Raw genomic sequence first — 288,358 nt, forward strand, 5'->3', positions numbered from 1 at the left:
CAGCTCTTCAAGCCTGTCACTTTGTTGGTTCCACTTTGGCCCGTGCAGGTCAACCCACTCAATGTTAGATGGACACAGCTGATGGAGAAATACACTGGAGGTATTTCAAAGAGGAATGACAACGCCATTCTGTGAATGAGCTTTGGAAATGCTTCAAATTCATGCAGAGAAAACCATGGGCTTACCACTTGGCATTCACCATAACAACTCCACCAGCACAAAGCAAATTAATTTCAGACTAATTAGGCTAACAACCAGATTCAGTGTTTGAAGATTTATGGAATGCTGCTATTGTTGCCGTCCTTTTAAACTTTGCTATGAGCTCCTTCATTTATCCCAAGTAAAAATGATTTCCAGAGGAGCACAGCAGCACCTGGATTTCTTTCCAAGAGCTGTATCGATGTAGACGCAGCTACCAATTACTTACTTTTGGATGTGCACGTATTTGAATTTGTGTGCGAGTATGTGTGTGTGTGTCTGTGCTCTGTACTTTCTAAATCAAGCCTTACTAGAAAACCAATGCATTTGAAGACCAAATGAGACCAGATGACGGCACATAATTCTCCACTTTGATTCAAGATGCCTTAATATAGCACAGTGCTGCAATGCTGACAAACACAAACTCCAACAGTCTTTTGAATTTCAGGTGGGAGTTTTTTTTTTTTTTTTTTCCTCCCCGAAGCAGAGCTTCCTCAGGGAGTTCAAGATACAAATTCATCTTTTCATTTCATGCACAGAGATAGGTAAACAGTGTTTTCTCTCCCACTGTGATTGCCAGGCACACTCTAAGTCCCTGTTTTCCACGCTCTGTTGGGGTATTTGGTGGCATCTGGGATAGTCTGACAGCAGCCCTTGCAGACCTGACTCTCAGTGATGTGGTGGTGAATAAAAACGTGGAGAAACTACGACCTCCGAGCAGTGATCACTCTCAGGCCAGCAGCCGGTAGCAACAACAGATATATATGCATTATTTTCAACAGCAGCATTAAATTAGGGCTGGGCAAAATCAGCTGTCACAACATTTTTGACTGAATACTTCGATATTAATATTTTTATGATATTGTAGAGACGACTAGTGGTGCTTTCACAAAATATTTGCACAATGACATTTTTGATAAACACTCATTAGCAATGTGGATATCATGTCCAAGAAGGAAAAGAAAATAACAGAACAGCTAGAGCAGTCTAATAAGTTCAAAAAAAAAAAAAAAAAAAATGCATTTCTTTACTGTAATGCAGCCTTTAAAATCAGGTTATGACATCACTTATGTCATATCACAATATTATGATATCCAGAATCCCAGATGATACCTAGTCTCACATGATTATAATGATATCATATTATATATTGCCCAGCCTTACATCAGATCATGCTTTATTTGCTGCTTTTACTCAGCTTGCGGTACTCTGATAGTACTTGTTTGTTCTGAGAATTTGCATGAGAGAAGCTTACTCAAATGTGAACAGATTCAAATTGAAAGGCGGGGTAAAGAAAACAGAAGTGGGTTACACCCAATAATATAGTGGTTAATAAAGAATGACCTCCACTATCAGGCAAACAACCACCATAATAAACAAAAATAAATTATGTTTACTGAGAGGCATGAATTTATGCCTTTTTTCCTTTTAAAGACTATCTTTAACTTACAATAATCTGGCACTACTATTATGCATTGCCTACTATAAATTTGGGTCTTAAGGATATAAATCAGTATGAAAGTGGGCAAAGTGTTCTGCAATTAAAATAGTGGGGTTAAATGAGTTTCGGTGGAAGTGATCTTGCATTACATTCCTATCCCCTATCCCTTGACTGTCAAAATGGCAACAAAAACGCAAGATGCTTCAAGACTGTTGATCTTGGAAAGACTCTGAAACAACAGGCAGCACGGGAGACACCAGACATGCTGTCACTCCGTCCCAGAATTCAATTTCAAACATGCAACAGACAGTATGCTGCTTTATAATGAGTCCCCCTGCTGTGCCCGCATCACTATTAGGCTGCAGCCCCCAACTAGAGCTGGCCATGCAGAAGAGTCCTGCCAATTGCGTCTCCAACCGATATTGCAGCAGGGATGGAGGCAGCGGGTTTGGGGGGGAAAGGCAAAATTCACTTTGTGTGTTTTCACCTGCTGCATTGGAAGACAGTGGTGCTAATGCGCCTGCAGACAGACCAACTGGGGCTATTTCGGCTCCGACAGCCTCAAGAATGTTCCTGAAAATGCGAAATGAAAACACTATCCCCAAGTGTTGGGGCAAGTTCAATGTGTTGTTACACTGATGGGAGTATAATTTCTGGCGTATCAGATGGGACACACTCATGCGTGACTTTTCACGGCCATCTGACATTTAATAACACAACAGCCTGGATGATAAAAGCGCAAAAATTGCGATAGGCTTTGCTTCTCAACGTGGCATCACACACTCATCCGAAAGCACGACGGGCAATTTCAGATAATGAACTCTTCATCACATAAAGCCTTGGATGATTAAGGCAGTCTTTTAAAGGGCAGTGGGGATTATATCCAGCAACGGCAAATATTTGGCGCAGGTAATGAAGTAACAACCCCAGACCGCACTGAGACGGGCCGGGGTGCCAAGTTTCTGCGGACTGCGCATCCCCGACGCCCCCGGTTCATCCTTACCTTTCTCCCCGTCCGAGACGGTCGAGGGCTCGACGCACGGAAATAATCCCGAGAATACGGCGAAGAAGGCGATTAGTAAAAACTCGGACATGGTTGCGAGCGAGCCAGCCACTGTAGCCTACTTCTCCTGGTCCTGCTCCTGGTCCTGGTCCGGGTCCGGATCCGGGTCCAGTCTCCCCCTCCACCGCCGCCCGGTTGTCGAGCGCCGTTATTCGGTGATGTCCAGCGGAACCAGTGCGCAGAACAGAGCAGCGCTCCCCCTGCTCCCCGACACACTCACACCGCCGCTCTACAGTGAGCAGACGCACCGGAGACGGTAGGAGAGAGGCAGAGGGACGGAGAGGAGGCGGGGTGGGAGTGTGGGAGGATAAAGAGCGAGTGCGTCTTTCTTGTCTTATTTCACTGATTAAATGCCATCGAGGTGGCGCAGCTACTCCGGAATGAATCCCATTCATTAGCTACCAACCAGTGGGTTCCCAAACTGGGGTGCGGGGACCCCCAGGGGTCTTTGGGTCCTCACCAAACCACTAAGCTGGCTGAGTCCCTGCATGATGTCATTTGCCACCAATATTTCCAAACCGAGACTGACAAATGTGGCGGAGCAGTGACTGATGACTGACAAGTTTTCATGATTCGGTGCGAGTGGCACATTATTCGATGTAGGAACATTATCATTTGGTCGTTGTGATAAATTATTAGATGTAGGTCACCAAACTGTTATCTAGGCTAGACAGAACACTGATATGAATGCATCTCTGCTGTCATTTTTAGATTTGTTTTCCATAGATGTATGAGGATTTTTGAATGGCCTTTGCTTATCATTGTATTTAAGAAAAAACTACAAGGTCAAATATGAGGTGCAGCCCTTTGCCATGCTCAGTTAAAACCCACATTGGGGATTATGGTCCCAAAAGGTCCCCAGAAAAATAAGGAATAATTCATTTTCACTCAAAACTCCTCCGTTATTAATGATCCCATTGGTAGAAGAAATAAGAAAGGCTGCTCCTATCGCAGGTTTCACTCCACAGCTCTTATCTCCCCATGAACAGAGCCGTGCTCACCTCCACAATTCAGCACCGCATCAACAATCAAACCTTGTAACCTCGTCTGTATGCGTCTGTCAGCCCAAGACATGAAACATTTGAGGACCCCTGAGTTGCAGGGCTTGTCTTCATCTCCACTCGCTGTCAGTCTGTTTGTTGGCCAGGAGGTTACCAAGTCATGTCAAGGAAATAAGATTTTATCCAAACGGAATCCCATTTTTGAGAAAAAAGGTTGCAGTTAGTCATGATTGAACATAACTCTATGTAATTGTCTATATATGCTGCTGATGGGGAGGAAACAGTTGGGAGAAGGAAGAGTGAAACCTCCGAGCAGAGTAGTCATTCTCTCACAATCTGTCATTCTAGCTTGTGGTGAATGAAATAGCAGCGAAATTTAAGTATTTCTCATTTTGCTGGAGAGCGCTTTGGGAGCTGCTGCTGTAGACTAACTACCCATTTTAAAATGATTAAGAGAAATGGCTTTGAATGCTGTATTCTGTTGCATCAAAACAAACAGAATGCTTTCTTTCCATGAAAAAAATCTGCTGGAACAAGGTTGTGGATGTTATCACAGCAAAACATTTTTCTTCTTTATTTGCAATTACATTGTACAGTAAATCAATAGTAATTAAGAACAACTATTTACAAGGAGGATACATATTATTATTATTGATTAGGCCACAGATCTATCGATCGATCGATAGATAGATAAATAGATAGATGAAAAGTATGCAACATTCAGTATTTCAACACATTACCACCACTCTTGAGTTCAGAGTCGTCCCCGGTTTAAAATGTATGACTGCAACTTCTTGATCTGATGTGCAACATTTCACTCAGTCCAAAAATTCAAGAAATGGAAGGTACTTTGCTTGTGCTCCACCTGGGATGTATTCATTGATAATATGTCCTGTGAAGTTATCGATCAGAGATGTTTTCATCATTGCAACGGCCCTACAAAATAGACCACATTAGCGATGCTTTCTCCTAATGTGGGTAAACACCTCAGAGGGAGTGAACCTGTGAAAGCAGGCAAGAAAACAAGAAGCACTCAGACTTGAGAGGAATGCCCACACAGCAGACAGCCCACGGCTAGGCCACAGGATACTACGATCCGTCTGCAAGCCCTGTCTGAGAACTCACTGGACCTTTTGAAAGTCTTGAGCTCCCTCATGCAGTTCACTGGGAGTTGCATAGCTCCGCCAGCATGAAGGTTAAATCAGGCTTCGGCAATATGGTCAAAGTCATCACTAAGTACCTCGACATCGGTATTTTTCACAATGTGGAATGACTATTCATACGATTTTTTTGAAAATGTATGTGGCTACAGTGATCAAAGACGGCAAACAACAGCTCGAACTGTCTATAAAGTTCAGACCAGTGCATCCGTTTACTGTAATGAAGCCTTTAAAGCTGCACTAAGTGATTTATGACCACTAGAGGGTGTTGAGAGCTCGAACTCCTGGAGTCTGTCCTGCCTCCAGGGTCATGGCAGCTCGCTAGGACAAAATTGAAAGATAAGGCAAAAGAGTGTGTTTTTTTGGGATGGAAATGAGAGATACACTTACATTACATTACAGATTATTTGGATTATTTACTCTCTGACCTCCGATTCAAAAATGTGGTGAAGCAGAGACAAGGGTAACAATAGCTATGAATGCATCTTAAATTTTGACATGAATTTATCTGTACAGTTTCAGTTTTTAGTGAAGTTGAAGCGACAAGGGGGTGAAGTGGAGGGCAGGGGAGAAATTTACAAAGCTAAAGCCAGGAAATAACAACGGACTGGCTGTAAATTGTTCGGTGGAAAGACCCACAAGACCCACAGTGACAACTCTCACACTGCAATGAGTCATTTCACCGTAAAGAATGCATGTAATATTGCTTAATGTAGCTTTAAAACGGAAGAGACAGCAGATAAACCATATCACAATTTCAGGACATCCAAAATTCAAAATGATACCCCTATATGACAGTATCACCATAATATTGATATATCACCCAGCCCTGTGTTGGGCTGAGTATCAGAGGTAGTACATTTGGGGGGGCAGTGCTGTTAAAGCCATTGAGCATAATCTTTGTTAATGACCGTCTCTTGGTCTAATGGCAGGAGTTTGGACAATCAGAGCTTCACTGTACCAGATGTATGCCCAGTTATCCATGCAGCCTTTCGTAATGAGCATCTACTAAAAGCATTTGATATTGCGCCACATATTCATTTTCCCCCCGCTGATGAACTGAGCAGTTAGTGCTATTCAAACACAAGTCACGCTGTTTTAAATTCATTAAGCCAAACATTGTTTAAGGTGGCAACGAGATGTATCTTAGATGAGATGGCAATGTGCCTGAACTTCATTCAGAACAATTTGTCATGTTTTATTATTGAGTTGTCACACAGAATTGGCAAGTCCAAGTCTTCAAGGACGGTATTTTACATTGATGTCTCTGCTGTTGCTCACTGCCAGGATTGCACTTTCTTCTGCTTCACAATAAAAAATTAAAAAAATAAAAAAAAAAACAGCCGAGGAGAAATTGAGGACAGCATGTTTTGTGAGGCCACGCTGGTTGTTTTTTCTTCTAAAATTGAAGGTAGACAGTATTTTCTGCTATTAGACTGGCGACCTGTCCACGGTGTTTCCCTGCCTTCCTCCCAAAGCAGGCTGGGATAGGCTCCAGCTCCTCGCGACCCTGAATTGGAATAAGCCGATACGGAAGATGAATGGACGAATGAATAAAAGCAATCTGCACAGTGGCCATGGTGGCCGCCATTTGATTGCCTTGACCTACTATTCTACACTGGAAAGTATTCTTCCTTTAACTCGGGATGATTCATATGCACTTGCACTGGAGCCGGGCTATCGGTGAATCTTCTGTCCTTATCCGCCTCCTCTCCTCACCTTTAGCCCTAATTAGCAGCAGCCGTCCACCTATACACAGTCACATCAGCTTAAATCTAAAGCCCTTACACTAATAATGAGCGTTGCCGTGTACAGTCGGGGCTTGCACCTGTCAATAAGAGTAATGCTCAGCGCCGAGTGACAGCCCTGGCCGCGGTGCAGATGTGTCAGAGGGAATCAAGAGCTAGTGGCCGTCGTGCAGCTGATCGGCCGAGGCCAGGGCAGCGTAATAGGCCGCTCATCCATCGCCTGTGTCACTCACTTGCGTTACAGGTCCTGACATGCAGGACTGGATGGCGCCTGTCCGCCTGTCATGCACACACACTGACATGCAGCCACGCGGACACACACCCCACGTGGCCTCAGGGTTGTAGATCTCGGTGTTCACGAGGAGCGGAGCGATGCTCTGCCGCTCGTTTTCCAGCGCCGTGCCCTTGGAGCCGCTCTCCCTGAGTGACATGAGTGATGGTGTTGCCATTCTCCACGCCGGTCCCCTCGCTGCGTCGGCTGCGCTCAGCCACACTGGTGTCGGAGACTCGTCCTCACCGTGTAACATCCCCAGAATTAGCAGCAGCCGTTGACCCTGCTTGACCCTGTCACAGTCGCAGGCTCATTATCAGCCTAATAACGCTGCCGCTGTGGTTTCGCCGCAGCTTATTGCCTCAGCATTCTGCCCGACCGACTTACCGCAAGAGTCCTCACAGAAATCGAATGCAATTTTATGAAATGAGAAATAAGCAAAATACGGTTTACAAATCTGGTCCGATGTTTGTTTTGTCTCCGTTGACAGTTATTTGACGGAGAAGCAGGAAATCCAACGGATGGCGGGCCAGTTCGCTGTTCCTGCGGTGGGCGAGTGTGTGATGCTGTGCCAGGGCCGTAAAGTGATGAGGATCCGGTGGTGCTCCCCGGGGCTGAAGGGCTTGTTAATCAAGCAGTGGGATGACAGGCTATTTGCTGCATGAATCACTGCACTCCCGTCATGCTGAAAATGACTTGCACTTTTTGAAAAGGGGAATGTAAACTGTACCTTTGTTGCCCCCTCTTGGGGTTGGATGAAGGGAGAGCTGCTGTCTGTGTGTGTGTGTGCGTGTGTGTGTGTGTGTGTGTGTGCACGTGCGTGTGCGTGTGACAGATGACAAGCTGCAGGGATATACCACTATCAAATTGATTTAGCAGTCTTCAGCTACAGTCAGCGGCCCATAAATAAAACAATGGCATGTTTTCATGTTTCCTGAGCCAAACAGACGCTGTTTTGGCGAGCTCTGATTCATTTGTTTTATACTGAGAGCGATCCACAGCCAGTCTCCCCGTGGACTGACAAAACATGGTTTATTTTATTGTATAGCAAAGCATGGAGATGTGAGACTCGGTTGGTTTGTTATTCGGCAGCTCGCATGTACATCTTGGAGAAGCTGCGCATCATACGTTTAATTATTACCATTACAGAACTGTGATCCCTTTTCCAGTGCCTGTGCAAAGCTGTTTGAGCACCAATTTCAACAAAGCAATTTCAAGTTAATTGCCTCTGTTTGAAAACTGGAAAAAAAAGCTCCACCAACCTCTGTTTATTCATGAGTGAAGGAGCAATCATGGTCTTGGTAAGTGAGGAACAATATGACACCAAAAACAAGCGCATTTTCCAGTCATATTTTTTTTTTTATCCTTTTTTTTTCCTCTTCATGTTATTAACTTTTGTTTAAATTTATTTTTTAAATAATACCAACACACTTTATCATCCTCAAGGGAAAACAAACACAAGCAGACACATGCTCACGCGCTCTCCAACACACACACACACACACACACACACTTCCATGGTGGGCAAAACACTGATGTCTAACTTACTACTGCCATCTAGGGATACATAAGAATCCTGGATAAGTGCTGCACCATGCACATCAATTTCACACAGAGGCCACTGCGTACTGTACATTAGTATGTAGCCATGGAGGTGCAGCCGGAAAAAGACAAATCCGAATAGAAAATATCACTGAGCATGCTTGAGCGATTATGTGCAGCGTTGTCTTCAAAAATAAAACTGTTCCCGCCGTAAATGGAGAGTCTCGCTGCTTGACCGTGAGAGGCTGTAATGGGGGGAGGAGGAAAAAAAAAAAAAGCCCCAAATATCGTCCTTCCGCGGACGTGCGACAGTTAAAGTCTTTCTCCCTTGCAATATTTTTCTCGGGCTCCCGGCGGACGGCGGGGTTAGAGGAGCCGTGCAGCAGACAGTGCCGCTCGCCATCACTCTCCACTCACAGCTGGAACCCACTCCTCCTGAATAATGAACTCAATCTCAGCTCTGCCTCAGGGGGGGACCTTGGAGACGCCCTCAGCTTAGTGCAGGGGCTTTGTTGCCCAAATGCGCATGCACCCGCATGAGCACGCGCGCGCACACATGCATGCACGCGCTCACACACGGCCCTCGCTGTCAGTCTCGGCTGCCACATGTAGCCCTGGAAGAAATGTTCCCCAGATTGGCAGTGGAGGAGGAGAAAAAGGAGAGGGAGGAGTGGGCAGACGCAGGAGGATGGTGATGGGTTTTTAGGTTGGGAGGGGGGGGCGCCGGTTTCTCAGGAGCCGCCTCCCAGCAGGGTGGCTCATGGCACCCCCCCCCACTCACCCCAGGGGTCTGCCAAGAACGTTTCCTACGGGAGTGGAAACACCGGAAGGGAGGAGGAGGAGGAGGCGGTGGCGGGGGCGTCGTTGGCGGGGAAGTGAGGGATGAGATGAGCTGAGAGACACAGCCGCTGGATACCTGGCTAATGAGTAATGGCCGCGCTTCCCATCGCTGATTGAGATTTAAGAGGTGTGGGTAGGTGGAGCCGGAGGGGGGTCAAAAGCAGCGGTGAGTCAGCCGACCTTTCGGAAAGCCCTTCACCCGGCCAGCCTCCACGCAGAGCCCATTAAACCGTCGGAATATGACAGCTTTTAATTAGACCTAACATAATTAACCAAGATGCTAATGAAATCTGTGGGCCGCTTGCACGCCGAACCTCAGCACAACAACAACAGCAGCAACAGCAACAGCACAATCATACAATAAACCGAAAAAACAAAAACAATGCGAAATTGTGTTTGCCAACACGCGGAGAGCACAAAATCTGCATGTTGTGTTTGTGCAGCCTCGTTACTTCACTCTGGTTGTCCTGTGCTTGCTCTTGGTGGGCAGCCATCCTCTGTCTCTAACTCATACTGACAGATCCACTTCATGGTGCTTCTTTTCACAAGCTGTGGCAGCGGGCCAACACACGCGCAGGGCAAGCACACACACACACACCTACACACACACACACACACACACATACACACACACAGAGCTCCTCAGCAACATCTAAATAGGTAATTATCTGACTTGTGTGAGGGGGGGGGAGGTGGCAGCCAGCAGGGTCCACGTGACCAGCCTAAAACTAAAGCCTCTACTCAGCAAAGGAATATTAATTGCGTTTTCCAAGTCGACAGCCGTTCACCGCGAGAGAGAGAGAGAGAGAGAGAGAGAGGGAGAGGGAAAGGGGAGACTTTGCCTTGCTCGCCCATCAATAAGCAGCAGCTCCCAACTAGCAGCAAGGTTAGCCATGAACAGCCTCATTGTTGTCGTCTCCTTGTTGGACGGAGCAGCATGCCAATAATGTCGGTGGTCAGAATGTGTCCGCCTGCTTCATCAGCGCTCAGGTGTCTGCATTGTTTATATGGATCCGCACTACTTCTTCAGCTCTGAGGGGGAAAGGGAAGGGGAGAGGAAACAGCAGGAGAGAGAAAGAGAGAGAGAGAGAGAGAGCAAAGAGGTTTGGAGGTTGAGGAGAGGAGGAGTCACTGGAAGAGGAAATAATCCATTATACTGCAGGTTTTTATCATGCGCCGTGTGAAGGGTCAGAAATTGGTTTCCTCTGATCAGTAAGGGAAATCAAATACAATAGTGATCTGGAAATTTCCACCCTGCAGCTCCTAGGTAGGCTACTGATATCAAAACAGCCACACACTGAAGAATATTAGAAATGTGCTGCAGGAACAGATTTTCACATTGCTTTTTTTTTTTTTTTTTTTTTTTTTTCCTGTACTCAGGCTCATTGATATGCACCGTGGTTCTACATTTATAATTGCCTGCTGAGCTCCTGATCAATTCTGTAATTTGCTATCAAAACTCCACAGTAGCATGTGTGTGCAGACTTAACATGCCTGTCTGCTTGTGTGTGCGTGCACGTGTGCATGCATGTGTGTATCTGTGTGTGTGTGTGTGTGTGTGTGTGTCTGCGTTTTGGAGTGGGGGAGTAAAAGAAGTCAAGGGTAGACTAGGAGACGGGAGGCAGGATGGAAACTGGAGTAAACAGGTGAAGAGCGTGAAGTAGACGGAGGCAGAGAGAAGTTGTTTTATTCACCATTTCACTACAAGGTAATTAAATCTGTGCACACGGGAGATTTAGCTCTACCAACATAATCCCGTTGTTTGAGTGAAACCTCAGTGGGCAGAGCCAAAGAGCCACAGTTTTCCTGGCTAAATAACATTAGACTAAACCCAGGGAAAATACAAAAGGGTAAGAGAGGCGGCTAATATCAGAGAGCCTCGTGCTCTGCTGCAAAATGAATATATGCACTATGCAGTCTGGCTACACGAAGATATGTTTGCCAATTAGTGCTATATCTGTTTAGGTAAGCTAGCCTGCTGACCTTGCAAGATCTTGAATGTCATAGTCATTAAAGATTTTGCGGGGAACTTAATTTATTCGCAGTTTTGGCAAATCATCGTCATCACAGAGGGCACGAGCCCAACTAAGTACATAAAAAAAAAAAAAAAAAGACAATCCTCTGGCCTGCAGCTGTAATCTCATCTGTTAAAACCAAACAACCAGTCGCCTCATGGAGGAGTCGCCACCTCGTGTTGTGCACACGCACGTGCACGGCTGCTGTGCACGCTCCCCTCCCCTCCCCAAACAAAGTTAACCAAGCTCACCGTGGCTACAGAATCATACAGACTCGGAGAAGGTGAATCTCAGCTGTGCGGGGTGGGAAAGTCACATCCACAAAACTGCTGCTGCCATTTGTATCAGGCAGTAGTTTGTTTGGACCAGAGCATCTTTCATGAGTATGTAATTTAATTGCACTGCATTTGTTTTAGAATGATAAAGTATCTGCAGCAAGACAGCTTAAGAAAAAAGAAAAATGGCAAAAATGAAGAAATACTAAAATCACTTTCATCATTAAAACTACAATAAAATGAAAATTTGAGAGCATCTTCCATAGACCAGTTTCTGTAACGTGACATGTTGGGCGGGGCACAATAGTGGGCGGGACGATTCAAATTGATGTAAACCAACCAGTAGACACAGAAAGGCAGTTTTATTTTTTCAGGGAGGTTGATTTATATTTTGAGTCACTTCTTTGCCAGCCAATTTGACAATTTCAAAGTTGCACTGACGAAAACGTTGAGATGTGGGCAGCGCGGTGGCTCACTGGTTGGCACTGTCACCTCACAGCTGGGAACGAATCCCAGCTGGCTCAGGTCCTGTCTGTGTGAAATTTGCATGTTCTTCCCGCATGTGCGTGGGTTTTCTTAGTGCTCCAGCCCCCCCAAAGACATGTACAGTACAGGCCAAAAGTTTGGACACACCTTCTCATTCAATGAGTTTTCTTTATTTTCATGACTATTTACATTGTAGATTCTAACTGAAGGAATCAAAACAATGAATGAACACATGTGGAGTTCTGTACTTAACAAAAAAAGGTGAAATAACTGAAAACATGTTTTATATTCTAGTTTCTTCAAAATAGCCACCCTTTGCTCTGATTACTGCTTTGCACACTCTTGGCATTCTCTCCATGAGCTTCAAGAGGTAGTCACCTGAAATGGTTTTCCAACAGTCTTGAAGGAGTTCCCAGAGGTGTTTAGCACTTGTTGGCCCCTTTGCCTTCACTCTGCGGTCCAGCTCACCCCAAACCATCTGGATTGGGTTCAGGTCCGGTGACTGTGGAGGCCAGGTCATCTGCCGCAGCACTCCATCACTCTCCTTCTTGGTCAAATAGCCCTTACACAGCCTGGAGGTGTGTTTGGGGTCATTGTCCTGTTGAAAAATAAATGATCGTCCAACTAAACGCAAACCGGATGGGATGGCATGTCGCTGCAGGATGCTGTGGTAGCCATGCTGGTTCAGTGTGCCTTCAATTTTGAATAAATCCCCAACAGTGTCACCAGCAAAACACCCCCACACCATCACACCTCCTCCTCCTCCATGCTTCACAGTGGGAACCAGGCATGTGGAATCCATCCGTTCACCTTTTCTGCGTCTCACAAAGACACGGCGGTTGGAACCAAAGATCTCAAATTTGGACTCATCAGACCAAAGCACAGATTTCCACTGGCCTAATGTCCATTCCTTGTGTTTCTTGGCCCAAACAAATCTCTTCTGCTTGTTGCCTCTCCTTAGCAGTGGTTTCCTAGCAGCTATTTGACCATGAAGGCCTGATTGGCGCAGTCTCCTCTTAACAGTTGTTCTAGAGATGGGTCTGCTGCTAGAACTCTGTGTGGCATTTATCTGCTCTCTGATTTGAGCTGCTGTTAACTTTCCATTTCTGAGGCTGGTGACTCGGATGAACTTGTCCTCAGAAGCAGAGGTGACTCTTGGTCTTCCTTTCCTGGGTCGGTCCTCATGTGTGCCAGTTTCATTGTAGCGCTTGATGGTTTTTGCAACTCCACTTGGGGACACATTTAAAGTTTTTGCAATTTTCCGGACTGACTGACCTTCATTTCTTAAAGGCCACTCGTTTTTCTTTAGTTAGCTGATTGGTTCTTGCCATAATATGAATTTTAACAGTTGTCCAATAGGGCTGTCGGCTGTGTAGTAACCTGACTTCTGCACAACACAACTGATGGTCCCAACCCCATTGATAAAGCAAGAAATTCCACTAATTAACCCTGATAAGGCACACCTGTGAAGTGAAAACCATTTCAGGTGACTACCTCTTGAAGCTCATCGAGAGAATGCCAAGAGTGTGCAAAGCAGGAATTAGAGCAAAGGGTGGCTATTTTGAAGAAACTAGAATATAAAACATGTTTTCAGTTATTTCACCTTTTTTTGTTAAGTACATAACTCCACATGTGTTCATTCATAGTTCTGATTCCTTCAGTGAGAATCTACAATGTAAATAGTCATGAAAATAAAGAAAATGCATTGAATGAGAAGGTGTGTCCAAACTTTTGGCCTGTACTGTATGTTCAGCTAACCCTTCCTAACCCTAACCCTGGCTGTAGAGCTGGAGCTGGACCAGCACAGCTCCTAGTGTCTGCGAGGGGTCAAGTGCAGAGGACAAATTCTCCTACAGGGATCAATAAAGTACAGCTTCACTTGACTTTATTTACCTCTACAAGTAGGTTTACAGACGAGGAAGGTGGGTATGTGATTGCTGGTTAGCTGGCAGCTTGGAGGAAATGTCCGATCAGGAAATATGACTATCCCACCCACAAAGGCACCAGCCACTTTACATAACCACAAAACACGACCAGTGCTACCTCAATACTTAATCGCTGTGGTATGAAAGCTGCTGTTTTGTTTTTGTCTTTTGTTGCACTTTTTCCACTATCTTATTGTTTTAATATTGCTTTTAGTATTGCTTTTAAAGCAATTTTTTTTTGTTTTTTTTGCACTATTGGATTGCTTTTATATTTAATCTTTTGCACCATCTGCACCGTGGGTAAGGTCAGAGTGAAACGTTTTTTCGATTATCTGTATGTCTGGCACAACACTGCAGAACTGACAAGAAAGCATCTTGAATATTCAATATACTGTACTTCAGACATAATCTACCATAACTTGAGACTGGTTATGTTGCAAGAAGTGATGCACAGATTGCAGTTATATCTGCTGATAATCTGATAAATACCGGATAGGTGAAAAAAAAAGCTGCAGAAACTATCACTGCATTTCCCAGTTAAGAGAGGGGCATTACACAGGCGCTCTAATCTTTAAATTGTTAAAGAAAATACTCATAAATCACTACAACACACAAAAAAGAATTCTCGACTTAATTTAAAAAAGCGACAAAGCCTACCAGGACAGGTGCTGGTGGGATGAAATGTCCATCGGTGTGCGGCTCTCTAAATCTGAGAAAATAATTAATTTGGGTGCATGGTGAGTGGATGATTTATGCATGCACACGAATTTGGACGGTTTGACTAGTTTCAAGAGCAGCCTGTGTTTAGCCTGGATTAGCATGTGTAAGGCGCGGATAAATATGGACTCATTAAATGTCTCAGTGGTTTCAAAAACGTATAGAATGTTTTACAGTTTGTGGTCCGGTTTTTGGTCCACTTTCCCAAAGAACATTTCCCCTTGAGCACCGCAACGAATCAGATAGCTCGCACGGATCAGATACTGTGTACTCCCCTGGACATTTTGAGTTATGCTCGAGGGTTTAATGGATTTGTTGTCTTTAGATTGTGATTGTGCTTGCAAAAAACACCCAAAAACACTTCAGACACATCAGAGAACCTATTTATTTAAAAGTTTTCATTACAATATATAATCCGGTCGATGACAAACCACTAATCTCTAGAAATAGTTAAAAGTGAGTTGATGGCAACACACCAGTTTTGCATTTGCTTGCATACCAGCTTGCCACTTTCCTGCTCTATTTTTGCTTTCAGAGCAGCCCTGCCTCCATGAAATTAACGAAAACAATCTGTAATTGTAGCGTCAGTTAATACCAGAGTGTAAGACTGAGAGCAGCTCAGGAAAACAACACACGTGAAGGAAGCCATGCAGAGCTGGAGAGCCTGATGATAAACCGATAAGGAGTGTGACCTTCATGTTGCATCGGCACTGGAACGCACAGCGGATCATTTTTAGGGACTTAATATCTGCAGATGACCAGTCTGTCACTTCCAGCTTGTGCACCCGGACCCTTCCTGCCTCCCTCCCTCCTCCTCCTCCTCCTCCTCCTCCTCCTCCCTGCTCTCTGTTGTTTATCTTGCACATGAGTTGTGTTGATAATGTTTATGGAAGCTGACACTTTGTGGTTGTGGCTTGCCGCCTCCCTTGATGGCCTGTTATGATTGATAGAGAGCGGGTGAAGAAGCAGACCATGTCTGGGTCCCCCACCACCGCCACATCCATCTCATCAGCTCACCCTTTATGCAGCGTTAACTCGACTCTGAACAAGGTTGATGGCTCAAAAACAGTATTTGATGAATAATGTATTCTCTGTTATGTACTGTACATTTGGAATTTTTGCAGCGGCGAGAGCAGGCATCAATGTTTCAGGAGGTGTTTTCACGGCGCGATGCTTTGTCATTATGCACAGATCAGATGAGCCCTCAGAGGCCATTGTGCAGACTAGCTGCAGGTTATCAATGTGACCTGAGGAAAAGAATAGCTGGCTCATCCACAATGAACAACCCCCCCTCACCCCTCCGACCCCTCCCACCCCTGCCTCCCTCTCCATTTTTCTCCTTTCACTCCCTCGCTCTCAAACTGAAGGCAGACTACAAGACTGTTAAAATCTTGCCTGTCGAGGGCAGCTCAGACCAAACACTTGCCCCAGAGATCAGTGCAAGCCGTGCAGCCGGGAGGATGAACACAGCTTAGAGAACACACACACGTCCTGATCTTGTCATGCCATATTTCAAATCTAAAATGTGCTGCACATGCAATTACAATAAACTTGCTCTATAATCTCTTGCTCTATGTTGTTTGCTGCTCCGTCATGATGAGGCAACACTTTACATTTGGTTACAAGGAAGATCCAGAATTAAGATTTTTGTCCATCTGCCAATGGCAGGTAAAGTGAGAAAAATTTACTGGGCAAAGATATTTACCAGCCAAATACTACATCATGCATCCATTCATTAAAAATAACTGCCTGTCTCCAGCGTTGTCGAAATGTCACCTTTCTCCACCTGCCTCCGTCACTTTTACCAGGTTGTTTATGCGTCTGTTTTGGAATGTGTCGCCACATTCGTACATGAAGTAATTATGCGATTAAAAAAATGTTTGACTTAGATTGCTGGCTTGTTTGTTTCTACTGACTGATAAACCCTGACTGACGGAGCAACAGAACGACAAGCAAAGACCTTTTCATTAGTGGGCGACTTTTATCGATTGATTTAGTTCGTTCACATCATCACATCAAGATATTTTATGGTGGAGAACGTCTCAGCAGTCGGTCAATATGCACAAACACTTGGGGCCAGATGTATAAATACTGCGTACGCACAGAAACATGCTTACGCTATTTTCTACACGGAAATCGATATTTATGAAAAAAGAACATGCAGTGAGAATGTGCGCACCGTCCCACAGACTTTCACTTCAAGGCACATGTGTGATCAATTAAAAGTCATTGTGATGAGCTATAAATAGGCGGAGCTGTGCGTGACATGACATGCAGCGATGGCGGCTCTGGTGCTGTTGAAGGACCTCGCTGTCCTTTTGGTTGCCATGTCTAAAAAAATGAATGAGCTGCAACAGGTATTTCTATGGAAATGAGCTAATTAGGGGCGTGTGAACCTCCATTTATGGCTGATTGTGGGCGCGTGCATGAGGCTCGTGCACGTGCAAACAATTACAGAAAGACTGGAGATTTATGAAACAGGAGCATGTGTACGCACGGCTTTATAAACCTGAAGGTAATGTGTATGCATATCTGTGGCTTCGTGCGTACACACAGTTTTAGTCATGAATATACGCAGAGTTTTATGACTCTGACCCCTGGCCTTTCACTGTGATTTGAACATTAGTTTACCAACCAACTGGCCGGTAACTCCAATTTATCTGTCTGCCCAAGTCAATTTTTACCACATATAATATTCAACTCTGCTTAAAAGTGTTTTCAAATGACTCAAGTTGAGTGAGTCGGTCGAGCCGGTCAAGGATAGCTTTAATGAAGAACATTGCAGGAGATGGCTTTCACTTAATTTGTAAGAGCACTGGCTACTGATTCAGAGACATTTCTGACTTTTCATTCGAGGTATCTCTTTCCAAAGAAAGTTGCATAGCAGCTAATCAAGAAAAGAGTAAGTGTACGTGTTATTCTCGACTGAACTTCACTTTCTGCTCACTCGTGGTTCAACATGGGCCGCTGCCAGCCTCGCTTAGTCAGTGAGTCTAATACCGCCGCACGCTACATGAGCACAGCCAGACTCATCTGAGCCTAATCAACATGTTTGAAAACATCTTGTTGTGCTGTGATTGGTCTGGAGTCATCAGGAGGGATGAAATCGCCAGTTTTGAACCTTCTCATGTGGCGAGACAATCAAACCCAATGCCGTGCCTCAGTGCCCTCCGCAGCCCAGACCCAGCCTGATGGTCGGGATCATCCAGTTGGACAAAACTCGTCTTGTGTGACCGAGCCATCATCAGCCTCTCTCAGCCGCTCTCCCCCTCCTCACCCTCCCTCTTCCTCTTAGTCTCACTTATCAGTCAGTTGATTCTGAATTTGCGAGCACAGTCCACATGTGCTGTCAGTCTGTTAGCCTCCGTGCAGCCGCCGCCGCCGCCTCCTCGTCTGTCTCAGTGTGGTCGGGAGCCTCTTTGACTGACTAGTTACAAATGATCGTCCTCCCGGCTGCTGTCTGCAGCCCAGCTGAAATAGCCCTCAGTGGCTGGCTGCTGCTCCCATACAGACCTAATGGAGGGGGGAGGCGGCTGGAGATGGATTCCCTCTGTCACTCTCCACTCAAGCATGTTTTGTCCAGTTGGCATGCTCAGAAAAAGAACTTGAGAGAATTTCATCTGTAACCGAAGTTCACAAAGAAACTACTGAACTGAACTACTGCTGTTAATTCCCTATATCATCACACCTCGGAGTGCATTATCACACTTATACAATGGCCACTTGCCCACAATATACAAAATAGAGTTATTTAATTCAGGCAGTGGCATGTTCTGGAGATAATAATAAATAACACTTTATAATAACCATCACTGATAAATAAAAAGATAGCAAACCTTAGTTGACAGTTATTTTAGAGGTAATAATGTTTGCTTAATACATAGTAGGCTATTTATTAGCAGTTTATTGTTGCACACACTATGTACTAATATACTACATTAGGTGTTTGTTAATGATTACCAAATGATTTTTAAAGCTTTAAGAAACCGTAATATCAACTCAGAAACCAAAGACAACAGTCAAACAGTCAAATTTTTCAGTTTATAAATTTAGTTTTGTAAAGATTTCATAATGTCAAAAAGAATCCTGTGAGGTTTCACTGGACAGCGACACTTTGTAAATCACCTTCAAACATTATTTTGATGGCTATTACAAAGTTGCAGCTGATGTTTATAATACTTAGTAAATGGTTCATAAATATGCATCTATAAACTTAATTCAGCTGCTGAAGCTTTTCAACTCTCAGCTTGTTAGAGGCAGTTTAGTTACAACTTTGTAACAGCAATCCAAATAATATTTACAGATGGTTTACAAACCAGTTATTAACCGTTAACAAAGTGTTATAAAATATCTGGCCCATCTATGTAATGTTGGTCGATGTCTCACAAATGATTTTTACAAATGATTTACAAATGATTTGGTAATCATTAACAAATATAGTACGTAAAATGTTATGATGTCCGCAACAGCAAATTGTTATATAGTTACAATAATTTATTATTTCATCATTTGTTAACTGACAATAACTATGAATCAAAGTTTAATTAATTAGCTATTTACCATTTACTAATAATGGTTGTTGTAAAGTGTTACCTAATTTTAAAAAAATCTGGCCAGATTATTATCTGGGGTCAGATTAATTATCTGGAGCAGCCAAGCTGGGGACGATACTAGCTACCAGCTACCAGCTAACAGTATTCAGTTTAAGCCACGACAAATAAATAAATTCACAATTTCAGACATTGTAATTTTGCTGAAATGAATCCGCACTACCTTCATATTATAGCCACATTATATATAGCAATGCTGACTTCTGAAAAATAATCCCAATAGTTTTGAAGGAATCTGGATTTTAAAAAGAGGGGAAGGCGTGGCAGCTAACAGCTAATGTCGTTTAACGTAGATTATAATGTAATGGAGCTAGCTAGCCGCTAGCTTGTGGTTAGCTTCAATAAGTTTGATATGAGCTGAATGTTTTCCAGACCAGTGTCTTAAAGTCTGCTGGAGGAGCCCAGATGTTGGGTTTTAATGGACACCTCCAAACAACCAGATCCAAGTATCTGTTGTTGTTGTGGTGTAATTTACAGCGAGCTCTGAACGTGGACTATTTTGTTTTGTATAATTTGAAGAAGCAGAGAGTCGGAAATGGATGCATCTTTGCAAATAGCAAACAAATTAGAGCTACTAAAAAGTTTTAAATGAAAAGTCGATTTCTCAGAGAGAGATTATGTTGTGACAGGGAAGAGGCTTTTGAGGCTTTTATGAGCAGGAGGCACAATGTGGGCATGCTTCGCCACTGAATCATCCCTCACCAACAAAACACACACACACACACTCACAGTCATCCAAGTGGAGCAGATGTTTACTGCTACGTAGTTGTTATTTACTTTTTATCATTTTCATTCAGTTTTATTTAGGTGTCCTGGCAATATTGTTGATCTCTCATTTGTGCCAAAAAGCAAATCAAATTAAACGGTCTCCTCCTTTTTTAATTTTCTTAAAGTATCTCTCTCTTCTGTTTCAGCCATGGAGAGATATCCAGACAATTATTAATGACATGACCAAATTAAACGTGCTATGTCCAGCATTTTTAAACAACAGTATAGCACTGGGGAAATAATTTGCATAAACAAATGAGAAGATGGTCAGGATGATTGGGTGCCTCTGTCTCACATCGCTGGTATTGTTAGGGCTAAAATTGCTTTCTGTCGCAGATTTGTGCCCCCACACCCTCCCGTCACAGTCTTTACTTCTCTTTCCCTTGAATGAAAAGAATAAACATGTTGAAAGTGATTTTTTTCCTCCGTGTCATTCAGTCCTGCCACCATCTGACAACCAGAAGCATCAGCTCTGTTTTGCGCCGGGAGAACAGCGCCCTCTTCCCCGTTTTTGTGCCATAAAGCAATCTCCCTTCACAGCGCCGAGGCAATCCAGACAATTTCCTGCCAAATCCAGTCCGTTTGTTTTGCAGCCATTACACTAATGTCTCAAAATTAATGTGGTTAATAATTCATTATTGTTAAACTCGCTCGGCGCAGTGTGAGCTCGCCACGCCAAATCCAATAAAAGTCAGAAGCTGCTCGGCTGTGCACAAAGAGGTTCCCCCGCACGTTCACAAACGAAAGGTGAGTGTTCCCCGACAATGAGAGAGACGCCGCAGAAGTGGGTCCCTGATGATTAAGAAGTGCCTCTCTCCCCAGGCGTCTCCGTCTCCAGAGACACATCATCTTCCTGATAGTTTCCAGGCTGAGCTCCGGCCCTCCGTCAGATGACAGAGAGAAGCCCAGCCACTGTTCCTCTGCCTGGTTCAGGAGGGCAGACAGCCGCTTCTGCTTTTATTTATCCCACAGATGACTCCATCACACGGCCGTGGTGTTTGGCTTCACAGCTGGCACTGTTCACTGGGGCTGCTTCACTCCAGTTGAGCACCACTTTGATATTCCCCGCTGAGTCTCCACCTGTGGAAAAACCTCTTTTCCCCAACGTCTGATTCTTTATCATGTAGAGCTTCTCAAATTGGAGTCCCGGGACTCCCAGGCATGCTTCAAAAACAGAGTTTGAGAGCAAACATCTTCTCTCACAGCAATAAAAATATGATTTTTAGGTCTCTAAAATTACATTGCCTTTCCATCAACTTACAAAGGACAGTTAGGGACAGTTCACCCAATATACAAAAAGAGACATTTTCATTCTTATCCCACGCGAAAGTGATCCATCTTGATAGTTTGTGTGTGTCTTGGTGAGGTTTTGAGTTTTCTGGGATCCTCCGTGTCGCCCCAGTACAATGAGGTTGGATGGGGAAGCTACCTTGAAATTGTAGCTTTGCAAGCTACCAGTTTAATTCCAGCAGAGCTACCCTCAGGTAAAGCTGCTTAGAGAAAAACACTTCAAACTGCTTTATAGAAAAAATGAAAATTATAAATTATTATAAGAATTATGGCAAAAGTACACAAAATGAAGTCACTTACCAGCAAAAACTGCCATTCTTTTGACCTTTTGAGCGACCCAGTTGTACACTTAAACACTGTGCCACCTATAGGTTAAAATAAATAAATAAATAAATAATTGGTTTTATATGCATCATTCAGAAACTGGCCTTCCAGGAATAAAGAGTCTGGGAGGATGCTGCACCAAGCCGGGGCCAGGTAAGCTCAAAGTTAGCATGCAACAACTTATCAGAGTATTTGTTATTAGTGATTAGTCATAAGCACTAATAACTGTAGACGGCACTTATTAGTGCTTATGACTCATCGACCACATCGACATTCACAGAGTTCAGGATGAAAGAAAAAGGTGGTGGGTTGTTTGAATTACAGTCGAGTATGACCTATAAGTAGTTTAACTGCTTCACTTGCTATGTGACGGCGTATTTAGATGAACTACCTGCAAGATACTGCAAAATGTAGTTAAATAAGTACTTAAGTCACATTTAGTGAAACTACTCCGCAACACTGCATATGGATACGTGTGCGTGGAGCTCAGACAGACAAAAACTCACACTACACACAGCCGCCCACCGCCCACTGAAAATAAATGTATTCACATTTGGATTTTTTTGGTTGCATCGTAACCTATCAGTAAGCTTTGTAGAGCCTCCTCATCCCATGAATGTGTATTTCACGCTAAAAGTTTAAATCTGCTTCTCATTCTGTCCATGGCCGGAGCAGTTTATGTTTTATTTGTTTGTTTTGTTTATGAATCATTCTAATATTTGAGTGATTGCATGATGGAAGCGGTTCCAGCTTCATGTTTAATGTTGTATAAACTCTTTGAAATGTAACCAAAGCATTTAAACCTAAAATGCAGTTGCAGCTGTTAAAAGCAGCAAAATATGCGATCTATCTTTCATACAGGCCAACTGTAAGTCTTTTTAAAAATTAAATTGGTTACTTAGTAATAAGTCAGTTAATTTGAAAATAAATATTTTCAAAGAAAGATGGGTTAGGCTTTTAATGTTTATTCATTTGTATTTGATCAGTTTTATTAATGTGTGTTTATGAACTGGGCCCTGGCCTCCTGTCAGAATCAGAATCAGAATCAGAATCAGACTCAGACTCAGACTCAGAAATAATTTATTGGTCCCTGAGGGGAAACTGGGTAATCAGAGCAAAGGGTGGCTATTTTGAAGAAACTAGAATATAAAACATGTTTTCAGTTATTTCACCTTTTTTTGTTAAGTACATAACTCCACATGTGTTCATTCATAGTTTTGATGCCTTCAGTGAGAATCCACAATGTAAATAGTCATGAAAATAAAGAAAATGCATTGAATGAGAAGGTGTGTCCAAACTTTTGGCCTATATATATATATATATATATATATATATGTCTGTGTGTGTGTGTGTGTGTGTATCATATGCACAAGTGAAATTATAATAAATAGAAAAGGAAAATAAGAAATATAAAAAGATGTGCATTAGAAATTTGTAAAAAAAATGTGTGCAAATATGTAAAAATATGTGCATTAATCCTACTTTGTGCCCTAACGCACATAGTTTTTTACAAATTAGGATTAAGGAACAATGAAGGATTAATGCACATATTTTTACATAATGCACATGCTTTTCTTTTCTTTCTTTCTTTCGTTTTTTTTTTTTTTTTTTTTACAAAATGTAGGATTATGTAAAAATATGTGCATTCATCCTGCAATAATATGGCAACAATATATACAGAAAATAGAAACAGATATATACATCATATACAACATTTCGCAGGAGGCAGAGGCAGAAATATCCTCCACAACTTCATACCTGTCCAACCTCACCAAATCACACAAACTGACTCAGTGGATCGCACCAGGGGTATGAGGTGAAAATATAATTTTTGTATTTTGGATGAAGTATCCCTTTAAATATTTCCAGCTGATGGCGAGATGAGGTCATTCCTTCTCTGAAACCAGTGTGGTGCAGGTTGGTGCTGCTCGCTGCTGCACTTCTTCATTAAAGTGCTTTGTGCACAACATTGAAAATAACATCTCTGCATATAAACTGCTCTATCTGACACATACACTGTATGGACAAAAGTGCAAAATACAGTATAAAACCAAGCAGCTAGCCATGCAGTCTGCCTTTACCAACATTTGTGAAAGAACGTCTGGTTCCAAAGAGCTCACTGAGTTCCAGGTGCTGCTGGAATAGTGATGGAACAGGGCAGGGTTGCCAGGTCTGTGAGACAAAAGCAGCCAAACAGCAACTCAAAACCAAAAAAAAATCTTTATTCATGTCTGCCCAAGCCCAACCCGCGGACAAAATTTGTTACCCGCGGCAACACTTAAAAAGTAGCCCAATTTGGTGGAAAAAACGCGGACTTGGCAACCCTGGAACAGGAAGCCACCGCTGCAACAAGTCAGCTGCTCAAGTTTCTTCCCTCCTAGATATTCCACCATCAGCTGGAAGTGGGATTATTGCAAAGTGGAAGCGCTTAGGAACCACAGCGACTCGGCCACCAGGGGGCAGCACCACGTAAAGTTACAGAGCGGGGTCGCCGAGCGCCGAGGCTCATAGTGCGTAAAAGTGTCGCTCTGCCGCCTCAGTACCTGCAGAGCTCCAAACCTCCTCTGGCATCAACATCAGCACAGAAACTGAGACACCGGGAGCTTCGTGACATGGACTCTGGAGCGGGGGAAACGTGTTCTGTGGAGCGACCAATCAGGCTTCTCTATGTGGCGGTCTGATGGACGAGTCTGGGTTTGGTGAACGCCAGGAGAACGTTCCCTGCCTGACTGCACTGTGCCGACTGTTGCTGGAGGAGGGATAACGCTGTGGGCTGGTTTTTCTGGGGTCGGCCTCGGACCCTTTAGTTCAATTGAAAGAAAATCTTAATGCTTCAGCTCACCAAGACATTCTGGACAACTCTCTGGACAAAAATTCCCACAGACCTACTCCAAAATCTTGTAGAAACCATATTAATGCCAATGGATTTAGAATGGGATGTCCTACATGTCCTGTAGGGGTACTGTGTAGGTGGCCCAATACTTCTGGCCCAGGAATCTCAACATACCATTAAGTCTACCAAGCGTGGTTATGCACTGTGCACTTACCTCAGCTGCAGGTTGAATTAATGCGGAACAATGTGCCATAGTTTGTAGATTTTATACATTTCATCATTTTTTATTGATATGCTATATATTGACTAGTTAGGAGTGTGTGTGTCTGGGCTTGTGTGTCTGTGTGTGACAGAGAGACAGATTGATAGAGATGTGTCAGTGCGTGTGTGTGTGTGTTGACTGATATAGTGACAAAGGTGATGTTGAGTAATGAGCGTGGCAACCTAGGCATCAATTTAGACATGCACCTCTTACATAATACGAGCTCTTTTCATATCTGTATAGTCTTGAATTTCATTTTGGTGCGTATCGCATCGCTGCTGCATTTCATTCTGGGCGTGTGAGTCTCATTGACTCCCAGACATTAGACGCCTACCTCTCCAACTTCTATTTTGAGAAATCCCGCTGAAAGCCATATCATAATTCAAAATCTGTTCCCAGAAGCCCCTGTGTTTTTTTCCAGAGGGTCCAAGCAGCAAAATTGAGGAATAGTTCAATTGCATTAAAATTGCATTCGCTTCGGCGTTATCCCAGAAAGTGTAAGAATGACTTTTCTAATCATAGGTTTCACTTTCATCACCGCGGCCTCCCCTGATGCAATGCAAGACAGTCCAATGCTAAATCATCAACAAGACTGCCGCTACACTGGGAGTCCTTGGAACAAAATCTCATCAAACGAGGGTCTGCGGCTTAATTTGTGACGGTGAAAATGTTTGAGAACCACTGCTTTAACGTCGGCGCCACAAAGGGCTCCTCTCCCATGAGCTGAGCCCCCTGTCATTTAGAGGCCCCATTAAAAGCCTCCCCGACTGAACATTATGCGCAGTTATATGCCTGCGCGCACACCTCCTGATATATGATAAAGAGCCTTCCTCTGGTTTCTGCGGACATGTGGAAGGGAGTAGAAAGGTTCAAACATTTCCCTGCTCTCAGATGAATCACCTGTGCATTGTTTCATAATTAATTAGCTCGTAAAGGGTCTGAACAAAAGAAAGGGAAGAGGCAGCATCTTGCGAATCCACTGAGGTAATTAACACCCTTCCTTCCAACTGCAACATCACAGCTTTCTCCAAATAATTGCCTCCTGCACCCATAGGAGCTCAGTGGCCGTATGTTTGCCTTCACACAAACAGGCAGGTAAGACTGAGTGAGTTATATTTAGACAGCAGGAAAAAAAGGAGAAGTTGATTTCAAAGACATTTCCCCACCCGGCTGTACTTAACCATCTTGTGAAAAAGGGGTAAGACAATAACAAGGTGGGTAACTCCTGTGTCTCTGTGTCGCTCTTCCCTTTGCTGGGCACCAAAACATCATTAAAATGACAGAACCGGATGCGTTTGACACTCGGATATTCGGGAAAAAAAACCACCTCGACATTTTATAAACAGAACCGTGGAAGAAATATCATAAAGCCCTCCTTGTCCAACATGTTTGTGTATCCAACTATCCAACGAGGCTCTGAAACATGGATTTGTCAGCAGCCCGGGGAGAGTTGTCAGAATGAAATGGTTTAATGCAAAATAGATGCATCCCTCATGGTTTGTTTAAAATAGCGGCAGCCATTACCGAGTAGGATTCAGCCGAGGAGCCAAGCCAACCTAAGATCAAGGGAGTTAGCAAGTTATCATCCGTGCACCGCACTCTGCATTTGGATACACATGGGGCACCACCCATTGAAATACAGCATAACAAATTCGATCTAAAAATATGAGCTCCAAAGGCAATTTTAAGTGGACAAATGAAATATTGATGGTTCATTGAAAGAGCTATGCTGTGATATTTCTGAGTTTGATGTCACGGCGTGCAATTTCTATTTTAAATATGGCACATAAAGCAGCTATAATTCATGTATTTACCGATTTTCTCCTGATGGGGTGTGATTTATGAATAGGAAGGGATTCAAAAACCCCAAGTTTAAGTGCTTTAATCTGTAACAGGATTGGATTCCTTGAATGGGCGCTTATAGCTGAGAAAGGAGATGATGAGTTGCAGTCACCAAAGGCAGGCCATTCATCCAGGCCCCTTTGTATTGTAAATAGAAAATGACCAAAATCCAGAAGCATTAATCATTTGAATTTCAATTGTAAAGGCCTGCTCGGGGCACGAACAATACAGCCGATGTTATGTGCATTTAAGCTTTTGCACATAGAGGACTTTGGAATACTTGTGATCAAACTCAACATGAGCATTCACGCTCCCCGTCTCCTTTTCGTGATTCCCGTCTCCCCCCTGCCAACCCTTGCCACGCGTAAGTGAGGCGGAGTAGTCAAGGTCAACAGCCGATAACGCTCTTAACCCGCGACTGACCTCACGGCTGCTGGTTTCACTTGAGGGACCTCACTTTGGTGGAGGCAATTTGTCATGTTCACAACGTAACCGGCAATTACCCCGCATCCATATAGGCATCATGTATCATTGACTCTCGGCAACCGTCTGCGGACCTCACAAATCCCAGCTGATCCAAACAGGCCAAACATAGACGCCACAGTGGAGTTTGACCTCAAATATGAGCTGTTTTCCCCCTCCTAATGGTAAATAAATTAGTAATGCGCCCGATCGGGTAAAGTGCATTCAACGTTATTGTCCAGGAATATCAATAAATATTGACAGAGACTCGGTTGCTTGGACCTACCAGCGCTCAGCATTTAATCAATGATTCAGTGATCTAAATCATAGATTTTTTATTATGTTTTCCCTCAGTTCTTTCTTAATCCAGTGACAGTTTGATGGATGACTAAGTGTTAAACCCAGGAAACACAGCGTTGTGTGGTTTGGTGTAAAAAAAAAAAAAAATGGCGACTATATTTTGGTACATTTTATCACTGCAGGAACCTTTAATATTAAGCATCGCCCTTCTTGGTGGTGAGTGAGACACCGAACGCTGAGAGGTAGAGTAACCTTTCCTTCATTGAACTGTGATAGATTAAGAAAGAAGATGATGTTCCCCGCATGATAATTATCCACTGACAATAAACTTCAGCAATTAAACTTTGGAGGGAAATCCCAGCTGCTTTCTTCTCCTTCGTGCCTCCCACTGCCTCATTCTTTGCCTCCAGAACATCCTCCATATATCACCTTCACATATGGGTCTAAAGTGGGTCAGCCCATACTTCCCTTGTTGCAGCGTTGCTCAATGGAAAAGAGCATCCACATTCATCATTGTGTTGTAAGCTCTTTGTTTCCAGGCGCAATTATCCCCAAACAATGCCACTTGCGAAGGAGATTTCTTTGGCTTTGGAACATTTACAGTTTCCAGGATACGAATGTCTGACTTTTTTTACACAGATTAAAATCTTTTAAGTCCATTGTCAAGTTTCCAGTGCCATCAGTTCTTTAAATTTCATTACTATTATACCCAGAAGCAGTGGTGGTTCAGTAATAATAACTGTAGTTGCTGGATCCCCGTGGTGAAATCGGTCAGTTGTCAAAATTGCATCCTGATACTTGAGTGAAAATGAAATGGGGGAGATTGTATTTTCATGTTTATCTTTGTATAAAAGTAATCTTCAGTCACTGTGACATTAAAACGATTGACATCCTGAATTCGCCAGTGTTCTGAGGTCAGGTACATTTGGTGAGTCATGCTTTGAGAATAACAGCAAATTGCATCCAAAGCAGTAGCTCACTGTGATAGAGTGTTGTCGCTAATGTGAGATGACTGTGGTTTGACCCATGCATTGTCAACAAAACTATTTTATGTCTTCATTCTGAATTATTAAAGGCTCTCCACAAAAAGCAGGACAAGTAAAATAAATAAATAAATAAATAAAAATAGCAAGAAATACTTGTTATTGAAACACATTTTCTGAAAATGTTTATAGAAAAATTGTGCATCTTTTCTCATTTCACCTTTTCTGTCTTGTCTCTCTTTCTTCCCATCTCAAGACAAAATATTGCTTCTTAGGCATTTAACATAGGTTGGACTGCCAACCCAGAGTTATATATATATATATAACTGTATATATAATATACAGGAGTTATATTCAGTAGTGCTGCCTATACTGCTGGTCTTAAAGGATACCATTTTCACCTCTGTGCGTCCAGTGGTTCGGTTCCTATAGGTAGCATTTCTTGTTAGCATAGCATAAAGACTTGAAGTCTATGGGAATCGTTAGCCTAGCTTTTTTAAAACAAACAAAAAAAAAAATCTTACAGCAACTCCGAAGCTTTCTTATTTATACGCTATATCATGTAGATCTTGTGGACAAACGAGCGGTTAAGTTAAGTTGGTTAACTTAATTTGAGGTAGATCTTCCTCTCCCCTCAGTGGTGTGTGGATCACTGTGATAGACGGAAGGATAAACGTGTTCAGCGGCTACAGTTCAACCAGCTAACTTCTCCTGAAACGACTTAAAAAAAAAAAAAAAAAAAAAAAAATCCAAGACATGTATTTCAAATCCCCATGATCCGCTGTGCAAATAAATTGGACATTTTCCCAAAATGTTGGAGTATTCCTTTAACCCAAGGGCTGTTGAAAGGGACATGCAGAGATTGTCCTTTTCAACATAAAAAAAAAAAAAAAAAAAAAAAAATCATACCTTCAAATTCAGGTTCTTCTGAAGTTCACATTTAACTGGACACTGCTAATTGTGCTTGGGTATGTCAACTACTGCTTGTGATATACTTATACTTATTATTATTATTATTATTATCATTATTTGATATATGACAGTGCACATATTTGCTGTGCAGTACAGCAAAAGTCAACTTGGCAGTCCTTGTCTGCTGCTGGGACGCAGTACAAACACCCGGCTCGACATACTGTGTGAAACAAATTGATGGTTCAAAATCCTGACCTCACCCTGTTTCTGCCGCCGTCTCAAGGAGACATCTTAAGACTAAAGCCCGAGAATGTAATATACATGTTGAATGGAAACATACTCATCTGTCCTGCTCCATCAGAGGCGAGCCAGCAGGCCGCCACTGCGTGTAGCTCGAGGGGGTCGTGTCTTCCCCCGTTACTGTCGTCATGCCTGGCTGTGAGGGAACATTTCCTCCCAGACAGAGATCCAATCTGAACCACAGGGGGAGAGTCACCCTAAGGCTACAGCACCACCACACACAGACCCAAAATGGCAAAGGCGCATCTGCAGTGCAGAGACAATGTTCTCCCTTTTTCAAAAAACAACAAAAAACAAATGAGAAAAGCGACCCGACCAGCTGACTTTGCTCTGCCTCCACCTCAGACTCTACTTTCTGTGCTGCTTTTTCATTTCCTCTCAGGCTTGTGGCTGTGAGTGTGTGCTTTGCTTGCACCACACTTAGCAGGTACTTGGAAGAAAAGGGTTAAGCAATTTTTCAGTAAAATATGCTACATAAAGGAGCACTTTGAACATAAATGTGCAAAAAAGGAGATTTTCTGTTGAACTGATAAGAGCTTCTGCTGGCAGACTTCGCCTAGGCCTTCTCACAAATGGCCCAAAGTCAACATTAACCTTTTCCAGATAAAGACATGGCATGATTCAAATGGTTATTTTTGTCCTTAAGTGATGCCTTCGATGCAGAGAGGGCTGTCCAAAGCCTTTCAGATGCAGACGCTTTCTCTGAGGCACCATGCAGTGTTTGACAGTCTATCAAAAGTCTGTCTGAGACAATACAAAACCTTTTTTTTTTTTCTTCCCCGGGCTTGTTAGCGAGCCTGTTGAATCTTTGCTGTTCTCCCCTCCTTGTTATTGGCAGCTTCCATATGCAAAGCTCCCCGAATTTGAGCCTCTGAAATCTGCTGGAGTGAAACATTTCAGTAAATCTACTATACATTTGGACTGAGGAGATTCCACTCTCCTCTCCCTACTTTCTCCACTCTCTCAATGCACACATTTTTACCATATTACCAACTTTTTTGCACAAGAGCGTCGCACTTCAAATGTGTTTTGAGGAGTTGTGTAACAGTAACGACGAGCGGCGTTTCCCAAAAGCATCTGTTTGACTCTCCTAAGTGCCAAACGAAAAGAGCTTAATGTTGTTTCTACAGGCCACTCAAGTTAAAGCAGTGTTCCACTTTGGTATAACATTTGTACTTTATGGTATACATATTGCCATGTGGGCTGGTAAACACTGAACCATTGACACTGGTTTTCCATATGGTTATCCAGATGCCTCCCATTGCCTTAGTTAATCTTCAGATCCTTTCTCTAACATAGTAGCTATGCCAGTATATGCATCAGCTGAGTCAATATATGAGAGCATCTGTGGTGTAGCTGAAAACTAGTATAGCTGAAAACTTTCTGTGTGGAGAGGAAGTGCTGCCCTAATTTGCATAATATGAGAGCTTTTTGCATAGCAAAAGACTCAGAGCACTCTAATGCACAGGAACAAAGTTGCTAATACATAAATGAATTAAACCGGGGTGATGAAAATTAGATTTTTTTTTTAATTGTGTGCTTCATTAACTCCAGAGGGACTTTTTGTTTGTCAACATTAAGAGTCCAAAATAAAGTTACGATGTTTCTGTTGGATTCTCAAAGTAAAGCTGAAGACCGACTGTTCCCACAGTGTTGTCAAGTTGAACATCCAGCAAAACAACACAGCACCTGAGTGAAATATTGCTCCAAGCACCACCAGCACAGGTTCCAAATCTGGCCAGGGCTGGAAATCACCAGCTGCCTCACAATTTGATCCAATATTGACTGTTCAAGAAAAAAAAAAAAAAAAGAAAAAAAGGAAAAAAGAAACACTGAATAAAAAAAAAAAAGCCTGACACCTTGGGTTATATTCAGGCAATCAGAGTAGAGAGATGTACTGTATTTTGACAGCTAAGTTACACCTACCTACTTATTCAAAACCATAAAAAAAGTTAAGAAAAATCATTTCAAGGAGCCTTTTAATAATTCCTCAACATGTTGGCACCTGGTTGCATCATAGTTTGAGTGGCACCTTAGATTTCTAATCTCACCCACTGAATTTATTCCTAGAGGTCATCAAACTGAAGTGGAGGAGTCAGTCTGGGTAATCATTTCAAAAAGTGATGAGGCAACGGGGCCGGTGACGTTAAAGAGCTGCCCTGGCGGCTCAGTTCACGGGCCTGCTGGGTAACAGGGTTCAAATACGGAATCGAAACGGTATTAAAACTGGGAACTGCGCAATTACACAGTTTTTAATGGAATCAGACTTTATTACTGTAAATGATTGCACTCTAAACACCTCTCTCTGCACACCTAGGATGAAATTTATTCAAACAATCTCACTCGGTGCACGTCAATTTGATGCAACACTGCAGCAATCATCCCTCATTGACAGTCAGAGCGTTTCACGTCGCCGTTTCTAACATCATTGGCCCTGACAGTTCAAGCCTATTCCTGTAACAGATGACATCATATGACACAGATGACTCAACTCTCAAACTGGGGAATGAGGAGCTTAGCACGCCGCTGCAGCGCTGTCACATTAGCTTTCCGCCATATTAGCTTATTTGTGTCCATTTATTCCAATTGTAAACATGGTGGTAAGTGAAATTCTGTCCTAATGGGGTTTTATGGCATGTCAGTCTGAACCCGACAGAGGGAATGAAGGATCCCGTGGGAACTAAATTGACGATTTAGGTTGTTATTAATGCTGCCCGTGGCAGGCCGGGTTACTTAGAGATGTAATTACCGCATTATTGACAAACTGACACCAGAGATATTGCCGTTTAACTCCACTTTCAGAATGCACAATCAGCCACAATTCATATGCCATTTCTCAGTGTTCAGTTTCATCTGCATTATTCAAATTGATTTCCTCTAGACATTGCTTTATTTATGTTTATCTGGCTTCTTTTTCTCCAGCATCTGGGTAGAGGGAAGTCGTGTCAGGCAGTCAGCGAGTAATTCAACACTAAACCAAGGTCAAGTAATCTGTGTCACAGTATTAGTATGTTTATACAGTGAACCCAAACATCCATATAACACAAAACCCTTTTCTGCTGATATTGAACTTTTTGCACAGTCTTGCACAAAGCCCCACAAACAGACACAGTCACCCTGAATACAGGAGCACCTCAAGGCTGCCTGCTCTCACCGGGCTCTTTCGCTCTATTCACTAATGAAATTCAAAGTATGAAGTCAGTCTGCCAGCTGGATAAATATGATGATGACGTGTGTGTTATTTCTTTTTTAGGCAGACAGAGCACGCAAACAGTAACTCCATTGTATTGGTGAGCTCGGTGAGCGGAGTGAAGACTTTATTCACACTTTATTAACAAAAGTAAGACTCAGGAGTTGGTTATTATGAGTCACTGTTCTGATTAATGATCAGCCTGTTGAGGCAGTAGAGGAGTTTAAATATTTAGGAACCTTTTTTTGATGGCACGTTAAGTTTTACAGACAACACATGTGTTCAGACACTGTTTACAGAAGTCTTGCTGAAAGCACTTTAACTTTTAATATTTGTACACAGTATTAGGGTATAAGACTGAAAATAGACTATGCAGAATTGCAGAAGTTGGCCAGTAAAATTCATTCAAAAGAGCAGAGATAACTGGGATTTATATATGAAATGCAAGTGAAACAAAAAGACAGACAAATTGAGGCTGATTCTGTTCATCCCTTCTTTAAGGATTCATAAAACTGCCCTGAGGAAGACGCTATAGAGACGCTGCAAAAAGACTTTCCTTTCCATTTGCAATAATTCTGATAAACTTGTAAACACCATTCACACTGGAGCCATGTCTGCTGCTGCATGTTGTGTTCTTTATTATTGTATGTATGCATTGTGATTTTGCGTGATGTGTCCTGACCAACTTGTGAAGCCAAAGGCACATTTCCACATCTGCGGACAAAAAAAAAAAAAAATTCTTATGCTCATGCTGCAGGTCCAAGGAGGATCAGATCCACCAGTGTGCATACAGTCCATACAGTTTGGTGTTTGAGAGGGCAGAGATTGCATCCATGGGTATTATTCATTTATTTATTTATTTTCAATAGCCCAGGGTCTTGGTTACTGAATGATACACACACAGACACTTACAATGTAACAGGGAAATCTGAATGGAATGAATGGATCACTGTGAATGGAGTCTCATACAAATGGCAAATAAAATACTGCATTTGTGTGCTAATGAAAGCATAATATAATGGTAAGCTATATAACAGACGTACATACCATTATGGTTGTTTGAGATGAGCTGCATCTCAATAGCCATAACCTCATAGCAAAAGAAACAAAAAAAAAAAAAAAAAAAAAAAAAAAAGCGAGTAGTGCAATTACTATGGTTGTTGTAATAATTAGGCCGAGCTGTTTACATGCGGAATGGAGGTAAATGTCCTTGTGTATTGGCTGTTTCACATTACCTCCAACCAGAGCACGAGCTGCATCTGCCTCCCTCCATCAGCTGTGATGTAGTTGACACCCAGACTGACACAAACAATGTGACGTCTCCACGAGCCTTTCCTCTTTTCCTTCAATCGTCAGCTGTGATTCTCCAGTGTGGTGCCCTGGTTATAACTCCAGCACACAGGCCATCACGGCGCTGAACTGAAAATGTACTGCAGGCGGAGTGATACCGAACAGTCAAAAAGAGGCAGAACGAGGCTGCACATCCACCCGGTGTGGGATAACAGGCCATTCAAACTGAACTCACGGGTCGGCCTGATCAAACACAAACCCTGAACGAGGTCGACTCAGGTCGAAACGCGTCTTTGCACGACAAATTGTTCGGAGCGTGCTGCTGTTCTGTGTTTTCCGTCTTGCAGAGGAAAACGATGCCATTGGGATTTCAAAATGCCGTCTTATTTATCACAGAAAATGCCGCCCAAACGTTGCATTACGATTTCACAGAGCCAGGATTCGAAGGTGGTCGGGTTTTTTTCATCTCGGTGTCAAAGAGGATCTTTGACATGAAGGAAAGGGCAACACGGGCGAAAGTGAGGTCTTTTTCGTGAGGGAGGCATGGGAGGGCGTTCCTTTGTAGTCCTCATGCTTTCATCATTAGGAAAAGGGTGAAGGTCAAGGATTAACTTCTGATTTATTTTTTTTTTTTCAGTGTTTTGATCAACCTTAGCTGCAGGCAGAGGGTCACTGACAGAAAGAGTATTGCTTGCTCTGTATTATCTGCTTCTGAGTTACTTACTAACTTTCAGCCAAATGTCATCTATTCACCATTTTACTTTTCTCTTATAATCATATACAGCTGGTTTATATTTTGGTAAAATCCAGGATCGAGAGGTGCGACTACAGGGGGAAACATTTTATTTGTTTAGGGCGCACAGCGAGGCACAAATTATTATATTCTTCCAACAAACAAATTCTAGTGAAACTGATGCCAGACAGTGGAAGGCTCAGCGGGGGGATTTAACAATCTTTAGTCATGGCTCACACCACTCAGCAGGGGTTGCTGTTTTCTTCAGCAAGTTTAAAGGTGATGTTGCTGTGACTAGAACTTCACAAGAAGGACGGCGGCTTACTGTTGTTTTCCAAATCGATAATGCAACCTTCACTGTTTGCAATCTGTATGAGTATCACAACAAACAGCAACAAAAAATAAACTATGAATCTTAAAATCCAGCTGTGGTGTAATACAATCAAGATTTTCTCAAGTAAACATAGTGGCACCAATGTGATTATGAATGGAGACTGCAGTGAAATCCAAGATGACTCTGTGGTTGTACCCAAAATTCATGGTGTCTATTATTATGGATTTTTGGAAATATCAATACTTGGGTACTTTACATAATTTCAGTCAGAATACCACAAATCCTGGGTTCTGTGTTATCGTTAGCACAGCAAATTACCTACGTTCATCATTCATTTTCAAACTGCATGCACAGGAAAACAAATCTGTGAGCTCGAGGATTTTGACAAACTGATCTTTGTTTTTTCAGAAGAGCTGGATTGTCAGACAACTGTGAAATCTTTATTTCTCTCCTGAATACTGGCAGACCTGTGGTTAACTTAGGATGCAGCATGATACCAACTCAACCACTGTACAGTAAATAATATAATCAAAATAAAAATGAAATTAAAAATAAAAATAAAATAATCCTGAAACTAGCACAAAGACCGTCTTTTGTGGCAAATCTGAGTGAAGTTTAGATGCAAAATCACAGAAGAATTTCAAACAAGTCATGAAAACATGATCATCATGTGAACAGATGTCTCCAGAAAACAAAGTCGCTGCAAATCACATAAACAGAAACTTGTTCGTCTGTATTAAATGCCCCGTAAAAGGAAAGGAAAGTCAAAGTCAAAAATGTGCATCGTTTGTAGTCTAAAATTACTGTTTGTCTTTTAGACATAAAACAAGAGCCAATGACTATTTTAATCCCTTTTTCTTATGATTCTGAGATCTGTATTAAGCAGTGTGATAGATCTCCACTTACCTAGACTAAGGAGATCTTTATCATGTTTTAGTATCAGAGTAATAAGCCCCTGATTCATGGACGTGCACGTCTCCCCTTCCACTACACACTCCAAATACATTTCAATCAGGGGTAATTTAATAACATCCAAAAAATGAACCTGGAACTCAACTGAAAGCCCATCAGTCCCAGGAGACTAACCTTTTTTTCATCGAATAAATGGCAGAGGTAATCTCTGATAATGAAAGCTCTTCATCACATAATGCTTTGAAATCATCAGGAGTGCAGGGAGTGAATGCTTTCAAAGTTTCCAGAAAAGATTTGGGGTGAAACACTGTCATACAGTGAAATAAAAGCTTTTCATAGCGGGAGTGGACCTAATACGAAATTGTGGATCGTTCTTTGTGTATGATTACTACCTTGGAGTTGTAATGGATTTCCTCTCAGAGATTCTTTTCTGAGGAGCAAAGGATAGCTTGTATTCCTCACTCCTCCACAGTCATGTAGCTCTGAATCTGACAAATCCAGCTTCACCTAAGTCCATTTATAAATGATCAGTTTCATTTTGCAGGTTGTGTAAAGTAAAATCTCAATTTCTCTTTAGATAATAGTCTGGATTATTATAACGGCCTCAGCCCTCAATTACTTTGTTTTTTCAATCATCTCTCTTCCTTTCCTTGCTGTTCCCTTATTACCTGCACCAGGGAAGCAAACATCTGGCAGGGGGTTATGGGATCACCTCTGTCTGTCTGTCCATCTGTCTGACCATCAGTCAGCAGGATAACTTGGGGAGGACTGGAAGGATTTGCACAAATCTGGCAGGGGAAGGCTGGCCATGGACGAGCAGAGAGGCAGCAAACTTTTGGGCAAATCGGTGCCAAGAGGGCACGGCAAGGAGCGTGGCAGTTTCTAAAGGCATCCGCATAACAATTAATCACAATAGTTATGAAACCAAATGGGTCGACCTCCCCATAAAGGCACTGACCATAGAACCTGAACTGGAGTGGAATGGACTTACCCATCCAGATCAGTACAGTAGGATGGTTGGGGGTCTTTTTCATCGCCATTACAAAGAACAATGCCAACTGTTGGTGCAGCCCAGTCAGAACAAAATGTTGCCATTTTAAGGTTTTGCAAACCACAAAAAATGTGTAAAAAAAAAAAATGCTATACCAAAAAATGCTGAGATGTCAACATTTGAGAACCAAATATGGGTTGCATATCAACATTTAGGCTGTCACTTGCTTTGTTAACCGCTAAAAACAAAACGGTTAAGGTTTAGAAAAGGTCGTGGTTAGGGTTAGGAAAATGTTCATCATCATGCTTAAGGTTAGAAAAAGGCAGATTCAAATGTGCAGAAGCAAAGTCATGTTGACTGTGACCCCACCTGCCTCCCAGTGTGGTCCTTTTACCCACTTTACACTACGTCACCATGATTAAAAATGTGGCATTTCATTGTTTCTTTGGTTTGCAGAAACTTAAAATGCCATTTTTTTCTTGGCGGATGGTGGGGACTATTAACGTTGATCACTACTTTTATCAAGCAGCCACAGCACAACACAGTGTTACTGCCCTATATGTGCACTCAGTGTAGCAGCTGACCACAAATGCCATTTTACTTTTGCCAAGTGAACATGGCAAAAACCTCACTGACCTTTCTACTCGATTCAGGTTCTCGGGTACCGACCAACTTTCCCTCCTGATCGGCTGAAAGGTGCACATCTTATCGCCTTGAGGGGGCGTGTCTTAGCACTAAGAGGGCCATAACTTCCACGGGGTGAGAGCTGCACTCTCCTGAACTCTTTCTCGTGTTGAGATCGACGTACTCACATCTCCGCAATGAAATTCACTCCAGCCTCCTCCTGAATGTGGGCCGGTAGCTTCACCTGCTCTGCAAGGGGAGCGTCTCAGAGCAGACTGAACCTCCAACATCAAGGTAACCTTTTCCATGTTCAGTATTTCCTCTGAGACCGATGGAAATCCCTTTACGATCTGTTAAGAGTGAGCGAGAGCTGCTTCCCTGAGAAACATGCTGGATTTATGTGTAACAGCGGGTGTATTCTCTATGGTGAAGAGGTGAGTCACTCCAAACACCTTTTAAGCTGTGAGTTGTTGGAAACCAATGTAAAGACTTTGGACTATCTATTAAAATTTTAACACCGAATCAAGAGAGCAAATGTATTTTTAACAGCTTTTTACAACTGGGTTTCTTGGTCGGGTTCTGCCTTACAGAGAGGCGATATCCTTTAATATAGCCTGCATTAACTTTAATCATCTACTTGTAAAGACATGCACATTATGTTTTTCTAATATTGTTTCTGAAAATGAACAATCAACATTTAAGAAAGATGGAAAGGGGGATTTGACATGTTAGATTTTTGCAAAGGTAAATTATTCTTTCAAAATTAACTGGATTAAAAGATGTTCTTTATATCCTGACTCCATCTGGTATTTCATCTCACATTGTATTTTCTAAGAAGTTTGGTGGATTTGATTTTCTTATTCATGTGTGACATCCTCTGAAACTAGGAAGCACCGCTGTGGCACATTGTGTTAGCCTTCGTGAAATTAAGACGTGGAATAATGAGTCAGTCTTCTCCAAAAACAAGATAATTTTAATGAAGAGGTGGCTTTCCCATTAATTTCTTTGATAGCACTGGTAAATTATGCATAAATAACAAGCTTATGGCAGTACAAAACCTTCAAGTTACACTCAGTTCAAAGAATTTGCCACATCACGTAAAGAAACCAGGAGAGCCTTATACTTTATGAAAAGATATTTCAGTGTTATAGAGTCTAAAGGATTGACTCAGAAACATGGCACAGGTGGGTCGATGTTATTAATTTGAAGTATGGCAATAATCAAATTTGGGTTGCATTTGTGACCCTCTCCATAAAAAAGAAACACCAGGAGGGAATTTTTATTGAAAATGCCTAACTTGGTTATTGCCCTCCAAATTCTATATTTCAAATAAAGACAGGTAAATACACCTCAAGATATTATATAATATCCTGGATATCCCACTACTATTTTCATTTCAGGATTTTCTGACACACATCCTGTAAAAACAACCTTGAATCACTCGGTCGCCTCTTCTCGGTGAGCGCACGTTGGTCTCTAACTTTTGGATGGTCTTTAAAAATTATTTTCATATTTCAAAACTAAACTTGCTTTTAAATAGCAGCATCAGGCGCCTGGAGTATGTACAGCAGAATATACATATTCCCCAAACCAATAAGTAATTGAGAGAAATGTCACCTCTGGATTAAGGTTTGTGATTGGGCACATTTACAGTTTAATAATATCACAAGAAAAATGTCCCGTTTGCTCAGAAATGATACGTCTTCCCTACCTTTTAGTGATTTTCTGCTCTCATTCTGTTTAGTTTACGGGCAGCGCTTAATGTGCTCACTTTGATTCTGCCAAACACAGCGCTGACACGACCGGGGGTAAGTATATATAGGCGTATACCTGTTTAATCTGAAATCAAACACGAAAAAGCGAGGTTTCCAGAGGTTATTCAACATGAATTCATAACCAGCAGGCATAGAAACTCTAATATTTATCTGATCAATACTGATAAAACGGAATTACATGAGCTCCATACACACACAGATCCATGCATACATGTGCTCAGTGTTCTTTTTTTTTTTTTTTTTAAAGATGTAAATCTAGCAGCTATTGTGTGTGTGTGTCGGTTCAGATTTGTGTTAATGAAGGCCGGGATGATATCTACAGACGTTCATTTGATTTTTTTTTTTTTTTTTCTTTTCAGTTTTTGGTTGCCGCCTGATAAACAGTGCGCTTATTTGCACTGTATCAAGAAAATCTGAATGAATGAAGTCAAGTCACATACTATCATGTGCTAAGCTTAAGGAAGCGAGATAAAATTCCACAAGTAACAGCAGGCGTGTTTGTGATGATTTTTGCCGTGAGTGATCAAACGGCGTGCATCGCGTTTGACACAACGCCGTGTTCGTCGATTGTGTTTGATTTAACAAGTTGGGAGCCACAGAAATCCCACTATCTTTACATCAAGGCTGCAGGCTGCAAAAAAAAAACAAAAAACCTGCAAATATTACCTTACCATGGGAAAATCCAACCACCGCACATAATGAATAGCTATATTGATCATGGTTGAAAACACCACATGAAATAAAATCATGCAACTATTGCTCTTACTGTGATTATCATAAGAGTTTGATTACGTTTGTGTATACCATATACATCATGCTACCCAGCTCAATGTATGTGCTGTGTCTGCAGCCTCTCTCCATGCCCTATAATGTATTATACATCGGCCATAGGCTATAAATAATTTGACATTGTGAGCTTCTCCATCTTTTGAGTCAAACTTCATCCGTGATTCTCCTCTTCAATGCCCACGTTGTAGATTTTTCTGCAATAGCACCATGGGATTGTATATCAATTATATTTCAGCATATATTTGAACAGCTTCCACATGGACAGCCCATGATTTCTTTCTTTTTTTTTTCTTTCTTTTTTTTTTTTTTTTTTTTTGGAGTTTATAAGACAATGGAGTCTCTCAACCAAGCCCCACCGCAGTGCCAGGCCCTTCCTTTCACCTTGCGAGGTGTGTGATGTTCTGGAGATGGAAGTGTGTATGCAAAACACAAGGAGAACGCACCGAGGATGCACTCAAGTAAACATGATGTGTCTGAAATATTTTGGTCGTAATAACTGAGCAGAAGCTGGAAATCACTGCATTAGCGGCACACTGTTCCCCTCAAGGTATTTCCACTTCACTTAAATAGCCTTGTTCTTCTCCCGGTGCCTCTTGCAGCAGGATAATGCTGTTGTAGAGCCATTTCTACAGTCACTGCACAATACTATCAAAATTAATTTTTGAATGATAAGCTGAGGTAAATACACTTTTCACAGGGGCCTTAAATGGCCCTGTTAAAATTAAAGGGGGGGGGGAACTCATTCAGCTTTGATACAAAACATACAAAAATGCTCTTTCAGAGGCTTTTCCACTCTGATGATAATACAATTCTTGTTCAGACACTGAATCCTTGTAATGTTGCATCGGTAATGTCCTTCTAAAATATATATATAGGTAGATAATGGCATCCAGAATCACATATTCATTGTCCATAGTTAAATCCCAGTGTAAATATCTTTACCAAAGGGGTGAAAAGGTGGACACCCCACCTCAAACTACCCCCCAAAACCATCGCCCACATTCACACACACTCTGTCCAGGTATGTCTTTATTTAATTAGTGCTTTTTGCTTTTGTCTCTCTCGGCACAAAGGGGCTTTCCCGACGACGAGAAAACCTTGATCTCAGCATAATTTCCTGTTTAAAACAAAGCCGCTCATCTATCTCTCTGTGTTCATCTGCCTGTCTAATCTCGCCGACTCTATCTGTGTACCGCTCTACACACAGAAAAATAGTCAACAAACCCTGAGCAGTTTTGATACGGTCAAATGGAGGCATAACGGTATCAAGCAGCTCTACTGTGGGTGTGGAGCCGCAGTGCAATCTTCCCTCACCAAATCCCTGCAGCACAGTTCAATTCCATATCACTGCAGGGTACCAAGGCCATCATCTGACATCCATGAAACTTTAGCAGGGTGGCAAGAGTAAGTATACAATTTCAAATCCATGATATCAAGGCACGACTTTGCTTGAATGTAGAGCGGTAATGTGTGACCGATGACAGTATTTTTCGAGATAGGACAATTTTGCTCTTAAAAACCAAATATGCCTGATGAGAAAAAAGCAGCCCCGAGCTGGATGACGACGGTCTGAGCTGGTGTTCGATCGGCTGCGCTGGTCTTTTGCCGGCCTGAGCAGGGCAGAGACGGTCTGACGCTGTTATGCGCGGCTAAATCTCTGTCTTATTTTGTCCCTCTGGACTCTCTCTCCGACGAGGGTGCTCATCACACAGTTGGATTGTACTTGAAACAGATGTGGAGGAGACACTTCATTTGCAATTTGGAGGATTCACAAGTTGTTAGAGACCGGATATGGTTAATTTGAATGGAGGACGATCTGACGAACCCCCCACCCCTCCAGCTTGGGCATCGGATCCACTGGCCGGTGGATAAAACAGCCTGGAGTAGTCCTTCCAAGCTAACGTTAATATTATCTGACATTACCCGATGAACAGTGCAAAACAAACCAGATACGTTTAATTCATTGGGGTGTCAGGGGTGTAATCTCAGCCCCCATTTGACCCCTGGCCGGTGGGTTGAGATAATCCCACTTGTTTCCAAAGCAGTGGACTTATTTCAGGATTTTTTTTTTTTTTTTTTTTTTGCCAAAGTACCAATGTCAAAACAGGCCAGAATAAGGCAGATCAGCCCACGAGGGTCAAGAAAATAACACACACAGAAATTCTGTTTAAAAAAAAAAAAAGTGGATTATCATTGTGTACAAGTCGGATTATCTCAAACACTACTTTAAGACTGAATGTGAAACTAAATGACTTGTTATGATGGAGATTTTCGCACTCTGAGAGTGCTTAATTTTGTAGGTCAGCTAAAACCAGGATTAAAGTGTGCATAATAACACTAAAGGGGTGTCTGCTAGAGTAACATTTATGGTCAGAGCCTGGCCGGCATTTAAAGCCTCATTTACCCTGCTAAACAGGAATATTACATCACTTCAAATTAATTAATATCAAAATTAATTATGCAAAACCACAAAGTGTGTCACACATCCGAACTATGCAGATATGTTGTGCTTAAAGCAGAAATTGCTAAAATAATTCTGATTATTTGAATCTGAGCCTATTTGCTCCTGCAGTCAACATCTGTGGACTAGCCAACCTGGCTGGTACACATCATCAGACATGTGAATTCTTCATATGATCTCTTAAATGCAAACTGTTGTAGTTTAGCCAAACTTTCATAGAGAGGAAAAGTAACTTTTATACGGCTAATGGACTCTGGCTTAAGATCAAGGTGACCAGTTTGTCCGGGATTGTCATGGTCCCAAGTCCTGACAAAATATCTGTAAAACATTAAAATGTTCCAGTTTTCAAAATTCACTACCAAATTGTTTCTCTATTCATGCTCACAATTTGACTGAACACACATATAATGTATACCAAAAATTACCAGCGTTGTCGGCTGAATCTATTGGTGCCAGGGTCGAAGCAATTTGACCTTTTCTTGTGACGCTATGACCCTCGAAAGTGGCGTCATGTTCGACGCAGATTTTAGTCCAGATCTCCACAGAAACATCTTTCTCTATAAGTACATGATGTTTGTCTTTGTCCCCACATTTTCAAACAAACATCGACATGTTATACATCAGAAATAATCAGCGTTTTCTGCTGAATCTGATGAAGCCAGGGTCGAAACGTAACACAGTCTGCATACGCTGGTGCACACTGACAAATACCATGTCAGTTTTTCTCCTGCTGCGGTGCTGTCCATGGTGTTGAAAAAAGTGTCTCCCATCGTCATGACAACGCCTATGGTGTGTGCACAATAGGACATACAGTACATGTGTGTGTGTGTGTGTGTGTTCATGAACATGTGGTGTATTTAAAAGTCCCTGTTCGGGGGTTTGAAAGATGCAAACTTCTTCTGCTGTGGTCAAAATCTCTCACCTCAGTGCAAATCGGTTTATATGGAAGCTAGCTGGGTACCATGGCAACAGCACTCATAACAATGGCCGCCTCTCCAACCTGCTATGTTGATTTAAATAGGAGAGATCATTCTGCAGTTACACACAATCAGCTGCATGAAAAAAAAAAAGTTTCCTGGTTAATACCTTATTCTGCTCTTATTCACCAGCTGGACTTGTGCTCCCTTCTGTGGACTTTCCCAAACCAGTCGCCTCAGACTCCATTTCATGCCTGGCTGTTGTATTTATTAGTCATTTCTACAGCCATTAAATGGGAAATAACGACATGGAGTCAGCTGCGGTTGCTAGGACATTAGTTTAAAGACTGTGTGTCCCCGCTGCGCATAACAGTGCAGGCTTTTTCCTCATGTACAGATGAAGTGGCACTCGCTACACACTCACATGCTGGATATTTACAAGGGGTCAGAATCCGATTAATTAGATTTGAAAGGGATTAAAGGTGAAAACGTATCAACACACAGTTCTCCATGCATTTGATCCAGGTCAGCAGATCCTGCACTGATGTAGTGGTAAAAAAAAGAAAAGAGAGAGTAAATTATGGCCTCCAGATAGTGAGCAATGAACCACCACCAGCATAAAGAAAAATATTTTGGAGAGAAGCATTAATGTATCTAGCAATAAATGAGACACTATGCTCATGTAGTATGAGTAAATTATTATTGTGAGTTCTTGTCACCTTAAAAAGGTTTTGGTGGCTTTGTCCTCCACCACAAGCCTGCTCATATGGGGTAATTTTTGATTATACTGGCACTGCAAAAACACAGCACAAACATATTATGAAGAAACTAATTAATGCCTAATTTATTCTCAGGCAACCTAAGGATGGGACACCTGGGATTTTTCAAATGATTCTGAAACAAATGAATAAATAAGCATATCAACAACATGGCTCTTTTTAGTGGAAACGTTTTGCTCCACAGCAGAATCCACCCTCGGCAACCGGCTGGTGTTTTTTCAAAGTGCTAAAGAATAATAAAAAAAAAAAAAGCTGGCCGAAAGGAAATCAGAAATATTTCAAGCCCTAATAGGTTAGGAACTTGCCTACTGGAGATGTCCCGTGAGAAATCCACCCAAAGCCCAACAGCTACACGGGGTGAGTGAGGTTGACGTGATCCCAAACTAAACAGGGATCCCCGACTCAACTTAGAGATTAAATGAATGAATATTTAATGCCCAAAGTGCGCTAAAAGTTTGAGTCCCTCTCTGACCTTGCATTTTAGGCGATGTCATCCGTGAAGGAGTGCTCTGGAAGTAATGGAGCGGACGCAAGGGACGGCCCCGGAATATTTCTCTCGCTACACGAACAAGGAACACCACTTTCAGATTGTTTATGATCCCTTTTCAGGAATGAATATAGAGGCAGCGCTATCTGAAGAGACTGGCTGTTGCAATGGCCTCTTAATGGTAACCACTTGAATTCTAATTTTACATTAAATTTAGTAGCTTCAGAGGTAGAAAAAACGTTTTTTTTTTTGTTTTTTTTTCCTGTATGTATGCATGTTTTCCATCTGCTGGTTGCTACACTTCACTGAAGCCACATCACACTCACACTGAGTGAAATATTCAAACCTAAGATGCTGCTGTTTTATGGCTGCACCATCACAGCAAATAGAAACTATCTCGATATCTAGTGCATCATTTTATACACATTTCCCTGGAATTCTGCAAGACATAATTGGGATCATTGGACACTGTGTAGGGGAGACTGGGGTAAGTTGAGCCAAAGGGTAAGTTGAGCCACCCCCTGTTGCTAGGAAACGGTAAAAAACATTGATCATTTGACCAAATATTTAAGAGGAAGGCATCATTTCATGGAGTCTGTGAAGGTAAGAACCACATGGGTAAAGTGGTTAGACATTTATTTCCAAAAAAACATTTTTTACTCTTGAAAGTGAATTTGGTCTATCATCAGTTTCATGAGAATTGTGTTAAGACTAAAACAGATAATTTTAAATTTGTTTTATACATCAGTTGTGGTATCTATGAGCTACAGCATGAGGTCATAAACCTGCATAAAAGTGCACCATTTTAGCTGTGGGGACTAAAAAAGTCAAAATGGTAGCTCTGGGGTAAGTTGAGCCATTTGGCCAGGGGTAAGTTGAGCCGCCCCAGGAACAGCTGGAGAAGAAGTGTAGAGGCGGGAAAGGCGGAGAGTGGGCTCAACTGGGGAGAGCTTGAGCAAAAAGCCACAAACAGAGTGAAATGGAGGATATTTGTCAGTGGCCTATGCACCCAAGAGGAGCAAAGGGCTTAAGTCAAGTAAGTCAAGTTGAGCCGGAGCCCCATACACTTAATAAGTGTATTTTGGCTGTAGCCTAAATGTCTTAAATATTAAATAAGTATGAAATATTGAATGAATGAATGAATGAATGAATGAATGAATGTATAAATAGATAAATAAATAAAATAATAAATATTAATTATTTATTAAGTGTATGGGGTAAGTGTATTTTGGTTCAATGTTCAAATGTGTTACATTCATATGTTCATAACTGACCTTACTGTCAGCAAGGACACCAAGAAACTAGTGTTCTAGTGTTTTCTTTCCAAAAACACAGCTGTTCTGGGAAAGAGATGTTCTCTTCCCAAGCGCACTTTAAGGCATGTTAAAACAGCTGTTTATTGTACCTGTTGAATTGTGTTTAACACATAAAAATACACATGAATGTGAAGAAGTGACTGTTATTTAGGGAGGGAGAAGGTGAGGGAGGGGTTTGATTGAGGTGGGGAGGAAGGTGGGGGGGGAGCAGGGATACGGCTCAACTTACCCCGCTCCTATGCTCAACTTACCCCATACACGGGGTAAGTTGTGCCATGAGACCACTTTTTTTGGACATGCTATATTATGGAAACAGTTATGTTTACACTCATTCTGTTTGTTTGAAGAGATGCACAACATCCTGAAATATATGCAGATATATTAGTTAGTGACAAAACTATGATTGCCTTGATGTAGTGATCCTAAATATGAACAATGGCTCATCTTACCCCAGTCTCCCCTACTGCCCATTAGGATTTAAAATAGTTCTTTAGGTTTGAACAAAGCTTTGCATGTGGAGCAATGACAAACCTGCTTAACCTCCTTTACTTTGATTTTCCCCATTAAAGTTGTAAGTGTAGCTGTGTAAGACATTGTTGTTGCACTTTTGTTTAACCGCTGTGCCGCCCAAAACGGTGACTGCATCCTCTTTAAACTTCAGAAATCAAGATGTCAGGTTCCTTGCCTGTGAACGAGGAAAAAAAAATAATCATAATAAAATTCAAAAAAAGCAGCCTGATGTTCTTGTTGTCCTTCCTTTGATGAAAAACAAAGTAGAGAGACCGCTCCTGCTCAGAGAGACAATTTTTCTACCAATTCTCATCTAAGTAGCGCGTTCAAACCTACAGCAGAGGGCTGCAAACACATTCCCCTTCACTTCTCTTTTTTTATTTTTATTCCTCTTCCATTTGCAAACAGATGCTATTTAAGTAGTGGGAACACTTCCAATCAGAGAAAGTCAACTTTTGTGCCATTTCTCATCTAGCTCGGAGTGAGGGGCGACGACAACTAATTCTGACAAAAATGAATCAGGAGATGAGGAAGCGATGCAGTTTCTGAATAATTCAGCTTCAGTCTTACAGGGGCTACTGACAGTAATAACTTACTGTTTTCACTGGTAACGGCAATATTATCACTGAAATTATAATAGTAATTTATTATACTACTCCTTTCTGTTGAAAGTAATAAATTACTGCGATGCATAACAATGCATAACCAAACACTATGTGGTAGAAGTAGTATTGATGGGAAGAGTCTCTCATTCTTCAGCTGCACCTGTGTTAGGAGTTATTTACGCCCTAAAGTGAAACTTTTGAATACTTTATTATTAAGAGATAAATCATGCATCGAGACAGTATTTTGCAACTCTCACCTTAGCAGAAAAATGGCCGTGTCACTGTAATATTTAGTGCAGACACGAGTTCACAAGCTATTTATGTCCAAGTGTCTTGCCCATATTCTGATTTTTTTCAGAATTATCACAGCTGAGAAGAAAAAGCCAACACCCAAAACTTATAACTGAGAATATGTTGTAAAATAAACAACCAGAAACCAGGGCTTTGTGGATTATGAGTAAATTATGATCTCAGTTTTGTCCATTTATTAAAATACCTGGAGTTTTTTAACCATCTGATAACTGCAGTTTATCCAACCGCTGGAGCACCTTAAATGCCCCTGTGATAAATTACATGTTTGTGTATGCCTTATGTAAAAAAGCATTTCATTCATAAGTCTATTCTCATAAATCATGCTCTCATTGAGCATGGTGGTGTTTATTATGTTTGTGTTTTCTACGCATGGCTACCCTGGAAATGAGTTTCTGCTCTCGCTGGGATTCTCTTTGTTTGAAGCCAGGTGAAACTAGAAACCAGGCAAATCAGAGATCTCTGACTCATGCTTTTTTTTATTATCATTATTTGTCTGTTGCTTTTTGTTGTTTTCTATTTTATCTCCATCTTTGGCTCTAAGTGTTTGTTGATTCGGTGTCTCTGAGAGCTGCGCCTTGTTTCACCTGTTAAACAGTGTCTCTAGGTGGCGCTCTTTGCTTTTCTCAGCCATGGTGGATGTAATTACCGTCATGTTAACAGACAAATTCTTTCATAGACTTTTTAAAGGTCCTAATAATCAGCTTAAAGTCCAAAGTAACCAAAAGTAGCTCAAACAGTCGACCGAAAGTACTTTGAGCTAAATACGGTTAGTCAAAATTGTTATTTTTGCGCCCCTAGTGGTCAAATATGGTAGTGCTCTCCCCACAGATGGACCAGATGTAATGAAGCTCTGTGGAGAAAATGTGTAAAAGGCTGTCGATGTGGAAAAACCTGCAAGTGTAGATGAAATTTACTGACACGCACTGTAAAGTACAACTCAGGTATGAGTTTCTCTTGATTTCTGATTTTGATTATAGGTTTTAAGTTTTTGTTTTTGTTACCTCACCGCCAAATCACACATGCAAATGTCCAGGCAGGCCTATAGCGAACTTTAGTTCTAAATAATCAGTTCCTGTGTGATCCTGGAGCTGTGCTGGTCATACCCAGGATTTTTAACTTTCCTAATAAATAATTAATTTACAGCTTCAGCTTTTTGACAAAGTTGCCGTTAGCAATTGTTTTTGTAAAAATGGGAGCTGTTCTCTCTGTCTCGGTTAGGGGGCTACTGATGACTGTTCTTCTATGAATTTCAGATCACATGTCTACCAGGAAGTTATTATTATCTGTGGCCATAATGATCCAATTGACTTCTCTTTTACTTTTACAAACTACAGAAAGAGACAGCCTTTTATTCTGCCATTTATTTCTGCATTCTCAGCAAGCACGAGAAACAAGAAACTTCACCGTCGCTGCTTTCTTCTTCATGAAAGTGTCTTCACCAGAAGAGCTGGAGCCAAGATTAGACAAATAAAGCTGATTTAAGACGTGTGAGTCCACAAAGTGTTGAGTAAGGCATGGGGATCAATGTTTGGCAAAGGTAACATCTGATAAAAAAAAAAAAAGTAGTACATACTGTATTGTAGCACCTATCATTAAATCTCTGAAAAACTACAGATTTCCAGCCACAGCATATTGAGGAATCACTTTTGAGCAAGCAGTTTCGGCACAGCTCCTGCATGTGAGGGCATTTTTCGCCGGGGAAAGACCCAGCGGACAGCGATTGTTTGGAGCGACAAATGCAAAAGCAATGATGAAATACCTACAAGGTGATGCTTGAGGTCGGTTTATATCAGCTGGTGATGAACTGCATCTGAACGTTTAATCACATGAAAGCATTGCTGATTTTTTTTTTTTTGCAACTTTAAATACAAATAACCTCCCTTGATTTGTCGCTCACATGGGTTCGCAGTTTGAGACAGACATCATGTTCATATTTGTTCAACCGCCGGATTGCTGATGCAAGCAAGATCCCAAACTGTCAAAAGTTTCTACTTCAACAGAAAGCTGATCTATTTCAGTTCAGCACATTCCAATTTATATTTGTCTCCTATTTTGTGTCCTGTCCTCCCTGCTGTCAATCTGCTGTCCGTCTCACAGTGGTTTCGAGCTGCTCATCCCCAGTCGTAATGACCTCCTCAGGGACCCGGGGAGGCTGTGTGCACTGCCGCGGCTGTTTGGTGCAGGACTTCAGCACTTGGTGTGGAACAATAAAGAGCGGTGACACGGTGTGAGGTGCCGGCTGTCCTCTTGTTAAAAGCTCTGATAGCACGGCCGCATACAACCTCCATACCCAGATGAAAGGGCCCTAAGTCGTGCGGCAAAGCCCTCTCTCTGGGTGTGATGATGGGGTGGGACGGAGGCCAGAAAGTCTTTTTTTGACAGCAGCTAACTCTGACAGCTACTCTTGTTAGCCTGTGAAATGTCCCTCCGCCTCAGAGTGAATGTGGAGAAAAATGGTAGCCCAGTCAAGTGGAGAACAGCACAATGTGCTTATGAGTTTGTGGGTTTGATTTCACACTTGGGGATCGATCTGTCTATTCTTTCCCACTAGGCCAGAATAAATGGAAATTCGTGCAAATAAAATCAGTTAATTTGTATGAGCGCTGCAAAAATCTCCATTTTAACAAGTGCCGTAGTCTCATATTCGGTAATAAAATCTTAAAACACATGAAAAAAATCTCTGAGATTTGGTTTTTAAATAAGAGCAGTGCATGTTGATGCATTTTTAAAATCAGTGTAAATATGCCAGCTTTAGCCCATAGACTGATTTTCATCTGTGGATCAATGTTAAAGTACAAGACAAACATATAAAAAAGGTCCAAGATGTACAGATTTAAAGCACATGGTGAAAGATAATGATATCATTAAGAAAATTGAAATCTGTTGATGGTATTGATCCAGTGCATGTAATCATCAAATATTCATCCTGTTGTTTCTGGAGCAGTTTCACTTGTTTCCACAGGCATGAATAAGTTGAAATGATGACTAGGCCTGAGGCAGATCAGCCCACTAAGATCAAGGAAATGACACTTGATTTGAGTAAATTATGGCAGCGAGTTGATTAGCATTGGATGGGGCATTATCTCAGCCCATCAGCAGATTTTTTTTTCCCCATTTGCCATTAAGAAAAACAAGATCTTATCATTGAATATTAGACTGAAACATTTTTTTCAGAGTTTTTGCAGTGAATGTATTCATGTATGCATGAGCTAAATCCATGGGCATTAATATGGAGTTGGTCCCCCTTTGCAGCGAGAACAGCTTCCACTCTTCTTTGAAGGCTTTCTACCAGATTTTGGAGAGCGTCTGTGGGAATTTTGGCCCGTTCATCCAGAAGAGCATTTGTGAGGTCGGACACTGATGTTGGACTGAGGCTGTGGGGGCCGAGGGGGCCGAGGGTGCCGAGGCCACCCCGAGAAAAACCAGCCCACAGCGTTATCCCTCCTCCAGCAAACTGCACAGTTGGCACAATGCAGTCAGGCAGGGAACGTTCTCCTGGCGTCACCAAACCCAGACTCGTCCATCAGACCGCCACATAGTGAAGCGTGATTTGGTCGCTCCACAGAACACGTTTTCACCACGCCAGAGTCTGGCGGCGGCGTGCTTTACACTGCTCCATCCAGCACTCGGCGTTGTGCTCTGTGATGTGCGGCTCGGCCATGAAGCTCCCGGCGCTCAGTTTCTGTGCTGATGTTGATGCCAGAGGAGGTTTGGAGCTCTGTAGTTGCTGAGGCGGCAGAGCGTCGGACACGTTTACGCACTCGGCGACCCCGCTCTGTAACTTTACGTGGTGCCGCCCCCCTGGTGGCCGAGTCGCTGTGGTTCCTAAACGCTTCCACTTTGCAATAATCCCACTTCCAGCTGATGGTGGAATATCTAGGAGGGAAGAAACTTGAGCAGCTGACTTGTTGCAGCAGTGGCTTCCTGTTCCATCACTATTCCAGCAGCACACTGGAACTCAGTGAGCTCTTTAGAACCAGACGTTCTTTCACAGACGTTTGTAAAGGCAGACTGCATGGCTGCTGCTGGGTTTTATACACCTGTGGCAGTGGGACTGAATGAAACACCTGAATTCAATGATTAAGAGCTGTGGCACAATACTTAGTGTGTACATGAGTGTATGCATATATCAATCGATCTATCTATATTTACATATTTATCTATATCTATCTATCTATCTATCTAGATAGATAAATATAAAGATAGGTACACAGATAGATAGAAACATACACACAAATAGATGGATTTTCTGCTTTATCAGATGTGAAAGACAGAGAGGGAGATGATGTATAAAGGTATATTTTCTTAGAGTGAATCCAGCAGTTCCTAAAGTGAATCAAGCCATTACACATATTTTGCTGTATATTGACATTGACAAAAGGCAATACATATATCTGCAAGCAGCATATAGACATCTATGTGGCAGGTCCCTATATTTCAAAATTGCCGAAAGTCCTTCACTCTCGTTAAAGAACCACTTTATTTCGAAACTAATGTTTCAGTTCTGCCGGCCGTATACTCTACGGAGAGGACTAAAACATCGCTACTCTGCTGAAGTGGTGTTTAATGCAAGAGTGGTGTGTTGAAGTTTCTTCAATTTATGATATGTAACCTCTACTCTGGTGCACTTAGACCGCCGCTTTGGATGTGCAAATATTTCTCCAAGTCTGAGTCTCTAGCCCACAGCGGAGCCCTTACTTTCCAAAAGTGGTAACTCAAGCAAGAAAAACACATTCACTCGCTGTTCTGTGTGCATTTCCCAAGCGATTAAAATCCAACAAAATCATTGAAATCAATTAGAATCACGTCAGGGCTGTCATCTGCTTGACATGTGGCAACCCCTTCTGGCTCCAGCTCTAGATCCACTGGTCTCTATTATGGTAATAAAATTGTCTATTTCGGGGTAAGGTTGTGACAGTAGCTCCTCATGCAAACTCTGCCATCAGTCTTCTGGTGTGGCAGTAATCAGTTTGGAAAACAACAGCGGTGGCTCAGGTATTTTTTTATTTTTTATTTTTTTGAAAGCAATCCCAGTGAGTGCTGCTCTGTCCCTGTGTTTGTGCTTATTTGTGTCTGAATCTGACAGATATCACAGCCCAGTTCAATCACGAGGACAGCGCCGCACCTACTGGGCCCATTAGGATTATTTTCCCATTAAACTCGAACAATATCAAAACGGTAAACATAATTATTCCATGCACCACATTCTTAAAATCGAAGCCCAGACGATGTTATTGGTATTCGGCTGTTTTCTATTGACTCCCTTCATATTTCAAAAGGTGGCTGGGTGTTATACTTAGCCTTTCATGTCTCAGCCAGTCATCATGCAAAGGCTTTGCAGCCTCTTAGGGATGTAAGGATTCATTCATTAAATTGATGCAATGGTCATAAATTATGTAGAATTAACTGCATTGATCTGCACAAAGAGATGAATTGTTTTGACTTTGGCTTGAATTGATATGAACTGAATCATTCACCAGTCTCAAAAAACAAACAAACAAACAAACAAACAAAAAAAAACCTACTATGAATAACTAACTATTTTCCTGTCAATAATGTGTTTTAGACTAATGTTAAGATAATTCTGCTGTCTTTGTAGACACATTTCAGAAGAAAACAGATAGTCTTCTGGTATTGGATAAATAAATCTATCTATACTTATATCTATAGATATATAGATACATAGATTCCCATTTTGTTCTTCAGCACTCCATGAACACAAGGGCACACAACTTTCAGACTTAAGCTGTCACAGAAAGGGATATTATATTATTATTTTAGCACAAGCAATATAAATCAGCAGGCTATGTCTCAGACAAACTACCCACTGGATTGGATATACATGTCAGAAAGCAGGAGGCGTTATAGGTATGAGGGTGAAATATTATGCACACCAAAGTAAAAAATGATTCTTATAAAATATTCCAAAATAAGGCTTTGCAAATGTTGAAGCAGGAAATGCATTCAACATGATTTTTTAAGCCTCAGGGACATTTTGGTGGCAAATTTCAAATGGAAACAGAACCAAGTGTGTTTCCTGGGAAAGGCAAGCTGAGTGCCTCTAAAGCAAAAGGTTCATCCCCCATCAGCCTCTCATGTATCACCAGTAACTCTTGACACTGGATGAGCGATTAAGTGAGGCACTGTGTTATTATAAGCACCATACATCAAAGACACAATTAGGCTAATACTTTTAATATAGTCCAGTTGAATTCCCTCAGCGCCGTACCTTTTGTGTTCTGGTCAATTGTTGAGATTAATTAGCATTGTACCTCTATCCAGGAGACTGGCTGGTACAACAGAATGAAAGTCCCAGAGCTGTGATCTGGATGTTGCTCTTTTGGTCCCTCCAACAAAACAGGAATCATGAATATGCAGGAGGAAGAGCAGGAGAGGAGCCCCTCCAGGCCTCATAAAAAGGCAGCAATAAGCTCCTCTAATTAAACTGAACTCTCCCCTTTCAAACAGTGAGCGTGGCTTTGGGGATGTGATAGAGCCTCTTCAGGTCCTCCTCCAGTCTCAGGCCGGCCTCCTGCACCAACCACTCCAGGCTACAATAATCAATAAGCAGCATCATCACAAAGAGAGGATATCTTTGCCATATAAAGTCTTATTACTCACTGTTTTGAGCAGGCAGGCCGTGGTAGTGACTTGATTTAAATGCATTGAATACTGAACGACACCACGGCTTACAGCTGGTAAAGGTAATCCTTAATCCTCAGTAATGGCCTGAGAGAAACAGTATCAGGCATACGCTGATTAAATGAATTACACAAACATCCCACTGCATAAAATAGGGACCATTAGTCAACTCTGGCAAAGTAAACATTTTTCAGAGTGGCATATCACATTAATGTCGACCGTGTTCCCACGACTGCTGCTTGTTTTTTTATTCACCTTGTGTGCCTTTGTGCTGCAGCAGGGGAGAAATCAACCCAAATAATGAATAAGGTGCCACCTATCAGCAGCACAGCTCGCAGAGAGGGGGCTGTGTTTTTCGGCTCCCTCGTCATTTCGAAAGACGCTCGTTTTGGTTTGTTTTGTTGTGTTTCGGTTATGTAACAATCTTCATTTTGCCGCCGTCCCTTCGGAGCCGGTGTAGTGTTTGTGGTGCGCTATGGGAGCCGTAGGTGGGGGTCAAAGTTCACAGACTCCTACCAGCAGAGACACTCCACTCCGCACGACCACACTGCACTCCCACCGCCGCATCCCGGGCTGCTGGATGTCTGACAAATGGCCTCTGCGAAAGCGAACTCAGGACTTTTGGTTTTGGGGTTGATTTTCTCTGGAAAAGCATCGCCTCGCCAGTCGATCTGTCCAGCTGTTTGGGTCTCTTGAACCAGCGCCCCCCCCGCTGGCCTCCAGATGATCTTGCCCCGACCTTCCTGCCCGTCTCTCCACTTCAAAGCTATTTTCTCTCATCCCTCCTATTGTCTCGGTCACGAAAAAGGAAAACATGGAGGGAGGTGAGATTGCCGCTGTAGTCTTTGCAAAAAAAAAAAAAAACTCTCTTATAGGCCACAGTGAATACTCTATTATTGCCACAGTGACAGGGAGCACTGCACACACTGCTTTTTCTTTACTACCTGTCAGATATCGTTCTCTGCTCTCAAATAGGAGCACCATATGGGCCGGTCCCCCCCAAAAAACTTGTGTATTCCTGAATTGAAAGTATCCCTTGACTTATCATCACACAAATATATACATATTTATTATACCAGGGCTACATCCAATACCAGATTTCCTCAGCTGAACCAAAGTCAGCTTTTCAGTGCAATGATTCCAGTATTCCTTGTGTTATTTATTTATTTGTTTAATTCATAGACTTTCTCGCAATCGGAAAATGCGCTGGAACAAGTTTCAGTGTTCATAGACCTCATTAGTAATAATCAAAGCAATCATAATCAGCCGGTCAAATGCAACAGAGACTTGCAAACACATTTTCGAGCGTTTGAGATGTCTAAAATTCATTCCGACAGCTGTGCGAAGATTTTCATTGAAATGCCGAGCAGATTTCTCCGAGATATGAGACAGCACACAGGTAAGTTATGGGTAATAACTTAACTCCTTTAACTCACTTCTTATTTTTTTGATTAACGTCGGATAATGCAAATGATTAAAGGACCATAGCAGTGAATTTTGAATTTTTGGTCCATTTACTACAATTTACCCACAATTTACATTGCAACAAACCGTTTTGCAAAATGCAGGGGTGCTAAAGATTTCACAAAATATAATCAAAATCAGAATTTTTGGTTGAAATAGCCGCCTTTTAATGTTCTGCCTCTGTGGCTAACAAAGTCGCCAGCATTCATTCATAACACAACTGATAATTGGCTGTGGAAAGTAAAATGTTTCCTGGGGACTGTTTTCCCTGGTGGAGGGAGCGTTTCACTCCACCCCAAATTTCAAGTTGCTTTTAGGAAAATTAATATGGACGACTTTATTATGGCGATGAAATACTGGTGCTAAGATCGTTTGAAGTCTCTGAAAGTTCATTTTCACATTGTAGTGGAAGGAATGGAAACCAATGGCTGGATAAAAGGGAGGAAAACTGAAAAAAATACTGCTTTGGGAAAAGATTAGCAGAAATGTGAAGCTTTTACATTTTTTAGATATTAGATTAACGTGCAATATCACTGTTCTTGTAAAAATATTACTAGCATTATAATCATCTTAGGTCTCAATTCACAGTTTCCCATGTTATGTTATGTTATTTCTTTATGGGAGCTCATTTTCAGCAGCAGCAGCAGTGACTGGCTGTAGGAAACCTATAGGAGCACCACTGGCAGCAGCTCTGCCTGCGACCACTCGTTGCATTTAGTCAGTCAGAAGGTGCATGAGGAGGGGAAAAAATTTTTAAAAATACTGCGGGACTCAAAGGATGTCAGCGGACTGAGGGGGTCTGTGATAGTTGATTCGACACATCGACTTTCAGGGGGCAGACCAAGTTATTACTCGCCTACTTTTGTAGAGCCAGTGTGTCTCCTAACACTCAGTGGGTCGTCGGTCCCTTTTATCATGACCGTCCCCGCTGATGTCTCCGTCTCCGCTGCTATCAGTTAATGAAGCCCAGCCTGGGAGTCTGCGCTTGTGGAGAAGCACTGAACCAGTTTGGGGTGAATGCATGAGCAGCCTCAATCTTATTTTTCTTTTCTTTTCTTTCCTTTTTTTTTCTTGTCTTTTGTGTGCATTTGTGTGTGTGTGTGTGTGTGTGTGTGTGTGTGTGTGTGTTTGCCCTGAGAGCCTCATCAAGATAAGACAATAGATTCTTATTGATCAGTTTGGAGGGCGATGTGTCTCCCAAAGTGCTTGTGTGTGTTTCAATCAGTTATTCAGATCCAGACGGCGATTGCTGCAACTTGGGAAAACTCATTCACAGTTAAATGTGAATACAATTTTGAATTTCAGCAAATAAATGTGACGTGTAACCCTATGGGAAACAAAGCGCCCTTCCTTATTAACTCATGGTTCGTTTAATTTTTTAAAAAACGATTTGGTTCTCTGTTTACTTTCCATACTGACCGAATGACAACATCCTTCACAATGTATGCATGATGCCAGCGTGTGTGTATTTAAACTGTTCAGTGGTGTGTTAATTAATATTGACACACCATGGCTGTTAATTAATGGTGGCTATTAACACAGCATTAATATTTATTAAATAATTAAGGTCCTTATCAACTTGAATCTAAAATTACCCGACTTTGCAGCACATCAGGTACCACAGATGCAGCGCAGGCCGAAGCCAACAACCTGTGCTGCAAACAAATAAATTAAAACATTAGCGAGATCTGTCCATATGGATATCCATTTGGCGAGGGGATAGTTGACATTCATGATTCAATATTTGTAATTTAACAGCAACTTTCTGCGTGAGGTGTGCTAATTCCGTGCCAGCATTCATTTTGCTGTAGCGAAGTAGCAGATTTTTTTTTTTATTATTTTTATTTTTTCTGCAGAGAGCAGATTTATTGTTTTGGGAGGGAGGTCGTCAAATATTAGTTTTCAGAGATAGAAAAAGAGGCGGTGAGTGGGTCAGGTGGGCAGACAGGCATTGACAGAGGCAGCGACAAACAGAGGGGAAAGGAGGAAATGGAGTGTTTCTGCCGCCACAAGCCCCTTTTTCTGTTGACTTGGGAAGCCACCGGTGTCCTCATCCTTCATATTAGCCCGCCTGTCATACCAATAAATCCAGTGTTTGGTCAGGTCACTCCAGCAGCACCTCATTACCTGTTGTCAATGTTTATGTGGCCTGAACAAGCTTGGGCAGATAATGAAGAATGTGGTGTGCAGACAGAGCAAACCCCTTCTTTAATAAAACCCTTAAAGAGACAATGTTTCTAATGAGGCGCCGCGAGAATAATGAAGGGGAATGTTGCTTTGTGCTCTCAAAAACTTGTCTCCAGACCTGATTTGAATTTGGAGAGGTACGCTGACGTCTCGCCGGACCGCTGGCCCTGTAGCTTAAAGGGAAATGCAGTTCAGTTGTACAAATTTGCATATGGGTTTTTATTTTTTTTATTTTTTATTTTTTTTACTTTTGTTTCAGACTCGTCTCCCACCAGAGGAAACCAGAGAACCAAGCATAAAATCTGCAGTGTTAACAATACATACAGGCTGCACAGGCAATATTGAAAAATTATCTCAGACTGAGCTGTTGTGCTCAAATAATGTTTGCTGGAGTCTCTGTGTTTTCTGGGGAGCTTTTAAAAGAGTGTACCGGTCCTATTTTAACTTTCTGAATGTAATGTTCATTCATTCAACCTTTATTTGGATTCGAGCAAGCCCTCATTTACAATGATGCCGAATGTACAACAACCATAAAAACAATACAGAATTACAATACAAATAGCAAAAAATAGAATAAAACAGGGATTAAAACAGAATAAAACAGGGAATGTAAGTGAATGCTGTATGCTTGAAAGTGGAAAAAGACGAAAAACAGCAGAAATTAAACAAACAAGCTACAAACAAACAACAAAAAAAAGGTAACATGTATGAATAAGGCAATATTTTGGGTAAATCCGTGGAAAAAAAAAACATGCTAAAAAGGCTGAACTGAATGTGATGTTTAAAAGACTCAGCACAGAAAGTGGGAAACCGAAATCAAAAAATCAAATCGGCTTCTTCAGAGGCTTTAGTCCTGGATCTGGAGCTAACAAAGGATCTTATCCAGGGAGGATTCAGGAGTGATCTTAAAACCGTCTCTAAAACGTACCAGTAATGAGTGAAGAGGCTTTAAAACAGGAGCAACGTCATTCTCCTCCTGGTTTTAGCCAAGGAACAAATGAAGACAGAGTGTGGAAACTTGTGCCATTGTTTTGAATGGGTGTGCCACCTCTCTGTTTATGCCTTATTTACCAGGTTAGATCCTCTATCTAGACATTTATCACTAACTAGCTCATATGAGTCTACATTATACAGACTATTATACAGAGCTGGAGTGGTTTATAGTGGGATTCTCCATGCCTGGCCCAGTTGACGTGACTTCAGTATTAGTGGCACCAAAATTTGACACCAGTCCCTCAGTCCCTACATTTTTTTTATTTTTTATTCCAGTGGGACGTGCATGACAGTAATCAAGCCTGTTTGTAATAAAAGTGCAATAGATGGAAGCATGTTAGCTTCAGGAGATGGCAAGGTGGTATTTTATTTTCTGTTTATCAAGGTTGAGCCGCTGTAACGTAGACGTGAGCGCGCTCTCGCTCACCTTCCCCGTCCGATATTATGCGAATGAAAGCGAGCGCCGCGTTTGTGTCCTTCTCTCACGCTCTTTCGCGGCGAACAACAAAAGCACGAGTCTGGCTTTGGCAACATTTCTCAAAGAGGCTTTGGTCTGTGGCTCAAAGCTGAGGTCACTGTCAAAAATCCCACCTACAATAGGCTTTGGTAGCTTAGCAGTCAAGGCGAACTCGCGTCCAGTCCACTGCCATTCATGTTCACAATGAATCGGGGTGAATTAAATTCGCTTTGACTTCTAAGCTAAACAAGCATATACTGTCGGCGAGTGTTTGCTAAATGGAACTGAGCCTTCCAGGGTCCAAAAAGTACATGTGACCTAAAATTCATTTGTACGGAGTAAGACCCAAGTTCAGCCATGCGTTTGCTCCTGGTGGAGGTGCTTATCTCACCTTGGCACACGGCGAGCGCTCCGTATCAGCTGCCAGCGTCTTTTCATTTTGAAGAAGGGATTTCAACCTATTCCCATTGTTAATTATATTACTGGATGTTTATCTCCAATTAAAAATGAATTCTTGTAGGGGCCTGGTGCGTAACATCGAATTATTCATTTTTATCCAGAAATGGTCCTAAGTATAGAACTGGGGCCTTTTTATCCAGGTTCTCGTCTAATTAGGGCAGAATAATTACTTTGAAAAGTAATCAAGGTGTTGACACTGGATCCATCCACTGTGTGTAGGCTCGGTAAACAGGCTGGCTGCTTTGTGTGAACAGAGAATGATAGCACAATGTAAAAAAAAAACAAAGCAAGGCAGGCCTGTTTAAAACGGTTTAACTTCACCTCACTTTTTCCAAACTTTGCCGCCGGTGGAGGAGAGCGAGGCGAGGATGACATGGCGTGTGATGTGCACTTTAGGTGTCCGTTTGACACGCCGGAGCCGTGCTGTTTCCCGCTGAAAGACGCTGTGCACTGAACAAAGAACTATTGCAGCTGGCAGTCAAAAAAAAGCCAATGCTACAGTATTCAATTTGTCAGGAGGGAGAAAAGAGATTTTTGGAGCTTTTAAATTTCGGACTGACTCAGTGTTCATTGGATTCTCCAGAGAGTGGATCCTCTTTGCCTCGCTGCGAGAGCGCGGTTTTCTTATCCTGCACTATTTTCTTCCCGCTCTCAGAACTTCACGGCACTCTATCAATTCCCTCTGACAGCTGAAGAGAATGGAAAGAACAAGGGACGATTTTCAGATTCATGGCAAGTCGGGCTTGTAGTAATTTCCATACAAATTCCCGCCATCAGTGGCAATCTTTCCACAAAATACCACCCCCTTCCTCCTCCGTCGACTCATTCTGCAAGGACGCTGAGTGGATGTTATCAATGTGATTCACCATCGCCATCACCATCACCGTCATTATCATCAATATCATCAAAATGACTGTCTTCTCTGTCATAAGGCTAAGAATCCAAATTTTAGCTAAAAAGCACCTTTCAATGTGTATTTTTTTTTTCTTTTTAGAAACAAAAGGTCATCAGATAAATCCTCACAAAGCCAAAATGTGACTATCATCATGACTATTCATATCACCATATCAGCGTGGCCATTAAACTGGGTAAATGCCCCCCTCTATCTCTGTAGATGAGGTTTGAATATGATGGCTGTAGTCGTGCTTTTTCTTCCGAGTGCACAGCAGTTCCTCCCTCAACAGCAAAGCCTCTCATGTGAAGGCTCAATCAAGCATTCCTCTACACTAAATAATTCTTTTCTATAATTGCCTTGGAAGAGAAAGAACTTGAAAGCTCTGTGAAAGCAAATGGTCTAACATTTCTCCGTGGTGAATACTTGTCTGTGAACTGAAAAATACTTGAAAGTAAACTCTCCACCTTCCTGAAAAGAAATCAACTCGCCGCCTTAACAAAACATTTAGCCCGAAGGGAGGTTTAAATCTACTTAAGCAACAAGGCTGGCCTGCTCTCTGTTTTTCATTTTTTCAGCACTGAACGCCTGGCACTAAAACCTTTCCCTCCAAGTGAAGTATTCTCCGGCCTGTCCTTCGCTGACTTTGATTGGTGAGAATGATGTAAAATAGTGGGAGTCAGATTTCCCTGCAGATTGGTGAGGGAGGGGGGGTTACACTACTGCACAAAACACACTTTTCAAAGAGTCGAGTGCACGTCTCTGCTATCTCCCCTTACCTCTTCTTTTGCAGACTATAAGCTACCATGTGCTGAGCTGAGCTAATTGTATTGTCAAGCGCTATTCAAATTACAAATTATATTACTCTATCATTCAAATATAATACATTACAGTATCGGAAATACACCGTAACACTCCCAAAGGCCCTTGAGATTAGCTGTTTCTTGTTGTGTGTGTGTGTGTGTGTGTTTCACTTTATTAGGCAGTCACATGGCTTTCAAACAGGAGCTGCATTTCAAGAAGAGCACGAATTAAAAATAGCAAAATTCAAAATTACTACCTCTCTCTCTCTCTCTCTCTCTCTCTCACTCACACACACACACACACAGCAGCCCAAACACATGGTCTCCTCCGGGCTGCTGCCTCGTGGAGTTAACAAACTGAAAAGCCTTGTGTCTTTCACAATTTGCTGCGTTCGAGCTCCACAGCCCGGCGGTTCAAATGAATCCTTGAAAGTGTCTGTAGCTTCTCTGGATGAATAACATAGACGTTTTAAACAGCCTTTTTTTTTTTTTTTTTTTTTTTAATTTTTAATTTATTTATTTTTGAGTTACAGCCTTCGGCAACCCTCTGTAAAAACACTTACAGCTACCAAACAGCCGCTCAGCAGACAGGTATGTCAGCTAATTCAAAAGGATTGTGCCCTGCATGCTAGTTTCCATATAGCGCCTGATGAATAAAGCATTTACGTAAGGTTTGGAAAGACTGAATTTTATATAACCTGAGCCGCAGCTCGAGTTGTGTGATGATAATTAGCATGCACTTTAAAAGATGCTGTGGGAGGCGTGTTATTGTATATCTGACTGCATATAAAATTGAATCACCTCTCTAGTTAACTCGACTATCCTCAGTGCAACTTATCAGCCAGATACGCTTTACAGCCGGGTGCTGCTGTTCTGTAGGGCCCTTGTAAATGATCAACCCCTCGCGTTGATTATCTTCACCGAATTATTCGCTGTGATAATACCCTGTCAAAATGCTTTCACAGGACTGTTAAAATCCTGATTACAAAATTAGTTAGCTGAATTACCTGCCTTCCTTTTACATTTGTTGTTAGCCAGCTACTTGACAGGCATTTGTCACCGGGCTACAAATAAAACCTCATTTCAGACATTTAGTCTCATACTGAAACTAAATAATAATAATAATAATAACTGACAATAGGATAGGATAGGAGATAATCCCACTTCCCATCTCCAATGCAGTTTTACTTGTTTGAGGATTTTTTTCCCCTTGAAAACAAGTATAAATATGCTGAAACAAGGCAGAATAAGGCAGATCAGCCCCACCAGGATCAAGAAAATGACACTTGATTCAATAAATTTCTGGAAACACGTGAAGCTGTATTACACGTATCCCACTGGCAGATTTCTCTTCACTTGTTTGAAGAGAAAAACCAAGACTTTAAAAGTGAATGACTCGTTCTGACGGAGATTTTTTGTTGTTGTTGTTGTTTCCACTTTGTTCCTCTTGATGTCTGCGAGAAATTCAGCTAAAGTGTTCAAATGGCGGGTTGGTTTACGGGCGGCTCCTCCGAACGCGGTGCGAGCGCGGCGTGTCTTCCCTCTGCGGTGCCGTAATGTGGAACAGAACGCGGCTACACTCGCAGATTTTATGGTCTTCACGTGAGCAGCTCCACACTCACCTCACAGAGCAAAACCACTCAGCTATGAAAATGTGTGTCATCTCCCTGATTGCATCAATATCCATGACCTCTAAAAATAGAGAGCTGGGCACCTCCGTTTTTTTTTTTTTTTTTTTTTTTTTCCTGCCTTTCTTTTGCATAATAAAGGCTGTCTGCAGGGGTGGGGGGGGGGCACTCACATGATTGACAGCAGAAAATGGCTTTCAAAAGAGGGGAGGGGCGTTATTCCTTGACTGAATCACTGCCTTTCTCACTTCCTCAAGACAATTTAATGTTAAGCTCATACCCTAACCTTTAGCCTCACCCTTTATAAATATCAAAGCATGCCATGGGAAATTCTGTGGACTATAAATGTAATTTGTTGCATTTTTTCGCAGGGGGATTACATTGCACACTCATAATGGGCTCAAGGCGTGACGCTTGACACGGCAATGAATGAACAATCAGCATTAATTAGGTTTTATTACAACATATCTCACATTTTGTGTAACATAATACAGTATGTAATAAGACTGCAGAAAATAACTAACGGCAAACCCCCCTCCTCTAGTCTAGACTTCCCCCAGCGTCAGTTTGTGATCGCCATTGAAAAACTGCTCCCTGCCTGTAAATTAATGTTGACAGTAATGCATTAAAAATGTCCCTGCAGTCAGTGGTTCCCCAATTTTAATTACAAATGTGGAATTTGCTCGGGTCCCCGCTCAAGCTGTACTGTACTGTAATGAGGCTTAGCTCCTCCATTAGCATTACATGTTAATGTAAAATTAAAATCATTATAACGGCAACAAAAGGTGAGATGAATCCGGGCCCTTACGTTTCATTGTCAACGACTTCGAGATCTCACATAATTGAAATTCTATTCTTGTGAGTTATCTATAGTCTGACTAATGAAAATTCCAATTTCCAATTTGTGCCACAAAGGTCTCAGCACCTTTAATCCCCAAAGTAACCAATGTGGCACCACAGCATCACTGACTTGAAATTACTTAGCTTCTTAGATTCAAACCCACAGACTGGATCTCTTTAATGATTCATCGGGATAAATCTGCGCCAGCGTGAACTTCCTCCCCGCTGATCATCAACACATAGGGATCTCCGACTCTACTTTAAACCGTGAAGCTCCACGGGCCTGCTTTATAGCCGCAAATCAAATGTCACCACGTGGAATCAGGGCACTTATGTTCTCTTGTGAAACATAAATGCCACATCCGGTCCCTGGAGACTGAGGGTGTGTCTGCAGCATTGAAGAATACGGCTCCAAATCCTGCCATTAATCCAACTTAATTCCACTGTATAATCAATACCTTGCAAAAGCATGTTTCCACGCAAATTCTCTCCCCTTTCTTGATAATCTTTTAATACGCTTTAAGCATCTAGCCGGAAAACCTCTTTGCTTCCTTCCCTTGTCGACTAAATGAGTCATAAACTTTTAGATCCGCAAATCAGTGGTTGCTAGCCTTCATTACATTTTCAGGTATCCATTAAGAGCAGTCAGAATAAAACACTTAAGCTTATTCTAATCACATCATCCGGAAATGAAAACAGGAAGCTTTCACTTGCCCATAGGATTCAGATTCAGAACCTAAGGCACCCACAGTAAACGCAGAGAAGTGAGAGAGGCAGCCCGGAGAAACCTGACTGAACGTAAGATTAATTCAGAGCAGGGCTGTGATGAATAGGCTAAAACTAAGAGCCAACTCAAGAAGCTCTCAGAGGAGGCGACTGTCTCCCCTGAGAACAGATGAAAACCATTAAAAAACCCAGTTTAGATCAGTCATTCAGTCACCCAGTGCCTTACATCCTTTCATGGGCTGCAATCCTTTTATAGGGAAACAAGCACAATATTAGAGCAGAGCACAAGAGCTTGCTGCATGCTAAAAAAGGGACCAAAGTGTGCAGTGACTCAGTGTTCCAGGTAGCTTGTTCTGCTCCCTGCATTTACTCTGCCTCCGCCTTCATCCTCCTCATTCGCATTCACAGAGGAGCGTGTACCTTGCCAAGCAGCCCACATGGTGAGGCCAAGGTCAGGTATTGTCTTGCTCATACACATCAGAGTTCCCGGGTCCAACCCCTCGCACCTCACACCTGACTGCCCCCGCCGCTAATGTCTTTGAACGCTGCTGGTGCATCTGCCATGACAGATCAAGAAGTCTTGGGCGGGACTCCCAAACCTTATCAGTGCAACAGGAGAGCAAGCCAAATCGCTGAGCGGAAGATGAGCGAAAATACAAATTTCGGCCATTTTCCTCAGCTTGCTTGGAGCACAGCCTCTGCTGAATACTAACAAATTACAGAGGAGGAGGTCTGCAAGTGCACTGCCATAATCCACATCCCCCCGCATCAACAACTATTGCATCCAGGCTCTCTCACTGTTCTGGCAGCACTGTCATAAGATCAGTCGCTCTACAAATTAAGCCATCAATCGCCGAGCTACAGCCATCAGTCTCCCTTCTGTCTTTGTGAGCCGCTGATCAAATATTAAAACAGTTTTGCCAAAAAACGGCAGTGCACCATGCTGAGGAATGTTTTCCTGATGTCTCCAGTCAACACTTTCGCAAAGTAACGCCTCTGAAAGTTTCTAATGGTGTCAGAGAAACTTCAGAATGACCTTTGCACGAAGCTTTACAAGGCATATATTGTCAGGTAAGCTTGCCACGGCATATAAATGGCACATTTAGAATGAATTAACGTCTTGAGCTGTTTTTAATGTCACATTTGCTTCACTGTGACCTTGCATGAAACATTTCCTCCTCATCTCACTTTGATGATAGACTGCTGCATTTTGGTTTATGAGGATTTCATGCTCATCTCTTACCTCATATGTTATATCAGGTGGCAATCTGACAACTCAATGGTTTTATCCCCATTTTTCAGTCCCCGCCATTGCCAGTTTCATCAGAGCTTTCACTGAATGCCTGCCAACAGCTTTTCCCTTTCTCTATAAAATTCCAATTGTTTCCTTTTCCATTCCTCATGCCTCCTACAATAACTTTGACCGGCGAGGGTAAGATACAGCACATGATGCAATACATGAATGTATCAGTGTATGAACGTGCTGCGATGATATTGTGCATACATTATAATGACTTTTTTTATGCTCACATATGCCTCCTATTCTGAATTAAATGAGCAAGTGATCCAGATGATTTACAAAGTAAAACGGGAACAGAGGGATTTTCAAAGGCTGGGATGCATATCATTCTGCATGCATTACGCCTCTCGATCGCCTGTTATGCCATCTGGAATTGTTTGGGGGAATGTCGCATGGCCCACACTTTCCAAGCAATGAGTGCAAATGAAAAGTTTGTCTTTTTTCCCCCCTGAAAAATATTTTCGGCTTTTTGTGTAGAATGAGATGCTTAGTCTTAATGTATCTCGCAGTAAATCTGGGGGAGAGAGAAAGTTCAGAGAGAATATGTGCATCTGCATATGCCTATTGTTTGTAAGGTGATACCATATTGTTCATTTACCAACTATAAAATGTTAAAGTGTGGAGGTAAGACACCTGCATAAAGATGAGGACATTTTGTAGCAAATTCATGAACACACAGCCATATGAACTGTGCTTCATCTTCAAAATATATCGTAATCAACTCTCCACACAAACACTTACACACACACAGAGACACCCAAATAAGAATAACCACTTGAAAAACCATCCACATCATAACCTTTTTAACACTTCTTTCCAATTACCTTCAACCTCTGCATGCTTGAAAAGTTTCAATAGATTGCAGTCATAATAAGGTATGGGTCCTACATGGTTGCGCACTTGGAATTGGCATTTGTTTTTATAATGATGTGCCTAGCAGATTTTTCACTACATTTTATCATGCATTCACAATCACATTCATACCTCAGAAGTCCGCTTGGCTACATTTTGCTGCATTATTCAGTTATGCCCTTGGCCTGCAGAATTAAGAGTGTTTGGCGCAGCGGGGAGCAGGACCATGTGAAGAACAGCACACTTTGTCTCCGCTGAAATGCTCATACCACACGCATGTATGCACTCGCTCACACACACAGAGAGAGAGAGAGAGAGAGAGCGAGAGAGAGCACATACACAAGTAGATTGCTGTAGGAGCTGCTGGGCTCGAAAAAAAGACGCATTCATAAACCCACAAGCCTGTAAACAGAGACTTTGTGCTTCCATTTGGGTGATTTAGCAACTTATTTCCAGAGGCAGGTTGCTTATAAGAGCAGAACTTTGACATGAACTTAAATAGGTTAAATTGCTAAACATGAAGTCACAAGCTATGTGCTGGTTTTATTTAAGATTTTCAGATTTATTTCTTCCACTAGCACTGAACCCATTCTGCAGTGGCGTTATAAAGTGAATGCAACCGACAGCAGGGCCGGATTAACCCGCCACGGTGCCCAGGGGCCCCACGGCCAGGCCTACTGGGGCCCCCTCCAGCGCACCCGCACACTGTAACTCAAGATAACAGCTCGTTTACAATCTGAACACAAACCTTTCTCAGAATTATCTGAAACTCATTTCTTGCTATTACAAGCTGCCATTTCTTGCATCTAAAGCATGGCACGACCCTTTGTTGAGATTTAGATTGCAGCTTGTGGGTTTGAGGAGGTGACGTGGTGGGAATGAAGGATTAAACAAATTGTAAATGGCTTGATTATGTCTGTGCATAAACTCCCCCGTCCAGCTGTATATGTAATTAGGTCTCTGTATTTCAGTTTGAGGATATTTACTAAATGCATTGCTCATAATCGTACAAGAAATAGAGGGCTGGTTAATCATTGTGGTTTGGGTCCCATGTCAACAGAGATTGTGGATTGAGCCCACAAAATATTTCTAATATTTCCCAAGTTAGGAGCTTCAGAAAGGTACATTAAGTGTCGATCAGGATCTAAGTTAAGTCTAAAGCAATTAATCTAAAAATGGTGCAAGAGCAGGACTGTCTCGGCATGATTTCACTTGATCGAATGACCTTTCAGAGCCTAATTTTAGCATAACAAAGAAAAGGTCCTGTAGAAAAGCTTTCAGCTGATATTAGTGAATAGTTTCTGGTAACACTTTACAATAAGAGTGCAACAATTAACATTAGTTAACGTTAGTTAATGCCGTAATGGTTAATAAACTGTTAGTTTACGATTATAATGGCATTTACTAATGTTAATAATATCTCCAATAACCCTTAAATAACATAGAAATTAATACCTTAGCATGAACAGCATTAGTACATGATTCTTAGACACATTAGTTAACGGTTAGTTAACTGTTACTTAATGTTTATTACGGCATTAACTAACGTTAATTGTTGTACTCTTATTGTAAAGTGTTACCTAATTTCTTTATGTTGGTGCAATTTATCTGAAAAAGCAAGAGACCTCAAATCTGAAAAAAGGTGCACTTCACAGCCATGAGACAGCTGGTGGAGTTTGGAGTGGTATTCTCTGAGGTTTGTCCCGAGACTTCTGTCTGCGCGGCTTAACCCAGAAGTATCCGTCTCCTGGCATCTCGCAGAACAAAATATCTCTGTACCCCCAGGACCAGATCTATTCCAGCATTCCTCTAAAACATGTCTTTGTCAAATTATTTCTCATCTTTTGAAAATATGGTGAGAATGCTGAAAAATGTGCAGTAAATATACCTGCAACTGGAATATTGGAATCTCTCCAATTTTCCATAATCATGATCTAATAATAGAAGGACATCAAATTTCATTTCTTCAGTGAGGTAAAAAAGGGCTCCATACCTTGACAGACATCATTGGGGACGCAGACCTCTGTGCATTCAGGTTATTCAGAGCAAGGCTCCTCCTTTTCCCTCTGTCTCCAATTATACTCCAATTATAGCCATGTGCGTTTATGCTGTGCCATGGGTGAGTAAGCTAGACACTCATCCTCTTCATATTATTTTAGATCCCAAATCTGCTGCCAGAGCCATTTTTCAGGTCTAAATATGTTTTTTTGTTTGTTCGTTTTTTTATTTATATATCTATATATTTTTTTGTGAGCGCCTCTTATAAACCACTTCCATCCAGTTCTCTCTCTGGAAAGAGGGCCTACCTTGCCCACGCACTAATTCAAATTGGCAAACCACTTGGATCAACTTCTCTTTATCTTCTAGCAATCTTAATCCGTGGTGATCCCTTGTAAGTTTATTGATAGATGATGTCTTATTCTGTGGAAATACCCTGAATGAATGCTCTCTTTGCTCGGGGAAGGTGCTGGGCATGTATTGGTGTGGTAACGGTGGGCTGATTTTCTGTTTACCTTTCAATGGAGAAATTTCCCTCCCCTGCCAGCCTGCCTGTCCTCAGCAATACCTCATCTGTGGAGCTTACAATTAATGAAAGGCGTCTCCTTTCTGGCAGGCATCACTGCTGCTATGAGAACGATCGCTCTCCACTGGAAACCACCACATTTTCTAGCAGTGAAAGAATGGTTTCCTGCCTTTTTTGAGAAATACGATAGTTGGAATTAGCTGCCTCACATAATGCAATAAAACCAGCTAACATGATATGTTAGGAACATACCAGAGCTCAAAATTATGCTCCCTAGACAGTTGTAAATATGTGCATGCATAAGCATGTGGGTCACTACAGGTCCTGTGTGTAGGCATGTACAATTTTCTGTATTTTGTTCGGTTTTATTCCTCATGCTGCTTTTCTTACGCTTCCACCAACTGCTAACACTTATGAGTGTCTTTGAAAATGGAAAATATCACAATAATGACAATTAATAATTGAAAAAATAGTAATAACCGCCCAAAAAGAAAACTAGTGAGATGTTGCCAAAAATGCAGAACACAAACGCAGATGCCCAGTGAGCACTCCAGCCATGCTGACAGGGGAATCGATGAAAAGAAATTACAGCATCTTTACTCAGAAATAATGCTCAGTTGACTTTTATCGCTGACACATCCCATTGTGCCTCATAAAATAATCCCTTTGAATCAAGTCATCAACATATCAGGCACTTTCACCCCCGCTTGAGAAAATCAACAAGACTGGAGGAGTACAATTCTTATACCTGCGCTATCAGCTAAATTCATGGCTATGTGGACTGGGCACTTTAATGTGTGGTGTGCTTTAATTAACAGCTGATTCCTGTTAGTCTCATGGGCTTCTGCATCGCCCCCTTTAAGAGCACAAGAAAATATGACCGTCTGAGTCATGAAAGGTCAGCATGTCTGGAGCATTTCAGATTTGTTCTTGCATGGCTTAGAGCTTTTATTGAAAAGAGGGCTAGTCAGTCTCTGGAGCGCTTATACTGCGATCAGCAGTTTGCATTATATATTCACCAGGGCAAGGAAACACTCTAATTGTGGTGATGCAGCACTCACTGACATGTTGCACATTTCCTCACCCAAAGGATTCATGTCTGGATTCACAGAGCTGACATCGACTTGCCTCGTTCATGCAATGTTTCTGAATCAAGTTTTTGGACCCTTCACTGTTCATATCCTGATCATTGTAGCCATTTCCTGGCCACCAACACACACCGGCACAAATGAACACACAGTTCATGTTGATGTGACACCGTCATCACCCAGCCCTGAGCTCACTGTCAACTGTGACTCCTTTTCTGAGGAAAATGAAGTCATTTAAAGCTCCGGTGCAATAATTTTAACTCAGCCAGGAAAACTTTGACATTGATTTCTAACACAAGGAGCATCTTTTTTTTGTCAGTTTTTCACTTTTTGACAGTTAGATGGTAAAACGCTTGTAGGAGTCAGAGTCTAAACTTCCCTATAAGTGTGCCATCCACTGCATACCAATATCTCTGCCTTTGGGGAACAAATATCCAGCTTTGGAGCTTCAGCACCCAGCAACAATGTAGATACAGAGACTGTGGCGAGTTGTCAAGCAGCTGTCTGGCGATTGTCTGAATGAGGCACCCACCTCATTACATATGCATGCTGTCAACCAATCAGTTCATTCATTAAAACCTGGTTGTGCATGACATCATTTACACCAATAAATGTAAAGTTAGCTGCATAGTCAGTAGCCAGTGCTGCCATTATAACATGTGGACACACCGGTGATCATGTCCTGTATACTCCCCGGTTTCAGCACCGGCTTACATGAAGATACTTTGAGATTAGAAAGTGAATGTATGAGGGATATTTATAGCCTGTGCAATGTTTATTATTGTCACTGTGAAACCTGCAACTCCTGCGGTTTTTATCCTGTAAAAAAGTACAAACCAGACACAGCTTATATGTAATTAGGCACTACTGTGTTTCCAATATAGTATTCAAACACTCCTTGGGATAGTTTTGCTTTGGTCTGTAAAAAATGGCTTTACAGAAAGAAAATTGCAGGCAAACTGAACTGCAAACAGAAGACAGAGGAAATATTTGTTATATTATTTGAAAGAGTGGTATTTGCAGCCACTGCAACATAACTAATAATAATGATAATAATTTGCAGACCATTTCCTGGCAGGCGATGGTCTTTGGGGTCCTTCCTGGTCCCTCGAGTCAAACTTCCTCATCGCTGACAGTATAATAATTTGGCTAACTTTAACGAGTTCTTTGTTAAATTATACCATGAAATTGAGAAATAGAGTCCTCTCTGCGCTGGACCCTCAAGGTTTCTTTTATGATGACCCTCCGCAGAAGTTTTATGGAATCGGTCTTAACCTTTGTTGCATGGTATGGTAACCTTGACCAACGAGAAGAGGAAGGAAGGAAGCTTTTTAAGACTGGTAGTTAACATTACTGGGCTACATCTGGCCCAGTTTATAGACATTTATTAGAAGAAGGTCCTTAGGAAGGTCATCGCCGTTCTGGACTCTCCTTTCCCTCCTTTGATGGGCATTTGGTGGCTATTGATAGATTCAAACCCACAAAGTAGCTTACCTGTATGAAATAATAACTTTGACGTGATCTTGTTTTGTTGACTGCTGTTTTCAGTTACATTTTTGCATTTTGAAGGGTATTTTTTCCTAATTGGAAGGATTTTTGAGTTGGACCCGATTATTTCAGTTTTATGGACCTATGGACTCTGCCAGAGACAATGGGAAAGCAATTAAGTGCATGGTGATCTCCTTTGTTAAATAAAATTGTTTTGTTTGACAGCACCATCTTTGGTTCTTATGTTTGAAAGTACCCATCTGATTTAGTTTTCCTAACCTGATACTAACAGATAATCAATTTACAGTAGGATCCTTAAGACTTGTGGTAACTAGGCTTTTAATTATAAGACTGATTGTTACATGATTGCAAAGCTCATTGTCATTTTTTTATTGTAACATGTTTGTAATTTGTTTATTCTGACATGGCTGAAACCCATTTTCCAGGAGAATTTGTATTTAATGTGAGTTTAATTGAATGACAGCCTGCAGTAACAGTGGAAAGGGTCGACCGACGATACTGTATTACACATGTAGTGAGGCGCTGACACATTTGGAGGGGAGAAATGACTTCCAAATGCAATATCTAGTAAGAAGTCACAATCCATTGGGCGACACCGCGGCGTCTCACCACAGAACATTGCCTTCCTCAGGTGTCAGAGGGGCTCCGCTTTCATCACCGCGTTGCGCCACTAAATGAAACTGAGCTATAGATGAGAATGATCCCGGCAGATCAAAAGCTGAAGTGAGCTCTGAGGAAACTTCCTGCATCCCTCCCTGCAGTGCCTCACCTTTACTGTAGCTGTCTCACCTGTCCCCGCAGCAGAAGGCAGAGGAGCAAGTCATCACTAATTAACATCTCAGAGCAGGCTGCTGCCATCTGAGTGCCAAGACAGTGATTGACTCAGGGCCTCGAGCATTGTTCATGCACTATTCAAAATGCACTCCGGCACTTTCTCAGTTAGAGACAACAATGCGATGGGGGCCTCTGCACTATTTATACTAGTTAGGTTATCTGCGCGTGTCTTTGCTAACTACTGCTTGATGTGGCACGGGGGATACAGGCCACGGTGCTGGAATGGGTAAGAGACAACGCTCTAACACTTTGCTGTGTTGTAGCTGGGCGAGTAGCAAGGTGATCCCGATGGAAATGTGGCTCATGTGCATCCAATCCTTCACCTGCAGATTTGCCAGCACGGCTGCATCTCCAGGTCATTTCCATTTAGATAGGCAGGCTGGGTAGTGGTGAACTTTCCGAGACAGAAGACATGAGTGGATAAGCTCCACACATGGTTTCCCTGCTCTCATTGAAGTGTTGCTGCATGAAGGACAGCCCTGATTAGTCTCATCAGTCAGCAGACCCTGCCATCATAACGGATCATCTGCACACGCTAAATGACGCCTTGATTAGCCGCGTGTAACAATTTTAACCAATCAGCACTTGTGAAGTTCGCAGGCTCTCCGCTTGGTTCACGAGAGCCACAGCTTACACTGTAGCTCCCTTTGATTGAAGTCCGGGCTTTGTAAATTGGAGACGACGGCGAGCTTGTGCAGGCATGAAGAATGGCGATAAACAATCAAGAGGATCTATTGCTCCGCTTAGTTGTAACTGCCTTGATTGACTCCAAATCAGCAGGGGGCAGCTAAACAGAGGAGGCAAAGCGGAGCGAGCCAATGCTGCGCTTTAGCTCCAGAACACTATCGCTCATATCGGCATCTGCATGCACTAATGTGGTTATGTGTGCAACAGTATCTAACGCGGTGTTGCCATCTGATTATTTGGGAACTGTCCTGTGTCTCAAAGGCAGCGTTTCCAGACAATCACAAATAATGGCAATAATCACAAAACATCAAAACATCAGCACATCAAATCAGTCATCCATGCATCAAATCAGCACATCACTTCAATTAAATACAGAGACACGCATACATAAAACAGAATAAACCCTCCTACATAGCTTACATCTCTTTGTCTTACATCTCTTTCAACCTTTCGTTTAATATTTGAAGGGCCTCTGCGATAAAAGAACATTTTGTCACACAGTGCCTTTTGTCTGTCAGCTGTCAACACCGTTTTTGATCCCATCTGTAGCTTTGTGCATATCTGTTCTGTGTAAGCAAAAATATTTGGCCGGCTTTGACTCGTGCCTGTGGACTTCTCAATATAATGTGAGTGAATTATTGCTCCATCCGCTCTCAGAGTTTATAATTCACCGTCAGTCGTCAGCTCACTGAAGCACACGGGGTACAGCTGATAATGTAATAACTTCCCACTAATCTAATAAACCTTTAACATAATGTACATACATTTCCCATCACCGATATATAAGCTGTGTTTAATCGATGCAACAACTGCCTCCCTGTATACACCATAATTTGTGAGTTGTAGTACATTTACATCATTATAACTGGTCATAGCAACCAGATTTCAATACTGGACTGCTGCACCTTCACAGATGATTGGTGGTTATTACTGAGTTATGAAAGATACTAAGCAAAAGAGGCGAGTAACTACAATATAAATAACGTCTGTATGCTCCTAAGAAACAGAACAACCTGCCTGCTGACTTGAGAAAAGCACAGAATTACAATTTTATTTTATACTGCTTGCTTTTTCTTCATACTTGTGTATTTTGTGCTCATTTTTTTGTATACCATATTAGTATTTCTATACGCATGCATTTCTGTGTTCTTCTGTGAAAGCACCATGAAAATTTTGATGATCTTGTTCATAATAAAGCCCCATACTGTAATAATGATTACGTCAGATCAATAGCGGGGATTACATTAATGTTTGTGGGCTTTTATGACATTAACGGCAGGAGATGGGAAGTGTATAGTAGGATTATTACACTGTTAGCTGCAAACTGTTATTACTGTAATGGTATATTATGCTAATGGGGATTTATCACATTATTGGATGTAATACACACACACACACACACATATAAATGCACACATATATGTTTAATGTGGTGAGGGGGCCACCGTGTCTGTGGGCTTTCACTGAAAAATAGGAGGACCCCAGCTCCCCTGAAAGTCACAGTATAATTCACACCCTGAGTTTTTCACCGTGTCCTATTCAATCTAATGCAGCTGGCCACAGGAGACGCACCCCAAAGGAAACAGCATAATTGTGAAGGTCACTGTGAGCTGCTTTGCACATATTAATGAGCCACGGTGGCTGCTAATGGAGCTACAGTAATATATATTGACACTATTGAATCGTTAGAATGGATCCCAAGTCTCGCCGCGCCTGTGTACTTGGTCAGGTTCATTTTTCCTCATCTGTTACTTTTCATCCTCTCCACTTTCACACTCCATTACTGCATGTGTTTGTGACACGACTGCCGTTCGGGCCATTGCGGATCAATGTGGATAGTATATTCTGCGCCTCCCCACCGCTGTTCTCCTTCCTCCACGGCCCGGCAATCGACCACCAGAAATGAGGCTGCCTCGCCTTCTTCCTCCCCCCTGCTGAGGCCCATCACCGAGCCCTTGGACACCACAGATTAAACACATCAGTGAATTCTACGCCACTCCTCCACCTCCATTAGACCCATACTTAAGCAGTCGGAGCCACAAGTAATAAAGACAGATTTGCCTTTGTGCTGCTATATTGAAAGCTCCTCATAGGCAACAAGCAAATTCACAAAAGCCCACGTTTAACCTCCAAGCTGCACGACCCAGCTCCGCACTTTGGCAGCCCCAGGTGTGAGCGGGGAATGTGTGCCGCTTCTTATTATTCAGCTTTTCGCCAGCTTAGTGTGTGTGTGCATTCTGAAAGAGAGAGAGGGAGCTGAAAATATAACCAGACAAACAAACACACACACCGCTAACACTTCAGATGAAAGGTGCTGAAATGATGCAGCCACTTTTAGTTCATATGGATACTTAACACTTAACATATCATCTGTTTATTATCCTTAACCCATGAGTCATACATGATATAATATTAGAGTTTTTTTTCAGTTCCAATCAAATTCCAATACCTGGGCTTTAGTTATGGGCCGATACTGAGCACCAATTCATCACCAGAGCTCTTTTTTGTTGATTCTTAATATTATTGTCACATTTGTTGTTGGTATTGTGTGCAAGGTTACACGAGGCTTCAGTAAACCACTCAAAACGCTTTATTAATAGAGCAAAAAAAAAAACAAAAACAAAAATGCATTCAATTTGAATGTATTCTAAAGCAATTTATTTGAACAAGGAGGCTTCACATACAAAAACAAGTGTGGGAGTGCAAATTGCCATGGCAACCCCTTCCCTGTTTTGAAAGATGCGAGCAAATCAAGTGCACGGTAATGCATTATCAACTTCTATCAAATAGATTTGTGGATCGTAATGAGCACTATGATCGAATTTCTAATTTGACTGTAATGCTGACACACTCCACTGTGGCGCTATACCGTAATGCATCTAGGAAGGCAAAGCAGAGGAAGAAAACCTTGGCGTTCACTACCTACAGCCAGGCTAATGGACTTTAGATTGATCGATTAAGTACAGAAATATTATAGAAATACTACAGGCGGCAGTGTGTGTGCATATCTGTCACGTATCAGTGCATGGATCAGTAACATCTGTGCAATATCTGAACCATGAATTACATCTGGAAAGGCCCCGAGACTGACAACTAGCAAATATGTCATCAAATTTGCTTTAAACTAATTATGTTGAACAAAGCCCCTCATACAACTGTTGAGTAAGGGTATGAACTATCTCTAATTTGAGCTGCAGGGGTTCATGACACATCATGCATTAATTCAGCCATAAAATCAGGATGAGTCATGCATTAGATATGCATTAAATAAGCATGACTTGTTACCATTTTTATAAAGAGCTGCTATATGAAGATACATATGTAACAGCCTCACTTATTTCATGGATGAGGCATTATGCTAAATTTCATGAAATGAGATATGGGGTTTATGATTTTGATACAATCACAATACGATTTAATAAATAAAAGTTCAACGATGGAGAAGTAAGACTGCAAAAATTGTGTTTACCTGAATCTTTCCAGCAATGGCACTAACCTGCTAGAATGTACACAGTTTGCAGATATCATGACGAAATGCGAATAATAAAACTCTGATGGAGAGCCTGTGAAACTGTGATGGGCAAGCCATTTACTTTGCAGCCGCTTCAGCACCGTTTTCTCTGAATATCTCCCTGCTGTTTTGGAGACAGTTTGCTCAAAATACAGAAAAATATATTTTTTGCACTTACTCACGGTGCAATTTATCCAGAGGTGTCCAGTCTCTGCCCCCCCCCTGCACAATGGGACTGGATGGGTATGAATTCAAAACCTTCAAAAATTTACATGTGGAGAAACTCAACAGCCGCAGCTCTTTCCAAAAACAACGGCATGGAGACACAGCCTTCGGGCGCGAGCAGGTTTGTCGTGGCAACTATTTCTGATTCCGCTCTGACAAACAATGAAGAACAAGGCAGAAAATCGTTCACTGATAATGCCCAGATAATGCCACACAACAAGTCAACCTTACAAGTGCTCCACGTAGAAAACGAATGGGAGTAAAACAGACAATCCCGTTCAAAGAAACAGCAGGATGGTGAGAACAGGGGAGATTTTTATTTGAATCGCTGCCATTGCAAAGAGCTGAGACGGTCGTGGCGGGCTGACATCTGCGTAAACCGCCTCACAGCGAGTTTCAGGTCGACTGAGTTGAGGTTTTGCAGCGAAGACCCGCAACAAAGTGAGGGAGCACAAACATCGGAGAGGCGTCTTTTGTGCTCCGTCTCTCTTGTCTTGCTGCCTGAGACGAGGTGAGGGTTTTCCGGACGATGGAGGACAAATCTCATCGATCGAATTTACGGCTCCACTGTTGTGTGTTGTCACCATAACCGACAAAAATCTCCAATTTCAATTTCCACCAAGGCAAATATGTTCCTGTGGTGCGCCCTCACCACTGAGCAGAAGACTCCCTTTATACTCGGGGTTTTGTGTCTCGTTCTTCTCTGGTATCTCCTGCTCCGTTAATTTTGCCGCAAGCGAAGGCCATTTGCCACGTCCTCTCACAATTTGTGCCTTCCTACACTCGGTAGTTTTCCATTCCTTCTTTCCCACAGACCGTCTGCCTTGGCCCCTCCAGCTGACCCTTATTCTGTTGTACATACAGCGAAAACATTTTTTTGTTTTGCCTTTGTTCTGTTACACACTGTATGCATTTGCGGCAATAAAAGGCTGCGGATAAACATGGTAAAGGTTAAACGTGGTGAAAGACTGTATCCGCCTGCCCGCATGGAGTGCAAAATGTGGGGCGGAGGGTGCTCGACTGGAAACCTCACCAAACTATGTGAACCAAAAATATCTTGTTTTGTGGATTTTGGGTGAACTGTTCCTCTAAGTTTCGATTTGACACTTCCCACCAGGGAACATAGCTAAAGCTGAGACGATTTGAACAAATAGGGTGAATTTATGTCAGTAAGTGTGTTGAAATTGTGTGTTTCAACCCTGATTTTCAGGTTTTATGCTCCACGTTAAATTCTGATAGGGACGGAGCCTTCTGCCTTCTGTCTGTACTCTGCGTTCATTTTATTTGTATTTGTGCACATTTTTACGAAGCTTCTGAATATGGGTGAAATGGAGGAGCATCACCAGAAATCATGGGGGCAGCCAGTAATTCAAGTAAGACCGGTCTATTAGCGAGACACAAGAAAAAAAATCTCTTAATGGTAATATCAGAGACAAGAATCCTCTGTCCGCCTGCGGTGATGTGTTCAATGACCTCACAGACCACCGTCCTCCTGTCGTGATGTGTTCAATGACCTCACAGACCACCGTCATCTTGTCGTGATGTGTTCAATGACCTCACAGACCACCGTCCTCCTGTCGTGATGTGTTCAGTGACCTCACAGACCACCGTCATCTTGTCGTGATGTGTTCAATGACCTCACAGACCACCGTCCTCCTGTCGTGATGTGTTCAATGACCTCACGGACCACCGTCTACTCCATCATTACGACCTCCTCTAGCGTCACCATGTTTGTTGTCGTCATAAACGTTTGACTCTGCGCCGCCCTCTAGTGGATTTACTGCTGAACATCCATGCCGACATAAGGGATGGCCACGTGGGCAGTGACGGTTACATCGTTTGAAACAGACTGAACGTAAAGGGAACAGAAATGAACCTATAGACTGATAAAGTAGCATATTTTTACATGAATGTCTTACCTTTTGCAGTTGCCCCATCACTAGTTAATCAGAAACACTGGTGGTTGTTTGTGAACTGAGTTGCACTCCGTTTCGTCATCTCAGAGATACACCTTTATTTTTGAATTCCCACGGCGCGTCTGTGTCACCATCTCCGTCCGGGCGCGCCGCCTTCCTAAACGTTCAAACGGTGCCAGCACCGGGCTGATAATGGCAGCCGTGGCAAGCAACCAAAAGAGAGACAATAAGGATATCTACTCCCCTCTCAGAAATAAACCAGCAGTGTGGAAATATTTTGGATTTCAGAGAAGAGACGAAGCCACGTGCAAACAATCCCAGTATGAGACTGAATAATCAGGAAACATGACAAAGCTGGACCATCACCAACAGAAACACGGCGTTGCAATTTAACCAACTGTGTTAAAATGATAATTATATCGTCTTATATCGATCATCGGCCCCCGGATTGAATCAAATCAAAATAATCTCACAGCTGACTTTGTGATATCAGCAAATATCATATCATTGTCCAAAGAATCAGTACAATATCATATTGTGAGCTACTCCTGGAGGTCATTTGAACAAATACGGTGAATTTACGCCAACAAGTGTGGTGAAATGTCTGTGTTGCACCCCCCCCATTTGTGATTTAGCCTGATCAAACTAGTACGTTTCAATGAGCGTCTTGCCTGTTGCAGTTTTAAACCACTTACCCTGCTACTAGTTAATCAGAATGACTGGTGGTTGCTTGTGAACTGGCTTGCACTATATATACGTCTGGCAGCTGCGATCCACCTGCTTCTCTCGGCGGCGAGCCCATCTCTGTTCAGCGTGAGGTAAAAAGAGAGATAGAGCCGGGGAGTACATCGAGCGCTGCTGTATGGAAATCAAGGCTTAGCATAAGTCCGCTCTAATCCCTCTGTCTCTGTTGATAGCGGGGCTGCGATACCCGCCGTGCTGCAGCTCGCCGTGTGTACACCAACAGATGAGGAACGTCTGCCCCTGGCACTCCAGTAATTACCAGGGAGGGTCCTGCCCACATGCTAGGGCTCTGAGTGTGTGTCATCTGTGCATGTCAGCTGTGTGCATGTGTGTGTGTGCATGTGTACACACACATCCATGTCAACAAGAGCCATCACTGACACGGTGGGCTCATTATACATTTCTAGGAAGATCCTCCGTTGTCAAGATCATTTTTTTTTTTTTTTTTTTAGTAATTTTTATTTTAACCATGTTGGCAGCAAGGGGCACAAACTGATATTTCTGAGTGGAGTTGCACTGCAAGAATCTCCGTCTTAACAAGTAATTTGCGGTCTCATATTCAGTGGTAAAGTCTTGTTTTTCTTAAACCAGAATCTGCCAGTGAGTTTCCATAATCCCTCCTGTTTCCAATGCAGTTGTATTATAAATATGTCAAAAACAAGGCGGAGGAACACAGGTCTGCCCACTAATATCAACATTTTTAACACTAAGTACGACGCTAAATGACTTGTTAACGCTTTTGCAGGGCAGCGTCTCTCGCACAGGCAGTTTCCTCCAGAATTGCAGGCAGCTCTGATGAACAGGTGATGAAAACACCATAAAAGATCAACCTTGACTATAATCTGTCCTCATTAAATTCTACAGAATCACTCTGGTTTAGTGGCGGTTGAAAAAAAAAAAAAAGCGTTTTAAATCTGTTACAGATGTTAACATCAAAGAGAGGGGTATCACAATTACTATCTCCCTCTCTGCACGGCCAATTTACATCCTCGCTGCGCTTTGGGTCACTGAACAGTTGGCTAATTCATCACATCAAAGCAGGACTTTCAAAAAAAAAAAAAAATTCTCAAACTTCGGTACCTCTTTGGTGAAATACGTGCTGTACGGACGTGAACTGAAGTTATGAGAGAACAAAATAACTAAAAGCCAATATGGAGTTTCCGCAATGAATAAACACACAGCGCCGAGGCACTCTGGAGTAAGTTCTCACCAGAAAATCCCTCTTGTGAGTTAATAGGAAAAGAGACAGAGGGATGCCATATAAACCTTATGGAGGGTGACAGCACATCCATGGTGTTGCACTTATTTATTGTTGATCTAGCTGGACTGAGGCGCCCTGAGGCCATCATTTTACAAGTAAGCTGAATTTGACACAACGTGAATTACAGAGTGTCTTATTGGCTGTGCAGCAGCGGGAGGCGATAATAATGGTGTCCATGAGAATAAACCTGCGACGTGCCGGGGAGTCAAGCTTTATTTTTGAACGGTGGTTGGGACAAAATAATTTAGCCGGGTCAGCTTTGTCAGCGCAGGGCTCCTTCCTTGTGCTGATGATGCCGTATCACCTTAGGTTAACCTTTTTTATCTGTGGTGGTGGGGGCTGTTTAACAAGGCCGGGCCCTCAGATTTTGGTGTGAAAGTAGTCCCATTTTAATAGCCAGCAGCATTAATGAGTATTCATTTCTTTGCACTGCATGCCAGATGCTCAATGGATCCAAAGCCATGCAAGCACGGCGCAAGTTCTACATTTCTCCCCAAAGTCTTCCATTGATCTTTCATGCGCCGCGGTCTAAACAGGGCAAAACCACGGGAAGCTTCAGTGAGTTAGCGAACCTATAAATGTTAAGCAGCAGGAGCTTCTCTGGTCTCTGATGGCACCCGTAGGTTTCTCGCACCAAGCCTCCCCTTTAAAATCAATAACCCGGGCCGTCTGTCTGCTGGATTCATCGTGATAGACGACTTCACACGCCGCGAGAGCGAACACAAAGTATGCAAAAGTGCTCAACGCACACTGTAGGATATATTACTTGCATGTGGTTTGTCCCTGCAATACATTAGGAGCGGCGCACTGGCATGAATAATGAATGCTCCTCATTCTTCTTCAGCCTTGCTGGTGATGACCGATTGACTGGGAATAATCATCGGGCCTTGGACAATGCTCATTTTCACCTTGCACGCTGAGTAGCTGCTGCATGCCTCCAAGGCTCCAGCAGCTTGAGGGAAGAATCACTGAGCCTTTTGTTCAGCCAAGCAAGTTTTACTTTAAATCACATGAAAGCTGATTTTCATCCGTCCCACTGTTGACCACAGTGTGTAGCAGCAGATGTTGGCGGTTGATTAATTCAGTTTCTTTTTTTACTGATCCTGAGCAGCAGCAACCTCGAATACAAGCCTCCCTTTTTTAGTTGACATGTAGAGAGAAATGTGCTTGGGTTGGAGCATTAAAGTCAAATAGTAAATGGAGACAGCAGTGTTGCAGAATGAAGTGGCTGCCACCAGCCGGTAAAATAACACACCTCACCGCTGATGCCAGAGTCAGAAAAATGCTCACATGCAGAGAATATTCATTAACAGGTCATGGTTACTACCCATCATGCACCTAGACTGCACTCCTCTGAACACAGCGCTGACCACAGCCCCCCGCTCCTCCTCACTGCCGTCATGTTGCACCGTTAAACAAAAATAAAATGTGACTCTTGTTATTATTCATCTGTTTGCAAGGTTATTGTGTCTGTGTGTTTCCTGGGGAATGAAGTGACAGCTCATGTGAACAAACACCTACCCACCTCCAGTGCATCCAGTCCATATATTCCAACACAATCATTAATTTCCATTCATTACATTCATTCATTAAATTCATTAATTTCCAAATTGTTCTTCTCAGGGTGCGGGATTAGTACAATTATGCATCAGTCAATCACTATTAGGGCTTCATGTGATCTGAGCAGGAAAAAGTGGGATTTATGTCATAGAGTCATCTCTTTATTGAGCTTTTTTTTTTCTTTTCTTTTTTTCTTAAAAGCCCACACCAGTGATTTTGAATGTTTGAAACCATTTTGCAAATCATGCAGTGGTACGAAAGATTTCACATCATCATAATACTTTGAAATTTGAATTTGTGGTTGAAACGGCCACTTTATAATGTTCTGCCTCTCCAGATAACAAAGTCATCAGCAGTCATAAACCACACAACTGATAACTGGCTGTGGAAAGCAAATGTTTCCCCGGGAACTAGTTTCTTTTTTTCTTTTTCTTTTTTTTTTTTTTTTTTTTTTTGTATTTCACCCCTAATTTCAAGTCTTGAAAACACAACAGTGCTGCTGCTTTTAGGAAAACTAATATGGAGGACTTTATTATTACATCTTTGGGAAAAGGTGAGCTAAAAGAAAGTTTGAAGTCTCTGAAACTTAATTTTCATATTGTAGTTGAATAAATGGAAACCAATGGAGGAAAAATTATAGCGCAGCTCTTAATTATGACTGCTCGCTTTGGGAAAAGATGAGCTAAAAGGTGAAGTTTATACATTTTATAGATATTAGGTAGACCGAAAAAGTGGAATAAGCACGTACTTCACCAGTGATCTGAGCAGACAATGAGAGCAATGTACACTCATCCATCAAATTTCCTGCTTATTAACATGTTTTTGGTCTTTTGTTTGTTCGTCACTTGAGCTTAAACGGTCCTCACTTCAGTCGAGCCTTGTTGTTTGTACGGAGTGCACCTTTAAATTTCACACTTTGATGACCCCATTAAGTGGCAGTGAGCAAAAAGCAAAACAAAACAAAACAAAAAAAAAAAACAGAATGGATTTGGGAAAGTTGGGGTTCATTTTTCTGTTTTGCTTTTAGGTTTGAACGTGTCACTTGCTGCATGCGGAGACGATTCCCCGCCCGTGCAAACACCTGAAACCAGAATTAATTTGAGCAAAGAGTCAAATAGAGCGAAACTGTGGTGTCCTCATTAAGGGGATGGGCTGCTCTCCTCTGTTGCAGCCACACTCAGTGATTTCAGCTGATAAGACGGGTGCACTTTTACATTAAAGGAAAAAAAAAATCTTGCCGAGTTAAGTTTTAATGCTGCAAGAAAAAGCCTCGGGGGGGGGGGAGAGTTACTTGAAGCCGACGATTATAGGGAAAAAAAAGTCAGCTGAAAATCCTCTCTCCTCTGGCCATTTTGATGTTTAATCGGAAAGTTTCACAACTGAATTGTGCATGTAAATTCATCGTAACTACTTTCACTCGCTTTATAACAGTAGATCATCCCTCCGTAATACATAATCCTACAGTGAATCGTGAGATATGAAAATTTAAAATGAGACTTGAGCTGTATTTCTTTAGACTCTGTACCTCTGCACATTGTCCTCTTGCTCCCTTTTAAAGCATATTACATGTTTCCTAATTGGACTGGTGTTTCCATTACATGCGGCCATTGTTATCATCATAATTTGAAGGCAAAATAAGCTTCCAGTTGAGTCAGAGGGTAAAACATGGAGAGCTATATCTTAAGCAAACTACAGATAAAATGATGTCCATGTTGTGTAAATATAACCTCATGTATTTTTTGTCCGGTATCAAAACTTACAATAACATCTACAGTATCCTAGATGAGTTATAATAATTTGAATGATTGCAGCCCCTAGTTTGCAATTTTCTAAAGGTTACAGGCAGACCAGATGCATTTGTGTGCAGGAGATGGCATCATTTTAAAGGTTACAAAATATATAAGTAAGGCATTAACTCCCGGACCTCTGCAAATAAAAGCTTTCGCTCAGAGTGCCTGTTTTTGCCGACTGCTGGGGGGATTTATTGTATTGTATTTTTTTTTTTTTTAATCTGAACCATTAAAACAAAATATGGAGCTTGCATACAAATTCTGATGAGCACCTCGGTAGATAGTGCATTGTTTGGTGCGTGCGGAGAGGGAGGGTGCTGCCGCCTCTGCACTTGTTACTGAGACATTATGGCGTAATAGTAATGCGCTATAAATTGGTGCTTAATTTGAAAAATGTAATGGAATCGGCGGCCGTTTGAGGGTATATTGATTTATTCTTGGTGATAACTGCTTGGTGACAAATCGTAATGGTGCCACTGACAAATTGTCCCACTTGACTACACTTGGGCCTCATCTGTGTACAGTGAGTCCCGTTAAGTGCCCTTTTTTGAACCAGCTTCCTATTAAGGGAATGCTGACGTCCGCAAAAAGTCCTGCAAGCACCATTTAAAGGAGGGTGGCAACTCCGTGGCTGTTTGATTAGTCAAGTAGAAGCGCCTGAAGTTTAATTAAAGTCATCAGGCAATTAGGAGCGACCGCGATAGTGCTTTACAGTGCATTTCTGCCTCGTGCATTAGCCAGGCTTAATCAAAGAAGTCCCTACACTGATGTTATGTGCTATAAATGTTCCTGCACTATGTGGGTCAGCCACGTGGAGATTGGTGTGGAAATAGAGGCTATTTGTCAATTAATTGTGGGCACATGCTTTGTTATCGCTCATGTCGTGGTTGTAAATTACGGAGGGCGGACGGGCCGCAAACCTCTTGCAAAACATCTGTCAGGGCAGCCATTTTTCCTGTTATACTATTTCTGATTGGCTGGAGGATCTGCGGTAAAACCCTGTGATGCTCAATTTTTAACCACCATTTGAAATTCAAGAAGTTTTGAACCAACCATGTAACTACAGCAAAGAGAAATTTAAGCGTAATGCGATCTATGTTAGCCTACATTTCCCCGTTTTTTTAAATTAAAAATTGGTTTGGAAATACTGCGATCATTTTCCAGCTTCACATTAACACTAACACCGAGCTAGCTGAGTCATTTTTCTGGAGATATGCGGCATATTTAATCCATTTTGGCCAATCGATGTCGAGCTTAAAGCCATGCCTAAAGTTGAATAATGTTAGCTGTGAGCTTTTTTATTGTAACTACTCCTCAAATTGTCTTTACTATATGTATTTTTTTTAATTCTAACTATCTATGTTTTCATTGCTGACAGTTGGCCATGTTATAAGTAATATAATTCAGGTGTGTGTTACAGTTTTTTTCAATCGCTTTACCTCCTCTGTCAGCTCAGAAATGCTGGTATCAAAACAGTTAATCCATCGGCCTAATGAGAGGTGCACTTCCCAAAATAACACATTTTGTTTGCAAAAGGCTCTTACCATGGCAAAACATTTCAAACATGCAGCAAAAGCACATTTTGTCAGCGCCCAATACAACTAATCCAGCCACTCACTCACTTCATACTCAACACCAAAATGCAACATACCCTTTTTAATCTGAGCAGCTTCAACCTTACTTTTTTCCTGTGTGTATTGCAGTCATATTTTTGACAATTTACATAGTTACATATTGTAAAGCAAGTAGCAAAATCCAATATTTCCCTCAAACAACTCAACTTCTGCCCAAATGAGTAGATTCCTTCAGTCAGCTCTACTGTACTGTAACACAGCTGACAGCAGAATACAAAGTACAGCTATCAGTTTGAACAAGGTTCTCCTGTGAGCTGCACATTCAAATGTGAACTTACAGTAAAGAATTGCATCCAAACTCAGAAAGACCTTGAAGTGAAATTATACTGTATTGATGGGAAAAACTGAAATACGGTAAGTCACATACAGTATTACACAGAAAAACTCAAAGGAGTTGAAAAAAATAATACTGAATACAATTTATAGGCCCCTTTTTTGTAGGTGCATCCTGATTGATTGGTGAATGGTGATTGGTGGAAAGGGCAGTGATGCAGGTGCACTAGTGATTTCACAGTGATGCAGGTCATTTCTATCAGCTGTGAGCAGATGTTTTGCTTTTGACTACCACAGTGAAGTCAATGGAGTCAGGGCCATGTAAATGACACATGTGAGAAGTGTTGTGCAAAAGAGCCTGAAACATGTGTGAATCCAATGAAAAGGTATGAACACATTTGCAAAAGAAAACTTCTGCTGTGGTTTGGAGGTGAAGATGACGACAAAGTGGATCCCAGTTTCATTAGACTGGAGAAAGCGAATGAAAAAAACTGTAATGCACTGTCCTTCCATGTTGTGCATTAAAAACCTTTAATGTGCAGATCATTGTGGATTAGCTCTTGAAGCGTGAACCTGAAACTAAACGTTGGGAGAGCGCTGCCTTGGATGGTCATTATGTGAGACCACATGGAGGTGAAATATCTTCATTAGCTGCATTGTGCTTCCCTCGGCTGCCAGTCCAGATTATTTTCTTTTTTTCTTTTTCTTTTTTTTTTTTTTTTACCATCTATTCACTCCCATAGCAAAACAGCTTCCATAGTAACACTTTTAGCAGTTTAACAAATGCAAACAAAGTGGATTATGCATAAAAAAACAAGTGCCAGTAACCATTTTGTGTGTGTAACTGCCATTATTTGTGAGTATTAACAAGGTGGGCATGCAACCTGCCGGATCTACTTTCAAATTGAAATAAGAAAACAAGGGAAGAGACATTTAATTTCCTTTAAAAATGGCTATTCCTCTGTTGCTTTTTATATTGGAATAATCTGCAGTGTTGGCGTTTTTTTATGAGCTGAAATTGTTTTGGGAGCTGTTTTTGCTGTGGAAGCAAATGGAGAGGTAGAAATCCACAAATCAAAAAGGATATTTCACCCCGGCGTGGACCCGTATCACACCCCGGGAATTATACGACCCGACGCTCTACTTAAGTTCAATTTCGCTTTAACGCGGTGCAAAAATATACAATGAAGTGGCATGTTTGCTCTTGTTATCGCATCTCGGAGCAACTCAGCCAATGTTCTGCATTTGCATTTCAATACACAGCACCTCATGAGCCTGCAGCGCATAAAGCTGTGTTTACATATATAACGCTTAAATACAAGGCGTATCATTGGCTGAAGTGCTTCAAGATGCAATAACAAGGGCTGAAGTACCACCTCAACAGGTATTTTTGCACCGTGTTAAGGACGAATAATGGCTGTGTTGACGAATATTTCACAAGACGATGATTTCTTTTTTTTTCTTTTTTTTTTTTTTTTGCCCCATTGGCCTTTCACAGCGATTTCGCACATCTTTCATCTCACCGCACCAAAATGTGATGAAGCATGAAAAAAGTGTGGAATTATCAGCTTCACATTTTCCCTAATCAGCCCGGTGGACAACATGTGAACTGCAAGGCATTCCCAAATCACTTATCACTCTGTTTTTCCCAATTCACACTTATTTTTTCATCGCTTGTTTTCAGCTTTAGAAGCATTTTTATCACCTCTATTTTTATCTGTTTAATGTGCTACATCCAGCCCTCGCAGAATAGCAGCTAAACTTGCTGGTGAACTCAGCTGGTGGGCCTGATATTACGCGGCTGCTGCTGTAAACATTTGAATATTGTGCTGCGCACCTCCTCCTTGGCTGGAGAGGCACAGTGTGCTCTGAATGCACTGAGAGAGTGACAGTCTGAAAGTGCAAACAGGATTTCTGACACTCCTCTGAATTTATAAGCCGGAGCTTTTAGCAGCGTGGTGCCAGTATGCCCTGGTGCTCCGAGTGTTCGTCACTTTGCACTAAGAGACGGGTTTAGAAAATGTAAAAATATCAAGCCTGTAAACTGTCAGCTATGTGAGCACGGGATTTAATTTGATCAGATCAAGATTGTGACAAAAGTTTAACCAATAGCCCATCCAGCACCATTTTAAAGGATCAGGGAGAAAATCCTGCATTAGTTTTTCTCAGCAGCTTTCTGTGAGCCCTGTGATTTTGAAGATGCATTTTCAAGTGCTCGACAATGGAGGACGGTGCTCTGAGTGTCTCAACGCATTTTGTTCTTAAGCCCCAAAAAAATAAACCCAACTGAAAAAGAGCTATTTGCGTCACAAGCTATTACCTCTATAGCAGGCATTTCTCTTTGAGCTCTCCTCTTATGAGCACGCTCCAAACAATATTCACAGGCCCTATGTTCCATATATATATATACATATTTTTTCAAACTGCAAATAGCCTTGTGTTTTTCTCAATCCAATCATCTCTGCATAAAAAGAATAATTGCAATGCATTTTCTATATTAAAGAAAAAGCATGATCGAGCGGTGCATGTTGTGTGAAATGACCTGAAATAGTGTTTATGGTTGAGCCGCTTCCAAAGATACCCTCTAGTTCAAATCACACTTTTTTATTAACATTAAAAACACTAACAAACTTGGCATTAGTGTCGGCATGAACATCATTACATATTAGCAACATACACAATCTTATGTTTCCTCAGACGAAAGAAGAAGAATAATGCACATAATGTCCATAAGGTCCATGTGATCTGTTGTATTAATATCAATGCAATGTTATCATTTAATTTACACTGGTAGAACTGTACAGTCATTCAACAACACAATACCCTTTGGATAATATATGGTCCATGTAGATATACATTTTACATTTTATGTTCAGTGTTTTATTTCTGTATTTATTGCAGCATTTTTGTAAGATGAATGCACATATTTATACATAATGCACATTTTTTAGGATTTGTGTGGGTATTTATTCATAATGCACATTTTTTAGGATTAGTGCACGCATTTATACATAATGCCCTTTTTTTTTTTTTTTTACAAAGAGGATCAATGCACAAGCAGGATTAATGCACATACTTATACAAAATGCATGATGTTTCTTTTTGTTTCTTATAATTTCCCATATGCTTATAATTTAATTCTTCTCTTGAGAATCTGAGCGACTCTCGCTGACCCAGTTTCCCCCCGGGGATCACTGAAGCATCTGTGATTCTGATTCTGCTCTACAACCTGACAGTGCATGCTTATGAAACAATATCTATTTGCAAACGGTGTGTGAAAACCAAAACCTTGTATCTCACTCAGCTGACAACTGTACATTTTTCAGTTTATATAATCAATTTTGTGAAGGTTTCTTTATCCCAGAAGTTGTTGAGGCTTCTGAACTCAGACAGGAGCATGCATGCATGTGCTCCAATTAAGTTAAAGCACTAAAATCACCAAAAATTGGAGATACAAGGTTTCACTGGACTGTGATGACATGGTCCTGGGAGGATATTAACTAGCCCAGTGTTGAAGTGTAGTTAGAGTTTGAGTAACAGGCCAGCGTGGGTCGTGCCAGACACCTGTCAATACCGCGCCACTTCCCGGCTCCTTTCAACTCACAGATCGCTCGCTGCCATTTGCACATTTGGCTAAGACACAAGCATTGATTGACAGCACGCATCATTGTTTGTAGCATTGTTTGAGTCCGGTTTCTGCTGAGCCTCTGCTTCCCCTGAGACAGAGGGCGGCTATCGGTCAACTCGCTGTTTAAACGGAGGGATTGAATTTCACAGTAAACACGGTGCACGAGGAATCTCAGGGAAACATAAACTCGTGCGCCGATGCAAATCTCCTCTTTGGATATGGGGGTCATCGCACGAGTTCCCCTGCTCGCTGCGTCCGCTCCATACATTACTCGTTTCATCTCTGACAGTTTGAAAGAATGCTTTTCCCTTCTCCTATCTAATGGAGATCAAAATCGCCCAGTGTAGCGCGGGGTGTATACATTTTTAAACCTTTGGCCAGGCCTGATATATTCATTGATGCCAGTCCAAGTACATACTTTGGAAAGGGAATGTTTTATTCAAAGAGACGGGAGTTTCACCTCTCTATAGTCACAGAAGCTATTATAGTGGTTCTGGCTGATGAGCACACGCACTACATCTTTTATCATCTCTCTCTCTGCCTCCCTCCCCCTCTCTCTCCCTCCCTCTCTCCCTCTCTCTTCATCTTGGGTGTGATATTTTCTCTTCCATTCATTTTGTCCGACTGCCAGGCTCTCAGGAAATAGACAACCTCTCTCCTGCCCCGGCGATGACATCATTACCCAGGCCCTCGCATTGTGTGCTTTGATAATGGACTTACAGACACATTCCCTCGATGCTTCACTTTCTGACTAACTACTGACTTAGATTTTCATTACATCTTTGAGGCTGGCGGTGTCATCGGGGTGATGCATGCAGATGTTAGGGAAGCATGTTTTTATCTCAGCAACCACGGCAGAGTAATGAATACCTTGCGTCTGCAGCCTGCAGCTCCAGCTGACTTGACAGTGGGGTAACACTCCTTAAATTTCCAACTGCCTTTAAATAAATGCTCTCATCAGAGCTGCGTTTTATTTTATTTGCATTATTTTTATTTTTTAACAGAGCATGGCTCGTCTCAGCATCACAACTTTATAACTTCTCAGTTCCAGTGAAATGTGTTTGGAGGAGCATAAATCTAAGAGGCATTTGCATTATTTGGAATATTTTGTGATAAAATGCCCACTGTTCTGCAGATTGCTTCCCTTGGTCATGAATGAATGGCTTTGCTATTGTGTGTGTGTGTGTGTGTGTGTGTGTGTGTGTGTGTGTGTGTGTGTGTGTGTGTGTGTGTTCGTGTGAGCTCTGTGTGTGTGCTGTGCTGTGCCGCCTCCGTTGCTTTTTGTGTGCTTTATGAAGTCACAGTGTGGCTGTTTTAATACACACCGTCTGCATGACTTAGTCCCACTGTCTCCTATCAGCCAGCAGAGATAAATCAGGGCTTGTTGGGTGCTCGCTGAGGCACCGACAGTGCCGGTTATTCTGATTCTCAACACATTTACCCAGCTTACAAGCTGCAACAGTTATTCTAATTCAAATCCCTCATCCTATGGTTGAGGAGACAGACAAGATTTAGACATCTTTGTTTGGCTGAGTCAGGCTCTCTGTGGCTCAGCTGATATGGAAAAGAGAGTTCGCTGTTTGGGTAAAATACTCCGTTGAACAATGGAAGCCTTTAGGCAAACATCACACTTTAATGCCTCGTGTTTTGATAAAAAGGTACAATGAAAAACAAACAGAGGTTGCCAGATTGGAACGTCAGTGCTATACATAAAAAAAAGAAAAAAAAATGAGTTGGCTATTCTTCATATTTCCAAACCCAAAGAAATATCTATCATGATTGGATAGTGGCTTTTCAAAGCCCTTATTTTTCACATACTATGGTGTGTTTGGAACAGATAAATCAAGAAGTAATGAGGTATTCTTTCATTAAATGTGTATGCCAAATTCATATTCTGGTGTGTACTGGACTGTGCACTGTGTGTTGGGTTGGCTGGCAGCAGTTCACAGAGTACCTTTGAAACGGCTCAAAACACACTTTGAGCAAAGCAAATTCACCGAATCCAGCAACCGGCAAAAAAAAAAAAAATCTCTGGAGCAATCAGCCAGCATGAAAATCAAACATTTTCCATAAAAATACTGTATAAATAGTATAAAAAGACAGAGAATGGTGACTATTGTTTCCAGGACAATTCAGTGTACTGCTGGTTATTATTAGTGACATTGCAATGCCTCCTCAGGCGCTCTTGTGGCTGATAAGTGCGGTGCAGGGGCTTAGGGGCTGTGGCGGTGGAAAACAGTGGCTTATTTTTCTGGTTGGGCTAAGTTGGACAGTCTTTATATCACATCCATTAGCGTAGCTTATTTAAGAGGTAGCCTTTATTGCTAAAAGGTTCAAGATCCCTTTTTTCCCTCCTTGTTGCCTTCCTTTAAAATCAATATAGAAGCCACATGCACGTTCAGAAAAGCTGTGTGTGTGTGTGTTTCTGTACCGTTTCCAGAGAGATGTGCAGGGATGACGTTGGCTCTGCGGGAAAACAAAAGCTCAAACTTGGGCTTTAAATGTCAGAATTTGACCTGACTGGTTTGAATCAGGCTCGCTGTACCCAGATGAGGCCCCCGAGGCGGTGCATGTCGGATCTTCAGACCAGCGATTTGTGACATCAGCCGCCGTTTCCACTCTGTCTGTTCCTTTGCTCTGAGAAACAGCACCCACTCTCAAACGGAGGACGTCTGCACTCAGTCTGGAGCAGTCACATTGGGGGGGATATATGTTCCTGAATGATGGACATTAATTGACTTCTACAGCGTGGGTCTTTTTCAAAGCCTGGGACCCCGTGCAGCTACCAGGCGGGTTGACAACCACCTCAGCTGACATGAACGGTGTACCATGCTAGCTAAATAATAAGAGACATTAAAGATATTTCATTTCCTCAGGAGACCCGGCAGCTCCTCCTGGTTGCTTTGAGCCGGGACTCCATGCATCAAAGGGTGTTATGGTCAAATCAACACCCATTGTGCTGGTAATAATACATGACACGTGCCTAATCCCAGGTGTAATTTCATGATATTGAGCTCCCTCTAGTGGTCACTGGTAAGTTATAGCAGTGGTTCTCAAATAGGGGAGTCCCACAGGGGCTACATAAGGTGCTTTTTTTTGTTTTTTTTTAATGTTAATTTAAAAATATGAGTCATGCATAATTCCTAAAATAGGAAGCTATAAGTAAATATAAGTTTGATAAACAAAATTTTATATGCAACAAAATATCAGTATCAGGTTGTCGTTAGCTGTGTTGGACCTCTTCATACAGGCTTATTTTTTTTTTTTTTTGTCAGGGGGTACTTGGCTGACAAGATATTTCAAAGGGGCACCATTATTGAAAAACTAGTTTAAGAGCTGCTGAGTTACAGTATGTAAAGATGCTGCATGACTGGAATATATGGGAATATATGCCTGTGAGTATTACATAATCTCATTTCTTGTATATTAATGTCTGCTGGGTGATAAATATATTCTTTTTGAGTTGTTTCTGTAAAGATTTGAATATGTTTGGCATATTCATGGCATATTCTTGTTTGTTTGTGTGAGGCTGTTTATCCAGCTCAGTGCCCTGTCGGCTGGTTAGCCGGCCATGTGCTCAGCTTTGCTTCAAATTGAATTGATATTGTCTGTTTGGAAACACTGTATTTCATGGTTTTAATGGCTTAAAGTTGTTTTATTTGACAGTGTAGTTGCTATAAAAATGTCATGGAGAATGTATTAGTTACATTTGTGAACGTATAGGCTAATTACCTGCGGTGTAGCAGTAATATGAAAGGAAACACAATGACAGGGTCGACTAACTGTAATCAGACGTAATTTGTTTATGTGCTTTGTTTCTGTTGTACAAAGAAATGATTACGATTCAATGAAACATAAAGAAAAGCTGGAGAAACAAGGAAAGCACCTAAACTCGAGTCTTAATTGGAGCAAGTCGAGTCACTTTCATTTACAGCACATTTAACAACAACCGCGACTGACCCAGAGTGCTTTATAATCGTGGCAGACGGATTTACAGTACAAATGTACATGATTAAAAGTAAGTACGTATTACTATAAGAAAGTAAGACGGTAGGAGGAAATGAATAACACCAGAATAAAGCGAATAAAACCCTCAGCAGATTAAAACTCAATGGGAGGATGGAGAAGATAAATTAAGACCAAAAAAAAAAAAAAAAAACATCGGGCAACCTCAGACTGAACTTAAAGCAAGAAAAAAAAAGTCGCATGTTATATTTTTTGCTGAATATGAACACTGTATATCACATTACCTGTGTGGTTTGTCTGCAAATCAGCTTTGACTTGGATGAGACAGTTTTCCGGGTCGGGTTAAGTACCGATGCTGAGACACGCACCGCTACAGCTGACAGTTTGGAAATCATTGCCTCGCTCTTTTCCCTGGTAGCTCTGTACAGCCTGGAGCCTTTGTAAAATAAAGCTCACCTTGCACCCCGTGGCACCTCACTGCCGCGTTTCCTTCACACACACACACACACACACACACACCTCGTCAGGCAGAGGCCACACCGGCATGAAGTGGCTTTAATTGGAAACCATTTTGACTTGTTTACCCGTGTTGCGCACTGATGCATGGACAAGGAGGGCACGCGCACACACGTGTACAAGTGCACTACAGGCTCGTAAAGCAACCACGCGGCCTGACGGATGTGATGATGATTATAAGGAGGTAATCATGCCGGCACCTTGCAAAATCAACTCTGAAAAACCTGAGAGAGCAATGCACATTACTTGCACCGCAGCCGCCGCTCTGAAAGCAGCTTTTTGTTTGCAGGCCCAAATTGTACGTGCGGCGCCGGCCATCTGGTAGCTCGTGAATGGCGAAAAGTACAAAATGTGCAAGGAAGCGCAAGTGTTTGTGTGCCGCACAAATGCACCATGCTAAAATATTATCCAGTCGCACCAGGAGGCTGCAGCATTCGATAACAACGTGCAAGGTTTTACAGCTGAAAATCGATATGTTTTCACGTATTAAACAAAAATCTAGTACAAAGCTATGTTATCTGACAGTAGTTGAGACCATTATCAGCGAAAGATCAATAGCAAATTGGTCACTGGTGTGATTTGTGTGTGTGTGTGTGTGTGTTTGCTTATCCATATTTATTGGTGTGTTTTTGGAGGAGGGCTTGTGGGATGAATGCGTTTCTGTTATGAAAGATGTGCAGATTGATTGGGGGAAGTGTTACGCCACTCTGTGACCACAGGAACTGGCCATTGCTGATAATGTACCCAAAGAGAATTATTGAGCGTGCTCGTGTGTTTGTGCGAAGCGGGTGAAGATGGTGGCTGAGATAGTGTATCGGTGGAAATCATAAAAACCCATCAAAGAGAGAGAGAGAGAGAGAGAGAGAGAGAGAGAGTGTGTGTGTGTGTGTGTGTCCATGTGCTTCCATATATGTGCCCACTACACATGCAGGTTATTGTATGCTGCTGCTGGCCTCTGTATCGCAGTAACAAACAAGGTTTTATTTATAACAACCTTCAGCTTTCTACTGCAAGGTAACAGTTACGTAAAGGATAATGTGCAGCCCGCTTCGGGTGTCACTCCCTCAGCTCCAAGTCGCCACCCTGATCACTCCATCAGTGGTTTACCTCGCAATATTGCACGGCTGCTTACCAACAAAATTAATAAACTGACACAGGGTATTGATTCGACACGATCTTATTACTTGTAGACCTCGCCGTAAAGCTTTGAAAAACTATGCGCCGCCATGTAGCGAACAAACTGGTTGCCTATAGCGATGGTCAATTACATAGTTTAGCAGACATTATTCAGAAATATGTGACCGCAATCAATCACAGCTGAGTTCCACAGAGCCAAGGAACTAACTGTAAATATTTCTGATGATACTGCAACCAACAACAACAACAACAACACTTTATTTGTAAGTACTGTACTCTGAAACTACATCTACAAATGTACATATGCATATACTGTATGTATAGACAGTGGCGGTTCTGCCCATGTTGCCGCCCTGGGCGAAATTACTGCCTTGCACCCGTCCGTGTTACTACTCCTAACCCTAACCCTTCCCAGGCGGTAACGGCCACTACCGGTGCCCCTCCAGCCGCTAGAGGCGCCCCTCCCAGAGCAGGGGCGCCGGCACCTGCACAAATACCTTAAACCTTACCTTAAATAAAATAAATCCCCCCCTACCCATCCTTAAAATGCTAAATAAAATACAATAAATTCCCTACCTATTCATGCCCTTAAATGACAAGGAACCGGAACCCAAGGTATTTTTTTGTTTGGCCTAAAACCGCCACCGGCCGCCGTCAGGTGAGCCGGCCACGGCACCGGTCGGCATCAGGCCGGTGCCGCGGCTAGCCGGTCTGCCGGATCTGACAGGTGAGCGGTGCACACAGACTGCCATCCTCTCATTATAAATCAACTTTTGTTAATACGCAGCTGCAGCAGCACAACAGACAATGACACAGACAACATGGTTGATTATTGACTGCGCAATGCGGCCATTCGCCGGTAATCGCGGCATCAGGCGAGCCTACCTACTGGTTTACATATGCAACAATACATGTGTATTTGGTTAGACCCCAATATTAGATGAGGGCGTTTTTTTCAGGGCATTTCAATGGAAAAAATATATGCAGATGAATACGGTAATAGAAAACTGCTTTGCAGCGCTGATGATTTTTTTTTTTTTTTTTTTTTTTTTTTTTTTTTGTTTTTGCGCTCATGCCGCCCCCCACGTGACATGAAAAAATGCCGCCCCGGGCGGCTGCCCGCTTCGCCCGTGCCTAAAACCGCTACTGAGTCTAGATATATCTATGTGCATATCTGTTCATAAGGTGCTACAACTTCCCATAATGCCCAGCTAGAAATATAGCATATTGAATTAATTTAATTTAATTTAATTTGATTTATGTCTATTTGCACTGTTTACTCATCTACTTGTTTATTTTATCGCCCTTTTTTCTGTTTTCTCTTTTGCTATTTAATTTATGTAAATTAAGAGAGAGCAAAGTTTACTGGAGTCAAATTGCTTTTATGTGAACGCATACTTGGCCAATAAAGCTGATTCTGATTGTGAAAGGTACTGTGTGCAATAGTCTGGCATTTCTACAACATTACAGAGTGACTCAGCACCAGCAGAGACCTCGTGCTGTGCTGCCCTCTAGAGGCTGAAACATTCACCTGTGACCACACCCAGTTAGTGACGTGGCTGCAGGTGATTTTACCTCTGACCGCTGCTGAGGACACCTGCTGCCTCATCACTGAGTGGGTGTGGCCAAAGGTGCAACATGCCTGACAGTTTCAACCCGTAGGGGGCAGTGTAGCAGACATCTTCTTGGGATTTTGTGTTGAGTTACCCTTTAAAAAGACAATAGAGCTAATTGAGTGAAATCAGCTGTTCACTTCATCATGTCTATCCAACAGCAGAGCAACACTCCTCCTTCGTTAGCCTCTCATCTTGCTGCTGTCTTTTTAAAACGGGTTTCTTTAGTGCTGCCTGCTGTCGTCTCCATCCTGGACCACCAGCCTCATCAAATGTCATCAGCCCCCCCTCTCCACCCGAGTCTGGACTCCACGGGGGGCTTTTATTCTGCTGCTGCTCGGGCCTGATGTCCCTCAATCTGGAAAATCTCCCCGTAGAGTCCAAGCACCAATGATTTTATAATCAAGACTTATCATCACTTATCTACTGTAATAAACTGTATTTTCACCATTTACTTGTCTCTTGATTGAACTACTTTCAGCAATTTCACACAGTTCCCTCTGTTCATTGGATCCATATTTGTGAAGCGTATAGATCCCAGCTTTTCAGGTTCTCCACAAAAAAAAAAAAAAAAAATAAGAAATCAAGGCTGTTTTCTGTGGATGTTGATTTGATCCTAATTGTTCACTGCTCATCGGAGGGTTTGGCTTTTGGCTCTGAAGAGAAAAGCTAAAATAAATAAATAAATAAATAAAAATAAATGGCCATGGTTATTCACCCTTTAAGCCGTGAGTGAGGCCACCGAGGCTTCAGATCAATATGGCACGAACAATCACATGATTTCTAAACAACAAACGTTTCACAGTTTTCTTCGAGCTGTTAAATACAAGGAGAAAGCGCACAATGTGGGACTTCTGTAAACACTAAGATGAAATAAAACTGTGTATATTTCAAATTCACGGCTCCCCTCGTGATTAGAGAGCATTGTGTGCGCTGTGCCAACATTTCACCTGTTCAGGTTGTATTGACACAGATATTACTTCTGTGCAGATAAATCATTTGAACAAATAATAAATCTCATTTGTCGCCGTGAGGAACAGTCATGAAGAGACATACTGCAAATACAATGATCCATAATGTTTGATGAGTCAACATCATTTGGAATTTTTTTTTTTTTTTTTGGTGGAGTGGTCTAAACAAAGCAAAAAAATAAATAAATAACATGGAAATGAAGTACTAATTCTACTAAAATGAATGATAAATGGCGGATAAGATGCTTTTCTGCTTCTTGTATTCTTGTCAGCGACATCAGTATCATTTATTTAATGCAGGAAAACAAACCCAGCAGACTCAGTGTGGCACTAGAGATGTACTGTATTATTAATCTTCACAAGGAAAATTATTTTTCTCTTTTTTCTCTCTACACAGGGAGGTCAGAGGTCAAAGGTCAGGGTCAGCTAGAGAACAGCACCCTGGTCATTTGTTTAAACGTCCCAGTCCACTGTCCCACATAAACAGCAGCTTATTTATAACATCATAATGACCAGTGATCACAGTGACAAGTGTTTAATGTTTAAATCATGTTTTCCATTGTAATGTCATTAATTTTCAAAATGATTCTATGTGGGAGACGTTTGATTTCAGGTCTCAGGAACCATTAACAGTAAAGTGCATGTTTACTCCTCTGAAACTTGTCATTTGTATGCCGTTCATTAAAACACACACTCCAATCTGTTTTATGCTCATGCTTCATTCATCTCTTTGATGTCCTGATTGAAAAGACGCGGCCGCATTGACCGAGTGATCGATTTTTCTCCCCGCTTATTGATCCCGTGTTCACCGGATCACGCCCGGATCATGTGTCAAATCATGTGTTTATTCCCCAGTTTATTAAAAAAGAAATCTCTGCGCCATTCTGTTCAGCAAGGTCTCAGTTTCTTACAAAAACAGGAAAAAAACAAAGTTAAGATGAAAGGACTCACTCCCCGTCCATAATCTGTTTTTATGCTTTCCTTCAGCTCTTCTTTGGATATTCTTCCCGGAGTTAGTTAGATAATTATGAAATACATATTTCTTCTGAAATCTGAAAATGGCAGGCTTGAAAAGAGTAAGTACCTGGCATTGTCAAAGATAAAGCCCTCACTCCAGCATCAGTTATTTTTCCCTGACAATGCAGCGAGAGGGAAAAAATACATTTTCACCTTCTATCGCAGAGCATTCATACTTGTCACTTTTGTACCGGGAGAAAACAATGGGCTGAAATATTCTTCAAGGGACCTCATTTCATGTATTAGATATGGAGACATAGTGCTTGTGTCACATATACACTTTAACTGCAAAATACCCGCGTTTAAAAAAAAAAAAGAAAGAAGAAAAAAACGGCTGCATGCAGAAGCTTTTCATGGCAGCTTCAAAACAGCCTCTCCATTCCCTGCCCAGAGTGAGCTTTTGTTAATTATATTTCTGATAACGTCAACATTTCTCATGCATTCGGGGAGGCTTTTATTGAATATTTGCCGTGTAACGGGGAGCGTCGTGTCGGGTTATTTAATATTAAGTAGATTCCTCCTCCCTGCTTTGCCATTCCTCACAAAAACAAACAGTTTTGTAGAGGCTTTTTTTTTTCGTGTGTCTTTCCACAGCCTGTCTGAGTCCCCAGAGCCGCCGGTGCATAAACGGGCAAAAAGAAAGCAGAGAGCTGCATGCAGACCGAACACTCAAACTCACTCTCTCTCGCTCTCTCTGATTCTTTCTGATGCTTGCTCGCTCTATTCCAGAGTTACAGTCATTATGCCACACTCCAGGGAGACTCGTTAAAAACATTCTGGAGATCCAAACTTTCATTCCATTTGCAAGTTATCAGTGCGGTTTGTCACAGCCAAAGTGTTGTGATGTAGCTGTGCTTCTCCCAGGAGGCGCCCCCCCCCCCTCGCCTCTCCTTCCTCTCCAAATGAATGCAGTTAGCTCCGGCAGTGGCCTGTAAACCCCTATGGCGTTGATTTGAAGGGTGAAAGACTAATAGCGCATGAATTGTCTGCAAGTATTCGTCCATAAGCAAGGCGAGCTGCGAGACACAGTGGGACGCTAATGATGTGCCGGCTTTTTTCACACCCTTCAAGGCCCTTTGCTTTGGACAGCGAGGCCCAAAACCAGAGGGCGACATTCGCAGTCAACAGCAGCCCTCGAGTCGCGCGTTCTTTATCAAACCGGGCCACCCATCCCCTCACCGCCGGTCGTCTATACACAGCTAGCAGACCTGGGCCGCCGAGGAGGGAAAAGGACCGGCTGAGAGAAAGTAATGATGTTTGTGATGAGCCTCGGTGTTGACTCAAGGTTAGCTATTAAATCCCTGGACTCTCACAGTCAGGCCATTACACACTCTCGGTGTGGTCCCCATAAGCCGGCAGAAGCACCTTTAGGGAGGGAAGATGCCTCCATTATTGAAGCCGCGGCGACCACCGGATCACTCCGGCCGCTCACATTTCATCTTTTCAATTCCTCGTGCTCTCACTTTATTTGGCGGCGTTCACCTCTGCGATTCTAATGTTTGCTCGGCTGTCTTGCCTGATTGTTTGAAATGACAGCCGAGCAATTTCCTCGCTGTTTCATCTCTTATTTCGGTTCAGTAGCATGTGCATATCTCCCAAGGCCAACTACAAGAGTAATGACAGCCACAAACGTGTGATTTGGAGCAGGGCGCCGCTTTTTTTTTTTTTTTTTTTTTTTTTTTTTTTTGAGATCACTATTGATTCCCTCATTTATGGACAGAAAGAAACACATTTTACCCTTTGTGTTTGGATCTTACAGAAGATGCCAAACTTTGCCCAATTTTCCTTTCTTTGTAACTATTGAGGCCACCATCAGATGGGCTCTAAGATGAGAAAATTGAAATGGAAAATATAGGAGCTATAGCAGCAATGAGACCACAAAGACAATCTGCTGGGGAGCAACGCCCTCCACGGTGGGCCAGGCTCTCAGACGTAAATGTGGATAATGCCAGGTGTGCAGGACATGGACACATGGATCGACTGCACCAAAGATCAGTGGGAAAAAAAAAAAAATTGTGCTTTTTGGGTGAACCGCTCCTTTAAGCCATTTATTACCCAGACACAATGTTTTTGCATGTTTTTCAACGCAGTACGAAAAATCTTATCGGGCTGAATACTTAACCCTCCCGGTTACTGGCTGTTTTTATCAGTCGGGTCAATTTGACATCAGCAATTTAAACCTCCGGGACAATGATTATAATAAAAGTTTTTACCTATGTTTCATTATGTGCAGTAGTCGAGTTGTAAAAAAAAAAATTCAGGGATTCAGGATGGTCAATTTTTTTCACTTGATGAAAAGTGAGGATGGCAGTTTTACAGGGGGGATGATTTTGACCGTTTTTATTTCAGGGGGATGCCATCCACCCTCATCCCCCCTCAACTCGAGTACTGATTATATGTCATGAAACAATGAATGGGGTCAATTTGACCTCAAAGATATATAGGAGGTTTAAAAAAACAGCAACAAAGAAACATACTGCTACTACTACAACTACGGATAATAATGAAAATTTAATAATAATGGAAATTTATAGGTAAGTAATAGATTATGCAGACCTTTGCAGTCCAACAGCTGCAATGGCCTTGACGATCCGAACTTAGTTGTCATCTTTTATTAAGTTGCCTCTGAACTGAAGACTATTATGCAAGTGGAATGACTCTGAGTAGAGAGTAAAAAGCCCCCATTACTGTGCTGTCTGCTTCCAGAAGACAAAGCTGACGAGCTTGGCAGCGTTACCTCCGGGGAGAGACTGAGTGGGCAGAGTTGACACCGGTGGCAACGGTGATTGCCAGCCTATAACCCCCAAAGCTTCCAGGCCCCATTGGCTTTAAGGGCTTAGTGAATCGTCCTTATTGCAGAGGTGCTGAGTTGTCCATAATACAGCCACACCGGGGTTAAGAGGCTGCACTGCTTTAGGATGTTGGGCTGAAGGCCATCCGCGCCGCAGACAAATTGGCAGCATTTAGCGGGTCGGCTTGTGGATCTTTGTTTACTTCACCTGGTTGCTAAGCCTGGCCAAAAAAAACAGAAAGCCGTGAACACAACAGAGGCAAAACATAGCAGCAGCAGAAAAGTGGCCCGCAATACAGTGAGCTGCTTGAAATGCAAAGCATACAGATATCACTTGCAATTTGCTGAAAACAAAAACAGTGTGCCTTTTGTGCTCGGCGCATCACGGCACGGTCTGAGGGTTAGTCTCTCTGTTGAAGCCCCAGTAATTATCTCAAGTCCCTCTCTTCTCATTCAAAGGCACCATTGCCCTGTCTCCCTCTGTTTTCTGACAGCATTATTCAGATGAGTTCTGCATTGCAGTCTGAGTCATGTTTACTGACCAAAGCCGCAGTGTGAAATCCAGAATAATTGCTCTCCACAACTCCCCTGGCATCCCCTGGCACATTGTGCTGCTCTGCTCGGTTCATGCAGGAAGTCCTAGTGAGATAGAAATTTCCAAAAATAAATGAAGCCGAGGTTCTTCTTCGTCTTCTTCTTTTTTTTTTTTTTTTTCCAATTTCCTATCCCCGATGCAGTTTTCAATGTCATTGAGGAAAATTATACAGTTACAGCACAACTCTTGCGACATGACACATCATTTCCAGCTCATGGCGCTTGCATCAGTAAACTAAAGGCATGGAGCCCTGAGTTTAAGTGCAGCGTCTAACCTGCAGTACATGACATTTTCCCACCTCGCTCACCTCTTCTCTCTCCTCTACAGCCACATAACACAGAAATAATGCAGAAAATGATCTTTACTCTTCACTGCTGGTAGGGTAGAGAATCGATGCTTAGCTACCAAGTCAATAAAAAAAACACCTCTGATGAAAATATTACTGTTTTTAGTATTTGTAGTGAGGACGCAGTGCGATCCCATCTCTCTGCAGCTCAGCGTTGTTGCTCTAATACAGTTTTAGCCTGCTGGGTTAAATACTGAAACACTTGAAGCTGCAGCCGTGCTTACAAGACTGTAAATCAAAATGAGAGCACATAATTATACCGTTTTATTTACGGTCACATCAGGACATCTCATACAGTGCCATTCACAGCCGACTAAAAAGAAAAATCTCTTTTTTAGTCTTTTAGTCTCAAACTGAGACTTTTCAAAGTGAAAAATTTGAAAAACGGTTTCCAGTGCAGTTTCAAATACATTGAAAAAAGGCAGAATGAGACAAGAAAATGACACGATTCATTCAAATTCTGGAAACATGTTTATGACCATTGGAAACAAATGAGATGGCCAACTTTTCATTTGTTTGAAAAAATAGATTTAACAGTGAATGACACTAAAGGTCTTGATAAGCTTGAGATATTTTGCTAATTTCAAACTAGTTACTTTGCTGGTTGATTTGCTTTCATTGCTCTTGTTGTACTGTAGCCTGTTTGAAAGGTTTTGAATCAAGGAGCAGGATTTCTGTTTTTTGCCGTAGTATTGAATCAGGCATCAAGAACGCAGGATTTTCACTGGTACTGGTGTAAAAATGAAAAATCATGAAAACGAATCTGCTAGCCTGACATCCCTGGCACGGAGGGAGCGTTGAGGTCAGAGGAAAGACTCCACGTTTTGTCGCGGAAAGAGGAAAGTGAAGCGAACAGGCCCGCGCTCTCATGTCGGTCCACGGGTTCCAATTAATTTTCCATTTTCATTGCATTTTTTTTTTTACTGCAATCAGCGGGGGAATAGAAAGAACATTTCTCTCCCTCCCTCAATAACTAATGTTGAAGTGCCCTTGAACACGGCACTGAACCGCCAGCTGCTCAGTAGCATAGAGCCGTATTCATGAGCATTAAGAGTAAATGTAATAATGTGAAGCATGTGTGCTGGGTAAATCAATAGTAAAGGAGTATTAATAATTTCACCAATATGTTGTGTGTTGGCTGAGCTGAATGGTAATAAAATGACAACAGGTAAAAACCATCATCATAGACTCTCTGCCGCTGATAGAAAGGAGCAAATTAAACTCTGACAAGCACCGATGACTTCCTCAGGGGTGATACTCCTTTGATTTTTTTTTTTTTTTTTGGTAAGCAGGTGCTCGTGCAGGTATATCCGGATGTAGATGTGATTGCAAAGTAAAAAATGGAGGATGCAAACACAACAGTCAGACAGATGTGGCAGGCCACAACGTGCACAGCTCATTATATCTGAGCCCTCCTCGGTATGCAGCGATCCTGTGAGCCTGTACGCGGTGACATGCAGGGAGGAGCTGGCTGTGCACGGCGTGTTCGACAGCCTGATGAGGCAGCGCCGGTGACAGGCAGAGCAGTCCTACCAAGATGGTGCTGCCAGCGCTTCTTACAGAGAGGGAGGAGGAGGAGGAGGGGAGACATGGCTGCCATCACTGCCATTCACAAGCACGCACACACACACACACACACACACACACACACTCATGCATGCACGCACAATCTCAAGAGCAGCCGTGTTCCCCTCTGACGGTGTGTCAGTCTCCCAAATTGTTTCATGTTCTGCAGAATGACTAAATAAAACCAAAAGGCAAACAAATCCTCCAGGGATGGAAGGCAAGAGAAAATACTTGTGTCTGTGATACTTTGTAGTTCTGCCTGCGTCTAATACTTTCTAGGCTAGTCTAGTTTCTCAAAATGGCACTTTCTACTGCCTGAAAGCTTGACTACGACTCCAGGAGGTTTTAATAAGAGCAGGAAGTCAGTGTCTCTTAAGGGCTTACTGCCATCTATTGGCACTGAGGGAAACCCAAATAGCCGCTCCTGTGTGATCACTGTGCTCCTCGGTGCAGCTCTATATCACCGTTTATATTTTACAAGCTGACCTCAGCTAATGTGCACAGTCCTGGAGGCTTCATACCAAGGCCACTGTAGAAAAAAAAAAAAAAAATGTCCATCTTCGCCCTAATCGAAGACGTATACACACACATCCTGCTCCCACTACACACATGTACTGTGCCCTATGGTATTCAAGGTATAGATGGTTGCCTGTACTACTGCAGTTATTTATATGGAGAAACAGCTTCTTCCCTGATGGAAAGCCTGTGCCTGCTTCTGCATTCAACATTGGGTTTAACAGCCTGATATGAGAATTACTGAAGGATTAATTAACAAATGACTAAACATTTGGATTGGTTCAGTCGCTAAGTTTGCTGACCCTTAACTGTTCCAACCTCCCCCGACAAGGTATAGGCTTGAATATGAAAACTCAAAATGTGGAATCGTTGCACCACGGCACTGAAAATTGATGTTCTGTTTTTTTTTTTCTCCAATGTATTTTGTAAAAATGACTGTCATAAAGTATGTGCAGTGACCTCCGTTTTCATAACATCTCAAATCACCATCTCGCTCCCATTTTCGCATGCTTGACTGAACCGTAATTACCATTTAAAGTGGGATAGAAGTGAAGTGAATGAGATCGTTGTTTGCACCTCGCGTCACGCACAGCAGACTGCCTCCCCTGATTACTTGATTAGCTGAGGCTAAAGGTGATCAGCCGCAGACGCACATCTGTGACCTACAGGGGGATTTTCCTGAATCTCTGCTAGAGCTATATGTATTTGGCTGCTTTATCATATAATTAAACTTATTTAAACACTAATTGATCACCACTTTGACAATAAATGTGCTCCAGCAATAATAATAATAAAAAAATCTCCATAGACACCTGCAATGAAAACCGTTATTTAACCTTTATTTTAAAAAGTCAAATTGTAGGGTAAAGAAAAAAAACTATTAAATCTAAGAGTTAGCATGGTTATGTTACAGAAGACGAATAGAGCAATTACAGTTCATTTCAAGGGGCATTGCCACCAGCACCTTTGCAGTCAAAACTGGCACAACTCCATCAAATGTGATGGAGAGAGGAGCTAAAACTCAAAGTTGTCACATAGTTGGCAGAGATGCAAAAATGAGGTAAGGAAAATAGTATGCCTCTCACAGAGGTCCGAGATATGATGGCAACACAGGTAAGTTATAATGAACCTCTGGCAAACTACAATCCCATGATTAAAAAAGATGGCTGTCAAATACGCCTGTAAACTGGCTAATTTTAAAGGGAACCATCTTCACAAAGAATCCCCTTCTGATGCATCAAACAAAGGGGGATCAATCAGTTTCATTAAATGTGGCATTGTGTCCTGCCTCTGAGGAGGAGCTGAAGAAGAGTACTCGATTGTTGGTTCAGATAGAAAAATGTGTCTACAATGAACAAGCTGTAAAAGCCCTTACATTACAGTACACCTAGACATCATGATTTAGCGGTAGAGGAGGTAGAATAGAAAAGGAAACAAAAGAAATGGAGATCGAGACTGCTTTAACAAAACAATCCACTGCGGTACTATGTTAATGAAAAAAAAACAACAACAAAAAAAAAAAACAAAAGACAAAAGGATGATGGTAGTTGGCTTGAGGTCCTCAGTCTGCTTCCTCCTCCTCAGACTCGGACTCTGCAAAACACACACACACACAAAAAAAAAAAGAATCACAATTGTGAGTAAACATCTACGCACTGGTAAGCATCAGCGGCGTCGACTTGAGAACTTGGAAATGAGCGTGACAGAACGAGACATCCGGCAGCGGCGGTAGCTTGAGGCACAAATTACGGAGGCAAACATCAAACACACAGTCATCCATTGTTGTCGGGCACACTTGGCACAAAGCAGAAAGCCGAGACGCTTTCTCTGGCAGTCTGCAGCTACGGGAGGCAGGACCACAACCGCCAAGTGACAGAACTTGAAAAGGCGACAGCGGAAGGAAGCGCTCACCTTCCTCTGCGTTCTTGAGCCACTCCACAAACTTCTTCATCTGCTCGAGGAAAACGCTCTTTCCTTTGGCAAGGTGGGCCTCGCTGTACCACTTCAGAATCGCCTCCTCGCTCAGGACATCCGCTGTGGGAAACAAAAAAATAAAAAAAATTTTCAAAATCCCATGGAAAAAGATCCTCTCCAACATGACGCCAACAGCACAGATGCGTCCACAGGTGCTTGAAAAACAAATGTCGCCCAGCAGGTTGATGACATCAATCAAGAGCGACTTTTGGCTATAATCTCTGGCCATCTGGCATCATTCACTTGTGCCTACACAGTTTCTCCCTGTCAAAATGAAGTTTCGCCCCAAATAGACTGCAGAGAGGACTGCAACACAACAAAGAAAGCAGGGCTCGAGTGGACACAAACAACTCTTACCTTTGTAGAGCAGCACAACAATCTTTTGAAAGGCCTTCATGAAGTGGATGTTGTCATAGCAGTACTCCTGGATCTTCAGCAGGAGAGTGAGCTCAGAGAGGCCCTGGGAGGTAAACGCCTTCAGCAGGGGGCTGTATTGCTGGAAATGTGCAACAACAACGGGTGAAAATGTAGATGCTGCAGTTGGAGTCCCTACACCTTCAGGCACAAACTGAAACACGGCTAGGAAACAATGGAGGGGGGAAATCAATTTTTAGATTTCCATCATTCTGGCCAACAAATTGTAGATGTCTTGATAAAATGAACAGATTGAGGGGCGAAAAATAGAATATCAGGATATTTTTTTTCCCGATTTCTCACATCACTGCTCTTCAGGAGGTGGAATGACTGGGGGAGAGAAAATCAAGCGTCTCTGCATGAAGTTGAAGCTTTGAGCGGCCTTGATTTAAACAAAGAACAACGCTGAGATATTATTTAAGAGCGGCAGCCTTTAAGTGTCTGTAGGTCTCCCGTCTCTCGAGTGCGCTGCTGTGATGTTTCTATAAAAGACATCTCACCTTTAAGTGTTTGATGGCTTGTTCTGTGACGAGTTCCTCCTTCTTGTTCCACTCCATGGAGCTCATTACACTGGACCAGATTATCCCAATCATTGTCTGCTCGGAGATGTTGCTTTTCTTGGTTTCTTCTCGGATGTAGGCGATGATCTGCGGGGCCCAAACCCGGGGACAGAGGGCGTATCATTGGCAAAGCAAGCAAAAAATCACAAGGCACACTGAGGCTGCTTATCAAATTCTACACAAGTGTGAGGTACGTGAACCCTAGCGGGACGCAGAGGTTTGCAAGAGCTGATAATACGTTCAGGTTGAGTGGATTTCAATAACTTGTCATTGATTCAACGCGTCTCCTTCTCCCAGACGCCTCAAAACAAATAGAGGCAGAGGTTAAGGAAGCAATGTTAAGTGCTCTCCAGAGTGGCTTGGTAAAGAAGAAAAGAAAAAGCGGACTAATTGGATGGAAAAGAGGCTGATTGAATGGACTCGGCTGGGGAATAACGTGACGGGGCTCACGTCTTTGAGGGGGTCCCCGCGCGACATCTGCTCCTGAAGCTCTTTCTGCAGCTCCTTGCGGGCCCCGATGGACTGCTGGTTCCTGGCGAAGTCCGACAGCTCCTTGAGCCCGGCGTCCGTGAAGTACTTCGAGAAGTGCTCGCAGCTTCGCTTGTTGGCAGGGAACAGCTCCTGGAAAAAAAGAGAGAGGACACAAGCAGACATAGGTTTAAACATTCTGCTGAGAAAAAACACAAAACACCCCACTGTCCTTCAGCCACCCGAGGAAGCATATGTTTCGTCTTGGCCTGCTTGACAGTTTGTATTTGCCAAGTCATGCTCTCACCATAAGCCTGTTGTCCATGCCGACCTTTCGGAGACTGGCGGCGACGGAGTTGATGTCCCTTTCATTAAGCCAGGATTTGAAGAGTTTCACAGCAAAGGCTGCCGAAACACCTGAACAAATGGATGAAATGGGAGTCAGCTGCTGCGAACAGACCTGCCAGGATGACGATAGGCCCGAGTAAGACATTAGTAAACAAAACTCCACAGGATGCGATTAGGCAGGTTTTAACTGGCTCATTGCCTGGTAAGTAAGGAATGAGTCAACATGATGCGGGGGTCATAAAATCAACAAAGTAAGTTTGGACCGAAAGCATATCAAACGAAGTGTATTTTTCTTTTTAAATCCTATTTGATCTGCGTGTATGCCACTTGCATAACAAAATATGATGATAGGAATCTGAGGCGCACATCGGCTTTTCAGATCTCCCCTCACCATCTCGTCACATCTGTTTGAGCATGTTTGTATTTGGGGCTCGCGTTCTGTTTACCTTTTCGCTGCCCACTGACAACAGCGCTGATTAAAAGTGTATCTGAACACTGCCCAGATCTGTCAGATCGGGCCTGAGCGTGTGTGTATATGTGTGTGTGTGTGTGTGTGTGTATTCCATCATTTCACAAGTTGTCTTCATTGCTATTGCCAAGGGAAATGGCTTCCTTGTGTACCAGAAATAAATTGGCTTACGTTCGAAGGGGACAGGGTAATAAGCAGTTAGGCCTTGACCAGAATGGCAAAACCGACCCGAATCAATTTCCAGGCGAGGAATCAACATGAGCAAAAGTGCATCAGTCGCTCAAAGTTAAAAAGAAGGAAAAAAAAAAAAAAAAAAGACACAACCTCGAAAAAAAGACGGTATTGAGTAAAATTGCTGTTGTGGGTCGATGTAAAACACGGTGAGGTCAGTAGCAGCAGAGGTGGTGGGGAAGTGAAGTCATTACTCACTATGAGGAAGCTCGAGGGTGTTTCTGAGCATGTACCACTCCTGTTTACCATTTATCAGCTAACAGAATCATTTGAGCTCCAATTTATTTTTTTACTAAATGATTCACAAGATCTGGGAGTTGGACAACATCTTCTAATTGTATCACTTACAAACACACATATATATAAATGTCTATGTATGTCTACTGCATGCCATTACCTACAGTTCAGGAAGTTATTTGATGTCTGTATTCAAGTCTTTTCAGATTTCTTGTTTCATTGTACGATTATATGTGCACAGTAAGAGCTAGACACAACAACGGAGGAAAACTGTGGTTGCGTGTTGAATTATGCACATTAAGGAAGGCATAAAAAGTGACAAATGTTCCAAGTCAGTGCTAATTCCTGCAATTATCCTCATGACCTCAGATAAACATTGGGGGAATTGTTATGAGTCTGATGATTCTGGCAGCCATCTTGAACATAATAAAATATAAAGTAGCAACAAGGGGAGACAGACAGAGAGATTGTTTTAATCTCTAAAGCTCCAGAGCTCAGTCCTGCCGCGACTACACAGTGCTCTTGAAACTTTTGAAGTGTTACGGTCCTCTAAGTGTCTCACAGTTTTAATTCATTGTCTGTGATATTCCTGGAGGTCAGAATAACATAAACAAAGGGAGAGCATATGGTTTAGATGTGCAAGAGACAAAAATAAGCAACGTGACAAGGCTGAGGTCACTTCCAAGTGTTTCATTTAGCCACTGTGTGAATCAGATAAAAGCCAACTTTTATCTCTACAGCTATACCAAGTGCATGCAAATTAGAAGATAATAAGTGTCCTGAAACTGCAGTGAATCCATGGAGGAAGGATTTAAAGGGATACCTCATCCAAAAACTAGATATATTTTTTTTATCTCGAACTCATCCTGCGTTTTGAATCTGTGACAAAAGATGTTTTTAATCGCATGCCTCATGGGGGAAAAAAAATCCTAAAACTGTAGCAATTTCTGTTAAAACTGAGCTGATCAGCAACTTGGAGAAACAGGAGCGAATAGAATATGAAAACTTGTGTTTCAATTCTCAAATGTTCATGCATTGTAATCCCAAACATAGGAATGCAGAGTCAAGACTTGGATTATGCTGCACCAAGTGTCTGTCAGTTTGAGCCTGAGGTTTTCATGTCCTTTTTGCTGCTGTTTAACGAGGCTGCTGATCAACTCAGTTCCAACAGAACTGACTACAGTTGTTGTGACCTTCATTCTCTGCGAAGCATGCCACTAAAAAATTAATTTGTCAGATAGTCAAGGCGACTCAGGATGAGCAAATCAAACACAATGTATAGTTTCTGCATGGAGTATTCTCCTTTAAAGACCCTTGTGGTTGACTTGTATCGAGCCAACAGTTGTCTATCAAGCGGTACTGACAAGGGGGAAAAAAACACAAACTGTCTTCTTCACTCCACCATCAGTTTGCAAGTATGAGATGATTCTTCTCAGTTGATGTGGTCATTTTCTCTCAACCCATCCATTCCTACCTCTGGACCTTCTCTGAGGAACTGAAACGGACAACATAACTACGCACGCCAGCGGGGCCGAGAGGTAGGTACCTTCTTTGACGAGGTTCTCATTGAAGAGGCTGCTGAGGATGGAGGCAGAGATATTGCCGTTGGCCAGCAGAATCCCAGTTAGCATGGCCAGCTTGTTACGCTCAGACTCTGTGAAGCCCTTAAGAAACAGCAGCAGCTGCCGAGGAGCAAATAGAGGAAAACAAAAACAAACTTTTATGTATCTGTGGGCTGCAGTGAGTCAGATGCATATGGCTCGATAGTTATATTCACCCAAGTTTGAGAGTATTGGAGAAAAGAAAAGGAAAAAAAACAACACAGTGGTCAAAAACTTCAGGAACTTGAACTGAACAGATCCCAAGTGTTCTTGTAAAAATGCTGGAAGCAAAAAACTAACCTTTTTAATCTCCTCCTCAAACCCCTTCTCTAGGTACTTGTAACGCCTGATAAGCTTGTTAAAGACCTGAAGGACACACAAAAAATGTTCTTCACTGTACAATCAACATGGGGAAAATGTAAGATGCATCGATCGTGAAAACGCTGTTCACCTGTGCGTATGCCTGCATGGTCTCCATGTCTTCTTGTGCTGTGAAGAGACAGAACTCTGTGCGGGTCATGTCGTCTGACAAGGTACCACCTGGGGCTGAAAAACAAACATTTTGCAAATTTGTTTCAAAGATTTACACATCTTGTTTTCACTTGTGCCTTGTTGTTTTTTTCCAGTTGCATCAAACTGAATGAGTACAGGGTAAATAGCAGCAAAACAAGAGCTTTCATATTAATTGAACAATTAAAGATACTTAAAAAAAGGATAAATATTCCACCCTGGGGTACGCTCACACTGCTACATGTCACCAGTTAGTGATGTTTAACTCATTCCAGTAATTATTTTGTGATAAAGTGTTGCAGTTTAATTTTTTCGGTGTACCTGCTTTTCTTCAACTTGCCTCATCTACCTCTACGTCATTAGGGATTTCCTACATTTCCCAGAATGCCTTTCAACAACCACTAGAGGAGCCATAAACTTGCTGCTTCCTGTCAAATGCAGACATAACATGACCTCCAAAAATCTCTCGAGCCAGTGAACTAGTTTTTGAACATGGTGATGTGTTTACAATAGAAACAATCCAGCATGCAACATGTCTTTTGACTGCACTGCATTCTGGTCTAACTGCTGCTGGTGTGATGGTGAAATTGTTCTCTTTGTCCTCTTCTGCGATGTTTTTTTTTTTCCCTGTGTGATTGCTGAACGCTGTCAGTTTTACAACGGCAATTTCAACTATCATACTCCTTAGGATCACATCTATGTTCAGACAGGTATCCAACAAAAAGAAAACCAACACAAAATATACAGAAATACATGGGTACACTGCCAACATCTGTTTTTTGTAATGATTTTAGAGTAACAGGTTGAAAAATTTGCTATTATTTCACTTCCCTCTGAACTATTATGTTAGACAGCAGTGGTGCTATCTTCTTCTTACTGGGTGCTGGATACTGGCTGGATGCTCTAAATGCTAACTGGTAGCCTCTTAAAAACAACCACCTTCATCCACTCCAGTCACTAAATCTACACCGTTTGAATCTGATGATGTGTGGAAGAATCTTTACAGTGGTAATTCAAAAAAGGTGCAGAGTGCAGATGCAGATCTCCACCAGGCGTATCTTCTCTTCTCCAGTGCTTGGACCGGAGAAGGACTTGATGGACTTGGACTTGGTGAAAAAAAAAAAAAAAAAAAAAAAAAACAGCTGAGGAGTTGGCACTTAATTGCAGCAGAAAACGTGGTATGAGAGATTATTTGCGGACAGATACACACAGCCACACACAGGCAAACGCACGAGCCCCCTCAGGCTGCTGCATGGTGGAGATAATCAGTGACAGAGCTATTTTCTTGTGTGGTCTGAGCTCCCTGTGCTGGTCCTCTGGCCGTTGCCTGAAAGTTGCACGTGCAATCGGGGGGAGTGGAGGAGAAGCAGCAGCTAGCCACAAAATTACTTGCCAGGTTTCTTTTAGTATTCAGAGAGAGCTATTTTTGACCTCCGATAAGTGTACAATGAGTTCAGTGAAGAAAACAGAGTCCACTTTAATGGTGGGAGGCTAACGGTTAGCGTTTGGAGCATCCAGCACTTGGTAACAACCAGAGGAGGATAGCACCACTGCTGTCCTACATGACAACTGAGTGAAGGATAAGATAATATTGTTTTTTGTTTTTTTTCAAAATGGGTCAACTATCCCTTTCAGGTGGTTTTGAGTGGATTTTTCCTTTAAATTGATGAAGCCAAGAGGGTTCAGTCAGTACATTCTGTAATCTATGTCGGAGGATCCCACAGAAACATTTCAGTGCTAACAAATGTATTTAATGGATTGGTGAGTTCTGTAGCCACCGGTGATGGTTTTGACTCTTTGCCAGCACATCAGGTGTTTGTGCCAATTTACCTCAGACTGCAGAATAAGAACACAGGATTTTAAAATTGTTTTTCTCCCATCTATTTCAGCTAACACTTGGTTATGCTTTCTCTGAGGGGACGACAGGCTCAAACTTTTCATCCCACACACTTTTGTTAAACCTTGAAGGTCCTGTTCCATTGTCTGAATGGCCATAAGGCAAGCAGTATAATACAGTAGATTATTTTTCATCAATCAGTCTGACTGGTTGTAATGATCCATTTTACATTTTGTTGTATGCAAACTGTTCAGCAGAAAGATGTTTAAACAGTTTTCAGTCCTTGGCAATGTTTGCATAAAAGCCATTACGCAATTTCAGACACTTTTTTGGCCTGTGATTCCTGGGACTTTGCCAACTATAGTCAACCATGCAATGAATCCTTTTGGATCTTATTGTTGCTGATATTTTAACTTATGCCCTCCGTTGGAAGCAGAGCGACCACATATGAAAAAGGTCCTGTCCATTACCCAGCATTCCACCGGCCACCAGGATGTCGAAGAGTGTCTCGGCATAGCGTCGGTAGTCGAGCTTGGCACCAGAGGCGTCAAGGAACTTTGCGACCGCTTCCAAATCAGTGCCAGTTTGGTTCAGACCTTGTACGATGCTTTCCTGAAACTGGGTAGGGTCAAACCTCTCCTTTTCATCTGTTGAGAAACACACACGCTTAGTGGAGTTTATACACCTAGTATGCTATGTGAGCTTTTGAAATTCAGTTGTAACAGCTTTGTTATCAAGGTAAATGCGTGTTTGGCCTTTGCCTTCCCACTTCAGTGTGAATCTCACCACCCACATTACAACCTTGTACATCCTGAATGCATTCAGTCAGCAGGAAAAAAAAAACAAAAAAAAAAACATACTGGCAACACATTACACTCTGGCTATTTTAAGTTCAGATAATGTAATCCTACATTTTCTGACTGTAGTAAGATCCAGAAGTGTAACTCATAATGCAGCGCACACTGTTACACAAGGCCTCCATTTTTGGCCTTCCAAATGGAAAGTGTGGCAGCAATGCCAACAAAAATAAAAAAAAAGCAGTGGGTTCTCTCACCTCTTTTTCTAGTTTTGAAACGCTGGCCTGTTAGCGTAGGCTTCTGCTGCCTTTGATTACTCATAAAAACACCCTGAAAAGACAAAGGAAGAAGGCAAGAGAAATCAGGGTGGCAAATCACTATCACAAATGAATGGCTGGAAATGTGGATGCAATGGTAGTGTTACAATGATGAATCAAGCTTAATTCAATTTAGCCACCTTATTAGCCTTATATAAATATAAATATATGCTAATCTGTTGCTTATCATCACTTTAATGCCATTTCGCTTCTGTATGTATTGCTGTAATATTTTTTGTGAAATTAACACACACGTTATACATAATCTAATACTTTTTTCCCCTCATTTCTTTATCTATGTATTATAAATGAATCCTCCTATTATCTTTGAGGTCACTTTGACACAATTCAATGTTTAACGTCTCTAAACACGATTAACATTGTTATTTTTTTTGCTTCATATTTAATGATTTCTCCTAATTTAATGGGGTCAAGTGAGTAAACACAAAATTAACATAATGATATGTCCTGAACACGTTTGGTACCCATCAGTTTTAGCTGTATAAAACACACAAGAAACATCAAGATTCACACATGACACATGACATTTATAATCTTCATAACACTTCCCTCTGCTTTACGGGGCCTCACCTGACATAACCACACCTGTAGCAGTGTGAAAACCACAGTCAGGGTTGCCAAGTCCGTGTTTTTTCCGCCAAATTGGGCTACTTTTTAAGTGTTGCCGCGGGTAACAAATTTTGTCCGCGGGTTGGGCTTGGGCAGACCTGTAGCATAACTGTGGCCTTGTTCAATACAGTTCTGTATGACAGACAACGCTGTAAATAGTTCAAGTTCATGGAGTTTTTTCCCGTTCTTTTTTATGTTGGAGACAGCCAGCAGTTTAACAGGTGAGCTGAAATGATTTTCAATTGCCTTTGCCTGGGAAATTGCCTTTAATGTTTATGATGTTATTTTATAGATATTATAGTGCATTTTGCAATTATAGCAATGCTGTTGGACTTTAAAAGCAACATATATGGATTTTAATGGACATATTTTGAGTTCTGGTATTGGGCTGATTTTTGGGCCGTTTTTATACCAGGTTGGGCGGGTTTTGGGCTGGTTTTGAGATGCTGTTTGGCTGCTTTTGTCTCACAGATCTGGCAACCCTGACCAGTTCATGTGACATTAGGGAAGGAAAAACATGATTCCCACATGAACTCTGATGTATAAGGCGGTTATGTTTTATTTAAAGAGCTATTGAGACAGTCAACAAGACACGGAAAGCACCTGACATGTAAATTTGGGTATCAATTATCATTATAATTGATACCCAATTATAAACCTGGAGGATTAAATCGACCCCAGTTGGTAAAACATCGTAAATTTGAAGATAACAGGAGGGTTAACTAAGCCAGTTTCATCCAATCCAATCCAATCCAATCCACTTTATTTATATAGCACAATTTAACAAACACAAGGTTTCCAAAGTGCTGCACAGCAAGATAAAACACCACAAAATAACACAACAAGAGCAGAATAAAAAGGTAAAAAACACAGTAGGATAACACAATAAAATAAGATAAGATCAATTAAAATAAAATCAGATAAAGTAAGTAATAATAATGATAATAATAATAATAATAATAAAATAATAAAACAGAACAGGATAGAATAAATAAAATATATAAAAATATTAAAATAAAATAATAAAATAAAAATACAATAAAATAATAATACAATTATAATTTTAATAGAATAAAATAATGTAAAATGCAAAAAAAAAAAAAAAAAAAAAAAAACATACATCATCAACATTCATCAACACAACAATGTTTTTCTGATTCTGCTGTAGCTACATAACATAACAGCAAGCAGCATCAAACTAACAATGGATGTGGAGATGTAGCAGCTTTAAAGGCTTTAAAGGACATGTTTTTGCCACGTTGGGTTGATGCCCTGTGACACCTGATCCCAGCTGTTTGTACCGCCGTCACACCTGTAATGTTCATGTTGGAGAGCTAATGTGGCTAATCGTGGACGAATTATGACTTACTGCTCGTCAGCACCATAAAACGACACAAGATTAACACTGTTAGCGATGTGTAAATCACATTTGACGACTATGAAATAATACGATGGCAGAGTAACGTTACAGATTATTGTTTAAAAAAAAAAAAAGGAAAAAAGGAAAAAAAGGAAAAGCAGGTTGGCCCGACCCGGATGTCTAGACAACACCAGGCACCCACAGCTAGCTTAATCCACTTCACCTCCACAAACCTCGTTTTTTAAAACAAAGACATAACACACGAACACGGTTTGGGGACACAAACACGAACCGGGACTCACCGGAATCCTTTGTTTGATCAAAAACAGTCGGTGAAGGCCAAAGTATTGCGACACAAACTGAGTTAACTGTAAGCGACCCAGATGCCAGGGAGGAAATAGTGGACCGCCACGGCGCATGCGCATCCGTTGACTCGGCTCGGAGCATCAGACTTGTGCGGGGGGGAGAAACATTTATAAAACATGTAAAACAGACATTTAACACGTGTATAAAAATGTATATGGTTAATTTGGCGTATAAAATACAGTTTAATAGTATCTTATTGTCTTTTTTGTGTTTCACATGTGGAAATAGCGCAAAGAGCATCATTTTGACCGTATCTTCCCCCCCCCAGTGCGGGTGAACAGTGATATGAGCCGGCTAATTCGTTGCGATCTGCTAATGTGACACAGGAGGGGGGTGTTGTGCTGTCAGGTGAGCTACTTGTGGAGCTGTAATGAGGCGTTCAGGTGCACCTCGTAAACCTCTCAGGACAGGTCAGGAGGTCTGAGTCACCTTTGCTTTTTAAAATGTATTTATTACACCTGTATGCATTATGAAAATAAACTGTGTAATTGTGCTTGCTTTGATAATTGTTGTATTGAACAATGCGCTGACCAGAGATAGATAGATAGATAGATTTATAGCGTAGGACATGATGGTAAGTATCCCAAATTAGATTGATAATAAAGGGTATTTTGTTGATCCCTCATATAGGGAATCATGTTGCTCATACCTGTTGCTGTTGCAGGTACTATCATTATACAGCCCAACACCTTTGTTATCAACATATTTGAGGAAAACAGGCTGGTGCAATCAGAAGTGGTATTTTAATCAGCTCCTAAAACTCACTTTAATAACTTAATAACCTTAATCACTGAGCCTGCTGTCATTACTTTGATATTGATTTAAAACGTTTATTTCATACTGTTTGTGCTGCTGTAGCAGGTGCTACATTCATTCATTCATTCATTCTCACATTATTGCTATAGAGTCGTGAGTATGTGAGAGTTTGTATTTTTTCATTAGTTGTTATTTTAATTTCTTTTTTGTTCATATGTTTTCAATTCAGTTTAGTTTCAGCTCATTTCCAGAGTGGGTTTACTCTTTTTTAACGTTTTGTTTAGTTTAGTTCTTTAGTTAGTTGTTATTTATTTATTTATTTATTTATTTTTACTATTTATTTAGCTTTTTCTTAGTGTGTGTATATGTGTCTGTGTGTATGTGTGTGTTGTGGTCGGGTGGGTGGTTCCCACATAAGCCACGCCCACCAGATTCCCATTAGGTCTTTCACTTCATCATACATTTTTTTTAAAAGCTCATTATTTCCGACTGCATTTGAAAGCAACATAATTCCCCCCTCTCCTCCTCCTCCTCCTCCTCTTCCTCCTCCCCCCTGGCTGGAGGTGATTAGGGGACGCTGAGCCCAGAGACGCCGCTTCAGCCACTCCCTACGCCGGCGGACTGAGCCGTCCCGACACGCCGCGCAGCTCCATTCAAACAAAGTCCTGAGCCGGATGAGAGGCGCGTCTGTCCTCATCCCGCACGGCAGAAAAGTTAGAGGAAAGTCAGCGAGGGACAGGGCTTCAGGACACACTCCAGACCTGAGGAGGCACCCCGGGGATCTTACTTTGTCCGCAGAGTGGATTATAACAAGGGGGGGAAGAACTTTTCCAGAAGAGATAAAGAGGCAAGTAAATCATCTTCACTGGTAACTAGTTAAGTGCTGAAATTTCCAAAGCAACCAAAGCAAGTCCTCGCTCATTGCATGCTGAGTGAGTTAAACTGTAGCCCACCAACACCGCTCAAATTAAACTTTAGATACTCTTCTCCATTCATTCCTCTTCACTTTGTGCAGAAGAGGGGGTTGGGGATTTTTTTCTTTTCTTTTCTTTTCTTTTTTTTCCCCCAGTCCAAGAAATGCACTGGTTGGTGGGATAAAAGTCTCATGGCTGGGAAGATCTGGGTGTACTTTTTGCGTGTTCTTGCTGGTCTCTTCTTTTATTCCACATCAAAGCTCATTTAGCGATGTTAATCTACAATGTGGGGGCTTTAATTGCCAACATCTGTGAGCGGAGCTCTATGCAGTGACTTTGGGAACGAAACCAGTGCAAAAACCCATCGCCGAATTAGCAAGCAGATGTCCCATACAACTCTTAAAAAAAAAAAAAAAAAAAAAAAAAAAATACTCAAAAGTCTTTGGTGCACATTCAGTTCAGGCTTTTGAGATGCTACTTTTATTTTGGAAAGTCATGCAGCTCTGTAAAGGACAAAATGTTATCAAGGGCAGCAAAGTCCATGCACTAATCTTTTCAGGGGTCCTTGACATGAAATGTTTAGAAGGAGGGGGGAAAGTAGTTAAACTGAGTGTAGGTTGGTGTACCCTCCACTACATCCCGGGGTTTTCAAGATGTCTTTTTATGCTACTGACTGGAATAAATTACTGCTCAGCATCGACTTGCATGAATAAAAGCCTTGTTCACCTCCCCGAGAAACATCCTGCTGTCAAAAAGTCGACCTGCTTTCTCTCTGCCGGGCTCTCCCTTTGGGAGCCAACCAGGCACTCAGAAGCTGAAACCAAGGGAGGCATCTCTGCAAAAAAAAAAAAAAAAAAAGTGTAATCCTATAGTACATTTTAGAAGGATACTGCACAAATATGTCAGTAAAACATTATTCTGCCTCTACAGGTAAAACCTTCCACCACAGAGAATCTTCTAGGTATATCACAGAGGATAAGAAGGTGCCAAACACACTATAAGTCCCTGTAGGAGTGATATGATGTTATGTTTTTTGTTAGGGTTAGTGCATAAGTGAGGGCAGGTTTGTGTTTTTCAGGGGCAGCAACTGTTTCACATGGATGTCATCACATTAGGTGGCCACTCTGGGTGTCCCATTGGTTTTTGGCAGGAGTGGAGTGACTCAAACACCCTCGGACACGATTCACCGCCGGTTGTGTTCAGTCTAAACACGAGTTTGTCCTCGCCTTCGACCCTGATGTGCTGCCAAGACGCAGTTCGGTCCAATCTGACAACAGTTTCTTAACGCTCGTGGTTGCAAAAGGACGGGCACTGTTGGAAATGCTGGGCCACGACTGATTCAGAAACATGAATTATACAGATGGAGATGTGAGGAAAACTCCATGTCTCATTAAGATTTAAATGCTCTCGTTTGTCGCTTGGCTTCCTTTTGATGCCTGTATTATTATTTTTTTGTCTTTTAATGCTTGGCTCCGCTTTTGATTCCACCAGTTTAGCAGTTCCTAATACCATCTGTGAACTTGAAATCCCTGCAGGATCAGATAAGTGCTCTTTTTTTTTTCTTTTTTTTTTTTTTTTTATAAAGCATTGTGTCTTTTTCTCTCTGTGCTCTCCGACACATGTGTCCGCCTCTGCCTCTGTTGGCCAAAGTCTCAGTAGGGGAACCAGATGGGAACTTTATTACCCGCGCTGATCAAACAAACGGTGATGTAAGCTGACTGGGGAAGGTAATGCGGTGAGGCTTCAGAGCTGCACTCTTGGCGTAAGTAGCAGCCATTTAGCTCAGACTTGAGGGGGGAAAAAAGGCCAACATGTGGGTCTGTTAGAGAAATAGCCCTCCTTGGTAGTCACTCTGCTCGATGTGGAGCTCTGAGGAATCCTGTTTGGCTGCCTCCTCTAAGCTCCAACTCTGTACCATTTTCTAACGTGCCAAAAGCCCCTCCAAGACCACTGCTGGGCAAGATGCTGCTGTCTAATGCACCGTGTTGTTGAGGACCAAAGCCCCCCCCCCTCCCAAACCCCCAGCCAGTGCCATGGTGATGAATAGTGTTTGCACTTGTCTGCCCTTGCAGCTCAGTGTAGTGAGGCGTGCGTCTTGTGTTAGCCCTGCATCAACAAAGATAGATAGGGGTGCACATGTGCAGTTCCACACAATGGCCCACGCAGAGCCTTCGCCGGCCTCTCATGTATATAGGAGCCTTTCTCGCAAGCTTTTGAATGAGCTTTAATTGCATTTCTCCCCCCTCATGCACCTTATCAGCCTCACAGCAAACCTGCAAGAAGTCGTGCATCTGTGAATATATTTGAGCGGCCCCGTTGCTTGGGAGTTAAGGCGGTCAACATGGCACAAATTGGCTGAAAGTTTTGCATTTCATTTAAACAAAAAGCCTGTTGCCCGCACTAAAGATACCCCGTGAGGTTTGACAATTTCTCTTTCTCTCGTTTGATTTTTGCTGCTTTAACTCGGCGGCTTTCGTCTCCCCGAGGGGCCTGAGTAATAATGCTGCACATTTTGATTCAGCCCATTACTGCTGTGTGAAGTCCAGACGGGGCAGCTGCTTTCTCCATTCAGTCGTGTGAGTGAGAGCGAGCTGCAGAGTTACGCCGCCGCCGTTCAGATGACACACTGAATCTGCAAATACAGAACAGGCGGTGGAACTTTTCCTGAGTTTTCATGTACTTAGAGTGGAAAAATGGCTGTCTACAAGGCTCTGCATGCATCAAATACACGGCTGTGTGTGTGCGAAGCCGTTTTAAAGCCATTATTGCTGGTAAACTACAATGAAATCTGTGAAACCTGAGGATCCAGAGGGACGTAACTTTTAAGAAATCCATGTTGCACTCGCCTCATGGCTTAACAAACTTCTTTAAAACCGCACAAGGCAACTTTTTTTTAATGAGGAGTTCCCCCTGTTTGTCCAAATGAACCTCAGCTGTTGGTGCGGACACTTTGCTGCCCTCAGGAAGTGACAAAGTGAAACTTGAAGACCCCATGAAATGGCATCTTACTTCCTTGATTTTATGTATTTCCTGTTATATAATACAGCATCACCAGCGTGTGTTATGCATTTCCTGTAACAGCAACATCTTGGGGTGTGACATAATATGGAGAGGGATCATGCAAATATAAACCAAAAACAGTTTTATTTGGTGGAACGGGTGCAGGGACAGGGCTGTTCAAGAGTGGAGGTTTTATTGGGTCACCATTAAAGACTGATAGTTGTCCAGGAAGTGAAACTGGGGAGAACTTTCAGAGTAAAATACTAATGATCTGAGTGAGTGACTGAGCACGCTCCCCAAAGAAAACTGGACCCAGCAGTGTCTTATCTCTTTGATTTCCTTTGGCGTAAAGCATCAGTGACCGGCTGGGTTTGTAAACACAACCGCGCTTTGTGCCGGTCGCCCTTTCAGGATTTTGGGGTATTGAAGTTTGAACTTTTCAGACGTTTACCTCTCATCACCTTTTGCAGCTTCCAGCCGACGAAGATGCCTAGTGCAGCCAATCGTGTTCACAGTGCAAGCTGAACTCTATAAGGGTTCATAGCTTTCACCTGGCTGGCCCATTTTATGGAAATCAGAGGTGATGCAGATAGATTTCATAGACCGTGACGCATTTCTGTCTTGTTTCTGGTGGGGAAATGGCGGAAGGGAAACACTGCTTTGTTTAATTTCTAGATTATGGTATAACCTCAGTTTTGTTTTACGATATAAATGAACATGACACCTCAAAGAATAATTCCTGGTTGGGTCTGTTTTTCCAAACAATGCATTCTTGCTTGATTATGGTCCAGTTTGATCCTTTGCCACCTGGATTATTAACTCTGCATTCATGTTTCGAAGCCAGACCTGTACCCGACCACCATATGCTGCTTAATACCATAGTTAATAACATACAGTGGAAGGCGTTCTCTCTCTAATGACTTTCTTTTTTTTAGGGCTGTCAGAGGGCAGCTGTAAAACAAAGGTTATAGCTGGCACGGCTCCCCGGCTTGGACCAGGAATGTCAGCGGAGGACAGTTAGTAGTGAAGATGTCGGGCCAGCCTTCATAACTCTCACCGCTCAAGTAGCTGTAAATACCGCCATAACTGAATCCTAAAACCAACTGTGGATCGGCGTGCTGATTAACAGTCCCTCCTTAACCCCGAGTTATGTGACCCATGTCCTCTTGCCATGTATCTTGATCTTCTGCTTTTGTAAGCTGCGCCGCACTTGTGTAACAGTAATTAAAGAGCCTTGTTTGTTTTTTAATATTTGAGAGGACGGTACTCAGATGAGAATATAAAGGAGTTTGTGGAAAGTATGTTCCAGATGGGGCTTGTCTTGTGGGTCAGAGGACAGCGGACTGGTATGAGAAGCTTGTGTGTTTCGCAAAAGAGACCCATGAGGCACCGCTTCATTTCCTCGTGTTGCACAAACAAGAAAACAGATTTTGGATTCGTAATGATATCTCATCATCGTAATGGACTAAACGGCCATCTATTAGTCCAAAGCCCAGCTCCGCATTGTGTTTTCCCTGTGCACTAAAGCGCCAATATAAGAATGGCTCCTCATCATCACACATCAGTGAAATTCTGGTCACCCGTGTCAGTGATTAATTGCTAGGAATAATTTGACAAGGGGAAAGTTGGAAAGTTGCCTTTTCTTTTACCAAGACTGTGAATCCACAACAGGACTTTTTGGGCAATTATAACTGAGACCTGGCCAGTACAATTGATTTTCACGGTTGGCCTGAGTGCATACTAATTTTGAATCCAGTTTGAGCCGTGACGATTATCTAAAAAAATAATGGAATAGGTGCTTTGGGTCATTCCGTGCAGATTTGGACCCAAAAGAAGGCGCTCGGGTGCTCGCTCAACCGCTCTGCTTTTCTGGCCGTAAGTGATGCTGTCATGCTGTGTCTGCATCACAGTCGACTCTGAAAATGCAGCAGCGGCGTTGAAATTTTAATGCATAATCGACCCCGTGCTTGAGTGCCGTCTTTTGGGTCCAGTCTGCACAAAATGACCCAGAGCGCCCGTTCGTCTTTGAGATTATCGTCCAAACTGTAAGGACTGACCCGCCGGCTGAAGCTGTGATGTCGGCGACTTCAATCTAAATGGAGACCGCCTGTCAAAATCCAGCACTTGTAGTGGCAGTGTGTTGTCGTATTGGTTGCGTGCTTACCAGACTGCAGGGTTATGTGGTGTGAAACCTCTCGTAATGTGTGTAATCCCAATCTAAACGCCTCGATTTCATGTATTTCTTGTTTATAACCTGTTGTTTGGCTGTGATAAAACACAAAGGGGGATCATTCAAAAGTGGAAACCAGCAGCACACCAGTCAGAGAGAACTGCATTGCATTTGCTGGAATAAATAGGTGGTTGAAATTTGTATTCATGCCAACAGCATGAGGTCATCGTTAAAGATACGCTGTTTTCCAGGAAGTAACAGTAATGGGCAGTAATGTCATGGGGAGCTTTTTAAGTCTTGTGTTGTCCCACTGGTCAGTGAATGTATACCACTACAATTTAAGGCCAAAAAAGGTCTTTAAATGGTAATTATTATGAGTGCAGTGAGCTTTTTCCTGAGAATCTGAGTTGACTCAGATTGTATTAAAGTCGAATCTGCATATACGGTGTTCATGCCACATGCATGCGTTCACCCGGCTGCAGCGGCGAGGTCAGTTTCCCAGGCAGCAGCTCGCCGTCCGGCCCTCCAAAGCCCTGTCCTGGCTTGTTCTCTGGCAAAGCCCCGTGCCCTGGTGCTGCTCCATTAGGGAGGGCTTTAATCTCCATGATTGCCAACAGGCTGTGATGTTGTGACTCGGCTGGCCGTGACAAGGCCAGCTCCATCTCTGGGGGATTTACAGTCTATTACACTGCATAATGGAGTCTAATATCATTTGTTTGCGCAGAGAGACACTGCTGTGTTCTCAAACAGCCACTCCCAAGATAGAATGACGCCTCTCATATCTAAAAATAGATCACGCATTATAAGTATGATTTTTTTTTTTTTTTTTTCCCACAGACCTCGTGTCAGTCAAGATCGCCGGGCGCCATCGTTTCCCATCACGAAAATGTTGACTCATTCATATCTGATGATCACGACGACAAGCTTTTTAAAAATTAAAACACAAGCACCCTGTGTAAATAGCTGCTTCACTGGCTTGGTTCTGCCTGTTTCACTGCAAGCACATGCGCTTCTGTGTTTGTGTGTTTGCATGCATGTGGGTGCCTGCACGGTTGTTAGCCTCTGGGCGACGGAGAGAGAGAGAGACGAGGAGGGGAGAGGGAGTGGGGGGGCTTTTCTCCACACTTAAGATAAGGGTGGAAAAGCACACATAGCCTCAGTGCAGGACCTGTAAATTATACATTTTATTTTTTTCCTGCCGCTCTGGCTGGGAAATCTGGGTCAGCGGCAAACACAGGAGGCAAAGCATGTCTCATAATAATATTGTAGGTGACATACTTCATAATCCCAGGTCCAGCCCACTCATCGTTAATATTGACTTTCCATATGACAAAATCTCTCATTCCTGTTTTTCAGGGGCAATTGAGCTTCTATAAATACAGTACTCTAATCTGCGGGAATTATAGATTAAGATTCTAATTTAGTATTTAATTCTACGATGTGTAGTGATTTCGCTGTATGGGATCGAAACAGACATTTTTAGTCAACAGGGGATTGGGCTTGAGATTGGCAACACCAGATTTGCTCTCAGCAATTCCTTAGAGCAGAGATTTAAAGGAGCTAAACCACGCGGGTGTGTGTGATGCTTACCTGCATATTATGAGAAGAAAATGCATCAGGCTACTTGCAGAAATTGACGAAATGAAAGTGTAAGTGGCTAACCTAGTTTTGCTTTGAGTGTTTTCGCTTACGTTTCAGTTTGCGAGCCGAGATTTCCCACTAGTGTCCATACCTGACATTGGAGTTTCATTTTGCCAAATAGAGTGCATCTACAGCATCTCAATTAGTGAGAATGGGACTCTTCCCTGCAGACTCACTTAGGCTTTTTACATAAAAATCATGCACAATTCATGGACCAGAAATGTTGCCCGTGGAGGCCGGAAGACAAAAACAATCCATTCAAATGTTAAAAAAGAAAAAAAGAAAAAAAAAGAGAGATGCAGCATCAGAATGGACACGCAACAAAGCATTATTTAATGTTTACTTCTCCACTACGCTGTTGTGCCTACCAGCCAGCAGTCAGGATAATCCCGCATGAGTTTAATCAAGGTTGTCAGGTTTTCTTTCTCTCTTTCGTTCCCCCCTCTCTTTTGATTTGGCGCAGCAGCTGGGAGGCTCGAGCAGGCAGCCACTCTTATAGATGAGATTGTGTCAGTGGAGGCAAGCTCGAAATCTGGGCTAGTGGGTTATCAGCGGAGGAGCTGTGGGCATCGAGGCAGCAGACAGATGCAATATGTTGTTACTCAGATACTCAGGCGACGTGGCCTCATCTGTTTTCCCCACGGTCAACCACAAGCCTCAGCATCTTTTTTTTTTTTTTTTTTTTGGTTGTTGTTGTTGTTTTCCTTCTCTCTGCGCTCTCAGGGGGAACATATTAATCTGTATTTTTGTGCAGTCTGACCAAAATGTCAGGTTAAGTGCTTTCAGTAGGTGCAGTATTGATCAACTCTGCATTGGATAGGAAATCAAGCTGTATCATAGCCGCCGCTGCCAAATATCTGCTGCTTGTGATTATTCTGCCAGGAGTAAATGGACACAGTTGTCATTGGCTTCCAGTCGCTCACAGCTGGAGGGCGTCTCTAAGCTGTCGCCAGGTGCGAGCAGGACATTTCCTGTCATCCAGCTTCCTGCTCTGAATTCACTGATGGATTAGTGTTTCCTTCATTAGTGTGTGACACAGAGTGAGAGGGTCCACCTGCTTTTAGCCTGAGGATAGATCATATTGGTGCCAGTACCATTCTGCCTAAAGGTATTTTCCCTGTTAGTCTGTTGCATTAGAATGGCGAACTTCTTTTATACCCTTTTCCAGCCCTTTTTTAACTTTTCTGACTGTCTAATTTATTGCAGATTTCAAAGTACGCTGGCAGTGCTCCTCTAAATGTATCACTGTTCTGCTGGGATATGTTGAAAGACGAGAATGGAAGAATCCAGTCGAGTCTAATCTCGTTAACGTACCTGCAGATGGATGAATGGTGCGCGGAGGTTTTTGCCTCATTTCAAATTGGAAAACATTTCATCCCCATCTGTCTTGGCCCACCTTTTAAAGGTCTGGTGTTCACGCTGAGTGTGAGAGTGAGTGGTTTTGGAACCGGAGTCTCGCCTCCTACCAAGAGCCGGGCGACTCTTTTATGGGCCCGTAACATTGTGCCCTGCAGGAGAACAGAAGCCAGGGGAAAAAGTGAAGTGGAGGTCTACACAGGGAGTCCATTTTTTGACAGGACTCATGCTGTTGCTATGCCACTGCTAAACCTTGGAGTCGGTTTCCCAACTGACAAGGAGTTATAGCTTGGAAACAAAGCGGAGGTTTTCCTTTAGCTAAAATGTTGGAGTCTCTTCTCCTCCTGTTCTTTTATAGAGAGCTTTCACAATGAATTAAGCTGCTCTCATCGCCCGGACGCTCCAAGCTCCCATCTCGGAGATGCAACTCTGCCAACAGGGCCTTGAAAAAAAAACGAGGCTTTGAGCAAACCGATTAGCGAGGGGCCATGTAAGGCAAATAGTCCTCTTATCTATCTTTATGTATAGCTGTAAACGATTTGTCTCTGCTTCAAAGGCGTGTTTCAGCTCTTTCACTAAGCTGTGTAGTAATGGGGATTAGGCTGACCACAGACAATTTGTGCATTGAACAGGAGCGTGTGATATGCAATTTGGAAGTAACTTGAAATTCAGTCTTCAATACCGTTTGTTCTTTGTGCATGCATAGATTTAAATGTGCTCCCCCTCATAGTGAGAGCCGTTGTTATCCATTATGCATCAGGATACGCAGATTACTCTTTGCACTAACCAGTTGTTTATTTGCTTGCTATTAGTTATTAGCTACCCTTGAAAATGTTATTAGTTGTCCTATTATTTCAATTTTTTTTAAGAACCAATTTAACAACGGGCAGAAAAGTGAAAGCCCCATGGGAAGTGTGGGGCGGTCTATTTGATTTTAATGAGATTTGCCTACTCTTATAAAAACAGCAGCGCTGGCATGGCACTTTAAAGTAGTGACTGACAAGACACATGGCAGGAAGCCATATTGGCATGGCATAGTCTGAACCTAGGTAACACAAATATACTTTGAGGAGGTTGTAATTAAGGGTAGTGTAAGTACTTACTTTTCAAGGTAAGCGAAGTAGCTACACAACTCTGGTCAGGGGCCATCTCTGTACGCAGTAGAAGGCAGGGATGGGAAAGCTCTTGCAAAGCTTTGGTCCGACGGTGACGGATCACTCCCATAACAACACTTTGTTCACTAAAACACAGAGAAACCGAGCTCTGCTTCCAACTTCTGCACTCACCCACCATTTCGGATTGCATGCCAGCCACTGATCCATTGGGTTAATCCCCAGTACATTAACTTGCCACATCCCAGTCTATACTATCTGACCTCTCAAACGTCTATCCCGGGACTAATCTATGGCAAAAAACGTATGTTGTTGTTTTTTTTTTTCGCCCAAGCAGAGTGATGTTGTTTCTCTTCTTCTGTTGAAGGGTTTTAGAGTCTCAGTTGTTTGACAGTTTGGGGGCTTCTCTTGGGGGGTCGAGCTAACATCGCAGCTTGATTCATTGAAAAACATATCCAAAATCATAAGAAACAGTGTAATCAATATGAAGATTTCCTATATTCTTATTGCATGGTAGTGCCTGTTTCTGCTGATTTTTGAAAGAGGGAGGTCTGCGCCGAGAGGGAGGGAGAGAGCAGGGAACAATAGATGATTAGTGCATGGCCTCACCCTGTGGCCCCTCTGTCACAACAGCAGACGTGGGGTTTGTGGTACAGCAAAGCCCTGTATCTGGGCTCTGAATGTGCCCTAGGCCTCTCTTTTATCTCTGGCCCTATAGCTCTGGGATTACTGTCCCAAAGAAGACGGGGGGCAACGCTGGACCGAAAACTGCCACCCCCAGCAGTGTCTTTGTCCCGGCGCACCGCAGCCAAGATCCTCTGCCGTCCCCAAATGTCACACCGCTGCAGCAAGCAAGTGGAAAAGAAAACCATGAGGCTGTTTACTGTTTTTTTTGGTGCTTCTTTGATTTACAAGGGGCTCCAAGACTGTTGTGGACCCCGGCCAAGCGGATGCCCAGAGGTCAAGGGCAAAGTTCTTCCATTATGTAAATTTCCCAGGGGACGCGGTCGGGTCCACAGTGTGCTGCAGTAGAACGAGGCTGAAGAGCCAATCGAATGGCCCCGCTCCTCCCGTGGAGTCAAACCACTGCTGAGCAAACATGTCCTACCCAGAGTTTATTTGCGCTGGCTAAGTTTAGCGCTGTTTGTTGTTGGCTGATCAGAGAGCGCCTCTGGAGACTTAACAGAAGACTTAACAAGACTTAACAGAAGACACGAGTAATTGCTGACATAAATCCAAAATAACATCCACTTCATTATTAAACATTATGCGTGTCTTCAGCCTGATTGACAGGAAAATAATAATCTTCCTCTGAGGAATGTAAGTGTAATGTCTCTGTTTGTTCCTGTGTTTCTTTGCAGGGGGGCGCAGCAGCAGCAGCCAAAATGGAGGTGAAGACGTCACTTCTAGACAACATGATCGGGGTGGGTGACATGGTCCTCCTGGAGCCCCTGTCCGAAGACTCATTCCTGGAGAACCTGAGGAACCGCTTCGACCACAACGAGATCTACGTAAGCCTGCTCTAGCTCGGAGGAACAAAAAAGCGTTTGACTTAATATGTTATCTGTGCCTCATATTTTGTTGTCCTACACCCCTCTGTGTTTACCCTTCCCTCCTAAGAGGGATATGCGAGACTTCCCTGAGGAAACATGCGGATACTTTTCATAACTCCATTGTTCCTCAACTCACTCTCAATCATTCCAGCCGTGGCCTCAGAAAACAGTGGCACAGATACAGAGACCACAGTAACCAAGCAATCAATAAATCACATCACAGTGGAATGTAGAAGATGCCTTTTAAATGAGACAGAAAATCCAGAGCTCAGGGATGAAGAGATATTCTGGCTGGCTGGATCATTTGCTGGATGATTTGCTGGCTGTTGATCTCCAGAGGCAGGGTGTTAGGGGCGAGTGAACTGTCATCCCTGGATCAGAGCACTGGTTGTGGGCTTTGTGCTCTGGCACTCCACGAGTCCTCTGCTCTGCAGGTCGGCCGCTCCAGACGTCAGCCTGGATGATTACAGCTCTGCTCTGGCTGCCGTTGGCTGACAAGCCCTGCGGCCCGGGGAATGATGTCACCTCGCTGGGCAATGATTGGCTCAGCGGTGCGCTCGATATTTCATTGAGCCGTAGCCCACTTCCTGCTGAGGAATGAAAGTGGCGTGGTGTTTTGACATTTCATATGCCCTCAATTTTCTCAGTCCTAAACTATAAGCTCAGAACTCTTTTGTCTCCAGTGTGGAGTTGACCCATCTATGGTGGAATTAGGCTCAGAAAAAATGCATAGTGTTGCATTTTAAATGTTTTTTTTTAATGTCTAATAGACGTTAATCCAAGGGATTTGTCTCCATTACCCTGACTTTGCAAGTCTTGTTTGAGTACATGCTGTAATTTTTGACGTTGACCCTCAGTCCACTGTAATGACTGCATTTGAAGTCGGGGGAGAAAGTGGCGTCATCATGGAAAGGTAAATCACATACTAGTTCTGCTGAGTCTATAATAAGAACCTTTGGGTGGCATGAGCTGCACCTCCAAGCGGTGACCAGTCAAGGCACTGGAGCATATACTTATCCACTAAATCTGCGGTGTACATCTATGCATGTTGCAGAATTTTTCCCTCATGAGGCATCATTCCTCAGAAATCCCCCCAGGGTGTCATATGACAGCCTGGGGGGATGCCAGAGACAGCAGAAGACACATGGCTTTGTTTTCCAGAGGGACGCAGTTTTGTGCATCAGATAACTTTACGGAAATTCAAAGAGACCCAATGAGCATCAAGATTTCCCTGTTAACTGTTTCACCGCCCCTTACGTCTGACTTCACCTATTTTGCTGAGCAAGCATTATGAGGAAAACATTTTTTTTTTCCTGAGCTCACCGATTCTCAGTCTCCTGAATTCCTTGGCATTCGAGGCCAAATCCAGATCTAACCGTCAAGTCTGGATTGTGAGCTGTGCGATAAGGAAGTCTGTGCTTTTCTTTTACTTTGCAGCCAGTAATTACAAAGTGCTGCAGGGAGATTGGTCTCCTTTGTAATTTGCTCATCACTCTTTCACTCGGTTCCTCCGCTTAAAGGTGGAACGGAGGCAGAGACGGTGTTGCAGCCTCACACCTAACAGCATCTGAGTCCTGGCAGTCTATCACTCTTGTTCACAGCTTAGCTGTCCCAAATCGATGAGCAAGATATCACCACTTGTCATTCTTACATGGCGGCTCCATTTCTGCCCATCATTTGTTAACCATTGAACGCCTTCTTTCTGTTTTGTACTTAATTGCAGTAACTAGACCCTTGAAGGTGTTTTAGGGCGTGTATTAAATGAAGTAATATTACATGTTTGACAAACTAACAACATGGGACGAGCTGTCTCGACGATTTTGCATTTTGCCAATGAAACCCAATGGAGTGATAATTAGCACAGGAACAACAAAGCTTACGCATGAGCATTTTCACGACACAAACTCTGTGAGAAAACCCTGAAAAACAACCATGTCCGTTTTTAGGAATTCCGTCGGACACTTCCCTCTTAAGACGGGGTAAGCAGGCGTTTGCCGATCAATGTTTAATTTTCTCATTTCGAAATGTCTCTTTTCTACAATTGTCCTAAATGATGTCGTTAATTCCTAATGTTTTCTATTAGTTGTTGGCTGGAACTGTTTATCCGAGAAAATGGTTCCACAGAGCTCAATATTGCTCGGAAGGGCTACAATGACTACCAAGTGGAAGCGGGGGCGTGACTTACATAGCGTATCATTGGGGTCCATGGAGATGTATCGGGATGTTTTTTTTTTTTTTTCCATGGTCCACGGAGGCCGCAAAGACTTTATTTCTGGGTTAATGGCTTTTGCATGGACGTATCTGCTTGGAGTCAGGAGCGACCCTCATCAACCCCTTGTTTGTTTACACTGCACACACTCTCTTTCCCTTTGTCTCCGTCCCGAGCACCTCAGAAAGGGCCCGCTCTGCCTCCCGTGTACTTTTGAACAATAGGCTGTGGGAGGTGGTGGTGTTGCCATGGGGAAGGCCAGGCTCCGCTCTTCTCAGAGTGGATTATGCAACATCCATTTCCGCAGAGAGCGGGGGAAAGGTTCAGATTGATGGCTGAAAGTGTTATCTGGGCTCTGTTTAGAGCGTGGGGGGATGAAGATGATGATGATTACATTTGCTTTCAGAAATAACTGAGCGGTGTTGGCGGAGTCAGGAGCTGTGCGAACATTGTAGTGCTCTGGTTTTGAGTGTGAAGATGTGAAACGAAGGAAATAATGATCTGTGTATTACATGATTTTGCCAGTAGTTCCTGATAGGATCCCTGTGTTGGATATTGATCCATCAGTGCTGTCCATTTCTGCTGTTATGGACACAATGCAGTTTGTTTGATTTGAGATTTATTGTCTAATTGATCAGCAATACATGACTGGAAGCCCTGAACTTGTTATTAACTCTAATGCAAGAATACATGACCATTTTTATCTTACCAGGTTACAAAAGATTTTAGTGACTCATGGTGTAAATGCTGTTTCAGAGTATAGATCTGTTGCATGGATTATAGAGAGATTGGCTCAAAAACTGGTTGAATCCCAACAACATTCCCTGGCACCATGAAACACATTCCCACACACACACACACACATGCACAAGCACACTGTTAAACTATTAAACCCTGACCTCCTCTGCTCATTTGCAGCCGGTGTTGTCTTTCTGCTGCAGAGTCCAAGGATTCCTCCGTCTTTTTTGTTGTTCTTGCATGTCTTCATTCTCACTTCAGGCGTTTCATGCCCGAACAATGCATCAGGAATTCCCAGCTGGGAAAAGCTGATGGAAGCAGAATTCCTCTCACCTCGGGTTACAATCAGTGCCCAAGTGGACAGAGAGGGGAGGGAGGAAGGGAGGATGGGTTGTCAGAGTCATTGTTGCTCTCTGTCTGTATTAAGTGTCCATGTAATTCTGTGACAGTGCCGCATGGATTCACACTTAATTGCTCATTCTGTGTTTCCTTTGCCCCGACTGTCTCCCTCCAGACGTACATCGGCAGCGTGGTGATCTCCGTGAACCCCTACAGGTCCCTGCCCATCTTCACGCCGGAGAAAGTGGAGGAGTATCGCAACAGGAACTTCTACGAGCTCAGTCCACACATGTGAGTCGGCGGCTCGGCCAGCGAAAAACCTTTTATTCCCCGCCCGTCCTCTCACATCAACACGCTCTTTAGCCAGATCCGCACAGGACTAATCCAGCGTGAATCTGCCATGTCTGTAATTTGTTAAGTAAAAAATTCCATCACAGAGTGCTTTGGTAAAATTACTAATCCCGCACCAATCACAGTCTATAATTTCAGTCATCATTTGTTTTTGTCACACAGGCTCTTGTTATAATTTATCTTTTTTCCTCCAACTTATAATTTCCATCTTCTTCCTGTCATGACGAAAAAAAAAGGATTCTAATAGATCACAGAGGTTGGGGGGTAATTCATTAGTCACACAAGGCTGTAACATAATAATAGGGCAGTATAAAATCAGGCTTTTGTTGCTTTTTGAAGTTTTGAACTGGGCTCCCAATATGTGAAGCGTTCTTTTCCCCAGTGAGACCCCTTCTTTTTAGACTACATGAATATATATGAGCCAGAATCATTTCTGTGTGTTAAATTTTAAACACAAGCATTTTGCAAACCTCTATTTGGCCCAGTGGACATTTCTGATGAGGGATTAGCATCTTGGATACACTGATTAATGAGAGCAAGAGAGAGAGAGAGAGACTTGTTTTTGGATGGCGCGTCAGTCTTGTGGTTTTACTGGTCATTCAGAGCTCCGTGCCATCTGTCCATCTAACACCGAGCCAGCGATGCTGTCCGGCTGCCCGGATAAAACAAAGCCCGACACTTGTCAATTAGCCTGCCGCGTCTCTAGGCTGCAGCAAAACCCTCTCAGTGAAAGAGAGGGACTCCCCCTCTCAATGCTGACATAAACCCTGCAGACAACAGCGAGGGCCCCACTTTAATTTACAGCCAACTACACAGGAATGACCACTTGACACTGTTTCAGTCTGTGTCACTCCCTCTCCCCCTTTTTGTTTTTCAGTGCCCCTTTCTTCCCTCATTCCTTAGTGCGGGTGTGGGGATGTGCACAAGACGGTTTCCTCATGGTCAGCTACTCAGGGCATGACCACAAAGAGATACACCAGGTTTCTGGGACACTGGACCACAGACCATACACACCAAAATGAATCATGTGTCCCCAGCAGACAGCTCACTCTAACACACTACACCATACACCGTGCAGAGTAATAACAGCCCATTATAGCAGTGTGGGACAATGAGAACTTGTTGCAAATTAAGTCGTAATCTTAAATTATGTGTGGCTAGGACTGGCACTGGTACAATTTCCATGAAATACAGTGTGACGGTAATGTGGTTGATCACCCGCAGTAGCTCCAGAAATAAACCTGGCTGCATCAATTGATAGTGAATTTGTGATGTTTAATTTTTAAATGACATTTTGAAATTTTGAAAAGAAAACATAATGACTGATGCACATTATGGACAGAGAGAATCACTTTCTGTTTTCCGTGGTATCGACTCCATATCTTGGTCCATCGTCTTGGCAGTGTGGACAGTGATTCACTCAGACCGGCCCTGTCAGGCCTCAGATTGATTATGTAATTGCTTTAATGCCTGTTGCCCAGTCTTTCTCCGTGGCATATAGAAATAATAGGATTAATTTCAACACTGATGTGTACATGATGATGGACCATGTGAACAGATTCAGTTTCTGTGCCTCCACACTCGTCGGTGCTGAAGAACATACAACTTGGCAGAGGTGTCCAGCTGTCTGCTCATTAGCTCTGGGAAGGAAAAGTGTCTTACCCTTGCCAAATCCCTTTTTGCTGGTCTGTATATTATTTCTCTCCATTAGCTTCATCATCTCCACACAACCCCAACCGTATAACCCCAATGTTTTAAAACAGACTGACTGAGGGATGTCAGGCTCCCAAGCCCTCCCTCATAACTCTCAAAGTGCAAGAAGATTCAGTTTTGGCGCAGAACCAATCAGCCACTTCTTGGACTATCACGGCCCAGAGTCAGAGCCTCCATAAGAGGAGAGGTTAACGTTTGAAAAAATTATGTGGGCAAAAAATATCTGCCTTAACAAGCTTTTTTTAGCATCTATCTCGTTATGACCTGATATTTCAATCCCTGGATCCAGTTCCCCTTTAGGTTAGGCTTTTCTGGCCGCATGAGAACACAGCATTTGGGCTGAGATCTTGTTGGGATGGAAGATTTGCTGAATGCATCCAAACAAACCCCGGAGGACTTAGTTTCAAGTGAGAATGTGATCCGACGCAAATGAATGACTGCAAGTGCAGTGGTCCGCAAACGTAGATGATGCTCAGGGTTTGTTTACCCTGGAATAAAGTCCTCTACCAGATTTCTGACCACCCGAGGAAATAACTACTCCCACATGGTTTTGGTTGATAAATTATGGTTCTCTTAACATTTTCTTGCATGAAATGTTACCAAACCAATGTGAAAATGCAGCAGCGTAGCAGTCCCCTGTTTTTAAACTTTATTTTGCCTTGAAAGACCATTGAGGAGGTAAGGACAAAATAGTAAACACGCTATGAATGAAAATAAACAAGGAAATAAGGAAATAAGGAAATAAAGGAAACACAAGGCACAAGGAAATAAAACTGCATTAAATCGAACAATTAGAATAAAGTACAATGGTAAAAACAGGTAAATAGGTTGCATTAGGAAATTCCCACCCATTTCCCATTTGAAAGATTCTTTTTTCACTTAACGTTAAGCAAGACTTTTACTCCAACTTCTCTAAATGACTTTTTAAGATGGTTATTTTTTCCATTGTGGTATCATGAAGCATAACCAGCCTTAGAGGCCTGAGCTCATGGGCCTTTCTTGGCTAAACTCTTGATACACTTTACAAACAATTGCCAACAAGCTGCAGTTAACCTGCCAACAAAGGGATAGCCCATGCCAAACAAATGACAGACATAACGCTTGCTATCATATCACTCGGGACAGTTGCGGTCCTAAATTGGATTTCTGCTTCAGGTAATGAGGTGTAGCGTGATTAGTATAAGACCCTATTACTTGACAATTCTCCGGTGTCCATGTCTGATCCTCTTTAACTCGTCTGGCTACAAAGTTAAAACTGAGAACCATGTCTAAGTAATCCTTGAATCCTCTGAGTCAGGTTGAAAGGTTCATGTCGTGCCAGAGTGGCTAAGATGCTTCAGAGGGGTCAGAGGCGAGGGTGGTGACAAATGGAGATGGCATCTGCTTTCCAAAGTCCTAATCCCATCAACAGAATACATCCCCTGTACAATTTTAGGATAAAATGTCCGTCCAAACTTGAATTATCGCTAAATAGATACACGTGGAGCCGTGATTCAGGGAAGGTGCTTGGAACAGCCCATTCATTTAAGCTCTGCTCAACGCCACTTCATTCCCGAGCCTCTGCTGATGAACGACTCGGTTGCATGGGCAAACAGATACACTTCATCTGTTGTCGAAGAGACGTAGATCCGGTAAACAAGACTGCCAAAGTCTTGACAGTAGTCCTCAAGCAAAGGAGATTAAGCTTTGTTTAATTGGACAAGCTCCTGCAGTGGGCCTGAAGTGCCAGTCAAGAACAGATTGTTTCAAAATGCTCCATAAATTGATCTTAATCCTCCTGTCAGGCCATCTGGACAAGGCTTTGTGGCTTTGCATTGATCGTCTCCATGTAACATAAAACCCTTGGTCTAGTCAAACATGTCAGTGCTGTCATCCTCATCTCCAGCTCATATTTAGCTAACACTCAAAGATGAAAACTCTGAAGTTTCACCTCATTTTGCTGTAGATAGTGGACTAGGTCCATGTGCCTACAAATGACATGCTCCATATTGACATAGATTGAAGACCATTGTATCATCAGTTGATCCAATATGCAGTATTGTCATTAGAATTCATATTAAAGTTCAATATTTGATGTTAATGTGCCCAAAGTATTAGATGTCCCAGTGGCTGGTGTTTTTAATAAGCGCCTGGCCATACCTCGAGCCAGATGGAAATTCATATTTGTGGCTTAAATACACACATGGACAGAGCCATTTAAATATATTTGACTTGACTTGTATTCAAAGCACAGCAGCAAATAAGCTTCACGGCAGGTGATCCGGTTACGTTTTGTTCCGACAATGAAAAAGCAAATGATTTAATGCCATTTGTTTTGTTTCTGTCCCAGCTGTGTCATTTTAAGGACACCGATTGGAGGACTTTGTTTAGAACATTAAAGGTTTTTCTCTTTCTATTCTTTCTATTTATGGAAATTGGAGAAAAGGCAACATTTCTGATTAAAGAGTCTACAATTTACCATGAGGCCTTAGCAGAATGCAGGCAAATGCGTTTCAAGGCCAGAGTCAAGGGGAATTAGTCACCTCCCCACAGTAAAGTGCTTATTTTACCTCACCGAACTGTGGCTCTTAAAGTTTGGTCTTGTAATAAAACAATTTGATTAAATGAAAGACAAACATTTTCATAGATTAGCCAGAGCTCTGCACGTACAACTTTGCTGACCCTGGCACCTGCTCGGCCTGTGACTCAAGGCCACTTTGGAAAAAAATGAACAACATGCACGAAAATCTTGTATAAAACACAGAGTTAACACAGCAATTCAGCACATGCACCGCATACATACATATATACATCCACTGTGACCGCTCACTGGTCAGAGTTGGACATTAATTAAAGGAAGACTAGCGGGTCCCTCAGGATCTTCCTCCTCCTGTCTTTGATCATCATCAGACACTTGAACAGTCTAAAGTCAGCAGCTCAGGACAAGGACAGAGAATCTATCCAGGAACCTTTGAGTCTTCAATGAACTTTAGGCATTGCCAGTAATGGTGAGGCGTGTGTTCAGCATGTATCTGGATTAGCTGGATCATCATTTCTCGAATAAACTGCCCATTAAGCTAAACCTCTTCATGCAGCAGAGCTCGGATCAGATGAAGATTTCGTGAGGCCTGGTTCACCACAGCTCTTAAAACCTGCTGAAGTGGAACTCGCTCTGCAGGCTACATGAGGACCGAGCTGCTTGCAAGCACTGCTTAAGGCACCGTCGTTCAGTGTAGAGCTCCAGCTGCCACTTTAACTTTAGCTCTCTGCAGCCAGTGGTGACCAGGGTGGGCCTTCATACAGGGAGGTGGCAGGTGGACCACCCCTGGAGACACCATCACCCTTTTGGCTGCTTTATGACTAGTCTCGGATACGGCACAGAGCGAGTTTAGCATTGCTTTGGCTTTTTCTTTTATTTTCAGTTGGCACTTGTTCTATTAATTAGATTAGTCAAATGGATAGTGAAGATTTTCTTTGTCCCAGTTTGGGTTCTGTCTAACTGGTTTGCCCTGGTTTTTGTACTGCAAGCATTTTCCAGCCGAGTGGCTGCCGGTCCACCAAGGGTTTTTCAGATTACATATGAGATTAGGAAATATGGCCCGACTAGTGAACTGTGTGATTACGGGTGATATGCTCTGGATCCCCTCGGACTATTAGGTTAAACTCTGTCTGCACGATAGCAGTGGTTTATAGTGAAGCCAAGTCATTAGGGTAATTTTGCTGTGGCTGTGCTGGTTGCTTGCTCAGTGTAGAATATTCTACACATCAGCATAGTTAAATTCATGAATATGATGGCTGTGCAAAATGCATTTTGCCACACGTTGCATGTTCATTTGTTAGTTTTTCAGATTTCCTCCGGGCAAGACAGACTTTGCAGGAAAGTTTTCATGCAGTCGGGATTACAGAGTCTGAACGAGTCAGAAATGGTGTGTCTGTCACAGCAGATGGCTGTTAAGCTTGGCTGATGTCTTTCTCCAGCTTCTGAATGCACTCTAAGCTGCGTCTTCTGTCTTGATAGAAGTTGGTTCTGTGAGGTGCAGATGTCATGGCTTTAATTTTTGAGGCATATCAATGGTCACTCAGGCATTGATTTTAACATAGGAGAAAATTGTATTGTATGGAAAATGCTTTTTCAGTGGCATCTGACAGAGTGATGCCTCATCCTCATGCATGCGGTGCCCATCTTTGTTTTTCCTGCAGTGTGAAGGACAGCAAGCAGAGCAGTCATTTAGTCTGAACTGTCGTCACCAGGCAAGACCTAAACAGTCTTTTCGTCTGGCCTCGGCTTTAGAGAACAAATAGCAGGCACCAGATGACTGTGTGTGTGTGTGTGTGTGTGTGTGTGTGTGTGTGTGTGTGTGTGTGTGGGAGGAGGGGGGGGGTTAAGTTGGGACAAACAAACACATGCATACACAGTGCAAATAACACTGCTGTGTCAATTGGCAGCACTCATTTCAGGGCTTGACACTGCCATTTGCCCGCTGGCCTGATTTCTCAGAGCTCTGGACCAGCAAATATTGATCGAAACCGTCATCCAAAACTGCATATATTTGGTCATTATGGCAACGAAACGAAATGACAGGGTGATTGCCTTGTTGACAAGGCAGTTTGCGTTAATTACGAAGGAACATCGTGCCGCCTCGTTCATGACGCTCGGTACACAGAAGCAGCGTCTTTGACATGCGTGACGTCATGATTTGAATTGCATGGTGTGTGTGTGTGTGTGTGTGTGTGTGTGAATCACTGCTCAGTCAGGACAGCAAAATGTCACCAAAAGTACCATGGTTAGCTGGCGAGGTTTAGAACTAAAAAGGCTTAAGCGCCCATCATCTGGTTGGATGCCAGTTTAAAACAAAAAAAAAAAAAAAAAACTCTTCCTAATACAAAGAGAAGAGTGGGATAGAGAGAAATATGAAAGGAAAAGAGGGCAAAAGTTTCAGCGTCATTGTTGAGACCGGTGACTGCAAATGTGAGATGGTCTGGAGAATATCCAGAGACTTGGTTTCACAGGTAAGAGAGTCAAACTAGTGTCAGGTGAAGGTCAGGTGGGGGGAGGAACGTGTTTCTGCTCAGGCCAGTGACGCTGAAATACCACCGGCCCAACTGGCCACCGGACTGTTGGTTTGCCCCGACATTTGGAGTTCAGGGCGCAGGATTTGGACACAGTCATGCCACATATGGCGTCACGTCAGCGTTTCAGAGTACGCCCCACATCACAAATCTGTTTTCTCTGACTTCTTGGCTTGAAAACAGCATCCTTCCACAGCCCGTCCCACAGTGAAGAGCCATCCACTGTGACAAAATGTCAGCTGCTCTGTCTAACACATGGCCCGACCGAAACAATAATGACTGGTCCCCTCTGTCCTCGCAGCACATCACCCTGCGTGTGTGTGTGTGTGTGTGTGTGTGCGTGCACGTGTTTATCCATTGTCTAACGTTGTTGGTGTTGTGGGAATTTGTTAAGCGCCCTGGGTAGGCTATCTGGCAGAGATAAAAGGAAGATTATGTAGCTGTTGGTTTATGCTGTTACATAATCGTGGGCTCAGCCTGTGTGTGTGTGTGTGTCTCGGTGTGTGTATTTGTCTGTGTGCATCTATTCGGCTGTCTGATGCACCTTCTGCTGATGTGATGGTGCCTTTGTGCCGCTGCATGAGTGCATGTTTGGGAATCACGTGGGTGCACTCATACAGGTTTGTGGCGTTGCACCTGCTCCTGTACTCTCCAGAGGGGTGTGTGTGTGTGTGTGTGTGTAAATGTGTGTTTTTGTGTGTGTGTAGCCCTGCAGCTGGTCTCCCATCTCTAAGGTTGTTAGTGGACTAATTGCTTCTTATTAAGTTCCATCCTAATCAGAGCCCATTACTGTGAAGAACGGTGATGTCACCCCGGCCCAAACTGGAGCCCAGCAGACGTCCATTCACCCGGACAAAGACGGGAGCTGTTTCCCTCAGCTGGATCGAAGTAAATCAATTACGCTCACCAAGAAGACGGGGGTTGTGGTGCACGGATACCCTGCAGAAAACATTTTCAGGAAATCCGGAGTCACTTTTGAAGTCGTTTAGTCTCATCCTCGGCGTTAAAATCTTGTTTTTTCTTCAAACAAGGTAAAAAAAAAAAAATCTACCAGTGGGATGAGATCATCCCTCGTTTCTTACTCCAGAATTTCCTCGAATCAAGTGTCATTTTCTTGATCTCAGTGGGCTGATTTGAGACAAACCGGTGAAACTGCACTGAAACAAGCGGGATTATCTCGTCCCATCAGCGCTTGTTCTAAGAAAAACGAGATTTTAACACCGAACAAGAATAAATGACTTTCCGAGATTAATATTTCTCGCAGTGCGTGCCGTGAAAGTGAAATGATGTTTCCACAGCTACCTTTTTTGCATATTTTCTCTGTTTACAAAAAGAAATCACTCAAAACTGTTTTTGCCACAGAGGAAATTTTTATTGGATTTTGCCGTTTCCGTCCAGCTTTTCTAATTTGACACATAATAATGCTCAAAAAAAAAAAAAAAAAAATACTTGTGTGGAGAGCCAGCTGGAGAGCTCATTTGTCTTTCCTGCGATCTGCCTAGCAACCGTCCATCTTGACGGACAGGACCGTCCGTCCGTCTGTCCATTGTGCCCTCCGCCGTCCAATTTAGGAAAATGTTCTCAAAATGCCCAGATGAGGCCTCTCGTATTAAAATGGCAGGTGTTTTCCCTCCCCTCCACACACACACACACACACACACACACTCTCTCTGTAGCATTAGAGATGAACTAATCAGTGGCCTTTCTCCATGCACAGCAGCCTCGCAGATGGCCCCGAGCCGTCTGCTGTACGTCCCTCGAGCCAGACACAGATTTAGAGAGGAAAGTGTATGTGTGTGTGTGTGTGTGTGTGTGTGTGTCTCTCGAGGGTGGGATCCTATTTCTCCAATGTGTAATGAGGTATTGAGACCCCCGGTGCTCTCGGCACTCATTACCTAGTGCCACCGGAGCCTCCGACCACAGGGGGCATCACAGCTGGCTGATGGAGCACAGAGGCTTTGAGACACATGACAGGACTTTGAGCTGTCATACACAAAAACCACGACGGCTTTACTGAATTAAAAACCGGGACCTTCAATGTTTTTTTTTTTTTTTTTACTACACTGCAAAAACTCAAAATCTTACCAAGATTATTTGTCTTATTTCAAGTCAAAAATGTCTTATTCCTAGTCAAAATATCTCATTACACTTAAAATAAGACATGATCACCTCAGAAGTAACTTGTTTTTAGACAATTGTCTCTTGTTTCAAGTGAAAATTTGCTTGTTTCATTGGCAAAATTTGTTTCTTGTTTCTAGCTAATTTTCACTTGAAATAAGTGAAAATTGTCTAAAAACAAGTTACTTCTGAGGCGATCATGTCTTATTTTAAGTGTAATGAGATATTTTGACTAGGAATAAGACATTTTTGACTTGAAATAAGACAAATAATCTTGGTAAGATTTTGAGTTTTTGCAGTGTACGAGTCTGTGTGTTTTTGTTTTTGTTTTTTTTCGTGTGTGTGTGCTCAAAATGCGCCCTGTGTGTCCTGACGGTCTCTGAAACGAATGACTATTTTCACTGTTGGTTAATCAAACAGTGTTTTACTTAGCTGTGCTGCCTTTAAGTAGCTGTTGTTTAAATATCACCTGCTGGTGAAGTAGATGGGATAAAAAATAGGCATATCATGTATTAAAGTGAGAATCGGAGGAAAATGTTTGACTGGTGCTGATTCTATTAAAAATAACCATGGTGAAGTAATCGCTAAAACTACATCTTTCACAAAGAAAAAGTCATGGAATGTACAAGTTTGGAAATTTGTGTCTGGCTAACACTGCCAAAGAGATGTTTTTCATTTAATTGTGACTTTCAAGCTGCATTAAGAGATTAAGATTCTGATTAAGTGCATCATGTGGAGGAAAGAGACACATGACGTGAAGCACAACTTTGGCTTCCAACGTTTTGGAAGCTCAGCCCCGAGCAGATGAATGGCACCAGTCCTCTGCTCTGTCAGCATTACAAAACACGAGGAAAAAAAAAAAAAAAAAAAAAAAAAAAAACCTCCATGTAGATCAGGAAGATATGAATCAGAGGCCCCAGACTGTTCCCGAGGAGCTGACAGCTTTAGCTCCATGAACATCCACACCAGTGTTTGGGAGTTTGTCATCACCAAAGAAGCTCTTCACTCTAAAAATAAAAATGTCATGTATTAAGATGCGAGCGAGACTCGAGAGTAAATGTTTGACCGGTGCTGTCCCTGTTGAAATAAACATAAAAACAGCACCGGCAGCGTGCACGGCGTCTGCTCTGTGCGCTGGGCACATTCATGCTGATTACCTGTGAGGTGAATCAGCGGCGTCAGAGATGTTTCCAGAGAAAGGCTCAGGCCTTCACGTCAGAGCGCTGATTAAGACCAGAGATCTCATGTGGGAGTCGGCTAATTGCAGGGAGTACTCTGCTGCCCGGCATGGAGAAGCATTTCCTCTGTACTATCTCCCCCTACACATTATGTGTGTGTGTGTGTGTGTGTGTGTGTGAGGTGTTTCTCATCAGCTTATGTAATTTCCAAGGCATGATTTAAAAGTGAAGGGGTTTCCAGTTTGGGGCGGCACAGACAACGTCCTTAACATGTTGGTTTACATCCCACTGTGAATGGAACCTATAAATTTATTAGTGTGTGTGTGTGTGTCTGTGTGGGTGTGTATTCCTGTATTTAACTTGGTCTTCTAGTGCCAGATGTCACACACATGTGCAGAGACAGTAGTGCGGAGCTTCTCTCATCCAGTGGTGTTTGCCAGATGTCTGGTTTCTCTGCAGGCGTCGTGCTGAACACGGCCGCCAAAGCCCTGGACGGCAGGTTTGAATGTTATTCACTGCAACACAGTCGTCTGAGCCCAGATGCATTTTGAATAGTCGAGGATGCGTGTCATTTTACATGCCGCTTGTTTGTTTTGTATGGATGACCCACGGACTTTAGCCTCGTTCGCCTCAGCGTGGCCTCGCACCTTTGTTTGCCTTTCCAGTGTCTTTCGCCGGCCCGGTCACTTTCAAAGGCAATAAGGAAATAAAAAAAGCAAAGTCATTATAATGGCTCCTTTGTAGCACATATGGGCATTAGTGATAAGACATGCTCTGTTTGATGTCATAACTGCGTCCCGTCCAATAAAAGACCTGGACTTGGATCCCTGAACACGCACAGCTCTTGACAGCGGCACGGCTCTTTTAATAATAATAATAATAATAATAATAATAATAATAATAATACACTGCAAAAACTCAAAATCTTACCAAGATTATTTGTCTTATTTCAAGTCAAAAATGTCTTATCTCTAGTCAAAATATCTCATTACACTTAAAATAAGACATGATCACCTCAGAAGTAACTTGTTTTTAGACAATTGTCTCTTGTTTCAAGTGAAAATTCGCTTGTTTCATTGGCAAAATTTGTTTCTTGTTTCTAGCTTGTTTCAAGTGAATTTTCACTTTTTCCACTGGCAAATTTTGCCAATGAAACAAGCAAATTTTCGCTTGTTTCAAGCGAATTGAAAGTGAAAATTGTCTAAAAGCAATTTACTTCTGGGTGATCGTGTCATTCCAGTCCCAAGATTAAAGTGCATAGGCTTGTCTGACCCGCCCACGGCTCACTTTCACTTGTTTTCCCAAAGAAACCCCTCGGGGCGGCCGAGTTTGGAGAGGCAGTTTTTTTTTTTTTTTTTTTCTTTCTTCTTTTTTATTGGGATGACATCCACAAGTGATGTTTGGTCAGGGCCGGTTTTCACAAATTAACCCTCTCTGAATAATCCTGCTGTTTTGCAAAACACCCACGCTCCATGTTGTTAGTGGACACATGAAGTGTTTAGACGACCTCTGCACCTGCACCTGTCCCGTGTTCACCGCCACATCACACCTGTGGAGCCTCGGCGAGCCGGGCCCATGCCACGTGTCCCGCCTGTTTGCTGTTACATAAATAAGAGTGTTTTGATTTACCGGAGGCCTGCGTGAGCTGTTCTCGCAGAGCCGGGCTGCACGTAGGCAGGTTGAAGTGGGCTCTCGTGGAAGTGGCGTTTTGACTCGGGTGGGCAGAGCGAGTGCTCTCCAGCGTGTGTGTGTTGGCGTGATGGCGAGCGAGGTGAACCTGGAGAGAGGTGGCAAGGGAGGCAGGTGGAACAGCTGTGTGTGTGTGTGTGGATCTGTGTGTGTGTGTGTGTGTTCCCTTTTTCCACCCACCTGTGCAGCCCAAGAATAAAATGCAAATGTGGATAAAGCTGGGAAATTCTAATGCAGTGGCAAATATGTATAATAAATGGCTGTATTTGTGGAAGCAGGCAAAACTGTATTTACGGCATGATGTATACTTATATTTTTAATTTCTTCCACTTCCATATTTTCACTTCCATATTTTCTCTGCGCACTTGGCAAGACGTGTTTGTCTCAGGTCATGTAGATTACACATTGCTCACGCAGTGTGTACCCAGCTCTGTTTGGCTGGATTTGGTATTTCAAATCGCCCATGCCCACTGGTAATCATTAATACAGAAGATATAATAAGAGATATTGCATCAAGCTGTCCACGGTTTACCGACACGCAGATTAAACTTGGCCGTGCCCTCAGCCATTCACCGCTTTGTGAGCACAAGGTTTTATGGATTTCCTATTGTCTGTGATTGCCCAACAGCAGAGTGAAACCTCTCCATTCACAGTCAGAACAATGGCTGTGGACCCTTTTTTTTTTTTTTTATCTGTGTGCACAGCTTATGTAACCACGCAAAACAAAATGGAGCCAAACGGATGACATTGATTTCAGCCGAGTGAAATACAATCCATTACACCTCGCATCGGGTTTTAACGGGTTCCTTCAAAAGCCCTCACACTGCAAAAACTCAAAATCTTACCAAGATTATTTGTCTTATTTCAAGTCAAAAATGTCTTATTTCTAGTCAAAATATCTCATTACACTTAAAATAAGACATGATTACCTCAGAAGTAACTTGTTTTTAGACAATTGTCTCTTGTTTCAAGTGAAAATTTGCTTGTTTCATTGGCAAAATTAGTTTCTTGTTTCTAGCAAATTTTCACTTATTTCAAGTGAATTTTCACTTTTTCCACTGGCAAATTTTGCCAATGAAACAAGTTACTTCTGATGTGATCATGTCTTATTTTAAGTGTAATGAGATATTTTGACTAGAAATAAGACATTTTTGACTTGAAATAAGACAAATACTCTTGGTAAGATTTTGCGTTTTTGCAGTGCATGTTTTCAGCAGAAGGCAGCAGGAAATATGTGTAATAAGAACATTAGTGGTTTATTTAACCCCAGAGTTTTCCTGATTGTAGCGTTGCTGTATTTAATTTGAGTGTAGGAGGTCGGCCCGTTAATGCGCTGACTGTGATATTAGATGGAAATAAGATGTCAGGTTCTTGTCGCCACTTGTGAAAGCAAAATCGGAGTGAGTCATTAGAATTGAGTGACAGGATTATTACTGAAAGTCTCTATGGGTGGGTTTCACTGGCTGTTTTTGCCAAGAGAGAATTTCAACCACGAGCCATGAAGGAACAAATAAGGCAGCTCATCATGCAGGAACTGGGAAAAATGACGCATGTTGTTAATACATGGGATGAAACGGTGGCCACTGCTGGTTGTTCACATTAACTTTACCAAACGAGGTAACAAATGTGTCCAGAGAGGTACATGTGCATCATTGGCTGTTCACATTATCTTTTAACACCTTTTACAGGAATGTAAAGATATTGAACTTTGGATTAAAATGCGACATCAGTGAGTTTATGTTGTCCACTGCCCCTGTGATATAGATGGAAAAACCTGAAATGAAATGTGAAATGTTATCTTAAGCACTTTTTTCATCATTTAATTGTTCAGTAATGTTGTTTTGTGAATTAATTTCCCATTTAGAGGCAACAGTGTGTTCACAACAAAGCCATCACCACTGCTTTCAGTCAAGAATTTGAGTCCAGTGACGATCTAAAGGCAGATTGATAGGCTTTTTACTTTTTCTTTTTTTTTTTTTTTTTTTTTTGGCATAAAAATAGTCAGATTTATACTGAATACCAGCAATGGAGATGGTTAATAAAAAGATTAAAAGATCTACGTTCAAAAACCCCCAGTTGGTTAAGGCCCACTGTAGAGATTTGTATATAAATATGTACATGTCATGTGTAATAAATGCAGATCAGATTGTGCCAGGCGGGGAGGGTGTGCAGAGCAGTTCAGAGCGTAGGAGGAGAGGGAAAAAAAAAAAAAAAAAAAACAGAACAGTTGTTCAGAGCAGAGCTTAGCGACAGCTCAGTACAACCAGGCTGCAGCATCATCCTATTTGGATTAGGCTGGGCTGTTTCGGCAGGAAACATTTGCTGAATCTCATTTCAGGAGTGTGTAAACTCACACTCCGCTCCGAGAGGCGGCCTCCGTGTCATGTATTATGCATATCATGTGGAGGGAAACTTGTAGAGAACGAAAGTTAACAAGGAGGAGGGCTGCAGCCGCTAGGAAAGCGGGAAGAGAACAGAATCGTCAATCAGTCCGGCCTCGTGTCTGTGCATGTCAACAATTTGAATAAAATAAATCCTCATGACTACAGATTTGAATCACTTGCATTTGTACATGGCTCAGCCTCCATCCATATTCAAAACCAGTCAAGAAAACATACAGCATTTTTTAGGCGGTTTCATACCCTTAATGTACAAAAAAATCATCAGAAATCCAAATCAAGAAACTTCAGAGGAGGGGTAATGGAGATGAAGTCACTCCAGGCAAAAATTAAATGAAGTGACAAAATGCGTTACCACATAATAGGATATTGCATTGGAGGAGGAAATGAACGCTCACAAATGAGATTAAAACTTTGTTAAAATGGGAAGAAAAAAAAAATGCAAGTAAGTATTGTGATACTTCTTTCAATTCTATCAATGCTCTTGCCCCTTATACCTCTGTATGAGAGATTTATTGCTTTGCCTTTTACATAAAGCTATGACTTCCATTTTATTGCATTGCATTGTGCTTATTCTGGAACAGGAATTTTGATTTAAATTTGTGGCCGCACTTATCATAACACATAAAGTCTCTTTACAATTTAACAAATTTATTAGAAAAGCAAATGAATAGACAAATCTGTGGAAGTTATTACAAAATGAGGAGTAGATATTGAAGTTTTTTTTTTTGTTGCCTCATTTAATACACCTCTATATGGGCACCATTAGCTGCACAAAGCACATCAAGGCTGTACTTATTATTAGTCTAGCCCTGAAGTTATGCAGTAGGTTGTATTTAAAGCTCCATCTGTACATTTTCAGTCAGCTCTATATTGTATTGCAATGCACGGTGACACAAATCACAGTTAACATGGATAATCATTTGAAATGCACCTTGGTCAACCTTGGTGGGATTAAACAAGAAGGCTGCTTACAGTTTTTACTATAAACTTATGTAAATGAGTAAAATTAATTTTATGATCTTTACGATTCATTAGGAAAACTCAGTCCAAGTGTGGAGCACCGACCTCCAGCCGATGAAACGTCACGATGTCCAGCTGATTGTCAGTGCAGAAAATGTCGTTTCCTTTCAAGGAGCTCTCGGCCTTGCGGGGACGTTCGACCCGGGTTACGATCGGGCCAGTGTCATGTTTGCTTTTCTCATTGTTTACATTCCTAAGTGGTACTTCCCATGACTCGGGCTGCGGCTTAACGTGATCATTTTAAAAAGCCTTCAACTTGCATTCTTGCCGTTGAGGAGTGTTGCCTCAGTCGCTGCAAGACAGCGTGTGATTGCTAAAACAAACATACAGACCTGCTTGGTGTGGATTGAGGACTTAGAGGGCTGTGGAGCGTTTGGTGATGAATATAGATTTTTTATTTTATTTTAAAGTTGATGTCACTCATGTTGCACTTTAAATTCACCAGACTCTCTGCAGGGCCTGACTGCGGGCCACAACAGATTTTTGAATTTTCAGGAATGAGCCAGGGACATTTTCCTCATTTACTTCTCAGCTCTGATATTTCAGTTAGCTGTTTATTTTGGCCCCGAAAATTGTCCCCAACCATCCTCTCCTCATCCAGATCTCCTGGCCCTCGTCCCCTTTCTCATTTCCTGGTTGGGAGCAGGGGAGCCGGCGGTCCCCCTCTGCTCCGGTGCAGATGTGAGCCCACGTTAGGGCTGCCAGTCGCCGCACAATGACTCCGTCTGTCGTCTGACTGGGAGTCAGGATTCTGCGCAGGGTCACCCGGAGGTCACCGGTCCCCTTCGAGACATGTCAAGTGATGTTGTGCTGAACTGGGCGACAGAGTTTGTCTGCTTCCATGCCGTCTTTGTCTGAGAGTGTATTTGGGCGACGGATGGCGGGCAGTGTTGTGGTGATGGACTGAGCCCTGATTGTTTACCTTCAAACCTCACAGTGTTAACACTGCCCTGGTGAATTGGATTAGTTTGGCTGTAATTGAGTGAAAAGAGTACACAGCAGTTCAGTGTTGAGTAAAACTGCCAAGCGACTGAAGGCAGATTAGATTTAGGTCGGATGTGTGAACAGGATTCACTGTACAGGAAGCTACTGTCTTTTAAATTCCCCATCAACACTGCAAAAACTCAAAATCTTACCAAGATTATTTGTCTTATTTCAAGTCAGAAATGTCTTATCTCTAGTCAAAATATCTCATTACACTTAAAATAAGACATGATCACCTCAGAAGTCACTTGTTTTTAGTAAACAAGAAACAAAATTTGTTTCTTGTTTGTAGCTAATTTTCACTTATTTCAAGTGAATTTTCACTTTTTCCACTGGCAAATTTTGACAATGAAACAAGCAAATTTTCACTTGAAACAAGAGACAATTGTCTAAAAACAGGTTACTTCTGAGGTGATCATGTCTTATTTTAAGTGTAATGAGATATTTGACTAGTAATAAGACATTTTTGACTTGAAATAAGACAAATAATCTTGGTAAGATTTTGCGTTTTTGCAGTGAAGAAGAAATACACGAATCCATTCATGTGGCTAAAGATCATTCAGTTTTCCTGGTGTACTATTTTAGGTGCTGATTTGTGCTGGACGTTAAATATGCAAATTATCCAGACAAATCATCAATGCCAGACGCTTAACATGAGCCAATGATGACGGAGAGCCGTTACACCCCGAGTTAATTAATAATTTGTAAGTGCTGAGACGTGTTTCGGGACGCGATTCCTGAGAGAGCGTGAAGTGGCTGGTGCGGCAGAAGTGTGAAGCCACCATGACTGCATGAGGAAGGCTGAGTCACGGGGAGCAGCACCAGGAGGGGAAGTCCTCACGCCTGACGGGGCTCTCGCTCTCTGGGCTAAAAAAAAAAAAAAAAAAAAAAAAAAAAAGCAGAATTGGCTCCTCTGTTTCCAACATCCTGTATGTGTTTGCACTCACTTTATGTATCTTTGCCGTTTCGTGCGTGTGTGTGTGTGTGTTTTTATTGTGGTGAAAAAAAAAAAGGAGGCGGTGGGAGGTGTGATTACCCCTCAGAACACGAGCCAGCCACGCCAACGCAATAATGTACAGACACATTCTCAATTGTGTGTAAGCCGGAGCTGTTAGGCAGCACCCTGCGGCGCCCATCTCTGTCCTCATTGTATGAAATCTCATCACGCAGCCAACTCTCTGAAGCTCTTTTAGCTCTTTTAAAGACCAATCGATGGAGCGGGGGGACGGGGTCAGCTGAATAATGTGGTTATTTCAGTCGCTAAATTAAATTCTGACCCTGTAACTGTGTGTTTTTTTCCCCTGTGAAGTGTGTTGGACACACACACGGGCTCAGAAGAAGCTCTGCTTTGTGTGTTACTCTGAGGATGTTTTGCTACCTTACTCAGCATGGCTATTTCCCCCTGCTTTCCCAGGATCAGACGAACAACTTGGATGTGTGTTTTCCCCCACTGCGGAAAACTAAATTGCTGCACAGTCAAGTAAATTAAAGCCCTGGACCCCCTTGAAGACGGACTTTGTGGGGGGGGCATCAATGAGTAATTCAGCAGCAGGCTCTTTAAGCAAACTCCGCGTGTTTGGATAAGAGATTTGGGGCAGCGGTGCATCATCCTGACTCATTTACTTTGATCAGCGGAGAGCTGTTCCTCACTGCACCTTGTTAATCACACAAAGGGAATGTGTAAATATAAAACTATTATTGTTATGATCTTGTGTCAGATATTTATAGCCGTCTTGTCCCGTGTGCTGACCAAACTTCCCCTCACCACATGTTTTGTAGAAACACACAGGCTTAAGCAGGGCACGACGCACAGATGGGCCACATCTGTGGGATCAAGCTCCTTGCTGAGTATATGTGTGTGTGTGTGTGTGTGTGTGTGTTTTTGCTGTTGTAGATGTGCCTATTTGACAGCTCCCTGCCTACTCACACCTGCAGCTCAGGCATCAATCTCTGTGACTATGCTCTTGTGTGTGTGTGTGTGTGTGTGTGTGTCTCTCACCCACTCTGGCCACCTGGTCCCACAGTGGCAGGAAAGAGTCGCTTCCTTGGCTGCTCCGTCAGCGCCAGCGGATGTCCTGAGGCCAGTCGGCCGCTGGAAGTGGCCAGATCACACTGAGATCACAGGCTACTGTACAGCCGTCGACCTCCGAGACAAACACACAGTGTGGAGGCCGAGGAGCTGACTCAGACGAGCACCAAAATACTGGACAGGGCTGATCCATGATGAATGGAGTTTGATTTTTGTAGAAATACAGTAGGTATACAAAATGAAACCTGTCCCATCTGTGCTACGTGAATCATCTTTAGTTTTTTCAGCAGGGCCTGCCATCTCTTGGTAGCTGGGTGGGCTGAGCTCCAGGCCCATACATCTTTACAGCTCCATTAGCATCTACAGATCTTGTGTTCAAAGAGAGCTGGATCTCCTCTCAAAGCGCCGCACCCTTCTTTTAGATCCAGGTTGCGGAGTGCGGGCCCTTCGTCTCCTCCCCTGTCCCGGTTACCAGAGGTTGGGATCAGAAAGGGCCGAAGATGACTATTTTCTACCGCTTACCTCATGCCAGTGTGGCTTTGCGTTCACCACTGCCACGTGCACGTCCAAATTACAGCCTGCTGGCAGATGTGTGAGGGGTGTGCCAAGCGCCGCTCCTGGTCCAAGGCCTTCTCCCAGCCTGCGCCTCCGCCCCGCCCTGCTGCAGGCCTCCACTCGGATCAAGGTGGCCTCAGACACTGCGGTGCCTCCGCTCTCTGGTTCTGTCCTCTGCCTCTGCCTTTTGATGGTGCCTCTCTGGTGTTTTGACATGGGTTGGACTTCCACACGGGCGAAAGGCTGCATCCGTTCTCTGTTTGCATTGCTTTCATGGTCTTAATGATTACATGATGCTGCGGCCTCGGGCATGTTAATTATGTCTAATTCTGATTTCTCTGTTTCTATCTTCCCTTCCCTTTGTCACTGGGTGTGTCCACAGTATAGAGTGAAATTTGTGGACTTTTTTTTTTTTTTTTTTCTAGATTTTATAAACATGAGCGATGTCATGCAGAGTTTTGGTTTTGGCTCTCACTCCCTTTGGGTGTTGCTGCTATCCTGATGAGTGGACTTCTTCTTACCCACCACAGCTTGCAGGTCTATTCATATTGTGATTATGGCCATTCATATTCATATGTACAGCTGTGTGTGTGTGTGTGTGTGCTATTGGGCAGAGCCCCTGGCAGAGGACCTCCCACTCTTTTTGCAGCCCTTCCTGTGCTTTTGGTACACCCCTCCCCCCGGCTTACGGCCCTCCTCTGATAATTGTGTGATGGTTTGCTCATTGTCAGAATCATGTCAGGCAGCGGGGCTGTTTTCACAAAGCAGACATCTGCTGCACTGCCCTGCACTTTTCAACGGTGACGTAATGTCCCCTGGCCCGTCTGCTCCATGCAATAGTGGAGGGTTAATGTACAGGAGAAGGGGGGCCAAGTTTAAGAGGGAGGGTTGGGCTTTAGGGGGAAAAGGCACCAGAGAAAAAGCTGCAACTGAGACTGGACTCTCAGTTAAAAAAAGGGCTTTATATCACATTAGATGTTTATCAAGTAACTTCATCAGCTTGACAAGAGGGGACTGCTGAGGCAACAAAGACCCCGTTCAGACCCGCTTTTAAAATGCGTCCCAGATCCGATCACACAAGCGAACAGCGCTGTAAGCACAGGTGTGAGCAGGGTTTGGTGCACCTCGGGGACACACTGTGATCTGATCTGGTGGTCAGGGATGCATTGCATTAGTCTTTGCAGTGTTAATGTTAAATGCATCCTGATCTATCCCTCACAACACTGCTCATTGCTTTGTGAGGATGGAGTGTTTGATAGAGCAAGTTTGTTGGTGGCATATCTGTTAGGCCATCCAGATAATAGACAGACAAGATATAAGGCATGGGATCAACCGAGATGGATATTAATACGGAGACTGAAAAAGGCCAAAAGGTGCAAAAGTGTCTCGTGTTTCAAGGCGTTTGGTGCTGGAGAGATTTGCTGGAGCAGGAGGAGGCTGGATTGGGGGGGTTGGGGTTGGTGGTTCGGCTGCAGGCTCCCCAGTCCAGATCTCTGTGTGATGGTGCAGAACTCAGTAGCTCCATTAGCCAGGCTGCGCTTTGACTCCGCACTGTGGCCTGGAATGCATTCATCTGGCCGTACATCTCGGCACTCGACTTTGTCATGGCTGCTTACCAGCAATCCACCGCTTTTCACATCGGAGGTCAATGGTAGTTCACCTTTATGTGATTATGCTCTCCAAGAGTGCGCTCATAGCCACAGTGACTCCACTAATACATTTATCCCTTTGGTGCCGTACCTCAAATTACATTAGGACCACAGTTTGGTTTTTCTTTTTCCGTGTCTGTGTGCATTTATCGTTAAGTTGCAGTACATAAAATGCACAAATCGCAGCATAATTCATTTCCCCCAGAAAACTGCATCAAGTCTGAGCAGCTCCCCCAGAAACTGCCTGTTTCCTAGCCTGTCTGACCCGTTTTGTGCCGCACTGCAGCTCCCGGTGTCGTACGCTTCATCCGAATGCAGCTTTGCCTCTACAAGTTGATGCAAAGTTGAGAACCTCGCCCCGGCCTCTGATGTGAACGTAGACATGCTGGATCCCCGTGTCAGGAGCCATCGACAGACCTCTGCGGTCGTGTCGTGTGAAAATCCCTGTCTGACTCTGCGGGCGTCTGGCATTCCAACAGTCAAGGGCAATTGGTGCATATAAACACTTAATCAATGACATTACTCAGAGGAACAGGAGAGCTGGAGTGCCCCTTCCCCCTCTGGGCAAGGAATTAGGCCAAATTAGACACCAGGGAGACGCTATTTTGATGCATTCCTGCACAACGACCCTGAGCTATGTTTACACTGATTGTCGAATCTAACATGTAATGTAGAAGACTTTTGATGGTTTTTGAAGTTAGCAGTATCGGATGACATGTAAGCATTTTTTTGTGCTACTCCCCCACTTTCTTTGAGCATGGTCGGGATTCAGCGTCTCGCTTTCAGGACACTTGAGCAGGACTGATGCCTGCCCTCACACGGGCTTGAACTCGAGCTTTCTCATTGACGTATGATCTCCCTACTCACTGCATTACCCCGCAGCTCACTCCTTAATGACGGCATAGCTCATCAGGGAGGTTTTGCGAGACATGCCAAACACACTTTACCTTGTCTCAAGCGATCACCGTATTTTCCCAACAAAGACGAGCTTTTGAGTCTGTCGAGAGGAAAAAAGGGGAAGCTTCTCGCAACATTTCCCCCCACAATCATAGCTATTATTAGTGGTGGCTTTGGAAAAAATTCCTGAGTAATGAATGTCAAAGTACAGATGGGAGGGGGAACGGGAGTTCTAGCAGGCTAATTTGAAGTCTCGTGGGCTGCTGGAGGAGAAAGTTGGAACAGCGTTCCTGCAGCGCTGTAGATAACTGTTTCCCTGCCAAATGGGTTCTGTAAAGAGCTATCGCCTCGGCCTCTCCCTGAAGTGTTCTTTCTCCATGGGCGTTTCACACGGAAATTATAAACCACCGCCTTACCCAGTATAAAAGGTTGTCATTGCAATATGACCCTCCACACCCTTCAGACCCTACTCCCAAGCCATCATAAGGGAGCGCTCGCATAAAGAGAGCTGCACAATAACAAATCTCCTATTGTTTGGGAATCCACTGGTGGTGAAACTGCAATAATCTGTCCCACTTTCTTATTGTGTCACTGTCCTGGAATGTGTGTGACAATGGGCTTCCTTTTATAACTCCCCTTTTTAAAATTCAGCCTAAACGAAACATCATTTGCTTTGCATTTTCGCTGAATCAGTGCAGCATTCAAACTGTTGCCAGGATTTCTGTGGCAGAAAGTAATTTTATGATGATATAAAATCACTCAAAGTCGAGTGATTGATGATGTGACAGTTGAAATGATAACTAACAATAGAAAAGCTATCTTTGGTGGTGGCTCAAAACAAACAAAAGCATTCAGGCACTGTATTTATGAACTAAAAATGCTTTTTAATAGTACCACTTAGATAGCAACTGCAGCAAAAAGAAAATTAAAGTAAAAACACCTAACCGATCACTTTAGCAGATAGAAAAAACAATAAGAACAATAATGAAATGGGCAAGAGGTGCAGCCCCTTTAATTACCATTCAATCAATTATCAGTCCGTTCTTTAATTTTGGTACTTCTTCTTTTGTATGATATTTATTGTCTTGGATGAGTAACTTGCCTCTTTAATGATTGTTGGCAGAGTGAGAGTGGCCACTCCCTCTACAAATTAGGGTCAACTGGTTCGTCTGATATGTATGTTTGTTTTAATTATTGTCTTTCCCATCCTGACAGATACATGAGGCCTAAACACATCTTGAGTTTTTACTTGTTTTTAGTGTTTAATAGAACTAGGCTGGTCTGTTAAAGGCATTTTTAATTCATAGAAAGGGCGCCTTGGTCTTTTTGTTCTGAATAATTAGTTTTAATACTCATCTGGGGTAAAAAAAAATGAAATTATGACATGTTTTTCGAGCGTGTAACTGTTCTTTTCCTGCTGTTGATTGCAAAAGCTTCGGCGGCATTAGTTTAGGAGTTCAAGCAGGAAATGGTCAATATTCCAAACTGTCAAAGCCAAATTCCCAATGCGAACCAGCCAGTGCAGCTAAATAAAGCTGCGAGTCACTCAGCCAGTCCAGTGGCTGTCCCACAGATGCGACCTAGTTTCCCAAAAAGCCACATGCTATTGATTAGGCGAGTCGCCATGCGGCCTGGCACAACAGTATCCAAATGAACTTTTACTACCCAGTTGCCTCCCCATCACCCCCAGAAATATCCTGGAAAATCGAGGATGAGCCAGGTAAAAAAAAAAAAAAAAAAAATTCTATTATACTAGTCCAGATATTCATATTCTGAGGAACATGAGCTTGGAAATTGGCACATTTAAACATCAAAGTATTGCATAAGGCAGTCAAAGGAGGCCAAGCACCTCTCACTTTAATCACACAAAAGCAAAATTTTCATCATGAGCCTCTGTCTGTTTGGTGCCATGTCTTTTTAATCTCCATAATGAGGATAAGACATGTATTATTAATATTTAAAAAAAAAACTCTTCACACTTGTGCTTCTGTGTTGCAGCTACGCCTTGGCAGATGAGGCCTACCGCTCGCTACGGGACCAGGACAAAGACCAGTGCATCCTCATCACAGGCGAGAGCGGAGCGGGAAAAACTGGTTAGTGACTCAGCGCTCACTCCATTTACTCGTTCACCTTTTATTTACCCGGGGAAAGTCGTACCGGTGGTTAGCTAATGTCCCCCTGCAGGCTTGAAATGTACCATGAACGCCTCTTGTTTGCAGTGCTTAACAATAGCTCAGAGCACAGTCAGAAAAAAAAACAGTAACTGTGTGATAAGGCAAGCCACAGCACAGAGTGTGATCACGTCTGGATCCAGCCTGAAGGCCAGCTGGATGCCACTTTTGTTTTGGGAAAACATTGCATCATGTTTGTACCTGAAACTGGAACTACCCTCCATGCTGACCTACATCTGCAATATGTGAGAAATGATTGCGATAGACAAATCACAATGGAACAGTGTGGATGAGGGTGGCGCCGTTAGATTAGAGTAGACTGCAATAGACAGACTGGAAGGAAAATTTGCCCTGGGCACAACAGTTCCTGCTGCAAAAAAGACACAAACACATGCAATACATAAATACACACAAGATACATAGAATACACAAAGATACACACTGATGTGCAATTATATTGGCTCATTTGGACAGAACATGCATGAATTTGGCATTTTTGGGCTGTAGAATTAGCAGGATTTGAATGGAGGAGGGGGACAAACGAGTGTTTGCATCTGTTGACCCGACGAGAGGGAACCTGAGACGTTCGCCTGGCGGGCGGAGCTGGATATGACTTGATTCTGAGATGATTTTCTCCGCCCGACTCGATCGTGTTTTCATAGATGGCCCGAAGGCTTGGATGTTGTTTGACTCCTGTAATATTCACAGCTCGGTGTGAGACAGGTGAGCCGAGGGCCTTTAACGGCTCCGCCAAATCCCCAAAACTCTCTCTATTACCTGCATGGTGAAAGAGGAGTATCACTCTCTGGTTGTGGAGTCACTGAAACCCTCGATGGCCGTATCATCGGGGAACTTAATATTATTTAATTGTCCTCGGAGCTGCAGGTGCAATCATTTGTGTGCAGGTTGAATGGTTAGGTGATGTTACCTGCCTTGCAAAGTGCCAAGTCCCATTGTCAGCACCTGCCTTGTTGAGTCAACAAAGTCGGACAAAACACAAGAGGAAAAGCACAATGAGAATTAATATTGAAGGGCTGAATGGACACACACACACACACACACACACATATATATATATATACAGTCATACACAGCACTGTAAAGCTCCTGTCATATCAGGTTACCACATTTTAATCCCATTAAAGCTCCTGACTTCACATCGAGTTCCAATATCAGCCTTTCCTTCAGTTTCAGTGTTTGATTTCTGCTTTGATATTAAGAAAGCACGGTGGAGGTTATTTTATAAATTGTTTCTCAGCATCTTGAGCAACTCTGAGTTCTTTGAAGATGATGAAATGGATGCTGCACTGTTTGATGTTGTTCTTTTATTCATTCATGGTTCCACCCTAAGACCCTTTTTCATCTTTGTGCGTGTTTATTGGTGCCTCAACGTGATGTTAACAGAAATAGCACCCGAACTGGATTTGCATGCATTTCCCAGATTGAGGGAGTGATTTTTTTTATTAAAGCAGTGTTACCTCATTCAGCTGATCTGAAAGTTGCAGCATGTTGCCCTCATCTCAAACAAGCAGGAATCATCTTGATACCGTGTGCTTCAAACAGCCTTTGTGGTTTAGACTGAAACCTTAATCTTTTGTTGTTGTGAATTATTATTATTATTATTACCAGCACTCTTTCCCTGAATTTCCTGTGAATGCTATTTTCACAGTCCAACACCGTTTTTTTTTTTTTGTTTTTTTTTTGTTTTTTTTTTTTTTACCCCGCAGTATCACTACATTTCACAAAGCCTGAGTGAAAGGGCTGGGAATTGGCAGGTACAGGATTACAGCGACACTTCAGCACCCGTTTGCTACATATTATGATTTTTTTCAAATATCCTGAAATTGGAAAATTTGTGACTGCAGATTTTAAGGCCCCTGCTTGTGGAGTTAATGGAAAAATTGACTTGGTAATAGAAAAAAAAAGACATGTATCAGTTCAGGGGAAATGCTGCAATAATTTTTTTTTTTTTTTTTAATATCGATTTTCTGTCTCACCCACCTTACTGAGTACAAGCTGATGGATCATGTAGTCCATCAGCATATTTTACGTGAAGCCGCAGCCTCTTGAGGATTTAACAGATTCACTCCATGGAGCTGGTCACACAGATGAATTTGGATTTGAGTGTTGAATAAGACCAAAGGAAAATATGCCTGCGTCTCCGGTGTGAGCGCTCGTGTCTTCAGGGCTGGTAATAATCCATCCAGCCACGGTTGGAGGTTCAGATGAACAAAAGGATATTATCAGATGCCAGTATCGTCTGCAGGAGACGTTGCATACTGCACCGTCTGAGAGAAATGACTAAGGAAGTTTATTTTTCTGTCTTAAGAGATTAAAAAAAGTCATGATCATACAGCGCATATCTTTTAATCAGCCATCTCGATCTTTTTGGAGCAGCCGTTTTGTTTTGACTCGCCCGGGGGTTGTCAACATGTGGTCTGAGGAACCTTAGGGGTCCTTGAGCGGCTTCCAGGGGGCCCTCAGCAGGATGAGGAACCGTTTCAGTTCACTACACTGCAAAAAGTCAAATCTTACCAAGATTATTTGTCTTATTTCAAGTCAAAATGTCTTATTTCTAGTAAAAATATCTCATTACACTTAAAATAAGACATGATCAGCTCAGAAATAACTCGTCTTTAGACAATTTTCACCTGTTTCAAGTGAAAATTTACTTGAAACAAGTTAAAATTAGCTTGAAACAAGAAACATATTCTGCCAATGGAACAAGCAACTTGTGACACAAGTGAACAAGTAAAAATTTGCTTGTTCCATCATGTCTTATTTTAAGTGTAATGAGATATTTTGACTAGAAATAAGACATTTTTACTTGAAATAAGACGAATACTCTTGGTAAGATTTGGACTTTTTGCAGCGTACAACTTAATTCAATAGAGATTTTTATGACACAAAAATGTATAAATGATTATTTTAATATTGAATGACACCTTAATGATGTAATAACACGAAGCAAAATATCTCATCGTATCAGGATCCATCAGGCCACATCACTTCAAACAGGGCTCTGTGACTTATGAAAGTCATATTTGGTGCTCGGAGTATAAAAACGTTTGAAAGCCTCTGATCACAAGGCTGCGTGTCTGGGCCACAGGCTGTCTGAAAGAAAATCTGGGCCTGTTTTGGTGTCGGCTCCATCAGCGGTCGATGCCAATAACTGCTGTCAAGGCCGTCCCTGTCCCGTCGAGGCTCATCTCAAACATCATCAGTCTGGGTCACAGGGCAGATGATCCAAACACCATCATCTTACAAGACATGTCGCCTGTACCAGACAGAATCAAGACGCCCTGAGAGCGTGTATCAGCTTTTTTTTTTTTTTTTTTCCACTCCATAAATTCAGGGTTACATTTTCCCATCAACACACACGCCGGCTGTCTGAGCCTTTGGAACTGGCCCCGGTCCCGACACATGAGAGGGGAATCTGGGCGAGCGGGGGTAATCCCAGCAGATCCCGACGAGGCCGCGGCTCTCATAAGTTTCCCGCTCGCTTCCCAGTGAAAGCCGTTAATATTGATGATGATAACTTGATGCAATAATGGCAACCATCTAACCAAACAAGGTGGGTGTTTTGCACGGGGTGTGTGAAACGGGGGCCCCGGGCTAAATGAGCGCTCCACACCCCGCCCTGATGGGGCTCCAGGGGGATGATGTAAGGGGGTTTTCAGGACGGGGGGAGGGGGGAGGTGTATGTCACACTTGTTCCTGAGCCATGTCTAGCACAGGCCGTGACCTAATATTTGTGTGTGTATATGTATATGTGTGTGTGTGTGTGTGTGTTACAGAGGCGAGTAAGCTGGTGATGTCATACGTGGCAGCGGTGTGTGGGAAGGGCCAGGAGGTCAACAAGGTCAAGGAACAGCTGCTGCAGTCCAACCCCGTCCTGGAGGGTGAGTGAAGCCTCTGCCCGGCCGGCACCAGACATCAACAGATAATTAATCAGTTATAATTTAGATATTTGATTGATTAATTTAGTCATTTATCAAGTAAAAAAAAAGCCAAACATTTGCTGATTCAAACTTCTTAAGATAAGATCACTAGATAGATAGATAGATAGATAGATAGATAGATACTTTATTCATCCCGAAGGAAATTTGCAGTTTTTCAGCAGTATCCACAGATTACAAGATTAAATAAATAAAAAATAAAGAATAAGATCTAAGTACAACACACTAGAGATCTAGGTGCAACAGTGTGCAAAAAACAATGTGCAAAAAAAACGTGTGCATAGATGTAGGTCAATGCAGCGTTAAGGCGCTAAGATAACATAAACAATACAAAATTATACTTTTTAAAATTTTTTTCAAATCCTTGTAGGTCTAAAGAAGCAATCTGATGTCACTTTGGCGTCTGTTGACTTTCCATGAGTGTTTGTCATTATATTTGCCATTTTATGGACAAAATGATTAAGAAATGAATCCTGTCCAATCGGGGTGTCGCACCAAGAGTGTCGCCCTTATTTAGACCCAATGCCAAATTCACTTTTTTATTCGGTTTGTTGGTTGGACCGGGGTTCCCACAGTCCTGGAGAACCCAGAGAACTCACTGAGCTGCTTTCATCGCGTGCGAGTTTCATCCCGCCGCTTCACTATGATATACGTCCAAGACATTTTGGAAATGCCGTTTTGTACATAAACATGTTTGTCTGATTTAAAGGGGGGTGGGGGGGGGGGGGGTCGTGAACATCAAGCGCCCTGGTCGATGTGGGTACGCCCAGAAGGATGTTTCCTATTGCCACATTCCTGAGTGATAGATTTAGCAAACCGAAGACATGGGACATCTGAATCAGGGATTAAGCTGCAACAACAACAGAAAAAAAAAAATAACCTTTTGATATGGACGCGGATAAATATTAGTCACAGAAATTACACAGTCACGGAAATGTCAGGCTTATTAGTGAAAAATGCGTCAGATCTCTGCAGAACTTTCACTCACTCGGTCGTTTCCACAATGCACTTATTTTCTCAACCTATTCCCAGTGTAGCACACATAGGCGACCACCCCCCAACCCTCTACCCACACACACACACACACACACACACCTCCTCCTCTTCCTCCCGTACAGTTGAGCGCTGGCAGAGGAGCAGCTGGGTTTTAATTGGGGGCAGCAGACAGGAAATGCCCATGAATGATGAAGCTGTGTGCTCGGGCTTGAGCCGCTGCAGAGCCTCGGCACATCTGTAAGAGTTTAGCTGCTGCTAATGTAACGGCCTGCAAGCTGGAGAGAGAGAGAGAGAGAGAGAGAGTGAGAGAGAGTGTGTGAGACAGAGAGAGAGAGAGAGAGTGTGTGAGAGAGAGAGACAGAGACAGACCTTTGTTTGCTCTGACTCTTTTTTGTGTTTTCTTTCTTGTTCTATTCGTCTTCTATCACCAACTCTCTCTCTTTCTCTCTCTCTCTCTCTCTAATTCCTCCTGCCCTCTTGCTTTCTTTAACTTTATCTCCTCCCGTCTCTTTTGTTCTCTGCGCTCTCTCTCTCTCTCTCTCTCCCCCCCCTCCGGCTGCCGGCGTGCTGGCTGAACCGGCGGCCCACACACTCGCGTTAACGTCGGACTCGGGCACACATTAATCAGCTATTATCAGCAATTAAGCGGAGTTAGACTCACAGCAGAGCGCTGACTGACACGTCATTAGCATTTTAATGTAGAAATGTGCTCGGGAGGGAAGGGAGCGAGGCGTCGTTTGCAAAAAGAGCACAGGAGGAAATGGCTCGCTTCGAAGGCCTCGACACACACACTTTCAAAGTGCCTCTAAAAACCGAGGTATTCATGCTTTACCTTTGAAGATAATGCTTACCTGAGGAAATTCATGTGGTCTGACTTTTTCACTTGTAGACATGTAGACAAATAGGCTCTTCATGTCAGGTCAGTAATAAAACCCTCAAGAAACTATTATATTTGATGTTATTTATCTATAAACACACACACACACACACACACACACCGAAGCGCTTTGACTTTAATGTGGCGTGACTGCAAGGTTCATCTCCTCCTAAGCCTGGAAAGCCCCGGTGCTTTGCATAATCCATACAGCATTATCGGGCTTCATCAGTACAAATGTCTCTGATCCATCCACTGCATGATTGACGGCTTAGCTGCAGCGGCGGCGCGGCGTTCGGGATCATCGATACGTTTTTGGCGCCCCCTCGGCCCGTCGTCTCGGCAGCCGTGAGCTCATCAGTCAGTTTGAATCGCACGTCTCTTCCTGAAATACCCAAATCAAGATGTTTCCTTTCTTTTCCAGCCTTCGGGAACGCCAAAACAGTGAGGAACGACAACTCGTCCCGATTCGTGAGTATCTCCTTCACCGTCCATGTGTGTCAGTGTGTCGTTTGCTCCCACAATGAGGCTTTATTCGCTGAGGATTATGCACAGGCCGGACGTTTTGATCCACATGTCGGCATAATCAAACTAGCCCAGTTTGTGCGTTAGTGTCTTTCTCTTTGTTGTCTCTCTAATGTCTCTGTTCGCTTTCAGAATAAGACCTGCAGTGTTACTTTCCTCTCTGGTTTTCTTTGTCCCTCTCCACATCTGCCTCGACTTCTGCAAAGTACAGTTGGTTTTAGGATCTGTGCAGTTTATAGTATAGTTTTTTTTTTTCACCTGATGTTGCTTGATCAATACCATGATTAGGATGTGGCTCTGATGTCAGTACTGCAAAAACGCAAAATCTTACCAAGATTATTTGTCTTATTTCAAGTCAAAAATGTCTTATCACTAGTCAAAATATCTCATTACACTTAAAATAAGACATGATCACCTCAGAAATAACTTGGTTTTAGACAATTTTCACTTGTTTCAAGTGAAAATTTGCTTGAAACAAGTGAAAATTTGCTTGTTTCATTGGCAAAATTTGTTTCTTGTTTCTGAATTTTCACTTTTTCCACTGGCAAATTTTGCCAATGAAACAAGCAAAACAAAAATTGTCTAAAAACAAGTTACTTCTGAGGTGATCATGTCTTATTTTAAGTGTAATGAGATATTTTGACTAGAAATAAGACATTTTTGACTTGAAATAAGACAAATAATCTTGGTAAGATTTTGCATTTTTGCAGTGAACACATTCAAACTCTTTGGAAGCTGTCAGGCCACAGAGACTGAAGGTTTCTCTTGGTGTTGTCGTGTCAGTCAAAACCCCCAGATTCAGCCGCTGGATCCTGTCCTGCGGTGGCCTTTCTGAGAGCTAACGAGATTAAAATCCTTCATTTGGTTTGTTTTATTTGAAACAACCTTTTCATTCCCTACTCTGATGCAGGTGTTTGTTTAATGGTGATGCTAAAAATCAGAGCTGCAGAAATGAGTGCATTGACAAACCCAGTCCTGAGCAGCAAGTGTAGACTCCGTCACGTCACACACACACACACACACACACACACACACACACACTGAGCTCCAAACAGGGAATAAACTCAGGACAGCTCCAGCTCCTCCTGGCCACGTCCAGATGTCTGCAGCCGGCCTCTTCCAGCACATCGCCGTGTTTGAGGAAGCTCTTCCTGCATTTTTCTTTTTTTGCCAAGTTTTCCCACTGCTGTTTTGTTTTCCTAAAGAAGGGACGACCAAAGTGATGTGTCATCTCAGCTGCAACAGGCCGGACAGTTCTGCAGTCTGCAAGAAATGGCCTGTGTGTGTGTGTGTGTGCTGGTGTGCAGGCAGCGTCGGAGGCGTGCGTTTGACTGCAAACCTCCGATTACGGTGATGACCTTTGACCCGCTCTGCTGCTCACACAGCGGCCAAATGCCAGAGCGGAGCAAACATTCGAGCTGTCACTTTGTCCCGCGTGTGAGCGACCGGCGAACACACTCTGCGAACCACAGCCAGGAAAACACGATCAAACTCTTCTGCTTTGTGCTCATTTCTGCAGACACATGAAACAGGGGCCAACACGGTCACAACAAACAAGCCAAGAGAAAAGGGCTTGTCTGTGTGATTGGCTGCCGGGCACACAGATAATTTTTTACACATTATCCACTTCATCAAGGGAGCACTTATTTCCAACTCATCTCCTAAATGACCGTGCGCCCCACAGGGGTTTGAAGATGAGAGATTTGAGGAACCCCCGTGCAGCCGCCTCTTCCCTGTGCATGACGTACAAATACCAACAAACCAGTTTCACTTTCCGTTTTATTTGCATCGCGTCAAATCATAACAAAAGTCATCACAGGTCATTCTTCTTCTGTGACCTTTCGGTGGCCAGATACGAGAAGCACCGGGGGATTTTCCGATGCGTCGATTTTCCTGTCCGACCACGGCTCTGCATCCGTGGAAATTTTTCAACTTGAGTGAAGTCAGTGGAGAATGACTGAAATACTTAAGCATAATGAACACAGGCTATTATGATGCTGATACTGATTAAATGTGACAATTAAGGTTGATGTGTAATGTTACGTTATGTATTGAATAACTGTTAAGCAAAAATGTGTAAATCGATAATGCATGCACAAGTTTTTAGGTTGTTTTTTTTTTTTCAAATACAGGGTGACACAAAAAAACGGGAACTTTTTACCAATCCAATAAAACCAAGAGTGATGGAAGAAAAATATTTTATTCATAGTAATTGAAACCTTAAAACATGCCATTTAAGAAACAATGATGGAATATTAATTTTTTAAAAAATTGTGCTGCCACTTGCTCATGTCTGCCAATACGCACTTCAAAGATTCCCGTTTTTTTGGGTCACCCTGTATAAACCATTTAGTCAGCCACTAGTTCATGATGATCTTGTTTGAATTTGCTGGCTAGCTAATGTTAGTCCCTGCAGCCGCCAGTATAAATCTATGTCCCGTGATCGGAGAACAACGGACACTAGGGGGCGCCTTCAAACTGTTGTTCGTGTAGTCGTCTACCGTTAAAAGGCGGCTTGTGGCTGTTTGGAGACGGCACAGTAAGCATCACTGAACCTCTCTCGCCGATTTCGTTTTTTGGTCAGGAAGGCATTTCGGCGCTCGCTATCTTAAGCCGGGTTCCTGGCGAGGCGGCCCGGCGGCAGCAGTCTGACTCAGATCCGAGTTCATTTTCATTTTCGCGACGTGAATGTTTCTTTTGCTCTGGACTCTTTGCAAGCCGGGCCCAATTAGGATGAATAAATCCCGTTAGATGCCAAGAAAAAAAAAAAAAAAAAAAAAAACGAATCAAAACACACCCAGTGCCTGCCACAAGGCTGAGGAATTTTTCCTCAGTGTATCGTGGTTTTTATCACAATTTGCTCTGCCAGCAGCCAAAGTGCCAGTATACTTTTACTGTGCCACTTTTTTTTTCTTTCCCTGTTTTTTTTTTTTCACCATATGCCATCTCCCGTGTGCGGTGGCACTGCTAAAGCTGTGCCACATAACGCCTATCTACATCCCGGTGCTCCGGCTTACAGGCACTCATAACAGGGAGTATTATAAAGGATTAGGCCCCTGATCCGTTTATATTTAGGTAACCTTGGAGTAAAACCGCTGGACAGTCGTAGCTCATCACCTACAAAGCAGACAGATCAAACTGTCACTTCATTTTGTGGCGGGTGACAGACTTATTGAGCTTGGCCTCGGTCCTCTCGCCGCTCGAGCTTTCCCTGCTCCGAGGATCTGTCTGCTATAAATACAAGAGAGAGGAGGGGAGAAAATCAAACTGTCCGGCACACAGGACTCGCTGTTCTAACTCCCAAGCTTCAAACTGAAGGGGAGAGAGAGAGAGCGGGAGAGAGAGGGGCTGAAATGGTTTGTTTGACTCTTCCAGCAGAGAGAGGGAGAAGGAAAAAAAGGTCATTTCCTCCACAGAGGCCAGTTATTTCATAGCAATTCTTTCTGGTGATTGGCAGCTGGTTTTATGAATACATCTGCTGCCCGGAGGCACTGACTTTATAGAGTTTGAGGGAAAGAACTTCAGGGCTCTAGTATGCAATCATTTTTTCATTTTTTTTTTTTTTTTTGTATTTTGCAACTGTTTGTAGACTTTTGAGATAAAAATAAAGAAAGAAAGAAAGAAAGAAAGAACAGGTGGCACCTGTGCGGCTTGCAAGATGATTTTTTGTCATTTTTGTTCATGGTGCCTTCGCTCGCCATGTAATTTGACAGCATCTCACCCTCACACACTCACACCTCTGCGTGCACAAGTGTAGCTCCTTGTGTGTATCGTGTAGTGTGTCATGGAGAAACACACACTTGCCACTGTAAACTTCAGAGGCTAAAAATGAACCCCATGCAATGCAGAGCCATTACAGAGGACTGTTTCGCACTTTTCATTATTATGCACGATTCATTTGCCCGTCGTTTAATAAATTAGGCTTCAAATCTCCTGACTGCATCCATTGAGTCGGTGCCACCACAGACCAGAGAGTGATTATGCATCATCACAAGAATTTCAAGAGCCTGGCGTCATCAAAACTTAATAAAAGTGAGATGGAAACTGTCTCAAAGTGTAATACTAAATATATTGAAGTCTGGCCTCTGCTTGTTTTAATAGGCGGCGAGTTATGGGTTTCCTTGCACAGTTTTGACTCAGAACTCCTATAATAATAATTGATGGAGTAAGACTGGCAGTGAAAGATTCATTTTTACCACTAACATAGCTAAAATTTTATTATTATTATTTTTTATGGTGATTAATATAAGTTCATTGCACACACAGATGTACATCACTATTACACAATGTGAGAAGTTGGGGAAGGCGTCCAGTCAAAGCAATCATTTGAGATTAACAATCTGACAGAAATTCATGGCTATTTAGTGCAGGGTCCAATTAATTAATACATAAATCATTTTGGGGAAAGAAAAAAAAGCAGGCAGTATGTACAATATTAGTAAGGAATTTGTATCTGAAAGAGAAAAATAATGCAAAGGAAGCGATCACACTTTACAACTAGGGCTCAAGATTCAAAATTATGAAAGTGGCCTGTACGTCATTTCATTCGATGCTGCTGAAATAATATTTTTATGGCAGTTTTAACGTCTAATCCCCTGTGTGATGTCAGTTAACCGAACATGCTGTTGGCGTGAATGAGGCAAATTGCAACGCAGTCATATAGCCGCGTTTCCGTTTGTCCTTGTTGCATCTTTTGTCTTTGTCTTTTGATTGGCGTGAAAACTCTTCCTTGGTTCAGGACCAGTTTTTCCTCAAAGTTTCATGCAAATCCGTCAGCAACGTTTTGAGATATCCTGCTCACGGACAGACAGACGCAAAACCTCCGCCACCTCCTTGCCAGGCGATAAGAAAACAAAACCCGTTTGCAGATGATGTTGCTCTTTTGAGGACCTCGACACTTTGCATCTAAAAGCACTTGATGTTCTCATTTTTTTGTATTAAAAGTATTAAAATCGAGCAAAGTGAGAAGCACTCCCCTTGTCGCTGTGTGGGCTACACACAGCCGAGGTGAGAAAACGTTACGCTGGAGAAGGTTTGGTGCCACTATGACAGCAAATTATGAGATCGCGTCGCTAAAATGTTCAACCCCCGGTGGAAAATGTTAGTTTGGAGCCATGTCAGAAGTATAATTGGATGTTCACGGGCTTGTGTTTCAGCGAGGTTCGCCTCACCGTGGCACCGAGGCTTTGTCATCAAGGGCACGCCTGGGACCCAATTAATCCCCTCGGTTCTTATCATCTTATTTTGTCTGTGTCAAAAGTCCTAGAGGCTAGAAAAGGTCATTGACTCGGTACAATGAGAGCAGTTTTTTTGTTGTTTTTTTTTTTTTTTTTTCCCCTGTTCGTCTTTGGGTATGATAATCGGGGTGTTTTAGTTTCAGGAAGTTCTGTTCTAACTGCTGTGCTCTGGGCCGCAGGGGAAATACATGGACATCGAGTTTGACTTCAAAGGCGATCCTCTGGGTGGAGTCATCAGCAACTGTGAGTATTATTGGGAAGAATGCCCTTTTTATAAAAGCTGTGTCCTATTAATGCCCTCTTTCCTGTTAGTGATTATGCAGTCGATGAATGGCACACACACACTCACACACACACACACACACACTGTCTTCTTTCACCGCTTCTCGTCATGTTCCTCCTCTGATATCATTATGAACCTTTGACTAATTGGGTTGCTCTCTCGGTGACTGCGCCGGCGTCCCGGTGCGAGGCAAACACCGATCACGCGTGGCGACGCTTCCGGCTCATTCTTCCTAAAACGGGGAGTTAACGAGACTTTGCCGAGTCCAAGTCAGCATCGATTGGCTCCGAGTTTGAAAATCCTCAAATAAGCTCCCGGAAATGTCACTTAGGCTGGTTTGTTTCACACACACACACACACACACATCCGTGAGCTGGGTGGGAGGAAAATCTATAATCTCACTTTCATCATCTCAAGTTTACTGACAAACGTTTTGCCATTTAAATGTCTTCATATGAAAAAGGTCATATGAAAAAGGAGAGAAAAAAATCACCCTATTCTTTGCATTCCCACGTGATTTATTTTTTAATGAGCTCACGTTTCGACCATCTGTTTGGAACGCTGATTGAAAATAAAGAGCAGTGTGTGGGTGTTTTCGCTTTTTCATGGGTAGAGCACGTTTCCTTCATCAGATACAAGGCTAGGTTCATGTTGAGATCATTTGAGTTTATATATCATTACTGTAAGGATCCAGCCATCACATTTAGAGCAGCAAACTCACTCGATTTAGTGAGTTTTCAGACCCGCTTGGCGACTTTATTCATCAGAAGTAACCAGTGACAAATCGAGCTGCAGCGGTGCAAATGATCAGCGCGCATGCAAGCTGATCACCAGTGAGGATTTACGAGTTAATCGTGCAGATCAGCCTGGTATGCAAATGAGATGATGACGTTTAACGACTTTCAGGACAGCCAAAAGCAACGTTCCTTGCACTAGAGCTTAGCCAAAAGAAGTAGTTTTTATTTAGAGGCCAGAATAACCCACACAGATATCACGACAGTTTCATTAGCAACTTCCATGCTGCACTTATGACAGTAAGGACGTTGGAATGAAATTTAAAACAAGGGGAGGAAACAGTATAATGCACAAAAACACATTAATTTGCTATAAGTCTTACTAAAAGTAGCAAGAGTTGGTGTATTTTTCAGGTTTGGTTTCCCTCGGGCACCATCTGAGATGCTGTGTTTTTGATCTGATCTGATTTCCCACCTGTTGTATTTCATTTTTTTTTCCAGTTAACATATTAGTAGGCTGCATTCAGCATGTACACACACACACATGTACACACACATCCACATACAAATTGCACAAGGGGAAGTTTATCATCCTTCGCATTCTGCTGGCCCATCAAAGCCAGCAGGAGGGCCTGATCAATACTTTAATTGCTCCGTGTGTTTTACAAAGTGGCTGAATCACTTTGCATTCCACCAGGATTTACCAGATCAAAGATAACATAAATGTTTCTCGTATTATCGCGCCGCTCGCCTGCGCTGGCAGTGAGAAGAAACGGCGCTTCAGACAAACAGCAGGTAGCTGGGAAAAAGCAGTGAAAAGTCGCTGTCGCCTTGTTAATTGTGCTGAGATTTCTTCCCAGGATTCTGAGTTCAGTGTTTGGATCTGTGTCGTTCTGTTGCACCCGTGTTCCATCACGGCCGCCCAGGGGAGCGCGAGGCTGACTTCAGCCGCTGGGAGATGTTTTTATAGAGTCGGTGTGATGACACAGTGTTGTGTCAGTGCAGTGTGAGACCGCTGACGCTTAATGAGGAGCGCCGGTCTGCCTGTTTATGTTCGCCTTTCAGACGGTCTGCAGCATCAGGGGCACAAACGGCTTCTTTTCATTTGTTTTTTTTTGTGTTTTTTTAATCTCTCACATTTATTCCATCAGTTTGTTCTTGTTGCAACGTTTTCAAATCCATTTCTTCTTCTCTTTTTACAGTCTTGGCTGCTTGACATGTAGAAAATGTTGGCAGGCTCAATCCCACAAGCATCCTGTTTAGAGTCTGTGCTTTTTATTGTTTGATTATTATTTTCTACAGTTTCTATTATGTACATTTATATGCTAATTGTGTGCTTTTATATCTAACTCCTCACTGGATTATATTGTTTTACTACTTAATTTCCCCACAGTGATCGGTCGTTTCACCTTTAAACATTTACTTTGGATGTGTCTTTCATGTGAGTTCGTGACCTGGATACCTCAGATCACCTTTGTTAGGTTTTGTGAAGCCGGCTATCACAAAACACGATACCCGCTTTATGAGACATGCCCATGTTTCCGTCTCGCCCCGTCATCTATTCTCCTCGGAGATTTCTCCTGTGGGTAAAGTAAAACCTTTTTTTATTAAAGTGATGTAATCTGCAAAGTTCATGATGAACAAAGACACTCCACCCAGTCTATTTTTCCCCTCCTCTCTTCCCTTTTTTTTTTTTTTTTCTGTTTGGGTTTCGTCTTGCCCCTGCTCACATTGTTTTGTCTGTGCCGGGTTCTCTGCCAGAGGTCACGGAAACAAAGAGAGGCGCTTATGGCGGAGGCACAAATGAACCTCTGTCTGTCTGTCGGTCTGAGTGAGTCCAGCACAAGGAAGCGTCTGATGGAGAGCCACGGCCATGTGACTGCTGGCTTGACAGATGAATGGATGTTCCTGCAGGGCTCGCTTGGCCTCCCCCTCGCCTCTTAGCTCATACGTCGCTTCCTTGCCCTATTTCTGCAGCCCGCGGAGCCCGCAGCGCATATTCCTGTAACCAAGATAGAAAAACTAAACGGGCAAAGTGAAGTCACTGCATGGAGAAGAAGCGTCAGCTGTAATTTTTTAAACTACCAAATGCTCGGTAGCTTTGGTAATGATAGTGTGGTGAGCTCCGTTTTCTTGGCCACGGAACAGCAAAAGCCCTCAGTCAACACACCACAACAGGATATGGGGGCCTTTTTTTTTGTGCCCACATTGCTACTTTAATGTATGTTTGCTTATCTGAAGCAGCACATCCTGAGCGCAGCATGCCACAAATACCGTTCAGGATGCTTTACAGGAGGCATCTGAAAGCTGGCTCGCTCCTGGTGCCGAGAAGCAATAACAGGAGGGCTGAGCGGTTCGGCTGTACAAAAGGTGGAAGGTCACCTCGGAGCCCCTGAGGGTGAAAACGTCACTGAAAGCTGCTCGCTGGAAACCCCTGTCCTCTTCCTCCCGCACGGTGTTGTGTTGGGAGAGGACGCCTGCAGACACACAGCAAAGCAACAGCAAAACAAAAAGTTTATGCAGAAAGCAAAACAAAAAGTTTATGCAGAAAGAAAGGAGCTCTTCAGTGTTTTTCCCCTCATCCCTCTTCTCTGATTAGAGCTCTATTTCGGCTCGGCCACAGAAGCTTTGCATTATTGATGAGCTGTCTGCTCTCCAGCCACTTATGTGACCAGGGCCAGTGGGCGCCACAGATTCCTGCTCGCCCGCCCGCTCGCTCGCTCGCTCGCTCGCCCGCCCGCTACCTCTGGCAGCCCCAGGTCTCTCTGTAAAGCTCTTTAGAGACACACGCCAGCACAAGTGCATCTAAAAATGCAGCGTGGAGTGGTCCTTCCCCGCCTCCCGCTGCCCACAGAGCCGATGAGTCAGAATTTTTTTTTTTTTTTTTTTTTTTTTTTTTTTGCGAGGTGAGATGTGGAGATGAGCGAGACTCGAGCAGCCCTCGCTTGGCAGGAAGCGCGGCGCGGCGCGGTGCGAGCGGTGATAGCCGCTGCTGTAGGTTTTTCCAGGCCAGAAAAAGCCTGATTTGTTCAGAGTAATGCAACACCTCGCCTCTCCACGTGAAGCCAGACGCTTTTCTGAAACACAGAAACGGAGGCTCATCTCCAGCTCGAATGGCAGCGCGGTGGCAGGCGGGCGCCGTCGCCGTCGCTCACTGTAATTGGTCTTAAATTAAATCATGCGCACTCCATTGCGGTGAACAGATGATGGATCACCTTTTTATCAGGTGCTGTTGCACTTGGTTTATAACCGAGGAAACGGAGCTGACATCTCATCTCCTCACTTTGTTTCTTCCTCAGACTTCCTCTGCTATCCCAGCTCTGCAGCATATACTGTGTGTGTGTGTGTATGTATATATATCTCTATACACACACACACACTTGAGCATAATGAACAATGGCAGAACCAGCACTCATCCCGTCGCCGTAGCAACTCAAATATTTGGCCCGACTCACCAGGGAGCCATGTGAGCTCCATACAGATGTGTGTTGGCCACGAGCCTCTTTACTGCTCACACACACGTCGGCCTGCTGAAGGACACCTCGATGAATCACCACTTCAACATTTCCGATCTGAATCCTGTTGTAGGCAGCTGACCCTTTTGTTTTTTTTTTTTGTTTTTTTTTTCTTTTCTTTTCTGACTGTCTGTCTCACCGTTTCCTTTTGCCGTTTCAGATCTGCTGGAGAAGTCTCGGGTGGTGAAGCAGCCGAGAGGAGAGAGGAACTTCCACATCTTCTACCAGCTCCTGTCTGGCGCGTCTGAGGACACACTCAGTGAGTTTCAACACCAGAGCAGGAAGGAAAGAAAGAAAGAAAGAAGGAAGGAAAAACAGAATGAAAGAAACAGAGACAGAAGAAAAAAAGAGAAATCAAGACAGAAGGAAAGAATGAGTTTGAATGAAGTTGATGAATTGGAGAGAGATTTGGGGATTTGCGTGGGTCAGAAATGTCTGATTTCACTCCATCTGTCTCTGAGAGCCGTGGCAGGAAATACATAAATGAGTAAAACTGCAGCAGACGAGATGGTGATGTAAAAATACGCCTCTCTTATCAGCTTAAATCACAAAATGACGCAGCGGCAGAGAGGAAAATCCATCCCCAGTAATTGAGACACTGTAGATTTGCCCTGTTTGCTCAAATAGATTTCAGGCACCAGCTCCTCACCCACAGGAAGTGATTAATCAAAACAGGATGAAATCCAAACTGTCCCCGAAACCAGGGGTCATTAATATTGTGGCCCCCCGAAATAGATTTGCATTAAACTGTGAACCTCATTTATTCAAAATGAATATTTTGCCTTGTAAAACCCTATTGGAAAAGCTTTTTTTTTTTTTTGTTAAATAAGACTGGATACACAATTTTTAATGTCTATACTGTGGTGAAAGCTGTGGTCATTTATTTGGGGACCCTCTGGCACGACTCTAAGGACCACTGACAGTCCCTGGACCCACTTTTGGGAACCGCCGTCCTAAAACACACTGAAAGCTGGACTTTTTTTTTTTTTTTTTTTTTTTTTTTTGAAACAGGGTGAACTGTTCCTTTAAGTATTCTGAGCCAGAGTAACATGCGGTTAAAACATTAATGACTCCATCTTCCTGCCTAACAAACACTGCGGAGAACAAAGGCCGGCCCTGAAACCTGCTCCCTCTCTGTGTTTCTCAGTGGGACAGGGGACGTTGTTTTATGTCCCGGGACACAGGAGAACAATGTAATGGTCATTGAGTCGATGCAGCGGCGTCCACACATCAGAGCGGCCGGACTCGGCTGTAGTTAATGCAACCCGTAATCAAATCCGGCACATGCAGCAGCGAGAGGAATAGATTTCTTTGATAGGAGATACGGGGCTTTTAAGACGGGCCACTTGATCCTCCAGAGTAAAGTGCACAGCTGCAGCTCTGAGAGTCCACACACTGCAAACCTATGATGGCAGAGTGACCTCAAGGTTAGGAAAGTCTGTGATTTGTCCTTGAACAGGGGGTCAGTGTCAGTGGACATGTTCCCCTCACTTCTGGGACCTGTCCCTTTTGTTTTAATTCCACCAACAAGTTGTCCCGGTTTGTCCCGTCACCAAAGAGTCAAACCCCCGCTTCATCTGTACGGCATTTTTTAAGGCTGCGTGCAAACACTTTTCACTGATATTTAACCTTTTGAAAGCTGAGCAAACAGACTTGATTTCTTACACAAACATGGGGAAAAAGGTGGCAAACAAATTAGGAAGCAGCAAAGGAAGGAAGGAAGGAAGGAAGGAGGGATGGGGGAGGGGAGGAGGGGATGGAGAGAGGGACCAAAACATTTCCCAAACTAGCAAAATATTAATGGAAAATTACAAGAAAAAAAGATTTAAAAAAGAAAATTACCATAAATTTGTCCCAAAAATTTGAAAAAAAAAAAAAAAATTGCTCAAAATATGGAAGACAAAGAGAAATAAAGTGCCACAAACCTGTTGATTTATTTTTCAAAAAAAAAAAAAAATCCATCCCCCTCACTGATGAAATATGGTTCTGCCCCTGGTGTGTTTTTTTTTTTTTTTTTTTTTTTTTTTTTTTTTTTTTTTCTTAATTTTTTTTTAACTGAACTCCTCCCCTTTTGTGCTGGATTTCTCCTTGTGTGTGTGTGTGTGTGTGTGTGTGTGTGTGTGTGTGTGTGTGTGTGTGTGTGCGCGCGTGTTTAACATCGCTGCAGTCACAAAACACACACAAATACGCTCTCACTCTGTAGTTTTTCAGGTTTAACACTAAAACCTGACAGCCTACATTTCTGTTTTCCCCCTAATAAACTCGATTGTAGCTGCTCTGATAATAAATCAATAAATAAAAAAATTATAAATAAAATAAATAAATAAAAATAACAAAAACACAGCAACAAAGTGGCACCAGCTTCCCTGTGTGCATCACCAGTCCCTGTTTTTTACAGCGTGTGTGTGTTTTAAGATGGATTTCCCTCTGAACTTGGTCTTAACTGATCCGACTGGATGAATGTAGTTTGAAATAAATTTTGTTTGTGTTTTTACAGAGAAGCTGAAGCTGGGCCGGGACTTCAGCAAGTACAACTACCTGAGCCTGGACTCGGCCACGGTCAACGGCCTGGACGACGCCGCCAACTTCAGGACAGTCAGAGTGAGTCACACACACACACACACACGTACTGCATGTTTATCCCACTAATGTTCACCTTTACCCTCCACTAAAGACGGCTTAGATATATAATCAAAACCAATATCATGATGCTCATAAGGACAATATGGCAGTATGTATGCAAAATGACATGTCCTGTCAAATAAAACTAAAACTGTCATATAATATCCCCTAAAACGTTTCATTTTTGATTTTTTTTTTCATGAAATGTCGCCTCATCAGTTTAAACAGGTCAGTTGTGTTAAGATTATCCCAATCTCACCATATCATCGCCACATTATTCTACTGAAAGATAATCAAGTAATCCTGAATTACCATCCGTCTCTTGTCAAAAGTTAATCCTAACCTATCTGCTAGACTGAAGTTGTCAAACTCAAACTGGCTCTTATAATTATAATAAATAATAAAAGCACAGTGACACACTCCTCATGAGCACGTCTCACACCGCCATCGAGCCATCTCGGTGCCGGCCGTGTCTCGGAGGCTCTGAGGTGGCCTGATCTCCGGTTATCTGCCGGCCGTGGCACAAACAGAGCGGATTACATCAGCCCTGTCCTGTGTGGATTGTGAAAACACTCCAGCCTCTCTCCCACTGACTGTTGCACAACCAGGTGAACTTTGAACCAGCAGGTTTGACGGGGATTTCCGCCTTCGCTCTCCCACAACAAAACCCATCGGCAGTGAGTCGGCCCGCATTGTGGCAGCAGCGTCTCTGCAGGAAAAACAGGGGAGAAAATGCAGCTGCTTCCTTGTTTATTCACACACACACACACCCACACACACACACACACACAAATGTACACATGCAAGGACATGCTACTCCTGTTGCTCTTGATGAAACCGTGGATGTTGTGTCTGTAAGTCCAGGTTCCCACAGGTCATGGATTTTTTTAAAAGTCAGCTCTAGTCCCGAAATTTGTCGACTTCTCGGGATAAGTCATGGAATATAACAGAATTTCCATCAACCTCAATTCAAAAAGCCGGTAACTCCTGTGGTTATTCATTGATAATGTTCTGCTTTCTTCTCGTTACATGGAGTTTTCCTGCACCGTGAAACAGAATAATAACCTTCAGTTGAACCTCTTGAGTTTAAAATTTTGCTCGAGGAAAAAGAACACCGTGTTCTGTTGATGTAGGTCATGGAAATTCAACATTTTAGTCATGCAAAAAAAGTTTGAATTTTACATTTGACGCAGACAGGGAGGCCTGGTACGAGTCGAAAAATCCCACCGCACCACTTCACTGTGCACTTTCCTCCTGTCTGGTTTGCGACGTCCAAATCAGAGGAGTCATCTTGTGGAGTCTTTGGCCCTCTGAAGACGTGCAGAGCCTCAGCGCTCTGAAGCCGTGGTCCATTCTCCCTCTCCTCTTGCTGCCTCTGAGCACATCCTGCCTCCGAACGCCTCTCGCCTGCAGCTCTCACAGCGTTTCCCCATGCAGCTGCAGTTCACTCCTAAAAAACAATAGGAGCCGTTCTCCCTGAACAATGGGTCGCTCCACGGGGTGTAAAGCTTTGCCGGTTCAAGCAAAGATGGCAATGGTGTTTTTTTTTTTTTTTTTTTTTTTTTTTTTTTCCCCATCTAGTGTTCAGAACCACAATATTCCACCAGCACCGATACCGCAGCCGTCCATACAAGCGCTAATTTTAGGATCTAAGATTTTTTTTTATCCTTCTGGGATACCTGGCAAAAACACAAAGCCGTCAAAGCGGCAACTTTTCCACCGAGGTTTTAGATGTTTGGATTTGTCGGCCCTGAACGAGAAATGGTTCAATTTTTGGTTGCTGGCACCAGACCGTCAACCAGTTTAGGCAGGCTGGGATCCAGTTCAATATGTGGTGGACTTTTTCATGCTGTTGCCATGTTTTCTGCTGTTTGTTGAATTTTGCAGGCTTGTCACCGTCAGGCTTGACTGACACTCTTCACCAATCCTCCTTTTGAAACTATTCTAGTTTATTCATTTACACGCTCCGACGACGGCAGCACTGAAGTTTCACCATGCAGGGCACGTTTGATTTGAAGCGTGGAAAGTTTATAAAATTCAGGATTAAATTCAGTCTTTCCCAGCAGTTGACATTTCAGTTAACGTGTAACAATGCAACAATGCCGGTGCTCTAAATACATACATCATAATTCATCATTTGGAGGACACTATCTGCATTAGTAGTCCAGTCATTTTATGAAAAAACCTAGGACAAATTGCAAGAGAGACAAACTCAACTGATTTTGTATCCTCAGTTTGTCCTGAGTGAGGGAAAAAAAAGTCCCAAGGAATCCCATTGGTGGAAAGTTTTGAAAATCACCTCTATATGACCATATAATACCAAAAAACACTGTTTTTAACACACAGGGGAAAGGGGTTCAAATTTTACTTTCAGATATCAGTATAAAAATTCACAAGATGATTACACACTCAAAGACAAGAAAAAAAGTCAATTACAAGTTCTTTGAATTATTCTGTTTACACATGCATATCACACATTATCTGATTTGATATGCACTGATAAGGAATATAAGGAATAAATGCCAGAACAGATATTTAAACAGTGAATTAAAAGGTTACTATGTATATAGTAACCTTTTAATTCACTGTTATATAGTAACCTTTTAATTCAAGGTTACTATACATATAGTAACCTTTTAATTCACTGTTTAAATGTCTCTTCTGGCGTTTATTCCTTGTTGTAATTGACTTTTTTTCTTGTCTTTGTGTATGTAATCATCTTGTGAATTTTTATAGTGATATCTGAAAGTAAAATTTGGAACCCCTTTCCCCTGTGTGTTAAAAACAGTGTTTTTTGGTAATATGTGGTGATAAATAGGTGATTTTCAAAACTTTCCACCAATGGGATTTCTTGGGACTTTTTTCCCCTCACTCAGGACAAACTGAGGATACAAAATCAGTTGAGTTTGCTTCTCTTGCAATTTGTCCTAGGTTGACCCCAATTTTGGCCTAAAATTACTGGACTATAGTGTCCTCCAAATCTGATGCATTCACCATGTTGAGGAGTATCAATTGACCAGGAGCCTGTTTTTGGTTTTTTTTTGTTTTTTTCCCCTTTCCCAGAATGCCATGCAGATTGTGGGCTTCATGGAGGATGAGGTGCAGTCGGTGCTGGAGCTGGTGGCGGCCGTGCTGAAGCTCGGCAACATCGAGTTCAAGCCCGAGTCGCGCTGCAACGGCTTCGACGAGAGCCGCGTCAAGGACAAAAACGGTGGGTTTGTCCGACGAGGGAGAGCAAACGGACGTCCGGCTCATCCTTTTCCCCACAGCAGCCCCACCTCCGGCTCAGCCGCTCGGATTTAGCCCGAACATTTGGGATTTGGGTGTGAGAGGACAAGTTACATAACCACAAATGAAGCAGACTTTAGTGGCACGCTCGGCCCATGTGGCTGCGTCCCTCGCTGCTCAGCCGCTGCCACCTATTGGCCGCTCGGCTTTCCATCCCCAATCCCTGCCTCTCTGTTTTATGGCTCACCTGCTGAAAAACGAACGTCCTTATCACTCAGAAATTGCCAAGTTCTCTGTTAGGCAAATATCACCTTTGCATGTGTCCGTCTCTGGCTGCAGGACGAGCCGTTCTCCTTTGCTAAAACAATGCAGATCCCGACACTGTCCTGTTGAGCTCATTTGGATATCCATGTCTCTGTCATGCTGAGACATTTATTGACAGCTTGGCCCTGAGCCAGGCGTCTCTAGATGATTAATCCTGAGTTTTCCTCTTAAAACGTCGCTGTAATTGGCACTTGTTAGATTCACTGCCGTGTTTTCAGAGGGGAAAGATGAGAGACTTTGATGCTTTCTAAAGTGCAGCGATAAAGGCCAATTCACATCGAGAACGATAACTGTAAAGAAAACAATAAACGGGAACTATTGCTTGTTGCTCAAGCATTTGCACCACAAAATATCTGTGATAGGCTATCAAATTGCCCTGCCTGATTTTTTTTTGTTTTTTTTTTAGAGGCTCAGTTTTAATGGGTGAGAAAAAGTTTCCACATCCCAAAAAATCGCTGGATCAAGTTCGAGCCAGAAATGTAGCTGTTATTACTTTATGTTTTTGATGTTTCTGTAGTTATTATTATTGTTGGAGAACAGATGTTCTGATCACTCGGAGCGGCTAGAAGCTTTTTGCAGTTATTGTTATGGTTATCGCTCTAGATGTAAATGGGCCTGAAAGCATGACAGATAAAACATTCACATTTTTTTTAACTTGATTCTTACATTTGGCTGCGATGCACCCCGGCCTGGTCTATATCTTTGAGCATAAACTCAGCCTATCCTAAGAATGGATCAGTGGCTGACAGGCTGACAAATAATCTGACCTCCTTTTCATCACGGCGACCTACTTGTCCCAGCAGTTCCCGTGTTTATATGCAACATTAAACCGGAGAATACAGCTTGATATTACCATGCATGGCAAGAGAAGGGAACATGGAGCTAAAGGCAGGCTGGGCTTTCATGAGGCGAGTCTGGATTTTACATGAGGGCGGTCACGTGGTCGGGGTCTTTGCTTCTCCCGTGTTCGCCACTGCAAAAAAACGCCCATCTTAAATCTCATATTCAGTCTTCAAATCTTGCCAGTGGGATGAGATAATCCCATTTGTTTCCACTGCTAATCAACTTGTCTCCAGACTTTGCCGTTTTTGTTTTCCGCTGAGCTGATCTGCTTTCTTCTGCCTCATTTCAACATCTTTATTCTTGCCCCCAGAAAAAGAAACAAGTGGGATTTCTCCGCTTCTCGTAAATAAAACAAGATTTGAAGACTCAGCATGAGCCTAAATGACTTGACTTTGGCGGCGTTGCATCTTGCTGTTCATTTTTCTTTAGTTTGTTTTTTTTTATTTTATTAATGATGCCCCTTCGGCTGCTTTGCAGACTTGAAGGAGATGTGTGAGCTGCTGGGGATCGAACAGTCGGTGTTGGAGAGAGCGTTCAGCTACCGCACAGTGGAGGCCAAGATGGAGAAAGTGTCCACCACGCTGAATGTGGCCCAGGTCAGAGGGAAAATCACACACACACACACACACACACACACAAATGTCTCGCATCATTTACAGCAGTGCAGTCGTCTTCTCCTGCTTGTTACTGACAGGTTTTAAACGCACACACTCACACACACTCACACACACACTCACACAGTGCATGAAAAGATAAAGGGCCATTACTTCCTGCTGACTTGCTCCAGTGGTTGCCGACCCACATCCATGTCAGTGCTCCACGCAAACCCCTCCATTATAAATGAGCAGCGTCCCTCCTGGAAATCCAAATGTAGGTCACATTTTAGAGGTTAGCGAGTTCACCCAGACTGTTCGGGAGTGTTGATACGAAGGCGACGCCGCAGACGGGACTCCTCCAGGTCCAAAAACATCTTCGAAAAGGGAGGGGGGATCAACCTGGCGTCCCAGTAAGACGAACATCAGTTACAGACTAAAGCTCGGGTCGGCAGCATCCTCTAACCCACATTTACACAGTTGTGCTTGTGTTCATATTTCATTGTTTATCTGTGTGCAAATATGAGAAATGCCTGGTGACTGTGCGATTAAATTTTCCAATCGTTACTGCGAACACCGGAGGAAAAAGGTCAGCTACATTTGATCACTATCTGCTCTTGGGTGTTTTTTTGGAAAGAAAATCTCCCTTTCTTCCCGTGAAGCAGCCACCGTTCCCTTCGCTTCCTCCAGTAAAACATGAGCTCAAACACAGCATGTGGGAGGGGGAGCATCTCATCGCACGTTCACATACAATTACCATCAAAGGAGTCTGACAAATCTGAAACGCCACCCGGCTAATCCGGTGGATTTTATTCCCCTGTTCCAACGCCAACCTGTACAAGTTCCTGTTTGCCTGGGGATTAGGATGGCCGTCGCTGCCCACCATCACTTATTTCCACTCCCTGCCTCTACTTTCTCATCTTTTGCACAGTGCTTTTAGTTTTTAAGTTGTTTTTTTTTTTTCAGTATTCCCAGACATATCCGTGCCTGTAGATGAACCTTGCTGAGCGATAAAATTAGTCTTTATCTTTGCGATGCACCCACTTAGACAGCTAAACTACGCTGGTGCACAGGAGGAGGGGAAAGTGCTGCGACTGGAATGTACAAAGGCCACCGTCATTATATACTTTCACTCCCACACTTTGCACAACCGGGAGCCTCTGATCTCTTATCTCCATGCCTACGGTAAGGTGCAGTGAAATTTACAGCACATCGTAAATTAACACTGACGTTTCCTTACTGGAAGAGGTTCACATCGAGATGCACTGCATGAAAAGGGGAATGTGTGTTGCTCATTGGCTGTTTGTGCTAAACCAACATCGCGTGTTTATTTACAGGCCTACTATGCTCGTGATGCACTCGCCAAAAATCTCTACAGTCGTCTGTTTAGCTGGCTGGTCACCAGGATCAATGAAAGCATCAAGGTAGGTTTTGTGTCATTGTGTGTTTTTTTTATTCGTGATTTGGACTCGAAGGTCACCAAGGTGCCGTGTTTTTCTAACCTCGCCCCTTGTCTCTCTGCAGGCTCAAGCCAAAACCCGCCACAAGGTCATGGGTGTGCTGGACATCTATGGCTTTGAGATATTTGAGGTGAGCTGAGTGGCAGATCAGGTCCACACTTCCTGCACTGATCATGCGTGGAGACAGCATCTGACCATCCACCTAAACTTTTTATTATATGAAAAAAAGGATTTTGCCCCAGGCTTTTTGCCTGCAGGAAGCCGCGGGCAGCTGGTAACAGTTTGCACATTAGAAACTTCTCCAAACGCTTATCCACAAGAATTTGTTAACTGCAGGAGGGTTCATGAAGCCATATTTCCATAAATGCATGTCTTTTTCATATCCCTGGGTGTTAACCCCACTCACTTTCAAGTCCTTCCTCTCTCCTGCCTGTTGTGTTGTGTCTGAGTCTCCAGGACGGAGTAAGTAACACCTGCCGAGGGGCGTTTGCTGTGCCAGTGTGCATGCTGTGATCTAAACCCCTTTCTCTCTAATTCAAGCTCCTCGTTAAAGATGACACAGGGCCCTGGGGTGCAGCGCAGCCACATGGCTGAAAAGACAATGGCAGCAAAACGCAACTAAAGGAGCCTTATGCACCATTTTGAGTCAGTTCAAATTGGAGCACATCAAATCATTTTAAGAGACACTGATAAGGCCAAGGCTTGGATATATTCCCAGTTTAAGTTCTCCTCTGTGTATTTATTAAGTAATTTATTTACTTTTTTTTTTAAGTTATAATCCAGCACAAGGCCATGAACAATACCAAAAAAAACATCATAGATGCTATTTGGTTATGACAAGGTATAGCAAATTATATAGTTCTTGTAGTTTCTGTTACTATATTACTGGGTAAGTTGAAAGGAAGCCAAAAATAAATCAATAAATGCATAAATATTAAAAACTACTATCTAAATTATCTATTTGAAGGTCACACTAAGCATTCAGGGCTAATATTCTGATACTGGGTGATAATGTGATCCTTTATCACATCAACCAAATTACTTATTGCTCCAATTTGTTACCAGAAATCTCAGCCATAAACGGATATCAGATGCGGCGGGGCTGATGGCTTTACCTTTGGCTTATTGAGCCGATGCCCCCAGAGTACGAGTGCACTGACCTCTGAACATAGTTTTAAGATGGTAGCTGCCTCAAGCCGTCATAAACACGTGATGCTTTTGGTTTTCGTACGAGCTTGTCATGTTTCAGCCTGTTGTCTGCTGCCACTCTGGGATAGAAACGCTTTAGTTTGTCATTATGTGTGTTTTTTTAGAGGTGAAGATGATTTCCTAGTTTCTCTGGGAAGGGAAAAGGAGGACACACTCAAAGTACCTTTAAAGGCCAACGTGGCTCTCCTGTGTGGCTGTGTGTCCTCAGGGCTGGCCCAAGTGCAGTTTACTGAAATACTCTTGTTCTCAATCACAGCCCCTCTTGTACAAAATAGCAATATTTAAAAATGTTTCTTAACCGCTTCACAACAAAATCCTCAAAGTCTCAAGCGAAGGGTAATGCCTGTAATTCACAGTAGAAAGCAAGAAATGAACATCAAGGCGAGGAAAATTCTCTATAGCAACACAGGAAAAAAAGATTTCTTGCCTTGATGTTAACTTTAATGTTAACAGCTGCTGCTGCCGCGTCATTCGAGTTTCTCCTTCGATGGATCAATAAGAGTCGAATCTAATCTACTCTAATCTGATCTAATCCAAAGACCTTAACCTGAATGGATTCTAATGAGTCAAGAATAAGAAACTTTGAATTGATAATATGGTTAAGTGTAGTGTTCTTTATCAATAGGTGTTTATTTGACTTGTAGTGCCTCCGTGATATTCCCAATTCTTAACGTTCATTCGTTTTAAAATGTTAAAATGTCTTCTTGTTAGACAACCCTGTTTTGGAGAGTTGCGTAGCGTTCATTTCTTAAATTTGAATGTCAAACTTATGAACAAGTAGGCAAGTAGTGAAATTAATAGTTGTGGCCAGCCCTCGGTTTCCCTGTCCCTGAGAAACCCAGCAATGTCCTTCACCCCAAGAGCTCTTAGACTAGACATGCTGTTCTAACCACCATCGCATCCTAAGCAAATTAACGTCTCCTAACCCAGCACACGATGACGCCATCGGCCAAGGGGGCAGGGGTCACCACTAAACGGTCATAATTGACACCTAAGAATTGGTGAAGATGGGGAGTAAACGTGGGTGCACCTTTTCAACGGGTTAATAATCCATCGTTGTTTAATGAACTGCTTAACAATTTACAGGAAACTTCTCTGATAAGGTCTTATCAAGGTGACAGGTCACCTGGAGGAGTTATAGGAAACCTGTCGTCACCTCGTCCATGCGAGCCATAGTGGTTGTTAAAGCAATGAAGTCGTAAATCTTTCAGCAGAGAGAGATTTGTAACTTGTGCAAGACGATTATTGTTATCACTGTGTAAACTCTTAGGGCCTGTAAACAGTTCCCACAGCGCAAAAGGGAGAAAGATGGGGGGTGAGCAGGAAGATGCAATCAGTTTTCAGTTTCTTTAACATGAAATAAAATCACATGGAGAAGTGAGAGGAATTCAGAGGGGATTTGCAGGCGAGCAACAAAAGTTCAAGCAGGGCAAGCGGCAGTATGTATTTACTGTAGCGCCTCATGACATCCTGCTGCGTGCATCTGGAGGGGGAGGGGGACGGGGAGGGAGGGACTCAGTATCACAGTGACACATGGAACTGATTGTTTTTTTCCCCCCTTGTGGCCGCTCCTGCAGGACAACAGCTTTGAGCAGTTCATCATCAACTACTGCAACGAGAAGCTGCAGCAGATCTTCATCGAGCTGACCCTGCGCGAGGAGCAGGAGGAGTACGTTCGAGAGGTAGGACGCCCCCTCCGCAACCCATGGTTTACCCCTCTGTCACTGTAATGTTTCAGAATAAAAGCCACCCTTTGCGTCAACATCACTCCACGTGTCAGCACACTAATTTGTAGATAGATAGATAGATAGATAGATATACTTTATTGATCCCAACCAGGGAAATTCTGGTGTTCCAGCAGCAACAGTAGAAACATATAATAAAGTTAAATAAAATAGAATAAAAGCTAAATATATACAATAAAGACTATAAAGGCTAAAACTAAAAAATGTACAATAAGAGCGAACCTAAGAAAAAGAGATATGACATGTGAAATATACAGATGATAATGAATATGAAATATACAGATGGAATTGAAGTATATACATGATTGTATAGATAAGGAGAGTTAGCATAAAACCACGAAACCAAGAGCCAAGTGGCAGAACCCGACGCCCGGTACTGGGATTCAGGAACTAACCGACTTGATTCGGCCTCTTAGATAGATAGATAGATAGATAGATAGATAGATAGGTATACTTTATTGATCCCAGACTGGGAAATTCACATGTTACAGCAGCATCATCAATAAAAACAAAAAATAAAAATTAAAAAATTAAAATTAAAAGTATATACAATAGAGACTAAATATGCGAAATATATACACTAAAGACAATAAGGACTCATAAGGAATCATCCCTTCCCCTCCAGTCTGAAAAACAGTGTGAATGTATATTAACCTAGGATGTAATATATAGATAATAAATAATAAATAAACAGTTAAGGTGCTGGGTGATGTATAATAAATAAACAGTATAAACAGTTAAGGTGCTGAGTAGAGAGTGTTAAATGTAGTAAATGTAGTGTTTTACTCTGTAACCTCCGATCTCAGTCTGTTCTCTCGCCTGTTCATCGTTTTGGACTCTTTAGCCTCTGTGTTGTATTCCACGCGTGTGTTGAGCGCCGCTTTCCTCTCCCCATCTCTCTCTGTGGACTTCTTCTGGGGACGGAAGTGATCCCTCACTCCAGCAAGAGTAAACACCACCTCCCCCCCTCCCCTCCGCCCCACCCCACCCTGGGCCTTTGGACTCTGTTTGCTTTCAAAGCTCAAAGAGTGCTTCTCCTCTGACCCCCCCTACCCCACCCCCTCTTTCCCCCCCGTAACTCCTTCTACCACCACCACCAATGATATTCCACTCCCTGGCCTCCATCCAGTATACTGCATGGGAAAATACCACAGCCCAGGAGAGAGGAGGGAGGACCACCAACCAGGACTCGACAACTCACATGGCTAGTCCTCCATCGCAGCTAAAGCCACGCCTTTTCATATTGTCCGCCCCATCCCAACAAAAAAAAACAAAAAACAACAACAAAAAAAACAAAACACTTGTCCTTGTTTGTCACGTGGCTCACAGCAGGCGAAGCCACTGCCATTAGCTGCAAATCCACATCCAGCTACAGACTCTGTGATTGTGAAACCAAAATTATACATTTACTGTGTATGATTTTACAGCGTCTGTTGCACACAAACACAAATTAAGACAGCACACTTCTCGGCAGACGTTAGTCTGCCTGAAGGCCATCGGTAAAAAGGAAAGGGCCTGGATGAGATCAACAGTTATTAGGTGGCTGTCTCTTCTTAAGTGCTTGACTAGGTGCTCATTTCGCCGTCTAAATGCAGGTGAGGTCAAGAGTCTTAACTCTTCAAGCACTCCGTTCTGTTTAAGTGAGTCTCACTCTGATGTGGCAGAGCTCTGGAGGCTCTCCCAGCGCTGGTGAGAGAGAGTGAAAAGCATTGACCCTTTGATCCCCATTTCTCTTCATTTCAGGGCATCGAGTGGACCAACATCGAGTACTTCAACAACGCCATTATCTGCGACCTCATTGAGAACGTAAGTTTGTCTCAGCGTTTCCTGGTTCTCAGGCAGCAAATAAACCAATTTAGCAGGAATCTGCACTTAAAAGACTGACACAGTAATGGCAAACAGCCATTGTGAGAGGCGTGATTGTCTCTGGCAAATGATTTATGACCCAGGTGGAGTGGCTGCTTTATCAGACTTGCAGTTTTTAACTTGAGAAATAACAATGATAAACGTCTTTTGCATTGCACTTTCCTAACAGCTGCAGAATGCTTTAAAGACGGCAAAATAACAACAAGTAAAAGCCAGGAAGACACAACAATAGCAAAAGTTTTCTGATTTTATTGCTTGTGAAAGTTCTCTTTGGGCAAAATTGAATCGTAGGCAACTGGACTTATATTTGTCTTAGGAAGACGTTTCGCCTCTTATCCAAGGGGCTTCATCAGTTCATGCGCATCGGTCTTTCTAGTCCGCACTAGTCTGACGAGAAAGTTGCAATTCATTTATGTCCTAAAATGTATGTCATCACCCTCATGTCCAGCTGTCTGCTTTTCACCCTCCTGTCCCCAGAACCAGAATGGCATCTTGGCCATGTTGGACGAGGAGTGCCTGAGGCCCGGGACGGTCACGGATGACACCTTCCTGGACAAACTCAACACCGTCTGCGCCGAGCACCAGCACTTCGAGAGCCGCCTCAGCAAGAATTCAAAGTTCCTCACCGACCACAGCCTGCCACACAGCTGCTTCCGCATCCAGCACTACGCCGGCAAGGTACCGCACCAGGAGAGTGTGTGCACAGGGCATTAGGGATTTTGCAGATCAAATAGAAGTTTGCTCAAGGATTGTGCTATCGTGGGGATGCAGAACCGACCGGGGGGATTTAGACTGTAACGCGACCATGTCAGGATGTTGGCTGAAAATGGGGCATCGACAGATTCATCACACCACTGAAGAACATGAAATGACTGGGGATGGGTAAGCGAGACCCCACCGGCGTGTGTAAATTCAGATTAACCCGAGGTCTTGTCATGGGTGGGGGGGGGTGCGGGAGGTGGTTAAGATGGATAGGAGGAAACCAGAATATCCCCAGCTCTACACTCCCTCCGAGTAAACACCTTTAATCCCTGCTCAGTCAGCACAACACTGCAGTAAAATGCTTAGTAGTAGACTTGCAGTTCAAAAATCCAGCACAGTGTTGCATTACAGTGTTTCCGTGTATTAGGCTGATTAGAGAGCATGATCCCATATCGATGTCACTAAATCACTAAATAAGTCAAGAAGGGGAAATATACATTAATGTGAAGTGCAGCCGAAATAACAAAGAGGGATGTCCGATCCCGCCAAAATAAGGCCCCATTAGTTCATTCGTTTTGTACAAATGGAATATTAAACTATTTCCTGAACAGCAGCGAGAAGCTAAAGAAAGCTTGACTTTTAGATCTTTTGCCTCTGTCGTCCCTTTGGAATCCCTTTGATATGAAGCATCACAGACCAGCTGTTTTGGTGAACATGAGTGTGCGGGGCGCAGACATTGAATATTGAAGTTCAGTTTTCAAACAGTTACCTCGCCTTGCAGTTTGGAGCCGCCGGCACACAACGTTTCCAATTGCAGCTTTCCGTCTTCAGAAAATTGAGACATGGATTGTACAAGTAGGATGTGCAAATCAGTATCACCCATGTATTGAAACTTTTTGAATGGAATGGAATGGAATGGAATGGAATGTCTTTATTGTCATTGCAACGAGCACAACGAAATTGAAAGGCGCAGTCCTCCCTAGTGCCATTTAAAAAGTTATAGAAAAGAAAATAAGATTTCCATGATTGTTTTTCCTCTCTTTTTTTCGCCCAGGTGCTGTACCGTGTCGAGGGCTTTGTGGACAAGAACAATGACCTGCTGTACCGCGACCTGTCGCAGGCCATGTACAAGGCCAACCACAGCCTCATCAAACAGCTGTTCCCTGAAGGCAACCCAGCCAAGGTCAACCTGAAGAGGCCACCAACCGCTGGGTTCCAGTTCAAGGCCTCAGTGGGAACCCTGATGAGGAACCTGCAGACCAAGAACCCAAACTACATCCGGTAAAGTCCTGACCTGCGACATCTTATATCAGTTATTAATGAATCATTCCAGGATTTTGAGTGCATGAATGTGGTTTGCAGTAAGATGTTGCAGAAAAATGCAATGTGCTAGCAGAATGTAGAAGGACTCAAAGAATAGGAATGCTAGGGAAATGTGCCAGTTTTGTTCCAGTGTGCAGTGTCTGTAAAAATGACCCTTTTCCTGCCAAATAAATACCTACTAAACACTATTAAGCTACCATGAGCCTAAAACCCTCCACTGAAACATAATAATGTTCATAATCGGCCATAATTGTTTGGAATCCCACCAAATGTCAGGTTAAGAGCTTTCCATAGAAAACTGGTGCAGAATTGATCAATTATAATTTAATTGGGTGCATCCAGTGTATCCAACTTTTCACAGCAGGGCAGCATCGGCTCTATTTATCAGTCTAACCCCAGAATGTTCGACCTCTCTCTCTTCCTGGCGCTCAGGTGCATCAAGCCCAACGATAAGAAGGCGGCCCACATCTTCACCGAGTCTCTGGTTCGCCACCAGGTGCGCTACCTGGGCCTGATGGAGAATGTCCGCGTGAGGAGGGCCGGCTACGCTTTCCGGCAGCCCTACGAGCCCTGCCTCGAGCGCTACAAGATGCTCTGCAAGCAGACCTGGCCTCACTGGAGAGGGCCGGCCAGGTAATGACACAGTCCTGCCGCTCTGAGTCGCCAGAGCAGCTGGCAAAGCCTGAGTGTGGAAAAAGAATGAGCCACACCGTATTCTCCCTCAGCCGCTACTGTTGAGGTGCCCTTTGGCAAGCCACCCCGGGACTGTGGTCATACTGGGCAGCTCCCACTGTGAATGTGCACTGCAGAGTCGTTTAAGCTCACTTTTATGGGAATACACCAGCTTAAAGCACATTCACAGCATTTAAATTGCATTCCTAGTGCAGTTTTGTTGTTTTAGGGTATAACTCTGTAAAACATCACACACACACACACACACACACACACACACACTGCAAAAACTCAAAATCTTACCAAGATTATTTGTCTTATTTCAAGTCAAAAATGTCTTATTACTAGTCAAAATATCTCATTACACTTAAAATAAGACATGATCACCTCAGAAGTAACTTGTTTTTAGACAATTTTCACTTGTTTCAAGTGAAAATTTGCTTGTTTCATTGGCAAAATTTGTTTCTTGTTTCTAGCAAATTTTCACTTGTTTCAAGTTAATTTTCACCTGAAACAAGTGAAAATTGTCTAAAAACAATTTTCTTCTGAGGTGATCATGTCTTATTTTAAGTGTAATGAGATATTTTAACTAGAAATAAGACATTTTGACTTGAAATAAGACAAATAATCTTGGTAAGATTTTGCATTTTTGCAGTGCGGACACACACACACACACACACAGAGCAGCTGCAGTTACAGTGGAGCTTAATGGGATAAAGAAGTGAGTTCTCCCTCTTCTCTCCTGGGTTTCTATGTGTGTTTCTTTAACGTTGCTGCAGATCAGTGAGACTGCAAAGATGCCTTCGCTCTTTTATTTTTGGTTGGACACTGAAACCTGACAGCTCATTCTTATGTCGGACATTTACTGTTTTTGTTAGCGTGGTTTAGGCTGGAATTGTTTTTTTTTTTTTTTTTACGGCTGACTAAATGAGGTCACAGTTTCAGTATTCAGTTTACAATTACAGTTATAGGAGATGAAAAAAAATATAAATATTTCACTCGGTTTTTGTGTAGATTCGTGGATGTTTTCCTTACAGTGATCACCAGCTGGAGGTCATAGTTCACCTACTCTCCTATAACTGTCTAGGATAAATGTGGGCATTGCCTTATAGCTGCTTGTCGTGTCTCTCGGCGTCCATTTCCCCCGTTTCCAAGCCCGGACGTACGCAGTTCAGTTACATGCAAGCGCGCCCTATGAAACAAGCTGTCTCAGTGTGGAGCGGCGGTCTTGTCGAGTGGGCGAGTGCCAGTCCGTTAGCATTCATCAGAAACGAGGCATTCCGCAACATGTTGAGACATTTCATCATTATCTCCCCCTGCCATCCCGTATCAGCCCGGCTGGCATATTTCATCTGGTGCGCCGACTTCCATCTGATTGCTGCACCAGACATTTGCTATCTTGTAGTCGAGCTCTACCGGAAAGCGCAGGCTCGGTCACGTCATGTACTCCCTCCACATGTTCCCGCAGATACGTCTCTATCTTCTCCCTCTCTCTCTCCGTCCCTCAAACCCTGCCTCATCTATGCCGTTGTCTTCCATCCTCTCTCGTTCTCCACCCGCTCCTCTCTCTAGAGTGTCCATTTCCCTTCCCGCTGCTTCTCTCACGTTGTATTTGACTATATTTGAGTTGCTGAGTGTGAATATGGATGTCTCTTTCTGTCCCGCCTGGCTTTCTGTAGGGAAGGCGTGGAGGTGCTGATGGCAGACCTCCAGGTCCCGGCCGAGGAGCTGTCCTACGGCCGCTCCAAGATCTTCATCAGGAACCCCAGAACGGTATAAAATGCACATTAAAGCATCCCTAGATCCCTCCAATATGTTGTTTTTTTTATTTTCATCCTTGGATTCACTGTTGAATGTCCTCGAATGCATCACATGGTGTGTTTGAATGGCTAACTCTTGAATCCAGAGAGCTGAGGCCCCGTGTTTTCTGAGATAAAGAGGTTTCCAAAGCAGGAAGGGCCCCTACTCCAGCAATTAGCAAGCAACCACCGCTCTGGCAACACATGGTTTCACTTAGCCATCCCGTGTAGCATGGGAAATGAGCATTTCAACTCAACGCTTGTGTGTGTGAGCTCTTAAAGCCTGCAGCGTGGAATGGACTTTGTCCCCAGCCAACAGGAGACCAAACAAAACTTGTAATAACATGATCTCATAGTTGGGGATTTGTTTTTTTTTTGTTTTTTTTTCCATACACATGATTGCTATCTCTATAGGAGCAACTTATCTGCCTTCTGTAACCAGCAGCTGCAAACGTACATGGAGATACAATCCACATAGTCGAGTTTATCTTGGTTCATCCAGATTTCCAACCATCTGTACAATGACTGTCTCTTAGAATGGCTTTAGGGTTAATATGGTGCAGGTTTTAAGTAAAAGACTCATTTCCACAAATCCTCAAGATGACCATCTCTACAGTCTTAAAAATTGTTTAAACATAATTCGCTCAAATAAGCATGTCACCCGATACAGATAACATTTGCCGCCTATATTATCGCCTTAATCCATAATTTCACCGAAACCTGGGCTGATCCTGTTGGCTGTAGTTTCCAATAATAAGCTCAGGCTAAATCTCTCATTGCCGCTGCTTTCCTGCAGCTCTTCTTCCTGGAGGAGAGGAGGAGGCAGTGCCTGCAGGACTTGGCTACGCTCATCCAGAAGATCTACCGTGGCTGGAAGTGCCGCACCCAGTTTCTGCTGCTGAAGAAGAGTCAGGTGGTGGTGGCCGCGTGGTACCGACGATTCGCGGTAAGACCCGCCGCAGAAACGAGATTCAAAAACGAGAGATGGAGTGGACGAAATACTTGGCATAATTGGCAAATACAGGATTCTGTCTGCCCAAAAAACTGAAAATCAAGGCAGTTGACTCTTATTTCTGACATGTCACTCAGGGCTTTTGCTATCTGATATTTTTTTTTTGCCCAGTATGAATACAAATACAGAATCAGAATCAGAATCACTTTTATTGTCATTTTCCCCATGTACCTACATACATCAGGAGCCTGAAATGTCGTTTCACCTCAATCACTTGCAGTGCAAGACAACACATAGAGCCCATTCAATAAAAAAAATTTAAAAAAAAAACGAGGACATAACAAATAGATAGATAGATAGATACTTTATTCATCCCGAAGGAAATTCAGTTTTCAGCAGTATCCACAGAGTACAAGATTAAGTAAATCAAAAATAAAGAATAGTATATCAAAAATAAAGAATAAAAGATGACCCTCGAGATCTAAAGATCTAAGTACCCAATGTGCAAAAAAAAAAACAATGTGCAAAAAACCAATAAAACCAGTAAAAACAACATAGACAACCATTTAAAAAGAGCCCCACTGTGGCATGCAGTTCATATCTATATATCTATACCACTATCTACATTGGTGTATCCCTATCAAAAACCCATACACAATAAATACATTGATTTTTGGATGACGATGAAGTTACATTTTTTTCCCTTTCCATCTCACAGCAACAAAAGAAATACCAGAAGATCAAGAGCGCCACCATCATGGTGCAGTCCTTCACCAGAGGATGGAAGGTGGGAGCCCCTCGTGTGGATTAACTGGGTTTTGACTGACACACGGAACAGAAACGGTGCAGAAATCTGTGCAGAAACAGCATAAAAACATCTGCATGTTGCCTTTTTTTTTTTTTTTCCCCCTCCCACTAGGCTCGCAAGCTCCTGAGAGAACTGAAATACCAGAAGAGATGTGAGGAGGCGGTCACGACCATCGCGGCGTTCTGGCATGGCACTCAGGTAATAACACGGCGAGGTCCAGCGAGGCACCGGCCGCTGGGGAGCTGAACCAGAGATTCTCCGTAACTGTGACGCAGGAATCTTTTTCCACGACAGACAGAAGACAAAAAAAAAATGGATTCAATCTAATTTCTTCATCTAATGCTTTTCATTTCCAGAGCTTCTGGCTAATGACCTAAACGAGTTTAATACAGTATTACAAGCATCGTGCTCCTCCACAAACCTGTGCTCATCGTTTATTGCTGCTGTTTCCTTTTAATTCCGCTGCTTCACACAAACTGCCACTTTTCTTTTTTTTTTTTTTTTTTTGTTTCTGCTTCCCATTCCTCTTCCCCTCTCCTTTCTCTAATCTTTCCCTTTTCTCACATCTCAACGTGTCTTTGCCTAACGCCCGCCCACCACACCCCCGCCGCCACCAGGCTCGGATGGAGCTGAGACGTCTAAAGCAAGAGGCGCGGAATAAACATGCCGTGACAGTAATTTGGGCATACTGGCAGGGAACCAAGGTATTTCCACCCAGCCGGAGTGTGTCGCCGTCACAGCTGTCCTGTCATCCCCGTTCCCCACATCATCCTGTCCCAACCCACCTTGAAACCGCCTGATAGCCCGGGCCCCCCCATCCCTCTGTCATCCGCTGATCTCACTAACGCCCCTTAGTGGTGTTTGCAACTCATAACCCATGTACCTGTAGCCCATTTTTCATTTTATAGGTGTTACGTGTGGGCTTATTTTGAAAGTTTACGCTCTTTGACATCACCTTTTGTTTTTTTTTGTGTGTTTTTTTAACTTTCAGCTGTACAAACCAAACCTGTTTTTCTGGAACTTTCTCTCCTTAAAACACCCAGATTTCCCAACATGGCTCCCTGTTCATCCCAGTGTTTGCTTGGCTTTGTTTTGCCCCACTTTAGGGTTTTATATTTCTCCCTCCTCTTTTACAATGTGCAAAATGCGTTCAGCCATACAGCGCACGCATGGCACATAATAATGTATTCTGTGCAATGTCCCTTTTCGGATTATGTTAAGAACGCTTTCTGTTTTTTAAATACCACCAACACACCAGGGGTCTTTCAGTAATAATCATTGCCATTGCGACCAAATACATGCACATATGGTGGCACTTTTTAAAGCCTCATTGACTCGGCATAATCTCCGGGAACTGTTTGGCAATTACGTGCAGACTTTATCGCCTGCATGCAAACCATTTGCACGTTACAAACTGCCACACCACTCCGTCTCGGACGTTCTCTGTACATTGTTAGATATCTTTGGTCGCTTTTATTCATTGTTTTATCTCAAGGTGTCAAAGCCTCTTTTCGATAAGCATCAGGGAGCTTCTGCTGACTCATCACCGATGACGTTTAAGCCTATTAGTTCTGTGTTGCATGACTGAAGTGCAGAAATGGAGCTTATCGCATCGACAAATCAGCCTGAAGCAATCAGCCGTGAACTTCAGTGCTCCGCTGTTCTTGGCAAACCCACAGGCATTTTATCTGTGCACATCTTTATAAATGCAACACTAATCCAGACTGGCCTCACCGCAGTCTGACAAACACAACCCGTACGCATTAGATGCATCACATAAATGCACACAGTTTAGGTGTCATATGTTTTTGCTCAGCACCATTAGTGCCTTTGGAGCCCTGCGTGTCGCCTCCTTTGAGTTTGGTCAGTGTGTTTGCTTGTTTTTCCTCACACCCACTCAATACCTCTTCTGGGACGCCCTAATTGAATGTAATTGAAATTAACCTCCTCCACAATCACTACCGCTTCCCACCAGGCCCGGAGAGAGCTGCGTCAGCTGAAGGAGGAGGCGAGGAATAAACACGCCGTGTCGGTCATTTGGGCCGGCTGGCAGGGCACCAAGGTATTTGGGAAGCCTGTCGATGTCCCGTTAGCTGCCGCCTCCATCGACCACCCCCGACCCCTACCCCCCCCCACCACCACTAGTGCCATACCCTCTCAGCACATCTATCAATCTGTTCCACCCATTACCACCATTTCATTTATAATGCAAGACAACATACCATAACAACCCCGTTCCCAACACAAACACACACACACACACACTCACTCATCGTTCAGCGCACCATTGCATGACCAAAACAACAAACCCACCTCCCAACAGGCATGTCCTCACAGGCCAGTCTACCACTTTTTTTTTTTTTTTTTTTTTTTATCTTAATGGGGTATGTGAGGAGCAGATGAGGGACGTAGTGACCTTGGACTGGACAGACTCGGGGCGCTTACACTGACCTAAAATCCCACGACCATCTGGGACCTGAGCTCAGTCTAAACGAGTTAGCGCTTCAGCCCCCGCGCTCTGAACCGGCAACACTCCCGCGTTATCGCCGGCTGCTCCGATCGGTGAAGGTGTCGACACGCTGCCCGCTCATTTGTGAACCACAGAGGGTCCAAAGGTGCAGGAGCTGCTGTGCATTCCAGGCAGGTGAACCCGGCCTCAGTGGAACTTTAACCCACATCAGTGCCTCTCACCTGGTGGAGCCTCAGGGTTCACATCAGTCCCCGTCATAAAGTTAAGATCCACACTCAGGAAGACGGAAGAGACATGTAGTTTGATTTTTGCAAAGAGAAAAGTGCTGTTTAAAGTTCTGAAATGTAAACAAAATGTCTTTTTCAGAAATATTTCCACAGCGTCTAAATTAAAAATGCGCATTCAAATGTTGCATAAGTTCAGAGGTTTTCAGAGCTGATTTTTTTTTTTTTTTTTTTTTTTTTTTTTTTTTTTTTTAGACCAAGGTTGTGACTTTAAAATATTTGGAAGATTTCAGTATTTTAATATTTATTGACATTGTTATACATTATTTTTATACACCCCATATTTATTTTTTTGCCTGAGGTTAGAGTTGGCAGTGGGATGTACAAAAAATAAAATAAAAGCACTGTACCTGCATCTTGACATCTACATTTTACAAATTGAAGTTGATTTTTTTTCATCCTCTTCATTTTTGATGAACCTACACACTTGTAGCGCACTCAGGGCCCACTTATGGACCAAGAGCCACCATTTGAGAACCACTGACCTGTGTAACATGACGAATGGCCAATAAATCACCATCGTCGGGTTAAGGACTCTGACTCATGTTCATGGTCCAGCTGTAATGAGAGAAAACCAGAGAAAGCATCGTGTGTCAGTCAGGTCAGGGGGTTGCGATGCGGACGTGACGTATGCACACTGCACTAATGACAGTGTGACTGTTTTTTAACAAGTCGGCCCGGGTCAAACAAAGCCATGTAAAGCCTCGGCGCTCGGTGTAAAAGTAATATAAAAGTGTTGGCCGGCGAGGATGGGGAGGGAGTCGGGGAGCGAGCGTCAGCGTTAAGCCTCTTTGCGACGCAGCCAGTTGAGCTCCAGTCTGTCCAGTCGAGTCTCACAGAGAACGGGGCCGGCACACCCTGGGCCAAGTGGGTCAGTGTAGGCGGCAGGGCAGGGCAGCCACTATCTCTCTCTTACACACACACACACACACACACACACACAGATTCCTTCCAGTGATGCCAGACAGGTCATGTTTTGGGTGTGTGCTTGCATCTTCCTCCTCCAGGTCCCAGCCTGGCCTGCATGCTGCATGACGTCTCTCTTCCTCTGTAGTTTATGGATGTTTGCCTGCTAAGCTATGGAGTGCCTTTTTTCTTCTTTTTTCTTTTTTTCTTTTTTAGATTGAAGTGTTGTCTGGACTTCCATTGCCTGAGTTGTGTGATTTTTTTGCTCTCCTCCCTATAAACTCTAAGCATCACTAAAAACGGCCAAGTCTGTTTTTTTTTTTTTCTCCCAGATGCTCCTCTGATAAACATTTTATATGACCTGCAGTGTCCTGCCTTATATTCATTTTAAAACTCTGTCACTGGAGATTGCAGCAGTGCTTGTCGGTCTCTTGAGTCACACGGGGCTCATGTGTGCAGTGTGTGTGTGTGTGTGTGTTTGATGAGTGTTTGCCTCCAGCAAGACAGAGTATCTCCCTCCTCTTGCTCTCCTCTTTTCTTGCTTCATTTGTCGCTGCTCTCTCTCTCCCCCTGCCTCCCTCTCCCCGACAGGCGCGCAGGGAGCTGAAGCGGCTGAAGGAGGAAGCCAGGCGTAAGCACGCCGTCGCTGTGATTTGGGCCTTCTGGCAGGGACTGAAGGTACCCCCAGCCCCATGGCCCAGCCGCCACCAACCCCAGCACCCGCTCAACACCCCCCCCCCCCCCCCCCCCACAACGCCCCCATATCTGTCCACAGGAAACCAGCCTCAGCTTACGCCACCGACACACCTGATCCTTAATGCATTTGGGTCTCAGCCACATCCTGTGCATTGATCCCGCGGCTGGAGTGTATTAAAATGATGACCCGATTAAGCCTTAATGATATAGTGACGCTGACTCATCACAGATGTATCGATCCTGGTGTGTACGCTGGACAGTATGCCAAAAACGACTGAATATTGCAGTAAAAATACTTGTTCAGTGGTCATATAAATCTTTATTAGAAGTATTTCACGACCAAATGCGATGACTCCTCGCTGCAAATCGGTGTTTTTACATTTTTAAAAAATGGTAGCCAATATAGCATCCTCTAAGTGTTTTTTTACTGATCTCAAAATCCAGCATCAGTCAGGCTCCAGATTAGACGCACTGCAATATAAACCTTTCCTGCAGCTCTCTCTCACCAACAGCGTCTTTCCACCATGAGGCTGTAAAGTGAAATAGCACAAACCCTCGCGTCGTCAGGACAGTGTGTTATTAAACCTTCATTGTGACGGAGCAGGAAACGATTTCTCTCATTTCAAATTACTTCCATTCTGTCTGAGAGTAAAGCGTCAAGCACATCAAGTGTGATCCAGGCTCCCGAGTCAAAGCAGGAGCCTCGTGGAAGTTCGATAACTTTCTTATCCCGGAGTTCAAGGTTGACCGGCTGGCATCGAGCTGCCTGCAAATCAGAGTAAACTCCTGCACCTTCTCAGGGGCGCGCTCCCTTCACACTCGTGCGCCTCTCTGTCAGCTTAGAGAGGATTCAGATCAGTCGAAGCAGCGAGGTGGAGTGTTTCTTTCTTTAAAGTTAAACGTCCACTGGTGATCCTGCAGCTTTAGACAAAGAAACTGATCACTGAATGACAGATGTTTTTTTTTTTTTTCCCCCTCTCTCTTTTTGGTGCCTGAAGCCTGCAGCCCACAGAGTGTTTAAACCAGCTGACCCTGACTGATATGGCAGAGGCCGTCTGTCTCTGTGTCTGATCTGTCTATCTGTGATGTTTGCATCCGCTGCATGCTCAACTGTGCAACTAACCATGGAAAGCCTCTCTTGTTCTGTGTGGCAAGCAATATTTGTCTCACTTGTGTTATTTCTTTGCATTTAGGTGTGTCATCTGTGCATATGTGTGTGTGTGTGTGTCCTATTTTTTTGGTCGTTATCTGTCTGTTACGGTTTTACACCAATGTCCTCATAAACTGGTCATTTATTGCAGCCTTAATCTTTTCATCATGTTAATTGACCACACAGCACATCACAGTGCTCCTGTTTACAATTCAATTTGTGCAATTAAAGTCGGCATGAAGGTCATTTGCCATAACCATCATTGACTTTTCAGCGATTTTAATTTGGAGCAATGTTTTAATTACGTTTGATTACGAGTCCACAGCTCGGAGCTCGGCGTGTCCTTGCCGGTCGCTCTTGTGGTATCATGTTAATTGTTTGTGACTAACCAAGTGTCTTGTCGTACTGTACTGTTTGTTGTGTGTTGCTCTCAGTTCTCTCCGTCAGTTTCCTCCCTCTCTCTTCTCTGCTCCTCATCCAGTTGCCCGGGCACGAGGTTGATTGACAGCTCTTGTTCTTTTCCACTCTAACAGGTCCGGCGTGAATACAGGAAGTTCTTCAGGGCAAACGCCGGCAGAAAGATCTACGACTTCACCATCCAGAGAATTGTAAGAAGGCCTTGAATGTTTCACACTTCACGAGTGAATGCAAAAAAACACCGACAAAAACGGAGCTGCTAGGCGCGCACGAGTGAAAGCAAGCATTTTTCTTCCAACAATATGTTCTCTGTATAATGCAATGTGTTCCCGAAGTGCAGCAAAACCCAGCTGGGCTCTCTTGTCATACAGTATTAATTTTGCGCGTTTGTGTCCAGATGCAGAAATACTTCCTGGGCTTGAAGAAAAACATGCCCTCCATGTCGCCCATAGACAAGAACTGGCCGGCCCGGCCTTACCTCTTCCTGGACGGAGCCCACAGAGAGCTCAGGAGGATCTTCCACCACTGGAGGGTCAGTTATTGAATTATTCTGCCCAGTTTCCCCAGCATTACCGCATTTCACAGTTTCTGTTGTGCTGCTATTTGTAGTAATGGCAGGCTGGCTGGTGTGTGTATGTGTATTTGTGTGTATGTTCAGTGCAAGAAGTACAGGAGCCAGTTCACCGAGGAGAAGAAGGCGGTTTATGAGGAGAAGCTGGAGGCCAGTGAGATCTTCAAGGATAAGAAGGCGCTCTACCCCAGCAGGTAGTGGAAATGCACATGAACAGAGTGCTGTTTATCTAGCTGTCAGAGATATATAAATACACTACTCACAAAAAGTTAGGGATGTTCGGCTTTCGGGTGAAATTTCAGGATGAACCTAAAATGCATTCTAACCTTTCCAGGTGAACTTAATGTGACCTTCTGTAAACTTTTGAATGCACATGTCCAACTGTTCAGTGCACAAGTTGCTGTTCTCTAACAAGGAGTTTAACGGCAAAATTCACATCAGGTGTTTGATGCTCCAGCTCATCGAGGTCGTATCATTAGGGAACGGCTGCTGGAGACTGGGGTACCTCAGATGGAGTGGCCTGCACTTTCTCCAGACCTGAATCCCATAGAAAACCTATGGGATCAGCTGAGTCGCCGTGTAGAGGCTTGGAGCTCTGTACCCCAGAACCTCAATGTCCTGAGGGCCGCCCTTCAAGAAGAGTGGGATGCCATGCCTCAGCAGACAATAAGTCGACTTGTGAACAGCATGAGACGTCGTCGTCAAGCTGTAATTGATGCTCAAGGGCACATGACAAGTTATTGACACTGACATTTTTTGTTGTGGTATATCCACCACTGTTGTTGGCTTTTGTTTCAAGAAATTGTTTGAGATGAGGAAATCACCAGTGCATGCTTCTACTTAAATGCCCTACTTTCATGATATAATATCACTGTAGCGTGAACTTTTTACATTTTCCATAAATTTCACCCAAAAGCCAAATATCCCTAACTTTTTGTGAGTAGTGTAGATGAAATGGACGGATTAACTCTCTTTTTGATGAGAGGATTGGTCTCTAATTGTACATTAAATCGCAAAGCCTCATATAGCAAAGTGCCTGTTGTGGTGCGATGTCCTGTGAATCACTTCCTGTGTGTGTGTGTGTAACGCCTTGATTGTGCCTTTGGTCTCAGCGTGAGCCAGCCGTTCAAAGGAGACTACCTGGAGATCAGCAAGAACCCCAAGTACCAGAAGCTGCACAGCGCCGTGGACGAGAAGGTTCTGCTGGCCGACGTGGTCAACAAAATCAACCGGGCCAACGGCAAGGTACCCGAGATCACGCGCCGGCCATAAAATATTCACCAGCCATGTTGTGTGTGCGAAGTCAAAGTCCAAAAATATCAGTGTAAACGTTTGGGACCATACCTTTTTTTTTTTTTGGAGTTCTGCCTCACTTGTCAAGCCTAGTCAAGAACACTAAGACTATCTGAGCTATTTCAACCAGCTCTCAGCTTTTTTTTTTTTTTTTTTTATTTTGACCCAGGTCTGCAGCAAACAGATGCTTTCTGACACCTTTACAACTCCTACATTTTTTTTTTTTTTTCCCGGAGATGCCAGACGTGTCTGAACGGGAGTTTTTATTAGAAGTTATCATGCTATACTCTCAGCCCTGTCCCACTTACAAGATCAAAGAAGCTCTTCACGCACCAGGAAAAAAAAAAAAAACACTTTTCTGTCTGTGCGTCTGCCTTTGTTGTACTGACATGCGGTGCGATAATAGCATAAAATCAAGGAGGTGAAGACAGTGTGTGCTGTGTTTCTCAGGGCGCCGCTCGTATCTTCCTGCTGACCAAGAACAGCTTCGTCCTGGCTGACCAGAAGACGGGCCAGGTGAAGGCCAGCGTCCCCCTGCCCGACCTCACCAGCGTCTCAGTCAGCACCCAGAGCGACGGCTTCTTCGCTCTCAAACTCAAAGAGGTGAGGGAGCCCCGCACGGCCAGAGCTGTTATGTCTAGTGTCAGCGGAGCCACGGCCATTAGAGGGTAATGTACCGATACGGCGCTGGCTGGTCCATTTAGGTATTTAAACGCCATTAAATGGTAGTTGCTAAGTAGGCGGGTGTGCATTTAATTGTTGGGTTGATTATACAGCTTCTAGGATGCGAATGTCTTCATCAGCCTGAATCACAAAGCGGAGCTCCAACAGAGAAAAGTGCCCCTGCTAATTGAAGTTAACTGATACAATTTGCCCAGAACTGCGGTGTGTGTATGCATGGACGCTGATTGGAAAACTTCAACCGCAGGACGCGATGCATCGAAACTTCAAAGTAAAATCCAAAACAGAAGTGAGGCACCTAACCTTGGAGTTATTTTCTGTATTTGTCTCAACACTGCTGCCCCCCGACCTTAAGAGACAAGCGGCAGGTCCTGAGTCTGTTCATTTCAATGAGACAGGATGTACCTGAGTACAGATTATGACTGATTCTTATGTCTTATAGTTATAGAAGAAGTACTTGGACAGGTTTTTTGTATCTTTTGAAACTACATTGATAGTTTTCAGGTGGAAGAAATCTGGAGAAAGAGTTTGTTTGAGACTTGGCTCTGTGTCAGCTCGCCGCTCTCTGCTGGCGCTCCGTTGCTAGGCAGAAAAAAAGCCGGCCGCCCCCACTTAGCAGACAGGAGGTGTATTCCATTTTCTTCCTGCTGGCGCCAAACAGAATGAATCATCTTCTGTTAGCTGTCCAGTGTGTTTGTCCAAAACTCCCAAACAGCAGTGAGCAATGTTCTGTGGGACCCACCAACAATACATTTTTTCACTTCTCTCGTCTCTTTGCTATAAAACACGTTGGTAAAAAAACGAGCAAGTGTGTGTGATTTACTTAATTCTGGGTACTGAAGTTCATTCATTCATTCTTATGTAGTTTGTTCATTCCATGCTAAACAAAGAAAATGCATGCTTATACAAACACCCACACTCGAGTTGAAATATATCACGAGCAAAACAAACATTGTTCGTTGATTGATTCTACATTCTATTTTATTGTTTTTCATATTGTTTTTATATTTTACTCAATATCTTATTCTTGAGTTATTTATTCATTTATTTATTTTTTATTGCTGTCTTTATTGTTTTAAATTGTTTTCACATTGTTTTTATATTTTATTCAGTATCTTATTCTTGGGTTTTTTGTTTTGCTGTGTTTTTATTGTTTTAAATCTTTTTATTCACTCTCTTGTATGATCACTCTTATTTCTTGATCTTTTGTTTTTTTTTTTTTTAATTAACCATATTTTATGTGTGCATCAATCTCCTTGTCCTTTCACTTCTTATTTTATGCTCATTTGTCAATCAAGATGTAAAGCACCTTGAATATCATGCATGTGTTTGAAAGGTGCCATATAAATAAAATTTGATTGATTGATTGATTGTTCATAACACAAATGTACAAAATTGCTTGATGCAGCTTCACTGATTGTGTTATCTTAACATTAGGGGTCTGCCTCAGCTGCCAAAGGAGACTTTTTGCTCAGCAGCGAGCATCTGATAGAGATCATCACCAAACTCCACCGCACCGGCGGCACCTCTGCAGACAGGGAGCAGCTCAACATCGACATCTCCGATGAGTAAGACAGCACTCTGCCTCATTTGGCCTCCTCTGGCCTCATCTAACCTCTGTTTTCTTTTCCATCAAATTGTTATGCTCATCTTTGCATGGCTCTGTCTTTCATGGGTTTTCTTAATGTGAAAAGGGTGTATGCATCCACCCAAGGCTTCAAAACGTGGTAGAGCATGAATAATTACACCTTACCTTGTTATTTCATTCTGGTCTCAGATGTGATGTCTAGCCGCGGTGTTTAAAGATGCTGCTCATGTTTCTGTGCGGCAGGTTCCTGGTGCAGTTCAAGCAGGACAAGGTGTGCGTGAAATTCATCCAGGGAGGCCCCAAGAACGGCAACAGCGTGTCCTGCAAGCGCAAGAACAACCGCCTACTGGAGGTGTCGGTGCCCACAACAGCGTAAAAAACAAAAAAAAAACAAACAAACAAAAAAAAAAACGCAGCCACCCACTTCTCCACTTACTCTCCAGCGCCATTACTGAGTGTGCAGACTGGGGACAGTTAACCACCAAACCACCACCCGGCCCCGAACTCTGCTCTCAAGCACCTACACCCCGAGTCCCCCACCCTGAACCCCAAAATGACTGTGCAATTATTCAACTTATTTTGTTGTTGTTGGGTTTTTTGTTGTTGTTGTTGTTGTTGTTGTTGTTGTTGTTTCCTTCGGTCTCTTTTGATCAGATTTACTGCGACATCGCCGTAGCGGCAACAACGCGCCGCCGCTTTTTTGGTAGAGAGAGCCCCCATTGGGTTGCATGCCACAGAGGTTTGATGTTTTACTCATGTCGTCTTGTAAAACTGGGGTGAAGAGATGAGGGAAAAACAAAAAAAAAAAAAAAAAAAAAAAAAAAAAAAATTATTTTCTTGTTGGTGGAGCACAAGAGATCTCTGTTTACCAGTGATGATGATGTTAATGATGATGATGATGATGATTGTCGATGCCTGTATGTTGAATCAATCTTCAGAGGTGTGTCAGGGTGGAGAAGTGAGAGATGAGCCGCAGCCTCATCCGGCTTTGGGTCATCCATTCTTGATGAGCCTCTGACCGAGAAGACTCCCAAGAATTATGATGAACAGAGAGGTTTTGCGCCGGGCAGATTTATTATTCTCTGAGAAACAAAACAAAACTGAATGACTGCACTTGTTTTCACTTGGGTGTGATCAAACAAAAAAAAAAAAAAAAAGAGGATGTTCTAAAAAAATGGATTTGATTGTATGTTTTATTACTCTCTATATATTGTGTTTTTGTTTCTGGCGCCCACTAATTTAACGGAACGCACAGTGGGCTGTTCAGCAGACGCGCCAATGCTTGTCAAATGTAATTTGCCAAGTGATTGTAAAACCACTTTTGTATCCACAGTTCCTACGTGCCATTCAGAAGGCCCCCGTGTTCTTTCGGGGCCCCACGACGTGTCACATGTGTCGGTGTACAGTCAGACATGTGCTGTAACCAGGAACCATAGAGATGATTGACCCCAGTCGGTTACTGTAATTGTTCATGCCAAAACAATTTAGATACAGTTGTTTTTTGCTTTGTTTTGTTTTGTTTTTTTTCCTTGGACGGCACTGCACCATGTGATCAATTTCCATTCCTTCAAGCACACAGCGGCTCTCGACCGTTTGACCATTTTCCGAGCTTTATTTCGTGTAATGCATGTATGGAGTTTTTTTTTTTTTTGTAAACTGTATCTTTGCCATCCAACGTTTTACAATGGCGATCCATATCTTTAACATATGGGTGTGTGTCGTGTATGAATCAAAGAAGACCCTCCCGCCCTCGCGTTTTTTTGGGAGGCGTAATTGAGGCTCGCCCAAGAATCGAAGGGGACTGGAAGGTTCGCCGGCCTTCCACGACGACGTCCCCTCCAAAGCTTTGGGTTTTCTCTGGTGCAAAGAGAGCCCGTTTATCAAAAAAATTCTCGTGAGCACAGGGGGAAATAAGCTTGTCTCAAAGTTTTGCTTTTCCGGTAGAGAGTGGGGAACCTAGACACGGTTTGTCAGGAGAGTGGAGGCATGCTCTCCCAAAGCACTGTACCATAAGCTGTACATAGGCTCCAAAGCTGTAGCCCTGGCATCGACAGAGCGTTCGTAGTATCCTAGTTCTTATTGCCGTGTTGCTGAAATATCTATGTTTTTTTTTTGCCATTGCGACTTGGGTTGTTATTACTCGTAGTGCTTGAGCCACTCTGGGCTAATAATAACTGCAGTGTATTTCCCAGGAGGAGGTAAAAGCCCAAACTTTTGAGTGCAACATGGCCATTTATTCTTGAGATGTTTTGCAGGAGAAACTGACCAGCCACAGCTTTTACTGTCTGGTATGACTTTGGTATACACATATTTACACACACACGCCGGTGATGACGATGATCAGAGAAGCAACTGAGTGCTATATTTTGAAGTATATTTAATACGCTATTCTTTATCCGGATGTTTTTCTTAGAGGGTTTTGTACCGTTGATTTCTTAAGCCAAGCGATCGTCTCTCTGGTGATCCGCGAGGAGGGAATAGCACAGCCGGACGTGGTCCAGTCACGTCTCTCGCATTCTACAGGGGTACCTTGATTTTTAAAAGTTTTTCTTAATGTGTTTTTGTAATGCCACAGAAGACACAGGGGGAACTTGAGAGATCGGTTGTTCCTGTTCCTCGCAGGGGGAAAGGTTGAGCTCAGTGCCAGTCTTGTTTATTTGTTCCTTGGCTGTGCACAGCTTGAGATTTCAGTGCAGTCTTCGCTAAGGTTACATCTTCCTCCTCCCCCCGCTCTCTTCTCTGTGTAGTGTTTGAAGTAAACGATGGATAGAATTGCAAATTTGATGTATGCATTCTTGTTGTGTGCCTAATGTTACCTGTGCTGAGAGACAAGAACATGGAAATGTTTCAATAGAACTCAATGTAACATTTACAAGTAATCTTTTTTAAATTAAATAAAAAGCAGTAATAAATAACGTCGGCTGTCTGGGATTTTATTTTATTTTATTTTATTTTATTTTTGCCAATGTTACCATTATCTAGAGATTATCTAGACCTTAGGGATGGTCTTATATATGACTACACTGCAAAAACTCAAAATCTTACCAAGATTATTTGTCTTATTTCAAGTCAAAAATGCCTTATTTCTAGTCAAAATATCTCATTACACTTAAAATAAGACATGATCACCTCAGAAATAACTTGTTTTTAGACAATTTTCTCTTGTTTCAAGTGAAAATTTGCTTGAAACAAGTAACAATTTCATTGGCAAAATTTGCCAGTGGAAAAAGTGAAAATTCACTTGAAATAAGTGAAGATTAGCTTGAAACAAGAAACAAATTTTGCCAATGAAACAAGCAAATTTTCACTTGTTTCAAGTAAATTTTCACTTGAAACAAGAGACAATTGTCTAAAAACAAGTTACTTCTGAGGTGATCATGTCTTATTCTAAGTGTAATGAGATATTTTGACTAGAAATAAGACATTTTTGACTTGAAATAAGACAAATAATCTTGGTAAGATTTTGAGTTTTTGCAGTGTAGACTATCAGTATAGGCCAACATCTTTTATTTTTCTAGTAACGTGTCACTTAATACAATAAAATTTAGCAACAGAGTGAAACTGGCTGTACAAAAAGCTTTGCCTGTTTTGCATCTGTGTTTGTATTACCATTCTTATTAAAATGCATGGTGATATCAGATATTGATACTGGCCTCCAGGACATATTTTTCCATCCCTACTTAATATGGATGACATGAGATGGTTTTTGTTAAAGCTCATTATAAGGCAGAGTAGGGATATATATACAAAATGTCCTAAATATATAATAAATAGGAGGGATGCACCATTAGTCATGCACATCCTCCGTTTATTCAAAGTTCTCTTCACGTGTCACCCGCAGTGCTCAGGCAACTGTAAGTAAAATCAGAACATCAGATTAAATCCCACATTCCTGGGACGGCCTGGCTTGCTATTTATCAGCGGTATCAACAGGGGGTTGGCTGGGACTGGGAGAGGCCTGGAAGGGGTGTGGGGGGGTGAACAGCCCGGCCTTGTAGTGTAACAGCTGGCCAGATGTTTTCCATCACATCTGGGGAGAGCTGTCCGGGGTTAAATTCCGCGGCTTGGGGAGCGCTGCCGGCAGCAGGTCTCCGGGGAGCAGCCCTCGACAGATTGTGCACAGAGTGGTAAAAATAGCGCACCATTTTGGGCTGCCCCGTACCCAGTTCCCACCGCTCGACAGGCTGGGAAAGGAAGGAGGAGTCCCGGCCTCCCTGTGGAGCTTGAGCCCTCAGTGGGAGTGTCAAGGATCTCTACAAAGCACAATCCCAGCTCCTGCAAAGCCTGTGGTATTCAGAATCACTGACGCAGATCTGCACCAAAACCAGCACTGCGTCCACGGGGGAACGGTGGTTCCTGAAGTAGGGTCTGGGGACAACCAGGGGTCCTTGGACGGGGGCCCCAGGGGAGAAGAACAAGAATAAGAACAGTTGAATTTCTCTCACTTGTATAATTCTGCACCACAAACAAGTATCCTCACTGGGCTTCTTAGGATGAAAGTCACATAGAAGCGGTGAGGATTGCTTTGTTGACTTGATTAATTTCATATTTGCTGGAAAACAAAGCAGACGACGGTGTTTCTTTGTGTGGGGCCACAGTGATCCGACAGTGCACACACACAGTTGTTATAGTGTCATTTTGAAAGGGCAAGGTAGTTGCCTCACCAAAAGAGGGAAGGGGAATTGGAGGAGTGTGTGTGGGTGGGTGTGAGTGTGTGTGTTTGGGGGGGGGGGGGGGGGGGGGGGGGGGGGGGGGGTGATAATGCTGTGGCCGACATTGAGAAGTCTTTGGTGACATCTAGTGGACATTATAAGGCAGTATATGTCTTCTTCCTCCTACAAGCCCATTTGGCAGAGTCCAGTAAAGCTCAGTCTGCACCAGGAGCAGCTCGTCCTCGTCTGTTGACTCACAGTTTAATCAGCAGCTGCTGTCCACACCGGCTCCGAGTCTGTTTTTTCCTACCTTCATATAAATGTGACTCATAAAACCCCACTGCATAGGCTTTTAAAACATTTAAACAGTATATTTTAGCCCAGGTGATACATGAAAATGATGCACACCTTTACATAACAGCATGAAACTTGGTACGCTTGTAAGGTTTGGGGCCCTGAACATTTTCAGAGATGGAGCCGTCGTAAAAAAAAATGCCTCGTGGCAGCCGTGACTAGACTTACATAACATAATCTCATGTCTGTTGCATGCATGTTGAGTTTTACAAGCTTAATCCTCCTGTTCATTAAGCCTGACAATACAGTGACTGTAAAGAGCAGAACAATATTCAATATGACCTGAATAATTTAGCTTAGAAACAGTGTGGCAAACACAAAAAAATGACTTCAAATGGTCCACAATGGTCTCCAATTGCTTTGAGCCATTTTGTTTGTCTCACATAATGTGGTTTCCCTCTCATGTCACTGAATACCCCATCAGCTATTCACCTGAATAGCTGATGATGTTGTATGTGGTATCAATGTAATCCTTCAAAACACAACAATAGACATCATCTATTCCGTGTTACAACATTTGGTTAAGGGGATATGATGCAAAATACATAATTTGGTTATGTAATGTAATGCGCAAGTCCCCAAAATGTAAAAGTGCATCACGTTTCCTGCTTTAATGAAAGAGTGAACATATCACCTTACATTTGACACGTACCACCTGGACTATTTGCATATTTTTCTGTTAACTTCCGAAAAGCCATGAACTGATGACAGTGAATGGGAGATTTTAAAGTCAAATTCAAGTTCATGTGTTCTTGCAGTTCTCTCCTAATACACTCATCTCCGGTTATGCCACAAATGTCCTTCTGCCATTGAGAACAATAATCATTTGTCATCACTGTCACGAAGAAATGATTTTGCTGTTTTCTATTTTATAAATCAACAATCAAAGCTGTTTTTCCAAATGCTCTGGCAACTCTGGATATCGAGTTATCGTGTCAAATAGTCGTCTTATCCAAAGTCTGTCTCTTTCACCCCCCATAAGGGACGGATTTGGATAACTATCAGCTACAAGTGATTATGGGCTTTACTGCTCATAATGCCCAACAAATATTCCCTCTCTCCTTATTTTCTATCCTCTCCTTCACACACTCGCAGCTACAGGCCTCTAATTCATTCAGATTTAATGAGAGCATAATCATTTTATTGCACTGCTAAAATGTAGATCGGCCACTTGACCTACAGAGCTGCCAGTGGAGATGGCATAAATGTGATGGAAATGTGTTGGATCTGATTCAGAGGACAGCTCCGAGTCAGCCAGGGCAGCCGCAGCCGACGCAGCTTTTGCTCTGCTCGCTAAGTTGTGGCAAAAATTGAATTGATGGTGTACGGGATTCTGCATGTAGCACATGGATGAGCAAACACAGGGTGCAGCACCCCTGACCTGACCTGATCAGTAACACTGAGAAAATGTGAGATGCATCATTCCTGAAAGTTCTGGCGAAATCCAAAGTTTAAAAAATATTGGCGTGCCTCCTCAGGCTATAACGCACATTATTCCTCAAAGTTTTGCCAAAATCCGATCACGGGTGTTAGAGAAATCACTCTACAGCCAAATAGAAAATGGACAAAACACATTGATTTCCTTTGTTAACCAGCTAATGAACATCTAGCACATCTCAAAACACTGTCTGGAAGAAAATAACCTGCAAAAACTGCAGCTTTAAACGTCTTTCAGTCACATGTTTAGTCTCAAAAATTTGTCTTGTCCTGCAGTTGTTTCCAATGCATGTTTGATTGTTTCAAGATGTTTCCTCTAAGCTCACATTTGTGGAAACAAGACACTTGATTTAAGAAAATTTGGGAAACAAGTTGGTTAGCTTTGGAAACAAGTGGGATTATCTCATCCCACAGACACGTTTTTCTAAACCTTGCATTAAAATAAGATTTTGATGCTGAATATGAGAGAAAATGACTTGTTAAGATGGTGATTTTTCCAGTGATCAGAGCAGAGTAGGTCACAGATTTAAAAGCAGAACAAAGCTCCCTCCGTGCCCTGGATAACAGCATCACGACATCACATGAAGAGACTCCAGCTAATCCAAGATGAAGCGATAAAGACGGTGCACACACACACCCATCATCCCAAATCAACATCAACAACACGAGTACAATCACTTCATGCAGAACTGCATCCGTCCAGCCATTCACAATTCATACAGGCAATCATCAAAAAAGCACAACGAGGGACTGGAAGACCATCACGCCGCACTTCAGATGAAAACCCCCTGATGACTGACTCTTGAAACACCACACACACACACAGAGAGACACACACACTGGTACCCACTCAGTGTGACTGTACATCTCATTACCACTTTATTTTTTATCACTGTTTTCTCCTCTTATATCTTAGTGTTCCTGTTGTGACTTGTCATCTTACTCTTTATCTGGGGGGAAAAAGATAGACGAAAAAGATTCAAATGTGCAACAAAACAAAATGAAAACAGTCATCTCAGTCAGCTGCACGGACTCCTTCAGGAGGTTTGTGCCATCTGCACATCAGGTTGTGGGTGGCAGAGATGGCAAGGTCAGCAGCATGACTGCATTTATAATCTCCTGAGGCAGGCACACACACACACACACACACACACACACACGCCGACGACTTAAAATGCAGTTATCGCCCAGCTCTACACAGAACAGCAAAATGCCAGGCCTTCCCACATAGCATGAAATTCAGAATTCACATTCAGAAATGACAAAAAATATATATCTGTGTAAGAATGTTAGTCAGGGAACTTGCTCTACATCTGGGCTGGATGCTAAAAATTCAAGATATAGTTGACCTAAATTACTATGGTGGGTGAAAAACAAACTGTGTGTCTGTGATCCACAACAGCAATATTTTTTTTTAATGATTAGAACAGTATTTAGAGACATTTGTTTAAAAAGATGCTATGAATACAGTGAAATTCAATTAGACATATTATTCCACTGTGTGAAAGAGAGATGAAGAGAGAGAGAAAGAAAAGGAGAGATGTTTGTTTTTTAAAAGCTTGAAGATAAAAATATTTATATAAAAAATTATGTATTTCCATAGCAGGCCATTATGTGAAACATTTAAATCAGTTTTATGAATGGTGATGTGTCCTGCTATGCTCAAAAGAAACCACTTCATAATTTAAGGTTTGCCTCTTGCACCATTGTGTAACGATTATCACGCGCCGGCGGTGGGCGGGGCTTCATCTACAAGCGCCGGAGCTCCGCACGGACTTCATTCACAAAAAAACTGAACTTTGTGTTTTCAGCGCACAATAAGTTATAATGGCCACACGCTGGGGGATCTGCAGTGCGGGCAAAATCAGTCATGACTTCACGGTGGCCCTGCGCACCTTGGCTCCACAGGACCACGAGGTAACGTCAGCCACGCCGGTAACTCGTTACATCACAGCGCTGTTCAAAGTGTCCACTGGACTGCAGCAGCTTTGACAAAGTAACTTCCATGTTGCATAGCAGTGAATGGAGGTGACGCTTAAATGGGTTATATTCTCAGCACCGTGCAGAACTGTGTTAATAAAACTGTATGACTCTCAGGATCACATACACCGTAACATGACGGCCGTGCGTCGATTGGACGAGAGCAAATTAGTGAAATTAATAGTCTTATTTTTAACTTTTACCTCGGTGTTGGTGAATGACTCGTATGCCGCATGTAGCAGCAGGCCTTCACGATTCAAGAAAACTCGTATGCTTCTTTTACGATGTGTGTATCGTCTGCAGACAACCAATATAGCATTAAACTACCAGAATTTCAATGGAGGTTTGGCGGTGTCGCAGCCAAGGGGCGAATGAAGGGTTTCATTCCAGCTGTTGTAGGTGAAATTGTTGAAGAGGTATTCAGACATTGTTAGAAACAAATGAATAAATAAATAAATCGAATAATGCCTGATTTTCAAAATACACAGCCATGTCTGATATGTGGCAAAAAGTAATTATGAACGCGGTAAATGAATTGTATGAATTGTGAATGGAAGCCTTGCGTTTCAGTGTGTACTGTGTTTCAGTTTTATTTCCGTGATTCCCCTGTGCGATGATAATGAGGCTGTTGAATGTCAAGTATGTAGGTGGTTTTGAACATACCATGGGCTGACTGACATGGTGCATAGTGATACGCTGGATTTGCCTTGGGCCTTCTTGGCTGACATCAAAACAAGTAGAACTTCACTGTCAACATAAATTCACAATTAGGCTATAAATTGGCCACTGGCAGGCGGACGGGCCAGACCCACTGCTGTGATGATGAACACTGTGATGAACGGAGGACTGAGAGCTTTGGCTGCCACTGCACAAGACAAAGATGTTTCAGTGTGGAGATCAATAACACCAGTCTGCTCCTGGCTGTTATCCACACAGCAGCCGGCCACTTAGGCCTTGGGAATGCAGGAGAGTTTATGCACAAACCCATTAAACATTCAGTCCACATTTTCCACTGTTGGGGATTTTATTTCAGATACAATAAGCAATACGTTTTGTGAGAATAAAGCCACGGGGCTTGAAATATTTTATAAGCTGCATCAATCATTGAGACCTAAATATTTTCTGCCCTAAACTTTATAGCCCACTTTGATTATTCCCCCTGAACTGCTGGAGGTGATTGGTTTGATATATCTCAATTCACGGCGAGGACAGGAAACACCAAAAAAAGTATGCAAATAAATTAGCAGGAAAATAAATAAGGAAATCTGTTTGTCTTCACTTGCTTGTTTTATTCATCATTTAATCATGTTCACATTTTTCATTTACTTACTGACAGCTTTATCTGCATATTTTACTCATTAGATTATTTTGCATTTATTAATACTTATTTTTTTCAGTCATTCAATTATGGATGATTCGTGCCATCATATAGCTGTTTGCCATGTCCATATGGGTGGATGTTACAGTTACAAACGCTGCATTTTTTAATACGTGCAGCTTAAACAGTGTTTACTAAACTTGTGCACACACCATTTTAACATTGCGGTGTAACTTTTACCCTATATTGTCCACTTTGTTTGCACCCAGCGTTCATGATAAGATCATTCTCACCTTGAAAACACCGGCAAGACCCCATGCTGTTTATCTTTTGGATATCACCACCGTGTAAAGATCACTGCACATCAAAGCTGAACCACTGATCCTGTTATTTTACCACTTTCATCCTCAGATTGTGGCTGTTGCGGCCAGGAACCTGGAGCACGCTCAGGAATTTGCTAAAAAGCACAACATCCCTCGAGCCTATGGAAGTTATGAGGAGCTGGCCAAAGACGCAGATATTGGTTGGTTCTTGCACAAGTCCACTCTGCAGCGGTTAACATTTGGTGTAAATGTTAGATTGATTAAATGCACTTGATTGGGGTAGCAGGGTATCCTGGTGCAAGAGGGTCCAGTATGCCAAAACTTGTACCAACATTTCCAATTTTTCTGATACAGTTTGATTTAAATGATTTTTGTGGCACAATTCCTCATCTGCACATATGTCTGCCACAATCTGACTCTTAGATAATTCACTTTTTCACCAAATGAAGCTAGCTGGGAGGTGTTTGGACCTTTGTTCCTAAGCCAAAGTGTTTTTTAGCCACACATTACACCAGAGGGGCTCTGTTGTTGCCCAGTGTTGGAAGGTGCGACAATAAGTCATGCATACAAGGTCACAACAAAACTGCATCAACACATATGTAGCAGTGCATTGTGCAGTAAAATCATGCATGAGCAGCAGGAAAATGTGAAATTGTTTGGCTCCTGCAGCAACAGACTAAATTTTACAGTTTATCCAGAGATCCGTCTGTCTGATTTGGCTATGTATTTCATAAGGAAAACTTTTGCTCACATATTGCCTAATACACTTTCTCAAAACAAAAAGATCAGTTCAGTTATGGTCCAGTGATATAAGCAAGTTGCAGTTTTAGAGTATAATAGTATAATAGTATGCGCAGTGTGTCTGTGAGCAGCTCTGTTGCAGGTAATAAGGTTATAGTGTGTAGGAGTCTGGTGCGCCCACAGGCCTGTGGCTGTGAGTAATGTTCTTTTGATGGCTGTTTATTTGTCAGTTATTGTCATGGGGGTCCTGAGCCGGGACAAGATGTGAGAGCAAGCTTGATTTTGTTTTTTCTGCTTTTTTTGCTGCCGGGTGCGTTGCACTTTGTGGTCGCAGTGTTAAATCTGTAGGCTGTGTGACGGAGGGCTGTTTGATTTACAGATCAGAGGACTGCTGCCCTCCATGCTGACCAGCAGTTACTGGTTTGCCGAATAGGAGAATGTGGCATTTTTTTTGCAACTGTCTGTTTTCTGATACACTAATTTGGATGTGATGGATGCAGCAGTAGTGATAGTTTACTTATTTAGACGTGGCGGCTCAGTGTCGTATCTTGCAGCAGTCCCTTGTCTGTGTAATAAATTATCAGACGGTATCTTAAATGACCCTCCACCAGAACCCAAACTCTAGTAGAAATTTGTTTTTGGTGGATAAATCAATCAATTCACCTTCCACCGAGGCCAGTGCATTTTTGAGATGGTAGCATCCTGCTGCACTCCATGATGAATCACAAACTTGATCCATTGTGTCAGCGAGTGAGCACGTTAAAAAAAATAACCTAAAATATCACACAGTGTCTAATTAGATACACAAAGTAGCACCGAAAACAATGAAGGTGATGTATTTCCATGAAAAATGCATGATAATGATTTTGGCTGATGGTAAAAAATGGTTCCTGGCAGGTCATTTTTTATGAGTTTACCTTTCCATGCAACTTGGATAAGTATTGCGGTGAAGTATTCCATCATGACACATCTGAATAATCGCACTTCCTGTCCCTCTGTAGATGTGGTGTACGTCGGCACCATCCATCCACACCACCTGAGCAGCGGCACGCTCTTCATGAGATCCAGGAAGAGCGTGTTGGTTGAGAAGCCGCTGGCCATGAATGCAAGGGAGGTGAGGGCGCTCATCACGGCGGCCCGGGACAACAACGTCTTCCTCATGGAGGTAAGCTGAAGTGAGAAGTGAGAAGTTGAGCCATTTCCAACGAGTATATTTAGTTGGAAGCGTCTGGATCATTTTTAAATGGAGTGAGGGCCAATGTGTTGGTGGAAAATAAACACTTTGGGTGCTTTGGGGTGTTTGCACACACATCTGCAACTTTCCCACTGGGACAGGGAATATTCACCATCTTGATTTATCATAATTTTGGATTTGTATTTTATGCAAAACCCTTTTTTTCCTCAACAGGCAATTTCAGTTGTTGTCCTAATTGGTTAAAAACAAAATCAGTTGACGGCTTCAGGGGCTTCAAGTACACAAACTCATAATCAATCAACCGAATCTCGTGCATCATTTGGCTGTTTTTAAAAAATGAAATTACAAAAAGTTGTGCCAAGTTCACAGTTAAGCAGAACTCTCTGGCAGTTTGTTCAGTCTTCCTGAAACTCTGCAGATATGTTAACCAAAGTTATACAGTTTATTTCTTTGAGACGCATTTTGAAATATGTCTCCTGTTCAACTCATGGAAGTCAAGTACATATTGGTCAAAAGGCAGTACTGTAATTCCTGTCCAAACTCAAAACTGATAAAAAAGAATGTTGAAAAGTATATAAAATTTCATTATATTTGGGCTAAATGGCTGCGATTTTGTGGACATGTGGACTAAAATGGGCTAAATCTTTCATATACTAATACCTACCATATATTCTAAATTCATGCGCCTCTTGGTATTGTGGTAACAGACTGTGATGTCTTTTCATTATTAAAACTGCTATCCATACAGGCCCAAACAAGTTCTGTGACCCTGCCTTAGTTTTGCTCTTCCGTCTTGCTTTATTTTGTTTTATCTTGAGCCGAACATGTGCCTTTTGGTTTCTCTGTCTGAACTGTTCTCCTCAGTTCCATCCGTAACGTCTTTCCCCGCAGGCGATCTGGACACGTTTCTTCCCCGTGTCCCTGGAAGTGAGACGGCTCCTGGCCCAGGGGGACGTCGGTGAAGTTCAGATGGTGAGGGCCGACCTGGGAGCGCCGCTCACCCATGTCCCCCGACTGGCGGAGAAGAACCTGGGCGGGGGAGCCTTGCTGGACTTGGGCATCTACTGTCTGCAGTTTGTCTTTATGGTCTACAACGGCGAGAGGCCTGAGTCCATCCAAGCCACGGGACATTGCCTCGACACAGGTGATGGTCACAGTGATGCACGTTGACAGGCTATTTTCTACATGGTATCTAAAATAGATTGTTTAAATACTGTTTGAGGATAGACTTCATTCAACACGCTTCCATAATATCCACAATGTATCGATTCCTTGTTATGTGGGGTTGATTGAAGGTCAAGGTGAAGTCAGGTTGCAGCAAACAGAAGAATATTGAGCCAGACTGCGATAGAAACTGGGAATCCAAGAGTTGCAGCAGTAACAGTATTGGTGAAAGTGACTACTGGGAGCATTTCTGAACAATTTCAAGTATGGTACATAATGACTGGTGCCACAAAAATAAAAATATAGTAATTGGTAGTGTGTAACCTATGTAACTTAACACCATAGTTGAGAAAATGCCAACACTGATACATTGTGTTATGGAAATACAGTGGCTTCAGCTTAGACATGCACTTTAATATAATATCTCATTAGTGTAAACAATTGGTACTAGCTAAATGAAAACTGAAAATGATTTCAGTGCCTTGTGTCCAGGGGTCGATGGGACCGCGGTTCTGGTCCTGAAGTTTTCTGGGAACAGAATGGCCGTGTGCACCTGCTCCATGACCATGATGCTGACCTGTGATGCTGTTATCTCTGGGACCAAGGGCACCATCAAGGTAACACACACAACACACCGCAAGAAAATTCTCCATACAGCATTACGTCCATTGACCAACCAGCTGCGGTGTCCATAACACACACGCTTATGAAAAGAATAATGTCATCGCAAATTAAACCCGAATAATTTTAACAAGTTACCCATTACATGGCAACTTATTAAAGAAAGCAATAATTAAACACAAACCATCAATTTTGAAATTATTTTATTAGCGACAACAAATAATCCACATCCTATTTGCGTCCATAGCTAGACTCATTAGTAGCATTTCAGCCACATTAACCTACATTTATAGTTACTCTACTAGATTACAGTGTACTCTTGGTGACTAAAGTGTGTTTATTTTTATGCAATATGTTGCCTTGTGATTTCCATGTTGTAATGATGTTTTGTCACCAGCGTCGTTGTTTGCTAATTTGATTAAAATTAGTAAATGGAACAGACTCAGCCTGGAGTCAAACATGAAATCTGTTTCACGTGACTGTCATCATTTAATCAATCATTTAATCATGACAGCAGTCACTATCAGTCACTATGCATTGGATCATAGGTTAAAATATTTAATCTTGCCTTATAACAACATGACATACAGTACAGGCCAAAAGTTTGGACACACCTTCTCATTCAATGCGTTTTCTTTATTTTCATGACAATTTACATTGTAGATTCTAACTGAAGGAATCAAAACTATGAATGAACACATGTGGAGTTATGTACTTAACAAAAAAGGTGAAATAAGTGAAAACATGTTTTATATTCTAGTTTCTTCAAAATAGCCACCCTTTGCTCTGATTACTGCTTTGCACACTCTTGGCATTCTCTCGATAAGCTTCAAGAGGTAGTAACCTGAAATGGTTTTCACTTCACAGGTGTGCCTTATCAGGGTTAAGTAGTGGAATTTCTTGCTTTATCAATGGGGTTGGGACCATCAGTTGTGTTGTGCAGAAGTCAGGTTACTACACAGCCGACAGCCCTATTGGACAACTGTTAAAATTCATATTATGGCAAGAACCAATCAGCTAACTAAAGAAAAACGAGTGGCCATCATTACTTTAAGAAATGAAGGTCAGTCAGTCCGGAAAACTGCAAAAACTTTAAATGTGTCCCCAAGTGGAGTCGCAAAAACCATCAAGCGCTACAACGAAACTGGCACACATGAGGACCGACCCAGGAAAGGAAGACCAAGAGTCACCTCTGCTTCTGAGGACAAGTTCATCCGAGTCACCAGCCTCAGAAATTGCAAGTTAACAGCAGCTCAGATCAGAGACCAGATAAATGCCACACAGAGTTCTAGCAGCAGACCCATCTCTAGAACAACTGTTAAGAGGAGACTGCGCCAATCAGGCCTTCATGGTCAAATAGCTGCTAGGAAACCACTGCTAAGGAGAGGCAACAAGCAGAAGAGATTTGTTTGGGCCAAGAAACACAAGGAATGGACATTAGACCAGTGGAAATCTGTGCTTTGGTCTGATGAGTCCAAATCTGAGATCTTTGGTTCCAACCGCCGTGTCTTTGTGAGACGCAGAAAAGGTGAACGGATGGATTCCACATGCCTGGTTCCCACTGTGAAGCATGGAGGAGGAGGTGTGATGATGTGGGGGTGTTTTGCTGGTGACACTGTTGGGGATTTATTCAAAATTGAAGGCACACTGAACCAGCATGGCTACCACAGCATCCTGCAGCGACATGCCATCCCATCCGGTTTGCGTTTAGTTGGACCATCATTTATTTTTCAACAGGACAATGACCCCAAACACACCTCCAGGCTGTGTAAGGGCTATTTGACCAAGAAGGAGAGTGATGGAGTGCTGCGGCAGATTACCTGGCCTCCACAGTCACCGGACCTGAACCCAATCGAGATGGTTTAGGGTGAGCTGGACCGCAGAGTGAAGGCAAAGGGGCCAACAAGTGCTAAACACCTCTGGGAACTCCTTCAAGACTGTTGGAAAACCATTTCAGGTGACTACCTCTTGAAGCTCATCGAGAGAATGCCAAGAGTGTGCAAAGCAGTAATCAGAGCAAAGGGTGGCTATTTTGAAGAAACTAGAATATAAAACATGTTTTCAGTTATTTCACCTTTTTTTGTTCAGTACATAACTCCACATGTGTTCATTCATAGTTTTGATTCCTTCAGTTAGAATCTACAATGTAAATAGTCATGAAAATAAAGAAAACGCATTGAATGAGAAGGTGTGTCCAAACTTTTGGCCTGTACTGTACATCATCAATAGAAGTCCTGCAGCAGTTTCAGTAGGCCTACAGGATGTTAGGATACTTAAAGGAATACTACAACATTTGGGGCAAAATACACATTTTTTTGACTTCCCCAGACTGAGACAAGATTCCAATGAGTAGTATTTCGTGTTAGCTTAGCATAAAGACTTGAGATCTATGGGAGTCGTTAGCCTAGCTCCATCAAAGTGAAAAAAAAAAAACCTTACAGCAACTGTGAATCTGTCTTATTTACACCATATATTATTACACAATGCACACGTCTTGGAGTTGTTTTAGGAGAAGTTAGATGGTGAGAACTATAACGTCTGAACTCATTTGTCCTTCTGCCTATCGCAGTGATCCACACACCGCTGAAGGTAGGGGAAGATCCACCACAAATTAACTTCTCCTAAAATCACTCTCATTTGTTCTTTAAAATTCCCAGATGTGTATTTCAAATCCACATGATCCACTGTGTAAATATGACAGCATCAGTGTTGCTGTAAGGTTTATATTTCTCTTCAATAGAGCTAGGCTAATGACTCCCATACACTTCAAGTCTTTATGCTAAGCTAACATGAAATGCTACCCATTGGAACCAAACCACTGGACGTACAGAGGTGAAGATCTTGTCTCAGTCTGGGGAAGTTGGAAAATGGGTATTTTGCCCAAAACACTGAGGTATTATTTACCAGTTGTAATGAGTAGAATTCTGTGTATGTGTTAAAATTGTTTTTTTGTTTTGCCTCACTTCCTGCCACCCCTGAGACAGGTGCTATTCACTTCAGGAAGACGAGCAAAGAAACAGAATTAACAGCTGAAGTGCAGCACAAGTTAATCATAAAGTTTTGTAATTAAACAACTCTGTAATGAGTTGAGGCGCGGACTCGGTTCGAGAAGTTTACAGCCCGAACATGCATGATTAATTGAAAAAATTGCCTTTATGATTCACAGTTTTGAGTTCATGAGGTGGCTTTTTGATTGAATATGTCATTAACAGAAATTATGGAAAAGTTAATTTGTGTTATCCAACAAACTGTCAAAGCCCGTAAGCCTTCCATATGCACTCCATGGTGAGCGCAGTGAGGTGTGACAGTGATGTATTTCCAAATGAGGTACCCCACCACATGTGGTGCCCCACCACCTTGGAGGTGAACGGGAAGGAGAGGCAGTTCCCGCTCCCGGAGCCTGGCATGCCGCTCAACTTCACCAACAGCACGGGCCTGCGATACGAAGCCGAGGAGGTGCGCCGCTGTCTGCTCCAAGGTACACCAGGCCGTCAGACACAAAAACAAAAATATGTGTCGCACCTACAGTACATCATTTCTAAATGCTGCAGATATCGTTCACTGCAAAAAAAAAAAAAAAAGTGAAAGTTTTATTAGAAATGGATGAAGGATTATGCCGTGTTTTCATGGATTTACACTCCCGGATATTCTTGTTTTTACATCATGAAAGTTAAAATTACACTATTTTTAGTGTGACTTCAAATTGTGTGAAGATAAAGACACATGGTCAGATTATGGAGTGTTTAACTTTACTAGAACCAACCAGTCATCTTGCATTTGTTTTTTAGTTCATGTGAAGGGAAGAAATCATATGTCATTTTTTCTAATAATGAATTGCCTGGCAAGTGAGTTAACCATTACCTAGCAGCTAAGCGTGCCACCTAGTATTTCTAATTTCTTTTTTTTTTTCAATTTTCATGTTTTTCCCTTTTTTTTCTATTTTATTGCTTGTGCTTATTTTCTCTTATTTCTCTGTCTTGTCTTATGAAAACTATAAGCCATATCACATGAGTGTATACTCTTTGTTAATGATAGGATGGGTATACCTGCATGTATTATGTGTGTGTTGTTGATGTGTGTGCCTTATGACTATGACTTAATTCATTATACTTATGTAATAGATGGTATTTATGCGGTGCATTTCTGTCAAAGTACTATACTAGGTCATGCTTCTTTTACTTTTTTTATTTATTGTTATGCCTCATCCAAATTGTGTATACTTCTTTCCAGTGATATGCTGTCTGAAGAAAGCAACTTTTCAAGCCAGCTCAGAGTTTTTAGGCAATTCTCCCTCACATTTCCCTGCTAACTTTATTTTGTATCTTCTATAAAGTTTCTTGTTTGTGTAAATAATCAAATCAAATCAAACCAAAGCAGCGGAGAGTTCAGCTAGACGCCTTTCCTTCTGCTCGCTCACCAGCAAGCCAAGCGCTCTCATGGCTCTAAACTGAGACAAATGGTTTCTATAATTAATCAAAGCGCCGGCTCCAGTGATCAGCCATCAAGCCGCTGCCACTGATCGCCGTGTAAGCGTGGCAAGGTTAATCGGTGTGTTGCATCACACATTCACAAACGGGGACATCTCACTTTCAAGCCTGCACTTTGAAGGAAGAAGTAACTCCCAAAACAGCCTGCAGCTCTTTGGATGCAAGAGCAGAGCTGGAAAATAAATTACTGACACATGCATGAGTTATTTTCATGTGAAAACCTTCACAGGTGTGCTTCCTGGATTCGGTATTTCTTGGTGATAGCTGCAGTTAGTTGTGATGTCTTCCTCCCCCTGCAGGACTGAAGGAGAGTCCAGGGATGCCGTGGAGTGACTCCAGCCTGCTGGCGGAGGTTATGGACGAGGCCCGGAGGCAGCTGGGGGTGACATACGACCAGGACGGCGTCCAGTGACGGACAGCCGCGCTCCTCCAAGCGTGTTCTCAGTCACAGATGTCAGGAGAGCTCTCCGGTCCCTCACGCACTCGCAGAGCTACAATTCATAATCTGTCTCCTATCTTGGATGATGCATGGGTTAATGGTGGGCATTTTGGTGAAGCTGGAATCACACTACACTCTGTTCTGCAGCCTCTGAATCCTGAATGATCGCCGTATGTGTTCAGCCTAACAGGATTTGACAACGACACCCAGGCTGGAGGGCAGATTTTGACGCGTATTATCAAGATGTCTCTGTCTTTCCTGTAAATTTTAGGGGCTTCGCTTCAAACCCCTTTTCTCTGACAGCAGTGATTTTGAATCTCTCTAACAAGCGAACATCTATCTCATTCTGGAGTGAGGATTCTGCCTTGTAAAAGAAAAAAAAAGAAAAGATGCCATTGTAATTGTGCAGTCTGGGTCTTATGCATCAATTATGCATGTTGGCCTGTGATGCGATGTCACCATTTTCCAAATTCTCTGATTTTAAACTGCACTGTCAAATGTGTTCAATTTACAGTTTGTTGGATTAAAAAACTCTAGTAGCAACTTTTCTCTCTCCCTCTCATTTAAAGTTAGTATTTTGTGCCAGCTTTCATATAGCAGATCTCCCTCTCTTTGTACTGGATTTTCTGTCGTAAGTGAATCAACTCACTGGTTCTGTGGTGGTTTTATGTTAAAATAATAAACAGTGTGTGCTTTTAATATTGCATTGCAAAATCAGGCTCACATGGAGATTGTTGTTTTCTATCCACTCTGTTTTGAAGCCTTAGGTACAGTTTTGGTTTTCACATTTGTTCAGTTTAACTTGAGATTTTAGTACAACACTGAGCTTGGAGAGTGATTTTTGACTTACACAGTGACATTTCTCTGTCTTAACTCCGGACTGAGACATAAAGAACAAAACATTTTTCTCTTTGTTTTCTTTTACAAACGAATAATCAGATGCTGAACGTCTGATGCCTGTGATGAAGCCGGATGGAGCTCTGACCTCTTCTTCTCTGTGGCTTTACAAGGACACAGTTTTTAGTCGCATTATTAGTTCAAAGTTTCTTAATCCATGCACAAAAGCCAAAACTTCAATTAATATTTCAAGGTGTTAAAATAAAGGGATCCTACTTCCTAGTGCATGGGCAGTGTTTTAATGAAATGCACTGAGATATTTTTAATTAGTCTTGTTTATTTTGTAATCTGTTTAAAGATACAATCTGCATTTGGAAGAAGCATTTTTGTATGTCAGTGCTTTCCACAATAGACTGGATTAATATTGATTAAACAGCAACTTTCAAATGAAGATTACATTCACTTCGTTTTGTTGAAGATGAGAATAAAACCTGAATGAAAGAGGGGGCAAAGACCTTCAATTACAACTTCAAAGTGTAATGTCTAATTGGAGAATTGTGTCACTCTTTTTTTGTATCGTACCACTTTTAAGTTTTGAGACATCAATTACCTGAAGGTTTTTTGTGTTGCTGGAGGTTTTATTTATTTTTTTTTTTAAACACATTTAGCATTTTTGAATAAAAATAAATAAATAAAGTTTTCTTGGTTAATTATTTTTATTATTCTTTTTATTATTATTATTTATTGTTTTTTTGCACATTGTTTTTTTGCACATTGGTACTTAGATCTTTAGATCTCGAGGGTCATCTTTATTCTTTATTTTTGATTTACTTATTCTTTATTTTTGATTTACTTAATCTTGTACTCTGTGGATACTGCTGGAAACTGAATTTCCTTCGGGATGAATAAAGTATCTAACTAACTAACTAACTTATTATTTTTATATTTTATTCTGCATTATTGGGGTCGGTATGCCCGTGTTTAAAAAACATCCATAATAATAATAATGATAAGAAGAAGAAGAAGAAGAAGAATGATGATAATGATAATGATAATGATAACCACAACAACAGCAACAACAATAATGATGAATTTAATAATGAATACTAATACTAATACTAATGAATAATAATGAACACATTTAAAGTTTCTGAAGAAAGGCTTGCCATGAGGTGCACCTGCAGCCCTGTGCTGTCGGTAGGTTGTGTGGCAGGCACATAATAATAAATGTAGGAAAGAGGGGGAAAGTGAAAAGCCTGTAACCATGGAAATCGAATTCCGTTCAGTAACGATGCGCGGTTGCTAGGCAACTACCGACGCTTTTTCTCCTCCCGGAAGTGCGTGGCTCCAGGAGGAAACATGGCGCACGGACCGGTGAATTTAGCCGTGATATGGAGTGTTTTAACCAAACCTTTCATCAGACTCTGTCTCTCTGTGTTGGTGGTTTTCGCCGCTGCTGGTTCGGCGCGCACCGACGACGCGTTCAGCGCGAGTCACACGGCCTCGGCCCCCGTCGCTGCGGCCCGGGACCTCCGGTGAGACGGTTAGCTAGCGGCTAACGGCGTTACCAGCTGTGTGAGCGCAGATCTCCATACAAAAAAATAGCATTTTACCATCACTTGTCGCTAAACGCACTTATCTACGTAACATGAGTTGAGAATATAAAACGGCACTATCTTCTGGATAATTCGGCATATAACGGCACGCAACAACAAGCTCACTACATCAATAAAATGTAAACCTAATTATTAGTTTATGTTCAAATCCCTGCATCACACACGGTGCACTTTGAGGTGGGAGGAGATTGTGGGACCAACAGGCCAACAAGATAATTATGTCTAATTTTTATTTAACGGTAAATATCTTAGTTAATAACTTAGTTAGCCTTAGGATACCTGTTATGTTTAGTATCAGTGTTTCCTCTGGTTTTTGTGCAGCTGTAGTGCCTTTGAGCAACAATCCTAGTTACGTTTGCACAATATTTGCTGCTGTTTGAGCCCAGCTTATGGTTGAAGTTGAAATTTTAAGGCTAAAAATGTTTTCAATGAGAATACAAACCATTACCTCTAAACACTGTTTTAGCTTTATGTAATAGTAAGCCACAACTACAGGTCATTTTAATTTCACATTTCCTCTTGCAGTGGTGGTTTATTTCTTTGCTGTAGTGGCGCAATACTTTTAATATACTTATTTTTGTTAGATTATGTTACCAGATTGCTCACAAACAGTTTATGAATTAGTTCAGTAGGAATAAACACTGAAAGCTGGAAAGTATTGTCCGTAATAAAAATGATCCTGATACTAAGCAATTTTTGCCATTTGATTTCATCATACAGTATGTTATTTTTACTGGATGCTTTGGTTGTGGTGTGTTTTGATGATTAAATGGACAGCCAGCCTTCACTACTTACGTTGTTCACTCACAAAAACTCTTACTGGCCTCTTTTCACTCAAACATGTGACGTCGTCTCAGGTACCTCCTGTATGATGTGAACCCCCCAGAGGGTTTCAACCTGCGGCGGGACGTCTACATCCGCATGGCGTCCCTGGTGAAGACTCTGAGGAAGGACGGGGACGACTGGGTGCTGGTGCTCCCCCCCTGGGGTCGCCTGTACCACTGGCAGAGCCCTGACATCCACCAGGTCCGCATCCCCTGGGCAGAGTTCTTCAGCCTCACCAGCCTGCAGGCCAACGTGCCCGTGATCGAGTACGAGGAGTTCATGGCCGGTGAGCCTTTTGCAGTGTTTAGTGACTTGGGCCATTCACTCTCAGCTGTGTAGTGTTTTTAATCCTGAGGCTGTTTAAATGCATTTCCTGTTCAGGGCTGCAACTCTGACTGTTTTCATTGCTGACTAATCTATGCATTGTGTTTCTGATTAATCATTTATAAAGTCAAATGATGCTCATTAGGGCTAGGGACGATAGATAGGACGATATATTTATCTCCCGATTCGATACTATTACGATACTTGTGTGCAGATTTTTGCGATTCTTAAGTATTGTGATTTGATATTATGATTTATTGCATTTTTTGTTTTTTGAATTATTTGTGGCTGTAAAGTTTCACGAGGCTGTGATTATCCTAGAGGTCACTGTAGGTCATTTCATACAGTGACGTCCAGTTTGAAAAAATGACCTCACTATGGGGGCGAACATCATCACACATGAATCAAATGTGGCTCATTGAATCCACAAGAGTCTCAGTTCAACTCCAAGACTGTTTAGGCCCCAGTCTGCACAAACACACCATTTTACAACAGGCCACAAGAACACATGTGGACTGCAGGCTTTGGGGCCCAAACTGCATGGGATTAGCAGAAGGTGGGCGTGTCTGCAAAGGGGAGAGCCGTGGCTGCCCAGAGAACCCATTTTCATTCACACATCTGGAGGTCAGTTTTTGCCAGGAAATCTGCAGATGTTTGGCCTTTTTACTGAATAATTGATTAAGATAGTCAAATTGCAAAACTATAATAACTTGCCTTTCTGTTGATCAACTGATCAATTAATCAGCTAATATATTCAGCACTAATCCTGTTGTACAGCTGATCATTGATACACTGATTGTTAATGGGAAGGCCCTCTAGGCTCTAATATGATCTGAATATTCAATATGTGTTGTTGCTGTTGTCATTAATTATAATTGTTTTCCTCCTGGCTGGTGGTAGAGTGTTTGGGTGTGCCATGGTCTGAATACTGTTTCAGAGGTTTCTCCATCCCACCAGGAATACATTTGGAGTATTTTTCTGGATTTTTTTTTTTTTTTTTTTTTTTGCATGAAATTGCCAGATTTTCAGTTATTGGATATCTGCATGTATTTCACAGAGAGCAGTCACGTAGTCGCCAGCTGCTCCAACACAATGCTGTTTTGATCAGGTCAGTTTAACTCTGTTTATCATCCTGTTCCCCCCTTTGGGCCCAGAGTCCGGAGGCCCGTTCATCGACCAGGTCCTGGTGCTGCAGAACTACGCCGAGGGCTGGACCGACGGCAAGTGGGAGGAGAAAGTCGATGAGCGGCCCTGCATTGAGAAGCTGATGTACTCCAAAGATAAACAGGGCTACTACAGGTAGAATAACACAGCAAAGGAAAAGTGTAGAGCAGAGCTTGAACCATGGCTCACATTTTGATCCCCAACCCGACTGTAACTGAGAGAATTTGGCCCGAACCCGACCTCAACCTGAGCAGCATCAGCCACGGCCTCAATAAAACCCGACAATTATATTGTTGAAATGTATCTGCAGGCTGCTCGTTAACTGTAGCACTGTCTACCTGCAGGTTAAAATGGATGGATGGATGGATGGATGGATGGAAAATCTAAATTTAACAACGCTGTATCAGTCAGATCCATTCAAACTCAGTCCAGGTCCAAGGGCCGGATCCAGCCTGCGAGACAATTTGATCCGGCCCTTAGATACAAATTATGATTTCTAGTTTTCACAGTGTTCTGCTCATTTTGTTAAAATTGAGCTGTGTGTGTGTGCCATGCTGAGGATTTCTGCTTCAGAATTACTACTAGACTTAAATAAACTGAGAGGGAGGTTTACATGAGATTTAGAATTACACACTGATGATGAGCTCTTGCATTTATGAAATAGCAATTATGAATCAAATGGTTAAAAAACAAATTTGAGAAAGAAAACTTAACAGGATATAACTGAATGTGTTTGGAAACAAAATGCATTGGTGTCGAAACTTGATTACAATAAATGTAAAAGTTGGGATGGTGTTCAACTCTCAATCTGGCCCTTGAAGCAGAAAGGTTGGCCCCTCCGCTCTAGTGGGTAAATTAAATAAAAGTCCACCTAGACAAGCCACATTTCAGCTCATGTGCCTTTTGCTTACAAGCCTCGGTTGGCTTGTACTGTGAACCGAAGCGAGCTAAATCACAAATGCAGCAAAGTCAAGTTTCTGCTTTGGCTCGGACCAAAGAAAATGAGGTGTGGGTGTGCTCGACCCCGTGAGTGACTCCAGATTAATGCAGCAGACTCGTTTCAGACAGTGATGGATGAAGTCCACACATATCCTGTATTAATGATGTGCGCCTCCCACTCCTTAGCTGCACCTCTGTCACCTCTCCATTCATCACGGCTGTCTGTGTCCGTTTCGCAGGGGCTGGTTCTGGGGTTACGAGGAGACGAGAGCCCGAAATGTCACGTGCATGTCAGCCCAGGGTCACGCCTCCATCCTGGCTCCGCTGCTTCGGAGAAACATCACAGCGACGTGAGTCCACGAAACGGCCGGATCGGGTTGTGCATAATGAGCTGGGCTTACATACGAGCTTACATACATAGGAGCTGCCAAATGCTGGTAGAATTAGTCAAATGAACAGGTTTCCCCACTGGTCAGGGAATTTCTGGGAAATTATGGAATTTGGAAAAGTCAGGGAAAAGTTAGGGAATTTTTAAAAAGTTTTTGAAAGTCATGAATTTTGTTATTGTGTTATGTTCATGTCCTTGACAAACTTTAATAAGACTGCTTTTTCATTTCTTAGAATAACAATCCTGCATAAATAAGGAAAAGTTAATAACTTAACTCACTGGTAGCTTTCTAAGATGATAATATTTGCAAAGCCTTGGTTATATTTAATTTTTTATTTTACATTTTTAGGGCTAAATATCTAGTGGCCTGTCATTTTTCCTGTTTGTGTCCACAAGAGGGCGTCGGGACACAAGCAGAGAGAGACTCAAGCTGTTTGAATTGTATTTGGCTCTACAGAGAGAGATTAAATGGCAGGATAATATCTTATTGCAGTGACGGGCAGAAAACTGAAAAAGACAATGAGACGTGTACACACACACTCAGTGGACACAGCCCGGCCAGAGAAACACCCACACACACAGGCATTTTTTTTTGTTTTTTTTTAAATGTACAGTTAGTTTGAAAACATAATGCCAAATTCAGATGTTCAGTCGTTCATTTTTTAGATTAGCTGGTTTGCAAATTCACATGCACTCTTAGCTGTTGAAGTTGAAGTGACAGCCCTCGTCAGAAAGGAAATGAGCCACATCTGCTGAGACAGCGGAGTCCAGACTCCAGTATGGCTGCCAGAAACTGATCTGTCACCTGAAATCTCTGTAATTATGATTAGCTAGGGGGCTATTGTGACTTATTGCTTCTTAGTGTTTTATTTTTCTCCACAGTAACGGGATTGAACCCCTGTGTATGTGCATGTGTGTGTGTGTGTGTGTTACTGTTTTGCAGGTCAGTGATGCTGGACAGAGCTGAGACGGTCCTGCACGACCACTATGCCGGGAAGGATTACTGGGATGTAAGTCCGGCTGTGAGGCTGATGTGGGCTCTAACGCTGATGAAGGCGTCAGGTTCATGTGATGGTCCAGGTGGAGCTGTGCACAGAGCTCGATTTCGGGGCTTGGCCCTGGAAATAGCTTGTCGTTTTTTTACCTGTGTCGTCAGAATTTCCAACCTGCACAGCGTCACATTCACGGTGTCAGCTTGGGCAAAACAGATGCCAACAAAAGAAGAAACAACTCTGCATTTTCCTCCAGGGGCAATGCTAAAAGTGTGTGCCGCAGTATTTACTTGAAATAAGCACTCTTCACATTGATTCTGTTTTTACTGTAAACATCATCTGTTTTCATACAGTTCTGTGTGCCGTCTGACGTCACTCGAGCTGAAAACTCAGAGACTTGAGCTCTGAAATGATATCCAGATTTCCAGCTTGTAATTCCAAGTTGGATGACCGACTCTGAGTTGAAATGAATGCAAGATAAATATACTATATAGTTTGTGCTTGCAAGTCAAACCCTTAAGATCATGCCAGCTCTGATGTGATGATCACCTACCTCAAAAAAACAAAAAAAAACGAACAAAAAAAACAAAAAAAGAAACAGGTACACAAATGAAGGTCCACAGGGCACGCTTGCATGAGGATGTCTCAGATCTTGACTGGCTCACATACTTCAGGAAGACTTGTCAAAAACAGATTGAATAATAATAATAATAATGAAATAAAAATAAATCATCCACCAGATCATTATTAGCATGAATGTATCATCTAATCCTGCCTCATAACTGACTGCGAGCCACGCCGCATATTTCTTGCTCCAGAGCGTAATCACTCCAATTATAACACATTAAACTGCAGCTACAATGCTGTCAACTGTCAGCCAAAAGTTAGCATCAGACCCTGGGACATAAGTAATTGTCAAAGTTTGCGATTTGATAACTCCCCTGTCACTTAATGGAGTCTGCTAATGACGCTTTATTCACCGTGAAATGACTTTACATGAAGTGCAAATTGGAGTCGGTCTCTTTTCTCCTGTTGATTGTGCACATCAGCCTCTGTGGTCGGCTGCCTCGCATGGTGACAGGTGCTGTAATGAGTGAATGCTGCAGGTGTGTGCTGCTGTGTAGGCAACAGCTCTCTGGCCGCCGTGTGTGTGTGTGTGTGTGTGTGTGTGTGTGTGTGTAACTGCAGTGCTTTCACTGAAAATGATGGCTAATGGGGTTTTGAATGTTTTTTTTTTTTGCTTTGTTGCATCTCTCAACCGTGTCAGGAAGAGGTTTTTTTTTTTCTGTCGATCTTTACACGTGTCTGTATTCCATGCAGACGCGGCGCAGCATGGTTTTCGCCAAGCACCTGCGTATCATAGGAGATGAGTTCAGAGCAAAGTACCTGAACTCCACAGACAGTAGTGACAACACAGTATACAACGAGGACTGGACCCGCATGCAGGTCAGTGGCTGTGCTCAGTCTGTCCATGTGTGCATTTGCATTTTCCTCTGCCTGCAATTAACCCTCCTGCTACCTTCAGGTTTACTAAAAAAAAAAATATCATTAGGGGTCAATTTAACCCCAGTAATTTAAACCTCCAGAAATTGATTATATTAAAAGTTGCTTCCCATGTTTTGTCTTGTTGACTATGTAAACAGCCGTTTAAATAAAACATAGACGACAGAGACAGACAGAGACAAATCATAGACATGAGACTGTCCACTCCTCTACATCACTTCATCTTCAGTCTTCATCACAGTCGGTTCCCATAAGTCATGTTAACACTTTATTGAGCAGCATCTAATTAATTAAAGGAGTACATTTTATTTTGTGGAAAGGTGACAGAAGCTATGCGACGTCCCTTTCTGCTTCTCTGGGGACAAAAAACCCCAAACAAACGTCATGACCACAAGTATTTCATGGGATTGTTCTTGTGTTTGTACTAGTTTTTGCAGTTTCACAGATTGACACACTGATTATTTTTCATGAAAACAGCTGTTAGTGTCTCATTCCAATTGATTATCCAACCTCAGACTGATCCAGCCTTTATGTTAGATGTTTAATAATGAAGTCGTGTTGTGTTATCACTGTATTTCTTCCTCAGGCCAAGCTGGGCTCGGCTAAAGGCGGGCCGTACCTGGGGGTCCACCTGCGCAGGAAGGACTTCATCTGGGGCCACAGAGACGACGTCCCCAGCCTCAAAGGGGCCGTCAAGAAGATCCGCAGCCTGATGAAGAAGCACAAACTGGACAGGGTCTTCGTTGCGACGGACGCAGATGAGGAAGGTAATGATGTGACAGTAAAACACAGTTTAAAATGGCCTAAAATGACAGAGACATATCAGCCTTGTCAACTCCAGTATTTACGGGCTGAAATTGCCAGTAGCCGATATTGCGTTGTGTTTCTAGGGCTGCATGATACATATCAGCCTGTTGTCGGTGTTGGCTGATAAAGGCTTTAAATGACGTCGGTATCGGCCTGAAATGAAAATTGGTGTTGATAGGACAGGCTGATAAGATGACACTTGAATTATGCCAAAATGCTCGATGCTCCAGTGAATGTGTACATTTTGAGAGGCATTGTGTTTTATATCAGCATCTGCCGGCATAAAAAAATGTTAATTTCACTGCGGGATGGCCCTGATGTTCTCTGCAAGTAAGTGGAAAAAATATTTGCATTATCAGTATCGATACTGGCAATCGACCAAAAGAGTGGGAAAATATCGGCATATTGGATTAATGAGGTAAAAAAACAGAATATTATTCTTGTCAGGATGGAAAAGCCTTTAGAAAGCGTGAGGCATTATGACACAAAAATTTTCCATTGTAATGCCAGGTGGTGCATAACAAGAACACATTGCGGTGAGTTAGCAGACTCAGTAGGAAGCCTATAAAGAGTACGGTAATTGAAAATTTAAAAAAATTATAATAATTATAATAAGCATAACATGTTTTTAACTTAATTCCCTGTACAACACCTGGGATGCCATAGTTAGTGGCCCTTAGAGCTGCAACTAATGAATATTTTAAATGTCAGTGATTTTTTTAAATTAATCCATTAATAACTGAGTGTATCAAGGGTAAAAAAAAATAAATAATAAATAAATAAAAATGAATAATGACAAATGCTCATGGGAAGTCAGCAGAGCCCAGAGTGATGTTCAAATTGTTTCCTTCATCTGGCCAGCAGCCAAAAAAAAAACCCTCAAGGATTAATTTTATCATACGAGCGGAGAAAAACAAGTCAGGTTTTTCATCTTAGTGATCTCAGTGAAGCTGGAATCAGCAAAAGTTTGTCATTTTTACCTGATAAATGACTAAAACAGTCAGTCATCATGATTACAGTTGACTAATTGTCTATAGACAGACAGACAGATAGATAGATAGATAGATAGATAGATAGATAGATAGATAGATAAACAGATGGATAGATAGATAGATTTACTTTATTGATCCCAAACTGGGAAATTCTTATGTTACAGCAGCATCAATAGAAACATAAAATAAAGTTAAATAGAGTAGCTGATGCTTAGTGGAGCGAGCAGCCACACGTTCCGCCCTGAGTGACTGTGATCTCCTGTGATGTGGCCTTCAGAGCTGGAGAGCCTGAAGAGGCTGCTGCCGGAGCTGGTGCGCTTCGAGCCGTCCTGGGAGGACCTGGAGCTCCTCAAAGACGGAGGGGTGGCCATCATCGACCAGTGGATCTGCGCACACGCCAGGTACGCCGCCTCCGTCTTTTCATTCTCTTTTTCCACCAGGCAGACACGGCGGTCCTCAAGGCAGTGCTCGCTGCGAGGAATGAGCCAATAAAACATAATTGGATGCCTGCACATACACATTCCCTTTTACTGCGCAGTGAAGAGCCGCCCGTTACATTTCCTCTCTAGATAATGCCACGAGAAACTCATTTTCCTTTTCCACACAAAGAAATGGGGAATGGATACTTTTGAGGGGCAGTGATATTCATCATCACCACCATCCACTGCTTGTAATGCATAACTTACCCATACCTCCATCCTCAACTGTACTATCTGTTTTTATTCAGCATTAATGTGTCATCTGCTGCTTTTGTAGCAGTAAAGAGAAAATGCTAGAAGTAGTAGTATAGTAGTATAGTAGTATAGTAGTATAGTAGTAGTATCTTAGTATCTTAATAAACACACTGTTTTGAGTTTTTGTTGTACAGTGGTCCCTCGTTAATCGCGGGAGTTACATTCTAAAAATAACCCGCAATAGGCGAAATCCGCGAAGTAGTCAGCTTTATTTTTTACAATTATTCTAGATGTTTTAAGGCTGTAAACCCCCTCACTACACACTTTATACACTTTTCTCAGACAGGCATTAACATTTTCTCACTTTTCTCTCTTGTTTAAACTCTCAAAGTTCAAACCTTCGTGGAAAAATAAGTCCAGTAAAAAAAAAAAAAAAAAAAAAAAACATGCAAAATTGCACTAAAAAAAATCCGCGAAACTGCGAGGCCACGAAAGGTGAACCGCGTTATAGCGAGGGACAACTGTATGTGTTCAACACCATGGTAACTCATCACTAATGCTTTTAATAATGCAATTATGTAGGACTAAAGCTAGATTTTTTTCAAAATCTGGCTCCATGTTCAAGCAAATGACTTCCAACATGTGTTAAGTAGCACACTTTCATGGGAAGTATGCTCAGAGCACACATGAGCATAGTTTCCATCAAAGTGTGCTCATGGAAAATACGCATGAAAACAACTGAACTTGAAAAACGAGTCGGGCTGTGCATTTTGTACACTGGAATCACCGTGTATACATGTTGCACTTCAAGGCGTGTATCTCTTTCATAACTCTCTCCATCTGGCTGGAATGTTCCAGGTTCTTCATCGGAACGTCGGTGTCCACCTTCTCGTTTCGGATCCACGAGGAGAGGGAGATCCTGGGCTTCGACCCCAAAACCACCTACAACCGTCTGTGCGGGGACACTGAGAAAGAGTGCGAGCAGCCCACGCACTGGAAGATAGTTTACTGACCTCACGATGCACCCGAAATTCCTGACACAAGTGCCACAAAGCAGTGCTGAAAGTGACGTTTTGTTCGTGCGAGGTGTTTGAAGTGTTTGTGTTGTGGGTTTTTTACTGTTTTTTTTTTTTTTTTATGTTGTCAGAGTCAGGCAGTCAGGTCTGCAGTGACCGCTGGGACTGAACGTCGTGCTGCAAAGGCCCAGACCGGACCGTCAAACTGATGTTACTGTATTTTACAATTCATTTCAAAGTGAGGGAAACCAAATCCTCCCCTACAACCTGGAATGTTAGGAAACATGTGTCTTAAAAAGAGCCGCACAGGCGCTGGGTTGCCATTTCATAAGTGAGTTCTTGACGTGCCATTTTCTGATCTCGGAGTGATAATAATGTGCCGTGTGGGTGAAGCGCTGTTGCGAGATTTTGAGTGTCAAAGATTTGACATCACAGCTGTCAAAACTGTTATGTGCTTCTTATGTTTGGAAACATTTCACCTCAAAAGTGTTTTTTTTTTCCTCTTCAGAAGCCAGAAATAACACTCTAAGATCATGAATATCATGAATAGGATCATGAAAAAAAGAAATGAAAATTTGCCATTTGTGTAAAATGAAATGTGCTTTCCATTTCTTACATTCATCTTAAAATCTCCACGTGTGTGTTTACCCTCCTGCTTTACCTCACAGTTTTGCTGAATGCTTTATTATTGTTCCACATCAGTTTTTAAGAGTTGGTATGTGTGGGATGGCACTGCAGCGCTGCTACAAAAGCAGGAACTGTGACCCAAATAAGCTAATTTCTATTGATCTTGTAAATAATGAAATCACTATTTCTTTCCTCTGTGTCTTTTTAAAGCATAAAGTATTAAGCCTGGAACATTGCCACACTGCTGCTGATGAGTACATTGTTTGCCAGTCATGTGCTTTTTGTTTTGTTTTTGTTTTTCGCCGCTGAGAGGAATGGAGGTGAGACAAAGGGAGGCACCGTGACCTGTCAACACCAGGCCGCCATCAGATGCCGTTTCTGCGAACACGCCCTGCTTCTCGCCATTTTTCAAGATGCAGCCATTGTTATTAGGAAGCGCCTGACTTCTGTTATCACTAAGAACATTGCATCGCTTTGTTTGTATTGTCTATAACGGCAACCGTTGACTGAAGCCAAGATATTTGCAGGGCTTGAATACGGCAGCAGACAATCAGTGTCGTCAGCGGTCGTTAGAGGTTTGGCACTATTTTTGGTCCACTCGCTGACTGAAAAAAAAAAAAAAAAAAAAAAAAAAAAGATCCACACAAGTAAACCATCATTTTCAGAGGATACTGCCTCTTTTATTTCATTGCTTGTGAGAAAGGCACACTTATGATGAAAAGAAATGCACACATCCCAAGGCATTCATGTTTGCACAACTGTTACAGTGAGGCATTCTTAGTGGAAATGCATAATCCATATAGCCTTCATTTATATGCACACTAATAATTTGATGCTTGTCTGATGAAGACAAATGCTCAGACTATTGAAACTGTCGCATGAACGCCTTTTGTCTGATTATTTTCAACAAAGAATAAGCGTAAATCCAGTTAACACACCCTACACACTCAAAGCTATGGAACACACACATTGAAGCGCCACACACCAAGCATTAGATTAATCCATGTAAACTGGCTTATTAGAATAATTGACTTCGAACCATGTAAGTCAAATATTGCCTTAAGATGATTATTCCCAGTAATCGTAGTATTGGTGTGCATATATTTGTGTTCCTCGACAGATAGCCTGCATGAGGTCAGCTCAGAGAGAAAGGAGGGTTTTAGGGGGTCCCAAAATTTCATGTCAGGATAAATGCGTTGTTAAAGTGTTAAATTTCACTTTGCACACAAACATAACCGGGGAGGTAGTCATGGTGACAGTGATGCTGCTATATGAGGCGGTCAGGCTTCCACATTGTCTGTTGTGCATTTTTCCAGCATGGGACGTTAAAGTGAAGGAATCCCTCCGCCCCCTGGAACTATTTTAAGGCCCCCAGACCCAAACGTGGCACATCAAAATACGTCAGCAATCTGATTAAGTAACAAAACACTGAGGTGCTGTAACCCGGCTGTGGCTTTAAGGCATCCTTGTTATCTCATTGGCTTTTTTTTTTTTCTTACTGTTATCGGTTTCCTGTGAGAACCAGTATGACCGCCCTGACAGTACTTTCCTTATTTATGGTCGCAGCCTCAGAATGCACCAGAGTCAAATTTCATCGGAGCCACATTTAGATCCAAACCAACAGGGGCACGCTTTTGTTTGGCCTAATTTTTCTTTAACTGCATATGGAAAGCATCTCTGCCTAATAGGAAGGCTGGCAGATGGCACAGAATGAAAAAAAAAAAAAGGATGTGACAGACGTTTTGTGCCTGCAACTGATGAGATTTGACTTGTGTTTTATTTATTTTTTGGCCAGAGAGCAATTCATGCCTAATTGTTTTTGGCAAATGCAAAGCTAGCCATATCGTTAATCGTCTTTAAAATTACATTTCATCCTAATGTGTGTGTGTGAGAGAGAGAGAGAGAGAAAGCGAGTATGAGAAAATGACACCAAGGTTAACCACATCAGCCACTGATACTAAATATACTGGAAGCAATTCCTGCTAATCCGGGTTGGCTAACCACATGGACTAATTTGGGGGGAAAAAAAAGTGGCTGAGTAAATGAAATACAGAATTGACAGGTGTATCAATGAAAGTGCATTATATTTTTATTTAACATTTTTTTTTTGGAAGCAGATAGAGAGAGGATTAAGTAAGTATATTTTTAACATTCCTGTCACCTTAGTATTAAAAGTAGGTTTATTCTTCAGTGGGATTTGGACTTTTTTTTTTTTTTTTTTTTTTTTTTTGTAGTTTTGTGCAATTGTTTATTTTCTGGCCATAATCACCATAAACTCCAACTATAACCATAAACCCAAACAATAACCCTAACCCTAACCCACGAGGTCTGTACAGAGGTGTGTGCCATTGTTTTCATGTGTCCCTGTGGATCTCCCACATGATATCCTTGTGATTTTTCCCCCTGTGGAGAGCCACACCCACATGACAGGCTCTTGTGTAATGTGTTGTTTAAAACCGCCTGGTCCTGTCTGCTCACTATCAACAGGCTCTCTGCACAACAATCATTCAACAGCTTTATTGGAGATATTATTCATGTCTGTCCTGAGTCTTCATGTTAGAAAGAAAGAAATACAGCAATTCTACAGCTCCTTACTTGTTCCCTTATTTTACAATACCAATAAAACTGTACAATTTTAGAATCCCACATAGTAACTAAGTATCTAATGTTAATAATTCTAATAACAATAACAAAAAACTCTTAATATACAAAATAATAGTACCAATGTCAATAGCAATAAAATGCTAAAATTACCTAGAAATAGCCAAAGATTGGGCAATAATACAGGAAATACAAAGTATTATTAGGTGACTATGAAGTCCCTGAACTATAAATTTCTGTAGAATATTATAGTGATATTATAGTAATTTCAGTGATATGGTGAGTTAAGAATATTCCATCTGTCATAGGATTCATGTGGGTCAATATGTTACAGACTTATGGCGGATTTTCCTACATTAGCGCCCCCTACTGGTAGCAAGAGATATGCTACAAACTGTGGCATGTGTGCATGGTTTGGTTAAAGTTTCTGCACCAAAAATCCTTGGTTAAGGTTAGAGGACCTTTTTCGTCATGGTGACAATAATATATACGCAGAAAAGAATGAAATAAAACACTGGATGAAATTTCTGCGTGCCATTTTTTTCCCCAGGACGGTGAAGTCATTTGAGTGGTCATTTTGGGTCACTGGTCACGGTTAGGGTTAAGGTAAGGGATAGGCATAAATTGGTTACGGCTACGATTAGAATAAAGCTGTGGAGAATGAATGTAAGTCAATTAGGTCACGGCCTCACCATCCTAGGAGAAAACAAATTGTGCTGAAAAAGTCCTGTATAATCCTAATTCAGATTTTGTCATTTGTATATAATAGCAGGTCGCCTGTCCACTTTATCAGATCCACCTGTCCAGTCTAATGCAGTTCAGGTCAACAGCTCTGCCATAACTTCTACCTTTTAACAAAGTTTATAATGTCCAGTTTGTGTTGACATTGTGGAGAATGTGTCAGTTTAATTCTGTGTTGATTACTGAGGTTGTAGTTTGCAGAGGTCTTGTATTGGACCACATTATACTGAGGTGTTTCCAATTTTTTGTCCTCCCTATTCATATATACAAGATGGGGACAGAATAGTGGAAACACCTCTCAATAAAACGCAGTCCAGTCCAACAGCAGCACTAACTATGACCTCTAAGCCAAACAAAGAGGTGAATGAACACCTCTATTACTGTGACAAAAAGAAAAGCTGAGCATTATAGGCAGCAGGAAATTATTGCACAACAGTTGGATTGCATTGTATTAGACTGCACAGGTGGATCTAATAAAGAGGTCACTGAGTGGAGGTCATAATAAGCTGCTTGTACAAATGCTATAGTAAACATGTTAGGCTTTGAAATGTGACCATTATCTTGTTTACCTGTTGTGTGTGTTCACGATTTTCTCCATAAAGGCCAGTCAAAAGCTAATGACAGTGGCTTTGATATTTACCCTGGCTGCTGGTTGCATGGTATTTGACTCGCCCTGCCTTGACACTCCTGGCAGCAGGTGCTCGTATGTTCCCATGAACTGCGTGCGTTGCACCTGCAGAGCAGCTGGAGGAGCGCGCACACACACACACACACACGCACGCACGCACGCACGCACTGCCTGCACAGTACACGCCCCTTGCACAGGTTTCACCTCCACACACAGGTACCTGTCACTCCCAGAAGAGTGAAAGCCACCAGACTACAGCTGCGTTTGCACTCAAGCAGGATTACTTTCTCGGATTGTTTTTCTTATTTTATTCCCATGAACCGACTGATGGAGAGGACAGCCTGCTAGGAGCCCCCTGGCGCCATGCTCTCCTCACACGGCTGCGGTCTAGTTAGATTACAATCTGCATCCCGACCAGTTAATTAACAGGAGAAATCAAACAGGTACGTCCGACTGCCGGCTGATTTCCGGCGGCTTTACCGCACCGTTATCTTAGTGGCAAACACATTAAATTTACTGTTAATGACCGGGGAAGACATTTTTAGAGGGCAGAGTTCAATTAAGAATTCTGTGTGAGTCAGAGGTAGATTTCATTTTGTTGGTCATTGCTGATCAATATTTTACTCATTTAGTTCCCCATAGCCCCGCCACAATCTCATACCCGAGTCATTTTACTGTTGAGGACGCCATTTATTTACTATAAATAAAAATGACTCAGATATGGCTCAGCAGAGTGACTTTTTGTTATCGTATTCATGATGTTTTCTTGGTTGGCTCCACTGTCACTGGATCACTGTCATGTTTCTAGAACATTCCTTGACAGACTTGCAGTGTCTTTGCCACTTCAATGTGAGTTTATAGCGAGAGTGGCAGTTTATTACATGTTTTTGGACCGTGGTAGCGCTGATGTATGTATGTTTTCCTCATTGCAGTTGAATGATATTTTAAAACTTTCTGAAATTCATCAGAAGATTACTGCACTTATTGTAAATATCCCAGTGAATCCTTGACAATCCTCTAAAGAATGGAGTGTATGATATCCATAAATGACTTGCATATTATAATAAAAATCATGTAATTGATATAATTATATCTATTCATACATATATGTAGCCTACATGTGCACATCTTTGAGGACAGTCTAATGCTACCATTACAACTATTGTTTGCATAATTACTATTAGTGCAATTCACATTCATTTATGTGATGCTGATAGCTGTGTAAGCTTTTACTGTGACTGAGCTGAAACCTTAAGTTCACATGATGTGTCTTCCTGTCAGCTTCTTGCACTGATGGCCTTCCTCCATCAGCTGCGACTTCTTCTCTGGAAAAACGGCCTCGGTGTCATCAGACAGCCGGTAAGTGACTCTCTGATTCTCTGATTTTCATAAAAAGCAGAAAACCAGAACTTTGTAAAGAGACAGTGGAGCTCCTATCCACCATCTGAGGAAAGTGACTCCTGTGCTTACAAAATGAGTGGCACTGCATTAAAACAAACTGTGATACGTTCAGATTGACTGTAAGAAATTAAAGTCCATGGTTGATAAAATAAAGAGAATTTTACTGATTGGATCCCTCATATTTTCAGGATAGCATGCTTATTGAATATTAATGTACGCTGGGTAATGTGCTCTGTTGTGGTGCTGTGTGTTAGGGATGGACGCTGACTCTCATCTGCTGGCCCATCATCATCTTCATCATCCTGGCTGTCACCCGCCAGCAGTTCCCTCCGATAATGAGAGAACCATGTAAGTGCAGCTTTTACTACTTCCTAAAACTGTGGACAGTGATCTGCATGGTGAAATGTCTTGGTCTGGGTCTACGTTTACTGAAATGTCAAATTGTTTTTGTATGACACATATCATTAAAAAAAGATATAAAGATCTGGATTAGCCTTGAATGTACGCACCGGATCATGAGTCAACAAAGAGTGCAAGACGTTTGTTTTGTTTCTCAAAAATTAAATAGCAATCTCTGCATACCTCAGTTGGAGACACACTAGTCTCGTAATCACATCTGCTCAGCATGTAAACTTGGAAGTTGAATAGCCTCTAGCTACAATTTCAGTGATATTTTGATGGAGGCTGGATTCTCAGTACTGGTTCTGCTTGATCTGTGCGCCGTCTTTGACACGGTGAATCACTGTGTTATTACTGGAAGGTTGAGAATATGGTTTGGCATCTCCGGGGCTGCCCTCCAGCGCTTCTCTTGACATTTTACACAACATCTTGAGTAGTTACCAGGTAGCAAATGAGAAATGAATGAGGAACTAGCTGCTAGTAAACAATTAGTTAACAGAAAGCTAAAATCATACTAACTTGTTACAGAGTACTAAATCATTACCTGATGAGTACCTGTCCTGGTTACCAGGTTTGTACCTGCCCTAAACTAGTAGAAGGATAAGGATGAGACATTTCACTTGGTAACTAATGGACATGTTATCATGATGTCATGATTCAGTATTCTGTCACAACTCACTATAATGCACCACTTTACTTGAGGAATCACAAAAAGTAATATTTTACCAGCTGTTTCTTCCTCATTTTGTTCTCTGGTAACTCTACTCAAAATTGAGTGTACTTCATTGTAAAGTATTGCCAGTTCATTGTGTCTGTTGGTGGCTTTAGCTCCTCTCAAGCATCGTCTATGTATGGAGTGCCACAGGGCTCTATTCTGGGGTCAATTTTATTTTCTGTTTATCGACTCCCTTTGAATCACATTATCAAACAGCGTGATATTTTGTTTCATCGCTGTACATATCCTGCAAAACATCTGAATCAGTCAACTTATCTTCCCTGCATAATTGCCTAGCTGTGCTTAAGGACTGAAAGGGAAAAAGTTTTCTTCAGCTTTAACAGAAGTCCTTATTACAGGCTCTGAGCACACTTATGGATGTCACTCTCGAGTCTCATGTTAACAGGCTGTCTCACGTGTTTTTTCCACTTGAGAAATATCACTAGAATCACATCTTTTATTACTTTCAATGATCTTCAAAGAGTTCCGCATGCTTTTATCGCTTCTCATCTGGAATGTTGTTGTCCTCTGTTTACATGCCTTAGCTAAAACGTGATTGCACAGCTTTAGGGTGTCCAAAATGTAGCTGCTTGATTTTTATCTAAATCTCAGAGGCATTAGCCCTACCTTATCTTTCTGTAGCTGGTTGGCTTTAGAATTGATTTTGTAATTTCAGTTTTGACTTTTAAGGTCTTGAGTGGGATGAGTTACCTGGTTGAGCATCTAAGCCATACCTTGAGCTCCTCAGATAAGACCCAGTTAGCTATTCCCTGGTGAGAGGTGACAGGACACTTGTTGTTTGGGCTCCAATTCTTTGGAATAGCTGACCTGAGAAATTTACTGAGGAGTAAAATTCACTGTCTTCTTTCAAGTCGCTTCTCACTTTGTCTGTGGCTTATTTTATCTGTGACTTTTATATGTCACTTTTAATCCATTATTGTATGTGACTTTGTGTTTGATTGTTTTGCTTTCTTTTATTTGGCCTTGTCTATGAAGCACTTTGTAATGGTAGTTTTGAAAAGTGCTGTATAAATTCATTTTTATTTCTTCTTTTTTGTCTTCTTCTTCTTCTTCTTCCTCCTGTTGTCTCCAGAACACAGTGTCAACACAGTATTTCCGCTCTTTATTTTTAAGCTAAATTGACTGTGAAGCAGTCACCTACAGTGAATATGGGACTGGGTTTTTAAGGGAGGAAGAGTTACATCTGTGCACACATTCCTGTCCTGGTGTTAAAAAAAAAAAAAAAAAAATTACAAACACAACTCTATCAGCTGTTTTTGAGTTTCCTGCCTTGCTCAATAGCTTCAAGAGACTGGAAATCGAGTCAGTTTGGAGATACAAAACATAAACCTTCTAATTAGAAGCTCAGTTGCTTGGATAAGAGCGTTGGTGGAAGATGTCATATTCCAAGCACTGCAGGAATGAGCTTACAGCTTTATCCGCGGCTATACGCAGAACCAATTAACCCTCCCACTTTTGTCTTCGTAATCTTTCTTGATGGGTCAGATTCAATAGATGCAGGGATTCACAGGTAATGTGATAACACAGCTCGCTCCGATGTAGAAAACTGATCCCTTCCCTCCCAAGTCAAGTGCTGTCTGGTGAATGTTTTTTTTTTTTTTTTTTTTTTTTTTTTTTAACTCTCTGGAGAGGTATACAGTAGTGAACCACACCCTAAACTGGCACGCTCATACGGCATGTTGCTTTAACCTAAAACTGTACCAGTGTTATACAAGTCATCCCTCAGTTGTTTCTTGTAAAGTGACAAATTAAAATAGCTGCAAAAACATATTTATCAGTAGAAATTCAATATATCTACAATGCAGGTTTTGTAGCAGGTCTACATATCAATACAGCAATTCCAGACATCAACACTGTTATTTTAAGTACAAATTTAAGGTTCACATATCCAACAAATAGCACCAGTATATCTAAAATTCAGTAAAAATGTAATTGTAGATCAGAGAAAATAAGATTCCATGTAAGTCATGGTAATATATGACCAGTCAAAATTACAATATGGATATGCAGGCATAGTAGAAAAACTGCATTATAGATATCTTGGATTAGAGTTTCTACAAGTGAAAATGTCACTGCACATTTCTTCAGCTGGAGGCTTACATGATAAAAACTGAATCAGGATTTGTAAAAGTTGGTGGCATTTTAGGCTGAAACGTCTTTCTCATGCTAAACCAGACTTTTCTTTAAAAAGCGATGAGCAGCAGCAGAGGCTACAGTCAGGTGTTGTGAATGAGTCACAGCTACAAAACACACCGTGGCGTGGCCGGTCCAGGAAAAACTTCTTCTTTGGAAATCAGTACATCATACTATCAATGTTAAATCCTTTCTTCACATTTTTTTTTTTTGGAAAATCTCTCCATTCCTTCATTGTTTGGAGGCAGGCGCTGTGATCCCATGGTAGAAGTGTGGAGTTTGCATCCTGTTAGGTTCTGGTGTCTCTTTTGGTTTTTATTTTGTGTTTGTGGATACAGCACTGCTCCCAGAATGGCCGGTATCGAGTGTCGGTTTAGAAATACATGTCACTTTATTCTCACACTCGATGCGTGATTAAGTGCTCTTATGTGGAGCAGATAATGTGCACATTGTAGTCAGTCTTCAAATTAAGAATTTCATCCAAAAATGAGACACAATCCATCATTTTAAAAAATAATCACATCCACTCCCACACTGGCTGCTGGCATGAAAGTTAAGCACATTTAGGAGTTAGTAATGACGTGAAGAGATATTTCTGTATACAATAGATTATTTTGTGCGACTGAATCATTTGCCTTTCAAATATGTAGTGATATGACACGTAGAGCCCGTTCCCACCTGGTATTATCATCCGTCCTGAGAAATCCGGATACAAGTTGACACCTGAAGTTCTGGTTCTGGTTCTTCTCCAACAGAAAAACATATTTTACCTGACTCTGGTTAGCTGATGGATCAAATGCAAACTGAAGTGCAGGTCGACTATAAAGCAGCTGGTTAATGAATAAAGTCTCTCCTTAATAAGACATGAGCTCCTCTAAAAACACAGAAATTAGACAATACGCAGGGTTTTTTCTTCTATATATAATTCATAGGCGGCAGCAGTTCTTAAATTTTATGCCCCGGTGAGTTACTATAGGAATACTACAGAAATATTATAGCAGCCGTGTGAATGTGCACGTTGCAGTGACTATAGGAATACTACAGAAATATTACAGGTTGGTTTATCCACCTAAGCGGAGAAACCGACCCTCTCAGACCTGCTGGATTAATTAAATAATCTGAGCCTGTGCTCGGTTGAGCCTGTATCAGATGTGAAATACGTCTTTGACAGCCGCATTAATAAGTCAGAATTTCATTTTACACAAGTGGCCAAGTGTTTATGGACGGACTGACAGCTGTCCACTCTGCTTTCTCAGGATGGTTGTTAATACCAGGTGGGAACAGCCTCAAAGTGTTTTTTATTTTTATTTTTTTTTATTTTTATTTTATTATTATTATTTTTTTTTAAAATGAAGTCCTTTGTCCTGAGTTCGAACAATAGAGTCAGTAGTCAAACTAGCATCATGTTAATTTGACTGTCAAATCTGCAGCATCATTTTGCAAAGAAGCAAATCGGAGTGTCAGTTTTAACTTTGGCTGGGCCGGTGTTATCCTGAACAATATGATATGGCACGGCCCTAGTTTTAACAGTGGAGGACTCTTTTGTAAATCCTGATTTGCAGCAGCTGTAATCTGTAATAGTGTTTTGTGTCAGTGTGTTTTGCTTAGATTGCTCTCTTTAAATTGCTCGCTTGCCTTTTGTGTGATGTGTACTCAGTCATTGGATTGTGTGTGGCTGATTGTCTGAGTGCACAGTGCTGTCCTGTAAGCAGTCAGATGATTTGTTTCTTCAAAGACGGGCCAAGTGAGGTTTTTGTGCTCTAGAGAGCATCAGTCATGATAGTGACATCAAACACTATTTACCAAGATATTATTCTGTGTCCAGCAAATGAGCTGTGCAAAGACGGGGCTTTGCTTTCTAATATAATATTAACAGCATGAATACCAGAGAAACACAATGCAGCGAGGTCCAGCCACATGCCTTTGACTAACTGGAAACTGCTTTTCACTTCTCTTGCTCTTTGATCAGAGTCAGTCTTTATTGATAAAGAACAAAAATCAGGGGCTCAGTTTTTCATCCTCTGTATTACTGATATTTTATGATATTTTATGTCAAGCATACAGTCAAACCTTACTCAAATTTCAAATAAGTTCAAGTTCAATAAAGCATCACATACACTGGAATGTGTGATAGTTGTTTTAGTTTAAACAAAATGCAGGGGTTTAATACTACTTGGGGTGAATGCATAGTTAATGACATTGTGTTAAGCTGAATAAATGTTCTAATGTTTGTCTTAAGTTTATCTCTGTTTATAACCCATTTGAACTGCTCTTCAAATATAGTTCCACTTAAAAAATAACCTCTTGCCAATGTTATTTCCTCACTGAAATAAACTGCCTGATGGTGTTGCCCCAACGGTGATCGGGATGTTTCCAGCATCTTCCACCATAGTAACACCTTGTCTCTGCCTCTTCCAGGTTATGTGGGACCCCGAAACCTTCCCAGCACAGGCTTCTTCCCCTTCCTGCAGACCCTCATGTGCAACACAGACAGCAACTGTCATAACTCGTCCCGCCTGGTGACCAGCCAGCCAACCAAGAGCCGGTCCAGGGCCTGGAGACCCCAGGCCTCTACAAGGTACCTGTGTTCATCGTTACACTTCATATATTATCTAAAAGATCCAAATAAGAGCAGGTAGTCTCAGTTTAGAAAGTCATTTAATTGTTAAAGTTTATGGTGAATACATTCAAAGACATACAGGTGCCAGTGTAGACATAAAATAATTCTGATTACTTCACTTTACTTCATGCGGTGGCGTGTAACACTGTAACTCCTACTAGTCACTTAAAAAAATCATAGTAGTTTACAAAAGGCACCTGACCTAATTAAATAATTTCATTGTGATACTCCATGATACTACTACTCCCATGATCCCTGCCTGCACACGGTGTGTTCATCCCATCGGTCCGTCCTCGTCATCGTCTTGCCAGTAACAGACAAACAAAAGGGAATACAACCTACAATACAATACAATACAATATAACCTCGACGCAACAAATGTTAAAAGAATGTGAACTGGAACAAGCCCTGATCAGTATTTGGGGAGAATAAAGTATTTACTCTGAATGCCTCCTGTGTACATTCTAACTTAACTAGAGTGCGGATCGGGCCGCATGTTTTTGTCCAAACCGACCCGAGCCTAGTAGAGAGCATAGTAACTGAACCCAACCCGAACCCAACAGGCATTCTTGTTTTTGTGTCTGAACCCGACCCGAGCCCGAGATTTTGCTTGTCCTCCATCACTGGGTCACATTTACCACCTGAAATATCCTACATGTTGCCTTCAGTGTTGTCACGTAAACTCCAGCACTACACAGTATGTGTGGTGACGCCAGGACGACGCCAGAGGTGGTGGCTTTCAGAGGAGAGCCGCCTGCTGCTCGTGAGAGAAAAACACTGTACATGACATAATCTGCCAACCAGTTGGAGTTAAAGTACGTTAACAACCTCATTTTTAGGCGGTGAAAATGTCATATGAATCGTGACTTTGGAAAACCACAAGCCTCAGTGGCCAGTGAGCCAAAACGTAACTGTGTTTATAACACATTCTAATTGATGCGACACATGAGAGCACAAAGACTGAGCTGCTGCAGGAAGTGGTTTCGTTTCATCAGAAGTTGTGTGCGGTTGCCTCCACTGGCCTGGTGTCGTGTGACTGAGAGGAAAAGGTGTGGAGGGGACACTTTGGCGTTTGCAGCATCACAGGGGAGGTGATTAGTCAGTCTTATGGAAAAATACCACTGGGAGAGAGCTTTGTTGTAGATGACACGCACAGTCACCGCCCACTGAATGTTCCCTGCTGGCTCAGTGTCCGATCGTAACCTGCAAGGACTGTGAGAAGACACTCTCTTCTGTGTGTGAGGCACAAAAGCCAAGAACAAGTCAATATTTCACACCGTCAACCTTAATCTTTACTGTCTGTCTTTTTATGGGAGGCATTTTCCCTCTGTCTTTGATGAACCACTAGATAATACTGATAAGTAATAATGATGATGATAATAATAATCTTAATTTATGTAGCAGTTTTCAAAACAAATGTTACAAAATGCTTCACAGGGCAATAAAAAAACAACAAATTAAATCGAAATACAGACAAAATCGATGACATTGATCACCGCTGAGATGATTGATTCCTTTTCTAGCAGCCTTTACAGACTTTACATAATGTTTTTGAAATACGTGGTGATGTGATTTGTCGTAGATGGACCGTGGACGCGTCTCAAAAGGAGGTGGCATGCTGTGTGGCAGGCATGATGAGAAAACCAGTTTGTGTAACCTTTAGCCAGGTGCTGCGTGGCGGCTGGGGGCATTGCTTCACAGCCGGCGTGGCCGCTTTGACTTAATCCATGTTTGGCGGTTTCCTCCCCCTTTTGTCCTTCCCTGTCACCATACAAACCCTCTCTGTTTGCACTGTTACTTATTATAAGACTTAAGTGAAAACACCAGTCAGGATCACCACATTTCTCTTTTCTTTTTTGTTCGTAAACATTAACTTGTGGCATGTACACACCTCAGGCACCTATGCGTTAAAATAATAATTCATTCCAAAGTGGAAATTCAGCCCGTTGCAGCTGAAACGTTTCTGAAACAGGTTGTAGGATCAGTAAAAAGTTGCATCTCAGCTGTTTCCCAAGCTTCTGAAAGTAGCCCTAACAGAGCCACATCTTTTTTTTTTTTTTTTACAGCTTTTAAGAAGCCTGATATGACATAAACAGAGCATAATTAACTCAATATATTAAAAAAAATATAGTCAGTGTCTTGTTTAGTAATTAAAGTGAGTGACAATGTTTTTATCCACAACACAGTGATTTTTTTTAGTTGTATGGTCTCTCCTCTCCCACTGGCTTCAGTGGAAAAAGAAGATCTTGGTAGATTAAAAACCAAAAAAAAAAAAAAAAAAAAAAAAAAAAAAATATATATTATTATATAATATTTGTATCCATGTAATCTTGAAATGATCATTATTTTTTGTATTTGTAGACTACATGAAAAGTTCTCATTTTTTCACTCTCTTTGAAGATAATACTTCCTTCCTTCTTTTTTTTTTTTTTTTTTTTTTTGCAAGAACTTTCCCATTAAATTATTTTGTCTTTGTCATTTAATGCTCTAGGTATTTCTCAAAAACCTACAAATGCCGCCACATTCAAAAAAATTTGTATTTACTTTCAGTTCTTTTTAAGCAAATATGTTTCATATCACAACTCCAAGTTTCCATAAGTGGGTTGATAATGATCCATCTGTATTTCCTATGGAGTCTAATGAGAGCATTTGACCTTTATTAAGTATAAAGCCTGTTTATTGTTGAGCACCACTCAAATGTCAGTAGTGTAACCACTTAGAAAAACTATTTCAGACATAATTTCTATATAATACTGTATTATATCATATCATGTCAATATTATCATTGTTATATACATCTATGTTTACTGCATGAATGCTTTTGTGATGCTAAACAATTATAAAACATTGCACATTTATGACCACAGGTTGTATTTGTATTTTTTTTATACATAGCCAGATAACACTGTGTAGCTGAGTTAGTTAGTGATAGTAATCATAATAGCGGTTTTTTATGATATTACTCAAAACAGCTGCTAAAATTATAACAGGTTGGCCTAGGATGTTTGTTTTAGATTTTTTCATGGCCACTAACCTGCAGCCTGAGTGCAGAATTAGTCTGGGAGCCCATGTGGGTTTTTAGTTTGATTTGTCCGTAAATATACCCGTTATCCACCTGATATCCACTTTAAAATGTATAACACAAAGAACCTTTACATTACAAATCATTGTTGTGCACACTAAACATCTTCATTAAGTAAAGTTTAGCTAAAAAGGATGAAAATAATCAGCTTAAATTATTGCAAAATGAGTGGCTCGTGTTTGACCGGCTCATGGAAGAGTGTAGGGTTAAATCTCCCTCCATATTTCTGGCTGTCGGTGGTCACTGGTCGCTGTGGACGCTGATGTGTTCATGCACACACGCTGAGGCGGATCTACGGGTGGGCCTGGATGGGCGTAGGCCCACCCAGATTGACAGCTTGCCTACCCTATCAGATTCAAGACCAAAAAATAACTAACTAAATAAATAAATGTTTTAATGTCCTTGTTCCAACGTGTATTTTATGCTCGTTTACAACCTCTCGGCTCGTTTACCGAGAGGTTTTTTTTTTCTTTCATCATATCATTTTATACATGTCTATCTAAAAAAATAAACAAAATGAAATAACAGGCCCATCCAGAATTTTTTAGGCCCACCCATTAGCCATGTTCTGTATCCGCCACTGCACACGGAGGAGTTTGGTGTGTGTGATGTTAAGCCGACTCCTCCAAAAACCTCCAGCAGCGATCCCCTGTCCTCTGTCCTCACCTCGCAGGAGTGACTTGTCTTTGTTGCTGCTGAGCTCTGGGGGGGAGAACAGGAGGGGAAGCCCCGCGTTGTCTGATCTGGTTCATTTGATTTTGTGTGACAGCGTGCACTTCCTGCCAAACGGCTCCCTGGTGGAGGACATGGTGAAGAATGGAGGCATTATCAAGTCGGCTCTGACGAAGGGCTCCAACAATGATCCTGTGGCGCTGCTGACGATCTGGGACAGGATAATGAGTAAGTTAACCTCCTTCCACGTGCGGCACAAAACAAACGGCCCAAAGCAATTTCAAAGCTCCCTGTCAGCGACGGGAAGATGCGTTTATCTCACAGTGTGATTTGATGTGCAGTGCTGGCTTCACGATTCAATACAACCACAACACAATGTAATAAATGAAACTTCAGCGGCAACAGACAGTGACTGTGTTCCCCTCTGAGCCGCTGAAAGTCCTTCGAGCGGCGGCGGCGGCTCGCCTAAACGCCAACAAGTGAAAAATGTTGTCGTTACAAAGTGCAAATAATGTGGTTTGGATGGAGAGCTTGGGAAACGGTGATGGGCGAGCGGCCTCATTTGTGATTACTGAAGTTCATTTTTCAGCCCCAGCATACACACACTGTCACATTTTTATTGTATTTTGTATTATTATATATTGAATATTGATATGTCCCAGCCTCAGTTGTGGTGAAGTTTGACTTTGACTTCACCTCATGTACAAGATATCACCGCTGTTGATGATTTAACTATTACCAATTTGATAAATAAATATAATAAATAATAATGACAATAAAGGCCAGCCTGACCCCATCCAGTATTCAACATCTCTAAATACATTATTGACTTCATTTTTAGTGACTTTCTCAAGTGAATAAGCATAAATTTAACATAATGATATGTTTTCAGTGTCCTGTGCACATTTTGTACGCACAGTGTGCTTTTGCTGTTTTAGCTGTAAGAAATATAATCATTTTACACACATTTGTTGTGGTTGTTTTGGATCATATTGAGGGAATTGTAACATGTGATTTATTACTTTAAATTAAAAAAACTAATAAAACAAAAAACCTTCCCTCTGCTTTAGGGCCCCTGACCAAACATGATGGTTAACAAACCACTGATAGTTAATATGATCCTGGGGAGGAAAAACATAATTCCAATGAGAAATTGAAAACATAAGGTGGGTGTGGGATTTTGGGGAGGGCGTTAGTCGACAAAGAAACAAAGTGCCTCACACATAAACCTGGATGTCTTTAATTATAGCCGCATAATTTTCTGGAGGTGATAAAAAATGTTGGTAAATTTGAACATAACAGGAGGATTTATTCAATTTTAGTTTGCATAAGAGTGATGAGTGAAACCTCTAGTATGATTTGTGGAGCCGGCCTGATACACCGACTGGACAAAACTGATTCCCTGATCACAGACAAATCAATATCAGAGTATATGTTAGCCACTATTTGAAAAAAAGACCAGAAATATTGCAATTATGGTGTTCAGCAGCGCAGCGAATCACATCACGAGTTTATTATTCAGCCGTAAAACATCAAATTCATTCGTTGCATATCTTTATTACAACCATGTGCTCTCTAAATTTGAGGATATCTTGCTTCAGCACAAATGTATGTTTTTATGTTTTAAAAAAAAAAAAAAGTCTAGTATCCGTCACGCTCAGTTGATTCATTCTTCTTGTACATTTTACTAATTGAGAGTTTAGCTCGTGATTCCACTGGATTAAATTATTTTGAAGCCATATCTCATTCCCCACACCTCCCACTGAGATGCGTGTAATTCCTGTATGTTGGCCACAGCCGGTCCTGTGGTTTTGTTTCACTGAGCTGTAAAGTTTGGTAAGACGACACCGCATTTCATTCACGTTCGCTTCACCCCCCACTGCTGTCTTTTTTTTTTTTTAACAAGCTGTGTTTTTTTGTGTCGCAGGTTCGGCGCAGCCAGGAAAGCCCAGCACTTTGTCTCTGACGAGCGGTGTCAATGGCACTCTTCAGGGAGATGAGGTGGGTATTATTAACACATAATGAGAGCAACAAAAACGCTCAGAAAAAGCAAAACTTGTTTCCCAAATCAGGCCTGAGGTCGCCGAGTCTCTCCCAGGCCATTGTTGGCGGCAGAAAGATCACCGCTTGGTTTCCTCCCACTGAGGTGGAAACAACAAAACCGCAGGAGGCTTACGGGAAAACTTGAAAGGCTTATGTAAATAACGTATCTATGGCCTTTGTTGCCCCAGTTGTATTGCGTGTGTTACATAAAGAATGACTCCAACACGGGGCGTTCACAAAGGGAGAAATCCTCCAAGTCTTGCTTGATATTCGTCTAATCTAAATTATACTCAAATTGCACTCAAAGACGGATTGCCCTCGTTTTTCTCCGTGAGTGTCTGCATCACCTAAAGATTGATTTCAAGTAAGACGTCCAGGATTTTGTCTCTATAGATGAGGAGCAACTCTAGTAGTGTGGTGATGCAGTTTTAAAATGAATGGTATTCAACAAGACATGCATAACAAAATATGCATGATAATTTACCCCTGGACGTGTATTTATTAGTAAAGTGCGTTTTAAAACAAGATGCAAGTGTTACTGGCAAATAAATCAATGAACTACAGCACTTAAAGGTGCTATCAGTAGAATTTGAAATTTGATGACTCTCAAGAGTGTTGTTTTTTTTTTACTGTCATCAAGACAAGTGGCCACAGTGTCCTACTTGTAATAAGGACTCAAGTGGTTGTTTTTTCCGCCCAGTCAGTTGGTTACATTTACAGTAAACTGACCTGATATAAACGCAACAGGAAGCTTTCCATTGTGTTAAGCCAATCCTGCACTGTTTACAGGAAATCAGACTCAGATAACATGAGAAAAAGTCAGTATTTAAAGTTGAAGTTGTTTTTTTTTTTTAACCAAAGAAACCAGAAACAGGCAGTCAGGTTTTTTTTTCTTATTTTATTTGATAATGTTGGTGCCTTAGATGTCTGTGACCCAGATGTCTGGTACTCGGTGGTAGATTTTTGTGCGAGGGTGCATTGTGTGGGCCGTGCACAATAGTTCTTTAGTGGCTGTATTCAGGCATTGTGTCACAAACCAAGGCTGAGCCCAAACGCAGACAGCGCACAAGCAGGTAAGGTGATAAAGACGCTTTTTACTGTAAAAACAGGCAGGGAAGGTGAGACGGCGGCTGGCTGGAACCCGGGTGGAGACTTGGCACAGGGGGAGGGCGGGCTGGTAGGGAGGAGAGGATGAGCAGAGGATGTGAGCCGGCTGGTGGGCTCGCCGGGCAAACAGGCAGGTGAACTGGAGACAAGCAGGGCAGGTGTAAGATAAACTGGCCGGGCCGGTTAATTGACAGGTGCCGAGGCTGGAGGCGCGGCACATCGGCAAACAGTGAGTGGCACAACCATCCGGGTTCCTGTAGGGAGGCGGTGATGGCTCAATGGCAGGCAGGTTTGCTGATCCAGGATGATGGACAGGTGTGCAGGGAGTGAGCAGCCTCACATCGCCCCAAAGTGTGTAACAGACCCGCCGGTCCACCATTCATCACGACACAAAATATGACTCACTTTCCTGTGGTGGACAGGCAGAGGTAGAGAGAGGCAGACAGACAGACCAAAAGACAACAAGCACACATCACTCTTGCTAGAAGGCTGCCAAAACAAACACACACTCACAAGAGGCAGGCAGGTGTCGTCACATATTGTCCCGTGTTTCCCTTAAAAAGCGATTTGATTGACATTGCAGTTTGATAATGAGTAATAATGACCTTTATTAAGCCGTGAGAGGAGGAAACTGCAGCAGGTAGATGAAAGTCTGTGCCTCAGAGGAGCAGAGTCACAGGGCAAACGGCGCTAATTCACCACCAAATTAGAACTCAGTTTGTAATAAAGCAGCGGCAGACAAGGCGCCTTGACGGATTTAATTGGAGGCTGCGTCGCGACCGGCCGTGGATTATGGATTAATTACTTGTCTTTATCTACAACGCGAGCAGTGTGTCCACAGGAGTCCGGTGGTGAACTAAAGCAGTGCGAGATGTCTCTGCACTGACCTCATGCGAACTCCGAGTGCCAACCTCTGAAAGGCCCAACTAAAAAGTGTCTGGTCATTGTTCACATATGTTGTCACAAATATATTTCTGAGGATAGAGCAAATTGGCATTGCCTTCGTTAAGTGGGTATTACAGTGGTCCCTCGTTTATCGCGGGAGTTACGTTCTAAAAATAACCCGCAATAGGCGAAATACACGAAGTAGTCAGCTTTATTTTCTACAATTATTCTAGATGTTTTAAGGCTGTAAAACCCCTCACTACACACTTTATACACTTTTCTCAGACAGGCATTAACATTTTCTCACTTTTCTCTCTTGTTTAAACTCTCAAAGTTCAAACCTTCGTAGAAAAATAAGTCCAGTATTATAGAATGAACGCATTCTGTACTGTACAGGAGACACGGCACGGAGGAGGTTGATTGACAATGGCCTACAGTCCCTTAGCCAATCAGGACGCAGGACACAATGCACTGTAAAAAAAAAAAAAAAAAAAAAGAAAAAAAAAAAAAAAATGCAAAATTGCACAAAAAAAAAAATCTGCGAAACTGCGAGGCCGCGAAAGGTGAACCGCGTTATAGCGAGGGACAACTGTACTGTAAATAAAGAAATTATTATTATTATATCATTTTAATTAACTTTCTGATAGTTTTTCATCTAGCCCCGCTACAAAGCAGTAATTCACTGTAGGTATAGTACTATCAATTACATATACCAGACTTTGTGAAATTTTCAGAAATAAATGTGACAGCCGTCTGTGTGTGCTGAGGTGGCTTCCTGTGAAACCCTTGCAGGAGGTGCTGCACGCCATGCTGCAGTCAGTGAACCTGCTCAAACAGTCCATCTGCACCTTGACTCTGCCCATGATCAACATGTCGTCCGTCGACCCCGTCACCTACGCCGTGGTCACCTTCTGCCGCTCCAACGACACCCTGCTCGAGGTTTCCCTCATCACGCTCAACCAGGTCCGTGTGTCTGTGTGTACATGTGTGTGTGTGTGTGTGTGCTTTCTAACCTTTAGCAGCTCAATTGGTACAGTCACTTAAAGTTTTTTATACCATGATATCAAGGTGAATGCAGTTTTTATGCAATTCTTATGCAGATGTTGTTATCATCTCTGGCTCTCCTCTTTTTGAATAAGGCTTTTTCTTTTCTCCTGAAATTCGACTCTGGGCCAACTTATAGATAGATAGATAGATAGATAGATAGATAGATAGATAGATAGATTTTTATTGTCATTGCACAATCATATACGTATAATAATGCAACGAAATTAGGGCTCAGTCCTTTCGGTGCAGGGGAGAATAGAAAGCATCGTGCATCTTGCTAGCTGAATAGCCAAGTCCAATAATAGATGGCTGCATTAAATGTAAAGAAAACAGAAATTAAATTCATCCACACATCCTCAGTAGATCGTTCATTCTCAAAGCTGTGTAGAGAATCCTGGCATTGCTTATGAGGTGAGGTGACCGAGGGCACGCGGAGAGGTGCAGGTCAAAGGTCACGGTGTACGGTGGTCACAACCTGTTATGTTGTGTGATCGGTGCCTGTAATCACAAAAGTGGGAGAATCGGAACATGTTGCAGCGCTAAAGCTTAATGCCAAGTAGTCTAACGTGAAATGCTCCGCAGTTCCATTATGTGTTTCTCAAGGTGCCTTGCTCAATGGAAATTACCGTTCATTGTTCCCACCCACATTTTCCGTCCAGTTTCAGGAATTCAGACTGATGATCTTTTATCCACAAGCCTGTTGCTGATGTCACGACACTACCACCACCCTCCTCATGTCTTTGTATGTGTGTGTGTGTGTGTGTGTGTGTGCACGCAAAGCATGCATGTATTCCTGAGTGTGTATACAACAAGATGCAATGATAGTAGCTGTCACATTTGTTTTGTTGTCTCTGAGCTCAATGCGAGAAATGCAGTCACACGCATATCTTATCCTACACCATAATTATTATTTTTGTTTCTCACATCTCCGAACTTAACCTTTTCGGCTTCAGCCCTCATCAGTCTCCTCACAATACTGAGGAACAGCTTGTTATACCTGTAATACCTGGCATAGCCAAGCTTCAGCCTAGCGTGCACTGGTTTCACGCAGGTGTTTCCCCTGATAACAAACGGCTCCTGACTGTGAACCCGCTGCGCTCTGGTTGCCAGGTGCTGACGGAGCTGATGATGACCAACCCCAACGAGATGGTGACGGTGGCCGGCTCGCTGGTGCTCATGTACGAGCAGCTGCAGAACGACAGCGTGCTCTGGGAAAGCCTCCTGACGGTGCCCCAGATCTTCTCGCCCGGCTCCTTGGACGAAGCGCTGGGCGACGCCGCCGCGCTGCTCACCAACATCCAGAGGTACTGAACTCTGTGAGAAGGCCAACAGTGAACTCTCTGTGTGGAGAAAAACAAACACACAGGGCCGAGCGACAGGAGGGTGGCAGCGTGCCAGAAGCGACAGATTGTATCTGCCAGAATCATGTAGGGAAACCAGTTTGTAGAAGTTGTTTGGCAACTTAAGGTTACACTGATATGTTGATGATATGTTGGTTTCCTGATAATGGCCTTTACTTTTATTCCATATTGAATATTAGCTAGTGTGACTCAGCTCCAGTAGAATGCAGTCTGGAAACCCTGCAATGAAATTGTATCTACAGTACTGGGTGCATTTTGTTTATTCATTTAATTGTTCAGTTTTGCTTATTTTTATTATGTTTTAATCTAACAATTGAATGAGCCAAGTGGGTCACGCGGCCTTATGGAGATGCTGGCGCTGTCACAGTACAGTCCTGCCACCACAGTGTGTAATGAGCCTTTACCTGATGGTGTCTGAGCTCTGCAAGTCCATGCTTTTCTTCCTCGTTTGCTGCCTCTGCTGAAGCCTTAGAGCTTTGACCGATCCCGACTTAGTGCTGCTTTTGTTTTTTTTGGATTTCCGTTGTAACACCAAACCGTCCAGAGATGATGCTCAAGATGAGCGTGCACACATTGTCTGGAGTGTCTTGATAAGCATCGCCTTTCGCTGTCGCCTCCAGAGTTGTGTCTACATCCGGAGTCAACCTTTCTCCTTGGTATTTAACTGTAAAGAAATAAAGTTTGACTGATTCATATTGAACAGAAAACATCAACTACTGATGATTTCCATCTAAATTCAGCAGTACATATTCGCCTTAAAAACCCATATCGGACCTAAATATTCTAGAGCAGAGGTTCTCAAACTTTTTTCAATAATGTGTATATTTTTAATTAGTACCACCTGAACAGTTAAAAAAAAAAGAGGTCCTATTCAGCTCCAACAGCATCTGAAACAACAACCTGACACTGAGGATATTTTGTTGTTTCTGTTTTTGCTTCTTTTTCACTTCTTTCAGCCGCATCGCTGCTACGTTTCGACCACTGATCCGTTTTGTTGGACTGCATGTGCAGCGCGATGCAAATGAAAAGATTTGAATTCACCAATCAAATCCTCTCCATGCCTTCCCTCCCACTCCCCTCCTCTGTTTTACGGGAGCCGTGTTAATTCCCAGGCCCTGCTGGCACGGAGTAAACACCGTCACCAAGCGGCTGCTCAACATCCTGATGGGACTCTCAGGCCCTGTTTTTTTTTTTTTTTTTTTTTGTCTGGCTTCCCAGTCGTAGTGAACAAACGTCCTCACTTGACAACCACGGCAGCAGATTTAAACCACAAACACACACACACCTGACACCTTCAGGAACCCCAGGGGCATTTTTTATTTAAATTATAGCACAGGCTGATTATTTTAGGAACTACACATGACTAATATATATATATATATATATATATATATTCACAATTCACATAGCCCCTGCAGTAACCCAATGTACCCCATTTGAGATCCACTGTTGTGGAGATTGAGGGATGGCAAATGTATTATTGTGTGTTTGCCTGAGCATCAGTGCTGCCAGGTGTCTGATGTTTGCTCTATCTCATTATGAGTCTAAACTGTTTTTTTTTTTTTTTTCCTGGTCTCTCCAGTGCTCTGCGTGTCATCCTGGGAGGTTTTCCTGAAGCGAACGCCACGGCCTCCGTGCTGCATCCTCTGCTGGCTGGAGGCATCGACCTGATCCAGTACATTCAGACGTGGCCTGGCAGAGGTACAGCTCTGCACTACACATCTCAGTGTTTCAGCCAACAGATTCCTGAAGGTTGTAGTCTTTGAAACGGAGTGAAGGTGTCTTCAGTCTTGCTTCTGCAGCGGGATAAATGGCGCAAGCATTTAGCCGCTGCCACACCAAAGACAGGAATGACATTTGAAAGAGCATTTGATCTCAAATCAGCCCAAGATAGGAACACCGAACGATGCATGTCTCAACAGTCACGTTGTCTGCTGTTGGGCCGTCGCGGCGTGATGTCTGATAGTTTGATGTGATTCTGCCCAGATGTCTACATCACCCTCGGAGATGTCGTCACGCTGCAGAATGACTCCATCAGCGAAGCGGTCCGACTCGTTCTGCAGGAGGTCAGGATACCGCTCGACAAGGTACGTGCTGCCCCCGCGCTTTAAATATCCCAACACGTCCGAGCAGCAGGCACGCCATGTTCTCCCCTCTGTGACCGGTGTCACAACACATGGAGGAAGTGGTTAGTCTGCAGCGTGTGACTAGAAACATTTGTCACCGTGTGAAGAGCTACTGTTTTCTTAGTCACTCAGGTGTTTCATATCATGAGGTTAAACCTGGCAGTGCCCATTATTTTCTCAAATTGAGATGTGAAATCATGCAAACGGACACATACAGCACCTCCAAAATAATGAGGCAAACATGAGGTGACACCAACAGGACCAGAATAACAACAAAAATAAACATGGCACGGGTAGGGGAGAAGAGAAAAATAAAGGAAAATGGGAATTTGCGGAGGTCAGGTCTTCCCACCCATGAGAACGTGATGTTTTGACCTGTCTGTCTCTCAAACAGACACTCCCTGTTTTTTTCCCAAAAAGCACTTCTTCTTAAAGTGAACATTCTTCTTCTTCTTATTTTAAATCCAGGACTGCCTGCCTTCCAAAAACAAAGCAGTGGTGGAACGAGTGCCTGAATGTCCTACTCAAGTAGAAGTGCTTTTATGAGACGATTTTTTATTGTAATATTAAGTAAATGTACTGCTGTAAAAGTCTGCGTAAAAAATTAAGAAATGGCTCATTTAACTTGTACTTGAAGTGACGGAGCTGTTTCTGAGAAAAGAGAGCGCTGTTAAATGAGATGTGGCTTAAAAAGGACCAGAGGACAGAGTCTGAACTTTGGAGATTACAAGTCGAAGCGCACAAAGAAAGAACAGCTGTTCTCTCCACAATCGGCCAAATTACAGTCGTCCAGTTTCTGATGCTTGCACCTTGATAAAAATGCATCTAAGTAAAAGTTAAATTACTGAACAAATGGCACCTCAGCCACAGTAATGTGAATGAATGTAGTGACCTTCACTCTTTGCAATAATTAACCTACAAATAAAATGATGCAATGATTTTTTTTGTAGCATGATACAAAAATACACCAAATATAGTCGAAAATATATCGTATATGACATCCAACAATGCTTTTGATTAAAATAATATTTGGCCTGATGACTGGCTTTACCACAAGTTGCACACAAAGGCTTTCTTTTTGCTGCGCCTTTACAGAACTTGGCAGGAAGCTGTTGGTTTACGTTTCAGTGAAAAAGAAACCACTTGAGTTCTTTTTTTTTTTTTTTGTTCAAGCTTAATCATTGCCTGAGAAATGACACTGAATGGAAGTGAGCCATTACATTCTCATGATGATGATGGTGGCGATAAAGCGTCGCTGACACAGAGCTGTCTCCCCCCGCAGGCCGTCTTCCTCACCCTGGACACAGACACCGTGCTGTCCTTCGTGTGTAACAGCAGCGGCGGCGGCGGCGGCGGTGGCTCGGTGTGGCTGACGGCGGCGTGCCTCTCGGGCTCGGTGGACATGCTGCTGGGCTGGATCAGCCCCGACAAAGTGGCCAAGCAGGTACAGAGCCCCGGCCTGGTCAAAATGTTAAGATCAGCAGCGAACGTGACACCGACAGTGAGCCGAGATGTTTGTTGATGTGGGTGTTTGGCGCCTTCGCTGCATTTTTTTTTCTCTCTCTGTGTGAATTTGACAACAAACTTTCTCCGCCTACACCCACTTTCTTTTTTCTTGCTCTTTTGCTGCATGGATCTGTCTGGCCCTCTGTTTCTCTCTCACTCGCACCTTTGCTCACCGCTCTATCACTCCATCTTTTTCCCTTATTCGACTGTTCATATTTCTATATTCTATTTTTTATATATTCCTTCTTTATAGTGTATATATTGCTTGCTGCTATTTATCATCTCTTTATACTGTAAATTTGCACATTGCCCACATCTATGCACATTGTATACATCGATGCACACTATTTTTTTTTGGTTTTTTGCACATTGTTTTTTTGCACATTGGGTACTTAGATCTTTAGATCTTGAGTGTCATCTTTCATTCTTTATTTTTTATTTACTTAATCTTGTACTCTGTGGATACTGCTGAAAACTGTGAATTTCCTTCGGGATGAATAAAGTATCTATCTATCTATCTATCTATCTATCTTTTATCTCTCTCCCTCTCTGTTTTCGCTTTCCTTTCTGTACTTTTCAAAGATAATGAGACTCAGAGGTGCACCAAACAATTAGCCTGCAAACCCTAGAAACACAACGGCCATAGCAACAGATACCACTGATGACAAATGCACTGCAACTCCCAGGTCGCACCTGGGCACCAGAACCCCAGAGATATTCAATTAGTGCTGCCACTAAGCCAGAGAGCTTTTGGTGAGATAATTACCGTTCAGAGACTGTTAGCTAACACGCTCATATACGTGTGTACTCACTCGTACTGAGTAGATCACGTGGCAACATGGCGCCTCAAAATCACACTGAAAATGAAAAATGACTCACGGTATTCTGTCTATACCAAACACCGAAAATAATAGCCAAAGAAAAACATTTCATTGCTTATAAATACAGCAAAACTGCAAAAAAAAAAAAAAAAAAAATTATCATCGATTTTTGATAAGATATCCCATCATTTTTTACTTTCAAATGTCTCATATTGATTTTAATGTTAGCTTGACTGCATAATATTAATATGCATGTGTCCGTGCACCCAGTGATCAGTGTATCTGAGTGTCATCCTTCTGTTTCCCCAGTTCATTCACTGCCTTCATGTTTTTTTCTATGGAGAATACAAGTTCTAGGTCCTTTTATTGCCATCTCAGCTGTATAGCTCTACACACATACATACATACATATACACAGTGAAATTAAATAACATTACAATTAAATACGCCAAGATTAAAGGAATAAAAATAGGAACTTGCTCACACAGCAACAGGCTGCAGAGTGAGACGCTCAAGCAGCAGAGTAGGTGTTTTCTTATTATTACATACGCAGAAAAGGAAGGAAATCAGCAGATGAATCAAATTTTGCATTTTCCACAACAACAAATTCCACCCTGCTCAATCCAGAGGAGCTGATTTACATAAAAGATTGAAAAGCGCTGACTTTTCTGCATCATAATTATAAGTTTCGGCTGTACAAGTGAAGAGTGGGAGTGATGAGTTTCACTTCCAGGCTGAGTTGGACTCTTGAGGATCAGGTGGACTGCATGTGCAACGTGATGCAAATTAAACGACTTGACTTCACCAATCAGATCCTCTCCCTGCGTTCCCTCCCCCTCCTCCCTCTGTTTTACGGTAATAACGTGTTAATTCCCAGGCCCTCCTGGCGTGGAGTAAGCACGTTGCTGCACACGATGTGGCCGCCGCCAGAGGGCTGCTCCACATCCTGATGGGACTGCCGGGCCCAGGAGGCCACGCGGCTTCCAACAACACCCGGTCCCGGCGCAGCGTCGACACGCAACCACAAACCATCGAGGAGGAGCTGTGAGCACACCCCCCTTTTTTTCTTTTTAACCCTTTATCCTCTGTGTCTGTGTCAAATGCCAAGCTGAATTTGCCTAATCTTTAGTAAAAAAATAAAGCATTAAATTCTGCCTTTATGATTTGATGCCATACAATTTTATCCTGGGTTGGAAAATCATTTTATATCACTATTTATGTGCCTTGACCTCTATTATCTGTGTTGACATCTAAAGTTATACTGCAGAAAAAAATCATTTAGTCTGATATTCAGTCTTTAAATCTTATTTTTCTTAAAATTAGTGAAGAAAAGCTTTCGCTCCCACTTGTTTCCAGTGCGGCTTGACTACAGGATTTTTTTGGAACAAGTATAAATACACTACTCACAAAAAGTTAGGGATATTCGGCTTTCGGGTGAAATTTCAGGATGAAGCTAAAATGCATTCTAACCTTTACAGGTGAACTTAATGTGACCTTCTGTAAACTTTTGAATGCACATGTCCAACTGTTCAATGTTTCAGTACTTTTTGCACAAGTTGCTGTTCTCTAACAAGGAGCTTAACGGCAAAATTCACATCAGGTGTTTGATGCTCCAGCTCATCGAGGTCGTATCATTAGGGAACGGCTGCTGGAGACTGGGGTACCTCAATGGAGTGGCCTGCACTTTCTCAGACCTGAATCCCATAGAAAACCTATGGGATCAGCTGAGTCGGCCGTGTAGAGGCTCGGAGCTCTGTACCCCAGAACCTCAATGTCCTGAGGGCCGCCCTTCAAGAAGAGTGGGATGCCATGCCTCAGCAGACAATAAGTCGACTTGTGAACAGCATGAGACGTCGTTGTCAAGCTGTAATTGATGCTCAAGGGCACATGACAAGTTATTGACACTGACATTTTTTGTTGTGGTATATCCACCACTGTTGTTGGCTTTTGTTTCAGGAAATTGTTTGAGATGAGGAAATCACCAGTGTATGCTTCTACTTAAATGCCCTACTTTCATGATATAATATCACTTTAGTGTGAACATTTTCCATAAATTTCACCCAAAAGCCAAATATCCCTAACTTTTTGTGAGTAGTGTATGTTGAAATGAGGCAGATCAGCCCACTGGGATCAAGAAAACGACATTTAACTCAAGAAAATTCTAGAAATGAATTGATTAAGATTGTTAAGATTGTAAAAGCATGGGGGTTATCTCATCTCATTGGCAGATTTGGTCACTCGTTTGAAGAAAAACAAGATATCACGACTGAATCCCTCAGGATGCTGTCTCATATTTTAACCTTTTTCAGTCTGCCTTTTAAGTGACATGAGATTTGTATAACATTAATCTGTATAATCTGCTTTCCAGTCTGGTCTGGTCTGACATTTGTCCCGCTCCTCGGCAGGTTTTTGGGCGTCGGCAACGTGGTGTTGGAGCTCGTGAAAAGTTTCCCAGAGCTGGACGTTGTTGTCCAGGCGCTGCTCAGGACCGGCTTCGACTCCATGAGGACAGCAGAGATGACCCTGGATACTGCAGAGGGTAAGAATCTCAGCTCTTACTCATGTTTATACTTTGATGGAAAACCCTCTTTGTAACACTTAACCACTGTCAGAATCGCCTATTGGTGATATATTGGTGATGCATTTATTCATTCATGTGTTTATTTTGTGCCAAAAAAAAAAAAAAATAAAATAAAATCTTGCTTTGATTTCACCATCGCTGTTGTTCTGTGAAGCTGAACCTGCTCACGGCTGAGAGCTACAATCTCCCCGATGCAGACATGAAAAATTTCTAAATGAAGACCAAATAGACAATGCAGGTTCACGCCCCGAAAACGTGAATTTCATCACTTCACACACTAACTCGCAGAATGCACTGAGCATCACAAATTGATGGGATGTGAGAGTAGAAAAGTGTCTGAGAGTGGATTTTCCCCCAGAGACGGATGAAAATGTAATTATGTTTTGTAGCCTGGGGCTTAAACCAGATCTCCGTTGTTAACCCTGGATCTGGCTGTGGTCTGTTGACTCTTGTTTTTTTTTGGTTTCGCAGACATGATGGGGAATGTTTTAAAGGACGCCACTCAGCTCCAGAACGCCTTCATTGCGTTGCTGACCAATCAGTCCGAGGCGAGCGTCTGGATGGGCCGTGTTCTCGACAGTGTGGTGGAGATGGTTATGACGGTGAGTCTCGCTACAATGCCATTAATGGACCAGCAATTTTCAGTCTTTAACCCATTTCCTACTGGTTACCCACATTTTTACAGAACAACAAGCTAGTTTGCAAATCACACTGAAGATGTCACAACATAGACCCAAAAACCAAAACTGTGGTTGTTCTGTGTTTCTGTGACAAACAAAGTCGTCGCCATTCGTTAACCACACAGCTGATAATTGGCTGTGTAAAGGAAATGTTTCCCCGGGGACTATTTTCCCTGGCGGAGGGAGCGTTTCAATCTTCCCCAATTTCAAGCTGTTAAAACTCAACAGTGCTGCTGCTTTTAGGAAAACAAATTTGGGCGACTTTATCACAGCGATGAAATTCGGGTGTGGAGAAAGTTTGAAGTCTCTGAAAGTTCATTTTCCTATTGTGGTGCAATGAATGGACACCAACGGCTGGAGAAAATTATATCAGAGATCTAAAATACAATCAGAAACAGCAGACTAGCAGAAATATGAAATATACGCATTTTGTAGATATGTCATGGTACACACACAAAACTGTTGGTGATGTCCTTTAAGTTTTGGATCATGAGCCTTTGGGCGTCGCATCGTCTGAACTCCGCTGTCCATCATAACGCCGACCTTTGCCCCTGTTTCCACAGAGCCTGTCGTCCCCGGAGCCTCTAACATGCGAGGATCTCCTGGCTCCGTTCCAGTGCTCAATGTCCACCGAGAGCGTGAGCGAGAGGCGTGGACGTCGTGATCTGCCAGAACATGCTCCAACCTGCAGCAGGCTCTGCTGGCGGACTGGGGCTGCCGCTGGTGGCAAGAAGGTAACGGCCACGAGTTAAAGCGGGCGATGCAGCACGCAGCTTTTAGGTTGTAAGGGATTGAGAAATACTGTGCGAGTGTGCGAAAGAATTTTTGTTTTATATGACAACTGAAAAAAAAACGGCGGCTCTCACAAACAGATTAACGGCCACAAAAGCCGAGGGAATGAGTCACTCCTGGAATGCCACTCGCAACTGAACCGACTGGATCAAAACAATGCCCTCCAAAATGACATGCACGACATTGCATATACAAATATGTTCCTGACGCATGTTCTTGGTCCTCTGGATGTCAAAATAGTAAATTGATAGTGGCTGGCCTAGATTGCATAGCAGAGAAAAAAACGCACTCACTAATAGTTATGAAAAAGCAATTTGAGCCTCAACTGATCGGATATATAGGGTGAATTATAGTTTAGTTTACTTAAAGGATTCAATCTTGAAACACATGAACACTGTTTAAACACAAATATGCCTGTTTTACCGTGCAGTTGTGATGCTGTTTTATTGTTTCTAGTTTAGTTTCCTTACACCTTCCTGTTTGTGCACCAGAACTATGACGATATCATTTCTGTGCGTGGAGAATCAAAGAGACTTTCTGCAGGCGGGGTGAGAGCTCAGAAACAACACAAATGATCATGGCCGTTATGGTTGTGCTGTGTTTAGAGGGCACATCGGGCCACATTTTTATCCGAACCCGACCCGAAATGGGGGCATAGTGTCTGAACCCGACCCCAGCCTGAGATTTTTCTTGTCCTCCATCGCCAGGTTACATTTACCACGTGAAATAGCCTACGTGTTGCCTTCAGCGTCATCATGTAAACTCCAGCGCTATACAGAAAGTTTCCCAGAACAGACAGCCGGTCCATCATTTTTCACTAAAATAACACCGACGTGACCAAAGAGGACCCAAACCTGAACATAGTGTCTAAATTTTTGTCCGAACCTGACCCGGGCCTGTCGGGTCCCAGCGGGTCCCGACAGGCCCCCTCAGGACCTCTGAGGTGTCCCAGCAGGCCCAGATCAGGCATCCACACTCGCCTCTAAAATAAATAAAAAAAAAAAACATACAGCTATAGAGCTAGTAGCCCAAGTACATTTTTCTATGTTTCCGGTTTCTGATAAAGAAATTATGTTACTTTGCCTTCTTTTTAATCTTTTTTTTTTCTTTTGAAAGCGCTAGATGCTAATTGTAATTAGTTTATATGGTTACATCCATGTAAACCTGCAGCGCTATCAGGGTTGAAATTTCCTTCAGCAAACAACATCTGAGAAATGTGATATTATGACTAATGCATGACCGGATCGCATACATTCTTCTAATAACTTGTTGGTGTAATGATTTAAATTTGGTGTCCATTCTATTCACATACAGTTCCGACCATTGTTACAGCATCATGCACCCTCTCATCCAGAACATGTCTCCTTGATTTACAGCCCTGCCAAAAACATACAACAGATATGTCAGGAATGTGCTTTTCACGTGTAGTGGTGTTTTACATGGTGTCATATTCTGTTTCCCCAGGTGCAGGAACTGTACAGCACAATACAAGGCCAGGCCGACTCTAATGTCACGCTTCCCATGATCCTCTCTGAGTGGCACAAGCTGTATAACAAGACTCTGGACTTTGCAGCTCTTTCGGACCGAGTGGGCGAGGAGCTGGGAGCAGAGTACTGGATGAACTGGGTGCCAGGGAACAGCACGTACGACGTGACTGGAACACTTCTGCAAAGGTCTCACATTTCCTTAAAATACAAATGATTGTGCTTGCATATATTTTTCGATTTTTATTCTGCTGTCGACAAATATTCTGTAACTGTAAGAGATATCTGGTCTTTGAAGTAAACTCTTCAGTTGTAGAGCTTTGCTTTTACCACACAGGGTTTGAGGTTTCTTCGCCAACAGCAAATTTCTGTGAAACTCTTGACTGAAAATAGCTCTTGGTCTGGATTGGACAAGGCTGTGCAATCAGCCCACGTCTCTGAATGCTCAAATTCACTGAAATAAAGACCACGGGTGCATATGAGGGAAATTTAGGACTGATTTTCTTCCTTGAAGTGTTCAAAATCAAGGTTTCCCAAAACTTTTTCATGCAGAGGAGCCAAGAATAGCAACACATTAGACGCTCCAAATAATGTGATTTTTTTCCTTTATACCCCATCCAAGAGGCTTTTTAGTAGGTAATGATCTAGTATGTAACTGTATACTGTAGGTTAGGAGGTAGAAAGGAGAGAGTACTGTGATCTAACCTCTAGTAATTAAAGTAGCAGTGGAATTAATTAAGTTTACCCCCCCCCACCCCCCCCCCCCCCCCCCCCCCCCTCCAAAAAAAAGACCTCAATGGGGGCCCCGGACCCTATTTTGTCCTGTCTGTCACCGTTTAGTTTCATCAGCGGTGTTTTCTTCTCATTCCGGGTTTCAGTGTCCTCTCGGCCGTGATGAGTTCTGGAGAACAGCTCGAGCTGAGCCCGCTGTGGCCGCAGGTGAAAGACTATTTCCACATGTTGTACTGGATTGTGACGTACAGGCCGGGCGTCACCACTCAGCCACCAAACTGTGAGTCTGTCGTGTGTTATAACGCTACATTCAGCATGTAAAAAACACAGCTGCCACGAAGAGTAATCCAGTCTAAAATGTGCTGTGAGTCTCTTAAAACACAGAGGAGTTGGCACAGTGCAGAACAGTTTTTAATGTTCCTTTCATCCATCAGACAAAATTGGCAAACTTTAACTTTGTAACAGTCCAGAGTGAAAATAACACTAAGGGAACTTTTGCATTGTCTTGCAGAACAGTAATAATAATAAAAAAAATGTCTCTCATTTTTGGCCCATCTAAAATAGACTAATTAGCTGCTAAATCTGTTTTCCTGTGTTGGCAGGAAATAATGAGAACTTGATAGCATAGACCTCACAAGTTTTCCTTCTTAAGTCTGCAAATTTTAAAAAGTTTTTTTTTTTTTTTTTTTTTTTTTTTGCAATATCCTTTTTCCTGTGTGAAATTGTCTTGTTTTTTATTCCTCTCTGTGTGCTAATTACAAAAAAAAAAAAATCCATTGACAGTTGTAATAAAGCCTTAATCCCTGATTAATGTAATATCATTAAACTGTGTCTGACAAAGAGGGAATGTCAAATTGATGTTTTTATCATGCGTCAGGCTCTGCATGTATTAATTGATAGAGGTTGTCACTGGGATGGTATAATGAGGCTCACTTTTTGACTGCAGACATCCCTGCTAAAAATATGTTCAGTAATAATGGGGAAAACAGCTCCCTAAATGAAGCCAGATTTATTCATAAAGTGCTAAAACAAGTTTACCCATTCCAAAGTTGTGACATTTTTAGTATAGCAATCTAAAGGTTATTAACGGTTTGAGAAAAGTGTAATTTGATGGTATGAGGTAAAATGCGTGTGTTTGTTTTCCCTCTCAGGCACGGCTGATATGAACACCTTAGCTCCTCGCTGTGACACGGGTTTCAGCTGGCCACAGTTTGTCCACACTCTGATGTCGCTTCCCTCCGACCAGGACGTCCTGATCAAGTAAGAGTCACTTTACTGGTGATGGGCTTCAAAATGAACATGAGGCTTTACAAAAAAATGATAACTAACCGAAACTGTGTTGTGTGTTTACAAAACTAATTTAAATAGACTAAAATGATGTTTTTTTTTTTTTTTTTTGGTTTTTTTTTAAATGAGTTTTTTTTTTTTACACAATACTTTTTCTGACTTTTTAAATCTCGCCACTTACAAAAGACTAAAACTAACTCTGAAAAGACTAAAAACGAAGCTAAAATGAAGAATTTTCCAAAAAAAAAAAAAAAAAAGAAGAACTAAACCAAATGAGCAAAAAACGAATCAAAACTAAACTGGAACTGAAAACAAAAGTCAAAAGGAAACAAAAATAAAAATTAATGAAAGATTCCAAACTTTAGAAAAGGACCATGCCTGTTTTACATTTTTGGGGATGAATTCTTTCTACATATGTCAAAGGATCACTAACCAAGTTTTCAACTATAAAATTAATTCACATATAGCATATATTTCCTTAAATGTGTTACATGACATGTGAGACAAAGAGTCAAAGTGATTTGCACGTTCAGATTGAGATATTTTAATCTACATAGCGCAGGTCCCATGCCCTCGATGTGCACTGCCGTGTCGACATGGAGCTTTATATTGGCACTGACGGCGACGCATAAAAGTTTCTATTATTACTGTATGAGTAACCTTAGCCTTGAATGAGTTACCCCCGATTCTGACATCAAAAACGGCTGACAGTTTCACCACCAAATGAAGAAGATTACATTAGATTACAGGTGACAGTATTGAGACTCATGCATGGTGGCGCTGGTAAAGAAAAAAAGAAACGTTGCTGTTAGTGCTCCTTTAAACCTCTTTTACCGGCTTTGCATTGCTGCCAGCTTCATCTCTTTGGAAAATTAGATTCAGTGAAACAACCCATCAATTAAATGACCAGCATAATCATTAGATTATTATTGTCTTGTAATAGCACTGAATATGGAATTTAGTATAGTGCAGTGTAATTACAACATCAATACAAGTATTACTGCCGATTTCAGGTTTTTTTTTTTTTTTTTTTTTTTTTTTTTTTTACACAGATGCATGCAGCATTCTTGAAAAATCTGACTCGGTCTTTACACTTTCTGTTCTCCACAGCTGTCTCAAGGCGACTGTGAGCCTCTTACAGCATGTGTACGGTGACATCTATAAACAACAGGCGGGATTCTATATACAACAAGGAATCCCAGGCGGCGATGCACTCTCGGCCTACTTGATCAACCTGATGCATAACCTGGATGGCTTTGTCGAGGCAATCTCCCTGAGTGACCATAACATCACGAACCCTAATCTCATGCCCCTTATCAGTAATTTACTACAATCCACGGGTCTGAGGCCTCTGATGCCCCTGTTTTACGGTGGCCCAGTCAATGTCTCCACAGTGGTGGATGTCGTTGTGAAGCTTGGCAGGCTCAACCAGCACATTTTTACCTTCAATGAGACCGATCCCACACTGCCTGATCTGGAGCGAATGATGATACAGCTCTTGTCCTCGGAGGGGAACCTCACCTTCCCTCTGTCCCTCAGCATGGGCCAGGCTCTGATCACTTACTCTGGCTACCTCCACCCGGACGAGCTGGCCCGCCTGAGGGAATCCATCCGTCCTTTCACCAACCAAACCTCAGCCGGATTTGTAGAAGCCATCCTCAGTGCCATGGAGTGCCTGAAGAAAGTGACGGATGCCCCAAATGGTGACCCAACAAACATCATCCTGGGATACATTCACCAGCTTCAGGAGTTCCTGGTTTCAGCGCTCAGGCTGCGCAGAATTGAACAGCTCTGGTTACAAAGCGGCCAGCTCACCACCGCTCAAGTCACTGACCTCCACTTGGTCACAATGGACCTTCTCAACCTCCTCACCCCCGAGGGCCTTCACAACCTCACTCAGATTGGTCCAGATGCTGCCCAGAAAGTTGTTACAAAGAAAATGCTGGCCTTGCTGCCTGTAGAGGTCCAGCTGGATGCCCTTAGCTTTCTCCAGGATTTCCAAACACTGCAGAATCAGATGGCTGTCTGTGCAACAGGCCAGAACTGTGTAGCTGGGGTGTCAGAAATCTTCCTGTTCATCGATCAGATACTAGAGATGATGCTAGCAGCCGAAGGTGATGTCATCATCCATGTAGCTCCAGGGAGTACCATGCAGGCTCAGCGGTATATGGAAATGGCAACCACAATCTTCCCACTCCTCTTGTCCCCAGGGGATGCTGCCAATGTGGAAATGTTCAAGCAGACTCTACATTTCATCAGGTTGGTCATGGCTACGCCAAATATCACTGTGTCTGATATCCAGGATGCCCTGAGACAGTCAAACCTCACCGTGGAGGATCTGAACAACATCACTGCTCTTGCTGGAGCTGCAAACATTAATGACCTGATGGTAAATATCATAGGAGTGATCAACGTCCGCCAGTGTTTTGAGCCACAGCATGGTCCAGTCATGACAGCTCAGTGTGTGATGGGACTAGTAAATGGGGTCAGCGGTTTCCTCACACACATACCTGCTCTCCAAAACGAAACCGCCATCCTTTCCCTCATCCCGCTAATTGTCAATAAAACTGTGGTCGATGCTCTACATGTCAATTTCAGTTCCAATCCTCTCCAGTCAACCATACAGCTCCTGAACAGCACCTTGGACAATATCCAGATGAGCCTGATCCATTTTAACTCTCCTGAGATAATGAATGAAATCAGAGTGTTGAGAGGTCTGTTAAAGCTAGCTGCCATGCCTATACACTTTAACACCACCTTGACGCCAGACCCCTTGCACAATCAGAAAGTATTCCTGGAGATTGTCGAGTGGTACTTGAAGAAGCTAGAGAACATCACCAGCAGCAGCTCAGTCTCACAGCTCCTCTATCCTTTTTACCGTGTGACAGAAATGCAAGTGGCTATACAACTGGCACAAAGTGAATTCTCTGTGTATGTGAGTAACAAGGTGAATTATCTGATAGAAGACCTCCAGTACCCTCTTGATGGGGCAGGGTTGGCTAAAATTGGGAAGGCAACCATTGACATTCTCTGGCGCCAGTTTGAATTGATAAAGGAAAACCTTGAGATTCAGAATAGCTATTTCCAAAGTCTTGGCATGGAGCCAGTGTTCAACACAACCATCCTGGATGCTACTGAGCACCAACTCAGGCAGTACCTTGATCTAATACGGGACTGGATGAGAAACCCTAATGTCACCTTGGTCCTCAACAGTATGCTCCAGTGGGGCAACTCTTCGATGAATGTCTCCAACCCTGGCGTGGATCTCCACCATCTGATTCAGACTCTTGACCATTTCCTCAGTGGCGAACAGCTGGCTTACCTCGCCACAATCGATAACATCACCCAGTACCTCAACATGGCCATCATGCTGGCAGGTCAACCAGGTGGCCTGCAGAGTGATGATTTCTCGGATGCCATCCTGGCAGCCGTTCACCACGCGCTACAGAGCCTGACTGCTGCAACTGGTCCACTACCTGCCGCTGTCCACCAGAACATCCTGGGCATTGTACAGGACTCACTTCAGCTCACTGTAAGACCGAATATGAGCTATGCTTTATCACGTAACATCTCCCTCCACATCCTCGAGAGAGCCGAGAGCATCATCCAGCAGACGATACCCAAAATGTACGCTGATTACCTGTTGGCTGTAATCGAAATAGTGAGAACATACTTTCATACCATCTCCTCATCTATTGGGCCAAACAACTGGAATGAAATGTGAGTGATGTTTCAATCTCTTGACCAAAATGACAACAGTGTTTTGTGTTTTGTAATTCAAATTGCATTACTGATACAGAGCTTTTTGATGGTAAATCTTCAAATATGAATAGTGATGATATGCTTTGTTTCTCTAAGCATTTTGAATGAGATGAAGACAATCCAAGGCCTCCTGCCTCCGAACAGCACAGCCCATGCCTATGTTTCCACCCTCATTAACATCACTCACTTCATCGTGGGCTCTGGCCAAGGCAAGTCAACTTCTCAGTGTCACTGTAGGTGGAAAAGCATGCTGTGGACGTGTACTTTAAGTACTTTAGACTAAGTAAGAAGTGATGTCTTTAAAAAAAAAAAAGAGAGAGAGAGAGAATCATTTGGTGTAGAGGTTTGACTTCGTGTTCACAAAAACTTCACAAAAAGTGTTTTCTGTGTTTTCAGGCAACATGAGTCTCTGGACAAGTTTTGGGAACACACCAACAGGAAATCTGTCTCAAATTTTGTGTCAGGTAAGGCCTAAAAACCTAAAACACTTCTTATATTAATTATTTCTAATTCTTTATTTCTAATTACTGTACCTATTTTTTGAAGTTTCATTTTGGAAATGAAACATCATAACGTCAAACATGTCTATACAGGCTTTGATTTAAAATGCATCACTGCAGACGTGTCCATCACAAAACATTCTTATCTTATCTCTGTATCCATTGTTCTGATATTTCAGTTAACAGAAATGGAGCAGAGAGCAAAACAATCCTCTACATGTTGGCTACTTGATTTCTGTTTCTGTTGCGAGACACTGGAAAACGAGAAATTACCCAAACGGACAAAATTGATTTTCTAGAGGCCGTTGGCAAAGCAAAATAAACCAAAGCCTGCCCAATTTCCATTTTTTGTTTTGTGAAATTAGAAACAGAGAGCAACAGCTCAAATCAAATCTCTAAAGGTACGGCGTTAAGACAGCGTTAAGAAAATCCGTATTGTCTGTTTTGGTCATTTATCATTTTCCAGTGAATGGCAGCAAAATCAAAAATCAAATGTCCAAACGTACAAACACAACTCTTGTTGCCAGGGTTTTACACTGAGTCACAGTAAGCCAATCTTTCTGATATGGAAATATGTCTTTGTTCCCTTTTTTCCTCTTCAGATCAGGAAAATCCTCAACAGTCTCTTGGCCCTTATAACGAGCGACCCGAGCTTACAAATAATCATTCCACAGCTGGATGTCTTCACTCACCTTGCCTCCATCATGGAGCAAGTGATGACTGGACAGGCAAATGAAGAAACCTGGCACAAGTAAGTTCAACTTGACAGGCTGACAAACCAAACAAGTAGATATAACCTAGAGCGCTGGTTGGATAGCATCGTAATGATCAGTGTAGCTATTTTTTTTTTTTAAATAATAATAATTATTTTTCAGTTGTTGCAAATAATCCAGTTGTCTCTGTGGTCACCCTAATTCAAAGCCCACTTGTGTTTTGACACAGAATGGAAAAGATGCTGGAAGCCCTACTATCCACTCTCAAAGGGACACCATTATGGGACCAAATCCCACCTGTTGTTTCACTGTTGGAAAAAGCCATGAGAGCTGTGGTGAACAGTATGCAGGCAGAAAATGGTGAGAAAACCGCACTGAACAGCAAGGCTACTAGAGTTTATGTGTCTTGAAGTGATCTAGAGACAGTATAGTCATTTAGACCGTGATGAGCAGACAGGGATTACACGGTCGGTGAACCTGGATCATCACATTTACTCTGAGTAAACTCTATCACATATTCCACACAGTGACACACCTTTACACAGGTGGAACAGTAGGCTACCAAAGTTTTCTACATTTTAAAAACCATTAAGCATTACTGAAGCTATGACCTCACTTAAACATATCACGCAATTACATTTGAAACGCTGTAGTCATTTGTTGTTTTCTTATTTCAGTAACAAACAAGAAATATTTTCTGTTTTTTTTACAAAATGTATCGACCTTTGGGGTGACGTCTTTAATTTGTCAAATCTTTTGTCCTGTCTCCTCCTCAGCGCTGATACTAAATCTCCAGGAGCCCGTCATAACCCTGTTGACAGACATTGCACATTCTGTGAATAGCAGTGACTTGAACTTGTCTAACATCACGGAGAGAATGCAGCTGGCCATCACACTGACGGTGCAGGCTGCCCAGCAGGTTAGACTGCATTTGACTTGTCCTGCGTGACAGGCTCTCAGAGAGGCATCGAGCTCACATGCACGCACATGTGTTTGTGTGTGTGTGTGTGTGTGTGTGTGTGAGAGAGAGAGTTTGTGATTGCTCATTTGCTTGCATGTGTTTCTGGAAGTTTTGCATGTATGCTTATCAATGTGAGGGGAAAAAAGAACCTGTTGTTTCATTGCCAACTATTTTCATGCTCCTTATAAAGGACAGTGCACAACTGTCACGCTGATTTCATACCTGATATACTGAAAGGTGCCATTGTTGCCTTGGCAAAAAAACAAAAAAAAAAAACAAACATGTTTGGGTTATATTGCTCTGAATAGGTTGATGATGTCTGTTCCACTCACTAATGCAGACTGAGGCCTATAAAAATACCTTGAAATGGCAAATGACAGGGAACAGCCACAGGCCAGAAACTGAATGGATTGGCAACATCCAAACACACCTGTAGGCTACAGAGCTGCATGTTGTCAGCTGTTTGTTGTCATTCATGAAGTTCAGATCATACCAGGCATTAGCAGTCACACAGTCGTGCTAAAACTAATGAAAGGTCGATTTAATGTACAGTGTGAAACCTAAAACATGGTTATGGTGTTTGACCCGGTGTACTGAAGTGTTCAGTATTTGGCAGACACTGTGACCGATGTGTAATGTGTGTACAGTGTAGATCACTGTACACACTATTGTATGAAAGCAGAGCACTAGTAAAAAGGATTATATTGCCCTGTGTTTACTTCAGAGTGTTTAGTTACAGTCTTTGCAGTGATTTCAAAAATGGCAGAAACCCTATAGGTGTTCCATTGTATGCTGGTCTGGGTGTATGCACATAGCATGTATGGGCGTGTAGGTCTTTGCTGAAGTGTACCTTGTACGTGCACGAGAAGTGATGATACCTGTGTGAGCCTCCTGCCCTTTTCATCCCTTATCTCTAAATTGCCGGGGCAGTGAGATTATGATATTTCCCCTGCGCTTCTGCCTTTTGTCTCAGTGTCACTTTGTTCTATTTCCATTCCTGTCCTCCTAACTGAACTGGTTTTCTCTGAACAATGTGCTAAGAGAACCAACGAGACGTTTGCCTATTGTTGACATTTTGCCCCGCAGGCTAATGGCACATTGGAGTGCAGTGAAGCTCTCAAACCCTGGGAGCCGGTGAGGGAGGCGGCTGGGCTGAGCGAGGCAGCCCTGGCTGGGTGGTGTGACATCAACCTTCAGCCTGTGATGGAGGCCTATGTGCAATATTACATGATCTACGCCAACATGAACATGAGTGTGAGTATATTAGGGCCTGATTAAATGCAAAATTACATTTAACGACTGAAACAGTGAGACTCAAAGAAAAGATCAAAACAAAAACTGAAGTAGATTAATAGTATTGAAACCTTGTATTCCCACCACAGAAATATAATCGTCTACGTGTAATTAGCCTTTTCACCACTTGGTGGCAGCGTCGACCCACATAGCAATCTGCCACAGTGCCAGTAACAGTCCGTCTCCACTGTATGTTGCATGTACAGCACATGGGTGTGGGGCCGGCGCCTGTCAACGCCACAGCTGCCAGGATTGTCCACGCCGTGCAGTCGCTCTACCAAGTCAGCGTTAACCGGACACGCGTGGCCGAGGGGCTCATCATGCTGTTCTCCAGAGAGCTCTCAGCACTGACAGGCCAGCCTCTGAGCCTCGAGGCACAGCTTCATTGGTCCCAGCAGTTACAGGACATGCAGCTGCAGCAGAGGTGACCACCAGCAGCCATGACGCCCCTGTCAGATGATGAGATTACTGATATTATACCTCTGATTGACTAAAGCCTTTAATGTGTGCATAAACTGTAAGCATGCTCAAAACTAGTGACATATTCACAAGGTAATCACAGGGTAATTAATTACAAGTTTGACTTTGTTAGCAGGGTTTTTTTTTGTCACCTATCACACATATAAACAGTAAATGTCAAGTTTGGCCCCTCAAAATCCAAAAAATCCATGACAGAGGAGGCAACTTCTCCACTGACAGTAGACCAGAATGCAATGGAGTCACAAGATATTTTGCATTTTTTATAATGGGGCACATCTTGCTTCTTCACTCACTGTAGTAGGAGTAGAGGAGGCAGGATAAAGGAAAGTACACCAAAAAATTACAGCACGTAATTACAAAAAGAAACTCTCAGAATTAACGTTATATAACCAAATATTCTGGATTTTCCTTTACATTTTCCATAAAGTAGTCATTAGCTATAACATGGCACATAGATTAGAAATGTGTGCATGCTTGCTTCATACACACAGCTTCATTCACACACATACATATTACAATTAAGGGCTGTGCACGCCCTATTTCATTCTTCTTTGAACACACACCTACACCCACACACACACACACACACACTCAGGCATGCAGTCACAGCTCCACTGGTAGTTGTTACATTATCCACATGCAGCAGAGGGAAGCCAATTTGATTCATACGAAATAACACGAGGGGATTGGAGCGGTCACATTTGCATTCAACTTGATTAATTTGGTTTGACTCTTTGCCTGAAAACAGGCAGGTCTGCGCAGATAGCGGCTTAACCATGATTCAGCTAGCCTAGACACCCCTTTAAAATTGATTTCCCTTTATGTGCCAGCTGTAATAATGAACTGGGCATGGTGATAAGGATCACATTCTGCATATCTCAGGGAATCAATCAAGTCTGACTGCATGAGTTATAGATCATTGATCACAGTGGAAAGACTCCAAAGTCTATTATCTAGCCTGAAATGAGAAAACTATGTGAATAAGTTTAAAGCACAATGATGACGAATTATGATTACTCCTGGCCCAAGAATTGGAAGCTCTATGGAATTATTGTATTGAAGAAGTAGGAAAAAAACAACAATACTTGTAATGTCTTGCTTTGGATTCAAATTCAGGTCAGCACTTTGTATTCCTGTCGTCTTTACAGCTGAAAGACGTAGCCTAAATTTTCATTCTGTTGTCAGTAGAAATGCAAGCGATCTGTCACCTGACTTTTTCAGCCGGTTTTTGCTAGTTGGTGGAGGTCAAATGTGCAATCGGTGGAAGAATATAGACGTATCTGTGCATATCTGAAATGCAAAGTTAACTCAGCGTCTCATGTGTTTCCCCCCTCTGCAGCTTGGATGCCATCAAACAGCTCTCAGATCAGCTGCTGAGCGAGGCCCCCTTCCTGAAGCCATACGTGCACGCCATAGAGAAAGTCCTCAGCCACATTTTGACCAATTACCATGTCATTCAAAACAGCAGCTCCGCCCAGACCCTGTTCACAGAAGCTGCAGCGATGTTCCTGACGTCCATGAACATCACCGCTGACTCCATCTTCCCCATGATGTGGGGGAATTTCTCCGGAGTCACCGAGATGTCCATCATAGGCATCATGAAGGACGCCGTCAAACTGATCATCCAGATGCAGATATTTGGCGATGCACCTGAGGTGTACCACGCCATGGAGCAGTTTGTGGCATCCAACGGCACCAGGCTCTTGGTGGAGAAGCTGGTGGAGATGGTGCACTGGTGGAGCTCCACCCAGGCCTCTGGAATGGATCTGCTGACCCAGGCCCTGTCCCGAATGTACGACATCCTGAGGGCGCTCTTGTCCATCGTGAACCACATGAGCCCAGGCCAGCCAATTAACATGCAGCTGTTTGAGGGTCTAGCCGGGAACATCCCCGCAATGCTGATGCAGATGATGGGCACCAGCGACCTTCTGGTTCCCATGGACCACTACATGAATTACCCTCAGGGGCATAATGTGGGGGGCAACAGTTCAGTGGTCAGACGGCGGCGTGAGGCCCCGATGATGCCGCAAAGGGAGTACATCGATGACTTCATTGACCTGTTCTACATCGACTACTATGCCTTCTTCAGAGCCATCTCCGTCCCGCCCACCGCAGAGGAGATCCTGGAGACAGCGCACGTGTTGTTTGCCAACCCCGACCTGGGTGTGGTGATGAAGGGGGCCACCGAGGGAATGCCATGGGGCTTGAACGCCTCCAGGGAAGAAACCATTGATGCCGTCCTCGGGATGATGTCCTACCTCACCCTGCCCAACCTGTTCCAGATGTAAGGGCATGCTGTTTGCACTGCTAATGACCATCAAAGTCTCTTAACATTGGATGAAATATCGTTTTTGGGAATCCAGGGGGAAAATTTAAAAAAAAAAGAGCTGCACTATTATTTCCATTGTCAATTAATCTTTTTTATTTTATTTTATTATTTTTTTGAGTGATTGATAAATAATTTAGTCAGTGACACGTGCTCCTCAGCTCTCCCCGGATCCCAAAGTGAGATGTTTAAATTCAAAAAACACCAAAGAATTAATTTTACAGTAATATTACATGAGAAAAAGAAGCAAATCTTAGCATCTTAGTGATCTTAATGAAGCTGGAATCAGCAAATGTTGAGGATTTTTACTTGATATGATACTAAAACTGTCAGTCATGATTATGTTTTTTGTTTGAGTAACTGTGTTTGATTTTTAGGTTGTTTTTTTTTTTTTTTTTTTTTTAACCTCACTGCAAAACAAAGTTTTCCCTCTGGGACTATAAAGCTTTTGAAATTAAATCTGAAATAAATAATTGGAATTATAATCATTTTTCTGTCAGTCAGCTAACTCATTAATGAAGTACTCATTAAAGCAGCAGAATGTGCAGCTGGCTTGACCAGTACACGCTAATGTAAATCAGCCCAGGGCAAAGAGTTGTAGGTGTTCTCTTGACATTAAAGTCCCTATTTAATCTTCTCCAGGTCATCGTTGGATGTGCTGGTGGAGAGCGCTGACATGCTCCCTCAGGGCTTCCCATTCTCATCTGTGATAAAGAACATCACCGAAGGATTTGCCAGCGAATCTCCAGGTAACTCCCGTTTCGTCTCGAAGTCAGTCGCTCTCTGGGTGACGACAGGCGTGAGGTGAGCGGATCCAGGGAAACTTTATGATGAGAAATGTACATCAGGCACTCATTAGTGAAACGGGGAATCCCCAAGTGGAGTATCCGCTGTTTTCCTCTTCCCCTCATCTCTTCCCGCGCTCACAGTTTCTCCAAATTAACTTTACCCACTGATTCCTTGGTGCATTTCCTCCCACTCATCGTCTAATTGTTAGGGATGAGATGATATATTGAAATCCAATGTACTGCAATGCGAAAATGTGACGGTATGTTCCATGGGGCAGAATTAATGATTCTTTATATTAGCTACATGTTATTCTGCTGCACTAATTACAAATGAGATGACTCACCGTTCACAGTTTCACAAGCTGTCCATCAAAATTATATCACCTGCAGGTGGTAATGCCAACATTTTTAGGGTACTTAATTCTAGCCAAGTGTAAAAAAAATTTACCATTCAGTACACAATACACCCTACAAAGTGTTACAAAGAGTTGCACTGTACGAGAGGCATCTAATCACTCACTTAGCTGATGAATTAATGAATGTATTGTAAGCATTTTCATGCTTTTTTTTTTTTAATATCTAGCACTTTCTTTTTAATATCTAGCACTTTCGAAAGCACTTTGCCTTTGAAAGAATATTTCTTGATTTCATATCGCTATCACAAATCTCTGAATAAAAAAAAAAAGTTTATTTTGCAAATAAGACAAAATACACAGAGCTTTAGGAGAAATTCAAGTACTTTGGAGTCTAGAAGAAGAGTTTTTTTTTTCTCCCTAATGCACAGAACAAACCAAACCAAAACCGAAATCGTGACCCAAACACCACATAATGAACCGAACCGCGGGTTAATTGAACCATTGCAGAAATAAACATAATTCTGCATAGTCGTACTTTTATTGATTGCATTGCATCGTAGTCGTGCTGCATTGTGAGGTGCGTATCGTGTACTGAATCATGTTATTAGATATCGTGCCGTCCCTGTGCTGCAGTGACTGGTGTTGTGTTCATAGAGGTTTCAATGCCGTCGCTTGTATGCACTCAGTGTGTCAGTCTATACTATCCAGGAGTCTCACAGCTTGGAGCCCCGCCACCTTTCTCCTCTGACCTTCACAGCTATTGCAAATCCGCGGCGAGACCATAACATGTTTAGCTAATGCTGTTGTTAATGTCTACACGATTATAGTAGCCTACATCATAGTTCATTCTGGAGACGCGAGCAATAAAACTTCATGTCAGCTTAGCTGGAACTCCCAAAGAGCCTGAGGCCATATGGCTCTTCTCCAACAGAAAGCCAGTCAGCACCTTATTAAATCTCATTAGCAAAGTAGAATTCAATCACTTATCCCATGCACCCTCCCTAAATGCCTCCTCTCGCACCCACACGAGTGGACATCCATGACCTCCTTTCTAATTGGCTGCTGCACTTGTGTGATAATGTTTATAGTGCCTAGAATCACTTGGTAAGCAGCCGCGGCTTCACTTCCACACAACCTCGCCCAGATAGTCAACACGCAGAGAACCAACGGTTGTAATTGTAAAAGCCTCTAGGTGTCGAACACCCTGAGATTAAACATCACCATTGTCTAATTTTGGCCTAATTAAATATTCTGTCATCGCGTCTTGCCGCCTTAGGTGGCTCCATTCTTAGGACTTGTCAGATGTGTTTTAATGCACGACAGCATCTAGTGCTGCTGGCCCTTCTGGCCCCATCAGTCCTGCACAGGGCTCCACTTTAAGCACATCATTTGCTGCTCACCGCCTGACAACGCAGCCTCGAAATGGTGCTAGTCATAATGAAGCCCAGTGGGACGTCATGTTATTCTGTCACCTTATAGACCCCGCTGCCCTCCTCTCCCCCTCTTCTCCCTGTCTTCCTGTCTCTCTCTAATAACCTCTTTCCTCTCTCTCTTTCCTCCCTGCCTCCACAGAGAACCTGATGCTCATGCAGCAGACCGTCCAGACAGTCTTTCATCTCTTCAACACCTCCCTGACAGATCCACGTTTCGTACAAATCCTCAACCGCCTGACGTCCCAGGTCTACCCCGCCACCGCCGCCGCTCTCACACACACGTCATTCATCACACACGAGCAGCGAAACAGCGCTCGAATATGTCTGAGGACACTTTTGAGGCTGATCAAGTGTTTATCAAGTGCTTGCTTATCTTGAATTGCCTTAAAATATCTTTCCGAGAGCCTGTCCTCCTGGCGGTGCCGTGCAGCTCCGTGGCTGCACCGTGGAATTACTGTTGTGCCGCTCGCTGTAAGAGCTCCGGGCAGCCTTTGATAAAAATGTATGTGGTCATGATCAAAGTGTCTGCTGTTGTGACTAACAGAGGCTGGCTTATTTACTTTCAGGCTGTGATATTATAGAACCTGAAAGTCAAGGATAGCAACAATGCAGGTACAGACAGGACACAGCAAAACACTGAGCATCACTGGGACTATTTCTGACAGGATTTTGACAGACGTGAGACACTGATGCAGGTATTTTTGGAATAAAAGCACAAGCACGAAATAATACAAACACACTTAGAAGTGTTCACCCCAGAACTGCATTTGATGAGCATAAGATACGAACACTGTCCAGTGAAATCCATATTAATGACATTTCCATATTAATATTAATGAAGTTGTTACAGTTAGATTGCAGCTCTGTAAGGCAGAGGGGAGACAGATTTCTGTGCAGGTTTTAACCCTTACCTTAAACCTTAACCCTTTTACCTTAAATTCCCTAAAAACCCAAACACTATAGGCCCATGACCCCAGAAAAAGATATCATACAATGATATTATAATGCAGCTGTGTCAACTTATGTACTGCTTCTTTCATAAAACAAGGAAGCACCTTATTATCAAATTAGGGCCATTTTAGGACGAGGGCAGGACATTTCTCTGTTTGATAACGTTACAAGTAAAGGCAAGTCATTTCAAAATAAGATCAGAAAAAAGAGAAAGTGCACCTATAACTCAATCCCTTACTAACAAATTTACTTTAAAACATACAATTACACGTCTCGTATTTAATAAACTTTGATTCCAAATGCGCCTTTAAGTGAGGCGTCCGTCCGCAACTAAAATAACCAGATTTCTCAACTCACTGCCCAGTTCTATTGAAAATCATATTCTGTTAAGGAACCATTCAGTGTTTCCCTTAAATTTTTTTCCCAAATCAAATATGTGCCCTATACTTCCTACCGTAATCAGACAGTCCTTAGTGGCTATATTTATTGAAAATGCCTCTATTCAAGCATGCTTTCATGTAATTTCAAGTTTAGACTTCAAGTTAATTTCTAGTATTTTCAAGCCTGTTTTGGATGTCTTCACTTGCCCATTGCTGTGTATTTTCCATATTCAGATACCTAAAATATCAGATTTATCACTATAACCAATCATCCCCTGGTTAGCACCTGGTTAACCACCTGACCCGTGGTGACAGGACTCCCCAGGTAACGTTGTCTTGTGTGTGCGTGTGTGTCCGGTGATGTTGCAGGTGTGTGCCCTGGGGAAGGTGGACTCTGTGCGTCACCTTCTGCAGGCTCTGTACGTGGATCCTGACCCGCTGTGCCGCAGCATCCTGCCCAGCCTGGAGCTGCTGGCCCGCAGTCTGCTGAGCAACACGTCCGAGCTGTCCGACTCCCTCTTCCAGACCTTCGTCGGAGATCCCAGCACCTATGATGCCAGCGCCGACTGGTAATGTTATCCGAATAATTTGTAAGGAGTGTCAGGAAAGACAGTGTCAGGAAACCCTTTAAAGGAAGTGAAAGAGCTCTCGGTTGGCATCTATGGCTTACATGCATGGATGTGAGAGAAGAAGTGGGTGGAAAATGCAAACAGAGAGAAAAAAGTGTGATTTGAATCCCATTCCCTTCATTTCTGCATACATTTAGAGATTACAGTAACCAAAACAAAAATCTGGGAAATAATTAATTTGGTCACCATGCTAAATTCTGCCTGGGAGGCACTAAATTTGCATCAGAAAAAAAGCTTTCTTACTCTCTGTGTTGTTTACAAAAGTGGTCACCAGGTCTAGACAGAAAATTTGATTATCCTAAGCTAAATTACTGCTAATCAACCAACTCACACTTTCTTTCTTTCTTTGTCATTGCCTTTCAAAACAAAGACATTAAATTTAACTGCTGGTGTTGGTATTTCATTTTTATGAGCTGCTGCTTCGTCATTTAGTGAGCTTTTTTTTTTTTTTTTTTTTTTAAACACATGCATGGAAAATGCCCACGCGCACACACAGACACCATAATGTACAATAGAAACACATAGGCAGGCTGTGTGTGTCTGCTGCTGGTCCGTGGCACTTTTTTGGATTATATCAGGTCATTATATGAGGTCGTTGTCTCCTGTGAGATCAACATTAAGACCCATTAAGTGCCACCAACAACATTAAATATTTACGGTAATATTCTTATGGTGGTAAAAGCGTTTTGTTATCCTTTAATCGCCACAAGTCACAAGGTAAAAGTGCATCAGACAAAGTTTTTATGTAAAATTACACCTCAGTCTTAGCAGCCTAAAGCTCATTTTATACTTGAAAATGAAAACAGTGTCTCTGCCAAGTTATGCCAAGTGCACATTACATGATTTTAATCCTCATTTTCCACTCGCTGTCGGTTTTTGGAGCTCCCCGAAAAAAGCGCCAGAGCAGAGGCAAATCGGCTTTAGCTCAGCGTTTCAGCTTTTACTTCCTCGTTGTCCTCGCCGAACTGCAATAGGAGCAGGCAGCTACCTGTGTTTTCATTGCAAAAATATTTATTTTCCTCCAACTCTCTGCCAAACGATTCGCTGCACGTGTATCCGAATGCATTCTCTCACCCACTCATTTCCTGTTTTGCTTCTCACGTGTGTGTCTTTTGAAAAAATGTAGTTTGGAGACCAGACAGACGGGTCGGGGTTTCGTCCTGGTCAAAGATCTTGTGACATGTGACCCTCCTGTCAGTCGCTGCTCAGTCATGTCGTGTGAAAACAACAATGACTTATGACGCCCAAGACTCTGATCTTCATGTCAAGTCATGTCATGAGTTTGTGCTGACTGGGCGTCTTTGCACGGGAAATCAACGACATGCAAATCATCTCAGATTCATAAAACCCTCAATGTTCTTTACATTCACACTTAGCATGACATTTACAGTATGCTAAACTGTTAAAATATGCTTAAATCACAATATGGGGCTTCAAAGAAGAGTGTCCCGAGGCCTGGTGGTGAACGTGAGCGTGCCGTGTGCAGTTTACTGACGTCGGGATTCAGGATAATTGGGGTTTTGAAATCTGCCACCTCGCTGCCGTTTGTGTTTGCAAAGATGCCGAGTGACATTTTGCGCATTAATCTTTACCCTTTGAACCACCGGGATGTCTGCTGATGTTATTTGATACAAAAGGAATGCTTCTTAGACACAATTAAGGGCATGAATCACAAATCTCTGTGTACGTGTGTGTGTGTGTGTGTGTGTGTACTTGTATTACAGGGCCACTGTGTTGAGTGAAAATTTCGGCTTGAACATCAGCAGCCTGAGCGCACTCAACATTAACGTCACCTCCCCAGGTAAGAAACTTCACCTCATAACAATAGTTTCACAGCATTCACATCCTGATATAATTTTGAACGATGGGTATTTATCTTTAGAAACTCGCTGTTAATTTTTCCTGAAGGCGGTAGATCTGCTGGAAATTCACCTCACTGTAATATTCAAAGCGGTAATCCGCTGTGTAGCCGTTTCTGCAGCCTGTCAATGCCTCTGTATTGTTTGAAGCTGTATGACTGCTTGGTTGGTTACTTGATGGATGAATTGGCTGTTGCATTAATGGGAAAACATAATGCAGAGAGCACACTATTCAGCCCATATGGGAAACAATACAAGTATCGAGAGGGGGGGAAAAAAATCATTTCCTGAACTTCATCATTAACGTCTGCAAAACATTAAACTTTAAAGTTGATGTATTGTGATTTGTCTTAATTTTGTGCATTGTGTGAGTCATTTTTCAAATAAGCTGATTTTCTCTTGCTGTAAAAATTAGGCTCAGACTGGTACTTTTGTTCTGAAGCTGCCAGGAGCCAACATTTTCTGCCAGTATTCAATATCGTTAAATTTGTCCACTTTGATGCCAAAACATTCAAAGTATTCATTGTTTCCCGTGCGATTTTATACCTGTCACAGACAAAAAAAAAGGTCTCTGCAACAGCATTTAGGCCATTATGGGATGCCAAAACGCAGACTAATGAAATTACCGTGAGGTTATGAGTTTTCTAAGGCCTGGTGACCCACTGCAGCATTTTAAAGATCACAAGACCCGGGGTTACAGCAGCACCTCACAATAAAGAATTAATTTACAAGACATTTGAGAGTAAAATGAACAAATGAAATGTGCACAGGAAAGAAAATGTCACTGCAAATTTCATTGCAAGTAGTTATAGTTAAGGAGGAACCTCCATCATATTACAAATGGACAGCGGTGGAAAGAGTACTGCAAACTGCTACTCCAGTAGAAGTACTGTTCCTCTGCTGGTATGTGACTGCAGTAGAAGTAGAAGTACTGTTCCTCTGCTGGTATGTGACTGCAGTAGAAGTAGAAGTACTGTTCCTCTGCTGGTATGTGACTGCAGTAGAAGTAGAAGTACTGTTCCTCTGCTGGTATGTGACTGCAGTAGAAGTAGAAGTAGTGCAGTAAAAATGTCCTGCAGTAAAAGTCCAAAGTGTCTCATTTCAAATGTCCTGGCAGTAAAAGTGGCTGAGCTCCTTTTTCCAAACAGTAACTGTGTTAGCTGGGATCTTTTCCATGCAGTTAGAAAAGGAGGAGAGAACACGCTGCACACTGCATGCTTTTAAAGGGACATTACACTCAACTGAAGCGAGGACCCTGTAGACTCAACTGACACATGTAAAATAAACACATCATATGATGGTTGAGTCGGCATGTTTCTCATCATTGGGTCATTTTTTCCCCTTTTTTCCACACTTATTCCACATTTTTTGCACAGTTGGGTCTAAATGGTCCTCGCTGCAGTTTTTCATCATGCAGCTTTTATTGTGAAATTTGGAAATGACAAAAAACAGAACCAACAAAGCCGAAGCAGGTTCCTTTTCTCGTCTCTACTGGCTGAGCTTTTATTGTGAAAGTTTCCACAATCTGTCACCAATCATTTGTTCTCTGTAATGGATCAGATTTAAAATGTAGTTAAGGACAAAACTCAAGCAAAAATGTACTTAAGTAAAAGTGAAATTAAGTACAAGTACACAAAAAAGCTACTCAGTTACAGTCACATGAGTAAATGTTTAGTGACTTCCCCCTGTGGAAGTGGACAAAATGACCGGCTGAAGTTTGAGGTTTGGGAAAAAAAAGAAAAGGTGTTAATCAGCATGCGTCTAGCCCCAGTAAAGATTGGTCAACATCGCTGTGTTTGTGCAGGCGTGGTGAAGGTGCGGGAGATGCTGAGGAATCCTGCAGCTTTCGCTCTGGACGTTCAGCGGCACATCGGCATCGACCCCGGCATCCTCCACCTGGTGATGGAGTCCACTCTGCCCAGCAACAACTTAGTGGTGAGACCAGAGACGCCTTCTCTCTCTCTCTCTCTCTCTCCCTCTCTCTCTCTCTCTCTCTCGCTGTCTGTCTCAGATAAACACACACACACACACAGCACCAGCAGAATCTTCACCTCGCTGATTATGAAGAAGCACTTAATGGGTCTTAACGTGGGATGCGCTCGGCGTGCCGCTTGCAGCTCGGTGCAGCAAACCTCTTGACTGGATGCTCGAGGAAGCTGGAGTGGCGGGGGGGAGAAAAGGCATCATTTTCAAGAAGCTACAAGGGGACCCTCTCTCAGCTCATTATCCTGTTAGTGTTGTATATAAATAGTTTATGATATAACATATAACATTACATCATTAATTAATATTCTTCAGTGTGTTTTTAAACACACTTGCTGAGTTTTTCTGCAGACGGTCGTGTTATATAAATCTAAAAATCCTGACAGGGTGGCTCTGTCTTATCTGGAAGGGAAATTCCTATTAGCCTGCTTCCTAGTTAGTAGCTACAAGGGTAACAGGTAGATGCACCTGCACTGGTACCAGTATCTTTATCGGTATTGGTGCCGATCCAGATGTGATTCACAGATTGGATATCGGATTGACATCACCGATACACGACACACACACGCACACACACGCACACACACACAGTGCCACCTGTCGTGTTTCTGTAATATTTCTGTTGTTTTCATTTTCTTCTGCAGTGTCTTTCCAGGTGCTGATCACGGTATAGCACCACGGTGGGGCGTGCCGGTATTGCAGTCAAATTTTACTGTGGTGGTCGTTACGATGAGCCAAATCTACTTACTAGTATTTGATAATGCATCGCTGTGCGCTTTATTTGTTCAGGTTTTTCAAAACATTCAGGGAGTTGCCATAGCAATTTGCACTCCTACACCTCTGTGTATTGGTGGCCTACAGATACATTGATTTGAATACATTAAAATTCAATGCATTTTTGCACATTTTTGTCCTTTTAATATGAAGTTCTTCGTGTTTTAATAGAGGCTCATGTAGCCTTGCACATTCTACTAACAACAACAGCAATACGACTACCACTACTGCTACTACTACAAACAATAATAATGATAATAATAATAGATAGGTAGCTTCACCTTTATTGATCCCCCGAAGAGGAAATTCAAAGTGACACAGCAGCAGCAGAACAGTGTAGAAGTAACAATAGGAAATAAACAGCGAAGCAAAGATAAATATACAATAAAATAGGATAAAATGTGAAGGTAAACTGAAAAAAAAAAAATAGAATTAAATAGAATAATGAAAAATAGATAGAGTGAAAAGCAGACTAGGGTCCCTATAGTAGACTCATGCCACGATACATTTGTACATTCTGCACTGGCGCTTGTGTGTGTGTGTGTGTGTGTGTGTGTGTGTGTGTGTGTGTGTGTGTGTATAAGGCCATCAAGCTGTGACTTGGCTGCTACAGTTGTATTAACTGACTGTGTATCCTTGGTGTATCCTTACTACTTAGGATCCTTCCTTATTAGGTGCCTATTCTGTCCAAAATGAAACAACCTAACTAGGAAGCTCCCTGGAAAATGAGGCAGAGCCCATTTTTCATCCATTTTCTTTTACTCTGTGCAGCAAAAATAATCCCATGCAGCACATCCCACCAGGTTGTCTCCCACATTTCTGACCTCAGTAGATTTTTGCTGATTTTTGCTCTCGGTTGGCCGGTCCATTACAGAGACGGTAATCCCAGTTAAAAATGTGGATTTTCTTTAAGAGTTTAAGATCCTGTAGGCCCAAGAGGAAACACAGCACAGACAAAAAGACATATTGAAAGCCATATTGGTGCAGATTTGGGGGAAATCCTGTTTTCTGGGGAAAGTCCGCAGCTCCAGTGGCTCCTACTGGGAGCTCGTCTGAATGCCGACTGAATGTGTGGATAAATTCCAGCGGCGTGCGCTCACCTCGGCTCTAAGCGTGTGAATAGAGGCTCTGATTTCCACAAAAGGTCCAATAAAGATGACAAGGCCAAAGCATCAAATTATCCTCGAGAGGCAGTTATT

At 42.6% G+C, this 288,358-nt stretch overlaps 6 protein-coding genes across 9 annotated transcripts in view; 4 read left to right on the forward strand and 2 right to left on the reverse strand.

Moving 5' to 3' along the window:
• lrp1bb (low density lipoprotein receptor-related protein 1Bb) overlaps positions 1-2,733 on the reverse strand; it is a 278,342-nt gene extending 275,609 nt beyond the window's left edge. The window contains exon 1 of the mRNA XM_030080256.1: positions 2,643-2,733. Within this exon, the coding sequence (XP_029936116.1) occupies positions 2,643-2,733 (91 nt within the window). The remainder of the gene's footprint in view (positions 1-2,642) is intronic.
• Positions 2,734-105,872: 103,139 nt separating this feature from the next.
• LOC115380105 (basic leucine zipper and W2 domain-containing protein 1-A-like) lies at positions 105,873-117,239 on the reverse strand. Its single transcript, XM_030081161.1, has 12 exons — positions 117,110-117,239; positions 114,758-114,830; positions 114,174-114,350; positions 111,808-111,902; positions 111,657-111,722; positions 111,302-111,437; positions 108,778-108,887; positions 108,453-108,623; positions 107,943-108,089; positions 107,386-107,524; positions 106,966-107,088; positions 105,873-106,647 (listed from the first exon to the last, which is right to left on the reverse strand). The coding sequence occupies exons 1-12, from the start codon at positions 117,230-117,232 to the stop codon at positions 106,616-106,618; spliced, it is 1,392 nt and encodes a 463-aa protein (XP_029937021.1). The 5' UTR covers positions 117,233-117,239; the 3' UTR covers positions 105,873-106,615.
• Positions 117,240-118,502: 1,263 nt separating this feature from the next.
• Positions 118,503-204,250, forward strand: myo1b (myosin IB). 4 transcript variants are annotated; one of them, XM_030081156.1, is made up of 32 exons: positions 118,503-118,776; positions 129,484-129,633; positions 133,137-133,252; positions 156,594-156,688; positions 160,564-160,668; positions 163,020-163,066; positions 168,537-168,600; positions 173,050-173,148; positions 175,387-175,490; positions 178,575-178,722; positions 180,384-180,502; positions 181,837-181,923; positions 182,024-182,089; positions 184,746-184,850; positions 186,657-186,719; positions 187,257-187,457; positions 188,536-188,762; positions 189,237-189,437; positions 191,156-191,249; positions 192,072-192,221; positions 192,946-193,014; positions 193,147-193,233; positions 193,653-193,739; positions 195,011-195,097; positions 197,287-197,373; positions 199,075-199,149; positions 199,356-199,490; positions 199,617-199,723; positions 200,642-200,774; positions 201,273-201,425; positions 202,941-203,071; positions 203,335-204,250. In XM_030081156.1, exons 2-32 carry the CDS (start codon positions 129,508-129,510, stop codon positions 203,465-203,467), a joined length of 3,501 nt encoding a protein of 1,166 aa, XP_029937016.1. In that variant the 5' UTR covers positions 118,503-118,776; positions 129,484-129,507; the 3' UTR covers positions 203,468-204,250. The 4 variants fall into 4 exon arrangements, with proteins under 4 accessions (XP_029937016.1, XP_029937017.1, XP_029937019.1 ...); XM_030081157.1 differs by lacking the exon at positions 195,011-195,097; XM_030081159.1 differs by lacking the exons at positions 193,653-193,739; positions 195,011-195,097 and having other exon boundaries at positions 118,504-118,776.
• A 7,008-nt stretch (positions 204,251-211,258) lies between these two features.
• LOC115380107 (trans-1,2-dihydrobenzene-1,2-diol dehydrogenase-like) lies at positions 211,259-222,345 on the forward strand. The gene is made up of 7 exons (XM_030081163.1): positions 211,259-211,451; positions 213,244-213,355; positions 214,898-215,061; positions 215,983-216,235; positions 216,748-216,872; positions 220,204-220,354; positions 221,663-222,345. Exons 1-7 carry the CDS (start codon positions 211,362-211,364, stop codon positions 221,773-221,775), a joined length of 1,008 nt encoding a protein of 335 aa, XP_029937023.1. The 5' UTR covers positions 211,259-211,361; the 3' UTR covers positions 221,776-222,345.
• Positions 222,346-223,977: 1,632 nt separating this feature from the next.
• pofut2 (protein O-fucosyltransferase 2) lies at positions 223,978-235,142 on the forward strand. The gene is made up of 9 exons (XM_030081162.1): positions 223,978-224,174; positions 225,113-225,366; positions 226,559-226,703; positions 227,747-227,857; positions 228,839-228,905; positions 230,208-230,333; positions 230,977-231,157; positions 232,467-232,590; positions 233,722-235,142. The coding sequence occupies exons 1-9, from the start codon at positions 223,999-224,001 to the stop codon at positions 233,873-233,875; spliced, it is 1,338 nt and encodes a 445-aa protein (XP_029937022.1). The 5' UTR covers positions 223,978-223,998; the 3' UTR covers positions 233,876-235,142.
• A 29,132-nt stretch (positions 235,143-264,274) lies between these two features.
• Positions 264,275-288,358, forward strand: part of abca12 (ATP-binding cassette, sub-family A (ABC1), member 12) — a 93,644-nt gene continuing 69,560 nt past the window's right edge. Inside the window, exons 1-18 of the mRNA XM_030080150.1 lie at positions 264,275-264,402; positions 265,927-266,141; positions 266,831-266,964; positions 267,836-267,944; positions 269,082-271,691; positions 271,830-271,942; positions 272,130-272,197; positions 272,836-272,984; positions 273,176-273,306; positions 273,723-273,865; positions 274,994-275,161; positions 275,407-275,624; positions 277,020-277,964; positions 278,649-278,755; positions 280,723-280,829; positions 282,284-282,483; positions 284,268-284,344; positions 286,207-286,337. Coding sequence (XP_029936010.1) covers positions 264,352-264,402; positions 265,927-266,141; positions 266,831-266,964; positions 267,836-267,944; positions 269,082-271,691; positions 271,830-271,942; positions 272,130-272,197; positions 272,836-272,984; positions 273,176-273,306; positions 273,723-273,865; positions 274,994-275,161; positions 275,407-275,624; positions 277,020-277,964; positions 278,649-278,755; positions 280,723-280,829; positions 282,284-282,483; positions 284,268-284,344; positions 286,207-286,337 — 5,676 coding nt within the window. The 5' untranslated portion in view covers positions 264,275-264,351. The remainder of the gene's footprint in view (positions 264,403-265,926; positions 266,142-266,830; positions 266,965-267,835; positions 267,945-269,081; positions 271,692-271,829; positions 271,943-272,129; positions 272,198-272,835; positions 272,985-273,175; positions 273,307-273,722; positions 273,866-274,993; positions 275,162-275,406; positions 275,625-277,019; positions 277,965-278,648; positions 278,756-280,722; positions 280,830-282,283; positions 282,484-284,267; positions 284,345-286,206; positions 286,338-288,358) is intronic.

This window comes from Myripristis murdjan, chromosome 21 (genome assembly GCF_902150065.1).
Source record: "Myripristis murdjan chromosome 21, fMyrMur1.1, whole genome shotgun sequence".
Taxonomy (NCBI): Eukaryota; Metazoa; Chordata; class Actinopteri; order Holocentriformes; family Holocentridae; genus Myripristis; species Myripristis murdjan.

What these genes read in the sequence shown, in the direction of transcription:
- LOC115380105 (XM_030081161.1), bottom strand. Translation starts at nt 117,232, where the DNA reads ATGCGCATGCGCCGTGGCGGTCCACTATTTCCTCCCTGGCATCTGGGT. An exon ending in CCATGCAGGCATACGCACAG is followed by an intron (nt 111,723 to 111,807) that starts GTGAACAGCGTT and finishes TGTGTCCTTCAG; the next exon opens with GTCTTTAACAAGCTTATCAG. An exon ending in GCTCAAGAACGCAGAGGAAG is followed by an intron (nt 106,648 to 106,965) that starts GTGAGCGCTTCC and finishes TGTGTTTTGCAG; the next exon opens with AGTCCGAGTCTGAGGAGGAG.
- myo1b (XM_030081156.1), top strand. Translation starts at nt 129,508, where the DNA reads ATGGAGGTGAAGACGTCACTTCTAGACAACATGATCGGGGTGGGTGAC. An exon ending in CCACGCTGAATGTGGCCCAG is followed by an intron (nt 180,503 to 181,836) that starts GTCAGAGGGAAA and finishes GTTTATTTACAG; the next exon opens with GCCTACTATGCTCGTGATGC. An exon ending in TCGCTCTCAAACTCAAAGAG is followed by an intron (nt 201,426 to 202,940) that starts GTGAGGGAGCCC and finishes TCTTAACATTAG; the next exon opens with GGGTCTGCCTCAGCTGCCAA.
- LOC115380107 (XM_030081163.1), top strand. Translation starts at nt 211,362, where the DNA reads ATGGCCACACGCTGGGGGATCTGCAGTGCGGGCAAAATCAGTCATGAC. An exon ending in TGGCTCCACAGGACCACGAG is followed by an intron (nt 211,452 to 213,243) that starts GTAACGTCAGCC and finishes TTTCATCCTCAG; the next exon opens with ATTGTGGCTGTTGCGGCCAG. An exon ending in GGCCAAAGACGCAGATATTG is followed by an intron (nt 213,356 to 214,897) that starts GTTGGTTCTTGC and finishes GTCCCTCTGTAG; the next exon opens with ATGTGGTGTACGTCGGCACC.
- pofut2 (XM_030081162.1), top strand. Translation starts at nt 223,999, where the DNA reads ATGGCGCACGGACCGGTGAATTTAGCCGTGATATGGAGTGTTTTAACC. An exon ending in GCTGCGGCCCGGGACCTCCG is followed by an intron (nt 224,175 to 225,112) that starts GTGAGACGGTTA and finishes ACGTCGTCTCAG; the next exon opens with GTACCTCCTGTATGATGTGA. An exon ending in CCGGGAAGGATTACTGGGAT is followed by an intron (nt 228,906 to 230,207) that starts GTAAGTCCGGCT and finishes TATTCCATGCAG; the next exon opens with ACGCGGCGCAGCATGGTTTT.